Source organism: Jaculus jaculus, chromosome 2 (assembly GCF_020740685.1).
Source record: "Jaculus jaculus isolate mJacJac1 chromosome 2, mJacJac1.mat.Y.cur, whole genome shotgun sequence".
Classification (NCBI taxonomy): domain Eukaryota; kingdom Metazoa; phylum Chordata; class Mammalia; order Rodentia; family Dipodidae; genus Jaculus; species Jaculus jaculus.
In genome coordinates, this window is record NC_059103.1 from 7,280,040 (window position 1) to 7,495,393 (window position 215,354).

Sequence of the window (215,354 nt, forward strand, 5' to 3'; positions counted from 1 at the left end):
TGATTGATATAATGAAATTGGATTGTATTTTTTCACTTACCTTCTTGAGTCCTCTCTCACTCTGCGTCATCTTACCCCTCTGTCAAAGGCCAGGCCACACGTGTGAAAACACACACACACACGCACACACACACACACACACACACACACACCACCCCACAACAAAACTAAACAGACCCCCCCCCCAGCCTGCTCAGGCCATCCTGGCTTCAAGGCTCGTCAGCACCAGGAGAGCGCAAGTTTCTGTTAAACCAGCATTTCTATTAGTTGAAGTTAACAAGCGCAATCTTGTTTTCAGATATCTGTCCAAGTTCGCAAGGCTACAGTTACATGTTTGAAGTTAGGGGGTGAAAAGTGGAAGATCTAAGCAGCCATTCTAAAAATACATTAACAGTTTCCAAAATCTATATCGCTGCTTAATTAAATATGTTATCCTGTTTATAGGATCTGTGGCTAATTATTTAGAGTCATTTAATCTACTCAATTTGCACGTTAATTAAACAGCATCGGTTTGCAGCGCGCGGCCTGGGAGGGCGGCAGCGCCCCCTGGCGGGGATCCCGCTCCAGCGCGCGCAGGCCGTGGTCCAGCACACCGGTCCTCCGCCGCGTGTGTCCACGAAGCCGGGGAGACTCGATGGTACGCGGCTCTGAAGGCCACGGCTATTGGGGCGCAGGAAGCCTTCACAGAGTCTCCTGCAGAGAAGTTTGGGGTTTCTCAGCTAATTAAGATTCAGCTCTGGTTATCTGGGAGCCATACATACACCAATCCATCCATCCATCTACCACCCCATCCACCCATCCATCCGTCCACCTATCCACCCTCCCAAGGAGCGGGGAGAGCCTGGCCTAGAGCCAGTGGGGAGCTGGGGCGCAGCTCCGGGCTGGGAGAGGCGTGGAGGCGGAGGGCCAGGCCTTGCTAGGCGGCTGCAGAGGCCTTCCGCGTCCCGCCCCTCTGCAGCCCGGGGCGAGGGCCCAGCGGCGCGGGCCGGCCGGGGCCTGGTTAACTGGAAAATGATGAAGCCGCGCCCCGCCCCCGCACTCGCGCCTAATTGTTTTTGCTCGCCTATCCCATCTGTCCCTCTCCGCCCGTGTGTGTTTTGGCCTTTGTCTGGCTGCCCTGCGCTGACACCTACTTTCAAAGCCCACTTCTGTCGCCCTTCACCGATCTCTTCTGCCCCATTAACCCATCGGCACGAGGCCCCGGCAACAAAGGGCCGGGGTCGAACCGGAGCGCAAGAAGCCCCCACATTGTCCGCGTGGACCGCGCGCGCCGTGGCCCCCGCGGGCCGGACGGACAGTGCTGGAGCCGGCGGGCCCGGGTGGCGGGTGGCCCTCTGGGCTGAGCGTCCGCCCTGCGCGCAAGGCCGCCCTTGGCAGGGCCCGTGCAGCAGCTGCAGCCGGGGAAAGCTAATCCACCCCGTCTCCCCCTTTGTCCCTGTCTGGACGTTGCAGAGCACAAGAGTGGGAGGAGGAAGGCAGCCCACTTCTAGGCCTGGCAAACCTATGGCAATAACGTGTGATTTCCCCTGGCCTCTGCCTTACTCTGCCTCCGTATGCTGGGAAACAGCAAGTGGGGTGTGTGTGGGGGGGGTGGTCATGCTGGTCTGGAGGTGAGTCCTGACTCTGCGGGGTTTCACACTGGCACAGGACCTGGGTGGTCATTGTTTTCTCTCCTGACACTCTGTAAGGCCATCCTAAGAGACAGGAAGTGGTACCCCTGCGGAACAGACATGTCTCAGGTCCAGGCCGGATGAAAGGGCTCCACTTCCCTATTTGCCCAAACAGCTTGTTTCTCAAGTCCACCATGTATTTTAGCTTAAGAGACTGAATGAAAGAATCCAGGAGTGGTGGCACATGCCCGCAATCCCAATCCCAGCACTGGGGAGGCTGAGGCCCAACAATCATGAGTTCCAGCCCTGCCTAGGAGACATAGCAAGACCTTGTCTCAAAAAACACAAGAGAGGAGAAATAGCTTAGTGGTGCAGGTGCTTGCCAGGAAAGCCAAAAGACCCAGGTTCGATTCCCCAGGATCCACAATGGTGGCACATGCAACTGGATTTCATTTGCAGTGGTGGCCCTGGAATGCTCATTCTCTCTCTCAAATAAATAAAAATAAAATAACAATTAAAAAAAAAACAGAGCAGGGTTGGTGAAATGACTTAGCAGTTAAGCCGTTTGCCTGCAAAGCCAATGGACCCAAGTTTGATCCCAGGACCCATGTAAGCCAGATGCACAAGGGAGCGCATGCGTCTGGAGTTCCTTTGCAGTGGCCAGAGGTAGGAAGAGCTCCATGATTTCAAGGTGAATTCCAGGTCAGCCTGGGCTAGAGCAAGACCCTATGGAGGGAGAGGGAGAGGCGTGATGGCTTACCAGTTAAGGCATTTGCCAGCAAAAGCCAAAGGACCCAGTTCAATTCCCCAGTGTCCATGTGGCTAGAGGCCTCGGCTCAGTGGATAGAACATTTGCTGGACAATTTCCGTGAAAGGTGAGAGACTGGGTCTCAAGTGGGGGAAAGATGGTCCCCAAAGTTGTCCTCTGACCTCTCCCTCCCTTTCTGTCTGTCTGTCTCTAAACAAATTTTAAAAAATATTTTTATATATTTGTTTACAAGGAGAGAGGGCTGCATCTGGCTTTCTGTGAGTACTGGGGAATCAAACCCAGGCTGTCAGGGCTTACAAGGAAGTGCCTATAAACCACCAAGCTATCTCCCCAGCTTGCAAATAATATATATATATATTTTTTAAATTTTTTATTTATTTATTTGAGAGCGACAGACACAGAGAGAAAGACAGATAGAGGGAGAGAATGGGCGCGCCAGGGCTTCCAGCCTCTGCAAACGAACTCCAGACGCGTGCGCCCCCTTGTGCATCTGGATAACGTGGGACCTGGGGAACCGAGCCTCGAACCGGGGTCCTTAGGCTTCACAGGCAAGCGCTTAACCGCTAAGCCATCTCTCCAGCCCTATATATTTTTTAAATTAAAAAAAAAAAAAAACAGAAGCTGGGCAAGGTGGCACATGTCTTTAATCCCAGCACTCGGGAGGCAGAGGTAGGAGGATCACCATGAGTTCGAGGCCACCCTGAGACTACACAGTGAATTCCAGGTCAGCCTGAGGCTAGAGTGAAACTCTACCTTGGAAAACAACAATAAAAAAATCCACAGAGGCTAGAAGCTCTGGCACGCCAATTCTCTCTCTCTCTCTCTCTCTCTCTCTCTCTCTCTCTCTCTCCCTTTCCTTCTCTTTGATAAAAAAATTTAAAGAATAGTTAAAATGGAAAAAAAAAATCCACAGAGAGGACTAGGGGCATGGCTCAAGGATAAAGTGCCTGCTATGCAAGCATGGAGACCTGAGTTTGTACCCATGTGAAGCCGTGCACTGTTTAGGACATCTGCAATCCCAGCGTGCTTACCAGGAGCAGGAGATGGAGACAGGAGAATCCTCCAGAAGCTCACGGGCCAGCAGCCTGATAAGAAGAGTGGTGATCAGTAAGACACTGCCTCCAAGGTGGAAGGCAAGGACCAAACCGTGAAAGGTGTCCTCTGACCTACACACGAGCACACACAAAAGTAAACGAGAGAGACAGAGAGAGGACCACAGACTGCCTCCTAGGTCTCCGCCGCCCTCCGTAACCACTTCTGATGCCTCCTCTAGACACCTAGATGGTGATAGATGGCAGCTGCTGACCCAAAGAGAGGGCCTGCCAGCCTTTTGCAGGCCTGACAGGTCCCTAAGAGTCCAAAGGTTGCTCCTTGTCTCCTTCCATTCCTCTGAGTGAAGCCTGGGTTAACATATGTATGTCTGTGGTATGCATGTGTATGTGTGCACATGTATGTGGAGGTCAGAGGTTGATGTCCTCCCCAGTCACCTTATTATTATTTATTTATTTATTTGAGAGCAACAGGGAGAGAAAGAAGGGGGGAGAGAGTGAGAAAGAGAGAGAGAGAGAGAGAGAGAGAGAGAGAGAATGGGCACGCCAGGGCCTCCAACCACTGCAAACGAATTCCAGACGCATGCCCCCCCTTGTGCATCTGGCTAATGTGGGTCCTGGGGAATCAAGCCTCGAACCTGGGTCCTTAGGCTTCACAGGCAAGTGCTTAACCACTAAGCCATCTCTCCAGCCCGTATTATTATTTTTTGAGGTAGGCTGACCTGGATTTCACTATGTAGTCTCAAGGATCCTCCTACATTGGCCTCCTGAATGCTGGGATTAAATGTGTGTGCCACCACACCCTTACTTTTTGAGACAGGATCCCTAACTGAACCCAGAGCTAGCCTAGACAAGCTGGTCAGCAAGACCTTCTGCTCCTCTTGTTCCCGCCTCTCCAGGGCTGGGATTGCAGGCATGTACCCACAGCACCTGGCTGTTATGTAGGTGCTAAGGATCCAACACAAGTTGTCATGCTTGAGCGGCAAGCAATCTACCCACGGAGCCATCTCTCCAAGCCCCCACATTCCAGTTAGGCTCCTACTGGATTGTTAGCGAGTGGTTTTACAACTTCCCAGAAGCCTGTGCCTCTTTCCTGCCTCAGGTACAGGTGTCTGACCTGTGTCTGGACCCCGGAACTTTAAGGATTGTTGACAAAAAGGAACAGCAGACACAGCTGCCCTGCATGGAATCCTCCACAGCAAACCAAAGACGCCAGCCTTTGAGGATGGACCCGACCAGCGACAATGGGCCCCTGGCAGCTGCGCAAACCACAGCTTCTTTGGGACATCACTGAACCGCGGTCAAGTTCACCTTTCTGAGGTGTGAAGTGCAGGCTTCTCCCCTCCCCCAGCACATCCCCCCCCCAGGTGGACAACTATCATCACCACCCAATTCTAGAACATTTTCTTCACCCTGAAAAGAACCCTGGAACCCATTAGCAGTCACTTCCCATCCCCGACCCTCCCCCAGCCCCTGGCAACCACTAATCCACTTTCCGTCTCCATGGATTAGACAAGGATAATTTTGCAAAAAGACATTCTACCGGCCTGGAAAGGAGTGTATAAATGAGGAGCGGGGAGCAAGGGAGAAGCACTCTCTTACAGGACAACGCGCTCCGTGGGAGCCCCCCCCCCAAAACCTCGCTCAGGAGCCAGAGGGGGACTGAGCCAGGGACACAACATGGCGTCCACTCGCCCTTGGCCCCAGAGTTTACAGATTTACTTTTAAGTTGCTTTGATCCCTTTCCTTTTTATTTTTATTGATTATTTATTTGCAAGGAGACAGAGAGAGAGAAAGAATAAGAATGGGTGTGACGGGGTCTCCTGCCACTACATACGAGCTCCAGACACATGCTCCACTTTATGCATCTGGCTTTACGTGGGTACTGGAGAATCAAACCCAGGCTGTCAAGCCTTGCAAGCAAGCGCTTGCAAACCACCGAGTCGTCTCTCCAGCCTGCTTCAACCCCTTTCAATTGACAGTGTCTGTCCCTGTTGACAGGGGGTGGTCCCCACTGTCGCTTAGCTCAGTCCCACTGCCTTAGACACCGACATCCCTATAGACCTGGCATCCAGGGTGGGCTTTGAGAATGCCCTTCATGAGCATTCCCAGGTCTCCTCTCCCCAGTCTTGTGTGTGTGTGTGTGCGCGCGTGTGTGTACCCATCTGTATGTACATGCCCACATTTTGTGTGTGTGTTCATGCATGTGTCTGCATGCATGTGAATGCCAGAGAGAGACATCAGGTGTCTTTCTCAACAATTCTCTACCTTATTTGGCAAGACAGGGTCTCTGGCTGAAACGGGACCTTACTGATTTAGCTAGAAAGCTAGCCAACGAGTCCCGGAGCCTCCTGTCTCCACCTTCCCATTGCTGGCATTGCAGATGTGCTCAGCTATGCCAGCTTTAGCATGAGGGCTGAAGACCCAAACACAGTCCTCTCACAAAAAGCACTTTATCTGGGCTGGAGAGATGGCTCAGCAGTCAAGGCACTTGCCTGCAAAGCCTAACAACCTGGGTTCGATTCCCCAGTACCCACACAAAGCCAGATGCACAGAGTGGCGTATGTCTATGGAGTTCATTTGCAGTGGCTAGAGGCCCTGGCGCACCCATTCTCTTCCCGCCTCCTCCTTGCAAATAAATAAATTAAATAAATAGAAAGCACTTTTTCCAATGAGCATTTCTCTTGGACCCCACCTTAAAAAAAAAATTTTTTTTTTTGAGGTAGGGTCTCATTCTGGCTCAGGCTGTCCTGTAATTCACTATGTAGTCTCAGGGTAGCCCTGAACTCTCGGCGATCCTCTTACCTCTGCCTCCCAAATGCTGGGATTAAAGGCGTGCACCACTACGCCCAGCCTAAAAAAAATTTTTTTTTGAGGTAGGTCTCACTCTAGCCCAGGCTGACCTGGTGCTCATTCTGCAGGCCCAAGCTGGCCTCGAACTCACATTGGTCCACCTACCTCTACCTCCTGAGTACTGGGATTAAAGGCTTGAGCCATCATGCCCAGCCCCCTCATTTTTTTTTTTTTTCTCAAGGAAGGGTCTCACTGTAGTCCAGGCTGACCTGGAATTCACTACAGAGTCTCAGGGTGGCCTAGAACTCATGGCAATCCTCCTACCTCTGCCTCCCGAGTGCTGGGATTAAAGGCGTGTGCACCATCATGCCCAGCATTTTTTTTTTTTTTTTTTGAGACAAGGTGTCAGGCAGCCCAGGATGTCCTCCAACTCAATATCTAGCTAAGGATGACCTTGAACTTCTGACTCTCCTGCTTGACCTCCTGAGTACTGGCATTCCAGACACGCACCTCCACCCCTGGTTTATGCAGTGCTGGGGGTGGAGCCCAGCACTGTACGCACACAAGGCAGCTGCTCTACTGAGCTACCACCCCAGCCCATCTGCTAGGTCTTGAGCACCCAGCTTGGCATCGTTATACTGTCTTTGGTTTTGAGGCTTTGCCAAGTATGGTTTGGGTTTTAATGCACTTGAGAGGTTGTTGAATTCACATAACGTCATCTTATTGTCTCCAAACCAAAACTATTTTAGGGCTAAGATGGTGACTCTGGATAAAGCCCTTGCCTGGCAAGCATGAATGCCTGAGTTCAGGCCCCTAGAGCCCCAGTAAGCACTGGACGCTGTAGTAGGCTTCTGTACGCAGTGTGCCTCCAACAAGAAGGGCGCTGGAGCCGGGGCCGTGGTGGCGCACGCCTTTAACCCCAGCACTCGGGAGGCGGAGGTAGGAGGACCACCGTGAGTTCGAGGCCACCATGAGACTCCATAGTGAATTCCAGGTCAGCCTGGGCTACGGCAAGACCCTGCTTTAAAAAAAAAAAAGAGGGCTGGAGAGATGGCTTAGTGGTTAAGCGCTTGCCTGTGAAGCCTAAGGACCCCGGTTCGAGGCTCGATTCCCCAGGACCCATGTTTGCCAGATGCATAAGGGGGCACATACATCTGGAGTTCGTCTGCAGTGGCTGGAGGCCCTGGCATGCCCATTCTCTCTCGCTCTACCTGCCTCTTTCTCTGTCTGTCACTCTCAAATAAATAAATAAAAATAATAAACAAAAAAAATTTAAAAAGAAAAGAAAAAAGGTGGTGGAGACAGGAGCATTTCTGGCGAAGGTGCAGGGCCAGGGCCAGCTAGCCCAGCAGACACGGTGGCCATGAGAACGAGAAAGGTGCAAGGTTAGAACCAACACCCAGAGCTGTCCTCTGACCTCCACATGTGCACTGTGGCATACATGCCCACAACCACACACGGAGACACACAAACGCACACGATACCCCCCCACACCCCCAAATCCAGCATCCTTCAGTCCTTCACATGCCGAGACACCAGCAACCCCTCTGGCCCAGGCTGACCCGGAATCCACTCTGTTTTCTCAAGGTGGCCTCGAACTCACGGCGATCCTCTTACCTCTGCCTCCCGAGTGCTGGGATTAGAGGAGTGCCCCACCGCACCCGGCTAATGAGTCTTTCCTTGATTTACAGCAGAAACTAGCAGTATCTGCTAATAACCCAAGTCTGGAATTAGAAGAGAAAGTGAACCAAATTGCATAGATCAGCTCAGTTAAATAAGTCGTTGTGCGCAGACACATAACGAGGCTTCCATGCATCAGAATAATGACACGATGGGCTCCTCACTGGAGGTTGTAATTATTTAATACCACTTAGCAGGCATGGAGCACTTGCCCCGGGAATGTTTAATGGACATTTGTTAATTAATTCTCAGCAGAGCTCTTCCGTTAGGGAGACACAGAGAAACTGAGGCAGAAGCATGGGAGCGTTGTACCAGAGCCTCATGGTGCAAGCACCTGGCTCTACTCTTAGGACGGGCACTGGGTCAAGCCAAGCCCCTCCTGCCTGGGCACATCTGGCAGCCAGAGGTGGCTCAGCAGCGTTTAAGCATCCATAAACAAAGGCTTTGTTCAAGAACTGTGTTCCCGAAACCTCTGCGTGTTCCCACAGGGCCAGAGGTCCATTTTGTTCCACCTACCAGGAGAAAGATAAGAAATTCACAACAGTCCAAATTAACTTCATATTCTTTTTTTTTTTTTTTTTCTTTTGTCTGCTTGGTGACAAGGTCTCACTCTGTAGCCCAAGCTGTCCTGAACTCACTATGTAGACCAGACTGGCCTTGAACTCATGGCAATCTTAGCCTCGGACTCCCAAGTGCTGGCATTTTAGGCATAAGCCACTACACTCAGCTAAATTGACTTCACTCTAAAGAATGAAGTGTTGAGGGCTGAAGAGATGGCTTAGTGGTTAAGGTGTTTGCCTGCAAAGCCAAAGGACCTCGGTTCGATTCCCCAGGACCCACGTAAACCAGATGCACAAGGGGGAACATGCATCTGGAGTTAGTTTGCAGTGGATGGAGGCTCTGCTGTGCCCATTCTCTCTCTCTCTCTCCCTCTCCCTGCCTCTTTCTCTCTCTCTCTCTCAAAAAAAAAAAAAAAAAAGAATGAAGTAGTTGGTCTAAATGGGGTCAGGGGAGGGCATGAGGGGAGAAAATGGGATGAGAGGAGGATTAATCAAAGTTAAGTATGTTGTGAATAAGCTCTATGGAAACCTACTCCATTGCTACACACACACACACACACACACACACAGGGAGAGAGAGAGAGAGAGAGAGAGAGTGAGATGGAGAGAGAGAGAGAGGGAAAGAGGTGCTGGGAGTTGGTTCAGTGGTTAAAGGTATTTGTTTGCAAAGGCTGCTGTCCTGGAGTTTAATTCCCAAGTACCCATGTAAAGCCAGATGCACAGTTTTACACGCATCTGCAGTTCATTTCTAGTGGCAAAAGGCCCTGGTGCACCCATTCTCTCTCTCTCAAGTAAATAAATAGATAAATAATTTTTTGGTTTATTTTTATTTATTTATTTGAGAGCAACAGACAGAGAAAGAGGCAGAGAGAAAGAGAGAGAATGGGCACACCAGGGCTTCCAGCCACTGCAAACGAACACCATACGCATGTGCCCCCTTGTGCATCTGGCTAACATGGGTCCTGGGGAATGGAGCCTCGAACCGGGGTCCTTAGGCTTCACAGGCAAGTGCTTAACCACTAAGCCATCTCTCCAGCCCAATAAATAATTTTCTAAGAGAGTTTGGGCAGAAGTACCCTATGGGGGTATAATGTTCTGCCTCGAATCCATAGATTATTACAAGTAAATTTCAGTGCTAAGGGTAGGATTCCTTCCAGTGAGTTGTTGGTGAGTATAGTGGTTTCAACCATATGTTCCCCACAGCCTCATGTGTTTTGGATGCTTGGTCACCAGCTGGTGGCAATTGGGGCAATGAAGCCTTGCTAGAGGAGGTGCTGGGGTATTATTATAGCCAGCTCCCCCTTGCTAGAGCTCAGCTTGCTGTTTGTTTTTTCTTTTCAAAATTAAAAAAAAATGGCTTTTTTTGTTCATTTTTACTTATTTATTTGAGAGTGACAGAGAGAGAGAGAGAGAGAGAGAGAATGGGTGCGCCAGGGCTTCCAGCCACTGCAAATGAACTCTAGATGCATGTGCCACCTTGTGCAACTGGCTAACGTGGGTCCTGGGGAATTGAGCCTCGAACCAGGGTCCTTAGGCTTCACAGGCAAGCGCTTAACCGCTAAGCCATCTCTCCAGCCCCCAAAACTTTTTTTACACTTGATCTTAGCCAAAAGGCCGAGAAGCGATGCCAAAACTTTTTTTATTAACAACTTCCATGATTATAAAAAAAATCTCATGTATCATGGAAAATGTTAATAAAAATTATTTTTAAAAATCTCATGGTAATTCCCTCCCTTCCCCCACTTTCCCCTTTGAAACTCCATTCTCCATCATATCCCCTCCCCCTCTCAATCAGTCTGTTTGTTATTTTGTCTTTTTTTCTTCAGTGCTGAGGACCGAACCCAGGGCCTTGCACTTGCTAGGCAAGCGCTCATCCACTGAGCTAAATCCCCAACCCCCTCTCTGTTATTTTGATGTCATGATCTTTTCCTCCCATTATGAAGGTCTTGTGTAAGTAGTGTCAGGCACTGTGAGGTCATAGATATCCAGGCCATTTTGTGTCTGGAGGAACATGTTGTAAGGAGTCCTACCCTTCCTTTGGCTCTTACATTCTTTCTGCCACCTCTTCCACAATGGACCCTGAGCCTTGGAAGATGTGATGGAGATATTGCAGTGCTGAGCACTCCTCTGTCACTTCTCCTCAGCACCATGATGCCTTCTGAATCATGCCAAGATCACTGCCATCTGCAAAGAGAAGGTTGTTGTTGCAATCAGGTTTGCATTGCTGGTAGAAATCACCCAGCCAAGAGCAGCTTAGCACTGCAAGGTATCTCTTAGGCCAATGTTTCACGTCCTTCCATGTTCCTCTTAAAAATCAGCTCCAAAAAGCCAAGACCACATAGTCAGGGGTCTAGCAGCAATCCCACTCCTCAGTTCCACTTTACTGTTGCAGTCAGGTTCACATTGCTGGTAGAAATCACCCAACCAAGAGCAGCTTCTGGGAAAAAGAGGCTTATTTTGGCTTATAGGCTCCAGGAGAAGTTCTACAATGGCAGGGAAAATGATGGTATGAGCAGAGGGTGGACATCACCCCCTGGCCAACATAAGGTGGACAAGAGCAACAGGAGAGTGTGCCAAACACTGGCATGGGGAAACTGGCTATAACACCCATAAGCCCGCCCCCAACAATACACTGCCTCCAGGAGGCATTAATTCCCAAATCTCCATCAGTTGGGAACCTAGCATTCAGAACACCTAAGTTTATGGGGGACACCTGAATCAAACCACCACATATATGGGTATGAACATTACGAAAAGTGCTTACTGGGCAGTTTGGTGAGCATAGTATATACATTGAGCCAGACAGCACAGATGTTACACCCCTAGGGCTCATGACTACCCCCGTTTTAAGTTTTCAGCATCAGGGATGTATTCCTTCCCATGGAGCGGGCCTCCAGTCCAATTAGAGGGCATTTGGTTTCCACCATAACAGACGTGCCACTATTGTACCTGTTGGCTCATTTGGCCTGGCTGGCCAAATATAAGACTTGCAGTGTCCACTGTTGAGTATCTTCACTGGTGATTTTTCTCTCTCCCATTGAACTGCATGCAGCGTGGCTTTTTCCACCTTTCTGCAGCTGGTCTACATGGAGGAGGTTTTCTAGAGCTCATCTTGCTCTTGCTGCTATTTTCCACCTGCTGTGACAAAAGATGATATCTAGTCTCTCTCATCCTTTACCTACCATACTGAAGCTCCCCTTAGGCTGTAAACCAAAGGAAACTCCTTCCTCCCACCAGCTGCTTTGGTTTGGGTGTTTTGACCCAGCAAGGTGAATGTAACTTTAAGTTAGGGAGACTTCTGAGCACCCCCCACACACAATACAGGGCATTACCAAGGCCTTGGTTGCCCACCAGAACTAGATGGTAAGAACATTGCTGAAGACTCCACAGGCTTGGTCTGCAGGACACGGAGAAGTCAAGCTGGAGCTGAGCTGGAAGCCTCCTCCCTGTTGACTAGCTATCAGAATGCCCGAAAGAGCTATACAGCGTGTTAGGGTAGAAGAGTCAATGGTGTTAGCCAGCAGTGGACCCTGCAAGCTACATGTCTGGTCAGCACCAGTAGCCAAAATGTGCTAACTGGTACAATAGTGCCATGTTTGTCATAGGGGAAACCAACTGTTCTCTCCCAATCCACGGGAAAGAATTCATGTCTGGTACTGAAAACCTAGTCAAAAGCCTATGGTTTGGAAGGTCATAGGCACTAGGATGGAAGCGGCTACTATTATTTGGATAAAATGGATATAGTATGCCCACCAAAGTGCCCTCTAAATATTTATGTTTATGCTAAATATGTGTTCTGAATGCTTGGTTCCCAGCTGGCTGCAATTTGGGAGGTGAAGCCTTGCTGGAGGAGGCGTTGCTGGGGATAGGTTTTGGGGTGTTATAGCCAGCTCTAAATATTTATTAGTACTACTTTCACTTTTGCTTAGAGACTCAAAACTCATCAAAGTGCTGAGAAGAAATGACAGGAGAGTGTCAAGCTGTAAGTGAGACATCTCTGTTACACCCTCCAGTACTCAGGGATCCTTGCAGAAAAGGTGGTGGAAAAATATAAAAGCCAAAGGAAGAAGAGGAGTGCTTCCTAACACTATCTTCCAGACATTACGTGGCTGTTGTATTCATGACCTCACAAGGGCTGATGCCATCTACACAAGACCTGCATAATATGAGGACAAGCAATGATGACGTCAGAAGAGGAAAGGGACTCCTTGGAAAGAAGAAGGGAATCAGTGGAGGGGCACCAGTTAAGGGAACAAAGAAAGGTGGTGGGTGGGCATTATTATCAGGGTACATTGTGTTTATAAATGGAGGCTGTCAATAAGAAGTTTTAAAATGCCAGGTGTGGTGGCACACACCTTTAATCCCAACACTCGGGAGGCAGAAGTAGGAAGATCACGGTGAGTTTGAGGCCACCCTGAGACTACATAGTGAATTCCAGGTCAACCTGGGCTCAAGCGAGACCCTACCTTGGACCCTCTCCCCACCGAAAAAAAAAGTTTAAAAATGTATTTTAAAAGAATGCAAAGGCCAGGCATGGTGGTGCACACCTTTAATCCTAGCACTTGGGAAGCTGAGGTAGGAGGATCACTATAGTTCAAGGTCAGCCTAGAGCTACAGAGTGAATTCCCGGCCATCCTGGACTAGAGTGAGACCCTGCCTCCAAAAAAACAAACAAACAAACAAAAGATAGGCAGAGGCATGGCAGCACACACCTGTAATGCTGATACAGGGCAGGCAGAAATAGGAGGATATGGTTAACCAAACTGTTGAGTTCTAGGCCCAGTGAGAAGCCCTATCTCAAAAAATAAGGTGTAAGCCAGGCATGGTGACACACACCTTTAATCCCAGTACTTGGGAGGCAGAGGTAGGAGGATCTCCGAGAGTTCAAGGCCACCCTGAGACTACATAGTGAATTCCCAGACAGCCTGAGGTAGAGTGAGACCCTACTTTAGAAAACCAAAAAAAAAAAGGTGTAGGGAGAGGAAGGAGACATGGTTCAGCTGGTAAAGTGTTTGCCACACAGGCACAGGGACTTCAGTTCAGAATGCCAGCACCAGTGTGAAATGCTGGAGGGAGTGGCATGACCCGAACTGAAGCGCTGCTGGGGAGGCACAGGCCCAGGGATCCCCGAAGCTTGCTGACTACTTAGTCTAGCGGAGTCAGTGAGCCCTGGTTTCAGTAACAAAGCCTGTTTCAAGACATAAGGCGAAGAGAGATTAAAGATGGTAACACTGGCCTCTGGCCTCCACATCCACACGCACATACATGCGTACGTACCCACGTACACAAGTGCACCCACGTGCACGTACACATGCACTTGCATCACTACATACACATGAAATAAGATCAGGAGCCGGGCATGGTGGCGCACGCCTTTAATCCCAGCACTCGGGAGGCAGAGGTAGGAGGATTGCCATGAGTTCAAGGTCACCCTGAGATGACAGAGTTAATTCCAGGTCAGCCTGGACCAGAGTGAGACCCTACCTCGAAAAACCAAAACACCCCCCCTCCAAAAAAAGAAATAAGATCAGTACTTAGCCAAGCTGGATGGCTCACACCTGTTATCCCAGTACTTGGAAAGACAAAGGAGGAGGGCTGCTGTGAGTCTGAGGCCAGCCTGGGTTACAGAGACTCTGTCTCAATAAACAAGGGTGGCCGTGGGTGGGGAACACAGTGGTTGTGGACTCTGGAGCCAGAGGTACAAAGTCTGTCTGAAGGAAGACTGGAGCTTCCAAAAGGATGTAGCCACGGGCAGGAGCTACAGCTGGGAGGAAGCGGACTTTCTTTTTCTTCTTGTTCAAAAATAGGGTTTCAAAAAATTAAGATCTCATTGTGTGATCCAGGCTGACACCAAACTGCAACTACAGGTCAGTTCCAGCATGCTTCACTCCAGTAAAGCCACCGCAGTGCTCTGCTTGGGACCCCAGCTTGTCAGCCTGGTGACACAGTGAGGCTGGGGTGGGAGGAGCCCTGGCTCATCTCCATAGTCCTCCACCGCCCCTCTGCCAGGAATGGGCCAGTGAGGCGCTGAGGCTGGATTCTAGGCAGACCTTCTACAACAGCCACACCCCATGACCCTCACTAGGGGATTCTAGGAAGGAGCTCTACCACTGAGCCACACCCCAGCCCCTCACTGGGGATTCTAGGCAGCAGCTCTACCACTGAACCACACCCCAGCCCCTCACTGGGGGATTCTAGGCAGGAGCTCTACCACTGAGCCACACCCCAGCCCCTCACTGGGGATTCTAGGCAGCAGCTCTACCACTGAACCACACCCCAGCCCCTCACTGGGGATTCTAGGCAGGAGCTCTACCACTGAGCCACACCCCAGCCCCTCACTGGGGGATTCTAGGCAGGAGCTCTACCACTGAGCCACGCCCCCAGCCCCTCACTGGGGATTCTAGGCAGGAGCTCTACCACTGAGCCACACCCCCAGCCCCTCACTGGGGATTCTAGGCAGGAGCTCTACCACTGAGCCACACCCCCAGCCCCTCACTGGGGGATTCTAGGCAGGAGCTCTACCACTGAGCCACGCCCCAGCCCCTCACTGGGGGATTCTAGGCAGGAGCTCTACCACTGAGCCACACCCCCAGCCCCTCACTGGGGGATTCTAGGCAGGAGCTCTACCACTGAGCCACGTCCCCAGCCCCTCACTGGGGGATTCTAGGCAGGAGCTCTACCACTGAGCCACGCCCCCAGCCCCTCACTGGGGGGTTCTAGGCAGGGGCTCTACCACTCACTAGTGCAGGATTGGGGTGGGAGTTCCAGGTGTTCTCCTGCTGAGTCATGCTCCTAGACTTCTTTTTTATTTTATTTATTTATTTTTTTTTGAGAGAGAGAGAAAAAAAGAGGCAGAGAGAGAGAATGAGTGTGCCAGAACCTTCAGGCTGCTGCAAACAAACTCCAGAGGCGCGCACTCCCTTGCGTGCACGTGCGACCTGGTGTGCTTGCATCACTGTGTTCATGGCTACGGTGAGACTGGAGATTTGAACATGAGTTCTTAGGTTTCACGGACGAGAGCCTTAACCACTAAGCCAGCGCTCAGCACTCTTTCTGGGTTTTACCTGAATGCAGTGTCTCACTAAGTTGCCCAGGCTAGCCTGGAGCTCACTGTGAAGCCCAAGCAGAACTTGAACTTGCACTCTTGCCCCAGCCCCTCCAAAGTAGCTGACAAGCCTGTGCTACCGTACTTGGCCTTCTATGACGAGCTAATCAGCTGCTGTCATTGGAAGAGACCCGCACAGCCACTCCAGGGATATGACGTGTGGGTCCTGGGCTGCAGGACCTTCCCGAGCAACAGGCTGCCTGGCCACGGAGAAGCCTTTGTTGTCAGTACTGAAGGGAGCGCCAGGCGTTGGCTGGCTTCCTGTAGGTGTCAGCTTGCAGTGCGGCCCCGCCCTTGCTCTCAGTAACTTCCCCCACTGTTTATCCATGGCTTTATACCCCCCAAAGGTTAAAAAAAAAAAAAAAAGCTTGATCTTATAATCCTGGCACTTAGGAGGCAGAGATAAATTGGAGGCCAGCATGGGCTACAGAATAAAATTCTGCCCCCCCAAAGGAAAACCGGGTGTAGTGGTGCTCACCTTTAATCTGGGGAGGCTGAGGTAGGAGGATCGCTATGAGTTCAAGGCCACCCTGAGACTAGAAAGTGAATTACAGGTCAGCCTGAGCTAGAGCAAGACCCTACCTTGAAAAACAAAACAAAACAAAAAAAGAAAGAAAGAAAAGAAACAAAAAGAAAAAGAGGTGGACAGCACCCATGGAACACCACCCAAGGTTGTCCTCTGGCCACCACAAGCATGTGCACTCCCTCTCTCTCCCACCTCCCTCTTTCTCTAGCTATCTATTATATGTTTATATTACAAATTAGTAACTAAGAGGACCTGGAGGCACTCGCCTGTTATCAGAGCTACTGGAGGCCGAGGCAGGAGGATTGTTGAGAGTTTGAGGCCAGCCTTAGCTACGCAGTAGACCCTGTCTCCGAAGGAATGTTGGTTGAAGGCTCAGGAAGACTTGTGATGCATGGCCGGGTCTGTGACGGCCCCCGGGGTCAGCGTCCCCCTTGCAGGTGACAGAAGCTGAGCGGAGACTGCGCCCTTTGTTTCCGTCTGGTGGTCCCTGCCCTCCACTGGTTTATTAATTATTTTTATCTACTATCCTAAACTTCTAGCACATTTATTAGAACAACAGGGAGGATTATTGAGGTTGTATTTTTTATTAAAATTTCTATTAACTTTTGCTATCAGTGCAGTTGTAGATTAATTAATTTTTACTACTTTTTTTAAAGAAAAAAAAATTTAGAGCGGATCCCAAATTACCTCAAAACTGAAAGAAGCCTAGTCACAAAAGAACAATTTGGCAAAAGCAATTCAGGCAAAGAGGAAGTGGTCCATGGTGGAGGATTGGAAGGGCCAGACCTTGGAGGAAGAGGATAAAGAACCCCACCACGTTGAAAGCTCGGTGTGGTGGCGTGCACCTGAAACTTATTTATTTGCAAGGAGGTTGGGGGAGAGAGTGGGTGTGGGCACACCAGGGCCTCTTACCACCGTAAAACAACTCCAGACACACGCTCCACTTTATGCATCTGGCTTTCTGTGGTTACTGGGGAATTGAAACTGGGCCATCAGCCTTTGCAAGCAAGTGCCTTTAAACTGCTGAGCCCCCTGGTTTAGGCTTTTCGAGGGACTGGATCATCCCATGAGACTTAAGTTGAGGCAAAAGCTACATAATATAAAATTTGGGCTGGGTGTGGTGCACACCCCTTTAATCCTGGTACTAGGGAAGCAGAAGTAGGAGGATTTCCAAGAGTTCAAGGCCACCCTTAGATTAATTACATAGTGAATCCCGTGGTCAGCCTGAGCTAGAGTGAGACCCTAAAGGGGAGGGGTGCTGAGGATATGGCATGAGGACCTGAGTTCAGATTCCTAGCACCCCTGTAAGATGCTAGTGCGCACCTGCAATTCCAGCACTAGGGAAGCTGAGCTAGGAGGGTGCCTGGGGCTCGATAACTAGCTAGTCTAACCAAATTGGTGAGCTTTGGGCTCAGTGAGAGAACTTGTCTCAAAAATTAAGGCAGAGCTGGGAGTGGTGGGGGACATCTTCAATCCCAGCATTTGGGAGGCTGAGGGAGGAGTTCGAGGCCACCCTAGGACTGCATAGTGAACTCCAGGTCAGCCTGGGCTAGAGCAAGACCCTACCTTGAAAACTAAAAGAAAGAGCTGGAGAGATGGCTTAGCAGTTAAGGCGCTTGCCTGCAAAGCCTAAGGACCCAGGTTTGACTCCCCAGAACCCACGTAAGCCAGATGCACAAGGTGATGCATGCACACAAGGTGCACACGAGGTAGCATATGCATCCGCAGTTTGTTTGCTACAATGAGAACCTACCTCAAAAAAAAAAAAAAATCAACCCTCAAATGCCATAATCTGTAACAGGCACAAGTTCTGACCCCAGAGAGAAGGAAGGGTTCACCCAGGGAGCTCCTCCCATCAGGAGGGGGACTTAGTGGTGACATTCTTTCACTTCCTTTATCACCATGATGAACCCCACACAATGTCTGTGTTTTCCTGAATGTTCTGTCGGTGTGGGTGAGGTCAGAAAGACCCCAGCTTCTCTCCAAGGTACTTTCTACCTGGCCATGCAGCCCATCACCCAGCCGGTGCCTCCAGTGCTGACCCTGGGCATGGATCTGCCCACAGGCTTGGGAAGTCAGCTCGATGCCCATGTTCAAGTCTGTATGGGTCAAGCACACGGACCACATTCCCCATGTTTAGCTTAATTTGTTTTTCAGTACAAGGTGTAGAACCTAGGGCCCCCTGAACGCTAGGCAGACAGGTGCTCTACTGCTGAACCACACTCCCAGCCCCTCACTGGAAGATTCTAGGCAGGTGCTGTACTGATAAGCGACATTTCCAGCCTTCTTTGCTTAAAAACAAACAAACAAACAAACAAAAACCCCACAACTTTTTATTGACGACCTCCATACATATACACAATGTACCTTATCCATAATCCCCTCCCACCACCCTTCTTTGCCCTTCCTCGCATATCTCTCCTTTACTGAACTCTCTTCTCTTTCCAATTAGTCCCTTATCTATTTTGGTGACATCATATCTTTGCCCTCATCTGGCGCAGGCTACTTTTATTTTGAGGTCGTGTCTAAATAATTGATCAGCTTTGCCTTGAATTTGCATCCTCCTGCCTCAGCCCCCTGAGTAGCTGGGTTAGCTGACCTCCAATCGTGTGAAAAATGGGCTCATCCTGCGACTTTGACTGGCAGGAAAGGGCACAACGTGCCTGGAAAGTGAGAGTGAGATAAGAAAGAGGGCAGCAGGAAAGAGCAAGGCCTTGACCGTCCGCCTCCGCCCTCGCTCCCAGGACAAGGTGCTGCCCGGCAGCTCAGCGCCCATGGAGAGGGCGGCGGCCAGAGCAGCAGTGGCCCTCCACATGGGCGCATCTGGCACCCAGGTGTGGCCTGCCCCTGGCAGCCAGCCATTAGGCAGGCATGTCTCTTCCTTCCTCCTCTGACCATATGGAACAATCTAGAGCCATTATCTGCTTTAAATGGAGCTAAACAGTAAGGCAGTTTCCATCTGAAAAAGCAGGCTGTGTCCCTCACTGTCTTCATTTGGCCACCATTGCCTTGGATTTAAAACAAAACAAAACAAAACAATAACTTTTTAAAGAGCCTAATTCTTCTCCTTTTTATGAATCATATTTCCACTTTGTGAGCCTGGGTTTACATGGGTGCCGAGGACTTGACCCTGAGTCCACAGGCTTTGCAAGCAAGTGCCTTTAACCTTTGGGCCAAAAAAAAAAAAAAATTATTATTATTTTTTTTTGAGACAGGGTCTCAAGGAGCCAAGATGACTTAACTAACTGTGTAGCCAAAGATGACCTTAAACTTCTGATCCTCCTGACCCCACATCCGGAGCACTGGGCCTGTAAGCACGGGACGATAATCCACACTTATGGGACTGTGAGGAGAGAGAGCAGGGCCAGCGGGTGCTTGGCAAGCGCTCTGCCATCTGAGCTGCATTCCCGGCCCTGGTCGCCTTCCTGCACCTACATTTACAGAGGGCAGGCAGACAGCTGGCCGGGAGCAGGGCCTGGCCAGGAGAAGCAGGCCAGAGCAGCTGGCCTGATGGGAGCATCTGGACGGGAGGTGTTGGAGTCCGCGGAGGCCAGCGCAAAGGAAAGGCAGAGGCATCTTTGTTTTGGTTTTGAGACAGGGTCTCCCTGTGCAACCAGAGCTGACTTCACGGTCCTCCTGCCTCAGCCTCCTGAGGGCTAGGGTGACTTTGCGGTTGAGCGCTTGCCTGTGAAGCCTAAGGACCCGGGTTCGAGGCTCGATTCCCCAGGACCCACGTTAGCCAGATGTACAAGGGGGCGCACGCATCTGGAGTTCATTTGTAGTGGCTGGAGGCCCTGATGCGCCCATTCTCTGCCTCTCTCTCTCTGTCTCTCTCTCTCTCTCTCTCTCTCTCTGTCACTTTCTCTCTGTGTCTGACTGTCACTGTCAAATAATCAAATAATAATAATAATAATAATAAAAAGAATGCTGTGTGGGGCGTGGTGGCGCACGCCTTTAATCCCAGCACTCGGGAGGCAGAGGTAGGAGGATCGCCATGAGTTCGAGGCCACCCTGAGACTCCATAGTGAATTCCAGGTCAGCCTGGGCCAGAGTGAGATCCTACCTCGGAAAAAAAAAAAAAAAAATACTGTGAACAGAGACTTTGGGGATATTCTTGTGCTGCCCAGCAGAAAAAAGCTTGCTCTGGAACCCGGAGCCTGGGCTACCCCTGGAGGGGACCTGCCAGTTTAGCGCTGCTGGGAGAAGACGTACCCTTGTTAAGTCCTCACAGATGTTCAATGCCACCGCCTACTATTCTCGCAGGGCCTCGGAGTTGAGGAAGGCTTGCATTCGGCGCGTTTGTGTGTTTTCTCTTTGACAGACAGCCGCCCTGAGAGGCCCCGTCCCCCGGCGCCGCGCCGGAGAGCCAGCCGCGTGCCCGGCACCGGGACACCGGGACGAGCGCAGCCCGCTGCCAGGTGGGCTGCAGCTTCTGGCGGGCGGCGAGCCGGTGCGCGCTCGTGACCGCTGGGAAGCCCCGGGCGACGATTTGCCTGTCACAGCCCGAAAGCATAAATGCAGTTATCAAAATAAGCGCCGGCTCATGCGCACGGGACCAAAAATAGGAGAGGGCAGGCCTAAAAGACACAGGCTGGCTGCCAAGTGCAAAGGCAGGCGGTACAAAAGAGGCGTCTGTAAGTGGGCTCCGGCATTTCCAGGGAAACCTCTTTGGAGTGGAATTTTGGGGGTTTGTTCCTGTTCTTTCTCGTCTGCTCCTTCCTTCTTTTTTATTTTTGTATTTTAGATGAGGAAAGCCTTTCACTGTATAGCTCCGGCTAGCCTCAAACTCATGGCAATCCTGTAGCCTCAACTTGCTGGGATTATAGGCATGAACCTCCAGATCCATGCTCCTTCTTTTTTTTAAAAATATTTTTTCTTTATGTATTTGAGAGAGAGAGAGAGATTGGCAGAGAGAATGGGCATGCCAGGGCCTCCAGTCACTGATAATGAATTCCAGATGTGTGCACCCCCTTGTGCAGCTGGCTTACATGGGTACTGGGGAGTTGAACCTGGGTCCTTTGGCTTTAAAGGCAAGCACCATAACTACTAGGCCATCTCTCCAGCCGCCATACTCCTTCTTTTTATGTCTTTTCTTTTTTGGTGGGTGGGGATGCAGGGAGCATTCATGAGGCCGAGGCAGGAGGATAATGAATTCAAGACCAACCTGGGCTATAATCCTCCTGCCTCGGCCTCATGAGCCTGCTATGATTGCAAGTGTGCACCATTAGACCTGGCCTCATATTTCCTTGTGTGTTTATGTGTGTGTACATGCGTTTGCACATGTGTGGAGGTCAGAGGTTAATGTCAGTCCCTTCTTCAGTCACTCTGTGATGTTTTGAGATGTTTGTGTTTTTTATTGGCCTGAAGCTCTGGAATTCACTATGTAGACTCAGGGTGGCCTCGAACTCATGGTGATCCTCCTACCTCTGCCTCCTGAGTGTTGCCCAACTTGATTTTTTTTTTTTAATCAAATGAGAGACTGCTGTGTGCTATAGTGAGGAAGGTGCTGTTTGGGATGCAGCCCTTTGGGAACAGAAAAGGAATGTCAGAAAAAGAAGGAGCAGACAGTTCCTGTGTGGGGATAAACATGGGAACAGGGGAAGGGGAGCCAACTGAGAGGCAAACAAGAGGGGAATGTGGGAATGCTATCATAGGCTGGCTGGTGAAACCACCCCATACCCACCTCGAATAAGTTCTGGACAAATGTAGGGAAGTGAATAGAGGCAAAATTCAGGGAACGTGCCTGAGGATATGGAGAAATGCAGGAAAAATACACATTCTTGGATTCAGGAAGCATGAGGTTCAAGCAGGGCTCATAAAAATAAAATAAAAAACAAAGATGTCTGGGAGTGGTGGCGCACGCCTTGAATCCCAGCACTCAGGAGGCAGAGGATTGCTGAGTTCGAGGCCACCCTGAGACTACATAGTGAATTCCAGGTCAGCCTGGGCTAGAGCAAGACTACCTCAAAAAAATTAATAAAATTAAAATATATATATATAGATATAGATATATATAGAGAGAAAGAAAGATGTGCTTAAACACAGTAAAACTCAGAGGTCGGGCTGGAGAGATGGCTTAGCGGTTAAGCGCTTGCCTGTGAAGCCTAAGGACCCCGGTTCGAGGCTCAGTTCCCCAGGTCCCACGTTAGCCAGATGCACAAGGGGGCGCACGCGTCTGGAGTTCGTTTGCAGAGTCTGGAAGCCCTGGCGCGCCCATTCTCTCTCTCTCCCTCTATCTGTCTTTCTCTCTGTGTCTGTTGCTCTCAAATAAATAAATAAAAAATTTAAAAAAAACAAACCTCAGAGGTCATTGGGTGGGGGTATGAGCAAAATACAAATGATATGCACATGCAAATGTCATAGTGAGAGCTGGGGATATAACAGTCAGTTAAATGCTTGCCATGCAAGCATGAGGACCTGAGTTTAGCTCCCCAGAACCCATGTAAAATGCTGGGTATGGTGGCGCAGAGCACAGGGGAGGTGGGGAGAAGAGTAGCTAGTCCAGCCAGATCAATGAGCTCCAGGTCCAATGGGAGATCCTGTCTCAAAAATAAGGTGGACAGGGCTGGAGAGATGGCTTAGTGGTGTTTGCCTGTGAGGTCTAAGGACCCACGGGGCCCCAGACCCATGTAAACCAGATGCACAAGGTAACACATGTGTGCAAGATGGTGCACGTGTCTGGAGTTCAATTGCAATGGCTCTCCCTCATTAAAAAAGAAAGAAAGAAAGAAAGAAATGAAAAGAAAAGAAAAAAAGGTGGAGAAAAAGTTGGGCGTAATGGCACATGTCTTTAATCCCAGCACTTGGGAGGCAGAGGTAGGAGGACCTCCTTGAGTTCAAGGCCACCCTGAGACTACAGAGTAAGTTCCGTGTCAGCCTGGGCTAGAGTGAGACCCTACCTCAAAAAACCAATAATATGGGCTGGAGAGATGGCTTTGCGGTTAAGCGCTTGCCTGTGAGGCCTAAGGACCCCAGTTCGAGGCTTAATTCCCCAGGACCCACGTTAGCCAGATACACAAGGGGGCACATAGTGTCTGGAGTTTGTCTGCAGTGGCTGGAGGCCCTGGCGCGCCCATTCTCTCTCTTTCTGCCTCTTTCAAACATTAAAAAACAATAATAACCCATGTAAACCAGATGCAGAAGTTAACACATGTGCACAAGGTGGTGCATGAGTCTGGAGTTCAATTGCAATGGCTTTCTCTCTCTCTCTCTCATAAAAAAATAAGAAATAAACAAACAAAAAAAATAAGGTGGGGAAAAAGCTGGGCGTGGTGGCACATGCCTTTAATCCCAGCACTTGGGAGGCAGAGGATAGGAGGATCGTCATGAGTTCAAGGCCACTCTGAGACTACAGAGTGAGTTCTGTGTCAGCCTGGGCTACAGTGAGACCCTACCTCGAAAAACCCAATAATAATAATAATAAGGTGGAGAGTGACAGAGGAGACATGTTGACCTATGGTCTGTACATGCATGCGTACACACATGCATGCTCATCAACGCACATGTGCTCCACTCACACAGGAAACTCACGCGATCCTCCTACCTCTGTCTCCCGGGTGCTGAGATTAAAGGCGTGCGCCACCACGCCCCGCTCAATTTTTTTTATTATTTTATTGACAAGTTCCATAAATGTAAACAATATCCCATGGTAATTCCCTCCCTCCCCTCACTTTCCCCTTTGAAACTCCACTCTCCATCACATCCCCTCCCCCTCTCAATGTCTCTGTTTTATTTTGATGCTATGATTTTTTCCTCTTGGCGCGATGGTCTTGTGTAGGTAGTGGCAGGCACTGTGAGGTCATGCTGGGGACGGACCCAGGGCCTTGGATATACTAAGCAAGCACTGGAACTCTGAGATTTGCCTAAGGATGAGCATAAGGACTGGCATGAAGGCACATCCTGGGAACCCTAGCAGTGAGGAGACTGAGGCAGGAGGATCATGACTTTGAGGTGGCTGGGTCACAGAACAAGATGCCCCGGAGAGTTTACACTAGGAGATGATCAAAGTAAAATGCCCTTCACTTTTTTTTTTTTTAAACCCTCTTTTGGTTTTTCGAGGTAGGGTCTCACTCTGGTCCAGACTGACCTGGAATTAACCATGCAGTCTCAGAGTGGTCTTGAACTCATGGCGACCCTCCTACCTCCACCTCCCGAGTGCTGGGATTAAAGGCATGTGCACCACCACAACCGGCTCGCCCTTCACCTATTGAAAGCTGACTTGATATATTGAGCACTGAGTCTGCTTAATTAATATGTGAAAATTCAAATTAAACTTATTTTGGGCGCAATGAGTGTTGCAGTTACATTTTCGTTCTTGGCACAAAGCACCTGACCAGAAGCAGCGCATAGAAGGGTTTACTCCAGGCTTACAGCTCCATCCTGGTGGAGAAAGCTTGGCAGAACAAGCAACCAGCTCACATCTTCCCACGCCAGCAGCAGGGCAGGAGCAGCAAGGGCGGGCTGGCTCTGAGCACCCACTAGGACGCCTTCCTCCTGCAAGGCTCCCCTCCCAAAGGCTCTGCCAGCCAGGGCTTGAGAACGAGGCTTAATCCCAAAACACAAGGCCACAGGGCCATTTCACTTTCAAACCCCCAGTGTGGGTCCAGCAGTAGAACCCTTGTCTAGAATGGGGCCGTGAGGGGCTTGGGTGTGGTTCAGTGGTAGAGCTCTGGCCTAGAATCCCACCCCCCACCCAGTAAGGGGCTGGGGCATGGCTCAGTGGCACAATGTTTACATAGGTAATATGCACCAAAAAACAACCGCAGAAACCACCATGAGATCTTGGTGCCAAGCCCCTACGCAGGGTGCCTCTGCTCTCTGCACTTGGCCCTGTGGCTGGAGCTTGAGTTTCTCGGGATGCCAGGCTGGCAGACTGGACTCCTATGGAACAGCCCCACTTCACGTCTTTACCTTAATTGCTTCCCTGGGCCATATGCATCGGGAGCTCTGTGTAAACAACAACCCCAAACAACAGGAGGGAGATGGCGCTTCTCACAGGCAACTCCAGGGCAGTGGGAAGCCTGCCAGCCACACTCCAGAAGCCAGTGCCCAGAGCCTTCCACGGGGCCCAAGGCCAAGTCAAAGCCGAGGAGTGGGTGGGCCAGGGCCCCTGGGGGTTCCCCATGCTTGGGACTACAAGTCGGGGAGCTGCCACCTGCCCAGGACGCTGGCTCCGCACACAGGATGTCTCTCTAAGGGGAAGAAAGCACGTTAGAATTTGTGGGGCTGGGGATTAACTTTCAGAAGCACAGATTTGGAAAGTGAAGAATTGAGAAGGAAATAGGTTGCTGGACCCAAACTTCACTTTAAATGCACTATTTTTAATTCTTTTCTTATTAAAAAAAAAAAAAAACCACAAACATGTCATGTACACAATTGCAGTCTGTGTTTCAGCCTGTGTGGCAGATGTCCCGAGTTCCACCTACAGCAGGCAGAAGCCGATGTTCCCCATAAATATTTATGGGGAATTCTAATCCTCCCTCATTACAAGGCTTTCTCTGCTGTTTATAGCCCTAGTCTGTTGTAACCCTGCTCTGTGCTGGGTGAGAAGTCTTTTCTCCAAGTGCATTTCTGCTACTTAGGAAAGCCTCAAGTGGAACGTGGTTGCCCACACCTTTAATCCCAGCATTGGGGAGGCTGAGGTAGGAGGATCACTGTGCATTCAAGGCCACTGAGACTCTGTAGTGAACTCCAGGTCAGCCTAATCTACAGTGAGACCCTACCTCAAAAAAAAAAAAAAGGTTGAGAGATGGCTTAGTGTTTAAGGTGCTTACCTGCAAAGCCAAAAGACCCAGGTTCAATTCCCCAGGACCCACATAAGCCAGATGCACAAGGGGGCTCACACATTCATTTGTAGTGGCCAGAGGCCCTGGAGTGCCCATTCTCTCTCTCTCTCTACCTGTTTCTCTCCCTCTCTTTCTGAAATAAATAAATAACTTAAAGTCATTAAAAAAAAGAGTGGAGTAGGAAGGGAAGGGGAGTTAAAGATTTCTAGATCCACCTAAACTGGTTCCAAAAAATAGGAATGTAGACAAAATTGAACTATTTATTTTTTCTTGGTTTTTTTTTTAAACTTTTTATTTATTTGCAAGCAAAGATAGAGAGAGAGAGAGAGAGGAGAGACAAAGAGAGAATGGGCATGCCAGGGCCTCCAGCCACTGCAAACAAACTCCAGATGCATGTGCCACCTTGTGTATCTGGCTAATGTGGGTCCTGGGGGATTGAACCTGAGTCCTTTGGCTTTGCAGGCAAGGGCCTTAACCTCTAAGCCATTTCTCCAGCCCCTTTTTTTGTTTTGTTTTAAATATTTTATTTATATTTATTTATTTATTTGAGAGAGAAATACAGAAATAGGCAGGGAGAGAGAGAGCCTCCAGCAACTGCAAATGAACTCCAGGTATGTGCGCCCCTTGTGCATCTGGCTTACATGGGTCCTGGGGAATCAAATCTGGATCCTTTGGCTTTGTAGGCAAGCACCTTAACTGCTAAGCCATCTCTCCAGTACCACCTCCTTTTTGTTTTTTTTTTTCAATGTAGGTTCTCACTCTAGCTCAGGCTGGCCTCGAACTCACAGCAATTCCCCTACCTCTGCCTCTCCAGTGCTGAGCTTAAAGGCATGTGCCACCATGCGGGCTTCTGTTTTGTTTTTGAGATAAGGTCTCACTTTATTTTCCAAGGTAGCCTTGAACTACAATTGTCCTGCCTCAGACTCTCCAAAGCTGGGATTACAGGTATGCATCACCATACCGGGCTCTATAATATTCTCTCTTGCAGGGAATTTATGTACACCCTTGCACGCCAGCCATTTCTTTAAGGTAACTAGCACGCACACCGCGCCCGCCCCCCCCCCCCCCCCCCGCCGCGAGCAGTGAGGTCTTTGTCGTAGCTCTGTCTCATTGATTCCAGACTAGCTAGTTTAATGGTTAATTTAACGACTATCGATTGGCTGGGGGAATAAAAATGTTTTTAATCAGATGCAATTTATGTTTTAAGGACAGATAGAAAATAAAAATAGCCATTGAAATTGAAACAGAGTGTCCTAGTTCAAAAAAGACATCGTGGGTCTCCTGCTGGGGAGTGACTTTTGCTTGGCTGTCTATGGGGGGGGGTCTCCATGTGACACTTGTGCGGTATGTCACTGTGGGCAGCAGAAATGCATAAGGGAGCCCTGAAACCTCCTGAAGTAATGGGTATGTTTTGTTTTGTTTTGATTTTTTAAAAATTATTTATTTATTTCAGAGGGGAGTAGGGGAAAGGAAGAGGGAGAGAATGGGTGCGCCAGGGCCTCTAGCCACTGCAAATGAACCCTGGACACATGTGGGCACACGTGCATCTGGCTTACGTGGGTACCGGGGAATCAAACCTGGGTTCTTAGGCTTTGCAGGCAGACGCCTTACCCGCCAGGCCATCTCTCCAGCCCTTGGTTTGCTGTTTGAGGCAGCACCTCTCCATGTAGCCCAGCCTGGTCTCAGACTCACCATCCTGCTACCTCCACCGCAACGAACAGTTCCGCAGTCGGCTGGGAGTGTGGCTTAGAGGCGGAGGACTGGCCTGGCGCACAGTAAGAAAGAACGGAAAGCCGGGCGCGGTGGCGCACGCCTTTCATCCCAGCTCTTGGAAGGCAAGAGGTAGGAGGATCGCCGTGAGTTCGAGTTCACCCTGAGACCACATAGTGAATTCCAGGTCAGCCTGGGCTAGAGATCCTACCTCGAAAAAACAAAATAAATAAATAAATTACTAAATAAATAAACAGAAAGAAAAAGCAAACAGTTCTCCAGCCAGATACCTCTTTCTCTCTCTCAAAAAAAAAAAAAAAAAAAAAAAAAAAAAGCCCCTACACAAAAACCACTCTCGAGGCTGATTTGTGTCATCCATGGACTAAGAACCTATAATCCCTGGGCCGGAAAGAGAGCCCGCAGGCTGCCGGGAGACCTAGCTGGCAGGTGCGCACCGAGAGCCAAGCTCTGCTCCCTCATCATGCCCATGCCAACTATGCCCCACATCACGACTCTCCTGCAGCCGGACACCCTCACAACAGCCCATCATAACCACACCACATCCTAGCCTCGTCCACACTGCCCTCACCCTCGCCACGGCCTCACCCTCGCCACTCCCTCGCCAGGCCCTAGCTCGGCCCCCTTGCCCTCGTGCGAGCCCCGCCCCTCACCCTGCCCCTCACCCCACCCGGGTTCCACCACCGCCCTCTCTCGCCCCTTGCCCCGCCTCTCACCCTAGCCCCGGCCCATCCCTTTCTCACCCTTCTGCCCCTCGCCCTAGGCCTGCCCCGCCATGCCCCAGTCCCCTACAATGCGCCCCCCTCCTGGCCCTTCATCGTGCCCCCTTGCCCGAGTCCCGCTCCCCACCCAGTGCCCACTCCGCCCCGCCGCCTGGTCTCCTCCTCCGGCCCCGCCCTCTAGCCTCCGCGCGCCGAGGTCACCCCGGACGCCTGACGCCTTGGAGAACGTGCCCCAGCGATTCTATTTGACTTTTTGTCACAGTCTCCAAAGCACACATACATGAAACTGACCAACCGAGGAGCAATTTCATCAATGGTCCCTTCTACAGCCAATCCATCCACCGCCCGTCAAAACCATACCGATGTGGTACCGTTAAGAACTCTGGTTGGGGCATTTGCCTGCAAAGCCAAGGGACCCAGGTTCGATTCTCCAGACCCACGCAGGCCAAATGCACAGGGTAGTGCATGGGTCTGGAGTTCGTTTGCAGAGGCTGGAGGCCCTGGAGTGCCCATTCTCTATGTCTCTCTGACTCTCAAGTAAATTAAAAAAAAACACAAAAAACAAATTCTAGAATATTCCAACGCAGATTTCTTGAGCTGCACCTGAGGCAAACGGCAGCTGGGTCCCACTCTGCTGTAAAACAGAGGCCAACGGCTAGCGAACAGTGCCACCCTATGGCACCCAGCTCGGAAGTGCGCATACACCAGCCCTGGAAAGCCCGCATGCCTTCCTCCTGAGCAACCACAACCCCACGATGGGGTCCAGGACAGAAAGCCATGCCCACAGTCTCTTTTCCAGTGCGCATCTCTCTCTTGCGTTTTCGAGGTAGGGTCTCACTCTAGCCCAGCCTGACCTGGAATTTACTATGTAGTCTCAGGGTGGCCTTGAACTCATGGCGCTTCTCCTACCCCTACCTCCCAAGTGCTGGGATTAAAGGCGTGTGCCACCATGCCTGGCTTCAGTGTGCATTTCTCAAACCTCTGCCTTCTACACAGCCTGGCTGGTACAGGGTATGACCAACTCCTGGCCTCTTCCTTGCAGCCTTAGAGGCAGGGCTATTGACTACCACCCGTCTTTTGCAAACGAGGTGCTAGAAGCTGTCCACTGCATACAACTGAGACCCGGCAGAGTCAGATCTCTCTCAAAACCGTGCGCCTGTCACCAGAGGCCTGGAAAAGCCCACGTGAGGCTTCCAGAGCAGTTTCTCCCAAAAACGAATATGGCTGTGCCCTCTGCCTGCATGAAGTGTGTTAGTCTGTAGCATGCTGGTCAGTCTATACACAAAAGGCAGGGTATATGTTCCTGTCATCCCAGCGCTTGGAAGACTGAGGCAGGAGGATGGTGATCACTGTAGCCTAGTCTGACCTGGAATTCACTATGTTGTCCCTGGCCTTGAAGTCACAGTGATCCTCCTACTTCTGTCTCCCGAGTGCTGGGATTAAAGGCGTGCACCACCACGCCCAGCTAACAGAGAAATTTTGTGTGTACTCTGGTTTCACCAGACCACACTGACCTGAACAGGCCCTCAAAGGGCCACCTTCGTCGTGATGTGTGGTTGGGAGGCAGGTCTCCTCCGCTGGTTTGTCTTCATAACGCTGTGATTGATTTACAGGAAGCAAGGAAGACGACAGAACCTCAGCACAGCAGAATTCTGAAGTCAGCGGTGGGGAGATCCGTGGACAGAGGCTGGCCTCGAACTGACAGGGAGCCCCTACCCTGCCTCCTGAGTGCTGGCATGAAAGGCATGCACCACCATGTCCAGCTTAAGATATTTTATTTATTTATTTGAAAGAGAGAGAGAGAGAGGGGCATATAAATGAGAAAATGGGCGCCCCAGGGCCTGTAGGCACTGTAACAAACTCCAGATGCATGTGCCACCACATCTGGCAGAGAAGGAGAGAGAACACCAGGGATTCCAACCGCTGCAAATAAACGCCAGATGTGGGCACCACTTTGTCAACCTGGCTTGAGCTGGGCACTGGTGAATCTCTCCTGGCTAGGCTTTGCAGGCAAACATCTTAGCCACGGAGCCATCTCTCCATCCCTCTTTCATTATTCTTTCCTGGATGGACCTCAGGGATTTATACACACTAGACAGGCAGAGCCAAGCCCCAGCTCCTCACTGGGGGATCTAGGCGGGAGCTCTACCACTGAGCCACAATCCAGCCCCTCAATGGGGGATTCTAGGCAGGAGCTCTACCACTGAGCCACGCCCCCAGCCCCTGACTGGGGGATTCCAGGCAGGAGCTCTACCACTGAGCCACACCCCAGTCCCTCACTGGGGATTCTAGGCAGGAGCTCTACCACTGAGCCACACCCCCAGCCCCTCACTGGGGGATTCCAGGCAGGAGCTCTGCCACTGAGCCATGCCCCCAGCCCCACACTGGGATTCTAGGCAGGATCTCTACCACTGAGCCACACTGCCATCCCTCTTTTTACTGTTTATTTTCAGACAAGGTGTCAATCCATAGCCCAACCTGGCCTTGAATCTGTGATCCTCCTGCCTCAGCCTCCTCAGTAACTTGGATGACAGGAGTGTGTCCCAGACCAGGCTTGCAAGTACTGTTTGTAAAAGCCAGGCAGGCAAGGCTCCTTAATGCCAACCATGGGTTTCCTTGGGTGGCGGGACAGCCAGTTCCTTTTATTTCTGGTTCTTCCTCATGCATTTCTACATTTTCCACATTGCAGTCAGTGCCTTCATGGTCCTGTAACACTTATGTACACTCATGTACACACGGGGTGGCCATCGTGCTATGGTATTATTAGATCAGGAGATGGAAACTATTACCAACAGTGCCCAGCATGGTGGCATTTGGATGGCGCTATTTATCCCCCCGGGTGCTGGGCCAGGGGAGCAAACATCCCAAGGCTCCCTGAGAATTGGGGCTGAGAAGGCTGAAACCTTTAGAAGGCTTTTCCAGCTGGGCCTGGTGGCATGTCCGTTACCCCAGCAACTCAGGAGACAACAGCACAAGCATCAACCGGCCAGCCTGCACTACACAGTGAGACCCTGTCAAAAACACCAAAAAGTAGCCGGTTGTGGTGGCGCACGCCATTAATCCCAGCACTCAGGAGGCAGAGGTAGGAGGATCACTGTGAGTTCGAGGCCACCCTGAGATGACATGGTGAATTCCAGGTCAGCCGGTGCTAGAGTGAGACCCTACCTCAAAAAAATCCCCCCAAAATAACCACCACAAATTAGACTATTGTAGAGAATTATAAATTCACCTTCAATTCTACATCTGGGGAGGAAGCTCAGTTGGCAGAGTATTTGGTGGCAGGCACGAAGCCCTGGGTTCCATCCCCAGCACCCCATAAGCCAGAGGTAGCCTGTACCCCTTGGCACCCGGGAAGGGAGGTGGGAGGACCAGGAGTTCAAGGTCATCTGCGGCTACATTGTGAGTTTTGAGGCCAGCCTGGGATACACGAGACCTTGTGAGAGAAAGGAAAAAACAAAGAAGAAAGAGAGGAGGAGGGATGGGCCGAGAAAAGAGTATTGAGTGATCCCAGGAGCTTTTCGGGTTTGTTTGTTCTTTTTTCAAGGAACGTCTCACTCTAGTCCTGGCTGACCACTGTAGTCCACGGCTGGCCTCGAACTCACGGCAATCCTCCTACCTCTGCCTCCTGAGTGCTGGGCCAAGTGCTTTTGACTCAGTTTCCCAGCAGTGTCTGGATGCCCTGTAGCACCAAGTGAGGCTGTCCGCAATGCTGCCAGCACTAGGCTCCCCAAGCTTATTCAGATCCCCAGTGTGTGCACGGGTGCACCCTGCTGGATCTCAATGACGCATCTGCACACCCCCCACCCCGGACGCAGGTACTGGCGCCATCGCCATGAGAATGCACAGCCGCCCTGTGAAGCCAGGGCCCTGCCGCCCCCTCCCCCCCACCCTAGCTTTTTAACGGCAGTCCATTCTGCATTTCTGTACTTTTGTCATTGCAAGAATGTTACATAAGCAGGACCATGTGGTGTTCAAGCCTCCTGGGACTGGCTTCTTTCCACTGGACAATTCTCCAGAGATGCCTTTGAGCTGTGTATGAAAACTCTGTCGCTACTTATCGCTAAACAGCACTTTACCTCTGGAGACTTTCAAAGAGAACAGCAGTTTACTATGTTTTCTTCATTTGTTTATTCTGCTTTGTTGAGACGGGGTCTTACCCAACAGCCCAGGCTGGCCTCAAACTCATCACATAGCCCAGGCTATCTTCAAGCTCTCCATCCTCCTGTCTCCTCAGAGCTGGGGTGACAAGTGAATGCCACTCAGGCCCAGCCACCAGAAGGGGTTTAAAGGTCATTTGTCACTTCTCAGAAGGTTTTTCTGCATAACCCTGGCACAGTTCTAGAATCCTAACCCAAGGTTATACTGGTATTATGTCACTCAGCCGGATGTGGTGACTCATGGTTGTAATATCAGCACTGAGGAGGCTGAGGCCAGCCTGGGCTACATAGTGCGTGAGTCTGAGGCCAGCGTGAGCTACACAGTGTGTGCCAGGACAACCTGCTAGCGCAGAGTGTATCTCAAAAAATACGAATAAGGAGCCAGGCATGCTGACTCACACCTTTAATCCCAGCACTTGGGAGGCAGAGGTAGGAGGATCCCCAAGAGTTTGAGGCCAACCTGAGACTACATAGTGAATTCTAGGTCGGCCTGAGCTAGAGTGAGACCCTACCTCGAAAAATCAAAAGGAAAAATTAAAAAAAGACAGGATATAGCTCAGTGGTAGAGTGTTTGTCTAGCATGCACAAGGTCCCAGGTTCTATCCCTAACACCAAAACAAACAAACAAAAATCCCTTGAAGATTTTGGGCTCAGGAGATGGCTTAGTAGCTAGAGGCACTGCTTGCAAAGCCTGATGCCTCTGGTTCAATTCCCCAGTATCCACATAAAGCCAGAAACACAAAGTATGCATCTGGAGTTTGTTTACAGTGACAAGAGACCCTGGTGTGCCCATTCCCTCTCAAATAAAAAAATAAAAACTAGCCGGGCATGGTGGCGCACGCCTTTAATCCCAGCACTTGGGAGGCAGAGGTAGGAGGATCGCTGTGAGTTCAAGGCCACCCTGAGACTCCATAATGAATTCCAGGTCAGCCTGGGCTAGAATGAGACCCTACCTCGAAAAACCAAAATAAATAAATAAATAAAAATAAATAAAAAATAAAAACTTAAAAAAAAAAACCTTGGGCTGGAGTCTTAGTAGTTAAAACATTTGCCTACAAAGCCGAAAGACCCAGGCTAATTCCCCAGGACCAATGTAATCCAGATGCACAAGGAACACGTGTGTCTGGAGTTCATTTGCAGTGGCTAGAGGCCCTGTTGTGCCCATTCTCTCTCTCTCTCTCTCTCTCTCTCTCTCTCTCTCTCTCTCTCTCTCTCTCTCTGCTTGCAAATAAATAAACTAAATTAAAAACAAAATAAATTAAAAAATCTTAAAAAGAAAAAAAGCTAGGCATGGTGGCTCACACCTTTAATCCCAGCACTTGGGAGGCTGAGGTAGGAGGATCACTGTGAGTTCAAGGCCAGCCTGAGCAATTTACACCTTATCTAAAAAAATTAAAAGCAAGGTGGAGACTAGGGTTGTAGTTCAGAGATGAGCACTTGCCTAGCATGTGTGAGGCCCTGGGTTTCATCACCAGCTGTATGGATGAAAGAGAGAGAGAAAGAGTGAGAGAGAGAGGAGAAAGGAGGGAAGAACAGAAGGGAGAAAAGAAGGAAGGAAGGAAGGAAATAAACTTAGATGCCAAGCACGGTGGCATTTGCCTATAATCTTAGTCATTGGGAAGCAGGAGAATGAGTTCAAGGTCAGCCTGCACAACTTAAGGAAACCCTGTATTGAAATAAAACTTAAAAGACAATTAAAAAAAAAGTCCTGAGCTTGCAAAACTTATATGAAACCAGTTCTTATTTTACTGCAATTAAATGATTGCCCCAATACATTAAAAGTTACAGAAGTCATCTTTATTATTTCTCTTTAAAGTTATTTATGTGTGGGATGTAACTTACATCTTATTTCTATTTTATTTTCCTTCTCCCTAGGCTAAAATGCTGCCCATTCGTCTCTTATATTGTCTTATTTTTTATTGTGCTACTGCTATTATATATAGCTTTTATTTTATTAGTTCACACCTTATATTAAATTATATTCATATAAGATTTGCAAGAAAAATAGCTGTTCTGCTTACTTGGGGATTTGAGAGACTTAATTTAAGAGGTTGATTCACACTTAAGAATTCAGTTTGAAAGGTAAAGTGTCAGAGAAACGCGGGAATGCCAGGGCACAAAGCAGACGCCCTGGGGACATTCAGGCTCTCCCTCCTCTGTCCGTCAAGGACATCTGAAGACATTGATTTCCTAGACACTTTTAGATTCAAGGAACAGAGGCCGGAGACCTGTTCCCACAGAGCCAGTGCCTGAGGCACGCTCCACTCCCTGGGGTCTATGACACTCCTCCAGGGCCAGCCAGGCCATCAGCTTGCCACTGTCCTACTCTCTAGCCTGGGGACATCTTTTTTTTTCTTCCTTGGTACTGAAGATTCAACCCAGGCTTTTTCATGTGCTGGCCAAGGGCCATGTCGCTGAGCTATATTCTAGCCCTTTCTTTCTTGTATGATTTACTAGAGTCAGGTTCTCACTAAGTTGTCCAAGCTAGCTTTGTGATCCTCCTGCCTCAGCCTCCTGTGCAACCAGGATAATGGGCCTCCAGCTCCTCACTGGGGGATTCTAAGTAGGTGCTCTCCCACTGAGCACTGGGAGGACTCCAGGCAAGTGCTATACCCCAACTTCTCACTGGGAGATTCTAAATTTATTTATTTATGAGAGAGAAGCAGAGACAGAAAGAGAGAGGGACTGAGAGAATGGGCACTTCAGGGCCTCTAGCCACTGCAGACAAACTTTAGATGCATGCATCCCCTAGTGCATCTGGCTTATGTGGGTCCTGGGGAATTGAACCTGGGTCCTTAGGCTTCACAGGCAAGTACCTTAACCACTAAGCTATCTCTCCAGCCCCTCACTGGGAGACTCTAAGCAAGTTCTCTTACTGGGGGATTCTAGGCAAGTGCTCTACCATTGAGCCACGCTGTCAGCCCAAGAGAACTGATTGTGCACAGCACAAAAAAGATGCCCTTTGACCAGAACCGTGAGCCACCACAAACCTTTCTTCCTTTCAGTCAAATTCTCTCTGGCGTTTTGTCACAGCCACAGGAAGCGGACTACAAATAGATGCTGCAGAGTGGGGGACCCTGCAGAAGCCCTAGGGAAAGGAGGCCGACGCTAAAGCCTGGGAGCCGTGTGTCGATGCATGAAACGAGCGGATTCACAGAGACAAAGGGAATCAGTAGCCAGTAGGGTTTGGTGGGGACCTTTGAGGTGATGTAAAAAGGCTTTGAAACTAGATAGAGTTGGTGGTTGCACACTGCTGGAAATAGACTAAACGTCACTGGATGGTCCATTTTAAAATGGTGATTTTGTTTGTATTTAAGACAGGGTCTTGGCTGGGTGTGGTGACACACACGTTTAATCCCAGCACTTGGGAGGCAGAGGTAGGAGGGTCACTGTGAATTTGAGGCCACCCTGAGACTACATAGTAAATTCCAGGTCAGTCTGGGCTAGAACAAGATCTTACCTTGAAAACCTGAAAAACAAAAACAAGAAAAGACAGGGTCTTGCTATGTTGCCCAGGCTGACCTCCAACTAGAGAGAACTTCCTGCCTCAGCCTCCCCACTGCTGGGGTTTCAGGTGTGGCCTCCCCACCCCCACTAGGCATCTGTATGTTCGACAAGCTCACAGGTCAGGAGAAACAATGACAACAAAGTTTAATAACATATGTATTAAGATGTATGTAGGGGCTGGAGAGATGGCTTAGTGGTTAAGCACTTGCCTGTGAAGCCTAAGGACCCTGGTTCGAGGCTTGATTCCCTAGGACCCAGGTTAGCCAGATGCACAAGGGGGCACACACATCTGGAGTTTGTTTGCAGTGGCTGAAGGCCCTGGTGTGCCCATTCTTTCTCTCTCTCTCCCTCTTTCTCTGTCTGCTACTCTCAAATAAATAAACTTTTTTTTAAAAAAAAAGATGTATGTGGAATTATTTTACATGCTAACCTATTTTTTTTAACAGGTATGGTGGCTGTGGTGGTTTGATTCAGGTGTCCCCCATAAACTTAGGTTTTCTGAATGCTAGGTTCCCAGCTGATGGAGTATGGGGAATTAATGCCTTCTGGGGTCAGTGTATTGTTGGGGAAGGGCTGAGTGAGTGTTGGGCACACTCTCCTGTTGCTGTTGTCCACCTGATGTTGGCCAGGGGGTGATGTCCACCCTCTGCTCATGCCATCATTTCCCCCTGCTATCATGGAGCTTCCCCCTTAAGCCTGTAAGCTAAAATAAACCTCTTTTTTTCCCCACAAGCTGCTTTTAGTTGGGTGATTTCTACCAGCAATGTGAACCTGAGTGCAACAGTGACCCACCCTGCTCAGCCCTCTGGAGGTAGAGGCAGGAGGATCAGGGGTTCCTTCATTCTTAGCTACATAGTGAGTTCAAGGCTATTCTGGGCAACACAGACACACAGAGAGAGAGAGAGAGAGAATAAAAAAGAGAATTGTGGGCTGGAGAGATGGCTTAGTGGTTAAGCGCTTGCCTGTGAAGCCTAAGGACCCCAGTTCGAGGCTTGATTCCCCAGGACCCACGTTAGCCAAATGCACAAGGGGGCACACGCATCTGGAGTTCGTTTGCAGTAGCTGGAAGCCCTGGTGCACCCATTTTCTCCCTCCCTCTCTCTCTCTGCCTCTTTTTCTGTCTGTTGCTCTCAAATAAATAAAAATAAACAAGAAAATAATTTTTAAAAAGAGAGAGAATTGTGCTAGGCCAAGAAAAGAAAAAAGGAAAAAAAAAAAAGGATGGGAAGGAGGGCTGGAAGAAGCACAGGAAAATGATAGCACTTGCGAGTACACTGACAAGTCATTCCCCTGACAGCCCTCTGGCCACATCTCTGGACTCCGCAGGAAACCCTGCTTCCCTGGGCAGAAGAAGGCAAGGCCTGGCTGGCCATCTGAATCGCTGTCATGCCCAGCTCTGGCCACTAGGTGGCAAGAGCCGTACGAGCCGCAGATGCCTTTGCGTGGACCTCAAGGGTTGCTTTGTGCTTCCCGGACTGCCGGCCCCACATCACCATCACTGGAGGACCACGCCTGCCACACCTCACAGGAGCCACAGGGCGCTGGCTGGGGTGTCCAGTCAGCCCTGACCTGCCTGCCTGATATAGAGATTCCTCCTTCTCTTGTCCCTTCCTGCTTCCTTCCACCTATCCCTGCTGGCAAGACTCGTCACGTCCTGGAGGAAGGCTCCGTCCCCTGCCCGTGGCTCTGTCCACTGGGAACGCTCATCAGCCCAACTCCCCGGCCTCCCAGGAGTAGACGCCTCCTTGGGCTGCGGACATCGCTCAAGACCAAAGCCCGGCAGAGGCTGGGGAGGTGCTCACGAACAAAGCGCTGGGTGTGCAAACAGGAAGCCTGGAGTTGGGTTCCCCAGGACCGCTTAAATGTCAGCTGGGCGTGGCGGTAATCACGGGGCTCTGGAGGTGGGGATGGAAGATCTCTGAGGCCAGCTGGCCAGCTGGACTAGTCAAATAGGCAAGCTCTGGGTTCAAATGAGAGACCCTGTGTCAGAAAATAAAGTGGTGAGCAGTAGAGGAAGATATCCAACGTCTACATCCGGCCTCCACATGCACGCCCACACACCTGTTCACACACTTGAATGTGCAAACACTCATGCTACAGGCACCTGCAAAAAAAAATTAAAATAAAAAAATGGTTAAAGCCAGGTGTGGTGGTGCACACCTTTAATCCCAGCACTCAGGAGGCAGAGGTAGGAGGGGTGCCATGAGTTCGAGGCCAGCCTGGGACTACAGAGTGAGTTCCAGGTCAGCCTGGACTGCTGTGAGACTCTACCTCAAAACACAAAAGAACAAGTGGGTCATTTTAGTTCCCATAGGAGTCGATCCAGCCGCTCAGACTTCCAATGAAGCTAGGATTCATGTGTTTATCCATGAATGACCAGATCAGCCTGGGCTACAGCAAAACCCTACTTCAATAATAATAATAATAATAAAAGAACTCATTCTGTAACCCAGGCTGTCCTCGAACTCCTGAGTGCCGGGATTACAGGCGTAATCCATCACATCAAGCTTTTCCTTACACCTTTGGCCATCTCCTACTGTAGGATAAGTCTCGGTGAGGCGCAATCTCAAATACTTTGTACACGTAGACCACACACAGCACACTCACAGTCTGCCGTGAACATGGGATCTTCAGAAATCTCCAACATGCCTTACGGGCATGTGTCATAAATCTAGGCTGGCTGTCTCAGATCAAATTCTGCTTTTCCAGCAATTTTACAGCTAAAATCCTCCCACACAATTTATGAGCGCTCTTTTACAAAGTGCGCCAAGCTAACTGATCTTTAACGAATTACGCCGTGCGGATCCCTTTCCTGCCTTCTGAACCCTCATCCCTTGCCAGCGAAATTCTAAAAATACCAGTTAAGCCACCAACTAATTTTTAATCCTCACTTCTGTTACTACTGACAGATGGAAAGTTCATCTCTTAGCCTTTGTCCTTCCCTGATTAAGCAATTATAATCTCCCCCTGAAAATTTCACTATTGATGTTATGGCAAAAAAAAAAACCTGGCTGGACCATGAGTCCAGAAGGGACCTGGTCTACACGGCCCAGAGACCCATTCAGCCATAGAATGTCCCACAGGTAAATCCTGGCTTCTTCTCCCCACACCCCATTCTCTCAGGGAAGGAACCAACAATACCTGAGATATAAAAGAGTCTTAATGGGGCCTGGGGACAGCTCAGTGGATAAACTCCTAACCTCGAAAATATGAGGACCTGAGTTTGATCCGCAAGTACCTACATCCATGTGCGCACACACACACACGTCTTAAACTCTCCACGTCCACTTGCTACACGGTACAGAAATACAGTCCTAATTTCCTGCTGGCTGACCGTGCTGTGAACGTCCTGGCACGGTGCCCAGAACCCCCCGCCCCCTCCCCCACACACAGTGCTTTGCATCCCTTTCCAGTTGCAGCACTCCCCAGGGCACTTGTGTCCCCAAAGGGAAACCTCCTGAGCGGAGCTTATGTTCCTTCCTGAGGACGTCTTGGTCCGTCCTGGGATGATTGTGAGGAGACAGGCGGGCCCTTGTGCTCTGGCATGCACTCTGACGCTGTTACACTGCACCTCGACTTCCCCTGCTGCCCAGCCCCACTTCCGAAGGGCCCTGCGACATTGGTCTGGAGTGCGGCCCGCAGAGATTCCCCTGCACACGCGCTTCCCCCTCAGGGAGCGCATCACACAGAAGCTGGCACCAAGGGCACCCTTTGAAAGTAAACTCCCACAGGGGCTCTTAGGGTCACTCACTATCATAACGTGAGCCCTGATGACTCCTGGCAAGCGTGTGAAACCGGCACAGAAGCTTCTTTTGCTCCCTGGCTTCAAGACTGATAACAGAAAGCAGACGAGGCAGGCAGCGCATAACTGCAACCCAAGAACTCAGGAGGCTGAGGCAGTTGAATCATGAGTTCAAAACCAGCCTGAGCCACACAGAAACCCTATCTTGGTGACAGAGGGGCTGGGTACAGAGCTACAATAATCAGACAGTGTGGTATTGGTGAGGGTGCATCGATGTATTATATATTTATAAATATATTGCCAGGCATGGTCATGCATACCTTTTAAAAAATTATTTGTTTATTCAAGAGAAAGAGAGAGAGAAGAAGAATGTGTGCACCAGGACCTACAGCCACTGCAAACAAACTCCAGATGCATTGCACCACCTTCTGCATCTGGCTAACGTGGGTCCTGGGGCATCTAACCAGGATCCGTTGGCTTTGCTGGCAAGCACCTTAACTACTAAGCCATCTCTCCAGCTCCCAAATAAATATATTTTGTTATATATAAAATAAATCAATGAAACTGAATAAAGAGCATGGAAATAGACCCACACAAACACTGATCTTGGACAAAGAAATAGAGGTAATTTCATGGCATAAGAATAGTCTTTTCAAAGCCAGACATGGTGGCGCACGCCTTTAATCCCAGCACTCAGAAGGCAGAGGTAGGAGGAGTGCTATGAGTTCGAAGCCAGCCTGAGACTCCATAGTGAATTCCAGGTTAGCCTGGGCTAGAGCGAGACCCTACCTTGAGAAACCCAAAAAAAAAAAAAAAAAAAAGCCATGTGTGGTGGCGCACACCTTTAATCCCAGCACTCCGGAGGCAGAAGTAGGATGATCGCCAAGAGTTTGAGGCCACCCTGAGACTACAGAGTGAATTCCAGGTCAGCCTGGGCTAGAGTGAAACCCTGTCTCAAAGAACCAAAAAAAAATAAATAAATAAAATAAATTAAATTAAAAATTAAAATTAAAAAAGTTTTTTAAAAAGTGAGAGAAAATCTAAACACAGGCCTTTACCTTTCCTTTTTCTTTTCTTTATTTTTTCAAGGTAAGGTCTCACTCTAGCCCCAGGCTGACCTGTAATTCACTATGTAGTCTCAGGGTGGCCTTGAACTCACGGTGATCCTCCTACCTCTGCCTCCCAAGTGCTGGGATTAAAAGCGTGCTCCACCACGCCCGGCAGGGTTTTTTTATTTTTTATTTTTTTGGTTTTTCAAGGTAGGGTCTCACTCTAGCCCAGGCTGACCTGGAATTCACTATGTAGTCTCAGGGTGGCCTCGAACTCACGCTGATCCTCCTACTTCTGCCTCCCGAGTGCTGGGATTAAAGGCGTGCGCCACCACGCCCGGCTCAAGGAGCAGAAGCATGGTGGAGCAAAAGCACTCTTCTCATGGGGGTCAGGAAGTGTGGGGGAAGGGTTTGGGGGTGAGATACCCTTCAGAGGCACAGCCCCAGAAATCTCCTTCCCCCAACCAGGTCACCATTCCCAATGCCTCCAACAACACCCCCACCAAATTATGATTCTATCACTGGGTTAATCTATTGGTGATGGCAAAGCCATCTCTCAACAACTGGATCCCCAAATAGAGACCAAGCCTTTTGTTGGGGGGATGATTCATATCCACAGTACTAACCCTCTGCTTACCATAGGTTCCCGCATCTGTGTATCTTGGTAATTACCCAAATGACTTGAAAATCTATGTTCACAGAAGTTTTACTCGTAACTGCCAAGGAGAAGCTCATGGGCCAGCTCACCTGCCGTACCCAGCAGGAAACACGCGGTCCTGCCTCAAATAAGAACTCACACCGAGGTTGTCCTCTCAAACCGTGGCATATGTTCACCCCCACTCGCACACAAATATGCACACACACAAAGATAGCCTTTGTAAAATTTATCTTTATTTTTATTTAGTTATTTAAGAATGACAGAGAGAGAGAGAATGGGCGCACCAGGGCTTCAAGCCTCTGCAAACGATCTCCAGACGCGTGCGCCCCCTTGTGCATCTGGCTAACGTGGGTCCTGGGGAACCGAGCCTCGAACCGGGGTCCTTAGGCTTCACAGGCAAGCGCTTAACCGCTAAGCCATCTCTCCAGCCCACAACGATAATCTTTAATTTTACTTTTGAAAATGGAGACTGGCTCTGGGTTTCCCACCAGAACTAGATGATTAAGACCCTATTGCGGAAGACGCCACAAGCTTGGGCTGCAGGTCACTAGAAATCAAGCTGGAGCTGAGCTGGACGCCTCCTCCCTGTTGACTAGCTGTCAGGATGCTGGAAAGAGCTGAGCAGCCTGCAGCGCTTTGGGGGAGAGAAGCCGCCCACGGTGTAAACCAGCAGTGGACCCTGCGAGTCTAACTGGCCAAACAAGGCAAATGTTCCAACTGCTGCAACGGTGGCGTGTCTGTTATGGAGGAAACCAATTGCTCTCTAATTGGACTGGAGGCTTGCTGCATGGGGTGGGGGGGGGGATATATGCCTAGTCCTGAAATGCTAGCCAAAAACCTATGGCTGGGGAGACCTAGGGGAGTAACGTCTGCTCTTGCCTGGCTAAATGTATATTCTTTTATGTTTCTACCCATATGTTAATACTACTCTCACTTTTGGTTAGAGAGCTTCTCTTTTTTTTTTTCTTTCTAAAGGATGCCTTTATTTTTTTCAATTTTTTTAATTAACAACTTTTCCATGATATTTCACATGATAATAAAAAATACCCATGGTAATAGTCCTCCCTCCCCCCACTTTCCCCTTTGAATCTCCATTCTCCATCATATCCCCTCCCCATCTCAATCAGTCTCTTTTATTTTGATGTCATGACCTTTTCCTCCTCTTATGATGATCTTGTGTAGGTAGTGTCAGGCACTCTGAGGTCATGGAGATCCAGGCCATTTTGTGTCTGGGGGGAGAAGCTTCTCTTTTCTTTTTTTAAACAAACTTTTGTTTGTTTGTTTATTTATTTATTTATTTGAGAGTGACACAGAAAGAGAGAAAGGCAGAGAGAGAGAGAGACAGAGAGACAGAGAGAGAGAGAAAATGGGTGTGCCAGGGCCTCTAGCCACTGCAAACAAACTCCAGATGTGTGTGCCCCCTTGTGCATCTGGCTAACATGGGTGCTGGGGAATCGAGCCTCGAACCAGGGTCCTTAGGCCTCACAGGCAAGTGCTTAACCGCTAAGCCATTTCTCTAGCCTGAAGCTTCTCTTTTCTGATGGCAGTGACCCCTGGGGTGACTCAAAAGTCACTATACCAAAAAAAAAAAGTTATACTGAAAGCCAGATGTGGTGGTGTATGCCTTTAATCCTAGCACTCAGGAGGCAGAAGTAGGAGGATCAAGTGAGCTCAAGGCCACCCTGAGACTACAAAGTGAATTCCAGGTTGGCTGGGCTAGATCCAGACCCTACCTCTAAAAACACAAAAACAAAAACAAAATGTTACTATAGGGGGTGGGGAGATGGCTTAGCAGTTAAGATACTTGTCTGCAAAGCCTAAAGATCCAGGTTTAATTCCCCAGTACCCATGTAAGCCAGATGTACAAGGTGGCACATGCATCTGGAGCTGATTTGCAGTGGTTAGAGGCCCTCACATGTCTGTTCTCTCTCCCTCCCTCCCTCTCTCTCTCTCTCAAATAAATAATTAAATTAAAGCATTTATTTTTGAAATGTTATTTTCGTGCTGAAAAGAAGTGACAGTGGAGTGTTTAGCACTAAGTGAGACATCTGTATCACACCCTCCAAGGCTCAGAGTCCATTGCAAAAGAGGTGTCAGAAAGAATGTAAGAGCCAAAGGAAGGGTAGAAATGCTTACAATGCTGTCTTCCAGACACCAAATGGTCTTGAAACCTATGACCTCACAGTGCCTGACATGACCTACACAGGACCTTGACAACAGGAGGAAATGATGATGACGTCAAAATAGAATAGAGGCCAATTGGAGAGAAGAAGGGAATCCAGGGAGGGGGGCTTGGGAGGAGGAAGATGGGGTTGGGGAGGAAATTATGGTTTATTATCTATTCCTATAAAAGCTGTCAGGAAATAATTCAAAACCAATAGAGCCTTTGCTGGGCACGGTGGGACATGGCTTTAACTCCTGCACTCGGGAGGTGGAGTGTCACAAGGAACATTCCATGAAGAGAGGTGAACGCAATGTCTACTCACCCCAGATAGGGCTCAGAGAGCAGATCAGAGCACAGTTGCACCAAAACCAGTTTTGAAAGCAATGAGTTAACTGGGGTCCTTACAGAGCAAGGTGACGACTTACTTACAGGATCATGTATGATTGAAAGGCAGCCACGTCACCAAAAAGCTCATCCCAGCATAGGTGGTGACTCGCAAAGCTGCATCCCTGGGGCCTCTGCACAATCTGCGGGCAGCTCCGCTAGTCAGAGAGTCTCCCAAGCCGCCCTCCTTCCCCCACGAGGAAATGTTTCAATGCAGAGAAAACTGCTATGCAACAGTGGTCAGAGTCTGCCCCTCGGGAATGGTCCTGTGACCTTTTAAGTTCTCCCAGACTTTACCTCCCGAGTCTCCTGAGCTTCCCTCTTCCCTTCAAGAGGGATTGCTTCAATTTGCAGAACTTTGCTATACAACACTGAGGTAAGAGGATCCCTGTGAGTTCAAGGTTATCCTGGGCTGCAGAGTGAATTCTAGGTCAGCCTGGGCTAGACTGAGACCCTACTTCACAAAAAGAAAAAAACAAAATAGGGCCTTGGGAGATGGCTCAGTGGGTTAAAGCACTTGCTTTGCAAGTATAAGGGCCTGAGAAGACCTGAGTTTGAGTCCCAGCACCCACATAAAAAGCCGGGCGCGGTGGTGCACGCCTTTCATCCCAGCACTCGGGAGGCAGAAGTAGGAAGATCCCTGTGAGTTCAAGGCCACCCTGAGACTACATAGTGAATTCCAGGTCAGCCTGGACTAGAGTGAGACCGTACCTCAAAAAACAAACAAACAAACCACAAAAAGCCAGGCGTGGCCAGACACATATAGCCCCGGTCCTGTGGTCCTGTGGTCCTGTGGAGGGCTGAGACAAGAGACTTTCTCTGAGGCTCACTGCTCAGCCATACTGACCAAAACTGGCAGCTTCAGGCTCAGCAGGAGACTCTGTCTCAAGGAAACAATATGGGAGAGTGACCAAGACAGACGCCTGGTGCCTTTGGGCCTCCACACATGGGGGCACACACTGAGGGTACAGTCTGCATGGCAGGGAAGGCATGGCAGCAGCAGTGGGGGGTGTCTGCTCACATTGTAGACAGGAAGGAGAGAGAGAGAGAGATGAATGCTGGTCCTCAGCTCACTTTCTGCATGTGTAATGCAAGTGTGTATGAAACGTGTGCGTGTGTGCATGAGGCACACACATGGGTGCAGGTGTGTGTAGTGTGGAAACTAGAGGTTGATGCTGAGGTTCCTCCTCAGTTACTCTCCACCTTAGTTCTGAGAGCAGGGTCGCTCTCAGCCTACAGCTCACGGATTAGGCTAAACTAGCTAGCAAGCTTGCCCCAGGGTTAGTTACTGTCTGCTTACTCAGCACAGGAATGACATGTGTGTACCAACACACCCAGAAGATTCCTGTGTATTCTCCACCACTGAGCCACACCTCCAGCCCCTCACTGGGGGATGCTAGGCAGGAGCTCTACCACTGAGCCACGCCCCAGCCCCTCACTGGGGGATTCTAGGCAGGAGCTCTACCACTGAGCCACGCCCCCAGCCCCTCACTGGGGGGTTCTAGGCAGGAGCTCTACCACTGAGCCACGCCCCCAGCCCCTCACTAGGGGATTCTAGGCAGGTGATCTACCACTGAGCCACGCCCCAGCCCCTCACTGGGGGATTCTAGGCAGGTGATCTACCACTGGGCCACGCCCCAGCCCCTCACTGGGGATTCTAGGCAGGAGCTCTACCACAGAGCCACACCCCAGCCCCTCACTAGGCGATTCTAGGTAGGTGATCTACCACTGAGCCACACCCCCAGCCCCTCACTGGGGGATTCTAGGCAGGAGCTTCACTAACCCTCCCAGGCTCTTACAGGGGTATTCTAGACAGCTACTCCACTGCTGAGCCATATGCCCAGTGTGCCATGGTAGTTCTTGGCATTCTCAATAAAACGTCGTAAGTCAGAGTATTTTGTCCAACACAGCTATAAGCCCTATAACTCGGTTTTTTGATCACATGCAAATGACTCACACAGTAATTATCACCTTAGCCAGGGTTTGCTTCCCAAAGTTTCAGTCACCCAAGGGGTACGGAAGTAGGAAACTGCTAAACAGAAAATTCAAGAAATAGGTGGCTGGGGAGATGACTTAGCAGTTCAAGACTCTTATTTCCAAAACCTGCCAACCCATGTTCAGTTCTCCAGTACTCTTGTAATGCCATATTCAAAATGTGGTGCAATTATCTGGCATTCATTTGCAGTGGCAAGAGACACAGTTGTTCCAACACCCCCCACCCCACCAACACACACACAGGTAAATAAAAATATTTTATTTATTTATTTGAGGGGGGGGGAGAGAATGGGCATGCTAGGGCCTCCAGCCACTGCAAATGAACTTCAGACGCATGTACCACCTGTGCATCTGGCTTTATGTGGGTACTAGGGAATTGAACTTGGGTCCTTTGGCTTTTGCCAGCAAATTCCCTAACCATCAAGCCATCTCTCCAGCCCAAATATTTTTAAGATATGTAAAAAAGAACATTCAAGAAATAAACAATTCATTTGCTTGAAGCTGCACGCTGTCTACAGCACCAAAACCCCAAGACAAACCAAAATCACACGTTGTTCTGAATACGGTGGTGAAATCCATCCTCTTGATTTCTTTTTTCTCTATTGCTGGGATCAAACACAGAGGCCTGAAAATACTAGTCAAACATCCCACCGTGAGTTATGCCCCCATCTCTTAGGAAATCTGTTTCTGTCCCACTCTCTCTGCCCAGGGTCTAGTACATCCAAGCGGTCCGGGCTAACTACCCACCTCTATCTTTGCAGCCATCTTTGTTCCTTATCAGACTTACTTACCTTAGGACTTGTGTTCATGCGTCCCTGGTTTTCTTTAATCATGGCCGCAAACTCAAGAGTGCTGATGCTGGCAGTTCAGATATGCCAAAGTAAAGCGAGCTGTGAAGGGTGAAAGGTCAAAGTACAGGAAGCTGCACATGTATAGACAGTAGATTGAGGGCTGAGCACATGGTGAGCTCTTCAAATACAACAGATGTGACTGAAGTCTTGATGGTGGGATATTTGAAGCAGCTGCTTTTTCCTTAGCTAGGAAAAAAAAAAAAATCACCACAAACACCTGATGGAAGGAAAGGGTTTATTTCTTTGTTATTATTTTCATTTGTTTTTGGTTTTTCAAAGCAGGGTCTCACTCTTGCCCAGGCTGACCTGGAATTCACTATGTAGTCTCAGGGTGGCCTCGAACTCTCGGCGATCCTCCTACCTCTGCCTCCTGAGTGCTGGGATTAAAGGTGTGTGCCACCACGCTGGGCAGAAACAGCTTATTTCTGCTTACAGTCTTGACAGGGAGCTTCATGGTGGCAAAGAAAGCATGGCAGAGTAGAGGCTGGGCCTCACATCTTGACACAGAAGCTGGGAGGGAGCAGCAGGGGTGAACAAGCTAATCAACACGCAGGAGGACCGGGCTGATAAACTTCAAGGCCTGCCTCTGGTGACACCTCGCCTCCAGCAAGGCTCCCCCAGCTGGAGATTGGGTAGGAGGCTTAATCCCAAGCACATGAGGCTGTGGAGGACACTTCACATGCACACTACCACAACATGACAAGAGAAGGCTAGCATGTGTGGGCGCATTCCCAGTCTGCATTATAGCATGTTGTTATTCTTGTTCCTGAGCCCAGTGTGTAGGTGAAGTTCGGTCATGTATGTCGTATGTGTATTAGTTATTTTCTCGTTGCTGCGCCCACATACCTGATAGGAAGCAATTTAAGGGAGGTGAGGTTTTCTTTGGTTTTCCAAGGTAGGGTCTCACTCTAGCCCAGGCTGACCGGGAACTCACTATGTAATCTCAGGGTGGTCTCGAACTCACAAAGATTCTCCTCCTCTGCCTCCTGAGTGCTGGGATTAAAGGTGTGCGCCTATTGCAGTCAGGTTCGCCTTGCTGGAAGAAATCACCCAACCAAGAGCAGCTTCTGGGAAAAAGAGATTTATTTTGGCTTACAGGCTCGAGGGGAAGCTCCACGATGGCAGGGGAAGACTATGGCATGAGCAGAGGGTGGACATCACCCCCTGGCCAACATAAGGTGGACAATAGCAACAGGAGAGTGTGCCAAACACTGGCATGGGGAAACTGGCTATAAAACCCATAAACCCACCCCCAACAATACACTCCCTCCAAGAGGCATTAATTCTCAAATATCAATCAGCTGGGAAACAACATTCAGAACACCTAAGTAACTTTATGGGGGACACCTGAATCAAACCACCACAGTGCCACTACGTCTGGCTTTCTTTTTTTGGTGGGGGGTGAGGTTAGGGTCTTGTCCTAGCCCCAGCTGACCTGGAACTCACTATGTAGTCTCAGCCTAGCCTCAAATATTAGGCAATCCTTCTACTTCTGCCTCCTAAGTACTGGGATTAAAGGTGTGAGGTTTTCTTTAGCCCACAGTCCTCCAAGGTGGGGAAGGCATGGTGCCTGCAGCAGCTCTGCCCATGGTGACAGAAGCTTGCAGGATGGCTTATTCACATCTTGGTAGATCAGGAGTAAGGGGCCAGACAGGAAGCAGCACTGGGCTATACCACTCAAGGCTCACCCCTAGTAACCCACTTTCTCCCTTTAGGCTCCACCTCCTAAAGATTTCACGACCTCCTGGAACAGCACGTGGCCAGCTGGGGACCACGTGTTCAAATATATGAACTGTAGGGGACATTTTTACATCCAAGCCATGACAGGCCATAGAAGGTGGAAAAACCTATAGGGGAGCCGGGTGTGGGGGCGCACACCTTCAATCCCAGCAGTCAAGAGGCTGAGGTAGGAGGACCACTGTGAGTTCTCGGTCAGCCTGGGCTACAGAGTAAGTTCCAGGTCAGCCTGGGCTAGACCGAAACCCTGTCTTGAAAACAGACAGACAAAAAAAATGAAATACAAAAAAACCTGCCCAGCGTGGGGGCGCACACCTTTAATCCCAGCACTCGGGAGGCAGAGGAAGGAGGATTGCTGTGAGTTTGAGGCCACCCTGAGACTCGATAGTGAATTCCAGGTCAGCCTGGGCTAGAGTGAGACCCTACCTCGAAAAACCAAAAATAATAATAAATAAATAAAATAAAACCTGTCTTGAATGAGGACTTACTGCATTCTACCTGCTCAGAGGACAAGTGTGTAGCAAAAGTTGGGGTACAGAGCGGGGTGATCCTTCAGCATGTTTGGCACTAGTTCAGTGCAGCTGAAACCAGTCTTTGCTAATGATGGCTGCCTGGTCTCCCCGCGTCGTTGTTTAGGACACCGCGGGAGCCCAGTAACTGCCAGTTATTACTGCGGCAAGCAGGTAAAAACTCTTTCACGCCTCTCCCGGAGGGGAGAACCAGGCGGACGGGGGAGAACAGGCGATCCGAGTGCTCAGTCACCTCGCCGAGCCCACTCCCGTGCATAATCACTCATTTACCTCATTTGTGCGTTTTTGCATTTGTGGGTTTTTATGGAGTGCCAGTCTCCCCCTCCTGGATCCCTTTGCCTCGGGTGACTGGTGTTCTTTATGCGGCCCCCTAGCTGCCCTGGCATCCTCTATCCTCACCCCGGCTCGGGCTTAATGGGAATGGATGTCGGTCCCAGGGGTCCTAATGAGCGAGCAATCCCCGCGAGCAGAGGAGAGGCAGTGTGCGTGCTGAGCCAGTGACAACCAGCGTGGCACCAAGGAAATATGGATGCTTCTGAGCCCTGAGCTAAGTGCCTATGACACCTGAGCGCCAAGGATGGACAAGAGGCCTGGCTTCAAGGCTGTGTGGAGTTAAGAAGGAACCTACTGTGACCTTGTTAATCTAAGAGGCAGAATTGTCACCTTGACGTGGAGTCAGACCACCCACATCATCCTAGGCCGGAAGTGTCAGCCCCAGGGAGACCCGACGGTCCACCTCTCCATGGCTGACTATGACCAGCAGTTCCCCTGCATCGTACCTACACACCGCGGGAAGCCACAGGACAGCAGCTTGGCCAGGCTCCATGTTTGCAGGGCTCTGTCCTCTCCAACTCAGCTAAAGGTCAGGACTAGGAGCGTGGCTCAGTGGTAGAGGCCTGCCTAGAATCCCCCAGTGAGGGGCTGGGGACGTGGCTCAGTGGTAGAGCTCCTGCCTAGAATCCCAGTGAGGGGCTGGGGCGTGGCTCAGTGGTAGAGCTCCTGCCTAGAATCCCCAGTGAGGGGCTGGGGGGTGTGGCTCAGTGGTAGAGCTCCTGCCTAGAATCCCCAGTGAGGGGCTGGGGGTGTGGCTCAGTGGTAGAGCTCCTGCCTAGAATCCCCAGTGAGGGGCTGGGGGTATGGCTCAGTGGTAGAGCTCCTGCCTAGAATCCCCCAGTGAGGGGCTGGGGGTGTGGTTCAGTAATAGAACTCCTGCCTAGAATCCCCCAGTGAGGTGCTGGGGGCGTGACTCAGCGGTTGAGCTCATGCCTAGTAATCCCTAAGTGAGGGGCTGGGGTGAGGCTCAATGGTAGAGCTCCTGCCTAGAATCCCCTAGTGAGGCAGTGTGGCTCACTTATAGAGTGTTTGCTATGCATAGTAGAGGCCCTGGATTCAGTCTTCACCATGCAAAAATATATAAAATAAAACTGGACATGAACATTCGGGGGGAAACCCAAAGGAGCTGGAGAGATGGCTCGGTGAGTGGGTAAAAGAACTACTCATGCAAACATGAAGGCCTGGAGAAGCCTGAGAAACTGTTGGGGTTCCATCCCAGGATCCACATAAACATCTGGGTGTGGCCATGTGCGTCTGTAACCCCAGTCGGATAGGGAGCAGAGAATTGTGGAAAAAAAAAAACAAACAGACAAACTGCAAGCTCTAGGATCAGTAAGAGATTCTGGCTCAAATAAGATCAAGCTGAGGAGTTACGGAGCAGACACGCGACCTGCCACTCTGGTCGCCAGGGGCAAGTGCACCTCACGAAAGGCAAGAGCCTGGGATGCTGCATGGCACAGATACATGCAAACCCCACATCACACACATACCCACACGCCAGAACACAGCTTGTAGCGCACAGCTACAGTCCCATCGCTTGGGAGAGTAGCTGAGGCAGGAGGATCACCGCAGCTTTGAAGCCGGACTGAGCTGCATTGCAAGGTCCTATCCGAAGAATAGCTAGGGTGGAGGTGCCTGAGAAACGGTTTAGTGGAAATAGCGCTTGCCGAGCAAGCATGGTGACCTGCGCTCAGATACCCAGAACCCACATAAAGCATCACAAGCATCTGTCATCCCGGCACCTAGGGCAAGAAGGGACCTGGAAGATCCCAGGTCAGCTAGCCTAGCAGATGCAAAACCAGAGGCCCTGCCTCAAACAAGGAAAGTGTGAGCCCACACCAAAAGTTACTCTCTGACCTCCACACATGCTGCGGCAGTACACACACACACACACACACACACACACACACACACACGAAATGGGGATTCTGTGGCTTCCTCTTCAGTTTAATCCAGACCCATTCCAGGACAGAATTCCAAGTTCCCCATTGGCTCCATTCATGCCTTGGGGGAGGGCCGAGCCCCATCGGTGGGACCCTGGACCTGTGGGTTCTTCTGCTCATGCTGCAGCTGCATGCGGGTCTTCTGCTGCCAGTGGCCCCAAGCCTCTCCCGCCACTCGCTGTCCCCACGGGGCAGCGGCAGGGCGTGCCTCGGGCTCTGCTGGCTGCCCTCAATCCTGACGTGCCACAACTCCTGGGCACCTCACCCTCTCGTGCAGAATTCAGGGAGAGAGACCGGTGGAGGTGCATCTTCAGTCCCTGCCCTCAGGCATCAGAGTTGGAGGCTCGTCTGGGCTACTTCCTGAGACTGTCTCACAAATCAAAGAGCGTTTGCGTGGCATGCACAGGACCCTGGGTTTTACCCCAGCACCAGGAAGGAAAACCCGTCCACCTGGTTGTCAGGCTGGCTGAGCACAGCCTTCACCTGCGCTAAGACCGGCGGCAGCCTGTGGGTGGGGAGGAGTTCTCTTTGGCTCTTCCAGCAGTGAGCCGGGCAGGGCACTGCTTTTCGCTTCTGACCCAGAGCACAGGGCAGGGCCTGGTAATTTACGGCCACAATTAGTGTCTGCTGTTATGGCTTAGTTGCTGGCAGAGAGGAACGTGGGACGGCTTTCCAGAGCCCAGTCAAGGGAGCCGTTGGCGCTGCGGGGATGGTTATACGGGCCTGGCAGGGACGGCTGCCCAGGAGGTCTGCACCTGCCTCCCACGGCCCTCCCTTCCTCACAGGACCAGTCCTGCCCCTCTCTGCCAGCCTCTTCCCTTTCTAGCAGAATTCCAGATCTAATCAGAGCAGCGTGGGGACAGCCAGACCCACTGGGATCAGATCACCATGCAGCTTATCTGCCTCGACAAAAAGACAAGCCAATTCCTCATATGCAGAAACATCACACATAGAAATAAGCCTGAGGTGAACCGAGTCCCCCGTGGACACATTGGATCCTTCTTGCATTTTGGCATCACACAGACGAAGGCCCCTTCTGTGTTCCTCAGTGATTCCACAGCCACCAGGCTTAGTGGCACATCTATGTCACAGCAGCCCTCAGAGGGAGGGTTGAGGCAGGAGGATTACCATGAATCTGAGTTCAGCTGGGGCTACCAAGTGAGACCTTGTGTCAATAAAACCAAATAAATAAATGAACATTCCAGAGCTACTTGCAGCATGATGTTGACCACTGGCCTCAGCTGAGCTTGCTGTAGGGCATGGCAGTCTGTGGACATCTTCCCTTCTGTGTTTGTGGCATACTCACTACGGGAACCCGTCCTGATACAGGCACCTCCTGGGGGCAGCTTCCCTAGACAGTGGCGCAGAAGTAAGTCCTCTTGCTGCAGACCTCCATGCCCCATCCCTCTCCTACCTGTGCTCTGCTTCGGGCTCAGCTGTGTTTCTGTCATCTATCTATCCCTCCATCTACCTCTGCACGCATGCATGTATCTACTTCTCTGTTGTGTGTGTGGTGGCTGTACATGTGTGTTCATATATGTATGGGTGCACGTGCACCTGCATTCAGATGTGGGATGTGACATTGAGTGTCTCCCTCAGTCATTCACCATATTATTATTATTGTTATTATTATTATTATTATTTTATTTATTTATTTGAGAGAGAAAGAAGCAGAGAGGGAGAGAGAGAATGGGCATGCCAGGGCCTCCAGTCACAGCAAGCAAACTCCATGTGCATGCGCCCCCTTGTGCATCTGTCTTATGTGGGTCCTGGGAATCGAACCTGGGTCCTTTGGCTTTGCAGGCAAACACCTTAGCCACTTACCTATCTCTCCAGCCCCATCATCATCATCATCATCATTATTTTTGGAGGTAGGGTCTTGCTGTAGCTTAGGCTGGCCTGGAATTCACTAGTCTCAGGTTAGCCTCAAATTCATGGCAATCCTCCTACCTCTGCCTCCTGAGTGCTGGGATTAAAGGTGTGTGCCACCATACCCAGCTTACAATATTTTACTTATTTATATGAGAGAGAAAGAGAGAAAGAGAGAGAGAGAGAGAGAGGGAGGGAGGGAGCGAGGGAGGGGGAGGGAGCGAGGGAGGGAGGGAGCGAGCGAGCGAAGGAGTGAGGGAGAGAGGGAGAGAGGGAGAGAGGGAGAGGGAGAGGGAGAGGGAGGGAGGGAGGGAGAGAGGGAGAGGGAAAGAAAGTGGCAGATATAGAGAATGGGTGCACAAGAACTCTAGCCATTGCAAACAAACTCCAGGCGCATGTGTCACCATGTGCATCTGGTTTATGTGAGTACTGAGGAATTGAACCTGGATCCTTAGGCTTCACAGGCAAGTGCCTTAACCATTAAGCCATCTCCCCAGCCCTAATTTTTTGTTGCTGTTGTTTGTTTTCTTTTCTAAAAAGTTAATTTTTTATTTACATCTTCCATAATTGTAAACAATATCCCATGGTAATTCCCTTCTTACCCCCACTTTTCCCTTTGAAACTCCTCTCTCCATCATATCCCCATCCCCTCTCAATCAGTCTCTCTTTTATTTTATTTACTTATTTGAGAACAACAAACAGGCAGAGAAAGAGGCCGAGAGAGAGAGAGAGAGAGAGAGAGAGAGAGAGAGAGAGAGAGAGAGAGAGAGATTGGGTGCATCAGGGCCTCCAGCCACTGCAAATGAACTCTAGATGCATGCACCACCTTGTACATCTGGCTTCGGTGGATTATGGGGAATCAAACTGAGGTCTTGTGGCTTTTCAGGCAAGCATTTTAACCGCTAAGCCATCTCTCCAATCCTCTCTTTTATTTTGATGTCCTAAATATTTTTACTTATTTATTTGCAAGCAGAGAGAGATAGAAAAGAGACAATCAGAGAGAATGGGCCCACCAGGGCCACTAGCTGTTACAAACAGACTCCCAATGCATGCACAACTTTGTGCATCTGGCTTTACATGGGTACTGGGGAATTAAACTTGGGTTGTTGTTAAGCTTGCAGGTAAGTGCCTTAACTACTGAGCCATCTTTCCAGCCCTGCACCCTAATTTTTGAGAAGGGTCTCTCACTGAAACCAGAGGTCACCACTTGGGCAGGACTGTCTTGTCAGAAAGTCTTAGGGGTTCCATTTCTCCACCTTTCCAGCTCTGGGGTTACAGGTGCATGACACCATGCCTGGCTTCTGTGTGGGCCTGGAGATAGGAAGGTAAATCATCAGGCTTGTGTGGCAAGCAGTCTATCATCTGAGCCTCTCTCCAGCCCTATCTACACATACGTCTGTCTGTCTGTCTATCCATCCATCCATCTATCTGCCATCTATCAATCTATGTATCCATTTATCCATCCATCTATCTATCAATTATCTAGCTAACTATCATCTATCTGTCCATCTAACCACCCATCTATCATCTATCTATCCATCCATCTATCATGTATCTATCTATGCATCTGCCTATCATCTATCTATCTATCTATCTATCATCTATCTATCATCTATCTATCTATCTATCTATCTATCTATCTATCTATCTATCTATCTTCCTACCTTCTATTTACCCACCCACTTGTCCAACTCTTGACCTACCTATCCATATTCCCATGCATTTGACCATGTATTCATCCATGTTTTCACCCTTCAGGGAGTTTATACACTATAATCTTGTACTTTTCTCTCCCTCTCCCCAGCTGCACACAGCAAATAGGTCTGTAATATAAAGTAGGTCTTGCTCAGACCCTTGTACAGTGCCTCCTGGGGATTCCAGGGCATAAGGAACATCTGAAGATCACAGGCCAGCAGCACCTTGGAGGCTCCTGAATTGATTCCCTCTTCATTTCAAGCCAATATCTGTGGAGAGAAGAAACAATGTTGCAGCCCCAGCCAATATGCATAGATTAAAAAAATGAACCAACCAGCAGCCAGCTAGTGGGACTTTTTCCACCCAAACCTCCCTGCCTAGGAATGGAGCTGCCGGGGTGCAAGGCTTCAATATTTAATGTAAATACTAGAGGGGTAAAGCAGAGGAGCCTGGCTGCGAACTAGGGAGGGTCATTACTTATTCAGAACCACAAGAACCACAGCAAAGTCAGAAATAAATTGATAGCTGGGCATGGTGGCTCGTGCCTTTAATCCCAGCACTTGGGAGGCAGGGGTAGGAGGATCGATGTGTGTTCAAGGCCAGCCTGAGACTGCATAGTGAATTCCAGGTCAGCCTGGGATAGAGCAACACCCTACCTCGAAAATCCAGAAAAAGGACTGGAGAGATGGCTTAGCGGTTAAGGCATTTGCCTGCAAAACCAAAGGACCCACGTTAGCCAGATGCACAAGGGGGCGCATGCGTCTGGAGCTCATTTGCAGTGGCTGGGGGCCCTGGTGTGTTCATTCTCTCTCCCTCTTTCTCTGTCAAATAAGTAAATAAATAAATATATTTTTTTAAAAAAAAAAAAAGAAAATCCAGGAAAAAAAATGATGATTTCACATCATTGTCATTCAGTTAGGGTGAGGTTCCTTCTGGTCCTTGACGACTGAAGACAAGAAATCCCAAGGCAGGGGTTAGCCGAGGTCCGCATGGGAACGGTGCTTGAGCTCAAGAGCACCCTTGCCCTGGCCTGGTGGTACGGGCCTGGGATCCTAGTATCTCAAGAGGCTGAGGCAGGACATTTAGGAATTCAAGGGCAGCCTGAGCTACAGAGTAAATTTAAGGGCATTTCTGGCAACTTGGTGAGACCCTGTCTTAGAATAAAGAGTGAAGAGAGATGTGGGACTCAGCGGGTGGAGCACTTGCTGCACAAATGTAAGGACGTGAGCTCTGATCCCCAGCCCCCACGTACAAACTGGACTCAGTGCAGCATCTGCGATCTCAGCACAGCTGTGGTGAGACGGGGGGTGGGGGCAGAGACAGGAGAATCCTGGAAGCTCGCAGACCAGCTAGTGTGGCATCTGCATCCGTGAACAACAGAGACCCCGTCACAAACAAGGTGGGAGGACAGGACTGATACCTCAGTGATCCCGAGCTTATCCTGTGACCCCCACATGTGCACATTGGGATGCATGCACCTACACTCACTCACACACACACACAGAGCAAATGAAGGGGCTGGTGAGATTACTCAGCCAGTAAAGTGCTTGCCTCACACGCATGAAGATCGACTTCAATCCCTAGAACCCATGTGGTTTTTGTTGTTGTTTTTCAAGGCAGGGTCTCACTCTGGTCCAGGCTGACCTGGAATTAACTCTGTCATCTCAGGGTGGCCTGGAACTCACGGCAATCCTCCTACCTCTGCCTCCTGAGTGCTGGGGTTAAAGGCGTGCGCTACCACACCTGGCATGTCCATCTTTTTTAAAATGTAGGTTCTAGGAAGCGGGGTGTGGTGGCGCACGCCTTTAACCCCAGCACTCAGGAGGCAGAGGTAGGAGGATTGCCGTGAGTTCCAGGCCACCCTGAGATGACAGAGTTAATTCCAGGTCAGCCTGGACCAGAGTGAGACCCTACCTCAAAAAAACCAAAAAAAATTAATAAATAAATAAATTTTAAAAAAGATGGACGTGGTGGCGCACACTTGTAATTCCAGCACTGGGGAGATGAAGACAAGCCAAGTTCTGCTCACTGGCCAGCAGATCTAGCCTAACTGAGGACACTCAAGTCAATGGCAGACTCTGTCTCACAAAAAAGGTGAATGGTGGGGCTGGAGAGATGGCTCAGCAGTTAAGGCGCTTGCCTGTGAAGCCTAAGGACCCAGGTTCGATTCCCCAGGTCCCACATTAGCCCGATGCACAAGGTGGCACATGTGTCTGGAGTTTGTTTGCAGTGGCTGGAGGCCCTGGTGCACCCATTCTCTCTCTCTCTCTCTCTCTCTCTCTCTCTGTCTCTCTCTCTCTCTGTCTCAAATAAAAATAGGTTAAAAAAAGAATTTATAAAAACATTTAAAAAAAACCTGGTGCTTGAGGAACAATACCTGAGGGTGTCTTCTGACCTCCACACACACCCCAACTGAATACTCTCACCCACCCCCCCGACACACACACCCACACCCACACACAAGTAAAGAGGGCTGGGCATGGTAGAGCCCTTGCCTACCATAGGCGAGGGCCCTGGGTTCAATAAATCCTACCTGAAGGCAAAGCTATGAGGGAGAGCCCAACCCAGCTCAGTTACACCGAACCCTGGATGTTTGGCTCTGCGCCAGCAATGGGCACTTCCAGCAAGGTGGTCCTCAAAACAAGTAGAAAGGAAACTAGGCTGACAACGGCCCCCACTCCTGTCATAGCAACACCATTTTGGACGGGCAGTGGGTGGCCAAGGTTGCCCTGGAGGCTCTCGTCCACCTTTCCCCTGATTTCGCCATCTCTTAGCACTAAATCAACATCGGAACTGCATGGTGAACTAGACTGTGGGGTTTTTTTTTGGGGGGTCCTTACTTTTCCCATCCACATGCTTCACCCCGCCCGCCGCCAGCTGTCCCTTCCTTGTCTTCCACTGCCGCCAACCCCACACAGACACGTCCACAGCCCAGCCAGTCTGTGCAGCGCTATCTTTGTGGAAGCCTCAGCTTTGCCGGGTCACAGACCACGAGTTCTCTTGGTGGGACGACGAGGGACTGGGTCTGTTTTGTGTCAGTGACGGAGCCGTGCAGAGATGAGGAGCAGCGCCTGAGCTGCTGAGCATCTCTCCTGAGCCAAGACCCGGGACCTGTCAACGCGCAGCCTGTGCTCAGTGCCAAACCCGGAACTTCTCCGATAGAAGCCTAAAAATGTGCTTCTGTGTGTGCGACATCTTCAGTCCCTCTCCCTGCACCTCCTTTCACTGCTTTCTAATTTTATGTCATTATTCCAAGTCATAGAATTTGCACACGGACGATCCTCAACACACCTCTCGTTTCTGGAGACTCAAGAGACATTGAATATCTGGGCATGGTGGCACGTGTTTGCCAACCCAGCACTCGGCAGGCTATGGCAAGAGGATGTGGAGTTCAAAGTCAGCCTGATGCTGAGCGTTGACTGCAGAGCACCTTCTGTAACCTCAGGGGCTTATAAGCCACAAACTCAGCTCCCAGCTGGTGGCGACTTTAAGAGGTGAAGTCTTGCTGGAGGAGGTGTGTCACCAGGGGCAGGTCTTGCTGTTTATTAATCCAGGCCTACTGGGTGTTAAGGAGCTCACTCTTACTGCTTCCTCCATGCTGATGTGACAACATGTGACATCCACCTTTCTACTCTTGCCATGCCTTCCCACCACAATGAAACTTCCCTTTGAAACTGTGCGCAAAATCAACCCTTTCCTTCTTAAGCTGCTTTTGATTGGATACTCTGGCTCAGCAAGGAGAAAATAATTGCTACCCCTGGGCTACACACAGTGAGATAATGTTTCAAAATAAAAAGTAAAAAGGTGGCTGGAGAGATGGCTTAGCAGTTAAGGCATTTGCCTGCAAAGCCAAAGGACCCTGGTTTGATTCCCCAGGACCCACATAAGCTAGATGCACAAGCTGGTGCATGCATCTGGAGTTCGTTTGCAGTGGCTACAGGCCCTGGCGCACCCATTCTCTCTCTTTTTCAATCTCCGCCTCTTCCTCTCTTAAATATATATACATATTTAGTAAAAGAGGAGCCAGGTGTGATGGTGCATGCCTTTAGTCTCAGCACTCAGGAGGCGGAGGTAGGAGGATCACTGTGAGTTCGAGGCTACCCTGAGACTACATAGTGAATTCCAGGTCAGTCTGAGCTACAGCGAGACTCTACCTCGTAAAACAAACAAACAAACAAAAAAAAAGTAACAGAGGACTAGTGGAGCCTATGCCTAGAATCCCCCCAGTGAGGGGCTGAGGGATGTGGCTCAGAGATAGAGCACTTGCCTATCACATTTTGAGGCCCTGGGTTCAATCCTCAATAACACACACACACACACACACACACACACACACACACACACACACCACAATATTGGTCAGAGTCTTAGTGGCAGCACCAGCGATGCACATGTTATGATAAACGGATCCCCCCACCACAGATTAACATCGCGACATTAAGAGATGGAGCAAGAAATATTAAGGCCATTCCTTCCCTTCCTCAGTTGCTGCATATTCACTCAGGAGCCTGGATGGGTTTCTTTTTCATTCCATAGGCTCTCTCACTGAAGAGTGTCCGGAGACAAATCGTACAACCCATCTCCCGTAGTTTATCTCACAATTACATTGCAGAATTAAAATCTCTGTCTAGCTGTCTTGAGTCTATGAAATATTTATGGTGCACATCACATGTCTAGGGGAATATAGAGTTTGATGTCTGTTGGCAATTTTAACTCAGAGTGGCACATCTCCCTCAGTGATGGCTGGATACACAGTGCCAAGCCTGGGACTGCAGCTCGAGGAAAACAGTCACTAAAGGACAAAGGACTGCGAGGAGCCGTGGTGTGCAGTGCGGGACCTGCTGGCTGGCACCCCTGCCCAGCAGACTTGTTTGTCGTCGTCTCCTCCTCCTCCTCCTCCTCCTCCTCCTCCTCCTCCTTCTTCTTCTTCTTCTTCTTTTTGGCACACGTGCACACACGTGTGTGTGTGTGTGTGTGTGTTTGTAGTGTGTATAGCGTGTGTGCAGAGGCGAATACCCAATGCACATGTGGAGGCCAGAGAACATTGAGTGTCCTTCTCTGTCACTCATCTCTGTTTTTCCCTGAGCAGAGTCGTTCACTGAGCTTGGAGCTGCTGTCTTTTTGGTCAAAGTAGCTGGTCAGCAAGCTCCAGTGAGTCTCCTCTCTTCACACTTCTCGATCAACAGATCTGGGATGACAGGTGTGTGCGGCCACACCCAGCATTTTGCATGGATGATGGAGATTAGACTCGGGCCTCTCAGGCTCTAATGCTTGTGCAGTAAGTGCTCTTACCCACTAATTCATCTCTGCAGTCCTCAGCTTTCCTGTTAGGAAGTGGCTGTTGGGGCTGTATACATAGTTCAGTGTTGTTTGCTTAATATGGACAGGCCACAGGATCAACTTCAAGAAGGAAAAAGCCTCAGCAGTAGATCTCCTGCCTAGAATCCCCCATGAGGGGCTGGTGTGTGGCTCAATGATAGAGCTCCTGCCTAGAATCCCCCAGTGAGGGGCTGGGAATGTGGCTCAGTGGTAGAGCTCCTGCCTAGAATCCCCCAGTGAGGGCTGGGGATGTGACATAGCAGAAGAAAACCTGCCAACCACAACAGTAAGGTCCTGAGTTCTATCCCTAGTACTGGAAAAAGGAAAACAACATTAGACAATAACTTATTTTTTTCCCCCTGAGGTAGGATCTCTAGCTCAGGCTGACCTAGAATTCACTATGGAGTCTCAGGGTGGCCTTGAGCTCATGGCTATCCTCCTTCCTCTGCCTCCCGGGTGCTGGGATTAAAGGCGTGCACCACCACTCCCTGCAACAATAACCTTTTAAAATATTTATTTCTTTTTTAAAAAACTTTTTATTTATTTACTTGAGAGCGACAGACACAGAGAGAAAGACAGATAGAGGGAGAGAGAGAGAATGGGCGCGCCAGGGCTTCCAGCCTCTGCAAATGAACTCCAGACGCGTGCGCCACCTTGTGCATCTGGCTAACGTGGGTCCTGAGGAACCGAGCCTCGAACCGGGGTCCTTAGGCTTCACAGGCAAGCGCTTAACCGCTAAGCCATCTCTCCAGCCCTATGTATTTCTTTTGAGAGATAGAAACATATGTATGTATGTATATATATATATATATGGAGAGAGAGAGAGAGAGAGAGAGAGAGAGAGAGAGCGCATATGCCAGGGCCTCTAGCCACTGCAAATAAGTCCCAGATGTATGTGCTACTTTGTACATCTGGCTTACATGGATACTGGGGAATCGAACCTCAGTCCTTAGGTTTGCAGGCGAGTATCTTAACCACTAAGCCACCTGTCCTTCTTACACAAGATTTTTTTTTATGTTTATTTATTTATTTGAGAGAGAGAGGGAGGGAGGGAGAGAGAGAATGGGCATACTAGGGCCTCCAGCCACTGTAAACAAACTTCAGATGCATGGACCACCTTGTGCATCTGCCTTACGTGGGTCCTGGGGAATCAAACTGAGATCTTTTGGCTTTGCAGGCAAATGCCTTAACCGCTAAGCCACCTCTCCAGCCCAAGATATATTTTTTATTTAATTTTTTTATTGACAACTTCCATAATTGTAGACAATAACCCATGGTATTTCCCTCCCTCCCCCCCACTTTCCCCTTTGTAACTCCACTCTCCATCATATCCCCTCCCCATCTCAATCAGTCTCTCTTTTATTTTGATGTCATCATCTTTTCCTCCTATTATGATGGTCTTGTGTAGGTAGTGTTAGGCACTGTGAGATCATAGATATCCAGGCCATTTTGTGTCTGGAGGAGCACGTTGTAAGGAGTCCTACCCTTCCTTTGGCTCTTACATTCTTTCCGCCACCTTTTCTGCAATGGACCCTGAGTGCTGGAAGATGTTACACAAGACTTGTTTGTTTGTTTGTTTTGTTTTTTTGAGGTAGGGTTTCACTCTAGCTGAGGATGACCTGGAATTCACTCTGTAGTCTCAGGGTGGCCTCAAACTCACAGTAATCTTCCTATCTCTGCCTCCCAAGTGCTGGGATTAAAGGCGTGTGCCACCACGCCCGGCTCTACACAAGATACTTTGGAGGCACTTGGTAATGTTAGGCCTCTGGCTGACATAAGTGCCCAGCTTAAGGACCAAGCGCAAGCACTCAGGTGACAGAGCAGCAAGGTGGGAGAGCCCACTGCTACTGACTGCGCTGAGCGGCCTGCCAGTTACACTGTCTCCAGACCGCCTGTGATGTGAGGCAGCATACTGGTGACTCTCTCTCTCCTTCCTACTTCCCCCTTGGCTAGCCTTGAACATGTGATCTAGTCTTGTGAGTGCTGGGGTTACAAGAGTGAGCAACCACACCCACATTATTTGTTTTTATATTCTGCTAGAGCCAGGTGTGGTGGCCCACGCCTTTAATCTCAGCACTCAGGAGGTAGAGGTAGGAGGATTGTCAAGAGTTCGAGACCACCCTGACACTACAAAGTGAATTTCAGATCAGCCTGGTCTAGAGCGAGACCCTACCTTGAAAAAACAAATCTTGCTATTGTCAGAAAACACTTACTTTTTTCTTTTTCCCTCCATTCCTGCCTCTTCCTCCTTCCCTCTCTCCCTCCCTCCTTCCCTCCCTCCCTCCCTCCCTCCCTCTCTCTCTCTCTCTCTCTCTTTCTTTCTTTCTTTCTTTTTTTTGCAGTACCAGGACTGGGCAACCCAGACTCTTACCCAAGCTAGGCAAGAGCTCTACCACTGAGACACACTTTCACTAAGCCATTATAGGCAGGAGCTCTACCCCTGAGCCAGACCCCAGCCCCTCACTGGGGGATTCTAGGCAGGAGCTCTACCACTGAGCCAGCCCCCAGCCCCTCACTGGGGGATTCTAGGCAGGAGCTCTACCACTGAGCCACGCCCCCAGCCCCTCACTGGGGGATTCTAGGCAGGAGCTCTACCACTGAGCCACACCCCAGCCCCTCACTGGGGGATTCTAGGCAGGAGCTCTACCACTGAGCCACACCCCCAGCCCCTCACTGGGGGATTCTAGGCAGGTACTCTACGCTGAGCCACACTTCCAGCTCCTTTTCACTTTTTGTTTTGAAATAGACTCTCCCTTAGTTCCTTAGATTGGCCTGCAAATCACTCTACAACTCAGGGATGTCTGAGGTGACTTGAAATCCATCAAGTTGATAAGTTATATTAATCACCACACACTCTTTTAATGCTGTTTTGTGGATGATTACAACTGTCAGCATTCCCAATCAGGTGGCTGGGGTCTCTGGTCTACCAAGATAGAAATCACAGGTGGATGAAGAAACACTCTTCAAGTGCTGGTCTCTGAAAGCTTCCTTGTTGCTGGCGGCCTGGCTTCTACAGCAGGCCAGTGTGAGCAGCAGGTGGTCCCTTAGTGTTAAAGTCCTCATGCAGGCCACAGGGCAGCTAGTTTCATCATGGCCCTGGCTTTGGGGACACTTGGCCTTGTGAGTGTTGTAGGCCTAAGAGGTTAGGCTCTCTCAGTCCTTGGTGGCTAACACTGCCCCATCCAGCAGACTTACATATTGATATTCCTGAGCCTCTAACAGCAGCCACTCTGACAGCTCTTGTGCAGGCAAGGAAGTCAGGGTTCCTTAGCTCTTGTGGTTTAATATGTTTTTGGTGTTTATTATATATTTGCAAGGAGATAGAAATGGATAGATAGATGATAGATAGATGATAGATAATAGATAGATGATAGATTGATAGATAGATGACAGATAGATAGATGATAGATCGACAGACAGAAGTTCCTTTATCAACTGAGCCATCTCTCCAGCCTTTTGAATTTAAAAATAAATATTGTTTATTATCCCTTGTGGTTTGAATGCAAAATGTCTCCCACAGGCTCAGGTGTTTGGAGACTTGGTCCCTCCTGGTTGTGCTACTTGGAAAGATGGGACCTTTAGGAGACAGGGCTTTGCTGAATGATGTGGATCCCTGAGGGCGGGGAAGGGGCCTTAAGTTTTATAGCTTGGCCCAGCTTCCTAGTAACCCTCTCCTTCTTGCCTGGGAATGTGACAAGTCAGCCTGTCATGTCTTCCCCACCATACTTTCCACTAGAAAGATAAGATTGGTAGTTTGAACGTATGTCCCCCATTGACTTAGGTGTTAAAACTATCCTTGTATCTTGGATTTCCAGCTGCCTAGCTGGAGGAGCTGTCAGCAGGGGCAGATCGTGTGATACAGCTTGAAGGTGTCACTGGGGACAGTTCTGATTTCCAGCCCAAAGGTATACGGAGAGGTTTGAACTCTGACAAGGTTCCTGCTTACTGTTTGTTGGTGTTTGTTGATCCAGGGTGGTTTCTCTCTCTGCTTCAATTTATGAATGGGAGCCAGCTCCTTCCATCATCGATTTAGCTTCCGTGGATCTGTGACCTTGAAATAAATACCTTCCTCCCATAACACTGTCTGGTTTGAATGTTCATCCTAGCATTGTGGAGACGTCTACCATAGAAGTTTGGTACCAGAAGTGGGGTCTTGCTGAGATAAATCTGACCATGTGGATTTGGGTCATTTGGTTTTTCTTTTCCTTTTTTCTTTTAAATTGACAGTTTTCATAAGTGTAAACAGTAACCCATGGTAATTCCCTCCCTCCCCCCACTTGCCCCTTTGAAACTCCACTACCCATCATATCCCCTCTCCCTCTCAATCAATATCTTTTATTTTGATGTCAAGATATTTTCCTCCTATTATGATGGTCTTGTGTAGGTAGTGTCAGACACTGTGAGGTCATGGATATTCAGGCCATTTTTTATGTGGAAGAGTACGTTGTAAGGAGTCCTACCCTTCCTTTGGGTCTTACATTCTTTCTGCCACCTCTCCCACAATGGACCCTGAGCCTTGGAAGATGTGATAGAGATATTTCAGTGCTGAGCATTCCTCTGTCATTTCTTCTCAGCACAATGGTGTCTTCTGAGTCATCCCAAGGTCACTGCCATCTGAAAAGAGAAGCTTCTCTAACCAAAAGTGAGGATAGCATTAACATATGGGTATGAACACTAAGAGAAGTGCTTACTGGGCAATTTGGTCAGCATACTATATGCATTTAGCCAGACAGCAGCAGACATTATACCCCTAGGGCTCATGAGTTCCCTGTTGCAGGTTTTCAGTATCAGGGATGTATTCCCTCATATGGAGCAGGCCTCCAGTCCAATTAGAGAGCTATTGTTTTCCCCCATAACAGACATTCCACTATTGGACCCATTGGCTCATTTGGCCTGGCTGGTGGATTTGGGTCTTTTGAAATTTGTGTACTGGAGGAATGTTGATGGAATTCATAATTGGGACTGAAGATACCTTACAGAGCAGTAAGTCAAATTTTATGGGCTATTATAAGTGCACAGAGAATTGTATTGGTTTGTGAACTTTGAAAAGGGAAGGAAAGACAGCAGAGAACTTTGTTAGAATGGGGCTACTGGCATAAAGGCTGGATGAATTCTGCTACCCATGCCCAGAGAGTTTAGTCAAGTTTAAATTTGAAGGTAATGGAATGGTGTGCTTGGTTGAAGATATACAATTAAAATATGTAAGATTCAAAGTTGGAAAAGTTCAAGCACATTTAATATTACTGGCATAGAGACATGTTTTAGGTTATTGAAGCTGCTATTGCTAAACAGATTATCACCATTAACTTCTTTACATTGAAACAATTGGAAAAGATGCCTGAGGTAAATTCTACCCAGGAAAGACTAAATGGTGTTTTCTGATGGTTTTTTCTCTGTTTGGATTTATGAATGGCAGCCAGTTTCTTCCACCACTGATGGAACTTTCCCCGGATCTGTAAGCTTGAAATAAATCTCTTCCTCCCATAAAATTGTCTGGTTTGGATGTTCATCCCACCATTGTGTAGCTGTCTGCTACAGTAAGCCAAACTAACCCTTTCCTTCCTTAAGTTGCTTCTGGTCAGTACTTGCTTACAGCGACATGAAGGTAAGGAATATAGCCCTTTACCTTGGGTCAGTTTAACAGTTCTTGACCGTGGGTCTGAGACCCCTGGCCCTAAAGACCTGACAGTGGTCTTCCACCAATCTGGCCTCACAGCTTTTCCTCTATGGCTCCTTCCAGTCTTCTTCAGTCCAAACTCTTCTGCTCCTGCCTTTTGCAGTCCAGAAAAGCTCTCAAACTGGTCAGCTGCTTATGTTAGGCAAATGACTGCTTTGCCCCTTTCCCAGCTTGGCCCGCCAACCTCAAACTCAACCTTGCTGCCTCTGCTGATTCCAGAACTAGTGAAAGAAGGCAGGAAAAGGCTAGTAGAGAGAAGCCTGGCATTGGGTCTAATGTTAAGATATCAGAGGAGGAGGGGACAGCTGACCTAAGTGTTTCCAGTCAACCTACTCTGTGAACCCAGCAGCCTTCTGTAGCCAGAAAAAGGATATCTGAAGAAATCTCAGACATTTGCTTTGGACCAATCACAGCCTTGCCTTTTGTTTTGTTTCTTGTTTTTCAAGGTAGGGTCTTTCTCTAGCCCAGGCTGACCTGGAATTCACTTTGTAGTCTCAGGCTGGCCTCAAACTCATGATGATCCTCCTACCTCTTCCTCCAAGTGCTGGGATTAAAGTGTGTGCCACCATGCTTGGCAGCCTTGTCTCCAATAGTGGCAGCAGTCTCTTCTAGGTCAACTGGAAGTGCTTGTCCTCTGGTCAAGGAGAAAACGGTTGCAGGATCATCCAGAGTTCGTTTGAGCTCTTGATAGCAAAAGGTCTGATCCAATGGTTTCAGTCAGCACTGGCTGAGCCTTCAGTATCACTGTGTAGTTTTTTTTTTTTTTTTTCAAGATATCGGTGGTCAGAATGACTCATTGTGATGGTTAATATTGTCAACCTGACAGGATCTAGAATCAGCAGGGAGACAAATCTCGGGGAACTGAGTGGCACCATCCCACAGCCCAGAGTCCTGGACTGAATAAAAAGGAAAAGTGTACTGAGAACCAGCATTCACCCCTTTCCTGACTGTGAATGCAATGTGACAAGCCACCTTAACACCATGCCTCCCCTGCCGTGATGGACTGTGTCCTCAAACCCTTGCTTCCTTAAGTTGCTTCTTGGCTGGTATTTTGTCACAGTAACAAGTTCTGCCGGCTGTTTGAGTGACAGTACTTTGCATAAGGCAACTGTTGCACTTTCCTTCTCACAGCTGAGACCCAACACCTACCCAGAGGCAGCATAAAGGAAGGAAAGGGTTTATTTCATCTTACAGTTTCAAGGGGAAGTTTCATCATGGTGTGTCCCATAATAGCATAATAGGCAGCTGGGCACATCTTGTCACAGATGAACAGCAGGGAGGGAGCAATAAGAGTGGGCTGGTTGAACACTCAGTAGGGCAGGACTAATAAACCTCAAGGTCATTCCCCAGTGACACACCTACTCCAGCAAAGCTCCACTTCCCCAGAAGGGCTCCAGCTGAAAATTGAATATGAAGCTTACTCACTATTTTAAACAGCATGGCCTGGATGGGTTTGTCATTACAAAATGTCTGGGAATTTAGTTGCCATTTTCACCCAGGCCAGAGAGGGCACACTTCTCCTTGTGCCCAGCAGACGCCCTGTGATTGGTGTAAACACAGTCCTTCACTTGTGTGAAGGTCTGCCACAATTGGTGAAAACTTTTGCCACACTTCTTTTCTATAATAAGGCTGTTCTGCTTACTTTTGAAAATATTTTTTATTTATTTAAGAGAGAAAGAGGGACATGGAAAGAGAGAGAGCGTGCGCACAAGCACAGAGAATGAGAATGGGTGCACCAGGGCCTCCAGCCACTGCAAATAAACTCCAAATGTATGTACCACCCTGCACATCTGGCTTATGTGGGTACTGGGGAATTGAACCTGAGTCCTTAGGCTTCATAGGCAAGTGCCTAACCACTAAGCCATCTCTCCAGCCCGGGAGTCACACTTTAGCTCCCTAAATGGCCATTGTCCATCTGAGTGTATGACCTAACATCATGTGACTATCAGGTGAGTCACACTTGATACACTAACAGACCAGTAGCTTTCACCAACCCAAAGGCTAAGAATTTCATCAGATTGCTTCTGAGACTATAGTACACTTCCCCATGCTGCTATAACTGGCCTTTGTGATGCCTTCACCAACATATTTGAAATGTGCCTTGATTTATATGACTTTGGTTACTACAAAAACTTCATGACTTCGTTAGAATATTAGGTTATTTGGGGCACCTAAATTTGTGTTTCCAGGCCATGGTTACTCATATTTGACTCCAGAATAAACCTTTATTCCCTTTGAGGTGAGAACTGTTTTTGCCCTGACAGAGCAGAGGACTACCCACTGGGTGTTCAGAGCTAGTTCACCCACACGACTTCTTTCCTGCTTCACGTGGAGATGTGATGCCCTGGCTGCCTGCTCTGTGTGTCCGCCCCGTCCCAACACTAGGACTTCTCCTTGCCTACTGGTCATGGGTAGGGAAAAGGAACCCAGCCGTAGCCCCGTTCACGACGGGGTCGCAGGCATTTCACCTGCTTCGCACTCACTTCCAAGGGCAGGCTTGTTCAGAACAGAGGGTCTGACCGCCGACTTGACTTAGCACAGGGGTCCTCGCTCCCCCATTCCTGCGGTGCCTCCCCCACAGACAGGTCACCAAGGCCACGCCTACAAGCCACTCTGCCGCTCAAGACCCCCAAGGGCCGCTGGGCGGCAGAAACCAAGCTCTTGGCCCAGCCTTGTCCCAGCCTCGAGCGAACACGCCCACGGCTCACGGAAAGCGGTGTCACCGTGACTCAGGCAGGGCAGCGACACTTCGAGAAAAGAGGCGGAGGGCCGGCTGCGGCGCCGGGGATTGGGCGGATGGAGCGTGACGCCATCAGGACGCGCCAACCCGCCGGAGGACACTGCGCGAAGGGATTGGCTAGCCTGAAATGACGTTAAAGAACGCGACGAGCGCTGGACCTAGCTGCGACGTGATTGGTCGGCCTGGGGATGACGTTGGGGACGCGCCGGGAACGCCCAGGAGGCGCGGCGCTCTGCTGGGGAGGCTGGGATAAATGGCCCGGCCTGTGGACGCCGCGATGCCGCGCTTCTCTGGCGTTCTGTCGTTCTCGCTGCCGTGTCACCGGGCTCACCACGGAGAGGGACATCGGTTCCTCCTCCTGTGCCTCCTGCTGCTGGCCCCCGCGGCTGCCCGGGTCATCTGTGAGAGTCAGTTACGCGATGGGCGTCGCGGGTCCGGGCTGACCTGGGGGACAGCGGGATGGTGCTGGGGCCGAGAGAGCTGTAAACCAAGTAAGCTGCAAACCAAGTGCTGGTGTTTCCTCGAAATAATAATAATAATAAAAGACAAAACAGCCGGGCATGGTGGCGCACGCCTTTAATCCCAACACTCGGGAGGCAGAGGTAGGAGAAATGCTGTGAGTTCGAGGCCACCCTGAGACTACATAGTGAATTCCATGTAAGCCTGGACTAAAATGAAACCTTACCTTGAAAAAAGAAAAGAAAAGAAACAAACAAAAAGAACCATCATTTGGAGGTTAGTTACATCGACTTCTGACCCTTCTTTGAACAAAAGCATTTTGGAACACTGACGGTTATGCACAGTGCTAAGGTCTTCTGGTAAGCCGACAGGAACAGGAAATCCCTGGGAGAGCAGAGGATGGGTGGTGAGTGGATAGAAGTTCTAAGTTACTAGGGGTGTCTTTTTTTTTTTTTGGAAGTGAACACTTGAACTGAGCTCTAGAGCCAGAGAGTTCCAGGCATGGGATAGTTTAAGAGAGGGCCCCGAAAATGGAGAGAACCGATGGGAAAATGTGAACAAGGTTTGAGGAGGTTGCTCAGTGGTTAAAGGTACTTGTTTGTAACGCCTGCCGATCCATGTTCAGTTCCCCAGCATCCACATAAAGCCATTGTGGCAGGAAGTGTGTGTGTGTGTGTGTGTGTGTGTGTGTGTGTGTGTGTGTAAGGTTGAGACCAGCCTAGGACTACATAGTAAGTTACAGGTCAGCCTGGGCTAGAGTGAGACCCTGCCTCAAAGAGAGAGAGAGAGACCCTGTTTTCTCAAAGAAGCTGGAGTGCATAGACTACTCCTCTGAATCCCCCCCTCCACACACAGAGAGATCAATAAATGTATGTATATTAAAGTTTAGGGGCTAGGAAGATGGCTCAGCACTTAAAAGCACTTGCTTGCAAAACCTGTAAAACCATGTGGGAATGACCCTTGGGACTTGCATTGAGAGGTGTAAGTGTTCTGAGTGGTTTGCTAGGGGCTGAGATTTGTCAGTAATCTTGTGACTCTCACCATGGACTTAAGCCTGCTATCTAGGACAGCACCCTCCCTGGTTGTCTAGAGTTCCCTGTGTGCAGTAATGGCTGGCCCCTCCCTGATCAACTCTGGGCTGATGTCATTAAGCAGCAAGCGCAAAGTAAAACTCAGTGCATAAGGGAGTGGGTGAGAGAGAGAGGCACAAGGGACAGGCTGCACTCTCCAGAGTGTAGTCAGCGAAGGCTAATGTGATTTAGCTCCTGGTAACAGAGTTTGTTGATGTCAACAAGTGTATTCTGGAGAGGAAATTGTGACTTGAAATCCACTGAGATAATTTTCTGTGGCAGTTATGTGAATTGAATATAAGAAGCCCGCCCACCTACACCTTTATTTTAATGTTTTGTGTGCTGAAGATTGAACTCAGGACCTCACACATGCTAGACAAGTGCTTTACTACTAAGTTACATCTTTAATCTTATTTTTACCTTTTCTTCTTCTGGAAATCAGGTCTCCTGAAATGTTCAGGCTGTCCTTGAATTCATTTTGTAGGCCATATAGGTATCGAATTTGCTATCCTTCTGTCTCAGCCTCAAGAGTAACAGGGTTAACAAGTCTGCACCACAGGGTCTGCCTTGAGACCCTTCCCCCTCCCCGTAGTGTGCTTTGAAGTGGGAGCCTGGAGTCAAAACAAGCTTCATTAAACTCAGGATTGAAAGGACAAGACTGGTCAGGAGTGGTGGTGCACACCTTTAATCCTAGCACTCGGGAGGGAGGCAGAGGAAGGAGGATTGCTGTGAGTTTGAGGCCAGCCTGAGACTACATAGTGAATTCCAGGTCAGTCTGGGCTAGAGTGAGACCCTACCTCAAAATATCACACACACAAGAAAAGGGCTGGAGAGGTGACTCAGTGGTTAAAGGTGCTTGCTTTCAGAGTCTGATGACCGGGATTCCATTCCCAGTAACCACATAAAGCCAGATGCACAAAGTGGTACATGTGTCTGGAATTTGTTTGCAGTGGTAAAAGACCCTGTTGTGCCCATTCTCTCTCCCCCTCTTCACTTCCCTTCTCTTGCAAATTAATAATGTTTTTTACAGGACAAGACAGCAGCCTCTCTCCCTCTGTGAGGTTAGTTTGGATATCTGTGTTACAACTCCCACTTTTCACTTTGCTGGAATCAGAAAAACCTGAGTTACTTCAGCCTTGCACGTGGCCCAGGATGACTTGGATGGTTAACGTTCCCTACAGAGAGAGTCTCCGCCCTCACTAGCTACAGGTTACATATCCTGGTGATCGGTCCTCATTGTCCTTTCTGCTTCTAATTCTCGTAGGTGATATATAACTGCCACCTGTGGTTTGGACATAGTTTTCACAATGGAATTTCCTGATTTGGGGAAGCATTGCTCAGAAAGGACTTGTAAACAACTAGGTAAGCACTGTCAAGAGACTGTTAACTAGAATATGGTATTAGCTGATCATCCTCTGCCCTAACCTTTCTGGCTTCTGAGTATGGGGCTCTGGTAGGGGGTGCAGGGTCTGTTCAACATTGTTATTTAGCATATCCCTCAGGCCAGGCTGACTGCTGGGTCTAAGTGGATCACGTGTGTGGCTTGGATAACTGTGGTTCCATGGTATGTGGGATCTCTGCTGAAAAGACGGCTTTGTGGATCCTGGAATACCATTTGGCCTGTTGTTATTTTTTTTTTTCAAGGTAGAGTCTTACTCTAGCCCAGGATGACCTGGAATTCACTATGTAGTCTCAGGATGGCCTTGAACTCATAGTGATCCTCCTATTTCTGCCTCCCAAGTACTGGAATTAAAGGCGCGTGCCATCACACCCAAGGAACCTTTGACCTTGTTAAATTCCTAACTGCAAAGTTGTTTTCACACATGTAATACCGCGATGATGAATCTAAATGTCATAGGAAAGACGTTCCTAGGAGAGAGAAACACCAGCATAGGACGTCCTGTAATTCTTTTGTTCTAAGGATTTTTTATTGTTTTCTTTGTTTGTGTTGTTTAGATTTTCTTCCAGTAACTTGTGATGCCTGCAAACAAGATTTCTGTAAAGACCACTTTTCGTACACAGCTCATGAGTGTCCCTTTGCATTTAAGAAGGTAACTCACCCCCTAGGGTTTAGACTGTACATTGTGAAGCCATCCAGTGCAGCACAGGCCAGCCACTTTGGCCACTTAACCCCATGTCAACTAGATGAGTTTAAAATCTAGGGTCTGGGAGTGTAGCCCAGTGGTAGAGGGCTTTCCTGGCATATACACAGCCCTGCATTTTATCTGCAGTTTTCTAGCCACACTAGTCATACGTATTTGTTTCTTTGTTTTCTTTTAGATCTTTCCTTCCTCAGTCCTTCCCTCCTTCCCTTCCTCTTCCTTTGGATGTGTAGTAGGTATTGTGTAAGCATGTGTTTGTGCACATGCACTCACAGACACACAGAGGCCAGAGGAGAACACCTGCCACTCTGAGTATTTCCTTAAGTTGGAATCTCTCTCTCTGAATGCAGAGCTGCAGGTTTTGTGGGCCCCAGTGATTCTCCAGTAGTTGCTTCCCACAGGACTTGGGGTCACAGACCTGTGTGGTCATGGCCAGCTATCTGTGTGGGTCCTGGCAGAGTCTCTTGCCAGTGCACATGAACTCCAGATGCACTCAGCACTTTGTGCATCTGGCTTACATGGGTACTGGGAATCACACTTGGGCTGTCAGGCTTTGCAAGCAAGTGCCTTTAACTGCTGAGCCATGTCTCCAGCCCTCGAAACTGACTGTCGATGTTAAGGTGCTTGGTTTGAGGACCCGCTGCACCAACAACAGCAGAGCCACCTCCCGTGTGCCTGAGGTGCTTGATAGGTAGCTGAGCCAGAAAGACAGACTTTTTCCTTTTTCCTTTTTCCTTTCTTCCACTGGGTCACTGCAGCAGAGTGTGTTTAGGTGATCCCAGCAGTGCGCGGAAGGAACTGGGCGGTCCCTGCGACAACACCAGCTCCTGCAGGCCCATGGGCCTCCGGCTTCTACTGTGGGCTCATCCTGTGGCCCTCACCCTGCTTTTTCAGGGTGGCTACTGTCATAGGCTATTTCCGTGAGCCCTGCAACTTCACCTTGGTAGCAGGTAGAGTGTAGATGACTTAGTGTCATATGCCTTGGCCTGGCCACAGTTGTGCCATCTGCCCTCTCCAGGTCTTTAAAGTGCATGGAACAGGTGAATCACACTTCTGTTTTTACCTGGCACCAGTGACTAAACAGCTACCTGTTGATGTGTCATCTGGACCCATGTGGGGTGGCGTCTTCCTGGAGACCATATGGAAGTACTTTACTTCTTAGTGGACACACTTGTCAACAGAGGCAGCACTGCCCATAGGTCCTATAGGTCTGTGGTTTCTACTGCTGGCTAATGTCAACTGCCTTCTCCCTCTCATGGCCTCTCCCTTAGCTGTCCCAGCTCGGGGTTTTGACCATGCTGGGTGTTTAGCTCTGGAACCCCTTCACTCCCGCTAGAGCTTCTGCTGTTTCAGTCTGACAGTCAGCAGTGGCCACTTGACCTTATGTGGGCCCCGGGCCCTGATGAGGATGTGCCCCCACCTGTAAAGTCACTAGGGATCAGAGCTGAACAATGAGCTGGGAACCCTCTGGTTGTGCTTCTGGCTGTCATCTCCACTCCAAAGGGTCAGGCAGGGCCCCTCATGCAACCCTGCTGTCCCAAGACCCCATGGATCTCACTAGCTTCCTCCCCTGGCCCCTCGTGCTCCACCCACAGTGACCCTTCACGCTTCGATTCCATGCACTGCCCCTCAGCAGCGGGCCGTCATGCTGCAGGTGCCTTCCTGTCAGCCCTCGTGCCCACGGTGCCTCATTCTCGCAGTGTGTGCAGCTGTGGTTGAGGTCACGGTGCATTTGCCTTTCCTCACGTGAGGTTACTGTTTTAGGATGTGCAGGTGCCTGTGTGTCCACTCTGTGATGTCCCCATCCCTGTGCGAAGGGGTGAGACCCCGGACGTGGCGGTTGGTGAGCACATCGACCGGGACTGCGCCCCTCGTCCTGGGAGGGGAGAGAAGGTGAGGCTAGGGGCGGGTCCGCCTTCACCACGTGACGTAAGTGCCAGCAGCTGACGATGTGCCAGGGTCTTTCTGCACAGAACCAGTTTCCAAGTGCCAGAGCCCCAGGTTAGCTTCTTGTTTCCAGGAACACACGGTGTCTTTCCCAAGATGGAGAGGTGCACTGCTTTCCAGAACCCTCTCATAAGGCCCACCCAGAGCAGAGGAAGCAGGTCATCTTCCTGGCCCGCTCTCTGGGGAGGACTCTGAAGGTCGAATCTTTGAGTCACTTGCGAAGGCTCCTGGGGTTTCCGGGAGGAAGACGGTGTAAGCACAATTTGTGTGGCACCTAAGCTCAGTGCTACGGCTCCCACTAGCCGGTGTTCTTCCTCCCCCTCCCTGCCATGCTGGGCACTCCCCCTGCCAGCCGTCTGTGTCCGACCCAAGTGTTCTGGTTCTGGAGAAAGGCCATAGGGTCTGTTTCTGAGAAGGACCCATGGCCACTTCCCATGCTGTGGACTTACTGCCCCTGGGCTCCCAGTGACATTGCTGGGCTGTGAGGTTGGTTTCCTCAGTGGGTTGCTGTGAGGCCCTCCTCCCTTTCTCTTCTGCCAACCTGTTTATGGGATTTTTAGCTTCTTTTTTCAAATTTGTGCATGAGGGCATGGACCCAGCGCATGTATAAAGGTCAGAGGACAACCTCTGAGTGTCCTGTCCTTCCACCTTGAGTCAGGGTCTCTCTTGTTTGCCACTGGGAAGGTCAGACCAGTTGGCCCCTGAGCTTCAGCATTCTCGTTCCACTTTGCATTGCTGTAACACATTGAGATTACAGATGCATGTCTCACTTTGCATCAACTTGCCTGGGTGCTGAGGACTTGAACTCCTGTCATCAGGGCGGGGATATGGCTCAGTTGTTAAAGGCGCTTGCTTGTAAAGCCTGACAGCCCAGGTTTGATTCCCTAGCACCCATGTAAAGCCAGATGCACAAAATGGTGCATCATGTATCTGGAGTTGGCTTGCAGTGGCAAGAGAACCCTGGCATGCCCATTTTCTCTCCTCTCCCCCATTACAAATATAAAGTAATTAACTCAGTCATCAGTCTTGTGGAGCAAGCACCTTTAACCACTAAGCAGTCTCTCCAATTTTTAGTTTCTTTAAAAAAAATTTTCCTACTGTTTTTTTTTTATTTAAAGGTAGGGTCTCACTCTAACCTAGGCTGATCTGGAATTCACTATATAATTTCAGGGTGGCCTCAAACTCACAGCAGTCCTCCTACCTCTGCCTCCCAAGTGCTGGGATTAAAGGCATGCACCACCACACCTAGCAAAAATATTTTTATCTATTTGCAAACAGAGAGAGAGAGAGAGAAGAGAGACAGAATGGACATGCCATGGCCACCAGCCACTGCAAACAAACTCCAGATGCGTGCACCATTTTGTGCATCTGGCCTTGTGTGGGCACTGGGGAATTGAACCCAGGTCTTAGGCTTTGCCGGGAAGTGCTTTAACCATTGAGCCATCTCTCCAGCCCCTGCCTAACTTTTCTGTGACAGAGTTTCTCACTGAACTTGGAGTTCACTGAGTTGTCTAGACTAACCAGCCAGCAAGCACCAAGACCTCCTTTCTCTGCCTTCCCAGGGCTGGGATCACAGGCACGTGCCATTCCTGTCTTTTACATGAGTGCTGGGGTTTGTGCTTGAGTGACAAGCACTTTACCAACTGAGCCAATGCCCCCTCGTCTTCTTGTGCTCAGTCTTCTAGGGAACATCCCCGAACTTCCTGTGTGCCCCCAACTTCACTATCTCCTGAGTTGGTATTCATCTCTTCACCCAGCACCAAGCTATCTAAATGGAATGTTGGCATCCTTATTCTAAATGGCCAAGCCACTGTTTTGTTTTTATTTTTATTTATTTATTTTTATTTTTTGGTTTTTCAGGTAGGGTCTCAGTCTAGTCCAGGCTGATCCTGAATTCACTATGGAGTCTCAGGGTGGCTTCGAACTCTTGGCAGTCCTCTTATATCTGCCTCCCGAGGGCTGGGATTAAAGGCATGCGCCACCACACCCGGCTGTTTTGTTTTTATTGAATAGTGCTGGGGACTGAACCTAGAGCTTCACACATGTAGGCAAGTGCTCTACCACTGAGCCACACCTTAGCCCTCTTTTTACTTCTAGTTTTAAAACAGGGTGTCTCTAAGTTGCCCATGCTGGCCTTGAACTCTTTTATAGCCCAAGCACACCTTGAACCTCCTGCCTCAGCCTCCTACTGAGCAGTGGGAGTTACAGACCACCGGGCCCGGCCGCCAGGGTCTACTGCTGGTTTGAATGTGTACTCTTGTTGAGACTGGAAATGTGATGCTGACGGAAGTGATTTTGTCCTCGCAGGTTTTCACATACCGATGCTCAAAAGAGGGCTGCAAGAAGAAGGAGATGCTGCAGCTGGCCTGTGTGCAGTGCCACGGCAACTTCTGCATCCAGCACAGGCATCCTCTGGACCACAGCTGCCGGGCTGCGAGCTGCTCAGCTGGCAAAGCTAGGTGAGGGCAGGCACAGCATGCCGCACAGCGCGCCAGAAAGCCAGCTTGCACTCCGCGACTTCGAGCACCGCACCGCACCGCGTCGCGTCATTGATTTTTAAAGATCCACTTAGAGATCCTGAATCAGAGCTAGAGTCGAGTTGTTTTAACTTTTGTGTATGCTGTAGCAGTGTCACAAACTGGAGGGCTCGGCATTCTAGAATTTTTCCTTTGTCACAAGGGTGTAAGACTGAAAACAAGAGTCATCAGCTGTCTCTTTGTGAGGCTGGAGAGAGGTCTGGCATCTCCCACCTCTGGCTTCAGGCTAGCCATCGCTGAGCCTTGCCGTGTAAGCACAGCACTGCAGCGTCCATCTTCGCCTCCCATGGCATTTCCAAGTGCACATCTGTGTCCCGCCTTCCTCTTCTGTGAGGATACGGTCCTGTGGCCCACTTCATGACTGATGAAAACCTTGTCTGTAAGTCAGGCCCACCTTAAGGTCCTGGAGGTCAGGGCTTCAGCATGTCTTGGGGGAGCACCATTCAGCCCCTAACACTCATTCCTTCATTGAGTAATAGAAATGTTTGTTACACTTGCTGCTGACACAGAATGAAAGTGTAAGCTACTTTTTTTTTTTCAAGGTAGGGTCTTTCTCTAGCCCAGGCTGACCTGGAATTTACTATGAAGTCTCAGGGTGGCCTCGAAATCACGGCGATCCTCCTACTTCTGCCTACCGAGTGCTGGGATTAAAGGTGTGCGCCACCATGCCCGGCATAAGTTACTTCTTAATTGCCCTTGGACTTCTCATGCTTTTTGTATCTCAGCCAGGCTAGATTATATTCTAACTATAACATGGTGGGCTTTCTTGGTGTGGGTAAAAGAGTCCTATAAACATGAGTCTCACCTTTCTGTTTAGGGGCTCAGTGACCCGAGTTCCTGAGTCAAAGCCGTCAGGAGCTTTGAATGCACTGTCCTCCAGTTGGCTGGCCCAGCAGCTCAGGTACTGGTCTGATGGCATATGTGGCTTCGGCTCTGCTGACATTGGCGTCACCACCCTGTGCCTGGTAGTTGCAGTGCTGTCAGTCAGCTGTGGAGGGTGGCACGCTTCCACGAGGGCGGGTGACGTGAGACCCGCACAGTCCATGTCAGCACCATGTCGCGTCAGCCGAACCCTGATAGCTGCTTCTGGAACGTCTCAAGCGGCCCCCAAGGCCCTTTTGCATGAGGGACCCTTAGATAGTCAACATGTGGTCACCTCACCAGTTCTTTCTGTCCTCTTCCAGATGGAAGGTGAAGCAGTGATGGGGCGCTTGTCCCAGCTGCTCGTCGCCTCGCTTTGGCGCTGTTGTGATGAAGATGACGCGTCCTGTAGCACTTTCCTCCCCCTGGCCAGCAGCCTGGTCTTTGTTAATGCTCTCTCACAGTTGCGCTCATCACTTCTCAAAGCAGTCAGAGGCCGTTAAGCAGCACTCTGAGGTGGGCTGTGTTACCATAACAACAAAAGCCCGCTGGCTTCAGGAGCAGAGGATCTGAGTGAGCCTCATGGGTGATGACTGTGTTCTGGCCTCACCCTTTTCGGCCTTCTGGGAAATTCTGTTGCTTAAACACAAGATAGCTGATGGCAGCTCTGGAATTGTCCCTTTCTGTACTGACGTGGGTTTTGGAGCCCAGAGAAGAAGGGCCTTTACTGCCTGCCGAGGGTCCAGGTGGCCCTTGACACTGCTGTCCCTTGAGCGCATGAGTTAGCCCAATCCTGACTCCAAAGGCCTGAGCCACTATTGAGAGAGAACCGTACTGCAGAGCGCTGTCTGCACAGCTGGCCTTAGCAATGGTCTGGTCTGTATGGCAGCTCTTTCCTACCTGGCTTTAGTTTCAGCTCCAAGAAGAATGTCAACACAGGCTTTTCCAGGAGAAGCTCTGCGTGATGTTGAGGAAGTAGAAACCTCCGCTGGCTTCTGGCGCTCTGGAGGCTGTGGGGCTGCTTTACGGCTTCCAGACTCAGAGCCCTAGGTGGTGGTGAGGACAGGCTGGGGTATGCAGCCCATGGCCACTCCAGGTCCACACGAGAGCAGGGGTCCCCTTCACAGCTGGGTGGTTTCTGCACTGGTTGCCATTTCTTACAGGGAGGAATGTGTTGGAGGGGCCTGGGCAGATACCAGCATGAAATTGGTCCTGACCACTTTTATATGACCCTCCATGCTTGTGTCTCAAGGGTGACATGAGGCCATGCTGCCTTTTGTTTTGTTTTGTTTTTTTTTTTCGAGGTAGGGTCTCACTGTAGCCCAGGCTGACCTGGAATTCACTACGGAATCTCAGGGTGGCCTCAAATTCACAGCAACCCTCCTACCTATGCCTCCCGAGTGCTGGGATCAAAGGCGTGCGCCACCATGCCCAGCAATGCTGCCTTTTTTGACCTTAACCCTGTATTCCAGCCATACGGTCTGACATCCTGTTAAAAACAGTTCACTGTGCCCATTTTAACTATTACAGCAACTTTTTTTATCTTGTTTTGTAGCCTCTATATAACAAGGGGGTGGAGTGTATTTCAGTTCTACAGTAGATTTGGGCCATTTCTGTGCTGTCTCATGTAGTGGCCCTTATTGTAAGCCAGTGATTCCCCAGCTGCAGCTCACATTAGAACAGTGCTGAGCTCTTGGCAGTGCTGGGCCACCCTCTCCTGAAGTTTCTGACTGTAGATCTCTGGGCACTTGGGATCTGCACTTAGGACAAGGCCAGGCGATACTGCGGTCTGGGTCACACCTAAAACCACTTTCTGCACCTTCACTGTCCAGGGTGGCAGCCACTTGCCATAGTGGTGATAGACACTTGAAATGTTGCCAGCACAGATGAGCTTTTAATTCTTGTAAGTTTAAAAACTGCTGGTTCATGCCAGACTTACTTAGTGGTGCACACCCTCAATCCCAGTACTTGGGAGGCTGAGGTAGGAGGATTGCTGTGAGTTCAAGGTCATCCTAGGATTACAGAGGAAGTTCCAGGTCAGCCTGGCCTAGAACAAGTCCTTACCTCAAAATAACAACAACAAATCACATTGAGGAAGGCAGGGACATGACTCAGTGGTAGAGTGTTGGCCTAGAATGTTCAAGAACCCAGGTTCAACAAAACAACAAAACTAAATACATGTAAATATTGTTAAATGCATTGTTTACACATTGGAATACTTTATAATGGTTAATAAAACATTAAAATTTTCACCTGTATTGGTCTTAACTGTGGCTACTTGAAAACTTTAGATGGATGGCTCATACTGCATTCCTATTGGCCAGGACTATTCTAGCACATCTGAAGTAAAGAATAGATTTACAGGTGGAGCCTCCCCAAGCAGGAATCCTTAAAATGCTCCAAAATCTGAAACGTTTGTTTTTCTTTTGAGGTAGGGTCTTACTCCAAGCCAGGCTGACCTGTGGAGCTCATTGTGTACTCTCAGGCTGGTCTTAAACTTATGGCAGCCCTCTTACCTCTGCCTCCGAAGTACTGGGATTAAAGGTATGCACCACCATACCCAGCAGAATCTGAAACTTTCAAAAAACAGACACTGACATATGACAGGTCACAAGAGGCACACCCACTATGAGTCTTGAATAAAATTACCTCCCAGCAAGAGTGTAGCTCAACAGCAGAGCATTTGCCCAGCATGTGCAAGGTTCTGTACCACCCAAGAACTTCGATAAAAACAATTTACCTTCAGGCCACATACATACAAGGTGTGTCTGAAACAAGTGAACTTTCCATTTAGACTTATGTCTCCTCCCCAGATGTATCAATTATGTATATATGTAAATATCCTCAAGTCTTTCTTCGGGGTTTTTGTTTTGAGGCAGGTTCTCACTAGCCCAGGTTGGTCTTGAACTCATGCAGGGTGGTCTGCCTGCCTCAGCCTCCTGAGATTACCAGCATGAGCTCTCATGCTCAGCTAATAGTCAAAATCTTCAAAGTCCAGGATGTAAGATACTTTTGGACCCAGACATCTTGGGTAAGGGTCACTCAAACTATGCCATCAGGAGTACTTGTGAACTTGGTCTTTCTTTTCCCATTTTCAGATACTACTGATCCATTTCAGTGCAGTTCTTGAACTCTCTGCTGACAGGAGTCAGTCTTTGCTCAGCATTTCCTTTAGGCACTGTTAACAGACATTCAGGTAGCTCTCAGGTGGAGGAACAGTCTGGGGAGATGGCTCAATGGACAAAACACTTGTCATGCAAAGTGCATGCAGAGTCCAGATTCCCCAGACACCCATGCAAATAAATGCCAAGTGTGCATGGTGGCCTGCCTGTGCTCCCAGCACCCTAGAGGCAGAAATAGGCTCCCCAGGGAAAATTGGCTAGCTAGACTAGCTGAATCAGCAAGCCCCTGGTTCAAGTGAGAGACCCCGCCTCAGTAATAAAGTGAGGAGTGACTGAAGAAGAGACCCAACAGCAACCGCTAGACTCCACGTGCACACACAGTGAAGATGCACACACCACCAGACACCTCACAGGGCTTGAGCTGGGCAGGTCTTTTGACTCAACAGTCACACTTCCTGGAGCTAAGTCTTAATGCTTTTATCCTAAGACTGTTTCCCGGGCTGGAGAGATGGCTTAGCGGTTAAGCGCTTGCCTGTGAAGCCTAAGGACCCCGGTTCGAGGCTCGGTTCCCCAGGTCCCACGTTAGCCAGATGCACAAGGGGGCGCACGCGTCTGGAGTTTGTTTGCAGAGGCTGGAAGCCCTGGCGCGCCCATTCTCTCTCTCTCCCTCTATTTGTCTTTCTCTCTGTGTCTGTCACTCTCAAATAAATAAAAAATAAAAAATAAATAAAAAGTAAAAAAAAAGACTGTTTCCCTGTGTACCCCTGCTGATTCTAACTCAAGGCCCTCTTGCCTCAGCCTCCCAAGTGCGAGGGTTACAGGTGTGCCCCATCACACCCAGAAAATTAGTGCATTAAAAAAATGTTTTTTAAAGGGCTGGAGGGATGGTTTAGCAGTTAAGACATTTGCCTGCAAAGCCAAAGGACCCAGGCTTGATTCCCCAGGACCCACGTTAGCCAGATGCACAGATGGATGTACGGGTCTGGAGTTCATTTGCAGTGGCTGGAGGCTTTGGCATGCCCGTTCACACTCTCCCCCTCGTTCTCTGTCAAATAAATAAAATATATTTTTCTAAATGTTTAAAAAAAAAATTTTGAGGCAAGCCCAACAGACTGGTCTTTTCTATTATGTGAGAGAGAGACTTGGCCGCCAGGGCCTCCAGCCACTGCAACCAAACTCCAGAGGCGTGCGCCCCCTTGTGCTCATGTGCGGCCTTGTGCATCTGGCTCACGTGGAGTCTGAAGAGTTGAACCTGGGGCCTTAGGCTTCGCAGGGAAGTGTCTTAACTGCTAAGCCATATCGCCAGCCCTGTTGTATTTAATATTTTTATTGCAGGAAGAGCAAGAGTAGGGGGCCTTAGGGCCTCTTGCCACTGCGTACAAACTCCAGGTGCATGCATCTGGCTTTACATGGGTGCTGGGGAATCTAACCCAAGCTGTCAGGTTTTGCAAGCAAACACCTTTAACTATTGGGCAATCTCTCTAGCCCTGGTTTTGTTTTGTTTTCTTTTTCTCTCTCCCTCCCCCTTCCTTTATTATTTATTTTTTTGAGAGCGGCAGACAGAGAAAGAGGCAGAGAGAGACAATGGGCGTGCCAGGGCCTCCAGCCACTGCAAACGAACTCCAGACTCATGCGCCCCCTTGTGCATCTGGCTTATGTGGGTCCTGGAGAATCGAGCCTTGAGCTGGGATCCTTAGGCTTCACAGGCAAGTGCTTAACCGCTAAGCCATCTCTTCAGCCCATTTCTTTTGTGTTTTGATTTTTAAGACAGGTTTCACTCTGTAACCCAGGCTGGATTGGAACTCCTGATCCTCCTACCTCCACACCTCCTGCTCTGCAACCTGAATGGAGTCCAGTGTCATCTTAGCAGTTGTCCTCACCAGTTGGAATTCCAAGTTAGGGAACTTAGCTAACTTAGCACTTAGCTGTCACAGTGGGCTGATGGTGGGGGAGAACCCAAACATTTGAAATGTTGACAGGAAATGCCTGTATCAGTGTGCAGTGTAGAGAACTCAATGTATGCACTTTTTAAATTTGTTTATTTGAGGGGCTGGAGAGATGGCCTAGCGGTTAAGCTCTTGCCTCTGAAGCCTAAGGACCCCAGTTCAAGGCTCGATTCCCCAGGGCCCACATAAGCCAGATGCAAAAGGGGGCACATGCGTCTGGAGTTCATTTGCAGTGGCTGGAGGCCCTGGCGCACCCATTTTCTCTCTCTCTGCCTCTTTCTTTGTCTGCTGCTTTCAAATAAACAAAAAAGTGTTTATTTGAGAGAGAGAATGGGTGTGCTAGGGGTCTCTAGCCACTACAAACAAACTCCAGACGCATGTGCCACCTTGTGCATCTGGCTTTACATAGGTCCTGGGGAATCAAACCTGAGTTCTTTGGCTTTGCAGGCAAGCGTCTTAACCACTAAGCCATCCTTCCAGCTCTGGGTGCACTTTTTGGGGGAGGGGTTTTCTTTTGGTTTTTTGAGGTAGGGTCTCACTCTGGTCCAGGCTGACCTGGAATTAACTTTGTAGTCTCAGGATGGCCTCGAACTCATGGCGATCCTACCTCTGCCTCCCGAGTGCTGGGATTAAAGGTGTCCACCACCCCCCCCCAGCTTTCTGGGTGCACTCTTTAAAAGTTGTTTTTCTTTTCAATTTTTTGTATTAACGACTTCCATGGTTATAAAAAATACCCCATGGACATCCAGCAGGCATCTGTTTCTCAGGGAAGTCCCGCCTCCCACTCGGTCTCCCCTTCAGTGTCGGGAATGTAGGATGTGAGGCAACAACTCCTGGCTAAGTATTCAATTTCCTTTCACCGTGTGGTGGTGTGAACATACAGTGTCCCCAGAACCCCAAGGGTTTGTGATTAATCTTACTATTATCCCCAGCTAGTGGAGTCTTGGGGAGGTACAGCCTTGCTAGAGGTGTGTCTCTGGGGTGGGCCTTGAGGGTTTTTTGAGTCTAGCTCCCTAGGTGTTCAGAGTGAGTTCACTCTTGTTATGCCTGCGCTGCTGCTGTATACATGTCTTCACCATGATGAAACTTTCCCTCAAAAATATAAACCTGAAATAAAACTTCCTCACACACAAAAAAAATCCCATGGTAATGCCCTCCCTCCCCCCACTTTCCCCTTTGAAACTCCATTCTCCATCATATCCCCTCCCCATCTCAGTCTGTCTTTTATTATTTATTTGTTTATTGTTTTGGTGTTTCGAGGTAAAGTCTCACTCTAGCCCAGGCTGACCTGGAATTCACTATGGAGTCTCAGGGTGGCCTCGAACTCACGGTGATCCTCCTGCCTCTGCCTCCCGAGTGCTGGGATTAAAGGTGTGTGCCACCACGCCTGATGATTCTCTCTTTTATTTTGATGTCATGATCTTTTCCTCCTATCATGACGGTCTTGTGTAGGCAATGTCAGGCACTGTGAGGTCATGGATACCTGGATGCACTTTTGAAGAAAGATTGCACTGTTCTTCCCTCAGTCTGGGGTAGGAAGGGCTCATGGTTCTCACCTGCTGCAGCAGAGGCGTGCAAGGAGTGCTGGGTAGAGGGAGGAGGCCCTGTGGAGCTAGAAGACTGGGAGATAAACCGCATCTTTGCTCCTGTCGTAAAAGCCCTGTTTCCATCCTGCACGTGGTAGCCAGAGTCACAAGTATGGGCAGCACTGGGTTGAGCAGAAACCACGCTTGGCACCTCTGTGTGTCACAGGTGCCCTACAGTACCCTTTTGGAGGAGGCACAAGTGGGAAGTGAGACTACACAGAAGCTATCCTGAGAGGGGCAATCCAGGGGTTCACATGGCTTGCGCTGATATGTCACTCTGCGCCTGCAAAGCATACAGTCAGCCTTTGACGCTGCTTTATACACATGTATGTACCTGTGTGATTATGCATGCTCATACATATGTAGTCAGGTATGCGTGGTGCACGTGTGTGTGTAGACCAGAGGTTATTGTCAGTTGTCTTCCTCAGTGGGTTGCACTCATCTCTACGACAGTGACCTATTTGCATGGGCAGGTATATGAGCACTCCAGGGCTTCTTGCTGCTGCAAATGAACATTCTTCTGGCTATACATGGGTGATGGGGGAATTGAACACAGTGTGGCAGGCTTTGCAAGCAAGCATCTTTAACTGCTGAGCCATCTCCAACCCCACCACTCTCCACTTTTATTCTTTGAGATGGGGTCTAGCTGAATCTAGAGCTCACCAGCTCGGTTATACAAGCTAGCCACTAAGTCCCAGGGATTCCCAGACTCCACCTCCCCAGCACTGGGCTAACAGATTTCTGCCACAAGGCTTGATTTTACATGGTTCTGAGGGCCTGAACTCAACTCCTCACATATGCACAGTGGCTGCTTTACCTACAGAATTATCTTCCCAACTCCCCTCATGCTTCTCTGAGACAACATCTTGCTGAGTAACCCAGGCTGGCCTCAGACACGCAATCCTTATGCCTCATCATCCCTAGTGCTGTGATCACGGGTGAGAGGTAACACCTCTGACAAGGCTGCAGGGCTGCAGTTTCGATCCTTTTCACAAGATGTCAGCAGAAGGCCTTTGTTGAGATGGAAGCGAATGCCCGCTCTTCGAGGAGCTGCTCCTCGGGGGAAGCCTGGCTCAGAGCTCCGGGGCTTCTGTCAGTGACAGCTGTCAGCAGGAAAAGGCCCCTTTCAGTTCCTTTGGTGCAGAAAGTCTCAGAACATACATGAGGGTCAGTTCAGAAAAGGTCTTGAAATGGGTTTGTGGCTGATTACGACTTCCATTTTCCAAGTTCAGGCTTGGAAAGGGATTTTTTTGGCATTTTCTCGGTATGTGAGAAGCTTCGTCCTGGGTAGGCTTTCCCTGGGAGAAGGGTTTATTTTGCTAGTATCCCATGCTGGGGAGATGGCTCATTGGATAAAGTCTTGCTATGCAAGCATGAGGACCTGAGTCTATGGGCATGAACAAAAGTGTTTAGAGAGCAACTTGGTGAGTACAACATATTTAGCCAAACAACAGAGTAGCTTCCCCCACCCAGAGCCTATGACCTTCCCAGCAACTAGATTTAAAAATATATTTATATAGCCTGGCATGTTGCTGCACACTTTTAATCCCAGCACTCGGGAGGCAGAGGTAGGAGGATTGATGTGAGTTCAAGGCCACCCTGAGACTACATAGTGAATTCCAGGTCAGCCTGGGCTATAGAGTGAGACCCTACCTTGAAAAACCCCAAAAAAGTAAAAAGTAGCTCAGAAATGACAAAGGTAGCCAGAATGGTGCCAATAGGTAGTATATGCACAACTGTCTTTTATGTAGCCAATAGAATGGTTTGCAGATTTAAAAAATTTATATTTACAAGCAGAGAAAGAGAGAGATAGACACACACACACAGAGAATGCATATAAAAACAATAGCTGGGGCTGAAGAGATGACTCAGCAATTAAGGTGCTTGTTTACAAAGCCAGACTGCCTGGGTTCAATTCTCCAGTACCCATGTAAAACCAGATACAGAAAATGGTGTATGTATCTAGTATTTGTTTGCAGAGGCCATGGTGCATCCATTCATTCTCTCTCCCTCCCCTCCCTTCCTTCCTCCGTATCCTTGCAAATACATAAATAAAACTATTTAAGAAACAATAACTGGATGCATTAGTCAGGTTCTCTGGAAGAATAGAACTGTTGGAATGGATACATATTAAAAGAGGGTTTATTAGGTTAGATCACAGGATACGGGCTGGGCAGTCCAACACCGGCTCTCTAGAGGTTCTCTGCAGGAGCTGAACTTTTAGCATGAACATATATTAGAAGAAGGTTCATTAGATTAGCTTTCAGGATGTGGACTGGGCAGTCTAACAATGGCTGTGCAGCGGTCATCGCCTCATGCCAGCACAAAACACCTAAGCTTATGGGAGAAAAGGCGTTATTTCTGCCTATTGTTTCCACGGGGAGTTTAATAAGGGCACAGAGAGCATCACAGCGCAGGCAGTCAGGGCATCACATCTGCACATGAAGCAGGAAAGGAGTTGTGTGAGTGAACTAGCTCTGATCACCCAGTGATAAACCTCAGGGCCCACCCCTCAGGGACCCCTCCTCCAGGAGGCCCCACCTCCCAAAGACTCCACCAGCTGGGGACCACATAGGAGGCTTGATCACAAACACTTGAGGCTGTGGGAGACACTCCACATTCAGACGGTCACAGACTGTCTTCATGCTGGAGAGGCTGAGAACCCAGCAGCTGCTCAGTCCATGAAGGTGCCTCAGCCTGTCCGTCAGCCGTCCAGCGCTGGTCTTCAGCCCACATAGGAAAGCTGAGGGAGCTGGATTCCACTGCCAGCGGAGGATGGCAGGAACAGGGTAGAGGGACGCACCAGCAGGCAGCAAGGGCAGCCCAGCAAAAGGACTACTTCCTGGAACCTCTTTACGTGTGAGCGGAAGGGCTATGCACTTTGGAGGAAGGTCCTCTCTCAGTTAATCCTTCCTGGAAATGGCCTCACAGACTCCCATCTGATCAAGTTGAAAACGACCATCACACTGGGCCTGACCGATCTGTAAAGAGGCTGGTGTTGGGATAACAGGACAGTTGACTGGAAGAAGATATAATTGGGAGCTGGGAATGTAGCTCAGTTGGAAGAGTGTTTGCCTAGCATGCACAAGGCCCTGAGTTCAAGCCCCAGCACCACATAAACCAGGAATGGTTTATATGCACTTAGGCAAGGCATCAGAAATTCAAGATTATCCTTGGTTACATAGTGAGTTTGAGGCCAGTCTGGGCTACATGAGATCCTGTCCCCCCCTTCCCCCAAAAAGAGGGTTGCCAGGTGTGATGGTGCATGCCCTTAATACTAGCACTTGGGAGGCTGAGGTAGGAGGTTGGCCATGAGTTTGAGGTCAGCCCAGATCCACAGAGTGAGTTCCAGGTCAGCCTGGGCTGGAGTGAGATCCTGCCTCAAAAAAAAAAAACAAACAAAAAAACCCGACAAATTAAGTAAAAGAGGATTGGGAGATGGCTCAGTGGGTAAACACACTTGTTTTGTAAGCATGATGAGAGCACCTAAGTATGGATCCCCAGAAAACATGTAAAAGGGGTTGGAGAGATGGCTTAGTGGTTAAGACACATGCCTGTGAGGCCTAAGGACCCAGGTTTGACCCTTCAGTTCCCTGTGAGCCAGATATACAAGGTGGTGCATGTGTCTGAAGTTTGTTTGCAATGGCTAGAGGCCCTGGATCACCCATTCTCTCTCTCTCTCTCTCTCTCTCTCTCTCTCTCAATCTCTCTCTGTGTGTCTAATAGATAAATCATTTTTTTAAAGAAAAACAGCCAGGCATGGTGCTACACACCTCTAATCCCAGGACTAGGGAGGCAGAGGTAGAATTGCTGTGAGTTCCAGGCCACCCTGAGAATACACAGTGAATTCCAGGTCAGCCTGGGCTAAAGTGAGACCCTACCTTGAAAAACAAAACAAAACAAAAAAAAAAGAAAGAAAGAAAGGAAGGAAGGAAGGAAGAAGAAAGAAAGAAAACATGTAAAAGCCTGGGGCAGCGGTGAGCATCATCTGTAAGCTCAGCCCTCCTGCAGCAATATGGGAGGTGGAGACAGAAGGATCTCTTGAGACTTGTGGACCAGCTAGCCTGATATAAGTATGTTGTGGTGAGCATTAGGAGACCCTGCCTCGGCCTGGAGGGACGCCTTAGCGGTTAAGGCGCATGCCTGCAAAGCCTAAGGATCCAGGTTCAATTTTCCAGGTCCCATGTAAGTCAGATGCACATGGTGACATGTATTTGGAGTTTGTTTGCAGTGGCTAGAGGCCCTGACGCACCCATTCTCTCTCTCTGTCTCTAATAAATAAGTAAAAATTAATCTTTAAAAAAACAGACCCTGCCTCAAACAAGGTGGAAGGCGAGGACTGACACCTGAGATTGTCCTCTGACTTACATATGTGTGCCAAGACAATGTGCACCTCCCCCACAAAGATAATTTTAAAAAAGAGAAAAAGGAAATAAGGGGCTGGACCAATGGTCCAGTTTAGTTTCCCAGTACCTACATAAAGCCAGATGCACAAAGTGGCAAATGTGTTTGGGAGCTCGTATGCATCCTATTCTCTCTCTGTTGTTCTCTCAAATAAATAGAACTGGTTTAAAATACAAAAAGCAAGAAATGAAAAAGATAAAATCGAGATGGTGAAAACGAATGTCCTTATCAGATACTTAAAAGGTGTGTGGCTTTGTGATGGATCATGTGGCTGACTGTAGACACTGCCATTTGCTGAGTGACATGCTACATCACACCTGCTGAGCTCATGGTATTTGCTAACAGATCTTCATAGCCTTTGTCATGTGATTACTGATCTGTGTTCATAGAAGGAGAATGGAAAACCACCTGTATCCACATGAGAGGGACAGCGATCACATTTATTGCCTTGTCTAGGGGCTGTGTTAACCTCCTGCTCCCTGGCACCATGTTCAAGTGGACAGTGTCTAGAGGGTCATCAGCTGTCCTGACATTCCAGTGACCCACCATATTGATAACATCATGTTGATCAGTCCTGATGAAGAGAAGCTGGCAAATGCTCTGGGTGCCTTGGCAAGATGTGTGTTAAGGAACAGGGTATGGACCCCTGAGCTCCAGGTACTGGGAACACGAGTGAAATAGTCATGTCTGCCATACATCCTAGAACCTTTTATTTAGTGGTGTGCATGCATGTGTGCAGACATGTGGAGGCCAGTGGCTGAAGTTGGGTATCTTCCTTGATCGTTCACTTTACCTACGGAGGCAGGGTCTCTCTCTTGAACCCAGAGCTCATGGATTTAGCTAGTCTACGTACCTAGTAAATTTGACTGGGAGGTTCCCTGTCTCTGCCTCCTGAGGTCTGGGATTAAATGTTAAGTGGCCACCATGTCCACCTGACATTTACATGGGTGCTGGAGATCTGAACTCCAGTCCTCCACTTGAATGTCAAGCACTTTATCCACTGAGCCATCTCCCAGAAACTTTCCCTGTGAGACCGGCAGCCTCACAGGTGGCCCCATGATATCCTGCTGCTCCAGCTCGGAGATCCCCTCTCAGAGTAGGCTGACCTTGTGAACAGAGCATGGAGGATGTGGCTGAAGGCACCCCTTCCCTCCCTTTTTTTTTGAGGTAGGGTCTCACTCTCGCCCAGGCTGATCTGGAATTCACTATGTAGTGTCAGGGTGGCCTAGAACTCATGGTGATCCTCCCACCTCTGCCTCCTGAGTGCTGGGATTAAAGGCGTGTGCCACCATGCCTGGCTGAAGTTACTTTTTTTAATATCTGTAGTTTATTTATGAGCAAGAGCATGGAGAGAGAAGGAGAGCAGGAATATGGGCAAGCCAGGTCCTCTTGTTGCTGAAAGCGAACTACAGACTCCTGTGCTGGTTCGTGCATTTGGCTTTACGTGGGTGCTTGGGAACTGAACACAAGCCAGCCTTGCCTAGGGCTTTGCAAGCAAGTGCCATCTCCCCAGCCCTGGAGCAACTTCTGAGATCAGATGCTTAGAGGTACACTCACATCCTACGTGTGCTCACTCCTGCTCACTCTCTCAGGGAAACCAGCTACCGTTTCATAGCGGACCCTGTGGAGAGGTGTGGCAAGGGGCCAAAAGAGGCCTCTGTTTAGCAGCCAGTGGCGACCTGAGACTCTCAGTCCAATGGTCTTAAAGGAATGAATCCTTCCAGTATCCACAAGTGACCTTGGGAGTGAGTGGTCCCAGGCAAGCCTTCAATAAAACCAGAGTCCTAGTACATATCCTGAGTACAGCTCTGCACAGCAAAGCACAGGCAGGCACAAACTCACCATCTTCCTCTTGCCTCAGCCTCCTGAATGCTGGAATGACAGGGGCTCCTAGGACACCATCCTCTAGAACGAGTCACCTTTTTTTGCGCAGATAGCTAGTGTTATCAGCTATTGATCCTAACTCTTCTGAATGAGGTTTGAGAAGCAAAGGTGAATTTTAGGAGAATTCTGTGAAGTCACTGCAAGGGCCGCCAGCTCTACCTCTGCTCCATGCTTTCTCCAATATTGTCCCTTTTAGGCATCAGCTCAAAGACGGAGCACTGGACTCTATAGTCTTCCAAACCTAAACCTGTCAGAACTTGGTAGATTCACACCTTCCCAGTTTCATCTTCACAACCAGCTGACCCCTTGGGGAAAATGGCCCTGAATGTGGGGTTGGGCTTCAGAGGTTGCTTTTTCTTCTGTTCGTTTTATTTTACTGTTTTGCTTGTTTCTGTTTATAATATTTCATTGCTAAATCACCATTACATTATCATAGAACAGAATCAGTCTTTCCTTCCCTCCCTCGGTCCCTGTGGGTCTGGCCCTCCCTTGGTGTTTCAAATCAGAAAAGAGCCCAGATATTTAAAAATTTGTGGTGTTCAGGATCCAGCCCAGAACCTCAGGCATGGAAAACAAGTGATTCCATCCTAGATTTTTTTCTTTTTTATCTTTTTAATTATTTGAGAGAGAGAGAGAGTATGAACACACCAGGGGCCTCCAGCCACTGCAAACGAACTCCAGATGCATGTGCCACCTTGTGCTTCTGGCTTTACATGGGTCCTGGGGAATTCAACGCGCCTTTAACCCCTTAGCTAGCTCTCCAACCCCCTGTGTGGACATTAAAAAAATGTTATTTGGCAGGGGAGGGTCGGGGAGAAAGGGAGGGAGGCGAGAATGGGCATGCTAAAGCTTCTAACCATGGCAAATGAACTCCAGATGCATGTGTCACTTTGTGCATCTGGCTTCACGTGAGTTTAGGGAGCCTTAACCACCAAGCCAATTTTCCAGACCATCTGTTGACACTTTAAAATGGTACATTTTGTATTACTAAAAGACTCCTATTTTTGAATTATTTTTATTTATTTATTTGAGAGCGACAGACAAAGAAAGAGGGAGCAGGAGAGAGGGGAGAGGAGAGTGGGTGCACCAGGACCTCCAGCCACTGCAAACGAACTCCAGATGCATGCGCCCCCTTGTGCATTACGTAATCGAGCCTCCAACCAGGGTTCTTAGGCTTCACAGGCAAGCGCTTAACTGCTAAGCCCCAAGACTCCTATTTTTTAAAATTTGTAGCATCTGTATTTATTTATTTAGATCATCTCATAAGGATTAGGAAAGCCTCGAACTCTCTTTGTAGTCGGACATGGCTATGAACTCCTAATTCTCTTGCCTCAACTAAGATAACAGGTATGCGCCAACACGCCTGGCTGCATCCTGATTTTTTTATTTTTTGTGTTTTGAGGTAGAATCTCACTCTAGCCCAGGCTAACCTGGAATTCACTATGTAGTCTCAGGGTGGCCTCGAACTCACGGTGATCCTCCCACCTCGGCCTCCCGAGTGCTGGGATTAAAGGCGTGCGCCACCACGCTCGGCCTGCACCCTGATTTTTTTAGGCTTCAGCCTGACTTCGGTAAACCAAGAGCGGGTGTGACCAGAGCCCTCCGGCCTGCACGTGTCCACACCACTGAAGGTTGCCTTGGCAACCCGAGGCTCCTTCACCAACCTACGGCTCCGAAAGATGACGTTCGTATCTCGCGCCCGACGTAGACTCCGCCCCCGTACGGATCTCGCTTCCCATTGGTCTGCTGGAAGATGGAAACAGGCCTCGCCCAATGGGAAGCGTCGCTCTCCGGAGGGCGGGCCGGGCGCGTACCCGCGGCGCGGAGCCTGCCGGAAGCCGGCGAGCTGGGTCGTCCGTGCGGCTGTGCGTACGCGGTGGGCGCAGCAGGTTCGTGGCGGCCTGGTGGCCGGGGATGTGCGTTGGGGTTGGGGGGGGGATCGGGATAGCTGAGGAGGTCTGACGGCCCTGGCGTGGCCGCTCGGGTCCGGGAGGACGGTCCTCCGCGTGGGCGCTCCGCTGAGGAGCTGGGCTGACGACCCGCGGCGGGCCGTGCGCGCCGAGCGGGGGTCCGCGGTAGCCGCGGCTCGGGCCGCCCCCTCTGCGAGCGAGGGTCCCACCGCCAGCCCCGTCAGTGCCGTTGGGAGGGGGCGCCGGCCACGCAGCCCAGTCCAGCTCCCGTGAGGCTGGGCGGGGAGGTGGACGGGGCTACCCGGCAGGCCCCGTCCCCCAGCCAGAAGTCCTGGATGTCAGCGTGCCCAGGGCTTGGTTCGGCATAGGTGATCAAGTAGAGGGCCTCTGATCCGGAGAGCCGGCTGCGATCTCGCAGGAGGGCTGGACCACTATGGATGGATGGAAAGGGGGCCCTTCTGCCAGCTGAGAAGTTTGTAGGAAGCTGTTCTATATAATTGTGCTTGGTGTTTTTCGGCTGTACTGGGGATGGAACGGCCACGCCCCCAGCCCTTCACTGGGGGATTCTAGGCAGGAGCTCTACCACTGAGCCACGCCCCCAGCCCCTCACTGGGGGATTCTGAGCAAGTGCACCACCTCTATGAACTATTCCCAGCCGTTTTTTAACTTTTGATTGTTTTTGTTTTTTGAGGCAGAGTCTCACTCTAGCCCAGGCTGACTGGGAATTCACTCTTAGTCTCAGGGTGGCCTCCAACTCTTGGCGGTCCTCCTACCTCTGCCTCCCAAGTGCTGGGATTAAAGGCGTGTGGTAGCACGCCTGGCTTTTGATTTTTTTTTGGGGGGGGGTAAGGGTTTATTTTGGCTTACAGTTCTGGGGGACATGGTCTGTCATGCTGGGAGAGGCTTGGTGGCAGCAGTGGGAGATGACTGCTTGCACTGAGTCTCGTCAGGAAGAGAATAGTGAATATGAATGCTGCAGCTCCCCCCTTTTTGTTTTTGTTTTTGTAGGGTTTTGCTCTAGCCCATGCTGACCTGGAATTTTGATTTTTTTTAAATATATTTTTACTTATTTGTAAGCAGAGAGAGATAGAAGAGAGACATACAGAGGAAGTGTGTCTCATTCTAGCCAAGGCCGATGTGGAACTCACTCTATAGTCTCAGGCTGGTCTTGAACTCACTGTGGTGCTCCTACCTTGGTCTCCTAAGTGCTGGGATTGAAGGTGTGTGCCCAACATTATTTATATATATATATATATATATATATATTTTTTTTTTTTTTCTTTTTTTCCCAATTTTATTAAACATTTTCCATGATTATAAAAAATATCCCATGGTAATACCCTCCCTTCTCCCCCACTTTTCCCCTTTGAAATTCCATTCTCCATCACATCCTCTCCCATCTCAATAAGTCTCTCCTCTATTTGGATGCCATGATCCTTCCCTCCTCTTATGGTGGTCTTGTGTATGTAATGTCAGGCACTATGAGGTCATGGATATCGAGGCCAATTTTTTGTCTGGAGGGAGCACATTGTAAGGAGTTCAACCCTTCCTTTGGCTCTTACATTCTTTCCGCCACCTGTTCCGCATTAGAACCTGAGCCTTGGAAGGTGTGATTGAGATGTTACTCGGTACTCTAGTTACTTCTTTCCAGCACCATGATACCTTCTGAGTTGTCCCAAGGTCACTGCCATCTGAAAAGAGAAGATTCTCTATCCAAAGTGAGAGTAGCATTAATATAAGAGTATGAATATTAAGAGAAGTGCTTACTGGGCAGTTTGATAAGCATAGTATATACACTTATCCAGACATCAGCAGATGTTACAACCCTATGTCTCATGACTACCCCTGTTTTAAGTTTTCAGTATTAGGGATGTATTCCCTCCCTTGGAGCGGGCCTTCAGTCCAATTAGAGGGCAATTTGTTTCCACCATGACCGATGTGCCACTATTGTACCCATTGGTTCATTTGGCCTGGTTGGCCAATTATAAGGCTTGCAGTGACCACTGTTGAGTATCTTCACTGGTGTATTTATATTTTTTAATTTTTATTTATTTATTTATTTTAGAGAGAGAGAGAGAAATAGAGAATTGGCACTCTAGGGCCTCAGTTACTGCAGTAGAACTCTGACTTGCACCACCTAGTGCGCATGTGTGACCTTGTGCTTGCATCACCATTGTGCATTGCCTTACATGGGTTCTGGGGATCAAACATGGATCCTTAGGCTTTGCAGGCAAGTGCCTTAACCACTAACCCATCTCTCCAGCCCTTATTTAGATTTTTTTTTTTTTAAGGTAAGGTTTTAACTCTAGCCCAGGCTGACCTGGAATTTACTTTCACTAAATAGTCTCAGGGTGGCCTTGAACTCATGTGCTTTGAGTGCTAGAATTAAAGGCTTGTACCACCACACCTGGCTTTTATTTAGATTTTTATCAGGATCTTGCTATATACCCAGGCTGACCTGGAACTCATTCTGGAGCTCAGGCTAGCCACGAGTGGCATTCGTCCTGCCTCAGCTTCCCAAGTTCTGGATTACAGGCGTGAGTCATCATGCTGGGTTGGCTTTTTTTTTTAAACAGGACTTGATCATTCTATATATTTTTAAAGTATGTTTTATTTATTTGAGAAACAGACAAAGAGAGAATGGGCATGCCAGGGCCTCCAGCCACTGCAAATGAACTCCAGACTTGTGTACCCCTTGAGCATCTGGCTTACATGGGTCCTGGGGAGTCAAACCGGGGTCCTTTTGGCTTAGCAGGCAAATGCCTTAACCAGTAAGCTATCTCTCCAGCCCAACCATTATATTTTTTAATTTATGGCAACCTGAGAGATTATAATTTGTGTTTCGGTGTATTTATGAGGCTTTGCAACCATCACCACACTCTAACTTTGGAACATTTTCTTCCTCTAAGAAAGCATCATGTGGCCATCAGCAGTCAGTCCCACTCCCTCCCCTTTTCCTGAATAACCACTAGCCTTTCTGTCCACTATAACTGTAATGGACTCTTCATAAAGGAGGAACTATGCAATATGTGGCACTTATATCTGATTTCTTTCATTTAGCATGATGTTTTCAAGGTCGATCCATCATGTAAGTAGGCCAGTATTTGTTGTTTTGTGTTTGTTCTTTGTTTGTTTGTTTATTTATTTGAGGTAGTGTCCCTGTCTAGCCCAGGCTGACCTGGAATTCACTATGTAGTCCTAGGCTGGCCTCAAACTAACAGTGGTCCCCCAAGTACTGGGATTAAAAATGCTGGGATTAAGGGTGTCCAGCTCCATGCCTGGCTCCTGGCTTTTTTTTTTTTTTTTTTTTTTTTTTTTTTGGTTTTTCAAGGTAGGGTCTCATTCTGGCTCAGGCTGACCTGGAATTCACTATGTAGTCTCAGGGTGGCTGGCTTTTTAAAAAAATTCTTTTAAAAAATATTTTATTTGTTTATTTGAAAGACAGAGAATGAGGCAGAGGAAGAGAGAGAGAGAGGGAGGGAGGGAGGGAAGGAGAGAAAGAATTGACGCACCAGGGCCTCCAGCCACTGCAAACTCCAGACGCATGTGCCACCTTGTGCATCTTGTTTACGTGGGTCCTGGGTAATCAAACTGAGGTCCTTTGGCTTTTTGGCAAGTGCCTTAACCACTAAGCCATCTCTCCAGGCCCTGGCTCCTGTTTTTGGTCTTTAGAGTCATTGTCTTGCTACATAGTACAGGCTGGCCTGCTACTTGCCATGAGTCCCAAGTCAGCCTCAAACTGTAGGAAGTCCTCCAGCCTGTGCCTCCCAAGTTCTGGGGTTATGGGTGTGTGCCACTATACCCATCTTAGTATTTCTTTTCTTTTTTTTTTTCTTTTTTTTTTTGGTTGGATAATATGCTACCATGTGGACACATTAAGTTTATCCACTTAACCATTTGTGGGCATATAGCTTGTTTCTGCCATCAAGATCTTATGAATAATCCTGCCATGAACCTGTGTGGGATATGTACCTAGGAGTGAAACCCCTGTGCCAGGTGGTAATGGCATATTTTTGACTTTTTGAGGACCTGTGAAACTTTTCCAAAATGGGCATGCCATTTACACCAAAACTGTGCCATAGAGTGCCTGTGGAGGCCAAAGGACAACTTCCAGGCCTCCGTGCTCCTCCTGTAAGGTAGTCTCTTGTTACTGCAAACCAGTGTCAAACTAGTGAATGTCAGGCTCCAATTCTCCTGGTTCCACCTTCCCTTGTTGTAGGCTGTTGGGATCACAGTACATGCACCACTCCACATCCTTTACGTGGGTGTTGAGGAATTGAACCTGGGCTAGCAGGCTCTGCAGGCCCCTTGAACTGCTGAGACTTAAACACTGTTTTAATGTGTGTGCACACTTGTGTGATTGTGCCACAGCTAATGTGTGGAGGTCAGAGAACAAATTTTAGTTGTTGGTTCTTGCCTTCCACATTGTCTGATGTAGGGTTTCTTGTTCACATTCTGTTCTCTTAGCTAGCTAGCCCGCAAGCTTCCAGAAGATTCTGTCTCCCTGTCCCTTCTTGCCTGCCTAGGATGCTGAGATTACAGGCACCAGCTACAGCATCCAGGTTCTCCTGGGTTTTGGAGACTTGAACTCAGGCCCTCACATTTTTATGGCAAGCACTTTATGTCCTGAGCCCTCTTCCCAGTTCCTGATTTGCATGTCTTAAATAACAACGATGTGGAGAATCACTTCTGTGCTTCACTGCTTCTGCACTTGGGAAATGCACTTGCTACTGAGCTGAAGGAGCTCCTTTCAGGTCTTTTCAGGGAGCTGACAAGACCCCTGTAGTATCTTCACTTTCTGGCCAGCATTGTTCACAGGACAAAGTTTTTGTTTGCTTATTTTGTTTTACGAGATTGGGTTAGAGGCTGACCTGGAATGGACTATGTATTTATTTGGGAGGGAGGGAGGGAGGGAGGGGGAGAGAGAAGGGGAGAGAGACAGCACGTGCATGTGCGCCAGGCCCTCCGGTCACTGCAAACACACTCCAGTTGCATGTGCCCCCTGCATCTGACTTATGTGGGTACTGGGGAATTGAACCTGGGTTCTTTGGCTTTGCAGACAATTGCCTTAACCAGTCAGCCATCTTCTCCAGCCCTAGAATGCACTATGTAGTCTCAAGGTGGCCTCAAACCCATGGTGATCTTCCTACCTCTGCCTCCCATGTGCTGAGATTAAAGGTGTGCACCACCAGGGCTGGAGAGATGGCTTAGTGGTTAAGTGCTTGCCTGTGAAGCCTAAGGACCCCGGTTCAAGGCTCGGTTCCCCAGGTCTCACGTTAGCCAGATGCACAGGGGGGTGCACGCATCTGGAGTTCGTTTGCAGAGGCTGGAAGTCCTGGCGCGCCCATTCTCTCTCTCTCCCTCTATCTGTCTTTCTCTCTGTGTCTGTCGCTCTCAAATAAAAAATTTTAAAAAAAAACTATTAAAAAAAAAAAGGTGTGCACCACCATACCTGGCTTAGGACTGTTTTAAATTTTGATGTAGTCCAGTTTGTTTTAGTTTTTACTTCTTAGTTTTTGGTATTTTCCTTTTGTTTTTCTTCTTTTCTTTTTCTTTCTTTCTTTCTTTTTTTTTTTTCTTTTTGAGGTACAGTCTCACTCTAGTCCAGGCTAGAGAGAATGGCCACACCAGGGCCTCTAGCCAGTGCAAACAAACTCCAGATGCATGTGCCACCTTGTGCATCTGGTTTACTTGGATACTGGAGAATTGAACCTGAGTCCTTAGGCTGTGTAGGCAAATACCTTAACCACTAAGCCATCTCTCCAGTTCCCCCTTTTTTTAAAAAAAAAATATTTATTTATTTGCAAGGAGAGAATAAGAATGGGTGCGCCAGGGCTCCCAGCCACTGCAAATGAACTCCAGATGCATGTGCCAGTTTGTGCATCTGGCTTATGTGGGTCCTGGGGAATAGCGCGTAGGTCCTTTGGCTTTGCCAGCAAGCACCTTAGCGGCTAAGCCATCTCTCCAGCCCGGTTTTTGGTGTTTTCTGAGAGGCTAGTTACTCTAAGGTCATGAGGGTTCACTTCTGTGACGATGACTCAGCAGTGGGTAAAGTGCTTGCAGCACAAGTGCGGGGCCTGAGCTGGGGTCCCCAGCTCACCTGTAAAATCTGGCCATGGGGGCTGGAGAGATGGCTTAGCGGTTAAGCGCTTGCCTGTGAAGCCTAAGGACCCCGGTTCGAGGCTCGGTTCCCCAGGTCCCACGTTAGCCAGATGCACAAGGGGGCGCACGTGTCTGGAGTTCGTTTGCAGAGGCTGGAAGCCCTGGCGCGCCCATTCTCTCTCTCTCTCCCTCTGTCTTTCTGTGTCTGTCGCTCTCAAATAAAAATTAAAAAAAAAAATATGGCCATGGGAGTGTGTGTGCTTGGATTTCCAGTGCTGGGGAGGAAGAGCCAGGAGGATCTTTGGGGCAAGCTGGCTATCCAGTGAACTGAATCAGTGAGAAACCCTATCTCAAAAACATGTGGCAGAGAGCAGTTAGGGAAGACGTCTCATGTTGACACCTAGCCTCCACACCTACATGCATATACATGCACCCATGCACACGCGTATACACACACAAGAATTTGAGGTGTGGGTTCTTACATTTATGTTTGATTACAGTGTGAGTTAGTTTTCTGTGTATGGTGTGAGAGTGTGTACTCATTTTGAGGTGTGTGGCTGTCCAGCTGTCCCACTGTGTCTGTTGAAGAGTTTGCTCCTTGAATCATCTTGGCATCCTTACTGAAAGTCACTTGACCACAAATGAAAGTACTTATTTTCTGGAATAAACATTCCTAGCCTCAGAGTTATGAGTCACCATCTCTTAGAACTATCAAAAGAAACCACTCTACGGTATGGAAAAATCCTTTTCTTTTTTGCAAATAGACTCAGTGATTAAATTTTTTGATGGTAACTTACAGAATGAATATAGATTTAACTTTTATCTTAACTGGTAAGTAAATATTTGCTGAACTTTCTTATTTCTTGAACAAGGTAGTTGACTGGCGTCATCCTTTGTGTTTTCCAGGCCCCTGTGTCAATAGTTTCTACTCCTTTTAAGGTTTCTAGTTACACCGCTAATTACTGGCTTCAAATGCCTTTTTTTTTTTTTTTAAAGAAGATAAGGCTTAATTAAAGAATATGAAGTATGGAATTTTCTTATTCTAGAATAGCAGTTGTCTCTCCTTGTGCCAGTTAGTGAGATCCCCAAGTAGAGCAGGGAGTCCTTGGTGCCAGTGCACCTGGGACCCAGGTTCACCTCCTGCTCTTGGCTCCTCCTCGCAGAGACTGGCATTTGACTGCAGATCTGTCTAAGGATGCACATTGCTTCTGGACTTTCCCATTGTGATGTTCTTCATGTGACCTACGACCTTGTGCTCTTCCACTGAGCTACATCCTGAGCCTTGTGATTACTCTCCCCCCCTCCCCCAGCTGTGTCTCTGGGTTCCTTCATTGCCCAGTTCCATGGATAAAATAGGGTTCATTTATTTATTTTGTAGTTTTGAGACAGGGCCTTTTAAAACAGTATTTTTTTTTTTTAAGAGAGAGCTAGAGAGATGGAGGCAGACAGAGAGAATGGGTACCCCAGGGCCTCTAGACACTGCAAATGAACTCCAGATGGATGTGCCACCTTGTGCATCTGGCTTACATGGGTCTTGGGGAATCAAATCTGGGTCCTTAGGCTTCATGGGCAAGTACCTTAAAATTGCTAAGTCATCTCCCCAGGTGTATGTGTGTGTCTGTGTGTGTGTGTGTGTGTGTGTGTGTGTGTGTGTGTGTGTGTAGGCCACCTTCAACTGTCATCCTCAGGAATGCTGTCCACCTTTTTTTGAGACAGGGTCTCATTGGCCTAGTGCTCACCAATTAGGCTGAACTGACCAGCCAGCAGGTCCCAGGGGTCCTATCTCCATTTTCCCAGGCTGGGATTACAGACACACACACACACACCTTCTTTTCACATATTTTGTTATCACTATATTTCTGTTGTAATTGGGAGAGTGTCTTCCTGCTTTGTCTACAAATTCTATGTACAATCCTTCCTGTGCTTGAGCAGTGTGCTGTCTTGCAGGATGGCAAAACAGAAGAGAAAAGGTCCTGAAGTGACGGAGAAAAAGAGCAAAAAGCGGAAGCAGCTGTTGACAGGAGAGATGCCGAGGGTACCTGAAGCCAGGCCGAGTGAGGAGGCAGCCAGTTCCAAGGTAAGGTTGCAGTGTCTGCGTGGAGCAGACCCAACCTGGCAGAAGCGTATGTGGACACACTCCGTGCTTCCCAGGCACTTTCAGCTGGAGGAATTTGGTGGTGGCTATTGATTGCCTCTCTCTAGGCACCACAGCTGCTGGCTGCTTTGTGTGCCCAGCTTGCAGGGGACTGTGAGGGGTGGCATGGCCAGGTAGAGGGCCCTGGAATGGGGAGCCTGGGCTGGGCTGTCAGGGCCCTGCTCTTCACCTTGATGTGTGCTTGGGACAAGGCCCGGAACCTGTGTCTACAAGCTCACGTCTGGAGCAGGGGTATGGCTCAGTGGCACAGCACTCGTCTAACGTGTGTGAGGGCCTGCTTTGGATCCAGAAAACAAACACAGTCCTTCATGTCTAAAAATGTTCTTAATCCAAGCCACATGTGGTGGCATGTACCTTTAATCAGGAGTCTGAGGTAAGAATTCAAGGCCAAGCTGGGTTACAAAGTGAGCTTTAGGACAGCCTTAGGTAGAATGAGACCCTACCTTGGGAAAAAGAAAATGTTGTCTAGAATGGCATGTTATGCATTTGGAAGTAATTAGCATTCCTTTTTATTTATTTTTTTAATGTGTGTGGTGTATGCATGTGTGTATGTGTGTATGTGTGCATGTGTGCATGTGTGCATGTGTGCAGCCCGCATACACATGGGTGGAGGCTAGATGGGGGCTTCCTGGGCTCTATTTTTCTTCCACTTTGAGACAAAGTTTCTTACTGAACCTGGAGCTCCCATCATATTTTGGTCAGACTGGTTGACCAGCATACCCCAGCAATCCTGTCTCTGCCCCACTCAGTGCTACAGGTACAGGCACGTGTGGCCATGCCCAGCCTTTTGCATGGGTACTGAAGATGGACCTTGGGTCCTCACGCTTGTACAGCAAGCCTTCTTACCTGCTGAGCCGTCTCCCCGGCCGGCCCCAGCACTTCTCTCTAACCCACATGCAACAGCACCAGTATCTAGTTTTAATACTCACTGAGAGAGCACATGAACTGTGCTTTTACTAATACTGTCTAGTTTTAATTCTTTCTCCTACAAAGCTTACCTATCATAGGAATTCATATGTACACCTACATTTTAAAATTTAAAATATTTTTGTGCTGGGTGTGGCAGTGCACGCCTTTAATCCCAGCACTTGGGAGGCAGAGGGAGGGGGATCACAGAAAGTTTGAGTCCAGCCTGAGACTACATAGTGAATTCCAGGTCAGCCTGGGCTAGAGTGAGACCCTACCTCAAAAAAGCATAACAAACAAACAAACAAACGATTTTTGTAGCCAGGCATGGTGGTGCATGCCTTTAATCCCAGCTACTTGAAACTGCATTATTAATTCCAGGACAGCATGGACTAGAGAGAAACCCAAGCTCAAAAAAAAAAAAAGTTTTCTTTTGTTACCTAGAAAGTTTCCAGGGTAGAAATGGTTTTCTTCTACGGTGAGCTGCTTTACAGTTAGTGGGCAGTCCTCCCAACAGCATGGTATATTTTAAATTTTGACAAATGAGTCAACATAAAATAATAAAATGTGCATCGTGTGATGGGATGGCTGTGCTGTTTGTGAGTGTGTTTTGTTGTTTTGAGACTAGGTCTTATCTAGCTAAGATAGGCCTCAGTTCACAATGCTATTGCCTCAGCCTCCTGAGTACTGGGGTTACAGGTATGTACCACCTCACCTGAAAAGGATTTTTTTACAATTTATTTATTTATTATTGTTTTATTAGCAACTTCCATGATTGAAAACAATATCCCATGGTAATGCCCTCCCCTGCCCACTTTACCTTTTAAAACTCCATTCCCCATTATATCCCTTCCCACTCTCAATCATTCTCTCTTTTATTTTGATGTAATGATCTTGAAAAGGATTTTTTTAAAAAAATATATTGTTTTTCAGTGCTGGTGATGGAACCTAGATTCTTGCCAGCAATTGCTCTGCCTACCCCTAGGCCACATTCCCAGCTCTCTAGCCCTGAAAGGTCTTTAGGTGGCCTTGCACCTGAGTTCCAATGAAGCAGGGTTAGTATTGGTTTTATTCTTGTTTCTCGTTTTTGGAAGATGAGGAAGGCAGACGGATGTTGGTCTCACTCTTGTGGAGTGTTGGCCTGTTTTATAATTTGGAGCTACCGGTAGAGTCATAGCTTTGGTTGGTTTTCTGGCCACAAGTGTTGAGAGCCACAGTGGTGGGCTGTCCCATGGCCTTGGAGGAGGTGTGCAAGCTTGGGCCTGTGCTGCAGCAGGATGGGGGCTGGCTAGTAGGGAACCGGCCAGCAGGGGTCGGCAGCCACACTTCTGCTGGAGAGAGAGCCTGTGTTCTGCAGGTTGCCTTTGTGACTTAATGCTATGGTTTGAGGGTTGGGGGCTTATATCCATAGACCCCCTTCTTGTATTTCTGGAAGACAGTCTTCTAACAAAATGGGGTCTTTCTGTGCTTAATAATATATGCTAGTCTCTGCTGATAAAAATGTTTATTCTTGCACTCCTCTGGTTCTCATGGGAAATTGTTAGAAGGATGCGTCAGACATGTTTTTTAGAGAAAGCATACAGAAAGCTGAACCTAAGTGTTCAGGAAGGGTGGGTCACAAGGCCTGGAAAGTGGCAGGTCCCGTCACTGAGGATCCCATGGAAAAGTACTGTGCTGGTCCCCTCCCTGTTTCTCAGTGGCTATGAATGAACCTTGGACTCCACAGTAGGGAATGGAGAAGACTCTGTCCCCACTTGGGCTCTGTTGTCCTCCCAGAAATGTCCATCTGGGGAGCTTCCTGGGCCTTAGCAGCCACTTCCCACAACATAGCATTCTGTGCCTGCGCCAGGACAGCCCAGTGTCCCCAAGTGGTGGGAACTTCATCGCCCCTTGGGGAGTGGTTTCCATGGAGCTTGAGTGGAAATGTGGCCCAGCCTACAGAGCTTCTGGCTGCCCGGGCTGCGGCCCTCCTAGTCCTCATGGCGAGGTCTGGAGTGCGTGGGCGCCTTTCCCCTGGCCCCGCTTGCTCTCCACCCTATCACAGAGGCCCTGGAGCAGTGGCAGTCTGTGATGGCCCTGGACCCGGGGGTGGGGGGTGGGATTCCCAAATGCCTTGCTGGTCTGGTCATCTTGGAACTGGGTCCCATCACTGACTGCTGATCTAGGATGGCCCTGGTCTGTGCTGTTTCCTTCTTTCTCAGTTCTGCCAGCAACAGAATCTCCAAGGTTCCATACACTGCATCATCCTCCCAGTTGACACTTGCATCTTATTTATTTATTTATTTTGTTTGTTTGTTTTTCAAGGTAGGGTCTCACTGTAGCCCAGGCTGACCTGGAATTCACTATGGAGTCTCAAGGTGGCCTTAAACTCACAGTGATCCTCCTACCTCTGCCTACCGAGTGCTGGGATTAAAGACATGCGCCACCACACCCGGCTTATTTATTTTTTGTGGGGGGCTAGGTGCATGTGTGCCACATGCATATGTGGAGGTCAGAGGGCAGCCCTGAGGTGTCCTCACTACAGAGCAGCCTTGCTGGCATGGGTTCTACTTGAGTTCCTAGACCCCTAAGTGTGGTGAGCCCAGTGACTGCTGCTTGATGGAAGGACAACCAGGCCTTGGGGGTTGGTGGCTGGAACGGTCTGGCTGCCTCCCTAGAAGGTTGACAAAGCTGCTGGTATTGTGGGAAGGAATGACTATGTCACCACCCCGATGAAGGTTGCCATAGGCACTGCTGCTCAGAGGGCTGACAGGGAAATAGTGGGGGTCTACATTGATGGGGCTGAACACCAAGAAATTGTATTGAGCTTCTGTTTCCTCCTGAGATCAGACAGTCCTCCCTGGACCCCAGGAGGTGGGCTGCCATCCAGGGCTTCCCTCCTGTGTCTCCTGGGGAGACTGTTGACCAACCTCCCTGTGGCAGCTCCTGGGTTACCTAAGTACAAGGCAGGACAAAGAAACCCTGCCTGGAACCCGGAGAAGCCTGTCTTAAGAGTCACCTTGCTGGTGGTGCCTCAGGACAAAGGCTTGTGCTGGCTGCCAGTGGTCTGAGGCCCACTAAGGGCAGTGCTGGCCAGAGGGTGTCAGTGGCTATGCAGCTCTTCTGGCTGTTCACACCCTTGGAGCTGCCCCGACCCAGGGCCCATGAGCAGAAGTAACAGGTCTGAAGAGGACCACTTCCTGTGCTGGGACCCCAAAGCAGAGCAGGCGAGATGATGTTCAGGGTGCTGGTGAGGATTCCTGAACACACACTGCACTATGTTCTTTGTGCCCAATGTCAAAGCCAGGGCGAGCTTGTGTAACCCACAGGGCTTGCTTGACTTTCAGGAGTTCTGTTTGTGCGGATGGGCCCCAGGCAGTCTTAGCACAGATGCTGACTCCTGCAGCCCCTCACAGAGATACAGCACAGCCCCTGAAGCCCTCCACCCATCCACTGAGCAAGGGGGTCTTGGGAGGCTCTAGGGTTGCTTTTTAGAGATTGGGCGTGCCAATCTACTGTAAACAAACTCCAGATGCAAGCACCACTTTGAGCATCTGGCTTTACGTGGGTACTGAGGTATTGAACACAGGCAGTCACGTTTTATAAGCAAGCGCCTTTAGCTGCTGAGCCATTTTTGTTGTTTTGTTATTGTTGATGTTTTTTCCTTTTAAGCTGCTATGAATGTGCTTGTGGGTTCTCACTTCTCTGGGCTAGTGCTCTGGTGGAGTTGCTAGCTTGTGTGGTCTTTCCCTATTTGGTTTTGAAACCAGCCCTGTATTCCCCAGTGTCATTTCTGCTCCACACCTCTGACTAGGCAAAGTCAGTGTGTGCTGCTGGCCCTGCCAGCCGTCCTCATCATGAGGCTCACATGTTTTGTTGTTGTTGTTGTGTTATTTTTTGAGGCAGGGCTTAGAGCCACGATTCTCCTGCCTCGTCCCTCCTAAGTGCTGGGATTATGTCACTACACCCCTTTGGTACTTGGTTTTTTTGTTTTGTTTTGGTACTTGCATTTTTAAGAGTTCAGGCAACTGTTCTGGGAATTAAGAGGCAGAGGTGAAACGTGCAAAAATATTTTATATTTATTTATTTGGCAGAGAAAGAGGGGGAGCGAGAGAGCAAACGGGTGTGCCAGGACCTCCAGCTACTGCAAATGAACTGTAGACACGTACGCCCCCTTATGCATCTTGTTAACATGGGTCCTGTGGAATCGAGCTTGGGTCCTTTGGCTTTGCAGGCAAACACCTTAACTGCTAAGTCATCCCTCCAGCCCTGTATTCACTTTTGATGTGTCCTGACTCATTTGCTTAGGTGATTTCCTTGCCTCTTTCTCTCAGAGCTTTTCTGGGTGGCCATCTCCATCGCACTAGGCTCAGCTTAGAGGGCGCAGGTGGAGGTAGGCTGAGGCACACGGTTTCTGAGCAGGCTGGCTCTCCACATGATGTTCCTGGACAGATCTTGCCGCAGCTCACCCACCTTTTTGTCCCTGCAGTGCCCATCCTCAGCCTGTTGACTTAATGGAGGAACTGTGGAGGAAATGAGGTTGGCCAGTGATCCTCAGCTCAGTACCATGGAAATGTGACAGATCTCACTTTGGGCCAAAGGAAACAGGATCTGTGTCCCCACCCCCATGGCCAGCTGCACTCCCTTCAGCATCTCCTGCTTCACTTGCTGCTGCCGTCAGCCAGGGAGATGTCTGTGAGCCGCGCTTCCTCATGGCCAGCAGAAAATAACACAGCAAATGTAATTTTAAGATAATGTTTGTTGTTTTTCCTGAGTTGTACAGATCAATGTAAAAAATATTAGCAAGTACAGAAAAATGTGCAGGAGCAACCAAGAGGACCATTCCTACCACCCTGAGGTGTACTTCTGCATGATGGCCTGAGCCTGCATGGCAGCTAGGCGCTGCTGACATGTGTATTTCTGTTTTCCTGTGTGACAGGGAATGCCATTTCCATCTCAGTTCCCTCCCTCCCTCCCTCCCTCCCTTCCTTCCTCCTTTTCCTGTCCTCCTTATCCTCTCCCCTTCTCTCATGTCGTTTTCTTTTTCTTTTTGTTTTGTTTTATTTTGAGTCAGTCTTGTGTGTCTCAGGCTGCTCTTGAATTTGATGTGTAACCAAGGATGACCTTGAATTTCTGATTCTACTCCCCTCCCTGTCACCTATCTTACCTGCTGGCTTTTATGAAGGTTGCCATCATGTAAACCCAGTGGGAAGTACAGACATGTGCCACCACACTGGACTTAACTTTTCTCTCTGGTTAAATGTGTGTCCCTGTGTACGTGGGTGTGGAGGTCCGGAGAGGACTTGAGGTACCCACCTCTGCTGCTCTTCTGTCTTACTTCCTTGAGATAGACTTTCACTGAACCTGGAGCTCATGTCACTTTTCAGTCGGACTGACCAGTGAGCCCCAGCAATTCTGTCCCTGCCCTTCAATGCTGAGGTCTCAGGTGTGTACAGCCATTCCTGGCTTCAGGTCCTGTGCTCTTACCCAGCAAGTACTCTTACCACTGAGCCACCTCTTCAGACACTTCTCTTGATCTTTCTGTTTTGTTTTTGAGGTAGGGTCTTACTCTAACCCAGGCTGACCTGGAATTTACTATGTAGTCTCAGGGTGGCCTCAAATTCATGGCAGTCCTCCTACATCTGCCTTCCGAGTGCTGGTATCAAAGGTATGCACCACCATGCCCAGCTCATCTCTTGTTTTGTTTTTAATTTTTTTAATTCGTTAGTTTATTTATTGGAGACCCAGGAGGAGAGAGAGAATGGCCGCTTCAGGGCCTCTAGCCACTGCAAACAAACGCCAGACATATGTGCCACCTTGTGTATCTGACCTATGTGGGACTTGGAGAATTGAACCTGGGTCCTTTTGCTTTGCAGGCAAGCATCTTAACTGCTAAGCCATCTCTTCAGCCCCTTGTTTCTTGTTTTGTTGAGTCAGGGTTTCACTCTTTATTCTAGGCTGGCCTAGAATTTATGATCCTCCTGCCTCAGTCTCATGAGTTCTGGGCACACAGGCATATACCAGCCTGCCTGGCTACTCACATTTATTGTGTTTGAATTATATGAGGTAGGCAGGACTTTAATTGCAGCCTAGTGCATACACTGCCCCCTTTCAATCAGCAGTTCTTAAATAAACTATTCTTCGGGAAAAAAAATAAATTACAAAATCCTAGCTGCTGTTCCAGAAATATGAAGAAATAAGTGAGTGAAAAGTCATCCACAGAGAGTGAGAATCCCAAGGCTATAGTAGATATTGGCACCAGGCCTTATTTATCCCATCCCTACTATATGGGAGCGCCTAGTTGGGAAGTGATGTGCAGGCCAGTGGAATTCATGGGTCCCCACAGACAAGTGTACAGCTACCCAAGGGGATTCCCAACAAGCTCACTTGGAGGTTTTTTCCACAGTCCAAAAAAAAAAAAAAAAACTAGGCTGGGGAGATGGCTTAGTGATTAACAAGGAATGCTTGCAAAGCTGCCAATCCGGGTTCAGTTCCCCAGTACCCATGTAAAGCCAAACACACAAAGCGGTCCATGCATCTGGAATTCATCTGTAGCAGCAAGAGGCTCTGACGTGCCCATATATTCTCAATCTCTGCTTGCAAACAATTAAAAAAATTTTTTAAAAAATCACAGTCCATGCATAGAAAGGAGCCGTCATGAAAGCCAGCAAGTAAGACAGGTGATACTGGTCACAAGAACCCCGTCATAAGGCATCCAAATGAGTTTAAATTGTTTTTGACACTTTGAGGACTAAAGGAAAGCCCATGGCACGAGGAAAGAAGAGGTAGGGTTGAAATAGTGGAAGCAAAATACTAGTCACGGAATCAGAAATGAGTACAGGAACAAAACGGCAGATGTGGTTGGAGAGAGCCTGGGAAGCCAGAGAGCAGATGTGGGGAGTACCTGGTTGGTCGGTGCACAGGGAGGCATAGAGCTGAGCGGTGGGGTGAGAGCTGTGGCCTACCCAATAGGACAAGTGGGAAAAAGACAGCGCTTCAAGAAAAAATTCTGAGATTTGAGGACATCCGATACCCGGGGTAAACAGTGAGTTCTTACCTAGGCACATGGCATAACACAGCAGAACATCAAAGAGCCAATCCCAGAATTTGCAGCAAGAAAGGCTGGCCAGCCAGGGTGTCCTGTGGCTGTGTGGCTGCCCCATGTCTGTCTAAGAGAAAGATGTGGTGTCATGTGAGTGCGGGCATGCTTTCTAGTGAGGTGGGTGCTAGTGGGAAAGGAGAGGCATTTCTCTCCTTCAACACACAGCCAAGGAGCAGGGATGCTAGCTTCCCTGTGAGCTTGCTGCAAACTGCAGCAAAGCTCAAAAGGTAAGAATGTGGAAATGCCTGTGGCTAATAAATGGAATTGGACAGATGGTGAGAATGGCTCCTAGTGGCTTTCGGATATCTGGCAGTTTTGTGAAGATAGTATTTGTTCCACACCCTGAAGTAAGAAGAAAGATGAAAAACAAAATCTTTGTGTCTTTTTCTCATGAGAAAAAAAAAAGAGAGAGAGAGAGCATAGTGTGGAAATAAGATCTGGAGGCCCCGACTGGCCTTGAACTTCCTGTGTAGACCACACTGGCCTCAGAGTCTCTATCCTTCTGCCTCAGCCTCCCACGTCCTGGGATCGTGGGTGTACACTGCCACACCCAGCCCATCTCCTATACAGCCTGGGATGGAGAGCAGTTGAGTTCCCTCCCTGACCTGCCCCAGTCTCCCTTTCAGCAGAGGGGCCAGGACCGGCAGCTGAGTGGGTGGCCAATTCTCACTTTGCTTAGTCGAGTCCTCACCATGGTTTGGAAGCTGATTTTGGCTCTTTGATTCTTGGGTGGCAAGTATCTACTGCTGCCCCGTCTTCCCGGCTGGGGTGCATCGCCGCTGGCCTTTTCACTCCACCCTTGCTGCTGCAGAACTATGTGAAGGAGGCTCACTGCTGGCTCCATTGTGGTCCATCTGGTCTTCATGGCCAGGAGCTCTGCAAGTAGAGGAACAATGTGATTCATGTCCTGGCGTGGTGTCGGAATCAGGTGTGCCCTCCCTATCGTGCTCCAGTGGATGGATGCATAGTTCCCAGCAGTCCCAGGGTGGCAGTTGGGGAGGTGGTGCTTTGCTGGATAGGTGTGTCACTGGGGTGGATCTTGAGGTTCATTAACCCTCAATTTGCCAGTGTTAGTTGACTCAGTCTCATGCTGTGGTTTGCTACCTGCTGAGACAGAGGTGATGTCCACCCTCTGCTCATGCCACATTTTCCCTTGCCATCGTGGAGTTTCCCTCGAATCTGTAAGCCAAAATAAACCCTTTTTTTTCAAGGTAGGGTCTCACTCTAGTCCATGCTGACCTAAAATTCACTATGTAGTCTCAGGATGGCCTCAAGCTCATGGTGATCCTCCTACCTCTGCCTCCCAAGTGCTGGGATTAAAGGCATGCACTACCACACCTGACTCTGGAGTAGATTTTTAAAAAATATTTTACTTTTATGTATTTATTTGAGAGAGAGAAAGAGGGAGGGGGAAAGGGGGAGAGAGAGAGAGAATGGATGTGCCAGGGCCTCTAGCCAATGCAAATGAACTCCAGATGCATGTGCTACCTCATACATCTGGCTTATGTGGGTACTGGGGAATCGAATCTGGGTCCTTAGGTTTCATAGGCAAGAGCCTAACTACTAAGCCATCTCCCTGGAGTGGATTAAAACAAAAAACAAATTTATTTTTTTCTCAAGCAAAGACAGAGAGTGAAAGAGCATGCTTGGGCTTTCTACCACTGCAGATGAACTCCAGATGCATGCACCACTCTGTGCATCTGGCTTTACATGGGTACTGGGGAATCAAACTCAGGCTTTTACGCTTTGCAGGCAAGCACTTAAACCACTGAGCCATCTCTCCAGCCCTTTTTGGTGAATTTTTTTTAAAGTTTATTTATTTATTTGAGAGCAACAGAGAGAGAGAGAGGGAGAGAGAGAGAGAGAGAGAGAGAGAGGGGGGGGGAGGGAGGGAAGGAGGGAGGGAGGGAGGGAGGGAGAATGCACACACCAGGGCCTCCAGCCACTGAAAATAAACTCTAGATACATGCACCACCTTGTGCATCTGGCTAATGTGGGTCCTGGGGAATTGAGCCTTGAACCGGGGTCCTTAGGCTTCACAGGCAAATGCTTAACTGCTAAGCCATCTCTCCAGCCCCCTTTTTTGGTAAAGTTTTGAGGTAGTGTTTCATTTTAGGATAGTCTGACATAGAACTCACTTGAAGCTCTACACTGGCTTCCAATTGCTAGCATTTCTTCTATCTCGGCATCCCTAGTGCTGGAATTGAAGGTGTGTGCTCCACTTCTTCCTCCTCCTCCTTTTCCTCTTTCTTCTTTTAAGGACAGGGTCACATTTAGTCCTGGCTGGCCTCAAATTGCTGTCTTACAGAGAATGACCTTGAACTGCTAATCCTCCTGCCTCTACCTCTCAAGTGCCTAGTTTATACAGTGTTGAGGACCCAGGAGCCCGGGGTATGCAGGCAGGCAAGCATTACTACTGAGCTATATCCCCAGCCCAACTTTGTTTTAATTTCTAAAAACAAAGCTTCCCCTTTTAAAAATAAAGCACACTCATTGTAAAAAATACTGAAAACATGGAAAAGTTTGGAAAGAAAAATGTTTGGTAGAGTTTTGCATACTTGTCATTTTTCCCTCAGCATTTTAAAAGCAGGCCAGTCTTCAGGTTTCACAGGGAGCTTTGTCACCCATGACTTGGGTGGTGACCAAGAGTCAGCCTCTCGATAGTTCCAGACTTCTGTCATTTCGGAGTCTGGCCAAGGTGATATCAGGCCACCTGGGCTAACAGCCCTGTCCTGAGATGTGCACAGAGGCTTGCATGTGTCACCTCTCTGTTCCTTCAGCAGCTCAGGTGGCCTCTCTGTTCCTTCAGCAGCTCAGGTGGCCTGGGTCAATAGCCTCAGACTCTGTTGGAAAACCTGTCCCATACTGATGGCAGAATTGGGCAGTGGTTTTTTTCTCTCAGGTACAGATGGCCATGATGGAGTCACTGACTTGAAGGTTATGGTATATGTTTGATTTTTTGTTGTTGTTTGTTTTTCTTTTTTTTTTTTTTTTTTTTTTTTTTTTGGTTGTTTTTCAAAGTAGGGTCTCACTGTAGCCCACACTGACCTGGAATTCCCTATGTAGCCTCTGGCTGGCTTTAGACTCACTGTGATCCTCCTACCTCTGCCTCCTGAGTGCTGGGATTAAAGGTGTGCACCACCTTACCCAGCTACATTTGTTTGTGTGTGTGTGTGTGTTTTGCCTGTTGTGCTGGGGATAAAAGCCAGGCCTTACACATGCCAGACAAGTGTTCTTCCACTGAGCCATGCCCCATCCCTGCCGTGTGCTCCTAAGGCCCTGAGACCTCATTTGTGATGCGCCTGTGTCCCTCCCAGGTCATTGTGCCTGCGCTGGGCTGTGTCTTCTTCATCTTACAGCTGCTTTGCAGTAATAGTCCCTGAACTGGACATGTTTACAGACCACTGTGGGGTATCTGCCTGGGTACTGCCCTTTGCTGGATTGTTCCGGCTTCCTGACTGCTCTCAGGTCTCCCAGGTCAGGGCCTCACCTGGGGGAACCAGCCCCAGGTCTGTCTAGGAAGCTCTTGTCATTGCGGCCAATTGATACTCACAGGCAGTGTTAGGCACTGGCTCCTCACACAGGGTGCTCAGGGTGCTCCCATTTGGGGGTCTAAAGTTCCAGACTGAAGAGTGCAGGCCGCATGTTTGTGTAGTCCTTTCGGAATTATTCTTGTAACAACATAGAAAGATTTCCCAGGGTGGAGCATCCACAGCTGGGAAAACAGTTGTTGCTTTGAAGACGTTTTCCCAGGCACAGAGCACACATCTCCTGCTGTTAGGCGCACGAACAGCATTGGGCATTGCTTGCTGAGTTTCTAGAATGGGCAATGGCAAACTCCACGATCCCTTGTTGGAAGCATTCTGCCCAACCCAAGAAGGACTGTGTTTCCAGTGCCCAAGTGCCCATCTGAGTGTGGCCAGGCATCAGGACTCCTGCAGTGGTTATCTGAGTGTAGCTGGGTATTAGGACACCTATGATAGGTACCCATCTGAATGTGGGTGGGCATCAAGACATCGGTGGCAACTGCCCATCTGAGTGGACGGGAAGTGCAGGCCGCAGGACTCCCAAAGCTCCTTGTAGGCTGTTCGCCTCTGTGGCATATGACTTCCATGCTGTGCTCGCTGGTAACACTTGGGATGGGTGATTGGTCAGTACTGAGCCTTGGCCTGGGTGTCCTCATTCTGCAGGCCCTGGGCAGAGCCTTGCCTCTGCTCAGGACAGCATGGCAGCCTGTGTGGCTCAGCTACATGTGTGCAGTAAGCACAGGCTGGTGTCACTGATGGCTGGGCTCTAAGACCAGGTACACAGGAGAAGCCAGTGTTAGACCAAGATGAGGCCCTCAGTAGGATCCTTCACTGCGCAGAGCTGGCGGCCCACTTGCTCCTTCTATCATGTCGTTCCTGCCACTACTGGGGGTGCTTTCCTTGCATGGTCCATGGGATCCCGTTCCACACGTGTTCCAGGTTGGGGGTGATGTTCTATGCTTCCATGTCCTGTGTTTGAAGTTAGATCAGCTGTGGACCCAGCTTGGGTCTCAGGCAGGCCCTGTATGGAAAAGCAGAGCAGCAGGGCTTGTGCTGTCAGTCCGCTGGCAGGATACTGTGGCTCTGCCCAATAAGAGTACTGGGTGGCAAAGAGAAACTCTCGTTTCCGCAATCCCAGTGGGGTGCCTGAGGGCCAGCAACTGCACTGGCGGTTGTAGAAGCCTGCTGCTCCAAAACCTCTAGAAACCAGAGACTGGCTCTGGGCTCTTGGCTGGAGGCTCGTGGCCATGCGCTTTAAGCCACCCAGATACTCAGCTTGTGGCAGTAGTGGGAGGCCGCAGCAGCAATGGCACCCTCTAGCCCAGTGTCGACAACTCCAGGCCAAGCATTGGGTGTTAAGACCTTGGTTTTACAGGGATGAGGCTTCGCAGCCTGTGGGCCTCAGGTGTCTGAGTCCTTTGGTTCCAAAGGCTGGGCAGTGTTGTGGAACCTTTCATCCACCAGGGCTGAGGTGCCTCCTCTGCAGCTTGTCCTTGTCCTCTCCTCAGCTCTGCTGGTGTGTGCCCTAGCCACTCTCTGGAGCTCTGGAGCCTCTCTGGTGCCACTGCCCGTGTACTTTGTGTTACCAGCTCAGCCTCTCTACTAATGATGACTGAGAGTAAACAAGGGTCCGGGCTTGGAGGTGCACTCTGGAGGTAGAGGTAGGAAGATTGCTACAAGTTCAAGGCCACCCTAAGACTGCATAGTGAATTCCAAGTCAGCCTGGGTCAGAGTGAGACCCTATCTAGAAAAAACAAAATAAGAGTGCCAGGCATGGTGGCCCACGCCTTTGATTAAAGCACTCGGGAGGCAGAGGCAGGAGCATTGCCATGAGTTCAAGGCCACCCTGAGACTACATAGTGAATTCCAGGTCAGTCTGAGCTACAGTGAGACCCTACCTCGAAAAAGCAAAAAAGAAAAAAAAAAATTAAAAAAAAAAAAGAAAGAAAGAAAAGAAAAGAAACACTACTTGAGAGAAGGGCCTAATGCTACAACCCCACAGGGCAGCAAGGGAGGCATCTGCAGGCAGATTCACATATAGAGTCTGACAACCGACTCATACAGCCAATCAAAGGCTTTTCGCTGAGCCACGGGAGAAGGTGGGTGGGAGGGGCGCAGGCAGTGCTCCCCTCTGGCCTGGGTGGAAAAGGCTACAGGGGCATCCAAAATTCATCAAGGCCCGTGATGGCAAAAAGTCCAGCACCGGCTATTTGAAACTGAGGTGGTGGTGTGGGCTCAGCAGAAAGCGGCTGTCCAAGGCTTGTCCAGCTGGTCCTCTGACAGGCAGTCCTTTCTCAAGGGAGCGGGGAGGGCGTAACAGCTGCCAGTCCGTCACCTTGGCCTGCCCTGTAGCAGTGCTTCCAGAGCAGTTGACGCGCTCCTACCGCCGCTACCTTCTGCTTCAGGGAGGGCCGCCCCCACCCGCTCCCAGTGCCTACGGTGAGCAGGAAATGCCCTGGCTTCCGCTTGTGGTACATTATGTGTATGGTGCATTATGTGTATGTAGATGTGCAGGTTCACATGTGTACTCATGCATGTGGGGGCTTTGATAACTCACCACTTAATTTATTGAGGCAGGGTCTCTAAGTTGAATCCAGAGCTCACCAATTGGAGATCACCACCTTACCCAAGGATCCTGTCTCCCTCCACTCCTGAGTGCTGGCATTACAGACAGGCTGTCATGCCCATGTGGTGTTTATGTGGGTGCTAGGGGGTCCAAACTCAGGTCCTTATGCTTGTGTAGCAAGCAGTTCATCCACTGAGCCATCTCCCCAGCCCGTTTGTTTTGTTAAATAAGTCACATGTGAGATATGTTCTGAACTTCTCATGTCTTGGGCTTCCCACTGGGAAATCAAGCATGTCCAAGTCTAACCTGCAGACAATGTGCGTTCTCGTGTGGTGACATCTTTTCTAGCCATCATGACACGAGTGGCTCCTGAGTGTTGTTCTCTTGAAATGTCCGGCTGGGTTGTGTGCTGGTTTACTGGCCATGGCCTTCCTTTCATACTTGCCCCTTCAGAACCTCTCCAGTGTGGCTTTTCCTGTGCCCCTTCACTTGTTCTTGGCATCCCAGTTAACCGGTGTGCAGAAGACCACTGTGCGATGGTGAGGCCAGGGTGTTTTGGAGCACATGTCATTTTGTTAGCCACAAGAGCTCCTGTCCCAGTGGTCTGTGTAAATTAACTGACTAGGAGAAGAGGACCCACGTCAGCCAGGCTGGATCTGTACGTGCTGTGTGGGATGTGTGCATGTGCTATGTGGTGTGTGTATATTGCCAGTGCACACGCCAGTCTGGGGCTCCCGCCTCTGTGGGCTTTCTGCTCCCGGGAGTTCATGCTCCATGCCGCTCACGGCCACGCATTCCTTCTGGCCTGGAAGCCGGCTGCGTCCTGCTGTGCTAGGCCTCTTCTTGTTGACGTCCAGCACTGGCCTTGGTGAGGCAGCTCTGCATTCCGGGGCTGCCTCTTGGGTCCAGATATGGCTACTAATGTCTTGATTCCCTCTGGTGTACGTCGCCAGCATGTCTGAGGAGGACCATTGGTTTCTGATGAGCGAAGGAGATTGGCCATGTTTCCATGCATATAAATTGAGTTTTCTTGTTTATTTTCATTTTGTAAGAAATCTAATATGTGGCATTTTTTTCCCCTTCCTTCCTGCTCCTAAACTTTTCCTCAAAACAGTCACAAGTACCTCACTGTCACACTTCATCCAAACATGCCATTTGACAGTTGGTGCTGTCTTGAGGTTTAACATGGGTGTATGGAATGTTTTTAAAATGTATGTAAGTGCATGCTTATGTGTGTGCGGTTATGCACATGGATATGGAAGTCAGAGGACACCATCAGGTGTCATTTCTTAGGTACCACCCACTTTTTTTGGAGGCAAGAGTTCTCAGCGTCCTGGAGCTCACCAATTTAGCTAGATTGGCCAGCTAGCAACCTCCGGGATCTTCCCAGCACTGAGATCACAGGCACATAACCCCACGCCCAGCATTTTTATGTGGGCTGGGGATCAAACTCGAGTCCTCATGCTTCCACTTCACTGACTGAGTTGTCTCCTCGGCCCTAGAACTTTTTTTTTTTTTAATGGCACTTGGAATTTGAGGCAGGAGGATCATGGTTCCAGGCCAGCCTTGGCCACAAAGTGAATTCCAGGTAAGCCTATGCTAGTGTGAGACCCTCAAAAAGATCAGAGAGAGGGAGAGTACATGCAAGTGAGCCAGGTGTGGTGGCTCACACAATCTTAGTACTCAGGTGGTTCTGGTAGCAGTTCCTTGAGTTCAAGACCAGCCTGAGCTACAGATTGAGTTCCAGGTCAGCCCATGCTACAGTGAGACCCTGCCTCAAAAAAGCAAGGAAGGAAGCAAGGGAGGGAGGAAGGGAGGAAGGAAGGAAGGAGAAACAAGACTGGAGATTTAACTCTGTGTAGATTTGGTCCCCAGCATCAGAAAAAAATAAATAAATAAACTTGGTTCAAGAGAACAAATCAAGGAAGTTGCCTTGTGTCCCACAACACAGCCCTGGCTGGAGACATGTGCTCCTACCAGTAGGAGCCCAGCTGCTGTGCATGGTAAACTGGACTGTGAGTGCCCAGTGCCTTGCCCACCTGAGCTCTGCCCTTCCCTACCTGCTGGTCTGTTGAATCATGCCCAGCCGGGGAGCAGGCAGATCTTCTCAGGATAAGCTAGGTGTAGAGAATTCACTCTGGATTTTCTTTTATAGTTTACAAGTTAGGTTTGTCAGCTTCTCCCCATTGTGACAGAGTACCTGAGAGAAACAACTTCAGAGAAGGAAAAGTGTGTCTTGCCTCACAGTTTTAGACCGTTGCTGGCCTGGCTGCATTGTTAGGCTCTGGTGAGGCAGGACACCATGGTGGCTGGAGCATGCAGTGCAGGAAGCTGCTCACTTCATGGTGGCCAGGGAGCAAAACGAGAGAGGGAAGAATTGAAGACCAAGTGTACCCCATAAAAGCGTGCTCCCAGTGACCCTCTTCCTCCAACAAGCCCACCCACTTGTCAGTCCATCCACCTCTGATCCACCAGTGTGTTGACCCACTGATGAGCTCCTGTCCCCAAGAACACTGCTGCATCAGAGAGCAGGCCTCTAGCGCCTGAGCCCAGGGTCCCTTCTGGGTCCAAACCAGAGCCTGTGTGTTTGCTGCCGACAGATTAAGTTTTCTTAACATTTTTTTTTATTGTGTGTATGCATGCATATCCATGTTTAACCATTGCATTTGCCAGGCTAACTGGCCCGCAAGCTTTCAGTGCATCCTCCTGTCTCCACCTTTCTTCCTGCCAAGGGTTCCCTGGGATCTCAGACACTTGCATTACAGTGTGGCTTTTAAGGTAGGTCCTGGGTCCGCAAACTCAGAAAGCCAGCACTTTCTCCACTGAGCCATCTCCCCCACCCCAGCTGAAGGGTTTCTGAGAAGAAGCTGCTTACCCAAGAGGAAGCCCAGATGTTTGTTGGTATTTGGGGCTAAGCAGCTATAGGCTTGATGGGCGAGCTCAGCCCTGTATCATTGTGATGGCTTCATGCTAGGGACAGCAACAGGTGAGTGATACCATGGGAGCCAAGCAAACAGCATACAGCGCCATGCTACCCCAAGGAGTGTCCTCAGGACCAGATGTGAGGCAACACAGGGCTGTGCATCTCCCCTCCTTTCCCACTGCCCTGTCTTTCCACTCACATGCACCTTCTCTCTCCCCCAAATATCCTTTTGGGAACTTACCATCTCTTGACTCTTTTGAGGCAACAGAGAAGGCCGCTGTCTCCCCTGTGGAGGTTCCCAGGTCTGTGAAGAAATGTGGCTTTGGGTCTGGTGATACCTGCTGTAAGTCGTAGCTTGGGCCCACAGCTCTGAAGCCAGCATTTGATTTGAGCAGATGATGTAATTCACACTGCAGCAAATGCACTACAGATAGTCTCTCCTTCCTTTTCCTCCTCCTCCTCCTTTACTACAAAGTACACTCGTTGGGGACATACCTCTTTCCTGAGCACACAGTGGCCAAGGAGAACTGCTGTCTCTGACCACAGCCATCCTCTCACAGTTCCTCAAGGTGGGCATCCTGATAGCATAGCTGACTGCTTGCACTTGAACTTCACGTGGGTGAGGACATATTAAACATTACATTCTTCTTACCTTTGGAGATGTTCTTTGTAACTATTTTAGCCTTGCTATTGTCTACAGCTATAAGTTACTCTTATTTATTTATTTTGTTTTTTGGGGGTAGGGCTTTACTCTGGTCCAGGCTGACCTGGAATTCACTATGTAGTCTCAGGGTGGCCTCCATCTCACGGGGATCCTCCTACCTCTGCCTCCCAAGTGCTGGGATTAGAGGCGTGCGCCACCCCGCCAGGCTGATTGCTCGTTTTTGTCAGCATAAATATGTTGTTCTTCTGTCAACTTGTTAGTAGATGTCTTGGTAATTACTGCCATGAGCACTCCTAATGCATGTATCCTGTCTCACACATGTCTGACTTCCTCTTAGGGACAGTGGGTGGGGTCACAGGGTCTTAGTGTTGTGACTCTTCATAACTGCTGGGTAAAACAAGGGAAGGAGTAACATAACAGGTTACCACAAGAGGGCTGCAGAGATGGCTTAGCGGTTAAGCGCTTGCCTGTGAAGCCTAAGGACCCCAGTTCAAGGCTTGATTTCCCAGCACCCACGTTAGCCAGATGCACAAGGGGGCGCATGCGTCTGGATTTGTTAGCAGTGGCTGGAATCCCTGGTGCGCCCATTCTCCCTCTGTCTCTCTCTCTTTCTCTGTCACACTCAAATAAATAAATAAAAATGAATAAAATTTTTTTTTAAAAAAGTTGCCAGAAGACTCAATGGCTGCCAGGCGTGGTGGCGCAGGCCTTTAATCCCAGCACTCGGGAGGCAGAGGTAAGAGGATTGCCATGAGTTCGAGGCCACCCTGAGACTCCATAGTGAATTCCAGGTCAGCCTGGGCTAGAGTGAGGCCCTACCTTGAAAAACAAAAAACAAAACACAAAAATAAAAAAAAAAAAAAAGGAGGAGGAGAAGAAGAAGAAGAAAAAAGAAAAGAAAGGAAAAGAGGAAGTCTAAGACCCAGTGGCCCAGTAGTTGAACTACTAATGTGTGTTGGTCAGAAGTGCAGCCTCTTTGGTAGGCTAGACTCATGGTGTCAGCCCCTAGCTGTCCCAGTGGTCATTAAAGGATCACAGGTCCCCCTGGCCATTGATCAGGGCTGCTCTCCTTCCTTGCCATGTGGGCCTTGGCTCTCTGTGCAGAGTGAGAGCGGGAGAGGTCAGAACTTGAACTGGAAGTCACACTCAGAGATGGTGCCCCTCCCTTTGCTGCATGCTGACTAGGTCCCAGGTGCTGCCCAGACAGGGGAGGGTCCCTCAGGGTGTGACTGTGAGATAAGGCTGTTACAGAAGTAGCCCAAAGGTCCTGTTTCCCAAACAGGTTGTGCCTGTTCACATAGCAGCAGAGGAGCCGGATGTGCCGTTTCCTTGACAACACTGAGGATGGCCAGGCTTGTAAACCACGTCGTGTCATGTGTGTGACTATGCACATATGTTTCACTATGTGTGTCTCCATGTGTGTGCCCATCTGTGACAATGTCATGCGTATGTTTCTGTACTCCTGTGTTCTTCCTGTGTGTGGGTTATGCATGCACATACATGTCAGAGGGCTGGATAGAGGCAACGGGCCCTATTGTCACCTACACTTTAGTTGGCCACACTGGGATGCAGTGTGTGGGATGGGGTATAATTGGGGGGATGTTGGAGACAGGTGACCTCTAGACACCCTATACTGGAAATCAGCCTGGGAGTGCTTGTCCCCGTAATTCTTTGTGCCCTGAAGGAGCTGGTTTTCACATGTGCTGTCCACTCACTGGCAGTGGCTGCCTGTCCCTGGGGGTTGTCTGTGGAGACCAGTCCTGGGTTCTCCTGGCTTTGGGCACTGGAGTTTGGGAGGGAGACTTGGGAGTAGGAGACCTGCCAAAGCCAGGCAGACGCACTTAGCCCCTACCTGCCGTGAGCCGCTGGTGCCTCCTGCCTTCCTTAAGCAGGTGCTCTCTGATGGCTGCTGCACGCGGTCTGGGCTGGCAACATGCCAGCATGAGGGAACACCCATGTTCTCAAAGCTAGCTCACATGGGGAAGGAGGACTCCAGGTGGGAAGTAAGAAGAGCTTGACGGTAGACCAGGCGCTTGTGAAACTACCCAGGCCCAGTGCTGCACAGGGAGGAGAAACAGCACAAGCTGCCGGTTCTATTGTGCCTGGTCTCTGGAGACCAGATAAGTCTCAGCAGAGCTCCCCCCTCCCCCCCGCATGTAGCTGGAGCTACTCCAGGACCCACAGCTGACTTCTGATGATAAGTTTCAGGCTGATTCCACCCCAGGCTTAGGACACTGGTAGGTGTGGGTGCACTTTTTGTTCTGGGTTCCTGTGGCTTTCAAACCCCCATTTGCAGATGTGCCCCCACCCACTGCACAATGGCTAAAGATTGATTAGCTCAGCAATGACGTCTTCCTGACACCACAGGACTGGGTGTGTGAGAGAAAGCTGAGGGTGTGTGTGTTTCAGTTTGGCCCTGGAGGCTGCGAGGCCCAAAGGCCTATGATGATCCTCAGACTTCTGCTGTGATGAGCAGGTGCCATGGCTGCTTGGGCTCTGATGGGACCCTCACTCTCATTCCTCAGAGCTCTGGCACCGTCTGCCTAAGGCCTCTTCCCAGAGGATATACTGGCCCATGGGAGACCCTTAGCCCTCCTCTCGGGGCTGCAATCTATGCCTGCTAGCAAGATGCTCTGCAATCACCTTCCCTGGAGTATGAAAGGCTTGGGTGTAATGATGTTCACAGACTGTCCCCCCCACCTCTTCCTCTGTGTTTCTGGTGCCCACAAACCAGCTGACTACCCTGCCCTCGAACACCCGAGGAACAGAGTGCTGATTCAATCTGGAAGGAATCTTTTCTCTTCATCGCTGCCCGTGTCACCTTTCTCACCTTGTTGAGCTGCTCCTCTGAATCTGTGAACCACAGTAACTCCTCCTTAAAAACATCTGAAGCTGGGCTGCAGAGCTGGCTTAGCAGTTAAGGAGCTTGCTGCAAACCCTAAGGATCCAGGCTCCTCTCCAGAACATGCATTAAGCCAGATGCACATGGTGGTACATGTGTCTGGAGTTTGTTTACAGTGGCTAGAAGACCTGGCACAACCATTGTCTGGCTGTCTCTTTCTCATATAAATAAAAGAAAAAAAATATTTAAAAAAATTGAAGCTAGGGAGCTGAAAAGATGGCTCAGCTGTTAAGGCACTTGCCTGCAAAGCCTAACGACCCAAGTTCCCACATAAAGCCAGATGCACAAAGTGGCACATGCATCTGGAGTTCATTTGCAGCATCTGGAGGCCCTGGCACACCCATTCTGTTTTTCTCCTCTCTCTCTGCTTATATATAAATAAATGAAAATTTTATTTAAAAAAAATCTGGGGCCAGGCGTGGTGGCACATACCTTTAATTCCAGCACTAGGGAGGCAGAGGTAGGATTACCATGAGTTCAAGGCCTCCCTGAGACTACATAGTGAATTCTAGGTCAGCCTGATTCAATTCTCCAGGACCCCCGTAAGCCAGATACACAAGGTGGCTCATGCATCTGTAGTTTGTTTGCAGTGGCTAGAGGTTCTGGTACACCCATTAATGTATAATTTTATTATTGGCATCTTCTATCCTTATAGACAATAAACCATGATACTTCTCTTCCCTCCCCCACTTTCCCCATCACAGCTTTCCATCATATCCCCTCCCTCTCTCTATTAGTCTCTCTTTTATTTTGATGTCATTGTCTTTTACTCCTATTACGAGGGTCTTGTGAAGGTATTGCTAGGCACTGTGAGGTCATGGATATCAAGACCAATTTCTGTTTGGACAGTTGCATTGTAAGGAGTAGTACCCTTCCTTTGGCTCTTACATTCTTTCTGCCACCTCTTCCTCAATGGACCCTGAGCCTTGGAGGGTGTAATAGAGATGTTTCAGTGCTGAACACTCCTCCGTCACTTCTTCTCAGCACTATGTTGTCTTTAAAAAAAAAAAAAATTTATTTATTTGACAGAGAAAGAGGGACGGGGGAGGGGGGGAGAGAATGGGCATGCTAGGTCCTCCAGCCACTGCAAATGAACTCCAGACATATGCTTCCCCCTTGTACATCTGGCTAATGTGGGTCCTAGGGAATTGAACCTGGGTCTTTGGGTTTGCAGGCAAATGCTTTAACCGCTAAGCCATCCCTCCAGTTCCATGTTGTCTTTTGGGTCATCCCATTGGTTTCTGCCATCTGAAAAGAGAAGCTTCTCTAACCTAAAGTCATTTAGCTGGGTGTGGTGGCGCATGCCTTTAATCCCAACACTCAGGAGGCAGAGGTAGGAGGATTGCTGTGAGTTCAAAGCCACCCTGAGACTACATAGTAAATTCCAGGTCAGCCTGAGCTAAAGTGAGACCCTACCTCACATGAATATGAACATTAAATAAAGTGCTTACTGGGCAGTTTGGTGAGCATAATATATGCATTTAACCAGACAAGAGCAGGCTTTATACTCTTAGGCTCATGACCTCCCCTGCCATAGGCTTTTGATTAGGTTTTCAGTACCAGTCATGTATTCCCTCCCATAGGGTGAGCTCCTAGTCCAAGTAGAGAGCAGTTGGTTTACCTAGAGCAGACATGCCACTATTGCATCCATTGGGTAGTTTGGCCAAACTTGAGGCTTCCAGTGTCCATTGTTTTCACTGCTGATGACTTCTGTCTCCCATAGGGCTGTAGGCAGTGCAGCTTTTTCCAGATTTCAGTTGGCAGGTCTACAGGGAGAAGGTTTTCAGCTCAGCCCAGCTTGATTTCTCAGTGACCCTGCCACCCAGGCATGCGAAATCTTCAGCAATAGGGTTTTACCATCTGTTTCTCAAGGGAATCCTAGGGCCTTGCAATATCTTGTAATGTTTTGGAGGCAACAGGGACTTCCCTGGCCAACAACTTCACTGGAAGGTATCCCATCCCTGACATTCAACATTTTCTAGTAACAATCTATGGCTTCTGTATGTGCCATTATCCAAAAAAGCAGGTTTTCATATGTCTTATTCTAAATATCTTGAATCTTGATTGACCCCCTCCCCTTTTACTCAGTCTCTTCCCCTGCCCTCCCTTAGGCCATTACCCTCTCTATAATCTCTTCTATTTACATATTTATAAAACCATTCCCTTAAGCCCTTCCCTCTCCTCCCTCCTTATAGCCTTTTTCTAGTTTACTGGCCTCTGCTACTGATTTTTGGTTCCAGCTCACACACAAGTTTACACATTTTGTAGCTAGGATCCACATACGAGAGAAAACATGCGACATTTGGCTTTCTGGGCCTGGGTTACCTCACTTAGTATAATCCTTTTCAGATCCATCCATTTCCCTACAAATTTCATAGTTTCATTTTTCTTTACTGCTGAATAGAACTCCATTGTGTAAATTTACCACATCTCTGTTATCCATTCACCTGTTGAATGACATCTAGGCTGGTTCCATTTCCTAGCTGTTGTGAATAGAGCAGCAATAAATATGGCTGTGTAAGTATCTTTAAGGTAGTAAGAAGAATCATTAGGATATATGTCTAGGAGTGCTATAGCTGGATGTATTTTTTGTTGAGTTGCCCTGTCAGCTGATGAGAGTGGGGAATTGAAGTCACTCACTTCAGTTGTGTTGGTGTTATCTGTTACCTTAAGTCTAATAGTGTTTGTTTGCTGAAATTAGGAGCCCCCATGTTAGGTGTATATACATTTAGGATTGTAATGTCCTCCTTTTGGAGTTTTCTGACCTTTTAATGTTTCCTCACTAATGTTGGTTTGAAGTCTATCCTGTCAGATATTAGGAAAGCAACCCCTGCTTGTTTCCTAGGCCCATTTACTTAAAATACCATTGTCCATCCTTTCACCCTAAGATAGTGTCTGTCTTCTATTGAGAGATGAGTTTCCTGGAGGCAACAATCCAGACTGCATGCCTGTGTCTTTTGGTTGGGGCATGGAGGCCGTTGATATTAAGAGTTATTGTTGAAAGGTGTGTGTTTATTCTCACCATTCTTCTTGTTTTGTAGTGCTTCCTGACTTCCCTTTACTCTCTTGCTTTAACTGTTATTTGAGTATAGTTTAATTTTTCCTGTTTCTTCATGTGTATGCTTTGTTTTCTCTTCAGCATGAAGGATTCCTTTAAGTATTTTTTGTAGTGCTGGCTTTTTTGTAATAAGTTCCTTTAGCCTGTTTTTGTTGTTGAATGTCTTTATTTCTCCTTCAATTTGGATAGGATAAGTAACCTTGGTTGACAATTGTTATTTTTCAGAACTTGGAATACATCATTCCAGGCCCTTCTGGCTTTTAAAGTTTGTGTTGAGTAATCTGCTGTGATCCTGATGGGTTTGCCTATATAGGTGACTTGCTTTTTCTAACTGCTTTCAATATATTTTCTTTGGTTTGTGTGTTTAGTAGTTTAATAATGTGACAAGGAGAGGTTCTTTCCAGGTTTTGTCTGTTTGGAGTTCTCAAGGCTTCCTATATCTGCATTGGCACCTCTTTCCCAATTTGGGGAAAATTTTCTTCTATGATTTTTGTTGAAAACACCTACTATCTGACTTCTGGCCAAGGTGGCGACCGCCTAGCTGTGCTGCAAATCCCAGGGAAAGATAGGCAAGACATTAAGGTTTTCCTGGGTCTTCTTGTCAGTAGGAGGGCTCAGAGGGGTGGGAAAACAGGGAAACGCAGATCCCCTCGTGGGTGGGTAGAACACCCATTCCACCAAATAGCTGGGCGCCCCGCCGTAGCAGCCTGTCCTGACCCCGGTCCCGTGCTCTGTCGTGGTGCCCCGGCCCGTGCCCCGTCCTGTTGGTGTGCCATCCCCGGCCATCCCCCATTCTCCTGTGGCGGGGGAGCGCAGACTGTTTCCGGGTCCCAGTGTTCCCAGCCAGAGTTTGGGTTGCTTCAGGGCTTGGTACCTCAGTCCCCCTCCAAGCTCAAACGCAGGCAGCTTTGGCACATTACTGTTTGAGAATTCAGGCAACTTTGGCGCCCCTGTCAGGCAGTAGATAGGCGGCTTTGGCAAATGGGAGCCAAAGCCCAGGCTGCTTGGCAACTGCCCCAGGCTGCCTCAGATTCCCAGTGCGCTAGAGCCCAGGCTGATCCACCCACCTAATTGCCCATACACTGTCATGAGCAGACCACAGCACAAAAGAAATAACATGAAAAATCAAATGCAAGAAAACGCCTACTATGCCTTTGGATTGAACTTCTCCTACTATGCCCTGAATTCTTATGTTTGATCTTTTCATAGTGTCCTGAATATCTTGAAATTCCCATTCATACCTTCCTATTAGCTTGTCTTTCTCTTTGTTGGATTGTGTTAGATCTTCCACCTGGTCTTCTAGTTTAGTATTCTCTACAGAGTTTTTTATTTCATTAACTGTGTTATTTATTGCTAGTAATTCTAACTGGTTTTTCTTTATCATTTCTATTTCCTTATTTATGTGTAGTATTGACCTCTTTATTTCATTAAATTGGCTTCCTGTGTCTTATTTGCTTCCTTTGATTTCTTCTTTGAGTTCTTTGAACATATTTATAATCATTCTTTTGAAATCTTTCTCGGGCATTTCCTCTAACTCATTCTCACTGGAGGTCATTTCTAATGCATTAATACTTTTTGGTGGATTTATAGTGTCTTGATTTTTGGTGTTTCTTGTGTTATAATGTATATATTTTTGCATCCTGGATTATTTAATGATTGGATTTTCTAGTTAGCTGGGTATTATTAGATGTATTAATCAATCTGGTGTTATATATCTTCAGGGTAGGAGCTTAAGGCTCTAGGTGTGGCTTTCAAGACTCTCAGAGTATCTACAAAAGTGACTCTAGGTGTTGGGATTGCCTGATATGAGAGTATTCAAGTAGGCTGAGTGGAACCAAATACAGATAGTTTCTAAAATTTAACTAAACAATGTACACTTTCAATGAAAAACAGCACAGAGTATCTAAGAGTAGGTATGACAACCAGATCCTCGGTCTGTCCCTTAGGCTGGGTGGTGCCTCACCCACTCCCTTAATCCTGGTCACAAGGAGGTTAAGATTTCTGGTCTGTAGAGGGTTCCAAGTCAGCTTGTGACCAAGTGAGACCCTTCCCTAATGTATAACAGAAGAGGAAACAAAGCCACTATAAGTCAAGAAGCACAAATAACGAACCCAAAATACAGTTTATTTAAGAATGGCAAATCTGATCATCCATCAGATTTAATATATGATTTATCCTGATAAGAAGATGCAATTAGCACTTCTGGTTCAGGCCTATATACCAGGTTTATTAGGTGGATACTGACCTGTTGTAATCCCAGTTATCTTTTGGGATGATTTTGGTCTGTTATTCTGCTCCTGCTTGGGTCCCGCTGTTGGTTCAAGTTGGCGTGGCCGTGTCCCTGGACCGCTGCTCTGTTCACTGGAGCTGGGCACAGGCGGTGGGGGAGGGGAGGCTGCTGATGCTGCTCTAGTTCTCTCGCTGGTCCACGTGTTCTACCTTGTGATATGCTCCTCTGTTCACTGCTGTTCTCCCTTCACGTTTCTTGAGTTTGCGGAGAGCGCTGGTGTGAGTGGAAAATCCCCTCACCTGGCTTTTCCTGCGGCTCAAGCCGAGCCTGGGGGCTGGCTGGCGCGCTGCCGCTGCTGCATTCCCGCCATCCTGCCGGAGCCGCTTCTGCTGGCCTGTGCGGGCTCTGCATGCTCTGGATCTCTCCTACTTCTCCGCTGCCGTTTCAATTTTCTGTACACCTCACTTTTTAGGAAAAGTGTGTATTTTGCTGGGTTTTTTTTTTTTTTTTTTTTTTGGCTTCCCCCCCACCCAGGCTGCTTTGGCGTGGTACCTATGCTGCCATCTTAACTGGAAGACGACCTGGTTTAGATATTCTGTTCTCTCCTTCATCCATCTACTGGTGAGACTTCCCACAGAGGGCTTTTTTTTTCTAACTGTGTTTTTCAGTGTTAGAATTTCTGCCTGTTTCTTCTCGAGTATTTCTATTTCCTTACTCCTGTCTTATAATGATCTGCTTACTTCACTAAGCTGGTTTCCTGTGTTCTTTTGGAATTCCTTCAGGAGTTTGTTTTCTTCTTTGATTCCTTTGATTTCTTTGAGTATAGATTAAAAAAAAATTTTTTTTTCTGAAAACTTTGTCAGACATTTCATCTAAAACAGTCTCATTGGTGGTCATTTCTGATGAATTTATAATTTTTGGTGGGGTTGTATTATCTTGATTCTTTGTGTTTCTTGTATTATAATGTAGGAACTTTTGCAACCTGAGTTGATTTGATGCTTGGGTTTTCTAGTTATCTGTGGTGCTCATAGACTTGGAAATCCACTTTATGTACCTTCAGAGTAGGAGTTTAAGGTGCCAGGTGTGGCTCTTGTCCTCCAGCCTATCCACAGAAGTCATCCTGGGTGTTGAGTCTGCCTGCTAGTCAAGTATTTTGGTGGGCTGGCTGGCGCAATTTACTGGCAAAATTCTAAAATTCGACTGAGTAATATATACATTCAGTAAAAACCAGCACAGAGTATGCAAGTGTGGGGATTGAAACAAACAGATAACCTTATCAAGCCCAAATCCCTAAGGGTGTGTGTTTTTCTATACCCTTAATCGGGTCAATCTGGGAGGTTGAAATTTCTGTTCTGAAATGGGTTTTATATCAGCCTGGGTCTGAATCAGACCCCACCCCCAATAATGACAGAAGAAAAAGACAATATATCAGCCTGGGTCTGAATCAGACCCCACCCCCAATAATGACAGAAGAAAAAGACAATATATCAGCCTGGGTCTGAATCAGACCCCACCCCCAATAATGACAGAAGAAAAAGACAATATATCAGCCTGGGTCTGAATCAGACCCCACCCCCAATAATGACAGAAGAAAAAGACAAAGGCCCTATGAATCTGAAAGCATCAAAGGCAACGATAGTCAATCCCCAAACAGAGCTTAATTGGCAAAGCCAACCGTGAATATGCAATCAATAACCTGTCCTGACATGGAAAGAGAGATTAGCTCTTCCAGTGCAGGCCTCTGAATTTGCTTTTTTGTCAGTCAGTCGTGTTACCTTTTGGAGTGGCTTCCAATCTCACCAATGCTTAGTGTCCACTTCCATCCCTTTGTGTTGTGCTGTGGAGCTGGTGCTCTGATCAGCTATGCTGGGTGCCTGCCACCAGGGCTGAATGCGTTCTCCAGAGGTACCTGGTTCTGACAGGGCATGGGAGAGTGAAGGAAGCCTGGAGTTGCACTGGAGCTGCTCAGCTGGTCCCACCTGCATTCCTTTCAGCAGCTCCTTAGCTGATTTCTTCTGTCTCCCCTGCAGGTTTGATGAGGTTGGAAAATCCCCTTGTTTGGTTTGCTCCTGCAGCTGAATGCCAGGCTGGGTGGACACACAGGTCTGCACGGGCCACAAGCACCTCTGTGGGATTCTGGCCAGTTTCCTCCTTTCTGGCAGATCTTGGTCTCTCCTGCTTCTCTGCTGTGGCCAATAAAACCCTATACACCTTCACTTTTCGGAAGAAAAGTGTATTTTGCTGTGGGTTTGCTTAATCCCTCCATAGGCTGGTTTGGTGTGACTCCTATGCTAAAATATATTTTTTTAAACATCTGAATGTGGGAAAGTGCCTCTGGCTTACATGGGTACTGGAGAATTGAACCTGGGTTCTTAGGCTTCACAGGCAAATGACTTAACCACTAATCCATCACTCCAGCCCCTTCATTGGAGTGTTTTGTTTTTAATTTTTTTAATTTTACTTTTTTTTTTAAGAGAGAGAGAGAATTGGCACACCAGGGTCTCAGTCACTACAGTTGAACTCCAGACACTTGTATCACCTAGTGGGCATGTGCAACCTATGGTTGCCTCACCTTTGTGCATATGGTTTACGTGGGATCTGGAGAGTTAAACATGTGTTCTTAAGCTTTGCAGGTAAGCACCTTAACTGCTAGGCCATCTCTCCAGCCTTTGTTTTGTTTTTTGAGGTAGGGTCTCACGTTAGTCCAAACTGACCTGGAACTGACTCTGTAGTCCCAGATTAGGCTTGAACTTGAATTCATGGTGATCCTCCTACCTCTGTGCCTCCTGAGTGCTGGGATTAAGGGCATGCACCACCACATCCAGCTTGTAACCTCTCTTTCTCTTTGTGATGCTGGAGATTGAACTCAGGACCTTGCACATGCTGGTCAAGTATGCTAATGCTGAGCCATACCCCTGCCCCCTCACTGAGAGGTTCTAGGAATGTGCTCTACCACTTCGGTTTTTGAGATAGAACTATACTATATAGCTTAGACTGGCCTCAAATTTATTGTCCTTCTGCCTCAGCTGACAAGTGCTAGAATCACAGATGTGTACCACCATGCCTGGCCTGCTTGATGCAGAAAGATGGAGCTGGGGAGCCCAAGGTCCATCCTTTGCCCCATTCTGAGAGAAGACAGCATTCCTTTTGTGCCTATGGCTGTACCCCATGGTGAGCTGTGCTTCTCCTTGGTCTTGGCTGTTCTTAGGGGTGTTGACCCCTGTCGAGTCTAAAGATTGGAAGTGCCATGGACTCCCTAGAATGTCACACCTTATTTCCTAGAGCTCTGAGCACATCGTTCACAGAGACTCAGTTTCCTTTCTGTACATGTTATTGCTGTTATTCATGTCAGGCAGTATGGCTGTGCTGTCTGTCGGAGGGCCCAGGGCTGCTCGACTGGCTGGGCCAGAGTGTGCATTCCTCCTGGCTCTCTTTGGGCACTGCCTGCAGGGACAGAGAACTGGCCTTCACCACTGTTTCCTTGATCTTAGAGAATGATTGACTACATTCCACTTTAATTTTTACTAAAGTTCTTTCTCTCTATTTTTAATTTAAAAACCTATCGAAAGGCACCCCAGATAATTAGTTTCCCACTGTGGAAGAGAAAATAAAGCTTGAAATTACCAGGCAGTAAGTGAGAAGAGAAAACTTTAATTAGAAGCTTTACAGTAAACGTTGGAGAATAGCTTCTAGGATTCCAGATGGCTTATGCTCTGGCCCTGTTCAGGACACACTTTGCAGTTGCTAATGAAGTGTGTGCAGAGTGGGGCATCTCTGCTTTGTAGAGCAGGCAGAAAGGAGCTGAGCAGAAATATATGCTTGCTTTGCTGAGAATAGCACATTCATGAAGAGGTGGCCAGCCTGCAAAGACCCACCCACAGCTTCAGGCCGCTGGTGCTTAGCCCAGAGCTTTTCTTTTCTTTTCTTTTCTTTTCTTTTCTTTTCTTTTCTTTTCTTTTCTTTTCTTTTCTTTTCTTTTCTTTTCTTTTCTTTTCTTTTCTTTTCTTTTCTTTTCTTTTCTTTTCACTTGTGTGCATGAGTGCATGTTCCAGCGTGCATGGGTGCTCCTGTGTGTGAGTCCACATGTAGGTGTTAGCATCACTTGTCTTCCCCATTTGCTCTCCACCTGAACTTTTGAGACAAGATCTCTCACTGAACACAGAGCTAACCCATTATGCTAGGCCAGCTTAGCCAGCAAGTCCCAAGATTCTCCTGTCTTTGCCACGCCAGTGTTGTGATTACAGGCACATGTCACCACACCTAGATTTTACATGGGTTCTGGGGGTGGAACGCAGGTCCTCCTGCTTGGGCAACAAGCATTTTACCCACTGAGCCATTTCCCCAGCACCATGCTCACAGCTTGTCCTTTTGAGTGTGTGCTTCAGTGCGGCTAGCGGTCACAGAGGTCTTCAGCCCCCACCATCACTTTAACACCAGGACATTTGCTTCACCCAACGAGTAGCCCTGCACTCCCTGACAGTTACTCCCTCCCCTCCCTTGTCTCCTACAGCCACTTCTGTCTCTGGCTCCACCATAGTGTGTGGCCTTCTATGTCTGGCCTTCTTCACAGAGAAGCATTTGCAAGGTCCGTTCACCTGTACTGAGTCACTATTGCACTTGCGTTGTTTCTGAATCAAACTTTTACTTTCAAGCCCAGCCTGGCCTGGAACTCATTACTGTCTGGGCTGACCTTGAACTTGTGGCAGTCCTCCTGCCATAGCTTCCCAGTGCTGGAATTATAGGTATGCCTGGCTAACACTTTCCTCTTTTTTGGGGGGGGGGGTTGTTTTTTGAGATAGGGTCTCACTCTAGTCCAGGCTGACCTGAAATTCACTATGTAGTCATGTATTCTCAGGGTGGCTTCAAACTCACAGCCATCCTCCTACCTCTGCCTCCCAAGTGCTGGGATTAAAGGTGTGCACCACCATGCTCGGCCCCTCCTTTTTATGAATAGCATCCTGTCACATGAAATGATGCTTATCCATGCAGGTATAGGATACATCTGATGGAAGTGTAGGCTCTTCTCCTATTGGCTGCTGTGGGCATCTGTGTACAAATACTTGTTTGGACACCTTTTCCACTTCCTTGAGCAGGACAGAATTCTGTTAAGATCTCTTAGAAAAACAAGTGATTAGGAGCTGGAAGCATGCAATAGCAGTAAAGCAACTGCTTAGAATTCACCAGTGAGGGGTGTGGCGTAGCAGAACATTTGCCTAGCATGCTCAAGCCTCTGGGGTTCCAGCCACAGTACTCCATGTGCAGTACTGCAAAGGCAAGTTATTTACTGTCATGAAGTTAGGAGGTGTGAAATCAGCGTCCTTCATGTGTTGTCCCATTGCTTCTATGCCTCTGTGCATGCTTGTACTTATGGGCAGTTGGTCCTTAGGTCCTTCCTGAGAATGGATTCATATCACACAGCACAGCTGTCAATCTCAGAAAACTGGACACTAGTATGAATCTGTTAAAAAAATTATCTGGGCTGGAGAGATGGCTTAGTGGTGAAGCACTTGCCTGTGAAGCTTAACGACCCCCATTCAAGACTTGATTTCCCAGGACCCACGAAAGCCAGATACGCAAAGTGGCACATGCATGTGGAGTTCATTTGCAGTGGCTGGAAGCCCTGGCATGCCCATTCTCTCTCTCTCCCTCCCTTTTTCTCTCTCTGTCTGTCGCTTTCAAATAAATAATAATAGCAAATTAATTAATTAAAAATGAAAATTAAAAAATTATTTACTTACAAGCAGAGAGAGAGAGAATGAAAATGGGTGTATCAGGGCCTCTAGCCACTGTGAACAAACTTCATTTGCATGTGCCACTTTGCATCTGACTTTACCTGTATGTTAGGAATCAAACCCAGTTCATTAGGCTTTGCAGCTTAACTGCTGAGCCATCTCTTCAGCCCTGGTATAAATGTTTAATACCCAATATGCTAGACCCATAATATCCTTTGTAATTTTTTTTTTAAGATGGGGCCCAAGCTGGCCTCAAACTCAGTGTGTAGCTGAGCATGACCTTGAGCTCCTGGTCCCCACCTCCACCTCCACCTGCTAGGGTTACAGGCGTGTGCCACCATGTCTGGCTCATCTTTTCCCCAGTGGATGACGCCTCTTCCCAGCGCTCCATGGTCTTCTTTATGCTTGTTGATTGTACCTTTTCTCTTGAACTTGGAACAGTCACTCTACCCTGTCCCTGTGGCAGTGACAGTTGTGATGCATGCTCCTCCTTCACCTCAGGTTTCTCTGCCTTTGCTCTTAGTTAATCAGGTCAGATGAAACTCCTGTCCTTCTTGGTATGTGAATGACCGCTCAGGGAGAGTGTTTCAGTGGCTGGGCAGTGACGCCCTGCTTTTAGGAGCCACTGTGGTGGACACATTGTGTTCTGCAGGCGCCTCGCTCCTCACCGAATGCCTGAGAGTTCCCTTCTGGAGCTCTTGCCTGTACGAGCCACAGAGAAAGCTGCTAAGGGACCAGCCAGCGTCCCTCCCTGACCCCCAGTGCTCATGCTCATGTTCCTTCCTCAGCTTAGGATTGTGCTTATGTGAATTACTTATTCATCTGGTTATTACTGGGATGGACCATGGGCTGTGATTTAATAAAAGCCTGTAACTGTTGACTCGTCTTAATTATCCTGTTGTTCACATCATCCTAGTTTGGCCCTTGGGAGTCCTGGATGTGACCCTATCACCTTCACAAAGCCTTTCTCACTATAGGCCCATGTCCCAGGCATCCTGACCTGAACCTGCCTCATCCCCCAGGGTCCCTGTGGAGACCAGAGCTGCTCTGTGCTGCTGCCCACCTTCTGTCCTAGACTCTGAGTGCGTGGAGCCAGGGGGGTCTGTAAACCCTGTGCCCATATGCTGCATGCACCTGTGGACATGCGCCAGTGGGCATGTACAGATCCACATGCCACACACATACACACACATCTGTGTGCATTCACATATATGCATTCACAAGCTGGTTCCTGTTTTAGAAGTGTTGAGTGTGAGCTGGTACCCTTGGCTCCCATTATGACCATAGGATTCTTACCTCTCTCTGTCCTGCCCTGTGACAGCACAACCCCCCTGTGCCTGATTACAGCATGGCCGAGCAGGTCCAGAGCTTGCCTCGACCCTGCAGAAGACAGCCTCCTGGGGTTTGCTTGGGGTCTCTCTCCCATCCTTCCTCTCAACCTTAGCTTTTGTTTTTAAAGGAAAACTTTTCATTTTAGAATCTGATCTATGCGTAGCATTCATGTCTGTATTTCAGTTAAGGTCAGTAGGAAAGCATAAAGATAGGCGACCTGCTGACCTCAGAACTGTGCCAGTCTGGCTCTCAAGCGCACCGTGTGTGGTTCCTCCAGCATCACTGCCGTGAAGAAGGTGGTTCAGCAGCTCCGGCTGAGGCGAGTCCAGGCTCAGCTGCGTGAAGGTCTCCCAGGCAGCTGCAGACTTCTCAGTTCTGTCTGCAGAATGCGCAGCATGACCCCTGCTGAGTGGCGTGTCCTCCTGCAGACCCCCCGAAGTCTATTCCTTCTTGTAGTCACATCCTCAGAGGCTTCCTAAACCACTTGTCACAAACCAGTGAATAGTCAAAGAACTAAACGGAAGCCTGTGTAAAAGCTTCCCTGTAACACGCGCCATAAGCTGCGGCCTTCTGCTCGTTAGTCTTTAGCATCTGCCTCTCCAGGTTTTCACGCATTTCTGTGTCACAAGGTTCTAGCTGTCTTATATACACTGGCTGTAGAACACAATAAAACAGCATAAACATCAAAAAACATAAAAATATCAAGACTGAAGTTTTCAGCAGAAATCTGTTCAGATCTCTTAGCCGGGGCTGGGAAGATGGCTAAACAGTTAAAGGCACGTGCTTGCAAAGCCCGCTGGCCCAGATTCGATTCCCAGGCCACCCGTGTAAGCCAGATGCAAAGAGTGGTGCAAGTGCCTGGTGTTTGTTTGCATCAGCAAGAGGCCCCAGTGCAACCATACGTGCGTGCATGCATGCACACGCGCGCGCGCACACACACGTACACACAAACAAAACTTTAGAAAAGATCTCTAGCAAAATGACTTAATGGAACGACAGCAGGTCATTGACTGCTGTGAGGTTAATGTATAAGGAAGAAAACACATGTTTTACTCAAATTTTCAGTAAGTAATTTTAGACATAGTACTTACTACAGCAATAAAAACTGAAATATTGTGTTTCTCTGTAGCAGTATAATTTACAATGAAAATACTCAGCCAGATGTTATTTCTTTTTGAGAGAAGACATTGCTGTGCTGCAGTACCTTCTCATTGCTGGGACACACCCATCCAGAAGCAGCTTATGGAGGGAAAGGATTTATTTCAGGGTTACAGATTCCAGGAGAAGCATTTGAAGAACCTGGCTCACTTCATAATCCACAGCAGAGATTAAGTAGGAAGCTTAAGCAGAAATACCTGAGGCTATGGATTACATACATTTACATTCAGGCCACCCCACTGGGTAACCCAGTCTGGTCTGGACTTGTGATCCTCCTGCCTCAGCTTCCTGAGTGCTGTGATTACAACTTGCACCACCACCCCCTGGCCCGAGCCAGATCTTTTTGATCTAACCAGAAATCTTGTTACTTTCTCAAGAAGGCTTTGATGTGTAACTCATGCAGGCCTGGAACTGTGGTCCTCTTGCCTGTAATTCCTGAGTGCTGGGATTATCGATGTGGACTTCCCTGCCTGGTTTATGTGGGTGGAACCCAGGGCTGTGTGCGTGCAAGACAAGCACTCTACCCACTGAGCCCACCCTTGGACGACTAGACCCTCATTGACTTAGTAATCACTGTCTTACTAAAAATGTTAGCGAACCAGAGTCAAACAGTCCTGAATTTCACAGTTTACACAATGCTGTTTATTAGAGAATGGCAACTCCTGCCAGGCGTGCCAGTGACACTCCATGTTTAAGGGCTGGCAGCAGAAAAGCCTCCGGACTGTGTCACTGCACAAGCCTTTTGGGACAAAGAGCCAGAAGACAGCAAATATGGCATCCTCAAGTTTGTTGTTTATTATGCTGGCTTGCTGGTGGAGGGCTTGCTTCTGTCCCTGCAGAGTAGCTGAGGGTTAGTGAATTGCATACTGCCACTCCCCACTAGGGCCTGGGAAGTGGGAGGCCTAGGCCACAGTCAAGAGCTGATTATTAAGCACAGAGAAAGTGAGGGATGGTTTTCAGTGTTCAGTCACTGCTTCAGCTCTTCATGGGATTTGAACAGCATTCGTACACAGGAGTGAACCCAGTTACCAGGAAACAACAGTGCAATTAAAACGCCTTGATTTTATCTTGTGTATTCTTGCCAAGAGTTATTCTGTTAGCCTCCAGCCAGCTCCCAGACGACATGCTGGAGAGGGGCCAAGTGCGCGCAGCCCTGCAGGGCCAGCCCTCCCCGCCCAGCTCACAGGCTGGACTCCTGGATTCCAGGGCTCCCAAGGCTCTCTGCCTCACCTTACCCATCTAGCTATCCTGCCTTGTGGCTTGGGGTACACATTCTTGCACCACCCCAACTCCCCAGAGGCTAGGTCCATACATCAGCAGGAGCCGTGTTCTAAGCCTCTGTGTGGCTTGGGTTGCCACAAGCCAACGTAAGGAAGACATGGGGTCAGGAGCCCCGGGTAGCAGGTAGCATCCAAAGGGCATCTGCTGTGTGTGCAGCAAGGCCTGGGCCTGGCCTGGGCAGTCTCAGGTGGAGCCGCCCTGGTGGGCTGTTCCTGCTGCAGCCGAGAGGTTAAAGAAGGCACAGCTGGCATAGGAGTGGATTGCCTCAGCAGAGCCCTGTCCCTTCAGTGACGTGCTCGGCCTTCGGGCAGACACAGCTCCACCTAGAGTTGCCAGTGGAGGTCTTCATACTGACTTTTTGATGTGCCCTAGGGTGCAGCATCAAAGAAGACAGTGGCCCTGGCTCCCTGACCACCTGTGTCCTTTGACCCGCCAGATAGCAGGGCTGTGGCATGCTGATGAAGAAGGATCATGGGTGTTGGAGGGACTGAGGTTCCAGAGCATTTTTGACCCATCCTTTGCTGTCCAGGTTTTAGAGTTCATAGGTGCTGGTCATTGGTTTTTCCTCTGAGTGGTGTAGGGCTGTGGAAAGCCTCAGACACTGGACTTGCTCTCTGACACCTTGCCTGCCTTCCCACCATGCCACATCTGGAAGCCTCTGCACATTTGGGGCATCTGCATCGTAGCTTGTCACACTGGGCCAAAGGAAATGGGTGGAATATACCTTACGTGTAGTCACAGGTGCCGTGTGGTACCCAGCCCAGCCTCTTGTCTGTGGCTTGGGGTGGAGAGTCTTTGCCCCTCACTGTTGCTAAAGCCAGAGTAGGAAACTTAACCTTGCAGTAATGTCACCCTGTCAGGGTTTGTAGCCCTGGTTCTCAGCTGCTTCTGTCAGCTGTGCCCTGTGTTCCTAGAGGAGCAGCACACAAAACAGATTCATCTTGGGGGCTCAATGATGGCCCCTGCCCCAGTTGTGGGCTCTGAAGGACAGTGCCTCATGGGTACCCTTTCCCCTGTCCCAGTGGTGGCTCTCTACGTGTTGGTTTGGGTGGGACAGGCTGGAAAAGGCCTGCTGTGTCCTGCTCAGATAGGCCAGCCCTGTGTGGGACTGAGATGCCACTGCCAGGTTACAGTTGAGGACAAATGCACTTCCTTTTTCTTATTTATTTGAGAGAGAATATGTGAGAGAACGGGTATACCAGTCTTCTGCCACTGCAAATGAACTCCAGATGCATGTGCCCTTTTGTGCATCTGGCTTTACATGAGTACTGGGGAATGATCCCAGGCTTTGTAAGCATGCACCTTTAACCAGTAGGCTACCTCTCCAGTCTGGAGCAAATGCTCTTGTTCCTGGAGAAGACTTCTACCCAGGGTCATTAGTGCAGAGAACACAGGCATTCTAGGCCAGCAGCCATCCCTCTCACACAGCATGTGCCTGACAAAACCACTCTTGTATTCTTGGCTAAGGCCAAGTACACTAACCATCTGCTCTCATTTCAAATGTTGTCCTTAAATTTACTCACCTATTTCCTTATTTATAAATAGAACTATATGCTATCAAAAATAAGAAAGCAGAATCATTGCTTTTTGTGTGTGTGTGTGTCAAGATAGGGTTTTGCTCTAGTCCAGGCTGACCTGGAATTCACTCTGTAGCCTCAGGCTGGCTTTGAAATTACAGTGATCGTCCTACTTCTGCCTCCTAAGTACTAGGATTAAAGGTGTGCACCACCACACCCGACAGAATCATAGCTTTGAATGAGACTACTGTAGGCCATTTTTCTTTAACCTGTAGGTGACCTTGTGTTCTCCTCTGGGGTCTGCCCCAACTCTAAGGTGTGGTCTCTGAGACCCTCGGCTCCTTAGCCAGAGTAGCATGTGGGTGGGCAGAGAGTGGAAGCAGAAGCTGGAATGTGGCTGGCCCTGTGACACCAGACACAGCCTCTGCACTGGCCCCGTGTGCACTGCGGCTTCTAGCATGAAAGCAGAGCTGGACACCTGGCTGTACAAGGCAGACACTTGCATAAGGCTAAGCACAGCTTTGTACATTTGTGATAAGAAAGACATTTTGGGGCCAGGCACACACCTTTAATCCCAGCACTTGGGAGGCAGAGGTAGGAGGATCACCATGAGTTCGAGGCCACCCTGAGACTACATAGTGAATTCCAGGTCAGCCTGAACTAGAATGAAAACCTACTTCAAAAAATATAATAAAAGTAGCCCGGCGTGGTGGTGCACGCCTTTAATCCCAGCACTCGGGAGGCAGAGGTAGGAGAATCGCTGAGAGTTCAAGCCCACCCTGAGACTACAGAGTGAATTTCAGGTCAGCCTGAGCCAGAGTGAGACCCTACCTTGAAAAACAAAAAACAAACAAACAAACAAACAAAAAAATATATATATAAAATAAAAGACATTTTTGGTGTCCAGACAGCACATAGCCTGTTAGACCACACTATTTCACACATCTTGGAAGTACCAGGCATTTCTGGCTTGCTGGACTGGATGTTGGTGCATAGATGAAGTGCTTTGGGAGATATGTGGGCCAGTGAAGCAATGGGGAATTTCCTTTGCAGGTTAGGGGCCATCTAGTGCAGGGGCTTTTTCAGAGGCTCCCCTCCCCTGTTTTCACCTTACTTAGGAGTTGCATCCATTAGAAGAATCAGCACAGGACTACTACTACTATTGATAAGCACGGAGCCACCTACATTTCACTGTTCCCACTGTTGTTATTGTAGAGGCAGACCTTCAACCCACATGCCACAGCATATCACAGAGGCACCCCACTGCCCTGTGCGGCAGTTCCCCCACAACCTCTTTCTACATTCACGTAATAGGAAAGACCATTGTAAAAACCCACAGCACCAAGGTGGGTACCCCAGAGTAGACAGGCAGGCATTTTGTCAAAGGGCCTTCCCAGCTCAAACACTCTGGTCACTCAGGAGTTACAGGTGCCAGCCTTCAGAGAAACAGGAGAAAGTTTGTGTGCCCTCCCCAACTTCCAGTGCACTGGTTAACGTGTGCATGGTCTACACATTGCAGGCATGGGAGATGGAGTCAGTTTAGGTTAGGCGTATGTATTATGTCTCCAGATTTCATCCCCCAAGGTCACAGGCGTGTTGCTGAAATGTAACTAAGATGCTTACCTGGAATTACCCTCATCCTTTTGGTTGTCTTTGGCTAACAGCAAAAATCATCATCCCTTGAGAAAGAACACAATATGGAGAGAGCGAAAGCCAGGTAACAAACTGGTGCTGTGTCTTTTGAGGTCAGAGTTACATGCCCTAAGTCCTGAACCTGTGGGTGACAGCAGCCTAGGAGACAAGGCAATCAGAAGAGGCGCGGAGCACAGCTTTCTAGCAGCCCCAGTGTGCATGGCGGGGCCCACCCTCCCGCACCGCGTGTCTCTTGCTCCTGGGAGCTGCGCCACTCCTCCCCGCTTCCTCACACGGTGCTGCTGAACTTGCCGTCCGACTGCTCCGCACTGTCAGGAATGACCGCCTTCAGCGTGGTGTGGCAGAAGCGGTTCAGAGCTGGCAGGTTTGTCTTCTGCTCCACATACAGCCTGAGTTTATCCCTGAAGGTCTCCCCAAGGAAGCTGTAGATGAGGGGGTTCAGGCAGCTGTTGGAGAAGGCCGCCAGGTTGACAATGTGGCCCGTCAAGGGGTAGGCATGGCGGAAGGACTGCTGGCAGGGAGTGTCACCTGACTGCGCCCACCGCAGGAGGTGAACACTGATGAAGACATTCTCGGGCAGCCAGCAAATGAAGAAGACCAGGACGACAGCAAAGATCATGCGCAGGGCCTTCTGCCGGCGAGGACGCAGGCCCCGGTGCCGGTGGGCCCGGACCAGGGCCCGCACGATGAGCGAGTAGCAGAGGCCAATGATGGCGAAGGGGACAATGAAGCCCAGGGTGACCTCCAGCCACTGCACCTCCCTGACGTCGGCAAAGCAGAAACAGGCCTCCTCTGTGCGCCGCAGCTGCACTGCCGTGAAGGGCACCAGTGTGGCAGACACTGAGGCCATCCAGATGAGGCCGCAGCTGAGCCTGGCGTGGTGCTTGGTGCGGAAGAGGCCACAGCGCATGGCCTTGGCCAGCGCCAGGTACCTGTCAAAACTCATCCACGTGAGGAAGAAGACGCTGCTGTACATGTTGACCTGCAGGAAGAGGGACATGAACGTGCAGAGCACCGCCATGTCGTAGTACTGCTCATCCAGGTTGAACACCTCGATCAGTGAGTCTGCCACCAGGATGAGGTCGGCCGCCGCCAGGTTGATGAAGTACAGGTCAGGGATCGTCATCTTCTCCCGGAAGCTGATGTTTACCACCAGGATGAGAATGTTGCCCACAAATCCGATGGGGAAGAGGAAGATGGTATAGAGACACGAGAGGAAAAGCCCAATCACATACTGCTGGTGCTCCGACAGGTCCTCCGTGTGGTTCCCAGGGGTAGTACCTCGCAGCGGGCGGGACAGGCTGAGGGCCAGAGAGGTGTTGTTTGAGGCGGATGGCCACATAGGGCCTTGGTGAAGCTCCATGCCAATGGCGTGGGCCGGAGAAGTCACATCCATGCCCTCACCCCCACCTTTTTTAGCACTCACAGAACGGGTGGGGGGAGTGTGCTTTGAGCCATGGCTCCATCTTTACAAACAAAGGTGATCTTCGAAGTGAGCCAGGCATTTGTAAAGCAGGAACAGCTACCTCGGGGGTTGTTAGTTGTGGGAAGCTAGAAGAGCAGGCCCGGTGTCCAGTGTCTGGGCTGGAGCTGGCTTGGGTCTGGTGGGCTCCTTTGCAATGGACATCTGTATCTCCTGCCTGCCCAGAGCCTCATCACCTGAGAAGACAGGACAGGATTAAGTGTTTGTGACCTGAGCTTTCTGAGCAAACCAGGTATGTCATGTGAGTGTCAGCAGGGCAGGACACTTCGTTTTGTCCTCTTGGACATCAAGAGAGGGTGTCCCTGTGATGAAGCAGCAGCAGCAGGTGTAGGAGTATCCCGTTCTGTCCCTTAAGGGCTCCCACAGTTGGTAGTTTAAGTTGGGGATGAGTATGAGTCATCGGAGATGCAGCGGGACGCATTGGATAGCAGACTTAGGAAGTAACGTGGATGTGGGCTATGGGAATCTTAGGAAAACTACTGTTTGCTGGGACAGGAAGTATAATTAATTTCAGCAGCTGTTGGAAGGAGATGTAACATGGGAAGGGAAAAACCCAGCTTTTCTCAAAGGTAGTGGAGTCTAGGAAGCCCTGTGGGATTGAAGTAGGGCCTTTTCTTGCAATAAAATATGTAAAAGAAGCGTCACCCTTTTGCCGGTGGTAGTACTGAGTGCTGAATCAGGTACTGGGATTGGAACGCCCCTTCTGTGATAAGGGATGAGGGTGTCACTGGGCCTGAATGCAGCTCACAGGTAGAGCACTTGCTGCTCTGCACAGGGCCCAGGGCTCCGCCTCCAGCACGGCACTCACACTCATGCACACAGCTGTTTTAAGGAATAGTGTGACAGGCACGGTCATGGTGTGCACAGTCTGAGACTAGCCTGCTGAGCAATATGAGACCCTATCTCAGTAGGGAGGAAGGGAAAGACGGAGGGGAAATGCTGAGTTTCTCTCTCTCTCTCTTTTTTTGGCTTTTGGCTTTTGGTTTTTGAAGGTAGGATCTCACTGTAGCTCAGGCTGACCTAGAATTCACTTTGACTATGTATTCTCAGGCCTAGAACTCATGGCGATCCTCCTACCCCTGCCTCCCGCTTGCTGAAATTAAAGGCGTGTACCAGCATGCCCAGCTCTGAGTTTCTCTTTATAACAAATTACTGAAAACCTAGGGGGTTTTTTGTTTGTTTGTTTGTTTTTGAAGTAGGGTCTCACTCTAGCCCAGGTTGACCTGAAACTCACTCTATAGTCCCAGGCTGGTCTTGAACTCACATCAATCCTCTTACTTCTACTTCTACGTCTACCTCCCGAGTGCTGGGATTAAAGGTGTACACCACACATCCAGCATTTCTTACCACTGTTTTGTAACCTGGAAGCTGGGTTTTGTTTGGGGGTGGGGCATGGCTGGGGGGTTTCCTGTGCTTGCTTGACTTCTGTGCCCCCAGGTTTTCTGGTGTGGTCAGTCTTTTCAGCCACACCAGAGTGTCTTCAGACCCTGGGATGTCACAGCAGAGGGAGTGCTGGCCTCCACACTGTCATGGGCAGTCCCCTCCTAGGGTGAGAAGCCCTGGAGTGAGCCATCTTGCCTCCTGAAATGTGTCTCCTGCTTTTCTTGTGGGGTTCCATTTTACCTAGGAGACGTCCATTAGGAAGCAGTTTTGAAGAGATGCAAGACCAAACTAGAGGTCTATTGACCTATCTCACCACAATGCTGCTTTAAAAAAATAAATAGCTGCTCACTTCTGCATCCCCTTCCTGTCCTAGAGTGTGGGTAGCGTCTGTGCTGGGCTGGACAGGTGCCCTGGCACATTTGGTCTCTCACAGGTGGCACGCATTTGAGCTGTGTGAGCATCGCTATTCTGAGTCCACCTGCAGTGTGAAAGTCCCCCGTTTCATCTGTTTTTAGGTCTCCTCAGTGTGGTGTGTGAATGAGGTCAGCCAGGAGGCTTGCTCTGCTCAGGATCACCCCAGCAGCCCCTCAGTGGTTGCTCTCTCCCAAACCTGTTGACTGCCCCGTGGGGAAGTGGTGTAAGGAGACCCAGCTCTTCCTCACAGGAATGGCATCTTTCAGTCCTTGACCCAGACTGTGGCACTCAGACATCCTTACTAAAACTGGCCAGAACTACAGGCACAAGGTGAGCATTAAAATAGCTGGGTGTAGTTTTGTTTTTGACCTTGTCCTGGCAGGTGAGGCCAGGGTTTTCTAGGCTTCCAGAACCTCGGGGACTTTGTATGTGACAAGAGTGGCTGCAGCATGGTGTGACAGGGCACAGCCTGGAGCAGAGTGATAAGTGCTGGATGGGACGCACTGGGCTGCACTCAGTGGAACCCCTGCCTCGGTCACACCCAGCATGGTGTCCTTGCAGGGTGGAAATAGCCACTGCCCTTCTTGGGGGGTTTTAGCTTGGATGCCTGACCTGCCATTTCCATCACAGGACTGCAGGAAGCCTACAGCAGGGTACAGAACCCAGAACCTGGGGAGGGAGTGTGAACCTTACCTGTGCTGTGTGCTCCTAGGTCCATCGGGGATCTGAGTAGAGCCGTTTCATATTCCACCCCTGGGGGACTGCTGGAGGCACACCAGAGCAGTCACAGTGGAGGGACCCCGGACTCGCAGCACCTTGGGGATGGTGCCTAGCAGGGCAGCAGCAGGAGAGGAGAGAGACCGGACCCCACCACAGAGGCAGCAGGTTTGCTCACTGCTGTGGCTATCAGCGAGTCTGGCCTCTTGGCATAGAGCCTTCTTTATAGACTTCCCAGGCCTGCTCACTGGGCTCTGACCAGCCTCCTTTTAAGGCCAGCATTAACTCTTTTTTTGCTGGCTGTTTTTCTACCACATAGGCAATGAGCACAGTTCTGCCAGACACATTTTTCTGGAAGTTTCCAGCGTAACTGCTTTTCTTCACCACTGACACATTTTTTTTTTTAAGTGTGAAGGGATTATAACATTGCTTACCTTTGAGACAATAATCCTTCCTTATTTATTGAAACAAGCAGTAGCATTTTTGATTGTTTTAGCAATGTCCTGATTTTCAAGCTAAACACTGAATTTCCTAAATTAACCCAGTAGCATGTGAATAACACATAGAGAAAGAAAGAACTTTCACAGAGACATTTGTAGCACGGAAGTTAAACCCACAAGAGTCATGTATTTTGGCCAGAAGTGAAGGGTGGGTTTTTTGTGCTGTTGTCTGGGTGACGCTTTCCCTTCCTACCGCTCTAAGGAGCCATCTGAACACTCTTATCTTCCAGGTGGCCCACAAGGCCTACAAACCCTCTCCCGCCCCACCTCCCATCCCGGCTGCCTCCCATCTCTTTGTTGCCAGGCTTGGACCTTATTCAGTCAGGAAGGAATCCTGGCTTCCTGGGTCCTAGGGTCTGGGCAACCTTGTGACTGGTTATGATTCCCAAGTACCCACCTTCTGGTTGTTGGGATTTCACCCTCAGCTTTGGAGGGAGATTGGCAAAGTAGCCCCAGGTCAGAGAGTGGCCAGCACCAGCCAGGCATTTCTTTGATGCTTTGGGTACCATGGGCTTAAACTGCCCAGTCAAGTTCTGTGATCTTCATAAAAATTGAGCTTCATTTAGTCTTGCCTATCCTTTCTTGATGTCTTTGTGATTGCTGGGAAGCCATGTGGTTGAATATAGTGAGTGGGCCTTTGTGTTCAGAGCATAAGAATTGCAGATCACTGCAGGCGTGGCTGAGGTCAGCGGAAGCCGCCACATACTCTGTCCAAAACAAAGCTGCTGCAGGCTTGAAGAAGCAGGTACTTAACACTGTCAGATGTAGGTGGCACCAGGCACCTCTGGGGACACTGGCCTGACCACTGCCTCCCTATGTTTCCTGTGTGTGGCCAGCCTGTCACAAATGCACCTGACAGTGTTGTGTATGATACGGATTCATAATCTCTGTGACATGTATTGTGAGAAATATACAGAGTTCTGCTCTGAGCTTATGGAAAAATACTAGCGGCCGAATTTCTTCCAGCTGTAGCAGTTCCGACTCTACTGTTGTAGCATTTTTCGTTTGTGTGGCATGATTAAGTAAAAGGCTGACGGGCCCTTCAACATCTCTGACCAGCTTGTGGAGCCAAGATGATTTCAGCATTAAAAATGCCCGCAATACTATTTTGGAAGAAACAAATCCTGAGAAAATACAGCTTCCTCTTGAATAAAATAAATACAACGAAACTCAAGCCTTGAAATAGCCAAGGCCTGCCACTTAAAAATAGCCACTCCCAGGGCTGGAGAGATGGCTCAGTGGTTAAAAGCGCTTGGCTTTCAAAGCCTGCCAAACTAGGTTCAATTCCCCAGTCCCCACGTAAAGACAGATGCAGAATGTGGCATGGCCCATGCATCTGGAGTTCATTTGCAGTGGAAGGAGGTCCTAGTGTGCTCATTCTGTTAGTCTGTCTGTCTGTCTCAAAGTGCTCTTACTAACCCACACTCCACATTTCAGGATGTTGCAGTAGGGAACGGAGCTTCATTACCTCTGGGACTCCTAGTCTTCCCTGGGGTGCTCTGATCTCACACTCCAAGTATGGGACTGGCAGCTGGACTTGTGTGGATCGGTCTGACTGGGAGCCCATCCTTCTCTTCAATGCGCCAAGTAGTTGCAGCCCATGTCAGATTATCCCATTTATGGGGTCATGAGCCCTCTGACCCTCATCAATTCTTGTGTGGAAGATTCTGAAATGCCAAGAAGAGATTATCAACACACTGTTAAATCTGATGAAGCTTCCCTCTGGTCTCTCCCCAAGGTCCTCTATGTACAGTGTTAGGGATCCCACCCTTCAGAGCTGGGGCACCTCACTCTCTCAATGGGGCAAGAGCCTGAGGGACCAGCGGGAGCATTCATAGTACAAGATAGAACTGGGACCTGAGCCTCAATCTCCATCTCTCCCTCTTTGTCTTCTGATCCCCATCTGAGCAGCCCCAACCCTTCATGGTGGCCAGGGTCCCTCTCCTGCCTTCTGGAGAGACACTGTGCCAGCATCGGAGAAAGCCCAGTGTGCAGCGTCAGTAGGGCCTGTTCACCTCACCCTCTGTGCTTTTGGCTACGTGGAACTCTGCCATTTACCTAACCTGCCTGAGCCCCAGTGCTCTCTGGGATTTGGGAGTGGGGGTGTGATAGGGACACTGGGAAGGTGGGAGAGATGTCAAAGCCATTGGAAGGTGTTAGATTCTGCTTTCTTGGGGACCTGGCTTCTTTCCATTAGACTGTGACCTGTTAGCAGCTCAAAGTGGCAGCAGTTTACCTGAAAGGAACCACAGCAACTAGCTTCTGTGGTGTTCTTTGGTCCTGTCTAGAGAAATGCCCTACCAGCTCTGTGTGACACAAAGAACTTCGGGGTATTTACTACTCGTGATTGTCTGAAGCATTTAGCAAGGCAAGTGGGAGTTGCCTTGCTTTGTGCTTTGTTTGTTTGTTTGTTTGTTTGTTGTGTGTATGTGTGTGGGGGGGTTAGGGTTAGGATTATGAAGCAGAGTCTCACTCCTGCCCAGGCTGAGCTAGAACTCATTTTGTTGGCCAGGCTGGCCTTGAACTCAGGGTAATGCTTCTACCTCAGCCTCCCCAGTTCTGGTATTAAAGGTGTGTACTCTACACCAGACACCCTGCTTCATTTTGTATGTCATTGTGGTATTTTGAATATATGTCCCCCAGTAGACTCAGATGTAAAGTTTAAAACTTGGATTTCAAGCCACCTGGCTAGAAGAGGTCACTGTGGATGAATCCTGGAGTCTAGCCTTAAGGTATGTTGGAGGGAAGATCATATTTGGTTTTTCAAGGTAGGGTCTCACTCTGGCCCAGGCCGACCTGGAATTCACTATGTAGTCTCAGGGTAGTCTTGAACTCATAGTGATCCTCCTACCTCTGCCTCCCGAGTGCTGGGATTAAAGGCATGCGCCACCATGCCCAGCTCTGGAGGGCAGATCTGATTTCTAGCCTAAAAAGGTATGCAGAGAGTTTTGAGTTCTGGCTGGTTCTGACTCTTGGCATGGATCTATGAGAGGGGCCAGTTTCTTCTGCCATATTATGGAACTTCCTGTGGATGTGTAAGCTGGAAATAAACTCCTTCCTCCCATAAATGGTGTCTGGTTTGGATGTTCATCCTGGCAACAAGAAGCTGACTACAACAGACATGAACACAGCTTTTTTTTTTTTTGGCATGTATGTATGTATGTATGTGTGAATGTAAGTGTGTGTGCATGAGCACACATGCATGTGGAGGCCAGAGGTCAATGTCTCCCTCACTTGCTTTCCACAATTTAAAAAAATATTTTTTATTTATTTTGAGAGAGAGAGAAAGAGGCAGATAGAGAGAATGAGCACACCAGGGCTTCCAGCCACTGCAAATGAACTCCAGGTGCATGTGCCACCTTGTGTATCTGGCTTACAGGGTCCTGGGGAATCGAACCAGTGTCTTTTGGCCTTGCAGGCATATGCCTTAACTGCTAAGCCATCTCTCCAGCCCTCCAGGGTTGTTTTTTTTGGGGGGGGGCTGTGTATGTATAATGCAGTGTGTGTGTGGTACGTGCATATGTATGGGCCCTTGCAGTGCCCCTATGCTCACCTGTGGTGGCCAGTGTTGAATGTCAGCTGCCTCACTCCATCACTCTCCCACCTGTTCTTATTTGAGCTGGAGCTTGTTTTTCACAAGCCCATTGGATTTCCTGGTCTCTGCTCCTCTTTGCTTGACTGGGGTCACCTGCACAAGTGATGGTGCCCAGCAGTTTACATGGGATCTGGAGATTCGAACTCTGTGGTTTCAGGTCCCTTCAGGCCCTCATGCTTGCACAGGAAGTGCACTTAACGACAGAGCTCTCGCTGCAACCCTCCACTTACTGTTTTGGCTCTCACTCAACCTAGAGCTCTCCAGTTTGGCTTAGACTACTTAGCTAACAAGCCTGTGGATCCGCTTGTCTCCTCCTCCTTAGCTGTAGTTCTCACCACCTGCTTATAAGGAGAGACAGAGCATGAGACTCCCCCATGTCACACAGCAGCAAGGAGCAGGTCAGGGTCCGCGATTTCCCCAGCCAGGCTTCTGTGCCACCTATTGACCATCAGGAGACTGAATACCCGGGTGGTCTTGCCTTATCCCATCTGCCCACTGTGTTGTTGGGCAGTGCAGGCATGTGACTCAGCCTGACCTTATTTCTTCAGGGCCTCACTCTAGAGGTGGGAGCCTGGAGGTACACACCTTGAGGGAGGCGCATGGGAGATTCCTCTACCCACACCTGGCCACTCAGCATTGGAGGCCTCGTACAGGCACCCTCGGGTGTGCACTGCAGCACACGTACCCTCCCACTGCTGAGCTGTTTGCTAGAGAAAGTCTGATTTGCAGCCTTATCTTTCCGTATGCCCGCCCTGCCGCTGCCACCTGTCCCTGCCCAGCGCACATAGCCACATGCTGCCTGGTGGCTCTGTGCTGTTGACCTTTGGGCAGCCAGGCTGCCTCTGTGGTTACTTCCTCTGATTCTTGGAGGGCGATGGCAACCGGATCTGGACTCTGTGCACAAGCACAGAAGTGCAGGTGGGGGCAGAGGGGCTCTGCTTTTTGTGTGGGGAGGCCACCACCCCAGGGGTCATTCTGGGGACGCTCAGGGAGCTTCCCCCCATCCCCTTTGACTTTGAGGTTTCTTGGGCCCTGGTGAGGGGTCAGGGAATGCAGATGGTTGGGGTAAGAGATAAAAGGCTAGCTTGAGGGTCGGAGGACAAGAGCCCCGTGGCCCTGGCTCTCAGGTCTCTTCCAGGGGGCTTTGCTGGGGGCTTTGCTGGGGTCTGGCCTTGTTGCTTCAACATCTGAGTCCCCAACAACCACAATAAAGTGTTTTGTTTTGTTTTATTTTTTGACATCTTGAATCCCTATGCTCTGTATTTTTTTGAGACAGTGTCGTTCATTGTGTAGCCCAGGCTGGCCTCAAGCTCTTGGTCCTCTACCTCAGTCTCCCATGTTCTTGGGTCATCAGTGAGGACCACCACACTTGACTTATAGCTGTTAAAAAAAAATGGGCATGGTGGTTCATGCCTTTAGCCCCAGCACCCAGGGGGCAGAAGTAGGAAGATCTCTGTGAGTTTGAGGCCACCCTGAGACTACATAGTAAATTCCAGCTTAGCCTGGGCTAGAGTGAGACCGTACTTCAAAAAACAAAACAAAACAAAACACAAACAGGATCCTACCGTTTGAGACCCACCAATGCACATTTTTGCGGTCATGTTTCTAAAATTACTTCTTAGCTGGAATGCTTAGGCACTCGGGGTGGTTGGCAGCTGGAGGCTTGTCCTAAGTCTTGCCTCAGTCCTGGGACCAGCTGTTTTTCCCAGGAGACTGAGCACATGAGACCTTTTATCACCTCATCTGTTCTAAACCAACAAGCCGTGGGCATCTGTCATGGCAGTACATTTATAAATTAACCTAGGGGCTTTACGTCAACCCTGGGTCCATCGTGGGAAGGAACTGGCAATGAGCCACTGAAAACTGGGCCATTCTCGACACCAGGAGGAACGGCAGTGCAGACGAGGCAAGGCCTGTACTATTGGCTTCCTGCCTGAGACAGTTGCTGGCCCATGGCACAGGTAGAGGACATAAGCCAGCTCAGTTGAGGGGACAAAGATTGGGCTTCAGGGCTGTGGAGAGAACCAGTATTGTCAAGATACTATATGGGAGAGGAGGGTGCTACATGGAGAGAGAGCCCCAGAATCTAGATGAGTAACCTCAAATCTAGTATGTCAAGCATGTGTAGTGAGGGAAGTCTAGGGGCAGCCAGTGGCTAACTACATGTTGAGCCACTCCTAGAAAGCTTCCCGAGGGCGGGTTAGTGTCCTCTCCAGCCAACCTGCAGAGTTCTGTTAGACTGTGGGTGTATTAGTCCATTTTTTCACTGCTGTGGCAACATACCTCTGAGGCTGGGTTCATAAAGAATTGAAGTTTAGGGCTGGAGAGATGGCTTAGCAGTTAAGTGCTTGCCTGTGAAGCCTAAGGACCCTGGTTCGAGGTTCGGTTCCCCAGGTCCCACGTTAGCCAGATGCACAAGGGGGCGCACGCGTCTGGGGTTCATTTGCAGAGGCTGGAAGCCCTGGCGCGCCCATTCTCTCTATCTCCCCCTATCTGTCTTTCTCCCTATTTCAGTCGCTCTCAAATAAGTAAATAAAAAATGAACAACAAAAATTTTTTTTTAAAAAGAGAATTGAAGTTTATGTAGCTCAGCAGTTGAAAATCCAAGATTAGATGAGGAGAACTCTCCATGTCTAGCATGAAATCAGAAATAACCCTGTGGGTACACTTCAAGCAGACCCCTGCACAGGACCTATACTGAAGGTGCTCTGAGTACGAAGAGCGAACACGTGGGTGGGTGGGGGGGTGAGTAGAAGAAGGAAGTCTTGTGAATACATTTTGAAGTCCCCAGAGGACAAGGCCACCATGTGAGATCCAGACAGTGGGCTCAGCAGACATGGCTGGTATTCTGTAGTTTGCACAGTCGTGCAGGATGGTACACCTCTGTCATCTCAGGTCTGGGGAAGTGCAGCAGATGGAGCATGCATTTGAGTCAGCCTGAACTGCAGAGTGAGACTTTGTCTCACAACACCAAGAAGCATGGTGCCTGTCGTTTCAGCTACTCAGGAGGCCAAGGCAGGAGGATCATAAAATCAAGGCTAGCCTAGGCTGCAGAGTGAGTTCCAACTTGGCCTGGACAACTGGTATCCCCCAGTGAGGGGCTGGGGGCGTGGCTCAGTGGTAGAGCTCCTGCCTAGAATCCCCCAGTGAGGGGCTGGGGGCGTGGTCCAGTGGTAGAGCTCCTGCCTAGAATCTCCCAGTGAGGGGCTGGGGTGTGGCTCAGTGGTAGAGCTCCTGCCTAGAATCCCCAGTGAGGGGCTGGGGGCGTGGTCCAGTGGTAGAGCTCCTGCCTAGAATCTCCCAGTGAGGGGCTGGGGTGTGGCTCAGTGGTAGAGCTCCTGCCTAGAATCCCCCAGTGAGGGGCTGGGGGCATAGCTCAGTGGCATGATTGCTGGATTCCATCCCTAGTACTAAAAAGCAAAAAAGCCATGTAGATGTAGTGTGTGTCTTTTCTCTATTGCACCAAGAAGAGCTGTGTAAGAATCTAGTAATAATGACTAGTGGGGGCCTCTGGAGCAGAGTAAATGACTGTGTTTTATTTCTGTAGCTTGAATTCCAGTGCTCCATGGCTGCTATGTCACCTAGGTACAGGCCCTCACTGGTTCTCAGTGGAACAAAACATCTCTTGACACCACTGTCACAGCATTTAAGCTAGCTATGTGAGTACTTTTTCTCTTGCAGGTCACTGTCTCCATGCTCTAGTGGCAATGGCAGACTATTAAAGATAAACATTCAGGAGTTCCATTGCCCAGTCTCCAGCATTTGAAGGCAAGCCAGCACCAACTGCACTGAGACAGAATGTAACATAGCCATAGAATTAGTTACAAGTAGCCAGAGGTGACCAGGAACTGGGGAAATGGCTCAGTGGATAAAATGCTTGCAGCCCAACCAAGACCCCGTAGCACCTATAAGTGCTTGGTGTGGTGGCATGCACCTCTAGTCCCAGTGCCGAGGAAGTATGGAAAGGTGCATTCCTGGGGCTTGCCAAGTCAGCAAGCTGTGAGTTCAATGAGAGATGCTGTCTCAATAAATGTGGTGGAGAGCAATGAAGAGGGCATCTGATACCAACCTCTGGCCTCCATACACATGTCCACAATCTTTGCCTACACAATACATATGTTAAAAAAAAAAAAAAAAAGTCACATGCTATGGCACATGCTATGATCCCAGCACACAGAAGGCCAATTTCTAGGACAACTTGGGCTGTGGTGAGACTGTCTCACAACAAACATAACAACAACAAAGTTAGATGAATACCGTGTTTATTTACAAGGTGCAGCGATGCAGTCATTGGGCTGGGGCCTAGATGAAATAACGGCAGTCCAGCAGGCAAACTGCTCACAGAGCCATTGTCGTCAGGACACCTTCCATCAGTTCAAGGGGCCTGGCCAGCTTCTGTGCCCTGTTACTGCCTCCTGCTCCTGAAGGTCCCTTTGGATGAGATTGTTGGTTTGGGCCACAAAACCAGCAAGCTTTGCCTAGGCTGAGAGGACCGGCAGGAAGCCAGTGTTCAGTAAGCACCATGCTCAGTCCATGGAGGGTCTGCGTGACGGCAAATGGACGGTCTAAACAGCAAGAGGAGGAGCAGCACACATCTGTACCAGCATCAAGCCGGCCTTAACCCTCCACTCTGCTCAAGGAGATGCTATTGTCAGACCCCCTCCTGCACCTCCGGGTGAGGCGCCCCACAAGGCCCAGAAGTGCTAGCTTGCAGGGCACATGGAGGAGGAGTGTGACCACAGAGTTAACACAGCTCTCCCCAGACAGGGCCAGTTCTGCAAGGTTCATGACCAGCTCATCCCTTGGGGAGCCCACGTCCCTCTGCAACTTCAGCCTGGCCCTCTGTAGGAGTGCCACATTGTAGAAGAGTCGGCAGGTAAACATGTTGAGAGCCACAGCCAGCACCACCCGGCGCTCAGAGGACGCATTCCTCTGTTCTGGAGTTGCCCGCCAGGCCAGCTGGGTGGTGCACAGGAGAAGGAAAAGCAGCTGAAGGACCAGAGCGAGTGCAAAGCCCAGGCTGAACTTCACGATTTCATATTCGGGCCAGGCAGTCAGCGGGTCAGCCTGACACAGAGTGGTTTTGTACGGCTCCCTGAACGTGCCCAGCAGGGACACCACGATCAGTGAGCTACAGACAGCACAGCCCCCAATAGCAGCCAGGCTGGCTGCAGGCCTTGCCCAGAGCAGACAGCCCGCAGAGCCTGGCAGGAAAGATGGAATTAGTGTGACCCCCTGCAGGTACTGAGCCATGAAGTAGCAGACGTTGGAGAGGAAGGAGAGCACCCCGCAGCCCAGGTTGGTCGTGAGCATGTAGTCGGGTCGGCTGGCGACACTGAGGGATAGTAGTGTCACCAGGATGCTAGTGACCGTGAGGCCTGCGAGCAACATGTCCAACAACCCCAGTCTGGCGTGGCCCCGGATGAACACGGTCAGGTTGAAGATCCCAGTCACCAGGCTCAGCGGGACGCACAGGGCGACATACACATGCACACACCTTGAGATGACACTCTGTGAGGCGATCACGTCCTCCACTGCGGGGGACATGTGGCTTGGGTAGTGGATCCAGGACATGTTGTGAGGGTCCATCTTCAGGGGAGCTGTTGGACCTGCGACAGAAGCACATGCCATGTGGTCACAGGGCTTAGTGAAGGACCCAGGGGACAGTGTTTGCCCAGCCTCGGTGCAGGGAAAGCTTGCTCAGCAGTGCTTATGGGTCCAGTCCTGATGGTGGAGCATATTCAATGGTCCTCCCTCCTGGTTCTATGAGAGAGAGAGAGAGCAGCCTCTGCCATTCATGCCACTTGCCCAGTAGGACCTCATCTGAATCTGTTCAGCAGCTAACAGCAGCCTTTGAGCACAGCCCTATCTACGTGAATCAGAACAAGTGTCAAGAGCCCCTGTGCTTGGCTTTGGCGGTGGCCTGTCTCCCTCAGAGTGCACTTTCCTGAGACTGGGCTTTCTGGAGCTGGGTTCTGAGTCACCAGTGCTTCCTGTCTTCTGGTCCCATACTGAATTGCCCAGATCCCTGCTGCTTAGGGGCAGGGCATGTGTTTGCATTTGAAATCTGGCATTCTACCCTGAGAGATTCTGGGACACTGGCAGTCTTGTCCTCCATAGTGACCTCTTTCTAGAGACAGGGGAGGGCTGTTGTAGATGCTGGGTTCCTGGGACAATCAAGTCCCCTGCCCACTCAACCGGGAATTGCTTTATAGTGGAGAGCTGTAAATTCCTGGGTAGGGCTTTAAATAACGGTGCTGACAGACTCAGTACTCTGCCAGCCCATCTTTGGTCACTGAAATAATTTTGTTTCCATACAAACGGCCCTGTCTTCCCTTTCAATTTTAGCTAAATAGTACTGGAGGCTAGGAAATCATATTGCTGTTTGTTTAAAGGAAATTGAAGGCAATAAAATTGGAACCATAATTTTAATGGAATGCCTAAAGGCCGGCCTGGCTCCACAGCCAGTTTTCTCCAAAGGCGGATCGACAGGTCTGGATGAGCTCAGCACCATACGTGAGGAATACGTGTGTGTGTGGGGGGGGGGGGGTTAGCCCGGGCTACCAGGTGTACAGTGTGCCCACAGATTGCCGACATGTGACTCTGAAGTAGCCTTCTTCCTGTGTTCTCAACACTCAGCCGTGCACTTGGAAAAGTACTTGCTTGTTTATAGATGGATGTTAAATGCATGCTGAGATCGCCCTTGGCTTTCTTAGTTGTCATACCACTTTTCCTGAACCCGCACATGGGTGTCTCCCACCTGATGTGGCTTCCCAGTATCCTGTGGACTAAGCAGTGCCCATCAGGCTGTCTGGCAGTGGTTGCTAGCTTCTCTTCTGCACAGTCTTCAGCCAGGTACCGCCTCTCCCTGTGTCCTCCACCCACAGCTCCTCAGTGCTTTGTAGGTTAGGGTTGAATGAAAGCTGCCCACATGAGCACCCCCATCACATTCCTTCTTCAGTTCTAATTTTCCTCTGCCTCGAGTGCATTCACGGGCTTTTCCTCAGCGAAAACCTTGAAGCGTTTGTCGGTGATAAAACCTTGTCTGCTTCACTGAAAACGGGTTTCATGGGGTTAGTGCTCTAGTACAGCTTGCTTGTCTCCCATGGGACTCAGTTTCTCAGCAGCTAGAGAATTTCTTGGCCTTCTTGCCTACAGAAGCTCCCCTGCCTTGCTCCCTGTGTTCTCAGGCTTTGGCCGATGCAGCGCCAGGCTTCCTCACTGACGCCAACTCAGCCCCGTCTTCTCCTCCCAGTGGGCTCCTAAAACCATCCTCCCGGGCTTTAAATTGAAGCTCTGTGTTTCTTACTCTTAAATGCTCTGCTCTCGCTTTTTAGAAACCTGGCATTTTCATGGGTCTCATTCCTTGATGTCTTCCAGTGGATTTTCTTTTTTTTTTCCAATATATTTTACTTTTATGTATTTATTTGAGAGACAGAGAATGGGCACACCAGAGCCTCCAGCTACTGCAAAGGAACTCCAGATGCATGCACCACCTTGTTCTTCTGGCTTACCTGGGTCCTTTGACTTTGCAGACAAGTGCCTTACCTGTTAAGCCATCTCTCCAGCCTTTAAAAAACATTTTGTTTATTTGAGAGAGGGCGAGAAAATGGGTGTGCCAGGGTCTCTAGTCACTGCAAACAAACTCCAAATGCATGCACACTATCTTATGCATCTGTCTTTATGTGGGTGCTGGAGAATCAAACCTCGGTTCTTTGGCTTTGCCAGCAAGTTCCTTAAATTGTTAAGTCATCTCTCCAGCCTGGATTTTTTATTTCTATAGGAATTCAATCTGAACAGGGCCATTGGGTGTCACACCTTCAGCTTGGGTTTAGCAGTGACTTATAAATGACAACACTTGCTCCAGGGTAAATTTGTTTTTGCTTCTTTGAGCACCTGGGGCTCCCCAGTGCTAGGGCATGAGGCTCCTGGCCATTCCCCAGTGACTGTGGCTTGGTGTGGCCATCCATTCAGGCACTGAGAGAGTTGCTTGCAGGCCTAGGGCTGTTGATAGAGGTCTGATCATGGAATGCCTTGCATCTGGTCATATTAAAATTTATTTTGCATGTATTGTGAATACATGGGCACATATGTGTGTGCATGTAGAGGTCAGAGTTAAACATCTGATATCTTTCTCAGTTGCTATCCACTTTATTTTTGATTCAGGGTCTCTCTGAACCTGGAGTTTGCTGTTTTGGCTACACTAGCTTGCCAACAAGCCCCAGAGATCCTCCTGTCCACAGCTCCCCAATTCTGAAATTATAAGTGTATACTACCATGCCAGGCTGTTACGTAGGTGCTGGGATCTGAACTCAGGTCCTTGAGCTTGTAATGGCAAGCACTTCACCCCCTGAGCGTCTACACTCTCCCCTCTCCCTAGTTTTCTTTTAAATATTTAGAGACTGATTTTTAGCACATAACAAGACACACCGTTGCAGAAGAGGGAGTCCAGGGGTAGCCCCTCTGCCTGTCCATGGGTCTCACTGGTTCTGGAGTCATCTTTGTCACTTACCTTGTCACTTTTTAGAACAAGGGAGGAGGGCTGTGGATCCCGAGAGTAGCAGAAAGATGCCTGCTCCAGGACCCGATGCTGACATGTTGGGCCAGCCTTGGTGAGCCGGTCGTGGTGTTCCGGCCGTCTGTGGTGCCTCTGCTGCACTGGCCCACACACTTGCAGGGGTGGGTGTCTTGCAGCCTGAAGACACAGAGGTGAATTGCGATGGTTTCCATCTGCCGGTGTTTAAGGACCTGGCCGCGTGGAAATGAAGAGCCATGATCAGCCTGGGAGGAAGCAATTTGGAATCTGTGTCACAGGCAGGAAGTAGCCTTCTTAGTGCCGACCGAGTCAGGAAACGGCACTGCTGTGTGGACGTTGGTCTCTGCACTGCTCAGCACCTGGCATGCATGCGGTGTTGACAGGCGACAGTCTATGGACGGCTGTCGCCTCCTGGCTCATTGTGGTCAGTTCTGCTCTGATTTGGCCTCAGCTCTGCTCTGCTTCCCAGCTGGTTGAGGAGAGCAGGGTGTGAGGTTGGCCCTGAGCACAGACTAGTGACTGCTTCCATCCCCAGCTGCTTCTGGGATCTGTGCGCTGCTGCCCAGGGTGGAGTTCTAGCTGCAGCGTCCTCTTGTTCTCCTCGTGGGTCCCAGTGTTCTGACCCGGCACAGGTACCACACAGCCATACTTGAGAGTTCTGCTTCCGGCCACCTTGGTGCTGTACCCAGTCAAATACTTCAACATAGTGTTGTCCTGGGCTTTTGTCCCTCTAGGGATGGTGGAAATCATAAATGCAAGTGCTGTGCAGACTGAAGGGGCCGCCCCGTGCGGTCCAAGCTGCTCTGCCACATCTTAGTGCCCTGCTACCCTGCAGTCTTGCATTTGTTGAGCTCAGGAGGGCCTAGCTCTGCTTGGGAGTCCAGGGTCTCATTCTGCCAGTCCTGGCCAGTCAGTGCCTTTTCTGCCCACAAGACCCTGTGCCCCCTTCACTGCCACTTTCCGTATGACAATGACACAGAAGGCTCCACCGCAGAATCTTCTGCAGCCCACTCCTCATTGCTCATTTTCTGTGTGTGTGTAAGACAGGGTTGATGTTGGGTATCTTCCTCAGTCACTCTTCACCTTTAGTTTTTGAGATAGGCTCTCTTATTGGACCTGCAGCTCAACACTTGGGCTGGTCTATCAGGACAGCAAGCCCTGGGGTCATCTTGTCCCTGCCACTCCAGTGCACGGCCCCCCTCTACCTTCACATGGGCTCCGGGGGTTGAACTCAGGTCCTCACGCTTGCACAGCAAGCCCTTTGTCCACTGAGCCATCCCCGCAGCCCTTGCCGTTGAGGTTGTGCTGGGGGATAGGGCTCTCTGGAGCATTCCATGTCTAACAATCCACTTGAATGCCAGTTTCCACCTGTGGCAGGTACACAGCCACAACCTGCTTTACACTGGCTAAGATGAAGCAGCTCGATCTCGGACAGTCGGTAGTTAACACTTCCATCAAGACCTGAACCTGGCTTGGCTGAGAACTTAAACTTCTTTTTATGGTTATTTTAAAGAATCTACAAATAGTGACACTTACTTTTCTTGGCAAACACCACAGAGAATCTGGCCTGTGACACAGCTGCCTCACTACCACTCTTGGCGCCTAGACCTGGCTGCCATTTGTTTACTTTCTTTCCCTCAGTTTTGACACTTCTAGACTAGTGGGTCTGTGTATGTGGAGACTTTGGATCTGTCTCTCTTTTGCACCTGTCTCCCTGGCATCATGTATCCCAGTGGTCATCATCTGCCCCAGTGGCCATTGCTTCCTGTCACTAAGACCACACAGCATGAGACTACATGGGTGCGCCACATTTGCGTCTCTGCCGCAGTGCTGCTGTCCTCAGACACATAAACATGCAGGTCCTTATACAGACACGTTCTTTTCTCTGGGCCACTCTGGGCCTGAGAGTGGCATGGCTAGCTCTAGGGTCATCTGAGGTGGCAGTGTCTTCCAGGACAGCCGTGCCACCCTGTTTCCCACCACAGTCTGCATTTAACTCTTCAGAGCTAGAATTCTTACCAAGCATAAGATGTCCTGGAAGAGGGTCAGACATCCCATGGCAGTGTTTCAAGCTGAGAATCAGGGGTTGTAGGACCCTTCTGAGACCTGCAGAAGGGCTGCCAAGGTCAGTCTGTCCCCTGGGAACTCCCCAAAGCCAGTGTCTGAGAATGCTGTGTTTGGTTCACCAGCTCTTAGTCTTCACTCTGTAAATAGCACTCTAGCACGGTTCCTGGAAGCATGGCCCCTCACTTACCAGCGTTTCTTTCCCAGTTAGGAGGGGAGAGTGAGTGGGCGGCCCTGGCTCCCTTTCCCCACGGGTGTTCAGCCATTTCTGAGTGTTCACTCTCACGGCTTCTTCAACAGCAGGGTTCATGAACTGTTCTGTGCAAAAGTGACAAATCTGTGAGGTGATGGGGTGCAGGGAGTCCTTGTGCACATGTGGCCTCCTCAGCACACCTGGGCAGGGGCACAAGGCACATGAGGATGTCTGTTAGCTCTCCCCCACCTCCACAGTTCTCCGGCTGTCTGTGTCCGACTCTTTGCCAGCTTTGTGATTTCCACTGCCAGAGGGCAGAGGAGGCTTGTGAGCGTGTCTGCGTGACGGCAGTGAAGGCAGGCTGAGTGTCGCAGCAGTGTGCAGACAGCGCCGGCTGCTCTGGGACACGGCTCCCTTGCAGGACCCCCTGCTCCGCAGGCCCTGCCTCCCTTGGCTCCTCAGCTGCTTTCTCCCCATGGCAGGACTTGGGTCTTAGCACCGCTGGCCTTGGCTTTATAAATGCTTCCATTGCAGTCTCACAAGCCTTCAGACTGGGGCCAGCCACTGGTGAGTCATTGTGTCCACCCCACATCCATGGCCTGGCATCTTTGGCCAGCTGAGTACAAAGGTGCCACCTCTGAGGTGAGCTTCAATTGATATCAAGGTGGTGTGTAAGGCCAGCAGGGATCACCAGCCTCTGGCTCCGGCCATGGGTCTGGGAAGGCAGTGTAGGAAGCCTTTGATGTCATGGTGGGTAGCAAAGGCCAACTGTTCACATAGAGGTGCCCAGGCAGCTCCTTTCTCCTGCCCTCCCCTGGTGTCCAAGGTGCTCCATACCCATGCCTGCTCCAGGTATCAGGAAAATGTCCTCAGAGCATAAGGGTAAAAGCAGCTTTCATTTTGCTTTTCTCAGATCTTTTTTTTTATTTTTATTTTTTAGGTAGGGTTTCACTCTAGCTCAGAAGGACCTGGAATTCACTATGTAGTGTCAAGGTGGCCTCAAACTCTTGGCAATCCTCCTATCTCTGCTTCCCGAGTACTGGGATTAAAGGCATGCACCACCACGCCCGGCTCTCAGATCTTCTAAAGAAGGTGTGTGTGTCTTATACACACCAACATGCACATGTATATATAAATAACAAAACCATGTAAATGTGCATACACTGACACATAGCCATGTGTAAGTGTTCACCATCTTTAGGAGCTGTGGCACTCCTTCTGGTCCCTGGGTACTGTGGAGTGTCCAGATGGGCACCACTGGACTGGCTTCCTACAGCCTTCATGGACATACTATTCTCCCTTCAATGGGCTTGTGGACAAGAAGGATGAGCCCTCCTATACAGACAGACCAAGGTGCTGGGCCTCCACGAGAGTTCCCTAACCCTTCCAAAAATCCCAACAGGTTTCTTTCCCTAGCAGCTGGGTGCCAAGAATTAGGATAATGGGTACTCTCTTTGTTATTTTCCTAGCGCCCTTCTCCACTAGCAGTACAGATGAGAGAGCAGGGATGGACTGGGAGAGGGCGGAGACCTGGGTCTGGGGGTGATGCTTTGCCTTTATGGGGCTCCTGTCACTCTGTCTAGCCCTGCCTTGTCTGTGAGGCTGAGCCTGGGGGGGCTACAGAGCAGGTGCCTGGGGCTCCCGATTACTGCTGCGCCTGCTCACTTGACTTGACACCATCCTGTCGTCGTGTGCAGTCCACACTTTCATACCCCCAACAACTGTCCTGCTGCTTAGGCAGCAACTCAGAGCTGTTACAGAGGAATCTGCGTGAAGTCTGGGGCTGGGAGTGTGACTGGAGAGTCCTGGAGCAGGGACACACCACTGATGACAAGTAGTAAGGAGGTGGACCTGTCCTGTGGGGCAACCTAGAGGGAGAACAGAGCTGAACTGTGAAGTCACAGTTAATCAGGACTGATGGACGTTTCGTATGTTGTGACTGCCGGTGGGTCTCAAGACCCTCGTCCACTCTTGGTTCTATAAGGTTGCGCACACTTGCCAAGGAGGCATCTTGGTGCAGCCACCTGCTCTGACCCTTTGCTTCCCTCTTTGTGCATTCCTGGCACTCCAGTAGTGACCCCAAGGGAGGGTAGCACAGGAAGCTGACGTGTGCTGCAAAGGTCATGGCGTTGGAAAGCAAGGAGAGGTGCTGTCTCTGATACGAGCTGCTCTGTCCAAAGGGCTCTCCCAGCAGCTTGCCTCTGGTCCCTACAGGCCCTGCCCTCCTGCTGGCCTTGCTCCAGGGTCCTCTGGGTCTTCTGGCCTTGATGGTGGCCTATGTAAGCCAGTGTGAAGGAAGCCCAAGAAGAGAGCCACGAGGGCAGTGGAATAGTGCGCCTAGCTCCTTTTCAGAAGGACAAAGGCTGCATTCACATCTTGGCCTCAGCCTAGGTCTTCTGGCTGCTTCAGGAGGAGCAGATGTAGGCCGTGGGGTCCCAGCCAGCCATCAGCTCCATATAGCTGGGCATCCCCCTTGCACTTAGAAGGAGGCTATGCGGGTTTCCACCTCACAAACTATAGTCTGACACCAGCTACCCAGCCCTGGAGGCGTCAAGGCATCCTGAGCCACATCTGGTGTGTCTTCATGGAGGCACACAGCTGGCTGGCACTGCACTGTCTTGGCCTGGTCTTGGGATGCGTTTCAGGAGCGTCCTACTGGCCAGCTGAGTACAAAGCCTGCCTTGTGTGGAGGTGGAGACGGCCAGCCTGCTTTGCCTCAGGAAGTTTGCCCCCAGTTCCCTAGGGCTCCCTCCCTGGCCCTGCCCACTACTGCTCTCCAAGTAGGAAGGTAATGTCTGGGCTTTCGCCCTGCCCTGCCACCGTCAACCAAAAGGCTTAATTTTCAGGCTTCATGCCCCTTGCAAATGCACACATTCCAGATGTGCCTGCTATAAAAACTGTTCATTGTATTCTGCCAGACCAGCCCCTCCCCACTTTTCAGGCTTCATGCCCCATGTAAATGTGTGCATTCCAGATGTGCCTGCTATAAAAGCTGTTCATTGTATTCTGCCAGACCAGCCCCTCCCCACTTTGGTCCTGTGAAGAAAATCTACCAGCAGTGATCTGTCTAGCAGCCCATCAACACTGGCCATATTTTCTAACCCTCCACGGACCTTTTCCCTCCACTCTGGGAAGTGATCTTTCCTTTAAGGAAGAATCTGGGCATCTGTTTGGTGATCACCTTGCTAAAGGCTAGAATTTTCTTTTATTTGGTGGAACCAACCTATAGTATAAAGAAACAAACCCTGCTGTTCAGTAAGAAGCTTCCCCAGCCGCCAGTGCCCTCCTCGCTTCCGCCCCCTGCTAGTCAGAGGCAGCGGCCCACCCGGCACTCGGGGCGGGATGTGACAGAGCTCACCTGTGCCAGGGTCTGGGGTCCGCATGGGCTTCCGTCAGCGGTGGGGGGCAGCCATGAGGTCGGAGTATGTTCTGCTCATTTGGCCTCCCTCTGTTGATCTGCTCACAAAGACAGGCTGGCACAGACACCCACGTTGATGAGGGAAAACGGAAATCAGCCTTCTGTCGCCCAAACCACACACCCCGTTTAAGCAGCCTATGGTTTGGTCTTATAACCCAGAAGCATTCAAATCAACCTATGCTGGAGGTGGAGGAGTGATGTGTGTGTCAGAGGGCTTTCCTGCAGACGTATGCTGGCCGCTCGCTGGCAGACAGCCCCTCCCAGAAGGCAGGGGTGGTTGCAGCTTAAAATAGGAGCTGAAACCCCTCCCAGTGAAGAGAAGTGCTCAGGACCTGTGCGAGCCAGTGGTCTGGAGCGACACCTCCCTACCCTAGCTGCACAGCCTGTCACGTGGGGTTTCAGCCCTGTCCTGACATGCAGTGAGCCAGGACAGTGGATGCTTTGGCCTGGGTACCAGGGGACACTGGGTGTCCCCGCACCACCCTGCACCCAACAGCTATAGCCTTGCCCTGGGGTTGTGTGCAGTGGAATTGCACGAGGAGGTGTCTTCCATGGAATAGTAGCCTCCAGAGTCCTCTTCATCTGGCCCTGCCCAGGCGCCTACAGAGCTCACTAGGAGGAGTCCTGGGCAGAGGCCCCAAGTTTGAAAGGGAAAGCCCCGGCTCATGGAGGAAGATAGTCTTGGAAGTGCTTCAAGGAAGCTCCCTTCTTCTGGCTTTTCCTGAGGGCACACCCTGCTAAAAACTTGAACTGTGCTGGTCTCTATGTCCCTGCCCATGGTGTTCAAGTTGCCCTGTGCAACTTGCTTCATTTTGAGGCTGTTTATGTGGCACCCAGCCTGGCTGGCTACCAGTGGCATCAGGAAAACCACAAGAGGACATAGGCGCTGCCCTGGAGCTGCCCCGTGGTGCTGACGACAGGCACTGTCTTTGCTTCCTGAATCCACCAGGAGAGCTGCTCCAGGCACTTTGCTCAGGCCCCTGGGAGGCCTCTAAGTGGTCCACTGCTGTCAAGCTGAGCGGGTGTTAGAAGACCACTAAACATATGGACCTGGGCTCTGCACATCCACTTGCAACCTTGGTGCCAAATGCTGACTGCCCCGGGTGCCAAAGTAACCCAGGCAGTGTGCAGCTTTGGAGCCCAGTGTTCTGATTCTCGTGAGAGAGGAGTCAGTGGGCTCTGATGGCTGGGGGGCTCATCCCATTTGCCTTCCTCCTCCAGGACAGTCACTAAGCCCTTCATGTCACTGTCCCACCTACTGGGGCTGGGAGAGGTAAAGGCAGCCCTCATCTATTGTCATATTGCTGCACCAGCCTCCTGTGGATCCCCTTCCCTAGTCACAGGCATGGTAGGGTGCAGTTCACACTCTCTAAGGCTGGCGGGGCCACAAAGAACTGCTGTCCACCTGCTTTGGCCAACTGCTGGTTTTTCTCATACTTGACCCAAAAATCTCTAGTCGCGTTTGATAGGAGCCCCACTGAGAATGGTCCCTGTCACCCATCCTGGCTGAGTGAGTGACTTTTGGCATTCAGCATGTCCCCTTGTTCTCAGGCCTTTCTGGTGAGATGGGCTTCTGATCAGAACATCTGGGGTGGGAGGCCTGTGTGTTCACTGTCCAGCTTCGGTTTGCCTCACTCAGACCTTGTCCAACTGGCAGGTGCCCATGCCTTCCTAGGGCACTGCAGATGCTGCCCCCTCCCCTCCCTTCTGAGACTCAGATTTTCTGGTGGGGAGGTGAACAGACAGAATGCTGCTCTGAAGCGGTGTCCTCTATGTGTCACACCTGTCCCCTGCTGTAAGGATGGACCCTGTGCCTCTTCTCCTGGAGCCCATCTTCTGCCACTCACTGTCAGGTATTTGGTGTCCAGCTGCTCTGAGCCAATGGGGACAGGTATTGGCACAAACGCCCTATGGCCTCATTTCAAGCTTCCATGACGTAGGGCTCAGCTTGAAGGGGCCGGTCTGCCTGGGGTCTCACAAGTTAGGCACTGGGGCTCATGGAGGACGTGAAGCCTAGATGGTGCTCCCCAGGACTCTGCCGCCTCAGGAGAACTCTGCATGCTTTCCACCTGACCACAGCTGTTCCTTGGACCAAACAAACTGCGAATGTGTGCCCTCAGCTGCTGTGTGTGCACTAAGTAGGGTTCCACTCTGTGTGTGCACGCTGATGGGGACTTTGGGTCTGGAGGGGCACGGGCTACTGCTGCCTGTCGTCTCCAAGGCCATCCAGACGCGGCACGAGCGCACAGAGCGTCTAGATGGACCTCGCTGCCCCACCCCTCCCTCGGGTATTCTCCCCATGGTGACCCACTTCCTGTAGGGCCGCAGCTGAGCCTGGCTGTGTCTAGACATGGGCCCTGGGCAGAGCTGCGATGTGGCTCTTCTCTTGCATGCTCATTTGTGTGTGGGCTTTGGGGAGAAGCTGGAGGGCACGCTTCTTATCTCCCCAGCCTCAGCTTCCTGTTGTAAAATGAGCACCTGTGCTCAGGGGTTCAGGCAAGCTGATGTCCCCAGAAGTACGATGCGGGAAAGTCGGTGGCTATGGCTCCCCTGTGTGATGCCGATACACTCACATTGTCCAGCCCTTAGCCACATCTTTGTCAGACTCCTGTCTACATGCAGTGTCCCCTTCCTGGGAGCCACAGGGTCTCCTTCAGCCTCTATCATATCCTGCCTGAGCATTGCTTGCACCTGGGCCATCTGCCATGCTAGCCGACCGGGTGATGGCATTCAGAAGGATGTGGTCCCGGGACCACATCTCCTGCCACTGTGCTGAGGCCTGCACAGCCCACAGCCGCTGCCCACCAGGAGCCCTTGATGCCAAGGCAAAAGACATCAAAGGCTTGCATAAGTAAGTGAGGGAAAGGGCCTTGGATGGGGCACAACTTCCTTCCCTCCACCTCTCAGAATGCAGTTCCTCCATCCGGGGACTGGTTCTATACAGGCTTTCCTGTTCCCACATTTATTCCTTTCCCATCCTTGGCTGGTATGTGAGAAGGGCATTGTCAGCTGCCATAAGAATGGTGGCTGTCTTTCTCCCTGTCCATTTCCCCAAACACGTTGTTGGTGTCACTTGCGCTGCGAGCACATGGCCATCAGCATGGCAGTCTCAGCAGCAGCACTGTCCCGGCTTCCCCATCAGCACAGTCCTCTGTGCTGCGCTGCGCCGCCTCTCCAGGGCCCGCCCGCCTTCTTCCACAGACCTGTACTTGAGTGCCCGAGCAGCTCTGTTCACATAGCCGGGGGTGGAAGCAGCCCTGATATGCTGTGTGCTGCATGGTTGATGCCAGTGAGAGCAGCCAGGCAAAATGCCATTCCTTGTACAGGTCCACTGATACTCAGAAAAGGCAGAGCAAGGGACAGAAAGCAGATGGGGCAGCCAGAGGCCCTGGGGAGCATTTGTGCCACTTCATGCAATGTCAGTAATGGCCTTTTTGTTCCTTCCTTCTGACTTTCGCTGCAGACATCTTATATGTTCTTAAGCACAGCTCTGTTTGAGATCTGCGCTGACGTGGCTCATTTAGGAACTGCTGTAGTGTTGGTGTAAAGGGACCAGGCAAGGGCACCCACGTCGGAGCTGTGGGGCAGCCCCCACTTTGTTCTGATAGCACGCTCTCCAGGATGCACTGTGCTCTTTCCTGTCTGTACTTACTGGACCTGAAATCCTGCTCCCAGCCTTAGAAGTCTGTGTAGTCACAGTCCTGCCCACGTATGCTGGTTCTTTTGAGAAACGGTGTGCATGTCACCACTCTCAGTGGGGTCAAAAACACCTCTCCTCGGGCCTCTTACCTTTCCTAGTACCATTTCACTCTGACCCCACAGATTGGAAAGTTGATGATTTGCAAAGTTAGCCAACAGGGCAGGCTGACAGCCGGGCAGGTGGAAGAGACTCAGATGTGGACTGTGCAGTGACTTCGGTGTGGGAGGAGTCCCCTGTCATGCCTAGTTGTACTGGGCAAGGCAAGGAACCAACGACTCTGGTGACTTCTGGTCTTCAGATGTGGAGGCTGGGGTGGGGTGGATTGTCATGAGGAACAGGTTCACAGGGGGAGCAGTAGATAAGGAGGGCTCTGTGGTAATGTAAGGACACACAGAAACCACAGGCAGTGGGGTCTGGGATAAGGCCTGGGAACTAGAAGCCATTGTGGACTCAGCTTGGGCTGTCAGCTCACGTTAGGCATCCTGGGGCTCTATAGCCAGTGCTCCTTTGTTATAGTCACCACACACACAGGGCTCACCTGGCACAGTCATGGAGTCTGTACGGAGGGTGTGCTGGCGTCTGTCCAGTTGTGCTCCTCCTACTGGGTGTTTAAGACTGGACCTCCCTGGCACAGGTAGCTAAGGACTGCTGAAATGACACTACCCACATTGTATTGTGTTTGTGTCCCAGAGATGATGACAGTGTGATCACCTGGTTACACGGTGATGGCCGTAGGCCCTAACCTAGTCATTTTTCTTAATGTATTTTTTTTTTTATTTGAGACAGAGAGAGGCAGATGGAGAATGGGCACGCAAAAGCCTCCAGCCACTGCAAACAAACTCCAGACACATGTGCCACCTTGTGTATCTGACTTACATGGGTAGTGGGGAGTCGAACCTGGTTCCTTAGTCTTCACAGGCAAGTGCCTTAATCACTAAACCATCTCTCTAGCCCCGTAGTCTTTTTTTTTTTTTTTTAATGTTTAAGATTTACTTATTAGAGACAGAGAGAGGGGTGAGGGATAGAGCAAGAGAGAGAGAGAGAAAGAGAAAGAATGGGTGCGCCAGGGCCTCCAGCCACTGCAAATGAATTCCAGATGCATGTGCCACCATGTGCATCTTGCTTACATGGGACCTGGAGAATCAACCCTGGGTCCTTAGGCTTTGCAGGCATGTGCCTTAACTGCTAAGCCTTCTCTCCTGCCCCCCCCCCTTTTTTTTCTATGAGAGAGCAAGAAAGAGAGAGAATTGGCACACCAGGTCCTCCAGCCACTATAGTCGAACTCCAGATGCGTGTGCCACCTTGTGCACGTGTGTGACCTTACCTTGCACACTTGTGTCACTTTGTGTGTCTGGCTTATGTGGGGTCTGGAGAGTTGAACCTGGGTCCCTAGGCTTTGCAGGCAAGTGCCTTAACCATTAAGCAATCTCTCCAGCCCCACTAGTCATATTTTGATTGGTTGGTTTTGATTTTTCTTGAGTCGGGATATTCTAGGCTTGTCTGGATCTTGCAATTCTTCTGCCTCAGCCTCTCCAGTGCCAGGGCTCCACAGTTATATGCCATCATGCCCACATTTCCCCTGATAATTTAGAGTGAGCACCTCATAGCCCTTCTGGGGGGCTTTGGGGATTTTTTTCTTCTGTTGCTACTTTCTTTCATCCCTCTCCTGCCTGCTCTGGTAGGTATCACTGTGGACTCATTAGTGATTTTTGGTTCCACATATTGTCGCTTTTCTATGTTCTCTAATGTTGCAGATCTGGACAGTGCAAGTTCCAGCCAGCTCTGAATGCATTGGTCCCCCCGGGGGAGCCCTGGTTCTTCCTAGAGAGCCTGTCTGAGCAGGGTGCTGTGTGTTTGTTTGCATGTGTGGTGGTTTGAGTGTAAAGTTTGTAATTAGCTCGCCCTTGTCCCCACTGGTGGGGCCTTTGGGAGGTGGAGCCTTGCTACAGGCAGTGTGTCACTGGGGTGGCCTTGACACGTACTAATCCAGCCCACTTAGCATTTGGGGAGCTTGCTGCTTTCTCCCTGCTTGTGATCCATGCCTTCTCTGCCGTGATGAAAGTGTAAGTCCAAATAACCCTTTCTTTCTGTTAGTTGCTTATGTTTGGTCTCAGCAATGAGACGGTAAGAGAGGGAGAGTGAGTGTGTGTGTGTGTGTGTGTGTGTGTGTGTGTGTGTGTGTGTGTGTGTGTTTTCTCATTGGTATGTGTGTGCATGTGGAGGCCAGAGAGCAACCTCATTATCATCTTCAGGAATGCCATTCACCTCTTCACCTCTTTTTAAATCTCTCATTTGCCTGGAGCTCAGCAATTGTGCTACCCTAGCTAGCCATGAGGCCTAGGGACCTGCCTGTCTGCCTCCCCAGCACTGGTATTACAGGCGCCATGTGCACCTCCATGTCCAGCATTTTATGTGCGTTCTTGGGACAGAACTCAGGTCCTCGTGCTTGCAAGGCAAGTACTTTATCCTCTGAGCTATCTTCCCAGTCCCCTATGCAAGTTTTTATTTGTTTGTTTTTGTTTTTTGAGGTAGGGACTCACACTAGACCAGGCTGACCTGGAATTCATTATGTAGTCTCAGGGTGGCCTCAAATTTATGGCATCCTCCTGCCTCTGCCTCCTGAGTGCTGGGATTAAAGGCTTTGGCCATCACATCCAGCCCCTATGCAAGGTTTTGTTTTTTGAGGTAGGGTCTCACTCTGTCCTGGGGTTACCTGTAATTTACTATGTAGTCTCAGAGTAGCCTTGAACTCACAGTGATCCCCTACCTCTGCCTCCTGAGTGCTAGGATTAAAGGCGTGCAGTACCACGCCCAGCTCCCCTATGCAAGTTTTGATCAGCTCATTCTGAGCTTGGAGCCTCAGGACAGCCAGCTGTGCTTTCCAGACCAGACCCCTTCACCATTCCCTCATTTTTAGTAAAAGGATGTTTGAGAGACTAGTATTTTGCAGCTACTGTCTGTCTGCCTTCCTCGTCATGGGCTGAGATGTGGATGCACTAAGTGTGTAGCCAGAATCAGATATCAGAAATCTCCAAGTGACTGGGCATCGTGGTGCACACATTTAATCCCAGCACTCAGGAGGCTGAAGTTAGAGGATCCCCTTGAGTTTGAAGCCAGCCTGGGGCTACAGAGTAAGTTCTAGGTCAACCTGGGCTAGAATGAGACTCTGCCTTAAAAAATCCAAAAGCTGAGCTGGAGGGGTGGCTTAGCAGTTAAGATACTTGCTGGCAAAGCCAAAGGACCCAGGTTCAATTCCCCAGGACCCACATAAGCCAGATGCACAATGTGGAGCATGTGTCTGGGATTCGTCTACAGTGGCTGGAGACCCTGACGTGCCCATGCTCATTCTCATTCTCTCTCTCTAAGTAAATTAATAAATATTTTTTAAAAATCAAAAGCAAGGGAATGAAGCCACCATGTTAGTCACAGAGTGCCAAGTCCTCAATAAACAGAAACCCATGTCATGCCCATTCTTGTGGCCTGCTGCCCCTCCCTAAGAGCTGGCTGTGGGGTGCTGGCTGCAGGGAGCTATGCTGGGGCTGCGTCTGTGCCTCCATTGTGTTGGCTGACAGTGGTGGCTGGGGCCCTCCTGTGCTGCTGGTGTGAGTGCTTGTGCTAGGGCATGGTTCTCTGTGACTGTAGAGAGGAAAGCTCTCTCCTTCTGTCCAGTCTGCAGGAATTTCAGACTTGAATCTGCATGTGCTACAGACCGAAGGGGGTGCGTGTCAGGGACTTGCAGGCCTGAAAGGTTCCGTGCACCCCTGGCTGCCTGCAGCTTGTCCAGGGTTCCTTAGCAGGGCCACGACTGCCAGTCTTCTCTTCAGGCATGACAGAGGGCATCTGAGGGGTGCATGAAGCCATCCTCTTGCTGAGAAGCCACTGGGGCCCTGCGAAAGGAGCCCATATCCTCGGTTTTGCAAGCCTGTGGTGGTGGGGGTGCTGTGTGGCGGTGCTCTTGCCCTTGTCCTGGCCACAGCAGGTGTGACAGGGGTGTCTTTCAACCCTGGCTACAATATGTGCCAGCTTCTCCACACAAACTGCCAGCCTTACCTCTGGGGCAAATGGAGCTTTTCCTCCTGCTGGCAGGAATACCAGGGTCTGAGAGGCCCGGGGACTGGGACCTTTCAGGAAAGAGGGTTTTAAACCAAACCCACTCACCACTTTCCCTCCTGCTGCTTGGCCTCCATAGCGGAGGGAAAGAACAGACAGTAATGGAGTCACCTTTCCTCTGGGAGTTGTGCCATGTCCTGGGCCCTGTGTGGCAGACCCTGCCCCTCATTGCTTCGCCTCACATTTGGTAAGGAGTGCAGAGTGCGTGTGGGGCAGGAACGCAGCTTCATGCTTTGAAACATGTTCCTAGTTTTAAATTTTGTACTTTGTGAGAGTCTTTCCCTGTGCAGAGCCGCTCACTTGTGACCTGGAATACTAATGGAGATGGGGTGGTTGTGTTAGACTGCTCAGGAATAACTGGTGCACTGAGCTCTGAGTTCTCGTCTTTGGCAAGTGCGTTGCTGAAAGGAGTTGTGGGAGGTCCTTGGCCTGCTCATGGAAACACCCTAGGCTCCACATTGCCTCTCCTAGGCCTTCCTGCCTAGTGACCTAAAGTGAAGGTCCACAGATGGCCACTGGGTGGAGCTCCAGAACAAGCCTGCTGCAGCGGCTGGCCGCTAGAGGCTAGACCCGGGATCTCTCATTTCACAGCACGCTGCGTGATGTCAGGGTAGCGATCCCCGAGGATTCTGTAGCCATCTCTGTCACCTCCTCAGAAGACACTGGGGTTTTGTCCTCACAACCAGTGCACAGATCTCGGGGTCTGCCCAGGGGAGCATGTCAATATCACCAATGGCTCTTCAAGAGAGATGGTTTCCATTGTTCTAGAAAGTTCCTGTCAGGAATGTGCTGTTTCCAGGTTGACTCTCATGGACACAGCTGCTGTGAAGTACAGGTGGGAGGAGGGGGACATCTTTGTTTTGGGGCAAAGACCTCGTTGGGCGGCTGAACCTCATGTTGTTGGACATCGTAACTGTCCATTGGTGGAGTATATGACAGGCCTCCCTTTTCATGGGCTGTAGCCTGACACATGTCAGTTCTGAGCAGGTAGCAGCAAGTCCCCGGGCTGTGCATTTCAAACTGAAGTTAGAAAGAACCCTATGTGTCTAAAGTGCTCTACAAAAAGGAGACGGGAATGATGTTCAGGAAGAATGTCCAGTGCTGTCTTCTGCCTGGAGACTTAAAAATATTTTTATTTCTTTGTGAGAAGAAAGAGAGGGAAGTAGAGAGAGACAGAGCACATGAGTACACGTGGGCACACCAAGGCCTCCTGCCACCGCAGATTAACTCTACCTGCATGTACCACTTTGTGCACGTGGCTTTACGTGGGTCCTGGGGAATCGAACCCAGGCCATCGGCTTTGCCTTTAACCCCTGAGCCATCTCCCCAGTTAGGCTGAGTATCCTACAGGGGAGAGAACCCAGCGTGACCTCTACTGGTGCCCTGTGCTGCCGGCCTTCAGGATGCTCCTCTCACCCTGAGGCCCTCGTTGTCCTCTGGGCACCACTTCAGACTCTGGGAACTGCTGGTCATGGCTATGGTCTTGTGCCCTGCCTTGTAGCCTCACTTGCCCTGGGCAAGTCCTCCCCACAAGAGGCTCGGGGTCCTGCTTGGCCCCATACCTAGCACTGCTCATAGGCTGGGAGGGCTGAGTTTGGGAGTCCCCGTGCTGCCCTGTGGAACCGGAGCTGGCCCTGAAACCTTCAGGCTGTCTACCAGTAGTCCTCTCAGGAAGTCCCCGAAGCTCTCGGTTCTTGGTCTGTGAGACAGGGCAGGGCACCACATCTACACACCTGGATGACTTTCACATCCAACCTTCCTAGGCCTTGGCCTTTCCACATCTGAGTCATGGCTGGGCTGCTCCTTACCACACCAGGTTACCCCACAGAGTCCCTGGAGAATAGTTGCTGCTGATTCTTTTGTTTTGTTGTTTTTTCAAAGTAGGGTCTCGTTCTAGCCCAGGCTGACCTGGAATTCACCAAATAGTCTCAGGCTGGCCTCGAACTCACAGTGATCCTCCAACTTCTGTGGGATTAAAGGTTTGCGCCACCATGTCTGGCATTCCTGTGTTCTTTAAAGACCTCCTGTGTGGCTTTAAAGACCCTGCCAAGGCTCTGCAGCAGTCAGTGGTCCTTTGGGATCTACAGCACTGAGACACGCCTGCAGTGGCATCTAAAGCAAGGTCCTCTGCCAGGCCTCAGACCATGCAGCAGGGGAAGTCAGAGTGTAGTGACGGAGACTTGTCTGGGAGCCCTGGTTCCTGTGGCCCTTGCCTGCCGCCCAGACCCAACATATGCACCACGCCTTCAGGGACTCTGCTCTTCACCTTACAGCCCACGTGAAAACGCATGTGGACGTGAGTGCTCACTGTCCAGATGCACCAGCCATGGAGTGCCTGGGCCATTGTTGGAACGCTTCTCCACAGACACGCTGCTTGTCTTGCTGCTGTTGACACCCCTACCCCCACCCATCAGAAGGAAGTACTTGGCAGAGGTCACATGTCGTGTGTGTGTGTGTGTGTGTGTGTGTGTGTGTGTGTGTGTCTGTCTGTCTGTCTGCACACGTGCCAGAGGCCAGAGTACAATGTCGAGTGTCCCCTTCTATTGCTCTTGCACTTTGTTTCCTCGACATGTTCTCACTGAACCGGGAACTGCTGCGTTCCTTTTCAGTCAGACAGGCTGCTCAGCAAGCCCCAGCAACCCTGCGTCTCCGTGCCCCGCAAAACTGGGCATATAGGCGTGTGGGGCCATGTCCAGTTTTTTACATGTGCACTGGGGATCAAACGCAGGTCCTCATGTTTGTGTGACAAGCACTTTTTGCCACTGAGCTTCTCCTCAGCCCCACAGAGCTCGGCACAGCTCTTCCAGCATCCCTGCCCTGCGTGGGACTCATCCTCAGCTCAGCAGGGAGATGGAGCCGAGGCCTCGGTTAAGAGCTGGGTGAGGGCTCATGTTCACAGTAAATCAAAGACAACTTCAAGTCAATCGAGAGGCTGGGCAGAAGCCCCGGAGAGGCACTTCACTAAGGGGAGCTGCGAATGGCCTGAACTCCCTTGTAACAGGCAACTGTCCCTACTGTGGGGCTGATTCTAGGAATACGTCCCTAGAGGGCCTTGCCCTGGTTCCAGACTTGGACAGAACAGCTCGTGGTGCCCACAGAGCCTGACACTGGGCACAGCCAAACACATGTGCACATAGCAGAGTGGATGGGCAGCTCGTGATGTAAACCTGCACAGGCCCAGGCAGTAGGGCAGGTGACTGGTGTGGTGGTAGGTAAATGTGCACTGCTTCCCGGAACGGTGAGGCAGAACTGTGAGGAGAGGAGGTGGCACTGGCTTAAGTGTCAGGACCCAGCACCTTCCCGGTCCATCTGTATCTCCATGGCTCCGCTGTCTGGGGCAAGCGCCACATGGAAACCCAGTCACTCACCTGTGCGTCTGGGGTCACTGACACTGTCAGGAACATCTCCCTTCCTTCCTTCCTTCCTTCCTTCCTTCCTTCCTTCCTTCCTTCCTTCCTTCCTTCCTTCCTTCCTTCCTCCCTCCCTCCCTCCCTCCCTCCCTCCCTCCCTCCCTCCCTCCCTTCCTCCCTTCCTCCCTTCCTCTCTTTCTTTCTTTCTTTCTTTCTTTCGTGATTTTTTGAGGTAGTGTTTTGCTCTACCCCATGCTGACCTGGAATTCACTATGGAGTCTCAGGGTGGCCTCAAACTCACTGTGATCCTCCTACCTCTGCTTTCCGAGTGCTGGGATTAAAGGTGTGCGCCACCACACTTGGCACATGTTCCTTTCTTGAACAAGTGTAGCCACAGCTGAACAGATGTCAGTGATGCCATCAAATGCACAGTCAAGAGTCCCACAAAAGGATAGAGGTGAATGGGCACTCTCACTCTGAGTCAGTGCCACCCAGTCAGGCCTGCATGTACACCCGCAGGAGTGCATGCTTCACACATCTGCAGGAACACCCATCTGAGAGTACCTCACGTTGAGCTTAGCCATGGCAGACATTCCTTCAGGCCTCATACGGCCACCTGCAGGGCTTTAAAGGGCTGCTGAGTGGGAGGTGGCTTGTTCCTACCCTGAACACCTTCATCTGGGGTGGCATTAACACCAGGTGTAGAAGTGCTCGGTGTCTTTTGAGTTCAGTATAGAAAGGTGGAAGCTTCTAGCAAGTCCTGGGAGGGGTACCTCAGGTTGGCAAGAGCAGACAACCAAGTTTTATAATCTCAGTGCCTACCCAGGGGCTCAAGGGGAGAGACAGATGAGGTGAGGCTGCGTGTGCTACCGGGCAGAGACTGGGCAACGTGGACCATCTTACTATGTTCTACCTTGGTGTGCGTGTATGAACAAAATGCAAAGAACCATGTAGGTCCTCCAAACCAGTATGACCTTGCCAGGACTTAAGCTGGAGCCACTGGATTTGGGATCTCATGTCCTCAACCCTGAGCTTTGCTGAAGTTGACTGAACCTGCAACACTGGCTTATCAGTTACTTCTCACTGCTGTGACCAGATAACTGACAAGAAATCACAACCTCAATGTGTGTGTACTCATGTGTACTTCAATAGACCTGGCAATCTTTTGTACTTCTATATGTGTGGTATGTGTGTGCATGTGCACACATGCATGTGGAGGCCAGAGGTCAACATCAGTTGCCTTCCTCAGTCATTCACCACTTTATTTTTTTTTTAATTAATTTATCTATTTGAGAGAGAGAGGAAGAGAGAATGGGTGCACCAGGGCCTCCAGTCACTGAAAATGAACTCCAGACGCGTGCACCCCCTTGTGTATCTGGCTAACGTGTGCCCTGGAGAATTGAGCCTTGAACTGGGGTCCTTTGTCTTCACAGGCAAGTGCTTAACCGCTAAGCCATCTCTTCAGCCCACCACTTTATTTTTTGCAACACAGTCTCAGTGAACCTGGAGCTCACCTATTCAGCTAGTCTGGTCAGCCAGCAAGCCCTCCACATCGTCCTGTCTCCACGAGCTCATCACTGGACTTGCAAGTGCATACCACCATGCGTGATTTCATGTGGTGCCGAGAATCCAAACTTGGGTCCTCGTGCTTTCAGGGTAGTCATGTTACCACTGAGCCATCTCCCTGTCCTTGCTCCTTTATTAATAAGAATTGGGTCTGATCGATTAGGTGTCATTCTCAGGCGGTGGACACTCATTCACTCACTTCTCAGACTGTCCAGCACCTACTGTATGCAGCATGGGGTCAGCCTTGCTAGAACAGCCCTGTGCCTACCACCATAGAAGCCTTCAAGGTACAGGTACATTTAGGAGAGAGGAGGACTGTGTGGGTGGTCTTCCCCTGGCCTGTGGCTGTTGCATGACAGGCCCAAGTTCTCTGTCACTTGTGAGGCTTGCTGCCTGCTGCAGCCACAGGGCTCACAGAAACTGAGACTGACAACCAAAGAAAGAACTCAGAGTGTTGATTTGTAGTTTGAGGGGAGATACTCCCAGCCTCATTTTTGTTGCGCAAAAATGTTTTGGCTAAGCAGGGCATGGGTGCGCACGCCTTTAATCCCAGCACTCGGGAAGCAGAGGTAGGGTCACTATGAGTCCAAGGCCACCTTGAGACTACAGAGTGAATTCCAGGTCAACCTGGGCCAGAGTGAGACCCTACCTCAGGGAAAAAAAAAAACAAAAAACAAAAAAAAACTTTTGGCTAGCCAGTCATGGTGGCACATGCCTTTAATCCTGGCACTCAGGACGCAGAGGTAGGATTGCTATGAATGAGTTGGAGGCCACTCTGAGTCTACATAGTGAATTCCAGGTTAGCTCAGACTAGAGTGAAACCATACCTCAAAAAAGGGTGGGGGGGAATGTTTTGGCTATTTGAGGTTTTTTGTGCTTCTAAATGAACATTAGGATTGTTTTTTTTTTCTATTTCCATGAAGAATGCCATTGGAATTTTGATGAGGATTGCATTAAATGTGTAGATTGCTTCTGGTAAGATTGACATTTTCACAATGTTGATTCTTCCAATCCAAGAACATGGAATGTCTTTCCATTTCCTAGTGTCTTCTGCGAATTCTCTCTTGAGTGTTTTAAAGTTTTCATTGTAAAGATCCTTCATTTCCTTGGTTAGGGTTATTCCAAGGTACTGTATCATTTTTCTTTAAAGCTGTTTTTTTTTGTTTTTTTTTTTTAGTCAGAGTCAGAGAGAGAGAGGACAGACAGACAGACACAGAAAGAGAATGGGCACACCAGGGCCTCCAGCCACTGCAAACAGACTCCAGGTGCATGTGCAGCCTTGTGCATCTGGCTTACGTGGGTCCTGGAGAATGGAACCTGGATCCTTTGGCTTTGCAGGCAAGCGCCTTAACTAGGACTAAGCCATCCCTCCAGCCCTTCCTTTTTTTTTTTTTTTTTTTTTTGAGGCAGTTGGAATGGGAGTGTTTACCTGATTCCATCCTCTGCATATTTGTTGTTAGTATAGGAAGGCTACTGATTTCTGTGTGTTGTTTGTGTCCTGCTGTGTTGCTAAACATGTTTATCAGCTCTAACAGTTTGCTGGTAGATGGTAGAGTTTTTAGGGTCCTTTATGTATAGAATTGTATCATCTGCAAATAATGATATTTTGATCTCTTCCTTTCCAATTTGTATCCCTTTTAGGTGTGTCTTTTGCCTTACTGCTATGGCTAAGACTTCCAGTACTATATTAAATAAAAGTGGGGATAATGGACACCATTGTCTTGTTCCTCATTTTAATGGAAAAGCTTCAAGTATTTCCCTACTTAGTATTATGTTGGCTGTACATCTGTCATAAATAGCTTTTATTATGTTGAAATATGATCCTTCTATACCCAGTTTCTTTAGGACTTTCACCATGAAGGCATATAGTGTTATTACATTTATTGATTTGCATATGTTGAACCATCCCTGCATCTCTAGGATAAAACCTCCTTGGTCAGGGTGAATGATCTTTTTGATATGGCTTTGTATCCCGTCTGCCAGTATTTTGTTGAGAATTTTTGCATCTATGTTCATGAGGGAGATTGGTCTGTAATTTTCTTTTTTTCTGTCTTTGTCTGGTTTGGGTATTGGGGTAATGCTGGCTTCATAGACGGAGTTTGGTAGTATTCTTTCCTTTTCTATTTTATGGAAAAATTTGAGAAGCATTGGCGTTAGTTACAGTATGAAGGGAAACAAACTTTTGTTTTTAGTTATTTGTGTGCATGTGCATACATGTGCCAGGGTCTCTTATTGCTGTAAATGAATGCTTACCTGCCTTTTTTTTTAAAGGCATGAACCACCACACCTGGCTTCAATTTATTTGAGAAAGAATGAGAGAAAAAGGCAGAGAAAGAAGAAAGAGAGAATGGACACGCCAGGGCCTCTAGTCACTGTAAACGAACTTCAGATGCATGTGTCACCTTGTGCATCTGGCTTACGTGGATACTGGGGAACTGAACTCAGGTCCTTAGGCTTTGTAGGCAAGTGCCTTAACCACTAAACCATCTCTAGCTAGCCCATACCTGACTTTTTATATTGGTGGTAAGCCATCTTCCCAGCCATTCCCCCCTTTTTTGTTTTGTTTTGTTTTTCGAGATAGGGTGTCACTCTAGCTCAGGGTGGCCTCAAACTCAAAGCACTCCTCCTACTTCTTTTTCCTGTGTGCTGGGATTAAAGGTGTGCGCCACCCTGAGTTTACATAGTGTATTCCAGGTCAGCTTGGGCTACAGTGAGACCCTACCTCAAATAACAAAAAAAAGAAAGAAAAGCGACTTCAGAAATTGGGCCAGGCCATAGCTCAGTGTAGTGTCCTTGCCTACTATGTGCAAGGCCCTGGGCTCAATTTCCTGAACCACCAGTAAATAAATTCAGAAACTGATCAGTGTTAAATAATTTAATATTTAAGATGTGTAGGTCTTATCAGCAGTTTCTTTTTACATTCACAGGACTTGGGCAGGTGGGCTCAGCCTCAGGGGTGGGCCCCACAGGTCAGAAATGAGAAGGCTCACATTCTGCAACAGGCTTGAAACACGGGAGCAGGACGTGTGTTTACTTCTTACTTTTTCCCTGGTCTGACCATCGCTGAGTGCTTTCCTAGCAGAACACGGGTCTTCTGAGTATGTCCGCCACAACCAGCTAGCTCCCGTTTTCTATGACACATTTTATGACCTTTTGAAGGAAATCCAAGAGGAAACTCACCTTTGGGATCCTAAATAATGAAACATGGCAAGCTCTCCTGGTGAATAATAAAAATAAAACCATTCATTTTAAATTGTACTAGTCAAGAAGTGTTGATGGCTGAAGTAAGGACCCCTAGAGAAGCTGTGTCCTGCTGGAATCTTCAGACTCGTGAGGAAATAAACACTGCACATCTAACCCACGATTGGCCAAAGCCGCCTCTGTGTGACTTAGTTAGGGATTTTCCTACTATTTGGTAATGTGGCAGAAGAATTGGGAGCAAAAGGTAATGGACACACTGGGTCCCCAGGACAAGCTTGGTGTGGGGCCAGACAGCAGGCGTTGGGGCGCCAGTGGACTGCACGGTGTGCTCAGTCCGGATGAAGGCAGGACAAGGAGGAGGAGGGCAGGGCAGGCAGAGGGAGCAGGGCTCTGGGTAGGAGCCACACAGTGAGGGCACATTGCTGCTCAGGGAGATCTCAGCCTGCAGGTGGGCCATCTCTGTAGAGCAGGCAGCTATTCAATTCCTGAGTACCATGGGACTCTGGTCCTCCAGTCTTTCAAAGGTCCCCAAAACTTGGCCAGTTTATATCTAAAGCCACTGAGAAATTGTAGGAAAAGACTGGTGTGGGTCCCTCCCTGCTTTGTTTGGGGACTGGGGCGGGAGGGCTCCCAAGGGCAGAGGCCAGAGCCCTCCTGAACCATGCTGGGGTCTCTCCTCTCCAGGACCTCTACCTGCCAAGAAAAGGTATCAGATATTTGGCAGGAACAAGGCCTTATACTTTGCACCAGCACAGCCCCCTCACAAACAGCCCTTCCCGGTCGGATCCTGTTTCTCCTATGGTCCACAAGGCTAGGCTGCCCTTGGTTTGCCTTGACCATGACCCTGAGGGCGAGGCTGCACTGGGACCCTCGGAGTGAGGTTCCTCATTTCCTTAGCAGGGTTAGGGTTGTCAGGGGCAGTCAAGGTAGAAAGCATGACAGCTGTCAGTCTAAACCCTCCTTTCAGTTAGGGCAGGAAGACTCAGGCTTGCCATTCTGAAGACCTTCAACAAAACAGCCACTCAGAAAACTGTTGTCTCATTCATCCCATGGTGCTCAGGAGAGGAAGTGGGCCCCACAGAGCATGCTCAGTGGGTCACAGCTGGGGCCGCACATCCAGTGCATTTCCATGGTTGCTCTGAAGGCCGACTAACTTGGGAAGTCACCATCTAAAGAGATGTAGTTTGCATAGAATAAATAAAACCAAAGCTACTAATTCGTGGCCAAAATTCCCAAGAAGTCAGGGTCAGCACTTGAGCCACATGGGAAGTCCCAAGTGCAGAGCCACTGCACAGAGCAGCAGCCATGGTCACACTAGCCTTCTGCAGAACTGGAGCAGAACACGTGATAATGGGGAGAGATCTTCAGAAATGAGGGTTAGGGGCCATGGGCCTATAATGTAATCTGAGAGAACTGAGATGGAGGCACATGATGGTGTGGGGTTGGGGCTCTTGCAGGCATATGTTAAAGAAAGTGATTCCTCAAATGAGGATGGTAGAAGGCCCACAGCCACAGACACAGCCTGGGCTCCCTTACCGTGCTACCAGTCCCTGGTCATCTAAGGTGCTAAGCTTCCCCTCATCCTGCCCCTCCCTTCCATGCCTCACTGACACTTTACCAGTACCTAGTCCCCTCCTCTTCATGTTCAGCATTAATGTAGGGACCCTGGCAGCATTTCCTTTCCTCAGTTTACTTATATTCCTTAGTGCTGGGCACCTTGTGGAGTTGATTTGAAAGGGCAGGTCTGTGCTCCACAGAATCCGCTGCTCTTTTCCCCTGGACGACACCGGATGCGCATGGTGAGATAGATGCCCTGTGCTCCTTAGCTGCTGTTAGAACCAGGGCCTGCTGATGACACCTGACCAGCATACTATCCTGTCCTCAGGTCACCGTGCTGGGGGCAGTGACATTGTCTTGTACTGTTTCCTTCATCTTAATACTTGGCATTTTTTCAACCAACACTTCTTTTTATAAAACAAAAAGAATGAGAGGGAAATCAAACGTTGGTGATGCAAAGTATAAATACTGGCTTTAGCACATTGCTTCATTTAAGAAAGTCTGATGTAGAGGAGCAGAAGGTCAGCTCGTTCTAGGACGTGGCCCCCAAAACATCCTTAGGAGAAATGCACACAACCCCAGAGGGTAGGAAGGTTAGTAGCGGCAGCCTGTTCACGCGAGGCACTACTGCTGTCCACAGTACGGCTTTGGCCCGAGATTGGCCTTTTTGGGTAAAACAGAAAACTCCGAGAGAAATGGCCCCCACACTATTCTTGCATCAGCCCTTCTGGTAAGGAAGTGCCACAGGGCCCAGAGACAAAGTGCTATGCATCCAATTAAGCTTCAGTCTTGCTCACTGTTGTCCACTCTAGAATGGGGCGGGAGGAGCAAAGGCCTCCCTGCTATGCCTGCGACATCACCTGCTGGACCCCCGCAGGGTCAGGGGCGCAGCGCCGCCGGCCACACTGCATCTTCTTCACCAGCCGCCCAAGTTTGCTGGGGAAGGTTTTGTTGATGTAGCGGTAGAGAAGCGGCGTCACTGAACTGCTTGAGAAGGCCAAGAATTTGGCCAAGTCCTTAGCAACCTGCAGGATCCCCAGATACTGCCCATCCACGGTCCTGCCCCGCAAAACCAGCACTGTGTGACCCAGACTCAGGTAGTACGGCGTCCAGAGCCCAAACTGGGTGCACACAGTGGCCACCAGCAGCCTGTGTGCAGAGGGGTCCAGCCTGCCTGTGTCCTGGTCAAGGGGTGTGTCCTCCCTGCGGACCCGCGAGATGAGCGCCAGCGCGTACAGCACAGCCAGTCCCGGCACCACGTAGCCGGTGAGCACCAGGATGGCGTCGGCAGCCTCGGTGTTCTGCATCCTGGCGCACTCGGCGATCCGCGAGGACACGTGGCTGCAGATGTAGAAGAGCAGGGAGGAGAAGCTGGTCAGCAGCGCCCCGCCCCACACGAAGCCACACACGTGCCGCGTGTTGTACACGCTGGCCATGTAGGTGCGAGGCAGGGCCCGCTCGATGTAGTAGTCAAGGCTGAGCAGGGCCGTGGAGTACATGGTCACCAAGGAAGCCACGTTGAACAGGATGAGCAGTGTCACGTGAGCCTCACTGCCAAGGCTCCACAGGGCCCACCTGGAATGGGCAGGGCCCAGCAGATACACAGGGGCCAGCGCTGTGAGCACCAGCCCCGCCACAGCCATGTTCACAAAGTACACATCCGGCATGGTCATGCTGCTTTTGTTGGTCACGTTGGCCAGCACCAGCAAGGCATTGTAGCCCAGGCCCACAGGGACCCCTGCTCCCAGGTAGAGCAGCGAGAGGACCCACAGCCCCAGGCGCAGGTTCCAGCACAGCGACTCCTCACCCCACACAGTGCTGTTGAGTGGACCACAGCTCCACATGGCAGCTTCACCCAGGCTCTGCAGCTCTGTGGAGAGAAGGGACAAAAGTCAGTCCCTCCTGATCTCTCTCAGTGCCAACAGACCCCTGCCAGAGGGCTCTGAGGCATCGGTGACACGGTGGCCATGGTGAGGCTCCCGACTCCACTTCTGAAGGAAACCCAACTCCATAGGGGCCGCTGCAGAAGCTAACCAACACTCCACGCCCTCCTGTGCCCTAAGCCACACACCAGCTGTGCCCAGGGCTCCTCTCTGCCCCTAGAGAGCTCTGGAGACAGAGCCTGCCCAACCTCAGCACTCCATGACAGCTGCTGTCCCCACTCCGCTCCTTGCCTTGTGAGGCTGACATGTGCTATGCATCTGCCATGGGCTGGGGTGGAGGTACACCAGCCTAGCACCTGCAGGGACATGGAGACACTTGCCCAAGAGCCCTTGCCAATAGGGAGCGGGAGGCTGCGCATGGGGCATGCAGAAGCAGGCCAGGCTGACCCAGGCACGCGTGTGAGGACGGTGGTGCTCACACGCAGCCCCACCCTGTGAAACACGGCCTGGCCCGGGAGAGCCGCTGCTCCGCAAGAGATGCATGTGTCAGGGAAGTCACCTCTGACGCCCTTCCTTCGGGGTGGGCTGCTGTGCTGGGCTGGGCTGGGCTGTGCTTGGGATGCTGACCAAGGTGGCTGGCCCAGCAGTCAGCCTCGGGCATTCCTACCCTCCCTTGGGTCCTTGGCCCCTAGGGGCAGTGCAAAGTCCAACCTGCAGCCTGTCTGTTCCATCAGTCTTGGTGTAACTGAATAGGAGACCAGCAGACAGAGCTGGCTGAAAAGGTGGAGAACCTCCTCGCCCATTCTTCAACACCAAGTTGTTTGGGAGAAACTTCACATTCAAACTGTAGCCTGGCCCAACCGGACCTCCTGCTCTCAGGGACAGAAGAATGCATCTCAGGTCATGCAGGCACACAGGAAGCAAATGTTCCTGTTTCCCAGAGGGCAGGGACAAAGTGAGGAAGCCAGGCAGCGGCTGCTGGCACCGATCCCACCTGCCCGGGGCCCCGCTGGGAGGAAGCGCTGGCACAGTGTGAAGGGCTGTCCTCTACTCGCTTTGTACAGTCTCCAGGCATGCACTGACCACGGGCCAGGTCCTTAGGACTGGTCTGGGTCACTGCAACAATTGGAGGGAACTTTCTGCTACCCTGATGCATACTGCACACACAGGCTAGCAGCAGGGCCTCATTATGACAGGGAGGCTCATGGGAGGAAAAGGAGTCCTGTGCTTTAGTCTGTTCCAGCTGCAGCTGTTATGTAGCCTGTCAATAGCAGGGAACACTTTCACCCGAGGGCCTGTCCCCGGATGTCAGCCTGGGTCCCCTTCCTTACAGAGTTGAACGTGCAGGGTTGGGCTGAATAGACAATCCAAGAACTCACACTGAGGTGCACACAGGAAGGATGCCGAGTGGGGGACACTACCATTCTAGCAAATGCCCCAGCAGCCAGGACAGTGCGGTTGGACAGAAGCAAGGCCATGGAGTGGGCCCCCAGGCCCAGGGTGACTTCACACTCTCTCAGTGCAGGTCTTACATGTTGACCCTCTTCTGCCCCCTCCCTGACCAGGCAGGCTAGCACGTGGCTGGGCCAGCAAGCCCCACCGGGTATTGGGAGCCAGACCAGAGGGGGCTGGATGCCTGAAGGGAGGCAGCAGCACTGCCCGTCTGCCCTGCTCCTGGAATGGGCACCTCCATCACCTCTGGTTGTGTGTGTGGCTGCTTTTCTGTCTCCTTCCATCTGCAGTGCTTCCTGAGCCCTTACCTCTGAAGGCCCAGTGGCCAGCCATTTTTGAGTCACACTGAGTCCCCCATTTGCTGCACTGCTTTGGTGGTGACAGCTAAGCAAATCCACACTGTGGGTTCCTTGTCCACCAGAGCCACAAGTCCTCAGGAAACACTGTACTTTCTGTGGCCACTCCAAGTAGATGCCTGTGAGCCACATCTCCACCCATGAACATCCTGTCCTCGCCTGGTCACCTACAGTCTAGTCCCTGCTGGCCTGACTTCACATGGACTTGGGCTTTGTGAAGGTGTTTTCATAAGGTCTCCTTTCAAACTGCCTTCCTCAGTCTGGGGTCAGTCTGGTAAGAGTTGTTAAGTTCCTCTGATGAGGACAGGCCTTTCAGTTCACTTAAAAGTTAGTTGGGGGGGCTGGAGAGATGGCTTAGCGGTTAAGCGCTCGCCTGTGGAGCCTATGGACCCCGGTTTGAGGCTCGGTTCCCCAGGTCCCACATTAGCCAGATGCACAAGGGGGCACACATGTCTGGAGTTCGTTTGCAGTGGCTGGTAGCCCTGGCACGCCCATTCTCTCTCTCTCCCTCTATCTGTCTTTCTGTGTCTGTCACTCTCAAATTAAAAAAAAGTTAGTTGGGGGCTGGAGAGATGGCTTAGCGGTTAAGCACTTGCCTGTGAAGCCTAAGGACCCCGGTTCGAGGCTCAACTCCTCAGGACCCACGTTAGCCAGATGCACAAGGGGGTGCACGCCATCTGGAGTTCATTTTCAGTGGCTGGAGGCCCTGGTGCACCCATTCTCTCTGTCTTTCTCTCTGCCTCTTTCTCGCTCTGTCTGTTGCTCTCAAATAAATAAATAAAAACCAAAAAAAAATTTTAAACTTAGTTGGGCCAGGGGAGGTGGCGCACGCCTTTAATCCTAGCACTCAGGAAGCAGAAGTAGGAGGATTGCCATGAGTTCAAGGCCACCGTGACACTCCATAGTGAATTCCAGGTCAGCCTGGGCCAGAGTGAGACCCTATCTTGAAAACTCACAACACCAAAAAAAAAAAAAAAAAAAAAAAAAAAAAAAAAAAAGCTAGTTGAGGGCTGGAAAGATGGCTTAGTAATTAGGGTGCTTGCCTGCAAAGCCAAAGGACCTAGGTTCAATTCCCCAGGACTCACGTAAGCCAGATGTTAAGGTGGCACTTGTGTCTGGAGTTCATTTAAAGCAGCTGGAGGCACCCATTCTCTTTCTCCCTCACAAGGGAATAACATTGTGTGTGTGTGTTGTTTGTTTGTAGGGTCTCACTCTAGCCCAGGCTGACCTGAAATCCACTATGTAGTCTCAGGGTGGCCTTGAACTCATGGCAGTCCTCCTACTTCTGCCTCCCAACTACTGGGATTAAAGGCGTGCGCCACCATGCATGCCTGGCTGAAATATTTTTTTAAGTAAAAGCTAGCTGGATCTAGAGCGCAGTGTTGACCTGACAGACTTGGTCAGGAGCCTGGATCCTGTGTTGTCCCTCTCGCTCAGCATTCCTGCCACTTAACCCTCTGCAAGGCTCCTGTTGGTGGCAGATAAAGCGTGCTGCCCTTCTTCCTCCATGCCACCCTCCCTGGTTTCTTTGCTCCCAGTCCAGTGCAGCCACCAGCCATGGCAGCCGTGAGGCTCCTACCTTCATCTGTCATCCCTCCTTCCTGCCTGCCGTGGACTCCAGGCGCTGCCAGCAGGCAGCATGGCAAGGCAGGGCCCGCACCGAGAGCTGAGAGGAGCTGCGTGTCTCTAGAATCTTCAGCCGCCCTGCAGAGGCCAGTGGCCCTGCTTGTGAGCGTGAGTGAGAGCCACACCGGCTCGTGCCATGGAGGCAGCGCTTGTTTTCCCCGAATCAATTACTCACAAAGTGGCTGCCTCCCTTGGCAGGCACAACAGCCCCTCCCTATCTCTGTTTACAGCCAGTTGCAAGAAACGAGGAGAGAGGCTGTTACTGGATGGGTCTGCCCTCCCAGTCCAGTGTGCTCACATTCTCTGGTCTGTGCTGTAGCGTTGAGGCTCATGTCCATCTGCAGCAGCATGTCCCCCCACTCCTGCTCATGGCCACCCCACACAGCATCCCACCCAGGGAGGCAGGTCAAGCATGGACAGTTGACATCCTGTACTTAGCATGGTTAAGTTCAATTCTGAGTTCCCTTTTCCCCTAAAGAAAAAAACTGAACAGACATTTGTCTGTAGAACTAAGGACAAAATAGTTGGACCTCACCAAGACTCTGCCATAGAAATGTTGGCCATTCTCACTTCAGGCCCAGGGACACAGAAGGCTCTTTGAAGGCACAGCGGTAGCGTAGGCTCGGGTTAGAATGGAAAGCACTGGGGCCTGGCATGGGGGTCTGGAGCTTTACTCGTGCATATTTACAAATGCCCTCACAGGCACAGACAGGAGCTTGTGAGCCAAGGCTGGGCTTCGGAGGGCTGCCCACAGCAGAGCTGCTCCTGCTACCATGCCCCTGCCCAGCGCCCCCTCGCAGCCCAGTGGGAATGGCAGCTGCCTGGACTACTAACGCCCAGCTGCCAGACGTGGAACGGAAGCTGGAGGCCAGGACCCACTGCCAGGCGAGCAGCCCGACTCCCAGGAGAACATAGCGTGCAGTTGCGTCGGTTAGAATTCCCAAGGTGTTCCCATTCATGTGCCGGTGTGATCCCGTCTGAATCTGAGAGCCAGACTGTGGTGGTGGCCTGGCAGGAGGTGACGGGCAGCCTAAGTGCTGGACAGCTGACCAGCTTCCTGTAAGCTAGCAGCCGCCACTGCGCGGTCTTCCTGCGCGTCAGTGAGAGGTTTTGTTTCAGAAGATGCTTGTTTCGTTCACCTGACGTCTAAAAATGGCATCCTCTGCTGCTTATGCCATTGCTACCGGGGGGCACCTCCTCCTAGCAGGAGTGACTCGGGCACCCTAAGAGCAGAATGGCCACTGGGGACTGGTATTGTCCGTGGCAGGGATGTAGGCCAGAGCGTGCCAGTGTGACCTTGACTTGTCCTCTCTGCCTTGTCACCTCTGTGTGACCACTCAGCGGGCCAGCTCAAGCAATCCCATCTGTGCGTATGAGCTGCATGCAGGCTCAAGGGGGAAGGAGCAGGCAGTGGGCTGCTGACTTCCAGGAACAGCAGGCTGAACCCCAAAATCACTGAGTCTGTGCACTTGGCTGCAGAGCTCTGGCCATGGGCATGGTAAGTCCAGTCAGTTTCCCCTCATTGTTATTCAAGGTTCTGGGCGCCCCACAAGGGAGGTTCAGTCCTGTCGCAGCTGTGGACACCATACACCTGTGCACCCAAGTAAGTCCCTGGTAACCACCACTGCCTGCCTGGCCCCCAGAGGGTGGGGTAGGGCTTCACTCACTGGCCTTTCAGGGGTTTTGTTTCCCTGAATCCTCATTTTCTTCCTGTGCCCCTAGCTGTTGGAGAGAAGGGACTTCCTGTAGCCAGGGAACAATAGCTTGGTTTCCACACTCCAACAAGGGCCACAGAACCTGGGCTGGGCTGTCTTTCCAGTCAGCCAGGCCTTCTGGTAATTTCCTTCCTCAGTAACTAGAGCACAGACCAGATGGTGGGAGACTTCGGGGGGGGGGGGGCAGCTGGGGTTAGAGGAGAGATCTCCCAGTCATTCCCACAGAGGTGACCTCTGGCTCTGAGACACATGGAAGTCTGAGTCTGCTTGGTGATGGGGAGTCCCAGGAAGGCTGTGCAGAGCCTAGGAGACAGGTGAAATTGGTCCTTCGTCCAAAGCCTAGGATGCAGAGCACACCTGTGTCAATTCTGCCCACTTTCATCTACACAGCTGCCCATGAAATGGCAGTGTTCAAGAGCCAACTTCTGGGACCCTACCACCTGTTAAGTTAGTCTTTGGCTGAGGACCGCAGCAAGCCCCTCACAGTCAGCCTTGTGACACCCCCCCCCCCCAGCTGGTCCTCCATGCTCACAGGAATGCAGTGTGTGGTCACGATCGTCCTTGCAGCCGTGTTCTCGTCATCACCCCACCAGGCCCTGCTCATGTCGCACTGGCTGGTTCAGCCACCTTCTTCCCATGCTTGTGGCTGGCCATTCCCACCCCTGAAACCCTCCCCCACAACTCCTGCAGGACCTGATGCACCTGCCATTCCCACCCATGTCCCTGTCGGGGCCCACACCCCTCAGACTCCGCACCAGTGGCACCTCTCAGGCCAGGCCCTGACCCTGTCTCCTCCTCCCCATCACCTCCTTCTGGCCCCAGCTCTGGCCTGGGAGCCACAGGCTCCTTCCAACCATCCAGACGAGTCCCGCTGTCAGCTCCGAGTGGCTGCCACGGCTCAGCGTCGGTATCCAGCTGACCTGGGCCTAAGCTCGCTCCCTATGGCAGGCTGGCTTCCCTAACCTGGCTACCCTCTCAGCTTGGAAAAGGCCCTGGGTCCTCTAGGAGGGCAGAGTGGCAGCCCATTGAGGACAGGGCTCGGTGGCTAGGAGGGAGAAGTTGCTGGGGCCACATGCACCTTGGGCTGTGTGTGCAGGGCCATCATAGTTACATTCGGTTCGTGAGGGGGGAGGGAGGGTCCTCTTCATTAGTGATATAGACATGACTCATACGTACTCTTTCACTCTGGTTTGTTTCTTACATTCATAAGAAGGAACAAATGCAAGCCGTGAAGCTAGGGCCAACTATGTGCCCATTCACTCTCCTCTCATGGCAGCTGGCACAGCCCTTTGGGGGATGCTGTAGAATCTAAGGTTCCAGGCTGTGAGGCCAGGAGAGGACAGGGGAGGATAGGGCAGAAGGCCAACCTCACTGGAGCAGAGGGGGCAGAGCCCATACAAGCTGGCCAAGAAGCGAAAGCACACTGAGCGCCTCACTTAGCCGGCCGCCTCCTGGCCTCTCCTGCCCTGTCACACAAAGCAACTGCTCCACAGCAGAGGGAAGAGCAGGGCACCTGCATCAGGGAGCAGGGGCTAGAGAGGAGGGGATTGGAACCAAGGTAGCAGGGGCTTTCCTTCATATGTGATGAGAAGAAGGCATTGAGGTCTGCGTGGAGGCCACACAGGCCTGTGGGAAGTGTGAAGGGCATGACAAGAGGTCGACGTGCCCTCCTCCCTGCTGAGCACCCGGGTCAGAAAGGCCATGGAAGCTGAGCTCAGGGCTGTGTCCTGTTTCCAGGCCTCCCTGCTGGCTGTAGGGATGACCTCAGCCAACCTGCTCCTCACCCTTCTGAGCCTGGCAGAAGGGCAGGGTGAAGAGCACTGCCTCTGAATGGGTGGGACCTAATTAGTACTTGGGCTGAGCATAGCTGGTGGGTGCACAGGTCTGTTTCCCTGGGAGGTGCCACTCTTCAGCTGTGGGGTGGCCTGGTGGGTGGAAGGCGGAGTTGCCTTCCTGCAGCCCACAGGCCCAGTTATGTGGGAAGATAAGACCCAGATGCGCCCTACCTTGGGCTTTCCCATGGGCTTCCCTCTGTCCCCTCCATCTGGGCCCTGAGGGGAACTTGAAAAAGAAAACTCAAGACCGGCTTCCGTTCCCTAGGAACAGGCAGGACAAGGTTCTTTACAGGAGCAGAGCCCTCACCAGCCTGAGCTGCTGTCAGCTGCTCTCCTGGAGTCACCAGAAGCTTGCAGAAGCACCCACCCCAAATTAGGCATCTCCTACTCTGCTCGGGCCCCTGAGCACGCAGTTTTGGGCTATCAGGTTTCTTCTTGACTTCCTGTCAGCCCCTTGACCTTGCTGTCCTCCCCAGATCCTGTGGCACTAAACTGGCAAACAAGGAGTCCCTGCTATATGGCATTCTACCATTGAGACACTAGCTTGACCCTTGAGCTTAAGTTGTCTTAGGCTATAGGAGGGAACTTGAAAAAGGGGGGCATAGTAACTGGTACCCCCAAAGCCTATCAGAAGTCTGTGAGGCCTGAGCCCATGCTCTGAGCCAGTCTGTAGGGTTCACAGTCTTAAGTCTCCCTGACAAGGCCAGGTTGGGAGCCAGAGATCCAGTCTTTGTGCCTACAAGCTGCCCCGCTCTGATTAAGCCGGTCACTACTATCTCTGCCCTGCATGCCCACCATATGGTGGGTCAGATAAGCCAGTACTGATAAAGATAAAGCGCAGGGGATGCCCGTGCTGGGTGGCCCACACGTGAAGCTTCAGCCCTTCCCTGCTGTCCTCAGAGCCGGGAAGCTGCTCTAACCTTTCACTCAGTCAGAAGAGGAAACCAGAGAGAGGCTGGCAAAGACAGCACATGAGCCCAGGAGACAAGCTGCATGTGACATGTCTTGGGATAGGGAATGGTGGCCAGGGTGAGCCTCCAAAACTCACTGTACGGAATCTGGCTCACAGGCCGTCCACACGATGGCAGAGGCTCTGCACACGTGAAAGTCCGCTCTGAGCTTGTCCATGACACTGCGAGCTTGCTGATGCTTCTCTGTTTAACGGCAGGGTAAATATTCACTTCCTTGGCCTATATTCAGTGTCTTCCCAGGAATGTGGAACTGAAAGAAAAATGGGCTTCAAGGCCTATCGGGCTTTTTTTTTTTTTTTTTTTTTTTGCTTCATAATTTAGAAGTCTGGAGGCCCTGTGCCAGCCAATGGAGCCCACTTGGAGCTGACCCACACAGGACTCACTGCCAGTTCTTTTGAAGTGCATGGCAGGGGCCTGATCACATTAACAGTTGACAAGGGCCAAAGGTCACATTCAGGCTGGCTGTTAGAACAGTTTAAGGTGAGACAGTAGCATCTTTTTTGTGTGCCTTATTTAAAGAGCCCCCATTGGGGCTGGAGAGATGGCTTAGTGATTAAGGTGCTTGCCTGTGAAGCCTAAGGACCCACGTTCTATTCCCCAGTCCCATATAAACCAGATGCACAAGGTGGCACTTGTGCATTTCATTTGTTTGCAGTGGCTACAGACCGTAGTACACCCATTTTCATTCTCTCTCTGTGTCTAATAAATGAATAATTTTTAATAAGAGCCTCATGGTCTTAACAGTAAATGTACCTAGCACAAAGTGCCCAGAGCTGAATTGGACGATGATCCCCAGTGGTGGCAGGTGGCCAGGATGTGCCCAGAGGCAGCTGGTAGACACGTACCCTGGGGGCGCTCCTGTTCCGTGATGGCTGGACCAAACTTTCTTAACACTCCACATTTCATCTCTTGCTTCTACTCATTGGAAAATTCCATTCTCTGTTGTTCAGGGGTATGTCTTATTTGCAGCCTGCTGCTCCCACATTAGCACACCCCCCATAATCTCAGTTCACCTTTCAAAGCACTACTGCCTCCCTGGTGTGGTGCACAATCCTGTTGTCCTAGCTACTTGGGAGGCTGAAACAAGAGAAATGCAAATTCAACTTTGAGAGACTCTATCTCAAAATAAAAAGTAAGGAGGGTGGGGCGTGGCTTAGCAACAGAGCACTTACCTAGAACCCTTCACTAAAGGGCCCGAGGTGTGGCTCAGTGGCAGTGAACCTGCCGGAAATCTGCCCATAAGGGGCTAGGGCTATAGATCAGTGGTGGAGCACCTGTCCTTGCCTGCTTGAGGCCCTAGGTTCAATCCTCAGCACTAAGAGAGAGAGAACGAACACACAAGAGCACTTGTTTCTCACATGCAGGTCCTGTGCCTAGGGTGCCCTTCATTGCTTCTCACTCACCTGGTTCCCTCTAATGTAGCCCACCCTTGGTATTTTCTTGGTAAGGCCTCTCTGACCACTGTCTCTACTCACTTGGAGCTGAAGCTCCCCTTCCCACTGAACAGAGCCTTCGCAGGTGGGGAGGTGCTTCTGTGCTGTGCCCAGCCCCGAGGTGGAGGTTTGGAGAAGAAAAGACAGTACCAGGACAGTGGTCTAACACTAAGTGCACAGACGCAGATTTGCTCGGAACTAGATCAGCCTGAGCAGTGGTGTGAACAGAGGCACAGAAGCACCACTCCCAGGGGCAGGGCCCCTGCTGGCTTGTTTCTGTTGAAAGGAGCCCTGCCATGGACCAGGAGACTCGACTTTGTGTGCATGATCTAGAACTGAGTACTTCAAAAAGGACCCTGGATGTTACTTCCTGTCGTAACAATGGGCAGCAGCCTTGGCGACAGTTAACCCAGCTGTAGGAGCCTGCCTCCTAGGAAGACCGAAGCTGTGGCCTTTCAGTGTGCAGAACTTGAGCGTGTGGGCTCTTGGCGCCACCACTGTGCTTCCTGGCACATGGTAATAAAGCTGTATGATGAACGTGAGCGGTGCTGATCCTTGCGCGGTTCTCACTGCCGAGGAGCAAGCGCAGACCAGGCAGCCTGCCTTGGATACAGAAACAACATGCCGTCGCTTTCTCCACAAGAGTATCATGCCTGCTGCCAGCTACGGAATGGGCGTGGGGGGCTGAGACCAAGCCATCTCTGCCAGGGAGCAAGCAGGGCACCTGTGCGGGGGAAGGGGGGGGACTGGGCATTGTTTCCTTAGAAGAAAATAAGACCCATTTTTTTGTACCTGGAGTACTTTTCTGTAGACTTTTTTCTTCCCTGACTGGAAGGTCTGAGGCTAATGCCTTCCCAGGTACATAAGACCCAGGGGGTGGGGAAAGAAAGAAACGAAAAAAGCATCTTCCGAACTTGAAGGTGCAGACTGAGAACAGATAAATCCTCCATTTCAGACAGTGGGCTCCCATCACCCCAGCTTTTGCCTAGGTGTGGCTTCACCTGCAGGGAAGTGCTCAGAGCACCCAGATCTTATCACAGGCCCTGGTGGTTATTTTTACTTGTCACATTCGGTCTGATCATAACAGTTGCTTGCTGGGTTTGCTCTGGATTTAATTAAAATGAGAAAACTCATAGCTATGCCCCCTGCATATATGGAAGGGGCCCTGGGTGGATATTGGGGTACACAAGACACCTGTCCCGTCGCATGCTGCCCCTCTGCTTTGTCAAAGTAGGTGGGAGCTCCCATACTTGCTCCCTCACTTAGCATCTCATCATTGCCTCTCTGACACAGAAAACTCACGCACCCTCCGAGCCATGTACTTTCTGCTCCTGGTGCCTGAATGGTATTAGAGACCCTGGCCTTGGAAAACCTGTGGACAGATGTGTCCCAGTACTGTCCAGCCAGGCCTGTGGGCTAGTGAAAGCCTGGTGTTGGTCTTAGGGAGCTGAGGGGCCTGCAGAGGAGTAAGTAGGGACACCCTTACAAAATAAAAACCATATGCTCCATCATAAGCATGTACACTGTAGGTCTGGGTCTTGGGATGACCACCCCTCCCCCCCAGAGGCAGTGCACATCACAGTGCGCCGGGTTATTAAAGGAGGGACAGTCACTCCTCAGATTCCATGGTGGAATGGGGAGAGGAAGCCCAAAGAAGCAAGATCCTCTTCCTGCCTGAGTTACACAAGCATCTTCCCTGGCCAATCTTGTCACGTGTCACTGATCCATTGCTACAGAGATAGGATTGGTCTTTACACCCTAACCTGAACTCCGTATGTCACATGTTAGGGTTAGGTGGGTGTATCTCACCTTTCTTCGTTAACCTACCAGGGGCTCATGTGTAAAAGGTACACCCAGTCAACTCTGACATTTACATTATGCCCTGGAAGACACCAGAGGTGTGCTAGTTTGGAGCTCTGAACTTCATTCACAGTACTTCTTTAGGGAACTGCACAGCAGGTCATGGGCAGTGTGGCCGTACGCTTGAAGTAATTATTAATAGCGTCTCTTTGCACTCAGATCATCTGGTCACCTATGCTGGAGTGGCCTGAGGACACACAGGGTCAGAACCCTTTAAAACTGGCTTCTTGCTGTGTTATCAAGTAAGCCCGCAAGCAGAAGGGTGGTGGGAAGCAGGTATCCTGCTGCTGGCTTAGGGCAGGAGCTGTTTAAAATGGAATGCAGTTCTCAAAGACTTCTCCATGACAAGGGTGACAGCCACTCTGCTCTGGACAGCGCATACCAAGTGCTCCTTGGGTTAGCATGCCCACAAAGATGAGCTGTCAGGACCAGTGCCATCAGGAAACTCGGGCAGGAGTCTAGCTTAGAGAACTGACCCTTTTACCTTGGGAACTTCGCTTCGGGTTTCTGGTTGCTAGCACGGCCTTCCTCGGGCTTGGAAGGAGCCTTCCCTGCCCCGTGACTGTCCAGGGGAGCCAGTGCCAGCTCCACTATCTCCCTGCACAGCTCCCAGCTAACGTCCTCAAGCCACCGAGGGGTCGCGAACGGGAACCGCAGCGCCCCGGGGGCACCTGGTCAGCCCCTGGCGGGCACGTGAAGGGGCAGTGGCGGTGCCCGGCCGACCTGGCTGCCTGTCACGGGTTAATGACCGCGCGGCCGGCCCCTGGCCGCCCTCCCTGGCGCGGTCGGCCGGGCCCGGAGGTCCCTCCCACGAGGACAGCGCCGGGGGCGGAGGGCGCAGAGGCCGAGCCGCAGCCCTCGGCGCTCGCCGACCGACCCGGCCCCGGCCCCACTCACCGCTCGCTGGGCGGCGGCCGGCGCACTGGCCGCTGGCGGGCAGCTCCGGGCTCGCAGGAGGCGGCGGGGCTCACGGCGCGCACGCCGCCCGGGCCCTGTGTATACACGTGACCGCGGGCCCCGCCCCCTGCGCTGAGCGACAGCGCCCCGGCCCCGCCTCCGCTGCCCAGCGGCCTCGGCCGCAAGCCCCGCCCCGAGCCTCGCTCCGCCCCCGGCTCTCCCCGCACGTGGTGGCGCCCGAGCTCCGGGACTCTCCGGTGCCTCCCCCTGCGAGGGAGCGGGCCACGGGCTCGGGTCGCGCTTCCCCGAGGGTCTCGCGCTGCGCCACGAGACGCTCTAATCTGCAGGGTGGGGCCCCGGCCGTGGTGATCTAGGGCTGCCAGGCGCACCTGCCCCTCTTCCAAACGCCCATCACTTCCTGCTTCTAGGAACTCTCTAAAGTGAGCTGCAAAGAGGGCTTGGAGAGATGGCTTAGTGGTTAAGGCACTTGCCAAAGCCAAAGGACCCAGGTTCAGTTCCCCAGTATCCACGTAAAGCCAGATGCACAAGGTGGTACATGTGTCTGGAGTTTGTTTGCAACAGCTGGAGGTCCCGGCATGCCCTTTCTCAATCTCTGTCTCCCCCCTCTCTTAAATTAATAAAGGTTGTTTTTTTTTTTTTTTCTAAGTGAAAAGAACTCGGTCACTGGCCTTTACTCTGCTGTCGTTTCTGTACACCCCTCTCATGTTTCTGTTTGAAAACTGAAACACTACAGGTTGCAAAATTTAAGTTAGTCCCCCTGTTGTGTGGCCAGGGGTTGTAAGGGACGCAGGACCAGCGTCCAGGGCTGGCCATGGCCTAGCCCCCTGAGCCTTAGCTCTCAGGCTACCTTTCTAACCGAGTCAGAGAGGTAAGCTGAGGACTACTGTGGTCGAGAGCCAGGAGACAGGCTCTGACCAGGTTGCCCCATGCACTCTCACTCTGGCCCCCACTCTCCACTCTGCTCTCCTTGCCTGTGCCCCTTCCCCACACCACCTTCGGCAATTGCCAGCCACTTCCATCTGAAGGTGCTAGCTAACCTGGCTGAGCTCATTCTGTGCCAGGACCCGTTCTTGGCCTCAACTAGCCTTTGGAGATTACATGGTTCCACACTGCACCAAATCAAAAATGCCACTGACAGTACAAGGCCGTTACTTAATGGCTTTAAGAACAGCCTGCCATCCACGTCGGACGTGCTCTGTCAGTTAGAGGCAGCATGTTAAGAAGCCGGTGTGATGCCTGTGATCCCAGCACTCAGGCAGCTGACACGGGGGATTCTTGGGTCCAAGGGCAGAGTGGGCTACATAGGGAAACAGAAAGAGAGAGAGGGGCATTGAAATGAGAATTGATATGACTTCATCAATAGAATACAGCATCATTTGTCGCCCTTTTTTGACATTCTATTACAAAGACAAGCAATTTTTCCAGTCTGCCACAGAGTGCAAAATGGAACCAGGTTTGAATCCAGGTGGTCTTTGGCGTTTGAGATCAGCTTCGTTTTGTGTTATGTTAGGCAAGCACTCTACTATTGAGTTACCCTCCACACCAGCTCATTAGAGCCTTCTAGCAGCCTGCCCTATTATCTCCTTCGTATAAATGGCCTACCTACCCGACATGGTGGCACATGCCTGTGATCCCAGCACTGGGGTGGCAGAAACAGGAGAACTGATACAAGTTTAAGCCAGCCTAGTCAACACAGCAAGAAACAGGCTAACTAGAACTACATAGCAAGACCTTGTGTCCAAAAACAAACACACGAAACAACTAAGGAGCTGGAGAGATGGCTCGGTGGAGACAAGTCAGGTCCCCAACACCCACGTAAGTGCCACCTGTGATCCCAGCACTTAGGGGGTGGAGACAGGATCCTCAGGCAGGATGGTTAATTGAATTAGCAAACTGTGGGTTCAGTTGAGAGACTCTGTCTAGTAAAATCAAGTGGAGTGACTGACGAAAACACCCTATGTCAACTTCCGGCCTCCGTATGTATGCACACATACACGTACATAAGCAAAAGAAAACCAAAACTAAAAACCAAATAAATAGCCTAACACTCCTGGTTAAAGTCTGGACTGTGCTGCCTGCCCTGTCAGCGTCTACCATGGCGTGCTTGTGGCTCGTGAGGCTTTTCTGCTAAGGGAACACAGATCGCCTCATTTCAGGACAAAGCAGCCTGGGAGATGTGGAGTGAGCCGTCTCTGCAGGAGAAGGGGGAGCCTCAGATCATGCTTCTGCCAGCCCCCCACCCCCACTGCAGGCCCCCTGCGAGATTCATCTTGAGGACACAGTAGTCGGTGTGCAAAGCTGTATGTGACTCTTAGGTTTCTAGCTGCCTCCTAGACTGGGATCGACGTTTGAAATCACGTGGAGCCCGCCGCGCCCGCGCTGCGGGGAGGGCTGCAGAGGGCCAGGCAGTGGCCCCAGCCCAGGCCTCTTCTGTGGCTGTGTGATGCTACAGCCAGTGCCCTGCTGGGGCCGAGCACCATAGAAACGCAGCAACTGCCCTTCCGGTACCACATTCTTGAGACTTGGCAGGTCTTCCTGGTTGTTCTGGAGTAGAGTGGATAAGATCAGATGCATTCCACAGCAAGGGCACTTGGGACTGCTGGCAGGAAGCTGAGAGTCGCCCCATCCGGGAGACTGCCTCTGGTCTTTCTTGGGGGCAGGAGGTGCTGGGGTACAGCTGCCCTGCTGACCAGCAGCTGGTGCTCCTCCAAAAGGTATACTTTTTTTCTGGCATTTGTACATTTACTGGATAAATTTGACCTTAGGGGACACAGTGACTCATGACAGGGAATGCTTTTAAGTTAAGCTATTAGCTCTTGTCAGGGCTGGGGATGTGGTTCAGTTAGTAGAGGGTTAGCCTGGCATGCACAAAGCCCTGAGTTCAATCCTCAACAGTGCGTAAAACTGACATGACAGCACTTGACTAACCCCAGCGCTGGGAGGCGGAGCAGGAGGATCAGAAATACTAGGTTGGGCTGAAGAGATGGCTCAGCAGTTAAAGTGCCTACAAAGCCAAAGGTTTGAATCCTCGGGACCCACATAAGCCAGATACACAAGGTGGTGCTTTGCATCTGGAGTTTGTTTGCAGTGGCTGGAGGCCCTGGCATACCATTCTCATTCTCATTCTCTCTCTCTCTCTCTCTCTCTCTCTCTCTCTCTCTCTCTCTCTCTCTTTCTCCCTCCCTCCCTCCCTCCCTCCCTCTCTTTTTCTCTCTCAAATAAATAAAAATAAGATATTTTTAAAAAAGAAATACAAGGTCATCCTTAGGTTCTTACCAAGTCTGAGGCCAGCTTGGACTACACAAGACCTGTCTCCAGAAAACAAAACATATATGTATATACACACACAAACAGTTCTTGTCACAGTGGTATGTTATATTTGGTTGGCCTATAGAACTATATTAAAATATGTTTTTAAATTTATATGAGAAAGGGAAATAGGCAGGTAGAGAGAAAGACAAAAATGGGCACACCAGGGCCTCCAGCCACTGCAAACAAACTCCAGATGCATGTGCCCCTTGTGCATCTAGCTTACTGGGTCCTGGGGAATAGAACCTGGGTCCTTTGACTTTACAAGCAAGCACCTTAACTGCTAAGCCATCTCTCCAGCCCTATATTAATATAATTTAAAGCCAGGCAAAGCCTAACAAGTTATAATAAGCCTTTTGGATTGGGGGACAGGATCCCAAGTAGCCTAGCTAGTCTTGAGCTCCCAACCCCCTGCTTCAGATCCCAAGCATTGAGATTATAGCTGTGGCAAATTTTGTGTGCGAGAGAGAGAGGGGAGGAGGGCAGCGTGTCGCTGAAGTCCAGACTGGACCTGGAACTCTGTATTGCCCATCCTCCTATCTCAGCCTCCCAGTGCCAGGATTAAAGGCACGCACTACCATGCCCAGCTGTGGTAGGGTTTTTTGTTTTGTTTTGTTTTTAATTTATTTATTTGAGAGAGCGAGAAAGAGGTCCAGGCATGGTAGTGCGTGCCTTTAACCCTAGCTGAGGTAAGAGGATCACCTTGAGTTCAAGGCCACCCTGAGAACGGTGAATTCCAGCTCAGCCTGGGCTAGATGAAAACCAGAGAGAGGGAGGGAGAAGCAGATAGAGAGTAAGAAAGGATGGGCACGCCAGGGCCTCCGGCCACTGCAAATGAACTCCAGATGCATGCGCCACCTTGTGTATCTGCCTTTACGTGGGTCCTGGGAAATTAAACTCAGGTCCTTAGGCTTGATGGGCAAGCACCTTAGCCGCTGAGCCATCTCTCCCGCACTGCGGTGGGTTTCAGTAAGGAATGTGGCAGACACGGGGGAGTAGAGGCTTCCTGGCAGCAGTGTCGAGCTGAGTCCATACGGAGCTGGGGCTCCTGTGGGGTCAGCACAGGGCATGCCTTTGTTGGTGCAGGTCCCAGCGCCCCCCGCCCCCCCCCGGCACCCTCTCCATTCTTTCCGTCCCAGTTCCACCCTTCCAACTGTGCACCAGGATCTTTTCTGTCCTCCGCGGAAGCTGTCCTTCCCGCTGGTGACGTGAGAAGTGCCGGGACGTGTCTCTGGCGCTGCTGAGCCTTCCGGCCTCGTGATGACCCCAGTGGCATGTTTTCTTTGCTGCCCTTGGCATGCGGTGGCACTTGTCCCTGTGGAGTGGCACAGTGCCGTTGCAGTCCCCAGCCTTAGTCCTGCTGCACGATGGGCATCAGAGACCAGCGGCTTTTCAAACATCTGCCCTGACCATGTCCTCTCCAAGAGTCCCAGTCGTCAGGTCAGCAGGCCCCTAAGGTCCCCAGGGACAGCAGGTGTCTACAGGAGCGTGCGACGGGAATACTGGAGCCCCAGCAGGACGCCACACCCTCTGCTGCCACTCTGAAGCCCTGGGAGCAAGGTTGCCCACGGCCACCCTCCCCACTCTCTACCCTAGGGAGGCAGACACCCCACGCTTGCAGCTGTCCTGGCATGGCCCTGCTGGTGACCTGAGCCTGGAAACCCTGGCCCACGCAGCCGTGGCAGGTGGGGAGAGAGGAAGCAGGAGGAGGTGCTGGAAACAGAGATGTGTGGCTCTGTCTCCCCCGCAACCCCACCCCTGCCCTACCCGCTCCCGGTCTGTGTGTTAGGACTGCGACGCCCAGCAGCCTGGGCCGAGAGGACCTCTCTCACAGGCGATCAGGCGACGGGGCATAGAGGAGCCGCACCACAGTAGCACAGACACTTTTCCCACCTAGGGGACTGTGGTGTTTGACTCAGGCGTCCCATAAACTCAGGTGTTCTGAATGCTAGGCTCCAGGCTGATGGAGATTTGGGAATTAACGTCTCCTGGAGGCAGTGTATTGTTGGGGGCGGGGCTTATGGGTGTCATAGCCAGTTTCCCCATGCCAGTGTTTCGGCACACTCTTCTGTTGCTCTTGTCCACCTTATGTGGGCCAGGGGCTGATGTCCACCCTCTGCTCATTCCATCGTTTTCCCCTGCCATCATGGAGCTCCCCCTCAAGCCTGTAAGCCAAAATAAGCCTCTTTTTCCCACAAGCTGCTCTTGGTCAGGTGATTTCTACCAGCAGTGTGAACCTGACAGCCACAGGGACATGGAGCCCTAAGTGCCCCCTGCCAGCTGTCTCTGTCCAACAGTGAACCCTGCCAGGACCCACAAGGCCCGCCTTCAGTGCCTGGGTCCCTGGCCACCAAGTGACTGAACATATTCCATCCAGCTGAGGGGCAGCAGAGAAGGGAAGGACGGTGTTCACACAGGCCTGGGGGCCGACACACCAACAGCACTTTGTCCTGGACAAGGCCAGGCCTCAGGCCCATCAGCGCCCACAAAACAATGCCTAAGAAACGCCACCCCTGTCCGCAGTGTTGGAAGGATGTGACCTGGGCTTCATAAGCACCTGTTTAGTAAAGGTGCTCGCGATGGTAAGAACAGCACCCCTGAATTCTGAGTTGACCCAGTGAGACAGAGGACGGAGCCCATTTCTTTCTAGGCATGTGTTAAGCCCCGTTAAAGCATTGTAGAAGCCTGTTAAAGTCACTGTTAATAAGCCCTTGTCGTGAGGTGCTCATTTTCCTGTAAATTAACAGACACTGGGGAACAGAGCAGTGTGACTCCTAAGTTGTAGTTGGACTCTCCCCAGCCTCCCCGGCTGCCTTGACCAAAGGCCTGTCCATCAGACAGCCAGTGGACTGTGCCGTGCCAGCACTGGCCGTTCTGAACCACGACACTCACGGCTGACGGCTCCAGCTCCTGAAAGGCTCAGCCTCCACCAGGGCTGTCCAAAACCGCTTGTACTGGACTTTCCCCCCGTCGAAAGCCTCAGTGAACTCTGGCTGACCTGGTAATCACTTCCACCTAGGCCGCTGGGGGAGTACTTCTCCTGGTGGCCTAGCAGAAAGACTGCTGGCCAGTACTAAAGAGGAAGGGGTGCGATTGGCGCTAAGCGACGTCTGCATTTTCAGGGCTGGAGAGGTGACCCAGTGGTTAAAGCTGCCACTTGTAAAGCCAGATGCACAGAACGGTGCAAGTGTCTGGAGCTCGTTTGCAACACCAGTAGGCCCTGTTGTGCCCATAATCGCTCAATCAATTTCCCTCCCTCTCCCTCTCCCTCTCCCTCTCCCTCTCCCTCTCTCTGTCTCTCTCTCATGCAAACACATACACACACACACACACGTTTTCTTAAAAATATTTTATTTTTCCTTATTTGAGAGAGAGAATGGGCGTGCCAGGGCTTCTAGCCACTGCAAACAAACTCCAGACGCATGCGCCCCCTTGTTCATCTGGCTAACGTGGGTCCTGGGGAATCCAACCTGGGTCCTTTGGCTTTGCAGGCAAGCACCTTAACCACTAAGCCATCTCTCCAGCCCTATATATTGTTGTTGTTGTTTTTTTTGAGGCAGGGTCTCACTCTAGCCCAGGCTGACCTGAACTTACCTGTAGTCTCAGGCTGGCCTCAACTCATGGTGATCCACCTACCTCAGCCTCCCAAGTACTGGGATTAAAGGGGTGTGCTACTATGCCTGGCCAATAAAAATATTGTTTTAATTGCTGTTCTTTAAAAAAAAAGGGGGGGGGACTGGAGGGATGGCTTAGCAGTTAAGGCGTTTGCCTGCAAAGCCAAAGGACCCAGGTTCGATTCCTCAGGACCCATGTTAGCCAGATGCACAAGGGGGCGCACGCATCTGGAGTTCTTTTGCAGTGGCTGGAGACCCTGGTGCGCCCATTCTCTCCCTCCCTCCCTCCTTCTCTGTTAAACATATAATAAAATAAATATTTTTTAAAAAGGCTTGCCAGGCATCGTGGTGCAAAAGACGAAGTTTTCAATTGTAAGCCAGCTTTGCTGTGACTAAAGCAAGTCTTTCTCAGGCTACTAAAGAGGTTGGTCAGCCAGTCACTCAGGGAGTCATCTGGGAGACACCCCACATACTGCATAGACCCAATAAGAGGCGAGCTGGGGGGTGGGGAGAGGGTGGGCATGGCAGCTGCTGAGGAAGAGCTACAAGGCTAGGGGCACCAGCACCAAAGCCGTGGCAGCAGCCAGTGGTAACAGCCCTCAGGCCTCAGGTGCCGGGACCTTTGACCTACCTGGACCTTGTCCAGTGAATCGCTTGTTCTACAAAGTCTTTTCTATCTTTAGCTTGTCTCCCTCCTTCCGCTGTCCCTTGTTGTCTCCATCACCTCTGCCCCTGTGGGCCCTGCCCTGGTCACTCCCTAGGACTCTTCCTGTTACCAGCTTAGCCTGCTGTACTAATGGAGCAAACAGGCAAGATGCTTATTCAAGAAAAGGGGCATAGCCAGGCGTGGTGGCGCACGTCTTTAATCTCAGCACCTGGGAAGCAGAGGTAGGAGGATCGCCATGAGTCCAGGGCCACCCTGAGACTACGTAGTGAATTCAGTCAGCCTGAGCTACAGCGAAACCCCACCTTGGAAAAAAAAAAAAAAAAAACAAAACAAGATTAGAGCCCTACCTGCAAAATGAAACAAGAAAAGGTAACTAGTGTTGAACTCCCACCGTGGTACCCCAGGAAGAAGAGGTGTGTCCCTCTGAGCTTTCAGCATGGACAGTAGCTAGAGCACTGCGATCTGTACCCTGAGAGGGCATCTTCTCTGTCCTGACCTTTATCAAAACTGAAAGTCGACATGGTAAGCAAGTCCTTCACAGGGTTCATTGCGTATGCCCTGGGAACAAGTAGGTACCTGGACTGGAATGCTCTTCCTCACCTAAGAAGCCTAGGAGCTCTGAAGCATGATCCTTGAAGCAGGTCCTTGGATCTGGTCAGTAGTGACACTGGATTGTTACGCACCAAAGACAGTCTCCAGTGAATTTCACCCAGAGAGCCTGATTGTGTCCTCTCCCGCTTCAGAGGAAACAGCTTGGGTTTTTGTTTGGTGCTGGGGATAGAACCCAGGGCCTTTCCCATGCTAGACAAGCACCTTACTCCAAGGCTACATCCAGCCCTGACATTTTCAGTCTTTCAGCCCCGGGTGTCCTGTTGACAGGAAGGCTGGTCTTCCTAACTATCAGTATCCACACCAGAGCTGGTTGCTATGTCTGTGTGCCACGTGCCTCCTGTGGCATGTAGCTCCTGCCAGAACCATGGTGCAGACAGAACTGGCCATCCTTGCTTCCTGACAGCCCTCACTGCTCCCTGACTCTGGATTCCGCACCTTGAGTGTTTTATGAATGGAGCCCAGCACCTGATAGCCGGCAAGCCTGGCTTTCTTCACTCAGCCTGGCTGCACCTCATGATTGTCCTCACTGCCCTTTGAGTCCTCGCTGTAGAGGGGCAAAGGGTTGAACCACCCACCAAACTGTAGGTCATTGCTCTTTGTCCTAGTTTATCACAAAATGAAATGGTGGACCCACATGGTAACTCACTTCAGTAAAGCCCGCAGAAAGATCTGTGAGATTTCCAGGCCAGTCGGAAGCATATAGTGAGGTCCACTACGGCCCTTGTCTCAAAGCTAAGCAAAAAAAAGTGCTATGAACAGTTACATCCTGGGTTTGTGTGGATGTTAAATTTTGGTTTGTTTGTTTGTTTTTTCTTGGCACGTTTGTGTGTGCGTGCAGAGGCAGAGGTTGATGTGGGGTGGCTTCGTAAATTGCGGTCCACTTTGTTCTTTGACACAGTCTGTTTCCCGCGTTCTGTGAACCTAGAGCTCTTGGATTATCCAGACCAGCTAGCTAGTCCTAGGGAAGCCCTGCCTCTGGCTCCCCAGCACTAGAACTTCAGATGAGCGTCACCGTGCCCAGCTTCTATGCAGAAGCCGGGGCTCCGAATGAGGTTCTCATGCCTGCACCAGGAGCGCTTCACCCACTGGGCCACCTTCCCAGCCCCAAGCTTTGTTCCTCGGTCACCACACTTTCTAATACTTCCTTTCCTTTTCTTTTGTGTTAGTTTTATTACAGTATCTTCCAGGGTGTCTGGGACATCCTGTTTCCCATTATGGCCAGCATTTGGCATTCTCAACGCTTTTAGGTTTTAGCCATCCTAATGTGTAGTCTCCTTGGTTTTCTGTTGGTTTTGTTTCTTTGAGGTAGGGTCTCACCCGAGCCCAGGCTGACCCGGAATTCACTACATAGTCTCGGTGGCCTCGTACTCAGGTGATCCTACCTCTCCCCCTAAATGCTGGGATTAAAGGCGGGCACCACCACGCCGGGTTTGCTCGTTCTAACTTTGAATTGCGGGGCCCCAAGCGGGAAGCACCCGGTCTTCAGCGCACGCCCCCCGCCCAAGGGGCTGCAGCCACCCGCACGCAGGCCTCGCCCGGAGCCCCGCGGTGCGCACCACGTGCCTCGGCGGGGCCACGCCCACCTCGGCGCCTAGGCCACGCCCACGAGCGGAGGGCGCAGGCGCGCTTGCGTCATCGCGCAGCCGGCTGGATCTGGTTCCAGCCGCGCCGGCGACTGGACACGCGCCGTGCACGGCCGCCGCGGCGGACCGGAGAGGGTCGGTGTCGGCTGCGGGTTGCGCCCCGGGGTCCTGACCGCCCCGCGGAGGACGCCCGCCTGCCCGGGACCGAGGTCAGTGCGCGGGCCTGGGATGGCGCGGGGGCCCCGGTCCGTCCCGTCCACTGCGCCCCGCCCCCGCCCGCAGGTCCCCGGAGGCCGCGTGACCTCCCCGTCGCCTGGGCAGCAGCCACCACCGCCTACCTCGGGGCCTCGCAGCCGGGTCCTGGCCCGCCCGCCGCCGCGTGTCCCCGAGGCGCCCTCGCGGTGCAAGCCAGTGGGCTTTCGGAACTACTTGGCCACGAGTGGCTCGTCCAATCGGCCGTGTGATCCTGCTAGATCACGGGTGCACAAAACGCAGAAATAGCTGCTTAATGAAAACTGCGCGTTAACAATAGGACCCACGTGATGACGGTCTTCCTAAGCCTTTAGCGAAGCCTGGCAATGTTCAGGCCGCTGTTGCGGGAAGCCCGTAACGTGTTGCGTTTCTCTCCTAAAGGGCAAGCGTGTTTTGCAGACCCTCGAAGGTCTTGCAGCTCAGGTGCGTTGTCTGCAGAATCCAGGGGCCGTGAGAACCCGCTAAAGTCTAGGGTGAAGGTGGAGAAGAAAGGGCTCCGCGGTGAGAGCTTTAAACACTTAGCAAGCACGTCACCGTGCCTCCCTCGAGCTGGGTAGGAGGAGCAGGTCCCCAGGCCGGCTGGCAGAGTCGAGCATCTTCCTGTGCCCTGAGAGGCCGTGGAGGCGGTCGGTCATGCATGCATCCAGTGACTCTGCACTTTGTCATGGACTTTGCAAAAGCTCTGCATTAAAATGCCAAGATCAGCACTGCCAAATTAGGAACAATTGTCAGCTAGTCTCCTGCAGGCTGTTGAGCATCTTTTCTATGTTAAATGTTGTCATAGCTCCTGTGCTTAGTATTGTGCCCCTTCCTCCTGTGCCCTGGCTGGCCTGAGGCCTGGCGGTCACATTTCCAGTTTAAAAACACTGCAGCTTCGGTTTCCTAGTTGCCATAGTTTCCACAAGTGAGAGGAAGGTACAAAAATGCATTTTAGTAGCTGGGAAGGAAACGGGCTTAGCTGCTGAGCAAACCGACTCGTTTACCTGTCTTACCACCCAGGAAGAGCTGTTACCCTTGTTCCTAAAAGCCGAAGCTGTGACATTCTGCATGGGCCACGCGACCATGTGGAGTGCTCCAGTCATGCATTCATACCACGGAAGCAGGAGAAACGGCTTTCTCTGGGCTCTGTGACACACCCAAAGGCCTGACGTCTAGTCAGAGCCCACTGGGGCAGGGGTTTTTGGACCAAGAGGTACTGCCCCATGCCTGGGAACAGCCATCTCTGGGTAGTGGGCAAAATGTAAGGCTGTAGGGAAGGGGTTTGGGCTCCTGGCCAGTGGGGGCTTAGTCAACCTCTTCAGGACTCCCAGGACTGGTGTGAGGAAGGCAGATTCCTGCCAAAACTCCAGCCTCAGCTGGAGGGGAGGGACCTAGTGTGGTCTCCAAGTCAGTGCAGGGGTCAAAATGTGCCATCTTGCCTCTTCCTGGACTGTGAATGTTCCAGTTAAACAGTCATGGCAGAATTGGCCCACTTCCTGTCCTTCCTCCTGTGCATGGGGTTCTGGATTATTGGACTAAGCAAAAAGTCTGTCCACAGCCCCCTTTGTCCACGAGGGTCTCCCTCCTTCATTGCAGACGTCCAGACAGACCTCCCACCTCCCCGCCCTTCAGGGCTCATTCCCCGCGTGCATTGCTGCCCGGAGGTGTCCTGGGTAGAACCCTGCGGGTTCTTCCTTCCCCGCAGCAGGGGCTGGTTTTGTTCATGTGCCCCAGTGCCTGGCAGCTCTGCTTTCTTCAGCCTTCCTTGGGGCTGCTCAGGTGGGAAGCCTGGTCTTCAGGGGTGAACTCACCTTCCCAGGCATCAGACCTGGGCTGCAGGCGGAAGGGCGGGTAGGACCTGTTCCTGTTCCGTCAGGCAGAGGGACAAAGGGCTGGCCTTCTGGGTCTCGCTCCTGAGCTTGGTGGGCAATAGTTCCACTTCTTCCCCTGCCACCAGCTCCCTGGCACCGCAGCCTCTGCTGCCGTCTTGGCACTTCTGTCTCTCCACGTGTCTGTGTGCTTCCACTTGACGGTGAGCGCCCAGGGGTGAGGCGGGCACGCAGTGATGCAGGCCGAGAGAGGACTGACATGATCATCTAGACAGCCGAGGAGTGAGCACCTGGGAAGCCTTAAGATGAGGGCCTCAGGTCAAGGTCACGTTTAAAATTAGATGGACTGCTGGGTGGGCGTGGTGGTGCCCACCTTTAATCCCTGTCCTCTCTTGGGAGGCAGAGATAGAATTGCTTGATTTCTAGGCCACCTTGAGGCTACATAGTGAATTCCAGGTCAGCCTGAGCTGGAGTGAGACCCTACAACCAAAAATAAAAAACTAGGTGAAGTAGATCTTTGTTTCTCTCCCCCTCCACCAAGTGACACATGGTATTTCTTCTGTCATAACTGCAGCAGTGGGCAGTGCTCAGGACAGGACCCAGGGACAAATGTCTCACTGTCCTTGCCTCTCCCGGTGAAACCTTCGGCCTGCCACTCAGTCTTTTCTGATGTGCTAAAGAAGTGCCGAACCACTGGGCTCTTAGAAACTGGCTTTAATTAGTAGTCTGTAGCCCCTGGCGTCTGTACACTCAGCTTTGTGTATTTGGAAAAGTCATTGCGAGAAAGGGTTCCTGGGGAGGGTCACCCCTTGCCACAGGACCTCCTCTGTTCGGACCACCGCTACGCTGCCACACTGGACGGGGTGGCCACTCTCCCTGTCCTCCAGGAGCTCACGTATGCCTGCCTGTGAGCGCCTCGACGACAGAGCCGGTGTCCACCCCAGCGCCGCCCGCAGACGCGCTCTCGAGGCAGCGTGTGAGGGAGACCCTGTCTGAACACGGACCTGCGTAGCACCAGGGCAGGAGGGCGCTTACATTTGTCTGCAGTAGTGGGGCAGGGCCTGGATGCTACTGGTGTCTTGGGCTAAGCGAACATTGAGGAGGGAGGGAGGAGAGCTACTCTTTTAAGGGATTTGGGGTGGTATGTGTGCTCTGTAATGGCCACAGCTGAATCTGCTGTGTATATCATTGTTGGGCACCCCGTGGCCTAGCACTCATGTCTCTACGGTATTGCCTCCCACATCACTGGCACAGGTTGGCACTGCGGCCTTGTGGGTGGCGCTGTCCCTTCAGCTCTGTGAAGAAAGAAGAGCTCCACTTGGCCTTGGGAGCTCTGGGAATGACAGCGGGTCCTTTGCCTCCAACACGGAGCTTCTGTTGATCCCCAGAGAGGGACCAGAGGCCGTGGGATTCCTGAAGCTGAGGTGCACTATAGCACCCAGCCTGGAAGCCCCCCTCAGATCCAGTGTTCATGGCAGTCAGGGGTTTGGCTAGGGCTCCTGATCACCTATCATTTTAAAATGGTTGGGGGCTGGAGAGATGGCTTAGCGTTTAAGGCACTTGCCTGCCAAGCCTAAGGACCCATGTTCGACTTTTCAGATCCCACATAAGCCAGACACAGAAGGTGACACAAGTGCCCAATGTCACACATGTGCACAGATGGTGCATGCATCTGGAGTTCATTATAGTTTCTGGAGGCCCTGTCATATTCTCTCTCCCTCTCTCTCTCTCACACACATACACAAAAGGGTCAGTCTGTTGGGTTTGCCTCAAAAAAAAAAAAAGTAGTTGAAGGGGAGCAGCTGGAGAGATGGAGATGGCTAAGGCGCTTGTCTGCAAAGCCTAAGGACCTGGGTTTCATTCCACAGTACCCACTAGATGCCGTAGGTGGTGTATGTGTCTGGAGTTCATTTGTAGTGGTGGATGCTCTAGGACACCCATTCTTGTCTGCCTCTTTTTCTCAAATAAATAAATATATATATATATATACGTATATTTTTGTTTGTTTGTTTGTTCTTTCTTTTTCAAGGTACGATCTCACTCTAGCCCAGGTTGACCTGGAATTCACTCTGTACTCTCAGGGTGGCCTCAAACTCACTGCAATCCTCCTACCTCTGCCTCCTGAGTGCTGGGATTAAAGGCATGCGTCACCACGCCCAGCTAGCTTCAAATAAAAAATAATTTTTTAGTATATATACTATATATAGGGCTAGAGAGATGGCTTTGCAGTTAAGGCGCTTGCCTGAGAAGCCTAAGGACCCACATAAACCAGATGCACAAGGTGGTGCGTGCATCTGGAGTTCATGTGTAGTGGCTACAGGCCCTGGCACACCATTCTCTGTCTGCCCTCCTCCAAGTAGTAGTGCCAGGTGTGGTGGCAAGCGCTCGGGAGGCTGAGGTAGGAGGATAAGACCCTGTGGAGGGGGCCGGGGAGCAGCTGGGCTGGGGAGACGGCGCCCGTTAAGAGTGCATGCTCCTCAAGCCTGAGGGCCTCTCAGAGTGCCAGGTGCAGCTCCCAGAACCCGTGTAAAAAGATGGGCGTGGCCACTCACGTCTGCAACCACAGTCTCTGGGGAATTATGTAGACTTGCTGAAGGACAGCAGATCCAGGTTGAGGAGAAATTCCACCTCTCTTTCAAGGAGAGACAACACAAGTAAGCGGGCACCTGACTTGGACCTACATGCAAACACGCATGCACGTAGGTGCCACCCGTGTGTGCACCACACATGAAGAAAAAGGCACTTGGAGATGGTCAGTGGGCAAGGGTGCTTGCTGAAATCATGAGGGGAGCCTTGGGGCCTGAGACTACCTGAGTTACTTTCCCCAGGGCTCACAAACAGCTGGGTATGCTGGACCCCAGTCCTGCAGGGCACCGAGACTGGAGAATTGCTGGTGCTTTTGAAAACGGCTGTGTTCAGAGACTGTCAAGGAATTGCCTGGTGAGTGACAGGCATGCATATCCCACACACATGCTGCACATGGAAAAAAAAGAAACACTCCGGAGCACACCCTAATGCCGAGATCATGAAGGTGTTGGGTCGGGCTCAGGCTGAGAGGTCACTGTTTGCCTTTCCCTGGGGACACTGCTCATAGGACCAGGCACAAAAAGTGGTTTTCACAGACCAGATTCCTGGGATTAGTGTGGCCTGAAGTGGATGACCACAGCTTTTCAGCCGTGGGGCAAAAGGGTCCCCTTGAGTTGGAGGCCAGCCTTGGCTACAGACATGCACCCTGGCCCAAAAAGTTGGTTTTTTTTGGGGGGGGGGGGGTTCCGAGGTAGGGTCTCACTGTATCCCAGGCTGACCTGGAATTCACTATGTAGTGTCAGGGTGGCCTCGAACTCACAGCAATCCTCTACCTCTGCCTCCCGAGTGCTGGGATTAAAGATGTGCACCACCACGCCCAGCCTCCCAAAAAATTTAAAACACCTTTGGAGTCAGTCCAGATAACTGCCACCCCACATTTCCACAGACAGGTCAGGGCAGGGTCTTTGGCTATAGAGGGTCCAGTGGAACCCTTAGGACCTGTCCCCAGATCCAGCGTCTTAAGAGTCCCTATATCTGGGGGTTGATAAGAGCTGCCATCATCTTAGGGGCACAGACCCCCTTCCTCCTCACTTAGCCTTTTAGACCCTTCCGCTGAGCCATGCCCCAGCCCCTCGTTGGCAGTCTAGGCGAGTACTATGCTGCTAAGCCCTGTCCCCAGCCTTAGGTTGAGACAGGAGTTTGCTATGTCGCCCATTCCCTTGGTGTATCAGGGACCCCGAGAGCATCAGTGGTGACGCAGCCCACCTTCTGAGAGACCGGGCTTCCTTGGCCTCGGCGACTGAGGCTGGGAGAAGGGCGCCATCCCTGAGACAAAGCTGCCTGATTGTTCAGCCCCCCGTGAGCACCCTGTTGCAGGGTGGGAGGTTGGTGCTGTGAGTCCGTGGGGTGAGACATCCCCCTGACCTCTACTTCTGTTCGCTGTGCTTAATTCAGTTACGCGGCCATGGATAAATAACTACGAGACGGAGCTTGAACTGCACTCACCACCCCCCACACACGCTGATGGACAGAGGGAGGAAAACCACACGTGTGTGCCCTTAGGGGTTGCTGGCTCTGCCCCCCGGTGTGGCTGTGCCAGTGACTGCTGTTGACGGTGATGAGGCGCCTGCGAGGCATCCACGCAAGGACTCCCCACAGAGCAGTGTCTTCGGCACACCTCCCACCACAAATGCCTCTCAGCCCCCCAAATCAGCTTCCTGGGGATCTTGTGTGAAGTGTTGGGCTTGCGTCAAGTACATGGAACCCCACAGGACCCTGTCAAGTGAAATTAATGCAGCACAGCAGGACAGTGACAAGGTTGGGAAGTAGTTACATGAAGGGCCATGGCTAGAGACCCCCACTGTAGACTTCATACGGGATATACATGGCCTCCCTCATAGGGTCCCGTGGAAGGGTACGTCATCTTTCTCACACGGCCTCAGCCCAGGGCTGCCCTGGCCTTGGGGCACTGTGCAGGGCCCTGGCTGCCTCATCACCTCATGTCGCAGGGTTGACAGTATAACCCTCTGCGGTGTTGACATCCGGACTCTCAGAGCCTCGAAGGGCATAGTAAGCTCTGGCCTGGCACCAGTCCTAAGGCTGCAGTGGATGCTCTGCCCAGCCTTTCCCCAGACCTCTTGTGGTCCTGAGCCCAAGGCAGCAGTGTGGGGTGGGTGGATTGCAATGCCCTGTCAGACTTAAACTCTGAGCGGACTCAGAACGACTGTCCTATCCCTCTCGGGTCCTCACGGGACACAGCTGGGCCCTGGTCACCCCTGTGCCTCCACCCAGGGACATGGCAGGACAGGAGCTGTGAGCAGGCTGTGAGGGCTCCTGGCCTCCCTCAGGCATGTTGTCTTTGCTTAGAACTCGAGGAGAGCCAGGCCCACGGGAGGAAGGCAGAGAGGACACTCAGCAAGGGTGCCTGAGCTGGGGCCTGCAAGAGACATCCAGCAACAGGTCATCAACAGGGCCATGCGGTGTCCTCACACAACTCACAGCCAGGTCTTCTGTCCCTCTTTTTATGCTGCCCCTCACCTTGTGCATCTAGCCTGACGTGGGTACCGAGGAACCGAATCTGGGTCCTTTGGCTTTGCCAGAAAATGCCTTAATCTTTCCAGCCCTGTGTCTGCATTTCGGTCTCACTCAGCTTCTGGGTCTGGGCAGTGAGCACAGGCAGAGCTTTTGGAGTTGGTAGCCAGGGAGACCTGACTCCCCTAGGGCCTGGGTCCCCCCCTCAAACTTCTCCCCAGTCTGCCTGCAAGTAAGAAACCAGAGTTTACTTGTCCCTTGGGACACAGGCAGTGCCAACTGTTCGTGGGGGTACTCCCCTGGGGCCTTTGGGGGGGTGCCCTTTTATTTTAGCAGATTCAGGATGTCCTGCAGGCGGCCTGTCGGTCAAGGGGTCTCTCCTGGGAAGAGGAGGCCTTTGCTCTGTTTGTTTAGTTCAGTTGTTTTGTCCTGGGCCCGAGGGGGGGATGGCTCACTCTTCCTGGAAGGGCTCCTGACCCATTCCATTCTGCGTGCCGTGCATCAGCGTCAACACTGGTTCTGCATTTTCCAGGAAGAACAGAGTGGGCGGATGCCTGCTGGCAGCTCCTGGCTCTTAAATGGGGAGAGTGGGGGGAGGGGCTTCACTTCAGGAGGCAAGGGCTCCGTGATAGCAGAGCTCCCTTCTGTGATGTCTCCACCTAGAGGAGCCTGCAGTGGGTTCAGTCAGCCCCCAGGGTGCCCTGCCCCTGGGCACAGCCAGAAGCCAGTCCCTTGCCAGAAAGGAGCAGATGCTGGGTATGCAGGACCGCTGCCCTCTGGTGGCTGCATGTGGTAATAGCACAGGCTCCGGGGCTGGAGAGGGGGCTTAGCCGGTAAGCGCTTGCCTGTGAAACCTAAAGACTCAGGTTTGACTCCCCAGAACTCATGCAAGCCAGATGTACGTGGTGGCACATGCGTATGGAGTTCGTTTGTGGTGCCTAGAGGCCCTTGTGTGCCCATTCTTTCTCTCATAAATAAAAAATTAACTAATTTTAAAAGGGGGAGCTCCACAGGCTTTCTAGGAGCCCCTTCCACTAGTTCTTGCTCTCTAGGGTCTACAGCAGGCAAATGCAGGGCAGGACTGTGGCCATTTAACACCTGTCAGGTCCAGCCAGAATAAGCTTCCTTCTCCAGAAGCACTTTCAGCTGAAGCACGAGGGCCAGGCCAGTCCTGGGCCGTGGACACTCCGATGGTCCATGAAGGGGACAGGGACTGGCAGGGCACTGTCCTGGGGCTGTGGCCACACCCTACCCTGACAAGCCCGGTCCTCGCCTTTCAGACCTTGGCAGCCAGCAAGGTGCCTGAAGCTGTGTCCGAGCTGTCGTCAGAGGAGAGGAGAGTCCTGGAGAGAAAGCTGAAGAAGGAACGGAAGAAAGAGGAGAAGAAACGGCTGCGGGAGGCAGGCATCACTGCTGCTCAGACGGCCAAGGTCCAGACCCCACCGGCCAGGCCCTCAGCCGCCGCGCTGGCCCTGGACTACCTGCGCGGGTAAGAGCTGCCATGGGGAGGAGCGGCGCCGGCGTGGGGAGTGCTCCCTGGGCTCGAGGCGCGGTGGGCCCCTTCTCTCTCCACGGGAACAGGGCCGGGCTTGAGCCGGCCGCCTTCCGACGGTGTCAGGGCGGCCTGCCCCTGACAAGCCCGTGTCCACAGAGCTGCCGGCAGGCACGCCTGGCCTCCTCCGCTGATGGAGGTGACCTGTGGCTACTGAGTGCCAAGCCCTGCAGGTGCACCCCAAACTCTGCTGAGCAGCAAACACAGGTGCCCAGGAAGGTGGAGGACACTTCCCTGAACCACTCTGGCCAGCAGGAACAGAGCAGCTTCGTTGGAACTCGGCCTCTGGGCAGCTTTTCTGGCCCCCCCCTCCCCACCCACTTCAGCTGGATCGAAGGTTGGCCCTGCTCCAGAAAGGCAGCGAGGCCCACCCCCCCTGGGGGCACAGCTGGGCAGGCTGTGTGCCAATCATGATTGGGTTCCACCCACAGAAGTAGGGGTTAGCAGGCCTCTGCCAATGCACTTTGTAGGCTGAGGTAGCAAGAACAGGAGACATCTAAGATCAGCCTGTGCTACATGAGACTGTGTGTCAAAAAAAAAAGTCAAGAAATGTAGAATGGTAAAATCACAGAATTGGAGAGCTCAAAGAAGACGGCTCTCCGCTATCTAGTCTTTACAGTATGTCAGGACAAAGGCGCCCCGGATGGGCTGACGGGCCTCAGTGAGTGTGCTGAGGTGGCACATCTGCCGGAGCCCGGCTCCACCACCACGCTGCCCTTAGCAGCCCCTATCGCCAAGGTCCCCAGGACACCACAGCCTGTGTCTCACACGGAAAGGGGCGCCCGGTACGCACAGAACCCCCACAATCCTCCTACTCCCTGAGCTGTCCGTCTTGGTTCTCAGGTGGGCCCAGAAGCAGGACAGCTGGAGATTCCAGAAGACGAGGCAGACGTGGCTCTTGCTGAACATGTACGACAAGGACAAGGTCTGTGCGCGGCTGGCAGCTCCCTGGGGAGCGGGATCCATGCATGGTGGGTGGGCCTCCCAGGTGAGGGGCCCATACAGCCCTTGACACAAGAACAAAGTCAGGGGACATTTGCTTCCACCCACTTTTGTCAGTTGTCATGACTCTGCCACAAGCAAGTTGACTGGAGGTTTGTTCTGACCTGTCCCATGCCACCCATCTGCTGACCACACCACTGTGACCACTTGCCTTGAGATGGCCTGGAAGGTGCCCACATGATGCCTCCCAGCTACCTTTTTTAAAAAATGTGCCGTGTGTGTGTGTGTGTTTGTGTGTGTGTGTGTTTGTAGATATGCATGTATGAGCACACCAGGGTATCTTGCCACTGAATGCCTGTCTGGATTTACATGGGTGACTAAGGAATTAAACCCAGGCTGGCAAGCTTTGCAAACAAGTGCTTTTAACCACTGAGCCATCTCCCCAGCCCACCCCAGCTTCCTTTTACGTGGGCTTCAGCCCTAAGAATGTCACTGTACCTCTTAGCCCATTCCTTTTTTTTTTTTTTAATTTTTGTTGGAGAGAGAGAGGGAATGGACGCGCCAGGGCCTCCAGCCACTGCAAACGAACTCCAGACGCGTGCGCCCCCTTGTGCATCTGGCTAACGTGGGACCTGGGGAACCGAGCCTCGAACCGGGGTCCTTAGGCTTCACAGGCAAGCGCTTAACCGCTAAGCCATCTCTCCAGCCCAGCCCATTCTTTTTGTCCTAGCTCTTTGAAACATTCTATTCGTTATTGGCTTGGTGGCATTTCAGGAGGGCACAGTGAATGCCAGCCTCTTCAACACCCAGTAGTGTCTGAGATTGGGAAGGAAATGACCATAGCACAGGAGGGTCTCTTCCCCTGCGTCCCCACCTGCTATCCTTATCCGAGCAGCAGAATGGTTTCCTGAGAGCCTTTGCACACGCCTCTGACCAGAAGCCTTGGCATGAGGACACTGTGGGCTGGATGCCCCAACAGGCACGGGGTAACTCAAGTCACCTGCTGCTGTGGGCACCTTGCCTGCCTACCCACCACTCAGGGTCCCCAGAGCCTTGGTCTCCCAGGCTGTCCTGACACTTCCCTCTTCCTCCAGGTTCCTGATGAGCACTTCTCCACCCTGCTGGCCTACCTGGAGGGGCTGAAGGGCAGTGCCCGCGCGCTGACCGTGCAGAAGGCCGAAGCCCTGATGCAGGAGCTCAAGGAGGCCGACGCCCCGGGGAAGGCGCTGCGCCTCCGGCAGGTGCTGCAGCTGCTCTCGTAGCACGTGGCGAGCGCGTCCTTCGTGGGCGGCGCCAGGAGCAAGGCTTCCAGCAGCCAGGCTGAATGGAGGCTGAGAACCTTCAGGGTGGGGTCTGGTCTCCCCAAAACAGCCCCAGGATGCTGCTCTCACCCACAAGCCTCAACGTGGCTGTCAACAAGATGTCTATTTTTCTACCAGATATCTTAGAAACTGACCAGTGCTGGTCCTCCCTGCCAGCAGAGGGCTCCCCAGTGTGGCCAGGCTGCAACACACCCATCTCCCCCTCTTCACCCAGCCTGACAGTGGGGGTCCCCTCTGGGGGGCTGCTGTCAGGATCCTGAGCTTGCTCACCTGCATTTTCAATAAAGGCCAGGGAAGCAGAGCTGAGTGAGGCTCCTGCCCGGTGGTGCCCTCTGGCACATTCTTGCCTCATAGTGCTGGCATGCTTTTCCTCCGTGTGAGCCGTTGCTCACTTCCTTCCCTCACCAAATTGACATGCTTATTGAAAACAGATTAGTAAGGTTATATTCTGGACCTGAGTACCTATCTGGGCACACACACACACACACACACACCATCTTGTGCCTTTCCTGGCGAGATAGGAAGAAATGTCTGTTTACCCCGTCTACATTACAAGGGCACCAGCAGACCAGAGAGGGTTCTGTTCAAGTTGAGCTTGGAGAGCTAGTGCGTTGCTGAGGTCCTCAGAGGAATATGGACAGCGAGCGCCTGGACAGCCGCACGCTGGAGATGCCCTGGCACACCTCCTGCCGCCAGCATAGGGCTTGAACTTTCTCCGTTCTCGATCCTTTTCGCCCATGAAATGTTTACCCAACCCTGAGTATTGCAGTGTATAGGTGTGTTGAAGAGGTGTAACTAATGACAATTTACTGATATCAAAGAAATTTATTTTCAAATAATTATTTTGAATATATTTTTACCATTTATTAAAAACAAGAGCAAGTTTGCTTATTGATGAGATGGATATGCTTGCCTAACACCATCCAACCCAAAGATGTATTAATTTGATATGTGCTGAGGAGGAATGACGGAAGAAAATCAGTCTGCTTCCCATGAGACCGTAGCAGTCCTGTACAGCAGAAAACTTGGGGCTGAGAGAGGCCTTTTTCTCTTACTCTGCTCACAAAATTCATTCATTCTTTTATTTATTTATTGGCTTTTCGAGGTAGGATCTCTCTCTACTCCAGACTGACTTGGAATTCACTATGGAGTCTCAGGGTGGCCTCGAGCTCATGGTGATCCTCCTACCTCTGCCTCCCGAGTGCTGGGATTAAAGGCGTGTGCCATCACGCCCGGCTACAAAATTTATTTTTTAAAACAGGGTGCTGGAGAGACGGCTTAGCAGTTAAGGCACTTGCCTGCGAAGCCTGAGGACCAAGGTTCAATTCCCTAGCACCCACCTAAGCCAGATGCACAAGGTGGTGCACACATCTGGAGTAAGAAAGCAGTTGAGGAAGTCACCTAATGTCAAAGGCTTGCACATCCAGAAGTGCATACACCTGTTCCCGCATGTCACACACACCTGTATCTCGCCTACACCAAGAGTCGAGAGGTCTGTGGTGACGGG

At 50.6% G+C, this 215,354-nt stretch overlaps 5 protein-coding genes across 15 annotated transcripts; 2 read left to right on the forward strand and 3 right to left on the reverse strand.

The window, feature by feature from the left end:
* The first annotated feature begins 68,910 nt into the window (after window positions 1-68,910).
* Zfand2a (zinc finger AN1-type containing 2A) lies at window positions 68,911-79,911 on the forward strand. Of its 5 annotated transcripts, none has more exons than XM_045144593.1 (7): window positions 68,911-69,089; window positions 71,471-71,568; window positions 72,163-72,257; window positions 74,073-74,201; window positions 76,563-76,714; window positions 77,610-77,693; window positions 77,977-78,133. In XM_045144593.1, the coding sequence occupies exons 2-7, from the start codon at window positions 71,514-71,516 to the stop codon at window positions 77,993-77,995; spliced, it is 534 nt and encodes a 177-aa protein (XP_045000528.1). In that variant the 5' UTR covers window positions 68,911-69,089; window positions 71,471-71,513; the 3' UTR covers window positions 77,996-78,133. The 5 variants fall into 5 exon arrangements, 3 of the variants coding, with proteins under 3 accessions (XP_045000528.1, XP_045000527.1, XP_045000529.1); XR_006635805.1 differs by having other exon boundaries at window positions 76,563-77,171; window positions 77,977-77,998; XM_045144592.1 differs by having other exon boundaries at window positions 77,610-79,911.
* A 12,457-nt stretch (window positions 79,912-92,368) lies between these two features.
* On the forward strand, window positions 92,369-214,148 carry C2H7orf50 (chromosome 2 C7orf50 homolog). Its single transcript, XM_045142829.1, has 5 exons — window positions 92,369-92,484; window positions 100,555-100,684; window positions 211,312-211,520; window positions 212,427-212,508; window positions 213,620-214,148. Exons 1-5 carry the CDS (start codon window positions 92,369-92,371, stop codon window positions 213,785-213,787), a joined length of 705 nt encoding a protein of 234 aa, XP_044998764.1. The 3' UTR covers window positions 213,788-214,148.
* Window positions 133,952-143,470, reverse strand: Gper1 (G protein-coupled estrogen receptor 1). 2 transcript variants are annotated; one of them, XR_006635782.1, is made up of 3 exons: window positions 143,266-143,470; window positions 139,263-140,951; window positions 133,952-134,337 (listed from the first exon to the last, which is right to left on the reverse strand). XR_006635782.1 is itself a non-coding variant. In XM_045144143.1 (2 exons), the coding sequence occupies exon 2, from the start codon at window positions 140,686-140,688 to the stop codon at window positions 139,561-139,563; it is 1,128 nt and encodes a 375-aa protein (XP_045000078.1). In that variant the 5' UTR covers window positions 140,689-140,951; window positions 143,266-143,470; the 3' UTR covers window positions 138,559-139,560. The 2 variants fall into 2 exon arrangements, 1 of the variants encoding a protein (XP_045000078.1); XM_045144143.1 differs by lacking the exon at window positions 133,952-134,337 and having other exon boundaries at window positions 138,559-140,951.
* On the reverse strand, window positions 151,630-161,832 carry LOC105944614. 4 transcript variants are annotated; one of them, XM_045144145.1, is made up of 3 exons: window positions 161,536-161,832; window positions 155,897-156,165; window positions 151,630-152,993 (listed from the first exon to the last, which is right to left on the reverse strand). In XM_045144145.1, exon 3 carries the CDS (start codon window positions 152,971-152,973, stop codon window positions 152,002-152,004), a length of 972 nt encoding a protein of 323 aa, XP_045000080.1. In that variant the 5' UTR covers window positions 152,974-152,993; window positions 155,897-156,165; window positions 161,536-161,832; the 3' UTR covers window positions 151,630-152,001. The 4 variants fall into 4 exon arrangements, with proteins under 4 accessions (XP_045000080.1, XP_045000079.1, XP_045000081.1 ...); XM_045144144.1 differs by lacking the exon at window positions 155,897-156,165 and adding an exon at window positions 158,175-158,302 and having other exon boundaries at window positions 161,536-161,574; XM_045144146.1 differs by having other exon boundaries at window positions 155,897-156,132; window positions 161,536-161,556.
* Window positions 177,182-193,130, reverse strand: Gpr146 (G protein-coupled receptor 146). 3 transcript variants are annotated; one of them, XM_045144148.1, is made up of 2 exons: window positions 193,108-193,130; window positions 177,182-180,949 (listed from the first exon to the last, which is right to left on the reverse strand). In XM_045144148.1, the coding sequence occupies exon 2, from the start codon at window positions 180,921-180,923 to the stop codon at window positions 179,922-179,924; it is 1,002 nt and encodes a 333-aa protein (XP_045000083.1). In that variant the 5' UTR covers window positions 180,924-180,949; window positions 193,108-193,130; the 3' UTR covers window positions 177,182-179,921. The 3 variants fall into 3 exon arrangements, with proteins under 3 accessions (XP_045000083.1, XP_045000084.1, XP_045000082.1); XM_045144149.1 differs by having other exon boundaries at window positions 177,182-180,941; window positions 193,108-193,121; XM_045144147.1 differs by lacking the exon at window positions 193,108-193,130 and adding an exon at window positions 184,350-184,525.
* Window positions 214,149-215,354: the final 1,206 nt, after the last annotated feature.

Coding starts and splice junctions, on each gene's coding strand:
- Gper1 (XM_045144143.1), bottom strand. CDS start 140,688: ATGGATGTGACTTCTCCGGCCCACGCCATTGGCATGGAGCTTCACCAA.
- Zfand2a (XM_045144592.1), top strand. CDS start 71,514: ATGGAATTTCCTGATTTGGGGAAGCATTGCTCAGAAAGGACTTGTAAA. Junction 74,202..76,562: donor GTCCTGGGAGGGGAGAGAAG/GTGAGGCTAGGG, acceptor TTGTCCTCGCAG/GTTTTCACATACCGATGCTC. Junction 76,715..77,609: donor TGCTCAGCTGGCAAAGCTAG/GTGAGGGCAGGC, acceptor CTTTCTGTTTAG/GGGCTCAGTGACCCGAGTTC.
- C2H7orf50 (XM_045142829.1), top strand. CDS start 92,369: ATGGGAAGCGTCGCTCTCCGGAGGGCGGGCCGGGCGCGTACCCGCGGC. Junction 100,685..211,311: donor AGGAGGCAGCCAGTTCCAAG/GTAAGGTTGCAG, acceptor CTCGCCTTTCAG/ACCTTGGCAGCCAGCAAGGT. Junction 211,521..212,426: donor GCCCTGGACTACCTGCGCGG/GTAAGAGCTGCC, acceptor CTTGGTTCTCAG/GTGGGCCCAGAAGCAGGACA.
- LOC105944614 (XM_045144144.1), bottom strand. CDS start 158,250: ATGGCTGAACACCCGTGGGGAAAGGGAGCCAGGGCCGCCCACTCACTC. Junction 152,994..158,174: donor TAACTGGGAAAGAAACGCTG/GTAAGTGAGGGG, acceptor CTTCTGTCGCAG/GTCCAACAGCTCCCCTGAAG.